The sequence below is a fragment of the Balaenoptera acutorostrata genome, chromosome 19, assembly GCF_949987535.1.
Source record: "Balaenoptera acutorostrata chromosome 19, mBalAcu1.1, whole genome shotgun sequence".
NCBI classification, from domain to species: Eukaryota; Metazoa; Chordata; class Mammalia; order Artiodactyla; family Balaenopteridae; genus Balaenoptera; species Balaenoptera acutorostrata.
Window position 1 is genome coordinate 54,677,661 of NC_080082.1, and position 273,561 is coordinate 54,951,221.

Genomic DNA, 273,561 nt, shown 5'->3' on the forward strand with positions numbered 1-273,561 from the left:
AGCCTGTGCTCGAGAGCCCACAAGCCACAACTACTGAGCATGCGTGCCACAACTACTGAAGCCCACAGCCTAGAGCCCATGCTCCGCAACAAGAGAAGCCACCGCAATGAGAAGCCCACGCACCGCAAGGAAGAGTAGCCCCGGCTCGCCGCAACTAGAGCAAGCCCGCACAGCAACAAGACCCAAAGCAGCCAAAAGATAAATTTAATTAATTAATTAATTAATTGTTGTTTTAAAAAAAGAGTAGCCCCCCACTCGCCGCAACTAGAGAAAGCCTGCGCACAGCAATGCAGACCCAATGCAGTCCAAAAATAAATAAATAAATAAAATATTGTGCAATAGTAAAAGATTTGTTAAAGGTACAGAGCAAAACAATATGTATAGTATAAGCTCATTTTTTTTTAAAGTAAACTATTATGTTTACCTACAAAAAGATATGGAGAACAAACTATTATGTATAAAATAAATAAGTTTTATTTTAATTTTTCCACTAGATGAGTCTTACTTTTAACATTTTAAAAGCTCTCATAAAAATTAAATTTAAAAAATGCATTAACGGGCTTCCCTGGTGGCGCAGTGGTTGAGAATCTGCCTGCTAATGCAGGGGACACGGGTTCGAGCCCTGGTCTGGGAAGATCCCACATGCCACGGAGCAGCTGGGCCCGTGAGCCACAACTACTGAGCCTGCGCGTCTGGAGCCTGTGCCCCGCAACGGGAGGGGCCGCGATAGTGAAAGGCCCGCGCACCGCGATGAAGAGCGGTCCCCGCACCGCGATGAAGAGTGGCCCCCACTTGCCGCAACTAGAGAAAGCCCTCGCACGAACCGAAGACCCAGCACAGCCAAAAATAAATAAATAAATAAAAATAAAAGTAGCTATAAAATTTTTTTAAAAAATGCATTAACAGTAGTCTCCCCCTTTTGTTTTCAACCTAGGACACTAAAGACACCACAAGAAGCCAACCAAGTCCTCCAGAGCCTGCCAGCAATTTCTCAGCTGGCAAGCTTTGCTCTGCCCTTACAGGAGCTATGAGAGCCCACCCTCCCGATGAAACATTCTCAGTCAACAAGGCAGTGAGCGCACCTTAAGCTGCTCTTCTCCCACCTCAAGCTCCCTATCCCTGTCTCTACTCCCTAAACCATTCTAGTGTTCTCAAAAAAAAGCATTATCACCAAAATTACTGCTCCCTCTAATGCCTTCTCCTGACGGTCTTTTCCTGCGCCCTCTACCTACCTAGGCTTAAGCTTACTTACCTGAAAGAAACCAGGAAATCCAGGTTTCCTAGCTGGCACCACCTGACCTTAAATACAACCAGGCAAGTAGCAAACATAAGTCAATTAATATACTTAAATCTAATAGAGCAAAATCATTTTGTTTCAAAGGGGTCCGGAAATTCACCTTCAATCCAGTCGACCCATTTTACCCTGTAAATTCTAAACTTAATCCAGATTCTACACACACCTCTCCCCAACACCACCCTCAATCTTTCTCCACTGCCCAACCTGTTATTCCTTTACTCATTCAACAAACCCTTCTGAGCTAAGAGCTAGGTGGGGCAAAGAAAGGAGTTAAAGCAATGAATCAGACATTGTCTTAGTAAAGATAATATAGATTAAAAAAAAACCTTACACAATTTCCTAGCAGGTAAAATGCTTCCAGTATTTATGATTATCATCATCATCATCATTATCACCATCATCATCATCATCATCATCATCAATGGTCATCTGACTCCGTAACTTTCCAATCTACTACAGAATACATATATGCAGAAGCAGAGATGAAAGCTAGAGACATGGTGTGGTCCTGAAAAGGGCTTCAAGTGAAAAAATGAGAGGGTGTCTTTTTTTTTAACATAGGAGTAAAATGATCAGAAGGATAATATAAGGAAATAAAATGGCAACCATTTGAAAGAATGAATAAAGAGGAAAACATTAAAACAGTGTAGATCCTGGGAATTCCCCGGCGGTCCAGTAGTTAGGACTCAGCACTCTCACTGCTGTGGCCCTGGATTCAATCCCTGGTTGGGGAACTAAGATCCCGCAAACCGCAGCAGCCAAAAAAAAAAAAAAAAAATGTGTAGATCCTGCCTCCCCCTCTGACCACTTCCTCAAACATCAGAAGGGGAGAAAAGAAAAGAAACACCAAGCCAGAATCTGGCTTCTGTCATCCAGGTTGAACAGAGGACTAAGTTGGGATGCTGGCCTTATGAGGAGCAGCATTTTAACTGAGTGGTGAGTTGGGCGGGGTCCTATTTATGACACAACAGGGCAAGCCCCTCCCCTCTGATAGGAGAGTGTGCTGGGCACACAGCCTCCTCCTGTTCCCAATCCTCCTCTGAAAGCAGGAGGAACAGAGCACATCACTTGGCACAGGAGTAGGGGGCCACTTGCCAACTGCCTTAAAAAAGGAAGAGCAGGGATGCCAGGATGAAGGAGTGGAACCCAAAGGGAGGAGCCATCATGGGCAATCAGTGAGGGATCTGTGACAAAGGAGGCCTGTGGGGGCCGAGAAGGATGAAGCCTGGGAGATCAACATCTCCCTTCAGGGAAATAACAACAATGGAGCCAGGTTCTAAGTTAGTTTCTAGGCCTGACTGGGAACCTGAGCCACACCAGACACCCATCTCCCAGTCAGAGTCTGGGCCAGAAAAGACACCCACAGCTCAGCCAGCATCTAAGGCTCAGCAGGGACCCGATACCCAACAGAAGCACGCTGCACAGCAAAGACCCCTTGCCCAACATGAAGCTGAATCCCAGCAGGAACCTCGAGCACAGCAAAAATCTGCTTTGCAGCAGGAATTTCTTGCCCCACAGGAGCCTGCACCACAGCAGTCACCTCCCATCCAAAGGGTGCCCTTCAGGAAACAGGAAGCTGCCTCACAGCACAGACCTGGGCCGGGAGAAGATTCTAGAACTCAACAGGAACCGGAATTGAGAGAGGGAGCTGGAGCCCAGGTAGGACCTGGACCCCAAAATGGACCACCTGCCCAGACGGAACTGATGTCCCAAGAGAGAAGGCGACAGTCAGACCCTACAGCCCAGCACGCAGCTCCAGCCCAGGGAGCCAAATCCCAAGAGGGATCTTTGGCTGAGTGGCAATTTCTGTCAAAACCAAACGAACCATCCATACAGCAACTGGCCTCAGAACATAAGACATTTCTTGAATGGGTCGCAGATTCAGGCCCAGAATCAGATTTGGGGTTCATATTAGAGACCAATTTGCCAGCCAAGAGGGGTGGAACAGTGGCCCAGGGAATGAAGCTGGTCTCCAAGGGGAAACCTGGTTATGAAGTGATGTCAGGATTTGGTGGGACGTCATTACCCAGTAAGAAAACCAGCAGCCAGAACCCCAGACACTACCGGAACCCAGGTAAGTTGAGCTTGGAGGAAGGGGGCCTCCCAGGGATGGTTATTCATTTGGTCAGGAAGAACTTAGACCTGCCAGAATGTCAGGTGAGCTCAGGTGACCCCGCAACAGTCCCGGCAGACACAGATCAACAGCCCCATTTGACGGAGGAGGAAGCTGAGCCCTAGAGAAGAGAGGGATCCTGCAGGAGGCTGGGCAGTTAGGGGCCAAGCCAGGATCCCCAGCTAGCCTCTGACTCCTTCCCCTGCTCCAGGCTGCCTCCCCGCGGGGATCTGGGGGAAATCAAACAGAAACTAAAAAAGGCCCTGGGCGAGGGCCCTGTACTCATCCCTTGGGCCCCCAACTCCGAGCACCGCTCTGGGGCGGGCACCAAGTGGGCCACCGCGGCACCCTGCTGAACGTGGACCCTTACCCTCGGCGAGTGTCCACGCAGGCCAGGCCGAAAACCGGGCAGGAGCGACCCTTGAGCTCTCTGGGTTGTCCAGTGGGCAGGAAGACACTCGTCCCCAGGGAGTCCCAGGCCCGCCAGGCCCATGGCCTCGTGGGTTGTGATCTCAGGAAGGGGGCGCCTGGGAGAGGCGCTGGGGCTCCGTCCAAGTCCCAGGCAAGGTCGGCGCTGACGGGAGGGAGAGCTGGGGGAGCGGTGTGGGCGGGTCGTGGGCACAAGGCTCCGCTGGCGGCAGCATCCCCGCCCCTCCTCCGAAGCCGGCCATGGTGCCCCCGGGGAGCAGGCTCGGGCCCTGAGCTCCTTCTCTGCGCTCAGAAGCCCTGCCCTGCACAAGGGGGGCCCGCAAGTTCTCTCCGGGGAACGTGGGGAGACTCGGTGAAACAGCCAGAGGGGGGGAAACAAGGCGGCCCCAATCCGGAAGCTGAGGGCGCTGTGAGGACGGTTAGTCCGAAGGCTGGTAATGGGGGTCTCAGCCCAGAGGCCTGTGTCCCCCGGAAGGGCTGGGCCGCCTCTCTCAGGACTGAGGAGAAGAGGGTCATCGGTGTCTCTCAGTGCCACGGCTGCTCGTGTGCTTTGGGAGGGCGGGGAGGAGGGACGGGATGGTGCTTCTGGTGCTAAACAGCGGTTTCCCTGGGCCTCCCGAACCCAGTCTCAAGGTACGCCTTCACCACAGCGCCGCCACAGACAAAGCCGCCTCTCCGGGACCCTCAGAAATACAATTGAGTGTGTGCGCACGCGCGAGCCTCGAGCCTCCTCTGTTTCCCGCCTTTTCCCAGGTTCGCGCAGTTCCCGCGTTCGCCTCTCCTCCCTGCGGGCCAGTGCACGGCTTGGAGCTAGTGCGCAGGCGCCGAGCACCCTACAGCCCCCTCCCTTCCATTCTCGCGGGGAGGGACAGGGCAGAGAGGAGAATCCCAAGAAACGGAGCACTAGGAGAACTAAAAGACAGAGGGCAGGGGGAAAGGCGGGGCTTCCTCCTCCAAAGGCTCCCTGGCAGAGCCACGCCTCCTACACTGCAACCCCGCCTCGGTTTTGAATTGCCCGAGGACCTGGCCCGCTCCCCGCCGCTAGGCGGAGGATAAGTGGCACCCGGCTCACCTCTCGGCGGGCAGACCCGGTGCGTTCTAGACAATCCCTACGTGGGAAGGTGAGTGGGAAGACAAGGATGACAGCCAACACGTGACAACATCGGGGCTTCCTTGCTGGGGTGACCCCCGTGGGACTCACCACTAGTTCTGACCGAATACGCTTTTAGCCGCCTCCAGGGATGCTTTTTTGTTGGTCGCGGGCCCTTTAATGCGTGCGAGGGGGCGGGGCCAGGTTGTAGGCACTAGCGGTGGGGGGCGGGACCCGACTGTGGAGGGCGGCTCTCCTTGCTCAGAGGGCGGGACCCAGAGAGAAGCAAGTCCAAGATTGGGTGGTGTGGGGGCCCGACGGTGGTACGTACGGAGGATTGATCCTCGGGGCGGTGACTGGCGGCTGGAATTGGCCCAGGCGGGTGGAATTGGCCCCGGGGCCCGGACCGCGGAAAATTGATGGAGTTGGCCAGGGAAATGAGGTTCCCGGTAGCCGCTGGGGCTCCGGGCTCGAAGAAGGTTCAAGAGGGGTCCAAAAGTCAAAGGCGCGGGCGGTGGCGAAAAGGCAAAGCCAAAGGTGAGTGGGAGGAGGCCGGAAGGAACCTTAGACATCCTGTGGGAAACTGGGGACTGAATGGACTGACCTCCTGCCACAAGAAGTGGGGGGGCCCGTGGACTGGCTCATTGCTGCCCTGCGGGGCGGGGGTGCGGGGATAATTCACTGTGAGAAGCGGGTGATGTGAGAGGGAAATATCACCTCCAGCATAGAAACTCTCTGACGCCCCAGTACCGTCTTGGGAGTAGAGTCCAGAATGTTAGTGTCCCGAACCAGGGTTCCCGCTCTAGCTCCGTATTCGCTGTGTGACCGTGGCAGCTCTTGCCTTGTGATTTCAACGTGGGAGATGGTTCAAACGCCGATTTTCAGGTCTCTGACACTCTTGAGACGGTAATGGAGAAGAAATTTAGAAGCTGTGGCCCAAAGAGGAAGTTTAGGGGTGAGTCAGGTAGGAGGAAGGGGTGCTCTATAGTGGGGAATGCCTGGAGGAGGGGTGCAGTACAGCTTCAGACTGTCCTGTCCCACCATCCTTCATTCAATCCGATCATCCATTCGTTGTCAGTCCGCCTGCCTCAGCCTGGCTGCCCTAGGACCTAAATTCCTGACTCCTACTCCTAGGACTAAGGGGCCCTGGGTTGGCTTTGGACAGCCTAACCTTCACTTGGGAGAAGGAAGTGCTGTCACCTGGGTTCCCTAGGGGGTCACATTATTTACAGGTCTCAGCGGGCTGGAGAAACACTGACAGACCAACAGAGATGCTCAAGCCTCGGGCAGAGGCACACATGAAGTCCTTGCTGGATTAGGAGTATGTGTCAGTCCAAGTGAGGACCTTTGGGAATTTCCTGAGCAGGAAAGAAACTGACATAGCCCCCGGGCCCAGAGACCCCCAGACTCATCATCCTCCCTGCCATAGACATCATCATTAGCCAAGGATAGAACTGGAGTTGGCTCCAGACACACACAGGAAAGCTCAGACAGGCTCAGAGCTCAGACTCTCTTTATTCTGAGAGCAAGGGTGGAGGTGTTGAAGGGTTGGGAGTGTGTGACCAGATTTAAGTTTTAGAAAAACCTTCTGGCTGCTATGTGGAAAAGACATGGAGGGGGCAAAAACAGAGACACAGAAAGAGTTGTTACAGTCATCTAGAGAAAGGGGCAGTGGAGGTGGGAGAAGGGCCAGGTTCCAGTGCTTTCTAGGGGAGGCAGGGGGAACAGGACTTCATGATGGATTGGATGGGACTGGGAGGTGGCCATGCTGATGCCCTGGGTTCGAACTGGAGCAAATGGGAAGAGATGGGTACCATACACACACACACACACACACACACACACACACACACACACACAAAAGATATACGTCCATACACATACAAACACATGGCCACACAATCTCACAGGCCAAGAGAAATAGAGACACAGAAACCCTCACAGGCTGAGCAACACAGATAGGCCGTGACACATGCATACAAATATGCTTGCAGACATACTGAGCAACGAAAACACACAGACTGAGAAAAAATGTGGACACACTCACCCACAAACACAGGCCGGGACCAATGCTAGGCATGACAGGAACCTACATATGTATGTACCTCCATGTGAACCTCAAAGACATACTCACACCTGCCCACCCAGAAAGCACAGAGCTGAGACATGACAGAAGGAGCAACACGGATACACACAGAAACACAGCAGAGAAGCTGTGCCATCCTTGCTGGCTCGGTGACCCTGTCACCTCTCTGCATCTCAGTTTTCTCATCTGCCAAAACGGGTCATGATGGTTCCTACCTCACGGGTTGTGGAAAGGATGAAACAAGTTACCTGGCCTAAAGCACAGAAAGAGAGCAGTGCCTGGCACACAGCTGTCTTAGAGCAGTGTCTGCTCTTTCGTGCAGACACAGTCAGGGATAGAGCCACGGTCACTGCCCCCTCGCCTGCATCTGCCCCCAGGCCTCTCCCCTTCAGAAGGCCTTGCCCCTCCCAGGCCCCATACCTGGCCCTTCCTCCATCTTCCCCCCACTTACTTCCCTACCACCCTTCTCTCTCCTGCTCAGTCCCCAGGGATCAAAATCCAGGCCGGGTCCAGTTGTCCTGTGACCGTTTGGGGCAAAGGGCTAGTGCCCAGGCTGCAGGACCCTCACCCTTCCCTCTGCCCCAGTCCTCACCCAAGGCCCTGATGGCCTGCCCCTGCCCCAGTGCCCTCTGCCTCAGATTCTTGGCAAGCCTCTGGCAACCTCAGCATCCCACCCTCCCTGCTCCATCCGGCCCAGCCCCCAGGGAGCCGCCTGGAACAGGGCAAAGGGCAGCGCCTGGGATCCAGCCTCTTCCTCACTGCTTTGTGCAGGTTACTTCTTCTGTCCAGGTCTCCTGTGCCCTCATGTTCGATAAGGAGCCCTACCCCAGAGACAGGAAGTAAATGACAGCTGCTTTATAAAATGGGAAACCGCAGCCATGCAATAAATACCACGCTAGCCCTGTGCCGGGCATGAGCAAGGGCTGGGGGTACAGCAGTGAACAAAACAAAGTCTCTGCCCATAGGGAGCCTATAATCTAGTGTCAGACACAGAAAGCAAACAGCACAAGCAGTAAATTGTACAGTATGTTAGATGGAAAAATGACCCGATACACATCTCAGTGAGGCTGAGTGAGAACCACAAAGCAAACCACGAGCAGAAATGCCGCCGTGGGGTCCTGCTTACGAAGATCGTTTCCGGCCCTCAGTGGGCAGGATGGCCAAGCGCAGTTTCCAGATGAGGAGAGCAAGCTCATCTAGGATCACCTGGCCAGTGGCTTAGGCCGGTGTTCGGTTGTCACAGCCACCAAGCTCAGAGCTGCCTCCAGAGGCCTCTGTCTGTCCATCCGTTTGTTTGTCCTGGGGAGGGGTGGGCCTGTCCCAAACTCCCATCCAGTCCCTCCTGCCCCCACTCTGACTCTTCCCTTTCCTTCCTTCTTCAAATATTTGCTGAGCACCTGCTACGTGCTAGACCCCATGATGGACCCTGGGGCCATCCCATGCCCCCATGGGGATGATATCCCAGGCAGAGTGACAGGGGAGGATTCACCTACAGCCAAGCACATGACACTGAGGCCTCTCATTTGCACAGGCCTCTTCCAAGACCCTGTACCTAATATCATACTTGTGGTTTTCTATTCTTTTTCCTAAAGAGCCCCACCTCCACTTGTAAAAGCGTCACAGCTCCATGAAGCCTGGTTCTGCCCCTGGGGGGACACAAACAACAAACATGGAAACAAATAAATGGAAAACTGCAAATATGTAAAATTCTAGGAAGAAGAACAGCTTAAAGATGATGGCAGAAAGCAGTGGTAGGGGGTGCATCTTAGATGGGGAGAAGCAGTTAGGGAACGCCCTCCTGGAGGAGGTGAGAAGCTGAGTCCTGAGGGTGAGAAAGAGCTGGCCAGGCAAGGAGCACGTGGCATAACGAAGGTGAAGAGTGTGTCTGAGCTTCAGTTTCCCATGTGTGAGGTGGGAATGACAGTCACAGCAGGATGGGCTGGAAGGGTAAGTGGCAGGTGCAGGGTGCCCAGGGTGGGAACACCACACGGCAGGACCTGTGGCTTGGGTCCCTAGCTGAGCTTGGCACTGCCCTTAATCGGCTGTTGTCCTCCTGGGAGGGACAGGCAAGGCTGACTGCCCTCTCTCTCCCCACCAGCTGGGGCCAGCTGTGCCACGGCCAGTCTGGGGGCAGGAGCTGCGATCAGTCATGGTGCTTTTGCTCCCTGAATCCACCCTGGGGAGAAGGAGGGCAGCCAGGCTGGGTGAGAGGGCACACTTTGTTCAGGACTAGGGTGAGACTTCTGGGTCTAAGGGAGGAGGGGACAGGGGAACTGCATGCCTCAGTTTCTAACTGTTGAGGGAACTAGGGGTCTGGACTCCTGGGACTGAGGGAGGAGGGCCTTGGTGGCCCAAACTCCAGGGTTCAAAGCCAGAGGAGGAGCCTGGGAGTCGGGCCCCAGGCTCTGTTTACAGCACTGGGCTCTCACTGTCCTTTCTGGGTGGGAGGTGGAGCTGGCGGCCACACCCCGGGCAGGCTGGGCCCCTCCCCGGGATTATCACCCCAGGCTGCAACTGGCACTAGCCACAGTCAGCAGTCCCAGCCCTGGGGCGCTCTGAAGAGGCCTGGGAGGGGTGAGTTCACTACCAGCTGACAGACAGGAGTGGCCGCTGCCAAACCCCAGGGCCTAGAAGGGAAAAGAGACACCTTTTTCTGGGGGATCAGGGGACCCTCGACTTGGGAGTCAGGCAAGGTGCTGGATGGGCTTCAGGAGGGAAGAGTATCTGAAGCAGAGGGCAGCATCCCCGCCAAGGGGCGCAAGAACAGCTTGTCCAGGACCTGGGTGACAGGACAGGGATCCCGAAGGGAAGATTAACCGGGGACCCTGAAGTGTGGGAAGTCAGGCCTAGTCCAGGGCAAGTTTTTGAGGGCCAGAGCTAGAGGCCCAGTCTCCAGAGCCCTGGGACGGAGACCAGCAAAAGTAACGGCTCTGGCCCCAGAGATCTGGGTCTGACTTCTGCTCTGCCGCTTTCAATGCAACTTTCATCTCCTTACTTAACACCTCTGAGCCTCAAGTTTCCTCTCTTGTAAGATGGGAATGCTCCTAATAACAGCTGAAACATGAACCGTGGCAGTCTGGGCCTCAGAGGGTTAGTGAGAACCTAAAGGAGCAAACAGAGAAAGCTCTTAGCACAGAGTCTGATGCAGAGTGAGTTCAAGGTTAATGGCAGGGATGAATGCCATCCTAGGCAGGGAGCAGGGCTGGCCCGTGCAAGCTAAGCCAGGCCTGAAGGCCAGGGACCCAGCTGGGGGAGGAGTGGAACCAAGGTTTGGGGACCCCCAGAGAAGATTGGAGGGGATTCCACAGCCAGACTGGAGGGACCAGGAGGGGGCAGGAGTGACCCCTCAGTTGTACATAAGGCTAGAAATATGAACTCCTGGGTTCAGGAAGAGAATTGGGCTTGGGACCAGGGTCCTGGGACACCACCAGGTGGATGGGAAACGGTGGGTTGAGGGCTTAACTCTCCCAAATATTGCAGAAGGCAAGGGCCTGTGGGTGACCCCTGGGACCTGAGAAGGAGGTAGGATGGGGGCTTGAACTCCTGGTCCTGAGAGAGGGGACCAACGGGGGGTCCAGACTGCTCAGAACCTAGAGGGAGTCCTGGGCCCCGGGAGAGTAAATGGAGACAGATGCCTGAACTTGGGTCTCTAGAAGGGAGAAAGGGTTACATAGACTCCTGGGCTGTAGGACAGATTCTGGAGCTAAGGAATCAATCAGTGTCCCAAATAAGAGAGGACAGGGACTCCTGGGGCCTGAAGAAGAGGGTTCTGGGGCCTGGACTCCTGGGTCTTAGGAAGGTGGGGACTGAGGGATCAAACTTGGCTCTTGAGGAGGGAGAAGGTGGGTACCTGGACTCATGGGTCCCAAGGAAGGAAGGAACTGGAGCCCTAGACTCCATCCTTCGGTCTGAAGGAGGGGCTGTGGTCTGACGTGAGTCTGCGGGAGGAGGGGGTAGAGCCTGGACTCCTGGACGCCAGGGCCCAGCTGATCCAGCCCTGCCTTAATGTGCCTCCCGACCTGCCCGCAGCCTCACGGCTCTCGCACAGCATGGACCTGCGCACAATGACACAGTCGCTGGTGACCCTGGCAGAGGACAACATGGCCTTCTTCTCCAGCCAGGGCCCTGGGGAGACAGCACGGCGGCTGTCAGGCGTCTTTGCAGGTGTTCGGGAACAGGCACTGGGGCTGGAGCCAACCCTGGGCCGCCTGCTGAGCGTGGCACACCTCTTTGACCTGGACGCAGAGACGCCGGCCAACGGGTACCGCAGCCTGGTGCACACAGCCCGCTGCTGCCTGGGGCACCTGCTGCACAAGTCCCGCTACGTGGCCTCTAACCGCCGCAGCATCTTCTTCCGTACCAGCCACAACCTGGCCGAACTCGAGGCCTACCTGGCCGCTCTCACCCAGCTCCGTGCTCTGGCCTACTACGCTCAGCACCTGCTGGCCACCAACCAGCCCGGGAGGCTCTTCTTCGAGGGTGATGAGAGGCTCATTGCCGACTTCCTGCACGAGTACGTCACTCTGCACAAGGGCTGCTTCTACGGCCGCTGCCTGGGCTTCCAGGTGAGTCCCCTGCCCTGCCCCTCCGGGCCCATGGTGAAGGCACACGGTGGGCCCCAACCAGGCCCAGTAGCATAGTAGAGGAACCACAATGGTCTGTGTTACTGGATTCAGCAAACAGCAGATGCAGGAAGGGGAAGCCGTCTGGGGCTCAGACAGCACTGCACGAAGGGTCTCAAACTTGTGGCCCTTTGGCCAAATCTACCGTGGAGGAAGAAATCTTTAACTTGCATGGCTTCTTGCACCAGGATCTCCACTGCTCCCTATCGTCCTACACTCAGGAGATTCATTCACTCTTTTTTTTTTTTTTTAATTTTATGTATTTATTTATGGCTGTGTTGGGTCTTCGCTTCTGTGCGAGGGCTTTCTCTAATTGCGGCAAGCTGGGGCGACTCTTCATCGCGGTGCGCGGGCCTCTCACCATCGCGGCCTCTCTTGCTGCGGAGCACAGGCTCCAGACGCGCAGGCTCAGCAACTGTGGCTCACGGGCCCAGCCGCTCCGCGGCACGTGGGATCTTCTCAGACCAGGGCTCGAACCCATGTCCCCTGCATTGGCAGGCAGATTCTCAGCCACTGCGCCACCAGGGAAGCCCCATTCACTCTTTTATGTGACCTGTCTGGCACCTGAATTCATTGGAGACCCTCTAGGAGAGTAGCCAGTACTGTTCTCAAGGCCAGTTTGTAAGAGCACGTCCCACTTAGTCATCCCCACCGGAGGCCTGGCAGGCAGGGAGGAAAGGTGCCAGCCCCATTTTACAGAGGTTCAAGGGGAGGGGCCCCAAGCTTCTCAACTGGACCCACGTCAGCCTGGGCATATCGACTCACCTAAGGCACAGTAGAATCCAGATGTTCAGGTTTCAGGGAGAGCCAGGGAGCATATCCAAGTTGGTGGCATTGAGGAAGACCTGGTTGTGGCCCCTCTCCTCCCTGAACCGGTGCCCTGACGCCCAGCTGCAGGCCTTCTCCTGTCCTCTGCCCACCCCAAACCACCCTCAGGGAGACACAGCTTATCTCAGAACTGACAGGGAAGCAGCCCTGAAGCCTTTGGACTCACAGGAAGAGTATTTCGGGGACTCAGAATTGGGAAGCACTTGGGGCACCAGGCTCAGAGCCAAGGCCCAACTTGCCCCCATCTGGGGTCAGTGCTGGGTCCACAGTCCCCAGCCACATCTGGGAACCCCAACAGGAGTATATGGAGCTGTGTAACCCTGTACCCCTTCAGACCCTCTCTGGGCCTCCCCCAGCCTCAGTGTAGCTGAGCTTGGCAGTCTCTCAGCCTCTTCCCACCACACCCCACCTTTCTCTGCTTCCATGTGGGGCAACCCGTCCTCACCAATCCAGCCTGGGCTTTCCTGGGAACTTGCCCTCGCCCAAGCTGAATCCACAAATAGTGATCGGCCCAGCTGGGCCAGCCTGCTCCTCCCTGTGTCCCGGCCGTCCCCTCGAGGCTCGGGAGTGAGAATCCAGGGCCACTTGAGCCCGGCTGTGCTCTCTGGCCCACTGGGCCCCTGGCCAGGGGCAGGGCCATGCCTGACAGCTCCTCTCTGAGGGCCCAGCTGTGCCATGTTGCAGGACAGCCTGCCCCTGTAAAATGCCAGCCCCAGGGGGCAGAGGCCCTCTCTGTCTAGGTCTCGTTCAGCCCCTGCTCCAGCCCAGTGCCTAGCACGCAGTAGGACCCAGGCCAGTATTTGCTGAATGAACAGAAGAACCCTGCTGGCCCCTTGCCCAGCCTTCTGTGGCTTTCTTTTTCCTCTGATCTGGTCTCTCTATTGTCTTTTCTTAGCTGCCTGGCTCCTCTCAGATGCTGGGTCTCCCCATCTGACTCTTTCTGCCTCAGGATCTCGGGCCCTGTCTCTGACCTTTCCCATTTCTGTCTCCCTGCTGCCCCTTAACTGGCCCCCACTGCCTGCGTCACCTCATCTCTGTCCTCGCTGAGTTTCAGGGATCCCTGCATCATCCTTCTCCCAGCTCACCACCCTCTATGGCTCCATCCACACCTAGAACAAATCCAAATCCTCAGGCCCCACGTGAGCCGCCTTTGCTTCTCTGATCTCAGCCCCTGCCCCCTCCCCTGGCTCACTCTGCTCCCGCCACACGCATCATCACACCAAACACAGAGCCACCTCAAAACCTTTGCATGTGTCCCGCCCCCTGCAGGGAACAGCCTTCCCTCGCTTCATTCCCATCCCTTCTCAGGTCCCCTCCTGGAGACCCGTATGAGGAGTCAGACCCCTAATCATCAGTCTGGCCCCTCCACCTGCCGTCTTTTCAAACATCGATCGTTACTTCACATTATATGGCGTGCCTTTATTTGAGTATTGTCTGTCTTTTCGACAACATCAGCTCCGTGAAGGCGCCTAGAGCAGTGCCTGGCACGCAGCCAGAGCTCACTAAATATTTGCTGAATGACCACATCTACCCCCCATGTCTCTGCCCCACCCCACTCCTGCCCACCCCTGGTCCCTGACTTGGAGGCGTGTCTCCACAGTTCACGCCCGCCATCCGGCCATTCCTGCAGACCATCTCCATCGGGCTGGTGTCCTTCGGGGAGCACTACAAACGCAACGAGACGGGCCTGAGTGAGTCCCTGCAGGGACCTGCCTGCAGCCTCCCCTCCCCTCCTGTCCCTCCTCCGCACCACTGCCCCAGCGAGGCTGCCAGGGGCTCCCTGACACTCCTCCTGACCCCCAGGTGTGACAGCCAGCTCCCTCTTCACCGGCGGCCGCTTTGCCATCGACCCAGAGCTGCGTGGGGCCGAGTTTGAGCGGATCGTACAGAACCTGGACGTGCACTTCTGGAAAGCCTTCTGGAATATCACAGAGATCCAGGTGCTATCGGTGAGCATGGGGCACGGTGAGGGCCCCAACCTGGTGCATGATGGGGAAACTGAGGCCCAGAGACACATCCCGGGCCTCTGCAGTGTTCCAGGTCCAGGGATAGCACAGGAGGAAAAAGACTGGGGGTCGGGGGGAAGGTGTGAGGGGAACCCCTGCCAGCAGCCCCTCCCAGCGCGCCTTCTCTTCCCTCCCACCAGTCTCTAGCAAACATGGCATCAGCCACTGTGAGGGTAAGCCGCCTGCTCAGCCTGCCACCCACCGCCTTTGAAATGCCGCTGACTGCTGACCCCAAGGTCACGGTCACCATCTCACCCCCACTGGCCCACACAGGCCCCGGGCCCGTCCTCGTCAGGCTCATCTCCTATGACCTGCGTGAAGGACAGGTAGGCTCCCTGCCTCAGCCAGAACAGGTACAGAGCTGAGGAGCACGGGCGCACCTTCCCCAGACGTCCTCCCGCCTCTCACTGCCCACACCTGCCCCGACTCCTGTCCCTGAGCACATACCCTTGGTGGGGTGAGGCCCAGGAAGACCACACCGGCCTGACCCACCTCCTCGTTCCTCACCCCCAGGACAGCGAGGAGCTCAGCAGGCTGGTGAGATCCGAGGGCCCCAGGAGCCTGGAGCTGCGGTCACGGCCCCAGCAGGCACCCCGTTCCAGGTGCCTGGTGGTGCACATCCATGGCGGCGGCTTCGTGGCCCAGACCTCCAAATCCCACGAGCCTTACCTCAAGAGCTGGGCCCAGGAGCTGGGCGCCCCCATCCTCTCCATCGACTACTCCCTGGCCCCCGAGGCCCCCTTCCCCCGGGCGCTGGAGGAGTGCTTCTACGCCTACTGCTGGGCCGTCAAGCACTGTGCCCTCCTCGGTGAGCCTGAGCCCCTCACTGCCACCGGCTCCCCGGCCCCGCCCCGGCCTGCTGCAGGGGGAACGAGCCATTAGTTGCTCAGGCCTCAGTCTTGCACGCCCCGCCTCCCCTTCCATCTCCTGCCACCCGGCCCTCTGCCGCCTGTTCGCCCCGCTTGTCCCCCTGGCCCACTCCTCCAGCTCCGCCGCAGGGCTTCCCACCTTCCATCTCAACCACTTCCTTCTCCTGCCTCCTGCTTCCGCCCACTCTAGTCCCCCACCTCCCCGTGGCCTCCGACCTTTCCTTCCCTCCTCCCGTTTCTCTACCCACTGCTGTCCTGTGCTGGCAGCCACCTGGCCTCGCTCCAGCCCATTCTCCCAGCTCCTCCGACCTCCCACTTCCCACAGCTTGGGAAGCACAGGATGAGGCCGTGCGTCAGGGCACAGGGCCCGTGGCCCTCGCGTGCAGTCAGCCTGAACCCTGGCTTCCATCTGCTGGCCTCGATGCCCCTCCCTCCTGAAATGTGCCCTTGCTCTCCCCTTTCCACCACCCTCCCTCCTTGCTTCTGACCTCCAGCCTCCCAAGCTTCCCAGAGCTTCCTGCTCTCCAGGCCTCTCCGTGTCCCAAGGCTGCCTTATCCTCTGACCACTATCCCCCACGTGGGTCCAAATCCCTGCCTTAGTTTTACCAGTGTCTAAAATTGCAATTGGCTAGACCCTGGGGTTGGGCCCCTGACACCCAACCTCTGAGAGCCCAGTGCTCCTGGCCCAGAGCTCCAGTTCCTCCCTGCCAGGCTTGACCAAGCCCCCCTCCAAACCAGGCTCAACGGGCGAGCGGATATGCCTCGCAGGCGACAGCGCAGGAGGGAATCTCTGCTTCACCGTGTCCCTTCGGGCAGCGGCCTATGGCGTGCGGCTGCCAGATGGCATCATGGCAGCCTACCCGGCCACAATGCTGCAGGCGACCGCCTCTCCTTCCCGCCTTCTGAGCCTCATGGACCCCCTGCTGCCCCTCAGCATACTCTCCAAGTGTGTCAGTGCCTATGCTGGTTAGTCCCACACCCACTCGACTGGGGCCCTGCGGGTGCTTGGATACCTGGGTCCTTTGGGGTCAGAGACTTAGAGCCCTGTCTCGTTGGGTATGAAGGAGAGGGAATCTGAGGCTCCTTGTTCATGCTGAAGCCATCAGATATTCTGGGTCCCTGGGGGCACAGATGCCTGAGGTTCTGGGTGTTGAGACTGGGCCCAGAAAGAGAAGAGACCAACTCAGCCCCCCACGTACACTCCCAGGTGGGGAGACCGAGGACCACTCTGACTCGGGCCAGAAGGCGCTGGGCATGATGGGGCTGGTGCAGCGGGACACAGCCCTGCTCTTCCGAGACCTCCGCCTGGGCGCCTCCTCGTGGCTCAACTCCTTTCTGGAGCTGAGCGGGCATAAGTCCCACCCGAACTCGGTGCCCATAGCAGGTGAGTGACGCCCTTTCCTCACACACCCATCCAGCGTGGCCAGGAGGGACAGCCTGGCACACCAAAAGTCCTGGGGGAGGCAAGAGGCTGTGCCCTGGGCCCTCAGGGAAGCAGAGATCACCTTCCTGGCTCTGCCCCATATCTGTGCCAAGTCCCTACCACAAAGCCTTGATTGTCCACGACAGCCCACATCCTAGAAATTCCAGGACTCTGGTCCCCCGGGTCAACTCAGAATCCCAGGAACTGTAAGATTTAGCTTTCTAAACAGCCTCTCTCAGAAAGGCACCCTGGGGAATGACTCAGAAGGCCTGCCGAGGGTCCTGATTTTCAGTCCCAAGAACCCCACCCAAATCCCTTGGGCCCTCGGTGGAGTCCAACCCTCCTAGATTCTTTCCAGACTTTTAACAGAAGTGCATGGGGATATACCCCCTCCAGGGGCTGGCCCTGGCATGGGGAGATCAGAAGATTGGACAGACCTCAGGAAGGGGAGGAGATTCCCAGCCCTGGGTGGGTAGAAGGACCCTCAGGCAGCCAAAAATCACTTCCATCCAGGGATCCATTTTTTCCCACCATTTCCTAATATTTCAAGGATTTTTTTTTTTTTTTTTTACTTGATTTTATTTATTTATTTATTTATTTTTGGCTGTGTTGGGTCTTCGGTTCGTGCGAGGGCTTTCTCCAGTTGCGGCAAGCGGGGGCCACTCTTCATCGCGGTGCGGGGACCGCTCTTCATCGCGGTGCGCGGGCCTTTCTCTATCGCGGCCCCTCCCGTCGCGGGGCACAGGCTCCAGACGCGCAGGCTCAGCAATTGTGGCTCACGGGCCCAGCTGCTCCGTGGCATGTGGGATCTTCCCAGACCAGGGCTCGAACCCGTGTCCCCTGCATTAGCAGGCAGATTCTCAACCACTGCGCCACCAGGGAAGCCCCTATTTCAAGGATTTTAAAGCACAACCAATTCAAATCACTTTCAATAGTATTTTCTGGGTAATAGAAATTGCATGTTCAAAAGTAGATACATTAAAAAAAAAAAAATACCAGATACAGTTCCCACAGAATTCCCTGGTGGTCCAGTGGTTAGGACTCTGCGCTTTCACAGCCGAGGGCACAGGTTCAATCCCTGGTCGGGGAAGTAGGATCCCGCAAGCCGCGGCCAAAAAAAAAGTAGATACAGTTTCTGTTATTCAGAAAAACATTCCAGTTGAATGTGCTTTATTTTAAATTCAGTTTTTAATATTAGGATATTCCAATGGTTGCAAATAAATATACCCAAAAACAATTAAAAGAGATTTTGAATTTTAGGCACATGGACCATTGGGCATAGGCGGTTTCCTTGTAGGAGAAAGGTGACAAGAGCAAACCCTAGAGGCGCACACGCCAGTCTAGCTCCCTACTGTACCAGGTACTGGCTGGTTGCTGGCTGACGTGGGCAGGTCACAGTATCTGTGAGCCTTGCTTTGCTCCTCTGTGAAATGGGTACAATAAGAATACCTGCCTCATAAAGTTGTTGTAAGGACTGCATACACCTATTTGTGCCAAGCACCCAGCACAATACCTGGCACACAGTAGGTGCTCCTTGAAGATGCTGGTCCCCTGACTGGTGCCCTGTGACTCTAGCCAACAGTTCTGTTCCAGTGACCCTCTGGGGCACAGGGCACCTATGCAGTTATTTTCATATCGTCTTGCGTTTTGCCTTTATGGATTTATAAAGGCAAGTGGAAAAAAAACTGAAAAATGTAAGGTCCTGGCCCTAGTGGTAAGCAGCATGAGTCTGATAAAATCAGTGGAGCTGAGGCCAAGGTGGGTATACCAGGCAGGCCTGAAGCATACCTTTAGCATCATTTGGGCACTTGCTTGTCTGGTCATTCAAAAGGAATGGATGGGGAATTCCCTGGGGATCCAGTGGTTAAGACTCCACGCTCCCAGTGCAGGGGGCACAGGTTTGATCCCTGATCAGGGAACTAAGATCCCGCATGCCGCCCAGCGTGGCCAAAAGAAACGAAACAAAGGGAAGAGATGAAGTGAACATGAAGGAACTTTTGGGAGCATATGTACGTGGCTAAAGATGTGGGATCTCTAGGAACCTGATATGTCCTCAAGATTCTTTTTAGCTCCCTGTGAACAGAGCCTCCTTTCAAGCCGTGTGGGCCTGCTGACTACTCCACTTTGATCCATTCATACCCTCTGTGTCAAGTGACAATAAAAAGTTGACTGGGCCTCGTGCTGGGGCCAGGGAGGCAGCTGGAACTGGGCACCTGGTAATAAAACATAAATATTGATATATTATGACCTCCCAGGGGTAGCACTACCTAATCCCAAATCTTATTATCCCACTGAGTTCTCACCACCTCCTATGAGGTAAGGGCTATTTTTATCCCATTTGTACAGAGAAGGAAACAGGCTCCCAGAAGTAAACAAACACCCCTCTATTAGCACACAGCTCCACCTCCAAGACCTGCGACTCCTTCCACCTCCCCGTTGGAGTTGCAGCCTGGGGCATCCTGGAGTTCCCCGCCCACCCCCAGGGAAGGAGTCTGGGGGAACACTCTAGGCCTCCACAGCCCTAGGGTGCAACTCCTCCACCGGCCACTGCTCTTCCTATGATCTTCCCGGCCAGTCAACCATACACACAGCCAACAGAGCCAGGCTTATCTGTGTCCCTGGCTGGCCCCCTAACCCTGCTCCTCTCGCAGAGCCGATGCGGTGCAGTGTGTCTGAAACAGCACTGGCCCAGCCTGAGGGCCCGCTGGGAACAGACTCCCTCAAAGGCCTGACGCTGCATGACCTGAGCCTAAGGGGCAGCTCTGAGACACCGGACACCCCAGAGCTGTCACTGTCAGCGGAGGCACGTGGCCACTCCACACCCTCAGCCATCAACTTCTTACTTCGGCCTGAGGTTGCATCTGAAGAATCTGAGGCCGGGGCTGAGCTGAGCACGAAGGACAGAGTTCAAGGTGTGTGTGCTGCCTTCCCTGAGGGTTTCCACCCCAGGCGCTCCAGCCACAGTGCCAAACGGATGACCCCCTACTCGTCGCCCATCGTCAAGAATCCCTTCATGTCACCGCTGCTGGCACCTGACAGCATGCTGCAGACCCTGCCACCTGTGCACATCGTGGTGAGTGCCAGACAGGGAAGGTGGAGCTGGCAAGGAGCGAGGAGGGCGGGGCAATGGTGCACCTGGGGAAGGGAGCCCCCAGCGGGGGCAGAGTGGGGGGAATGGAGGAAGCCTGCCTAAGCCTGGCTGAAGAGCAGGGAAGGCCCGGCAACGGGTGGACTAAGGGAGTCTTGTTGAGTACCTGGGGCAGGCGCTGGGCTTGGAGAGTCGGGGAAGGGGAAAAGAGAGGGTGGGTCTCTGGGGGAAGGGAGAAGCTAGGCAGAGGCCAATTAAACTCATTCTCCGACTCTCCGCCCCCCTCCCCATGTCTCCTGCCTCTATCCACCCCCATGGCCACGTATTTCCCCGCATTCATCTACCCTGCCCCTGTGCCCCACCCCCGCCGTCCCGCAGGCGTGCGCGCTGGACCCCATGCTGGACGACTCAGTCATGTTCGCGCGGCGGCTGCGCAGCCTGGGCCAGCCCGTGACGCTGCGCGTGGTGGAGGACCTGCCGCACGGCTTCCTGAGCCTGGCGGCGCTGTGCCATGAGACGCGGCAGGCCACGGCGCTGTGTGTGGAGCACATCCGCCTCGTCCTCAATCCGCCGGGCCCGCCGGTCTGAGCCGTGGGACGGAGCCAGGCCACGCGGGGAGAGGGGGGCTGCGAGGGGCGACACTAAAGGCCTCTTGTACCCATCTGCGCAGGGCTCCGTAGTGAATGCGCCTCGGAAAGGGCGGCGGGGACCCCTGCCCGGCGGGGACCCCTGCCCGCGGCTCCCGGCCCATCCGGAAGGGGGCGGGCTGTGCCTTAAATCGAGGGTGCGGCAAGGGTGGGGGCGGGGCGAGGGCCCCCGAAAGCTAAGACCCTGGCCTGCGGGAGGGGGGCGCCCACAAACCAGTCTCCGAGACAGCTGGACCTGCATTCCACCACTGCCTTCTGCTGCCGCGACCGCCGCAGGGGCGGGGCCTGACCCTACTTTGCAGAAAGGTTTGCTTTGTTTGTATTTTGTAAATAAAAGTATTTAATTAGTTTGCCCTCTCGCAAATAGAGTGGGTGGGGGGTCGCCCACCAGGGGGCAGCATCGGAAACCGAGAAACTTGGCACCGGAGAGCAGAGGCTCAAGGTCTGGATCCTGAGGAAGGAGGGGTCTCCGGGCCTGGATTCTCTAGTGAGGAAGGACAGGACCGCCCCCTACTAACACAGACCCACCTCCCCCTCAGACCTAATTCAGGTACAGTGTCACAGGACTCTGGCTTCTCAGCTACTCCTCTCTACAAACCCAGCCCCAGCATACACCAGGAAAAGAAAACCCGAACTCCGTAGAGAACTGGGGCAAAGCTAACAGGAAACCAGAAACAAACTGGTCACCCAAAATACTGGAACCCAAGCTCTACCCAGCTGTGACAGTCACTCAGTCCCTCACCCTTTGTAGGCCCTAAGTTTGGAGCAGAGATTTCCATCCAGGGCCAGCCTTCAAGAAATTTCTGACCCTGGACTCAGGGAGGGTGTGGGGAGAGACCCAGACACAGGCTGTCACAGTCCCCGCAGGCTCCATCTGTGGTAGTCAGGGAGTCCTTCACAGAGGAGGTGATCCAAGGATGAGCAAAAGTTTGCTAAGAAGAAGAAACACGCAACGTTGTGGGAGCCAACAGGCAGTGGTCAAGGCTTCTGCCTGGCCAGAAGTTCAGGTGCAAAGTGGGGAGTGGTCAGCAGCAGATCGTGAAGGGCCTGGAGTGCAATTTGGACTATAAATGAAGGGCAGTGGGAGCCACAGAAGGGCTTTGAGCAGGGGAGGGACAGGATCAGCTCAGGCACTGAAAGAGCCTAGTGGGAAACTGGGGAACAGACTGAAAAGGGCAAGACTAGAGCCCTGGAAGCAAAAGAGGAGGCTGGGGACAGGGAAGATAAGCCCTGAGCTGGGGCAGAGGCCATGAAGGTAAGGAGTAGAAGTAGGGGCGGAGCAGATCCCAGAGCCATAACTGAGGCTGGATAAATGGGACTTATTGAGGGTGGAGCAGAGGTTACAGGAAGGCAGGGGGATGAAGGGGACACTCAGGTCTGGATGGGGGAGCAGGTGGACAGTGAGACTGTTTACTGGGAGGAGACTCAGGCGTGTGAGAGGTGGGTGAGGTACTGAGGGTTGTTTTGCACACAGATCAAAAGGTCTTCATGAACACAAACAGGCTCAGGGACATAGAGAACAGACTTACGGTTGCCAAGGGGGAAGAGATTGGGGTGGGATGGAGTGGGAGGTTGGGGTTAGCAGATGTAAGCTATTCTATATGGAATGGATAAACAAGGTCCTACTATATAGCACAGAGAACTATATTCAGTATCCTATGATAAACCGTAATGGAAAAGAATACTAAAAAGAACATATATATATATATATATATATATATATATATATACTGAATCACTTTGCTGTACAGCAGAAATTAACACATTGTAAATCAACTATACTTCAATTAAAAGAAAAAGTCTTCATGAGACAATCCAGGGGTACATCAAGGAGGCAGGAGGAGTCAGAAGAGGGAGGTTCCCTCCTCTGAAACCTTTCCTGACCCACTAAACCCAAAAAAGACTCTCTTGGACTCCCCTGCCTCTGCCCACCCCTGCATATCAATATGTGGGTCTGTCCTCCCATCTGACCTGGCCTCCTTGAGGACACAGCCCAGGCCTGATTCATCTTGGTTACCACCATCGCCCAGCACGAGGCTTAGCACATTGGAAGCCTCAGGAAATGTTTAAGTAATGGGTGGCTGAGCGTGTGAATGAGCGGGTGCCAGTGAGTGGCTATATGAGGAAATCAGTGACTGAGGTACTTAATGAGGGCAGGAAGGACTGAACGCATTGGTGAGCAGGATGGCTAGGGGCAGACGAGAATCAAGTTTAGGGTGGGAGGAAGGGAATGGATGGATGAATTTCTTAGATTGTGCACCCAGCTCCCTGCTCCGCCTCAAGCCTCACCAAGGCTCACCGTTTCCCGTCCGAGCTGTGTCCAGAACCCCAATACTGGGTGTGCTGTGAAGGGCTTACCAGGACACTCGCAGAACCTGTCCACTCAAGAGCCGCTCCAGCGTCTAAGAAGCAGACCCCAACACCAACCGGCAAAGGCCCGGCCTCCTGACACCCTGGCAGGACAGGCGGGGGAGACTGGGTCTATCGCTGTCAGAATCGAGCTGTGGGCCCCGCCTACTAGGGAACTCGCCCTGCCCTGAGTGGCCCAGGGTGTTAGGAGGCGGAGTATCTATTGGCTGGAAGATAGTGACTGACGTCGTGGGTAGCTTATCACAGCTCGACTGCCGCGGAGTGCTCGCGTGTCAGACACGCCTCTAGAAAGACAGAAATGGGAGATAGCTGAGGGCGTGGTCGACTGCAGAAGGACCAGGAACGAGGTTTCCGGTTGCACGAAGCTGGACTGTTCGACGGACTGATCCTGTCCTGAGGGAGGATGAGAGTCCGGATTCCTTGGTCCTGAGGGAGGAGGGACTGAGGAGCCTAGACTTCTGAGTCTGATTGAGGAAGAGGCTGAGCGTCCGGATTCCTGGATCTTGAGGGAGGGAGGAGCTGGGAACCTGAAGGGTCACGCTCTAGGGACAGGGATTCCTGGATCCCAAGAGTCACTGGCCTGACCAAGGAAGACAGATTTGGGGTTCGGGGCTTTATGTGGCTCTGTATTGTACTGGAGCCAGGCCTTGTCCCCAGGCCAGAGTTCTGGGTCCTGAGGTGGGGCTTGGAGTAGAGATGAAGAGGAAAAGGCTTAGGGGAAGCTCTGGCCTCGATAATGCCCTTTCCTCATCCCTGAAAGGGAACCCAGGGGCGGGTGCTGTGTGCAAAAGGAACCCAGAGCAGGAGGAGACTTGAGACTCATGTGGAAACAAAGAGAAAAACATACATACCAACTGAGAGATTAAAATACTGAAAACAATAAAAATAATAGGGGCTTCCCCAGTGGCACAGTGGTTAAGAATCCGCCTGCCAATGCAGGGGACATGGGTTCGAGCCCTGGTCTGGGAAGATCCCACATGCCTCGGAGCAACTAAGCCCGTGCGCCACAACTACTGAGCCCGCGTGCCTAGAGCCCGTGCTCTGCAACAAGAGAGGCCATCGCAATGAGAAGCCCGGGCACCGCAACAAAGAATAGCCCCTGCTCACCACAACTAGAGAAAGTCCGCATGCAGCAACGAAGACCCAACGCAGCCAAAAGTAAATAAATAAAATAAATTAATTAAAATATATATATATAAAAAATAATAACACTCACTTGTATGGGGTTTACTGTGGCCCAGGTTCTGTGCTAAGCATTTTACATAATTATCTCATGTCTTCCTCCTAACAGCTCTAAGAGATTGGATTATTATTATTATTAATCCCATTTTACAAGTGAGAAAATTGAGGCCCAGTGAGAGAGAATCAAGATACAGATGTAAAGAGACAGGAGAGACACAACACACAGATGGAGATAAACAGATAAAGACAGACAGGCCCAGAGAGAGAAGAGAAGGTACACAGCAAGAAAAGAAGGACTGAGAGCTGGGACTCCCAGGGGGTGGGGGTGGGGGCTTGAGGTCTGGGACTCCTGGGGCCTGGGGGAGGAAGGACCAGGTATAGGGACTCCCAGGTATGTCCTCCTCGACTGCAAGATACCAGGCTTGTTCAACCCTTCTCACTGTGGGTGCTGGGCCTGACTGAGGTCGAAAATAGTGATTAGGAGGGTACAGGTGGGTCATTATCCTATTAGGAGATGATAAGAAAATGATTCACAGGGGTGCCCCTGGCCTGAGAGGATCCTTTCCCCCATGGCCTATGTTCTTTGATCTGGACAGATCAGCCTCAGGGAGGATCGGAGAGGGGCAGGTCCCTCTCTGTCCCTCCCCATTGCTGCATCCCCATCACTCAGAACTGTCACTGAGGCCCACTGTGGATGCAGGTGGGCCACCCTGGGGCAGCAAAAGCTTTCTTGGTGGGTCTTCATCCCTCTAGGTCTCTCTACCTTGAGCCAATGCCTGCCAGAGGTCCTGGCACATTGCAGGGGCTCAGCAAATGCTTATGGAATGGACGGACGAACATCCACATCTCTCTGTGCGGCTCTTCCTCTGTCCCCATCCGCCATCTCTCTCTGTTTTCCCATCATGTTCTTTCTCATCCTCGCCCAGGCCTGACCTGTCTCCTCCCACCTTCCCTTTCACCCTGGTGTCTCTCCTGAAGCCACTGGGCCCACCATCCCCATTAGGGAGAAACTGTAGCTCATTTTGAAATGAGCTTGTCCTGCGGGGCATGTAAAGGAGTGGCTGAGAGATGAGTTCTCAAGACCCCAAATACAGGCACATCCCTGGCACCTCAGAGTCAGAAGTGTAAGATCACAGCAAACATGTGTCCTCACAACACCCGCTTGGTGTGACCTTGCATTTACACCCACACAAGCAGAGAATCCACACACGGCATGTGCAATTACCTACAAACACACACATAGGCACACCATCGTGGAATCGCTCGCACTGACAACACAAAGAAATATCCCATTCCTCATGCAAAACAGACACCCCAGTTATGCAGTTATATGCCCAGCCATAGACAGGCCATTCGTCTAATCCCTACCAGGTCCATGAGCAAAGACCTGGTTTTATTCACTATTGTATCTCCAGCAACTAGAGCACCGTCGTCATCCCCATAAACACAAAAATGTTTCCCATGGGCCAGGTGCAATTCTTTACATGGATTAACTCGTTTAATCCTCTCAGCAACTCTATTCCCAGCAACCCATCTTGTAGATGGAAAAATTGAGGTCCACAGCAGTTTAGTGGTTTGCCCAGGGTTTCACAGCCATTCAGAGGCCATCAAGATTTGAACTAAGGTTTTCTGGCTCTGGAGTCCAGCATACAAAGCTACCACTCAAAAAATAATTCCTGCCTTAATCTAGTCAGAATTAGGGAACTTTCACAACTGAGACCACACCCAAACACAGATGCACAGTGAGGAGAATCACAGGAGGGCAATACAGACACGCAAATAGAAAAGACCTCCTCACGTGTCACACCCCAGAATGCGGGAACACGCGAAGAGAGACACATCGTGACAAACCCCACACAGATGCACAGCACCCAGAGAAGCACACACCACACAAAAGAGATACAACACACCCAAACCCAGATACGGTGACGCATCCAGAGCTCCGAGTCCCTCCTGTTCGGCTCCCAGCCCCGCTGGGCTGGCCCTGGAGGATGCAGCAGGCTTACAATGGGAAGGGGGCCACCTCACTTGCCTGCTCAGCCAGACCGGTTCCGCCAGTGCCATAGATGGCAACACCCGCCTTGTGAAACCCACGTTGGGCAACTGTACCCCGAACTGGCCTGGACACCTGAATTCTGGGGAGAAAGAGGCCGGGAGCCTGGACTCCTGGGTTCTGAGGGAGTAAGGGCTGGGTACCTCATTCATGGATTCTAGGGGAGGAGAGGAGTGGGAGTGGGACCTGGAGTCTGAGGAGGGATTCCTGGGTTCTGGGAAAAGACCCAGGGACGTGGATTCCCCTCTTTGAAGGTAAGTTTCCAGATTTAGCAAATAAAAATACTGGACACCAAGTTAAACTGGAATTTCAGATAAACAGCAAATACTTTTTAAGTATAAGTATGCTCCATCCAATACTTGGGACATACTTATACTAAAAAAGTATTTGTTGTTTATCTGAAATTCTAATTGAACTGGACATCCTGCATTTTATCTGGCAACCCTATTTGAGGGGGATGCAGGCCAGAAGCCTGGAGACGCTGCCATGCTCACTCCTCAGCCCCCAGCTCTCCTCTTCCTGCCACTGCCCTCCTCCTCACCCCCAAGCAGGCCACCTCACAGCTTTCCCAGTCCTGATTTCCTCACGTACATGAGTTTCTGTATCTATCTAATTGGGGCCCTCAGGCTGTGTCAGAGTTGGGAGAGGAAACTTGAGGACAACTCAGGTTGTCATCTTGGGAGCTCTAGGGTCTGACCCTGAGTCACCTGCAGCCCATGGTCTGGACAGCTGGGGGATGGCGCTCTGTGGCTGCCTCCATAGAGCAAGCCTCAGGATGGGGAGAGATGCTGAGATAGGACGCAGAGACTCCAGGATAAGGACACTGAGACACAGAGCTTGGGAAGAGAGACTCAGAGATGAGGAGACAGAGAACCAGGAGAAATTTGGAAACAGATCTGCAGAGATGAGGAACGAAGGAAAGGAGAGATTCAGAGCCAGAGAGACAAAGATGCGGAGACGGGGGAGGGGGAGGGGTGGGGGACAGGGACCCTAGAACAGAAGGGGGCAGAAGATGTTTCCCAGACATGCAGCCTTCCGGACCAAGTGATGGACACTGACAGACAAGACGCTGAGTGCTGCCCTTACGTCTGGGGACAAGGACAGCAAGCCATCTGGGTGGTGTCAGGAAATCAAGGATCGCGGGGGGAAAGCTGGGATCCCAGACCAGCAGGGTGATCCACCTCATCATCCCATACTCATACCCAGTGTGGTGACAGCACCACCTTCTCTGCAGCCGACACCCCAATTTTCTGGTGCCTCCTACATTTTTGGAATGACACCCATGGTGGGAACCCCACCCAGCTCTAATTCTGCTTCATTCACTGAGTCACCTCCAACCCCGCCAGACCTGTTGAGGGGAGACTTTGGTGACTCAGGCCTCCAGGCCCCCAGCTCTTTCATCTCCCAGGAAGCCAGCAGTCTGGGTATCCCAAGACCCCTACCCCACGCAGGGATGCAGCCTAGCTTAACCCCAAGAGTCTGGACGCCCAGCCCCCTCCTCCCTCAGACCCAGGCGTCCGGGGCCCCAGTCCTCTGCTCTGTTAGGACTGAAGTGTCCTAGACCACATCCACCTCCCTCAGGAACCAGAAGTTTCTCAGTCCCCAGCCTCCTCCCTTCCCAATTTGGAGTTGGGTGAGGTGGGTTTATTTACTTTGGTTCCAGCATGGGTCACCCCCAAAACACACTGCCCCCCATGTGCCCGGTGGCACTGAATGGGGGCACAAAGCCCCTTCTCCCCGGGAAGTCGGGGCCTCACTAAGGATGGTGGGAGGGGGCCCAATGGGAGCCCACTCCGCACTCTCCTGCACCACCGGCCTTTCTCCTCTCCCTGTTTCCCTTCCCTCTAAGCCTTGGTGTGGCCAGTGGCTGGCGCCTCCAGTCACCTGACCCTCCACCTTTCTATCTTTGTGTCTTTTTTCTGAATCTCTTCTCCCCCTTGTTATTTCTCCCCAGATCTTTGTGCCTCTCTGTCTCGGCATCTCTTTCTCTCTCTCTCCATGTCTTCTCATCTTATCTCTCTCCATCTCTCTGAATCTCCTTGTCTCTCTCTCCCCTCTGGGCCTCTCCTTCTGTCTCTGTCTCCCATTCCCTCCCTATCTCTCTTGTCTCTCCCTCTCTTTTGGTGTCTGTACAGCTGTGCCCCTTGCACCTCCCCTCAGCCTTCTCTCTCCATCTCTCGGTCTCTCTGCCCACTTCCCTTTAGACCTCTACTCCCAGCTCCTCATCCTTGGACCCCTTCCCCCACGCGATTTCCTTGGTCCTCTGAGGCCAGGCAGGAGGCAGGAGAGGGGGATGAGGGATGGAGAAGGAGGAAGGGGAAGTCCCAGTGTGGGGAAGAGGGTCAGACAGACCGGCTTGGCTCCCTGGGCATCTCTGTCAGAGCCCCACCCAGGGCCACGTGGCCCGCCCAGATATAAGCAACTCAGTTCCCAGTTGTCACCCACACCTCTGTCTCCATCATCGCCGTAGCAGTCCTGCAGGTAGGAGCATCTGCCCACAGCCTTCTGCACAAAGGTTGGTGCCTCTGCTCTGTTCTCCCCCCACCCAACTCCACTCACATCTCTCTGTCCCCTTACAAGTCTCTGTTTACCTCTCTGGACATCCCTGTCTTTCTCAATACCCGCTGTGAGTTGAAGTTGGAAGTTCTGGGGGCCAGTACCCCCTCTACTAACCCTCTTGGCTGGGCCATCAGATGTGAGGCATTTCTTTTCAGCTCACTGAGCCTCAGTGTGCTGTCTGTGAAATGGGCTTGCAGAAAAAGAGTACTGGGCAGGTGTGAGTGTTACTGGTGGCATCTCTATAGGCACCTACCTCTGATCTCTTTCTCCCCTTGTCTCTGACTCTGCCTGTCTCTGTCTCTTGGTCTTTCTCTCCAGCTCTGCCTCTGGTATGAGGAGGTTTCGCTGGGGTCTGTGGGCAGCTGCACAGAGATGGGCGAGTTTCTCACCCCCAACCCCATACAACCCTATCCCACGTCTCTCCTAGCCGGCAAGCTGATTTGGCCTCTTTCTCCCCAGCATTCTTACCCCTGAGAACCCAGCCCCCAGTGCCCCTGCCCCTTGCCCTGACCTCCCCCAGTATCCAGCATCCCTTGGACAGATTCTGACGCTGTCACCACTGCCACCTCTACTGTCCCCAACGGCCACCTCCTCAGGGCCAGCAAGATGCAAGACAACGTGAAAGGCAAAGGTGGGATTGCTGGATGGAACCACAAACCTTCCAGCCCCCGGAACATGGCCACTTCCTTCCCCTGGGCACCCTGGCTTCGAAGACAGACGGCGCCTACTTGCACCCCAGAAGCCCCGACATGCAGGGACCCAGCTCCCCAGGCCCAGGCGTGGAGGAAGCGGCGGCACTTCTCCGCCCCGCCCACATGTGGCACCAACCTTCCCTAGACTTGCAGGCACCCCGCCCACCCCACCCCCAGCTGAACCAGTTGTGCAGGAGGCACCAACAACAGGGACAGACTGGGGTGTCGATGCCCAGATGTGGCATAGAGAACGGGGGAGGCACAGTGGTGTCCCCTCAGTGGGCGGCCTGGTGGCCTCGCCCGGACTGCATAGGTGCAAGGGCCCAGGAGGTGCTGCGAAGCTGCCCGCTGACCCCCGCCTCCCCCCTCCGCAGCCATGTCCTACCCAGTGACCAGCCAGCCCCAGGGTGCCAGCAGCTGCTACCAGACCCAGCCCTGTGACTGGAACACCACTCTCATGGACTGCTGCAATGACATGCCCATCTGTGAGTGCCCGCCGCTCCCTCCCCAGGCCCGGGGAAAGAGCGGGAGGGGAGCGAAGGTCACCCCCAGCCCCTTCCTCGCCCTACTAACCCCACTCCCCGTTTCCTTCCTTGGGCCCTGAATTCCCAGTCTCTAACCCTCATGCCTTCCTGGGACGCCCGACACTCCTTAGGATCCAGGCCTCACACCTTCCAACTTCCACTGGTGCCCTCAACGTCCCCCTTGCACCCTCACTTGTCTTCCTTGGGGCCCCAACTCCCCCTTCAAACCCTATTTCCCAATCTTGAAACCCCACTCTTCGGACCCCTAATTCCCTCTGGGACCCTCACTTCCACCAACGCTCAGCTGCCTCTGGGCCCCTGAACCGCGCGCCGCGGACCCCGCCTCGCCCCTCCCCGAGGCGGAGCCGGCCGGTGGCACCCTGTGGGCCCCGCCCTTAGAGCCCCGCGTCCCCTCCAGGTCTGTGCGGCACTTTCGTCCCTCTGTGCCTCGCCTGCCGCATCGCCGACGACTTCGGCGAGTGCTGCGGCACTCCCTGCCTGCCCGGAAGCCTGAACTCCCTGCGCACCGGCATGCGCGAGCGCTACCACATCCAGGTGCGCGCCGGCCTCGGGACCCGCAGGAGCCGAGGGCTGGGGACGGGCCTTCTGGGATGCAAGTTAGGGCTGCTAACCTCTTTCTCCCACCCTCCAGGGCTCTATCGGGAAAGACTGGGCGGCCCTCACCTTTTGTTTGCCCTGCGCCCTCTGTCAGATGGCGCGGGAACTGAAGATCCGAGACTAAAGTCGTTCCCCTCACCCTTCTCCTTTTCCACCCGTCACGCCTTCCCTCCTCCGCCTTCTCTTGGGAGGTCCTAACCCTCCGCCCTATCCCGCCACCAGAAATGCACCCACAATAAAAAAAACCTAAAAACCAATTCCGCCTACATCCTTTTTGTCCTAGGGAAGGAATCTGGGTGGAGAAGGAGGTTTGGTGAGGGAGGCGGGGACACAGGGAACGTGCCTAGGTGTGGAAGGAGTTCCAGAGTCGAGTCAGATGCTTGACCCGGATCTGCTGCGTACGACATTGGCAAGTCTCTTCCCTCACTAAGCCAGGGAGTCCTCACTAACAAAGTAAAACCACCAACTCCCTAGCTGCCTACCTGAAGCTCCGCGCAGAGCCTGAAAATAAGCAAAACCAGAAAGGCTGCCTGGGGACTGTTCAGGTAATAACCGTTCAAAGAAAAAATTAGGAGAGTCCCCCTGATCATTCAATACCTATGGACTCTTGGCCTGCACACAACCCTAACAGATGTGGAGGCTCTCTGTCTTCAAAGCACACAACTGTCAGGTTTAAAACTCTCTAGAGCTGAAAGGCAGACTCAAGGATCATACAATTCAATCCACCCCCTTTACTGAAAAGCAACTAGCAGATTAGAAAATGTTTGGGTCTCAAAGTTGGACAGACCTGGGATTCAATCTTGACTCTTACCACTTACCAGCTGTGTTCTCTTAGTAAATTAATAAATCTTTCTGAGTCTGTTTCTCCCTCTGAGGATAATCCCTAATATGTCATATGGCTACTGTGAGAGCAAGAGATGGAACAGATGGAAAGGCCAGAGTCAATTTAACAAACTGTTGTTAATATTATTATATTATGTAATAATTTATAACTATTCTAATATTAATATATTATTTGTATTATTTGCTATTCTTCTGTGTGTATTCAACCATCGAGGGACATTCTTCACTTGGAATGTCTAATAAGCATCTTAAGTTTAACGTGTCTAAGACCTGACCCCTGATTCCCCACCGCCCCCAAGTCTGCTCTTCCCACAGTCTTCCTCATCTCAGGAAATGGCAATCCCCATCTCTTCTGTTGCCCACTTTCTCTCTCACCCAGTGTCCAAACTGTCAACAAATTCTGTTGGTTCTACTTTCAGAACAGATCCAGAATCTCCTCCCTACCCATTCTACTGCGCCTCCTTGTTCCAACCACCCTCCTCTTTGGCCTAAACAAATGCAGTGCCTCCTCACTGGGCTTCCTGCCCTAACTCCACCCTTTTAGTCTCTTCCCCACGGAGAAGCCCTGTGGCCATCTGAAATAGATCACATGCCTCCTGTGCTCAGAACCCTCTGATGGCTCCTCCTGCACGTCGTAAAAGTCTTCGTTGCTGTGTGTGGGCTTTCTCTAGTTGCGGCGAGCGGGGGCTACTCCTCGTTGCGGTGCGCGGGCTTCTCATTGCGGTGGCTTCTCTTGTCGTGGAACACGGGCTCTAGGCGCGCGGGCTTCAGTAGTTGTGGCTCACGGGCTCTAGAGCACAGGCTCAGTAGTTGTGGCGCCCGGGCTTAGTTGCTCCGTGGCATGTGGGATCCTCCCGGACCGGGGCTCGAACCCGTGTCCCCTGCATTGGCAGGTGGGTTCTTAACCACTGCGCCACCAGAGAAGCCCCCATGGAGGAGTCTTGAAGAACCACCTTAACTCTTTTCTGGTTATGCAGGATGACCCCACTGGCCTCAGGACTCCCTGAGGCAGCATGTCCCACTGCTAGTTAGCTCCCCAGTTGGGAAATTCTGCCTTATCCTGAGCAGAAATTGGCCATTTGGAACACCTACTCCTAGTGTCCACTCTGTGCTGAGACAGCTAGGTCAACTTATGCTAAATAAAGCAGTCCTTCCTTGGGAGGTGGAAGAGCCTGGTGGTCAGGAACATGGATGTGAGAGTCAGGTCTGGGTTCAAATGGCAGCTGTCACTCAACAGCTAAATAATGTCTATCAACTTCTGTCTTCTCATCTGCAAGATGGGGATTACATGGTACCTACCTCATAGAGTTGATTGTTGGAAAGATCATGAAAACATCAAGCGAGCCATCTGGCGTTAGTATTGAGTAAAATGTAAGCTCACGGTCACGTCTTGGAGGTTAGGTACGACTATCAGCTCATAAAGGCAAAACGTGTGTGGGCAGAGTAATCCCTGAAAATTCCTTAAATTGCTCATAAAGTCTGAAAATACCATGATATTCACAGGCCACACTGGAGACCCACGGGCCCCCTAAATCCAACACATCGTCATGTCCTTGGCTCAGTATCAGATGAAGCAGCCGGCCTGTACCTAGGGGCTGGGTTGTAAGTACACTGTGGAATGCTCCCAGCAAGACTCCCACACTGAGCGAGGCCCACTGACGGGATGGAGATCTCCCACTCCCACCTTCCCTCACAACAGGCCTCTTGCTTGGCCGGGGGACTGGCGGATAAAGGCTCCCAGGATGCTTTTGGTTTGGGCTGAGAATCTACTTGAATTAGAGAAGAATCACCATGCTAGGGCCTCATCTCAGTCTTTGCGCTGCCTGAATTCTCTTACGTCAGGGGCCAGAACAAAACCCAAACCTGGGACCAAGGCAGTCTGTTTTCCTTCCTGAGACGAGCAGGGGCCTCCTTGTGACAGGGATCTGGGCAAGGGTCAAAGGCCTCACTGCCCTCATGTCCCCTCAGTTCATCCCTCCTGGGGAACAAGAGCTTCTATAGTGGCGCCACCCCCGCCAGGAGAGACAGTGAGGAGCCAGGCTCAGGCCACGTGGCTTGGAGGGGGCACCAAGATAAGGACATTTCTCTGATTTAACCAGCTCTCAGGTGCTGGGTCAGAGAGCCCAGACGGCCCATCTGCTGCATACAGACAGCACTTGGACCCTGGATCTTCCCCACACTATTTGTTGCTTTAATTGCTCCCCCTTTCAGACAGCCTCTGATGGCACACATGGCCTCAGACGGAGAGGAAGACACAGGGCCCAGCTCCCCAGGGTCCAAAACAACAGCTGAGGGATGGAGTCTTGGGAAAGGAGGAGTCCCAAGTTCAAGATGGTTAGGATGGGGTGGGGGGCAGAGGCGGTCCCCAAGGGGCAGAAGGGCTCAGAAGTCTAAGGTGGTGGCTGGGGTGAGGGTAGGCCCTGGGGAAAGGCCAGATGCTGCTTCAAGGCAGCGTTGTCTGGGAAGAGAGCTGTATGTTGAAAACTCTGCCATTTCTATTCCCAACCCTGGTGTCCCCCACCCAACCCTGCCCTTCCTGGGGCGGCATCTCAGGCAGGGGCTTTGTCTCCTTATGCCCCCTCTGAGCACAGTGACCCTGGTCCTGGGATCAGGTAACACCGCCTGAGCCTTGTCCCCCCAGCCTAGTGGTGGCGGCAGCAACATCCTGCTCTGGCTCGCCCCTGGGCTGCCACTGTCCCATCTCTTCTCGGCAGCGTCCCTCACCAGTACGGCCAATCCCCGCACTCAGCTCCCTTTGCTGAAATACTCCGGGTGACTCTGTTTCCCTGGTTGGACCAACCCGAAGAGGTGTCTCTAAAGGGGATCTTAGGTCTAAAGCTGGACTCCTGGTCTCCCCCCACAGCTCCAGTCTGCCCGGTCTTTATAAACCCACCTTCCACCCACAGTCTGGGCCACAAAGTTGGGGTCAGCCTGGATTCCTTCCCTCCCTCACTCCGACGTCCACACCATCGTCACATCCTTCCACCCACAGCCTGCACCTGTTCCCGACTCCTCTTCTCACGGCCGTTTCCCTGATCCGGCCCATCTCTTGTTCCCCTGCTGCCTCTCTCTCACCGTCTCCAGTCCACTCTCCACACAGCTGAGTGACCTCTTAAATACATCGGGTCCTGTCATTCTCCCTCCTAAAACTGTCTGATGGCCACCCAGTGCCCTGAGAATAAAACCCCAAACCCTACGTGTGGCCCACAGGCCCTGGGTGATCCGCCCCCTGCCTGACCCTGACCTCATCTCCTCTTCACACTTGGTCTGGGTCACACTGGCCAGCTTTCCGATCCTTCCAGTAACAGAAGCTGGTTCCCGCCTCAGGGCCTTTGTCCTTGCAGTTCCCTCTGCCTGGATCCCACTTCCCACAGCTCTTCCCACAGCCAGTTTCCTTCTTCAAGTCTAGCTTCGCACAATGACCAACTGACTACCCCGAGGTTCCTCACAGCCACGTCCCGTTGCCACCTCACGGCACTCGTCCCATTCGCAGTGGCCTGGCTCATCTGTGTGTGCGCGCATGCCGACGGTCTCCCTTCACTAGAACCTAAATCCCCCGAGATCAGGGAACCTTGGCTGTCTTGGTCCCCGCTCTGCCCCAGTGCCTTCAACAGTGCCTGGCACATAGTAGGTATTCAATAAATAATTGTTGAATGCAGAACAAAGAATGCCCTGTCTGGGGACCCCACCCCACCCCCCCACACCCCCACCCCCGCCCAGGGGAAGGAAACCAGAGGTCTCTGAGGACACAGTGTCCCAGGTGGAGGGGCCCCAAGTCCAGGGCGGCCCCCTCAGGGGACTCCACTGCTGTGGCTGAGGGTCCCACCACGGGTCAGAGGGACATGCTGGTGAGGTTGTCCTGGCTCAGCAGTCCCTTCCGGCCTGCACCAGCCCCGTGCCCACCGCCCCCAGCACCCCCACTCCCCCCACAGTACTCATGCAGCCTGTGCCGCAGAGTGACAAGGGCTGACCCCAGGCAGGCGCCGTTGGGTGCGTGGGGCCCGCCAGGCAGCTGGAGCAACAGGGTGGCCACGCCGGCCATGCCATCTTCAGTGGGCTCGAGGGTGATAGGCCCGGCTCGCAGGCCGGCAGTGGGGGCAGGGATGGCTGGTGGGCAGCAGCTCCCTCCCACGGGTCCCCAGGGCCCACCGGCCCCCGTCAGCAGCAAGGGTGCCAAGAAGGGCTCAGAGCGGCGGAAGGCGGGTGGTGGGAGCCCGGCCGGCTTCCAGGCGGGGGCCGGGGCAGCAGGGTCGGGCGGGAAGCAGACGGTGACCTTGGCGAAGGGGCGGCTGGCCATCTTGGTCATTTCTTGCAGGTGCCGGCGCTGTTCCTGCCGCTGATCCAGGGCCTGCTTGGCCTTCCAGAGCAGCACGCAGAGTGAGAGGAAGAGGAAGAAGCAGGAGAAGAAGACGGAGAAGAAGACAAACAGGTCGATGTGGGCCTGGTCCTGCCGGAAGAAGAGCAGGCCCTGCGAGTCGGCCGAGCCATTGGCACTGGGTCCACTTGGGTCTCCCACGCCCAGCAGGAGCAGGTAGAAACGGCTGGACTTGAGAGTGTGGTGCTCGTGCGGGTAGGTGATGACCAGCCGGTCCCGCACGCCACGGACCACCAGCACCACGGATGGCTCCGTCACCGTCACGTAGGTGATCAGGCCCCGTGGCCACACCTCCCGCACTCGTGGCTCCGTTGGGGTGGCCGGCCCACCTCCGGCCCCGGGTCCCCCCAGATCCCCAGCCCCCCGGGGCCCACCGTCAGCAGGGGGTGGGGGGGCTGGGGGAGGCGGTGGTGGCTGGATGTGTACGGTGTGGACGCCAGTGTCGGGGGCCACACGGACCACGAAGGTGTCATAGGAGGTGGAGACGTAGAGGTCCACGGCGCCAAAGGTCACGTCCAGCGTCAGGCGGATGTCCACATTGGTGAACTTGGGCTGCACGCCGAAGAGGACCGTGCGGCCGGGGCCCAGAGCGCGGCGCTTTGGCTCGTGGAAGCAGTTGGTCTGGGACGTGGGGTCCAGGCAGTACTCCTGCTCCACGGAGATGAGGCGGTAGCACTGCTGGCCACCCAGCGGGCTCCCGTGGAATGACTCCCGGCACTTGGCACACTGCGGGCAGAGTAGGGAGTGGAAGCGGCCATCAGAGCTGAACTCAGTGTCCGGCCCTCCTCCAAGGAGGACTGATATTTTGTACCTACTGGTAAGTAGCCCGTGCCCTGGGTTTCCACAGTGTCCCAGCAGCTTCCTTGTGATCCCCCTGGATTTCCCTGACACAGTGTGGACACTAACAGCATCCTACACTCCAGCACTGCTGTTCCTGGTGTCACCCCAGTGACCACAGCACCCTAATGGCAAGGCCCCTGGAACTCTGAGGCACAGCAATGAAGAGCTCTGTTGAATCCTGGCTCTACCTCCTCACTAGCTGTGTGGCCTTGGAATAGTGACTTAACCTTGCTGAACTGGAGATTCTTCCTCTGTACACAGATAGTAAACACTATTGAAATCACAGGCCCAGCACAGGTGAGCCAGCCTTGCCTGCTAGCCTTGCTGTTTCTGGACTATATTGGGTAGGTCCTGCCTCAGGGCCTTTGCACTGGTTGAGTCTCTGCGTGGATCGCTCTCCTGCCTGCCCCGCCCCCCACCCCCCATGTTTGAATGTCTTTACTCAAGTGTCATATTCTCACTGAGGCCTTCCTTGGCCACTGTATCTACCATTTCCGCTCCCAACATTTCCCAGCCCTCCTTTCTGCTTAATTTTCCTCCTTACTGCTCATCACTCACACACTGCATGTCTGACATATTCATTTGTTGGTTGCTGGACTCCTCCATGAATTCCCTGAGGACAGAACATTTCGCCTGTTTTGTTCCCTACTGTGTCCCAGTGTCTTGCACAGTGCCTTGCACATATTAGGTGCTCAGTAAACAGGTGTTGAGTGAATGAGTTGGCTGGATAATAGCTATTTTGATTCCTGTAGTCCAGTGGAAACCACTCAATCTCTGGGATTGACCAGGGTCAGTCCAAGCTCCAAACCCAGCCAGCTGTCTGACCTGGGACAAGTCTCTGAGCCTCCTTTTGCTCTTATGCCCACAGCTCACCGAGGCCCTAGCACGGCCTTCATGAGCCTTCCATGTCTGTGCTGTCTCCACTGTATCTATGGCAGGCACTCCTTACATACTAACCACTACTGCTATCATTAGAAGCTAAAGAAACTGCTGTTTCAGAGCTACCAACAGAGCTGCTGGAGGAGGAGGTCTGAATGAAGCTCTGAAGTTGTCTGTTTTGACAAAGACCAATGGGCCTTTTGATTATGCATCAAGCAAGCAAAATTTCTGGGGACTTCCCTGGTGGTCCAGTGGTTAAGACCTCGAGCTCCCAATGCAGGGGGCACGGGTTTGATCCCTGGTTGGGGAACTAAGATCACGCATGCCGCACGGCAAGGCTGAAAAAAAAAAAAAGAAAGAAAGCAAAAATTCTGGTCTTGGATGGAAATGTTAGGGGTCAGTAAGGCTTGTGAAGCTCTGTCGTCATTTTGGGTGTAGTCGCATCTTTGCCAATAGATGGGTAGGGAGACTGAGGCAAGCAAGGGATTCTCTCTTCCTTCTGGAACTAGAGAGAAGGTAGGTGGGTGGGGTGGTAGGAGCTGTATTCCAAGGAAGGAACATGGAATATCCCCTCTGTGGGAGGTAAGCCTGCAACACAGTAACCAACCAGACAGTCAGTACGGGGGCTCCAGGAGCCCCCCAGCTGAAGAAAAGGGATATGGACTCAAGGGGAATTTGCATATGGGTATTAGTAATAATATGAGATCCCCTACTGGCCCCAAGTGATCAGGTGAGGGCCACCACTTGAGCAAAAACTTGCCTGAGAATGAAGCCAACCCAGAGGAAAGCAGAGTCAAGATCCAGGGAAAGAAGGACTCCTGACTGCATTGTGTGAGCACCCAGATCTGGCCATTCCTGAAGTGGACTCCAGACCTCAGTTTTGAGAGCCAACACATTTTCTTTTTTGCTTAAGCCACTATGAGATGAGTTTTCTGGCATCTGCAATCTTTAAGTTGTGACTATCTGTAATGGAGTCCGTCTCCTCACGCCCACCGCCCACAAGAAGCTCATTTCTGGGTTCCCAGCATCACCGCCCGGGTCCTGAAACTGACTAGGGCTTGGGAACAGTCTATCAAGTTGACCTTGATCCCCATGACCACAGATATCGGAACCACGCTGTCAGTCCTGCCCGGGCCAGGCTACCTCATCCCAGCTCTGACCTCCTCTGGGCATGGGGCCCTTGGCCCATAACTTGCTTCTCCAGCCGCACCTGGTACTTGTAGCAGTCTCGGCGGTCATTGGGGGAGCTGCCCTGGCATGTGCCCGTCTCTGTGTTGTTCTGACACGGGCAGCCTGTCCCGTCCTGCTCGTTACATGTGTCTGCATGGCCATTACACTGACATCTGAAGAGAGGGAAGAAGACAGGGGTTATAGAGCTCCCATGACCTACAGGGGCCCAGGCTGGATGCTGCAAACACGAGCTCCAATCCATGAGGCCAGAAGAGGAAACTGAGGCTCACAGAGGTCAAGCCGTTGACCCCAAGGCCACAGTGTTGTTCAGTGGCAGAGTCAGGATTAGAACCCAGGATGGACGGACTCCAGGGCTTACTGACCATTCAGAAGGAAGGGGTGGAATGGGGAGCCTGTCTTGAGGCCTCTCCCTCAGGGCCCTCTCTCTTTGCCCAAGAGTCTCCAATAGGGCTGCTCGGTAGCCTGCGTTTCAGCACTGGCCTGAGGGAGAGGGTCTCCCACCTCAGTCTAGTTCATCGCCCCCAACCCCCGCCTCAGGGGATCTCATCCTTTCCCGACTGAGGGCAGAGGACCGGGGAGAGGAGCCTGGCTCCCAGAGCTATTCCTACTGAGCGGGGCAAGGGTTCCTGGCCCCCCTTCCACTTACTTGGTGCACTTCCCATCGAGGAGGAAGTAGCCATGGAGGCAGCTCTCACATTTGTCCCCATAGCTATTATTCTGGCAGTTCACACACACGGCCTCGTCTTCACTAGGACCCTCTGTCACCCAGTTTTCGATCTGGCCAAGGAAGGACAAGGTGATCACAAAAAGGCATGGACCAGCCCCTCCTCCCTCAGAGCCAGGAGTCCAGACCCCAGCAGCCTCCTCCTCCCTCAGACTAGGAGTCCAAGCCCCTGGCCCCCTCCTCCTTCAGACCCAGGAGTTCAGGACCCCAGCCTCTTTCACCTCATCTGGATCCAGCGAGTACTTCTCCGGCTCCCTCCTGGCCATTTCAAGCTCCTTCCTGGAGACGCAGACCTGGCTGTTGCCCCGACAAAAGGCGTGGCAGGGCCGGCAGGTCCCGCCCCCCACGGCTGAACCCACGAACAGGGGGAGGCACTGCTCACAGTGGCTGCCCTGGAAACCAGGGAGAGGGCGGTCAGAGGGGGTGAAGAGTCACAGCGGGTGTGAGAGTCGGGGAAGGTTCTGAGAGCACCAGGGGAGGGCAGCAACGGCGCAGGCATTTGGCTTGGGCAGTCCCAGCCCAGCTGCCATTTAGCCCTCCGCCTTCACTTGCACACCTCCAGTGATGGGGCTTCACTCCCTTCAGCCCCAAGTGTTGAGCTCAGAAAGCCCTTCCCCACAGGATCCCAGATGCTCCTCCATGTGACCCCCCCCTCCCTGGTCCAGTACTAATTCTGTCCTGCTATCCAGGGCCCTGGATAGCGGCTTCTCTGTTATACAGACCCAGACGGTGTCCCCAGGGTCCTCTCGTACTCCCCTGGGATAGGGCTAGGCCCCCTCCTCCCTGTGCCTAGCTCACTGGGGCTTGGAAGGAGGCTCAAGATGCCTGAGTGTTGGCTGAAGGCACAGAGGCCCGGGGTGAGGGCCTGAGGTCCCGGACGGACACCTTGGTGTGATTGTGGCAGAGCAGGCAGTGGTCGCGGGCCCCCACGCCGGCGCACTCGCTGTGGCGGTTGCAGCGACACTCCGTGGAGCAGTTGTGGCCGACAAAGCCGAAGTGGCAGCGGCAGTGGTCGGGCTCCACACACGAGCCGTTCACGCAGCCCTGGGCGCACACGGGGCGGCACAGCCCCGTCACGCTGCAGGGGTGGGGCAGGAGTCAGCGCAGGGCAGCGGGCCGCTCCCTCCCAAAGGCACACCCAGCCGTCCGCACGGTCCTCACCACGCCTCTGAGGCCACCACCGGCCAGCCCACCCTCTTCACAACTAGTCCACCTCCCGGTCTGCTGCATCACTCCCCTGTCCCGGGTCCAGCCCAGCGCCTCCTCCAGGGGTGACGACCCCCTCCCCAGGGTACCCTGTTAAACTAACTGACCAACCTTGCCCTCCACGACCCAGCCCCCACCCTCACACCCTCCTCCACACCTTGAACTATGTTTTCTTGCATCCCACTTTGATCCATGCCCCGTCCTTTACCGCTCCCCACAGACTCTCCCACCCCATGGTCTGCCTGGCCCCGCTCCCCTCAACCCCACCCAAGCGCCCCCGTCTGGCCTGTAGCCTCACTTGTCCATGGTGTAGCCCGTCTTGCAGCTGCACTCGTAACCGTGGGGCCGGTCATGGCAGTTCTGTGTTTCGTTGCAGTCGTGGTGCCCGTTTGCACACTCGTCCTCAGGGGGGCAGGACAGGAAGGCCCAGGAGGCCCCAGGTCGCCCACATGTCAGCCCTGGCACGAGGATACAGGGCTTCACTGTGGAGGCCTCCGAACCACCCGCCTAGCCACCCGGGCCCCTGCTCCCCCTTCCCCTGAGCGCCACCTGTGAGGGCCCCCAGCGCCCCTCCACGTTCCCTGCACCAAGCCCCACGTCAGAACGCAGACAGGGGCCAGCCCCACTCATCCCATCCGCAAACCCGTCTCACCATCGCGGGGGCCGCTGAGTCCACCCTCCAGGCAGCGGCCGCCCCCATCCTGGCCCCCCCAGGCACACCAGCCGCAGTGGGGCCGCCGCAGGCACAGGGCGCACTGGGTTGCCTGAGCACAGCCCAGGGAGCAGCTCTCGGGTCCTCGGAGCAGCCGCCCGCAGCCTCCAGCCATACATCGCAGGGGCAGGTAGGAGGGGCTCAGACACTACAGGGGAGGGGAAATGGCAGAGAAAGAAGATCAAACAAACACCTCCTGGGTATCTTCCTGGATTGAACCCTCTTCTCAGAGATCTCACCCCTGCTGGCCACAACTGGGTGGACCAAAATGGACATCAGCTGGGGTCATCACATTCTCCCTCCTCGGCATTTGTAACTACAAGTTCAGACCAGAAGTCAGGCTAGGGACATCCTTGAAACTAGATTGTGTAGACTAGGGCTGGCTGGGCCGTTTGGATGAACAAATGACAGCAAATGAAGAGAGCAGAGAGAGGCAAGAAAAGAGCGGAGACAGAAGGAAGCAGAGGTGAGACTCACACACCCCAAAGACAGGCGGACAGGCAGGTTTCCGGGCTCCACCTGCAGCCCCTGGCAGGGCCTGGCTGCACTCTCCACCTGGGTTACAAGAGGCACCACTGTGTCGGTATAATGAGCCCCTTTACCCACCTGGCTTGGGATGCAGCTGTTTCTTACAATCAAAGAAAGGCAATGATCCCAGGTGGAAAAAGAAACAAGCCATCAGGAGCGGGAGTGCCAGCCACAGCCTCTTAGAAAGAACATGGACCCAGCTGCTGGGGCAACAGGATCCTCCCGCCCTGGGCTGGGAAGCTGAGGAGTCCGTGGTCAGGGGCTGCACAGCAGCTCACACACACCATCACTTATCGTGTCCTGGGACCCAGCACGGTGCTCAACGAGGTTCACACTCCTAACTTACCTCAGTGTATGAGGGCATTTTATTTACGGCTTGGGCCTTAAGCAAAGTATAAGAGGAAAGAGATTAGTCTAGACTGGCTGTCTGGAAGCACTTAGGAAGAAACAAAGCTACCATGCAGTCCTGAAATAGAAAACCCCGACAGCTGTGGCCGGAGCTCTGAGTCCCTACGGGTTACGCCGGTGATGAGCCGAGCCTGGCTGAACTGCCAGAGCCAAATTCTCCTCCAGGTTAGGCTTCCAGATCTGAATTTAGTGCACCCCTTGGCAAACAGCGGGGCAATCTGGAAGGGGGCCAAGAGAAGCCCGAGGCTCCAGTCTGCTCAGCACTTTCTGCTGGGACCCACCCCCCCTAGTGGCCAAATGTGATTCTGCCCAATACCATAAACTGCATTTCCTGTGTTCCTGGAAGAGATGCAGGATCCTAGCTCGTCTGCTGACATATGCCCACAGCCTAGCAAAGTGCCCGGCACAAGGAAGGTGCTCAATGAAGAATTTGGGAAAAGGACAAAGGGAAGGAGGGAAGCCGCCAGCCAGCCAGCCAGCCAGCCAGCCAGCCAGCCAGCCAGCCAGCCAGCCAGCCAGCCAGCCAGCCAGCCAGCCAGGCGGGGAAGAGAGCACCTTGTTGTCTGCCCCAGATCCTGAGGCCAAAGGCATTCAGAAGAACAATGCCTGACTTAAAATAAGGCTGCCCTTGAGCCCAATCACAACAGGTCTGGTCTGCGCACCTGTTACGACTGATCTGTGTTCTTAAAACACCTGAGCCAACAGTTTTAACTGATTTTCCCAGAAATCAGAAGATCTGGCAGCAGCCCTCTGACACTCCCATGCAGCATCAGCTCCACGCTCTCCATTCGGCCGCCCCACCACTCCCTCCCGCCTCACACCTCCTGAGCTGCCTGCAGGCTCTCTGGTGTCTGGTCCCAGTCCCTGGGATCCCGATAAAGACAAACAATGGAAATCTCAATAATATTTAGGGAGGACGTGTATCACTGGAAGGACCCCAGGCTTGAGGACGAGAGGCCTCTGCTTGTTAGAGGTGCCACCGCAGGGGACCTCTGCCCTTGCAGCCACCCTGAGAGCCCCACGGGGAGCACCCCCCACTCCCAGCCGCTGCACTGACCCTCTTGGTGTGTCCCAGACAGTGGAGACTGGGAATCCTCCCAGTGGGCCGAACGTGGGGACGTTACTGAGTTTTTACTGAATAGCAGGCCGAGCTCCACGCTCTACATACATTCTCCCATCTAATTTGGATGACCTTCCTATGCGACGGTGTGGTATGATACAAAAATGTATCTGGCCTTTGTCCCCGGTTCCTGGTACTGAGCTACTAAAACACAAAGGGGCTCCTGAGCGGTGGGGATGTCTTTTGCTGTTTCGTAAGGAACCCCTTTTACACCTGAGTTTATGCTAATGGGGTGACTTAGGGGAGTCAGCAGAAAAACCAAGTGATTAGAGCCCCACCCACTCACCAGGGGTCAGGGGAGAGATTGAGCTCTATAAAAACACTTGAACAATGAGATTCAGGGGACTTCCCTGGCGGTCCGGTGGTTAGGACTCTGCTTTCACTGCTGTGGGCTGGGGTTCAATCCCTGGTCGGGGAACTAAGATCCCATAAGCCGCACGGCACGGCCAAAAAAAAAAAAGAACAACAACAACAGTGAGATTCAGAGAGCTTCCAGGCTGATGAATGCATCTTCTGGGAGGGTGGCATGTCCAGAGAAGGCATGGAAACTCGGCATGCCTTGCCCTATTCATCTCTTCTATTTGGCTCTTCCTGAGTTGTATCCTTTATAATAAACCAGTAATAGTAAGTAAATGTTTCTCTGAGTTCTGTGAGCCATTCTAGCAAATTATCAAACCTGCAGAGGGGGTGGTAGGAACCCCCAATTTACAGCCAGTTAGCCTGGATTTGTGACTGGTATCTGAAGTGGGAGCAGTCTTGTGGAACTGAACACTTTAACCTGTGGGATCTGACTCTGATCTCAGGTAGATAGTGTCAGAAATTAACTGAATTGTTGAACACATAGTTGGCGTCCAGAGAACTGGAGAACTGGTTGTTGGTGTTGGAAAACACCCCAGACAGGGTCTGTTGATAGCACTCCTATTTTACCAAAGACTCGTGTTGGCTCTTGGGTTGTGAGCTGGTGAGTAATCACACCTCAGTTGGGTCTTGCACAGTCTTGCACAATAAAGATGAATGAGGAGTAGACAGACTCACAACTCTGGCCCAGTGACACTGTTTCTGGATATGACAGCAGTAGCTGAAGCTTTCTTATCTCCTGCTGGGGTGGGGCTGGGGTTGACTGCCTGTGTCTGCCACTGGGACAGCTAAATCATACCAGGCAGAGGCATCTTTGGTTTTTTTGTTTTGTTTTGTTTTTCGGCCGTGCCGCACAGCTTGTGGGATCTTAGTTCCCCGACCAGGGATTGAACCCGGGTCCTCGGCAGTGTAAGTGCGGAGTCCTAACCACTGGACCACCAGGGAATTCCTCCCAGAGGCATCTCTGGATGGACTTTATGAGACAGCACGCACTGGGCAGCCAAGGGGTGGACTGTACCTCCCCAGACCATGCCCATGTTCAAGAATCATCTCTAGACCACAGCCATGGATGAGGGGTGGGTCTGAATGGCCGTGTCAGAAGCAGTGCTCCTTCCCTTCCCTGGCCACATCTCACTGGACCACAGCTGGACATCTAACTCGTGAGCTGAGCTGAAGTCTTCCCCGAGAATGTGAACTAACAGAAGAACACAGAGATGACTGTGGTCTCTGGAATCAGAAAGTCACATAGAGACTCCCCTGGTGGCACAGTAGTTAAGAATCCGCCTTCCAATGCAGGGGACGCGGGTTCGACCCTTGGTCGGGGAACTAAGATCCCACATGCCGTGGGGCAACTAAGCCTGCGTGCCGCAGTTACTGAGCCCGTGTGCCACAACTACAGAGAAGCCTGCATGCCGCAACAAAGAGCCCGCAGGCCGCAACTAAGACCCAACGCAGCCAAGTAAATAAATAAATAAATAAATATTTTTTTAAAAAAGAAAGTCACGGGCTTCCCTGGTGGCGCAGTGGTTGAGAATCTGCCTGCTAATGCAGGGGACACGGGTTCGAGCCCTGGTCTGGGAAGATCCCACATGCCACGGAGCAGCTGGGCCCGTGAGCCACAATTGCTGAGCCTGCGCGTCTGGAGCCTGTGCCCCGTAACGGGAGGGGCCGCGATAGAGAAAGGCCCGCGCACCGCGATGAAGAGTGGCCCCTGCTCACCGTAACTGGAGAAAGCCCTCGCACAGAAACGAAGACCCAACACAGCCAAAAATAAAAAATATATATAAATAAATAAATTTAAAAAAAAAAAAAAAAAAAAAGAGTCACATAGACTGAGGGTCAAGGTCTGCCACTTGAGGCGGTGTGTGTTGATGATCAAGCCGAGAGAAACCAGAGGATGGAGACGCGCAGAAAACAGCTGAGATCAGAGACCAGGCGGCCCGAGAAGGATGAAGCAACAGTACTTCCTACCTTCAGACAACATCAAATACCCCCGGTTCCTTAGAATAACACCAGCTCGAGTGGGTTTCTGTTTCTTACAACCAAAACTTCTAAAAGTAGAGAGAGAAAGAGATGGAGGAGGAAAGTGGAAAGGTGTGGGAGGGAGAAGGGAGATGGTATTGAGTCATGGGAAGGATGGGGCGAGGAGAGTTTAATTGAGAGTTGGAGAGACACCAGGGCTGAGGAGTCAGGAAGGGGGCGCTGGGACATGACGGGGAGACTCACAAGGCAAGGAGAGGGACTTCCCTGGTGATCCAGTGGTTAAGACTCCACGCTTCCACTGGGGGCGCGGGTTCGATCTCTGGTCAGGGAACTAAGATCCCCCAAGCCGTGAGACGTGGCCAAAAAAAAAACCAACAAGAACAAGGCGAAGAGGGAAGAAAGAGATGTTGGAAGGGGAGAGAGAACAGAAAGTGTGAAGAAAGAGAAAGTGTGATGGTGGGACCAGCCCTAAGGAAATGGAGGCGGACGTAGGACAGCGACAGCAGCGGCGGCGGGGCTGGAGAAAGGTCAGTGCGCAGCAGGGAGGAGGGCCACCGCGCACCCCGCTGGGGGCAGTCAGTACCTGTTGGAGGCTGCTGCTCCAGACACAGTGCTGCCAGCCCCCGTCTGCACCCTTGGAGTCCAGGCAGGAGGTGCAGTTGGGCAGGAGGTGACAGGGCGTGGGGCAGGGCAGCGGGGGCGATGATTCCACCGGCATCGGGGACACGTTCAGCAGAGAGTGGCTGAAGCACGTCCAGTCATAGGTGGGCTGCACCGAGAGGATGCGGCGGGTCTCCCCTGGGGTTGGGGGCACATGGATTAGAAGCAGGTCTGGGCCCCCAGCCCCCTCCCCTCCTCCTCCCTCAAACCAGGCCCCTGAGCCCCCTGCGTCCTTGGAGCAGGAATCCAGGCCCCCAGACTCTCCTCTCGGGGAGCAGGCCTCAGCGCTCACCAGTCCTCTTGAACTGCCGCGTCCACATGCACTTGCCCTCCCTCGTGCACTGCTCGCAGTCGGCCGCCCCACACACGGCCTCCGAGCAGTTCCCAGCCCAGAAGACCTCGCGCTGGTTGATGCGACAGTCATTCTCCGAGGTGCAGGACCCATTGCGCCCGATGCAGGCACCCTCAGGGCAGTTGGTACACCACTTACAGCGGGGGGCAGATGCCTGGCGGGGGGATACGGGCTCAGCGGGGTTGTCAGGGCCCCCAGCATCCCTCCAGCCTCAGCTCTTGCCACCCAATCCCAGCTGAAGAGCTCAGTGGTGTCTGAGCCATGCCCCCTTCCCCACCCCCACCCCCATCATTCACCTCTCCATCTCCAGGCTGCAGGGTCCGGGGATGGCGGGCCAGGCACTCACTGCAGGTCCGCAGACGTCGACATTCCTCGGGGGAGTGGGGCATTGGAGAGCAGGCGGGACCACCACAGCCCAGCCTGGGGGGACATGAGGTCTGGCTCATCACATTCAGCCAGGCCCCGCCCTTCCTCCTCACCCTCGCCTCTTCCTGGTGCCTCGTGGACACCGTCCTACAGGCCCCACATATGCATCCCAAACTGCTCTCAGCACAGGTCTCCCAAAGCTGCTCCTCCCCACCTCACTTGGTGATGGTCCCACGTCCACCTATCACCCAGGCCAGAGACACGGGACGATACCCCATGTCCTCCTGGCCCTCCAGCCATCGAGGCCTCTGCCTCCTGAATTCTTCTCTGACCATCCCCTCCTCCTCCACCCCTGCAGCCCCCCGCCCAGTTCAAGCCTCCCCCTTCCAGGCCTCCACCTGCAGCCTCCCCTCACCACCCCCTCCTTCACAAGCCTGCCCCTGCCCTCTCCTGCTTAAACCTTCTGGGGCTCCCCATCACCCACAGTGGAGGGCCATAATCCCTTACTCAAAATCCTTGAAGGCACACCTGTTTCAGAACTTTCCAGGTTTTAGAAAAGCAGTGGGTGCACCCGCTGTGACATAATACCCCTAGCAGAGTCTGGGGGAGCACCTTAAAAATCACACCCTTTAATATTCTGTAGTAAACATGGTGACACATACAATGGGACAAAACAAAGCCCGTTAGTAGCCTCATACCAGTGCAGGAAAACTGCGCAGTCAAGTTAGTTTGTGCTAAACCTAGGACAGCGCCTTCAGCCTCCTGATGTGTTTGGATTCCCAGACTCCAGACGAGGAGTCTCTGGAGCTGGACGGAGCCCAGTTCAGCCACAGGCACTGGAAGCCCTTTCTGAGCCGACCCACCCACCTTTCCAATCTCGTTCTTCCCCAACTCACGTGGTTTCTAAAATACACCAGATACAGCCCCACCTCTGAACCCTCATGGTCTACAAACTTGACTGGGTCATTTAGGGCCCAGTTCAGGCTCAGCTAACCCCAGCCCACAAACAGGGCTCCCCACTCGGTGAGGTCCCCGAGCCTGCCCCTGCCTGTGATAAGCTGCCCATTTTCCCATGTGAGCTGGTCTCCTAACCAGACCACACCCTGCTGAGGCCTCCCCCACAGGCCTGGCCTGGCACAGAACCCACTTTGGAGGGCACCAGTACCACCCCCCCACCCACGTGCTGTCAGTCTCCATGGTTACCTGTGGGCCTGGTCCCCGGACAGGCAGGCCCCATGGCACCAGGTACAGGCCCCAGACTGGTTACAAGCTTCGGCCGAGGGCAGCAGGTGGCAGGGGTCAGGGGGCAGGGTCAGGGCCAGCAGGCGGCCCAGGGCCACTCCCCCAAAGCCTCCTGAGATATACAGGCGACCCCCCACCGCCGCCACAGCGTGGGCCACAGACTCCTCCATGGGCGGTCCCACAGAGGCTGGGCCTGGGGAGAGACAGAAAGTTCAGAGAGAGAGAGCAGGAGACTCGAGGAAGAGAGTCACACTAAGGTACCAGTCAGACAGGGATGCTGAGAGGAGAGACAGTCTAAGGAGAGCAGAGACAGACAACGGAAGACAGAGAGAAGGTCGATAAGGCCAAATAGGACAAGAGCATCAGACACAGACAGCAAGACAAAAGAGAGGGAGAGAGACACACAAACAGAAAAAAGAAACAGAAAAGAGTGGAATAAGAACAGAGACAAATGTTGTGGAACCCGGGGACTTCCCTGGTGGTCCAGTGGTTAAGACTCCGCGCTTCCACTGCCGGGGACACGGGGTTCCATCCCTGGTCGGGGAACTAAGATCCTACATGCCGCGTGGCACGGCCAAAAAAAAAAATGTTGTGGAACAAGACCAAGGTGGTGGTTGAACCACACTGTGAAGGTACTAAATGTCGCTGAATTGTTCGTTTTACGATGACTAATTTTGTTATGTGAATTTCACCTATTTTTTTTAAATCCTCAAAAAAAAAAAAAAGAGCCACAGAATAGTGGAAAAAATAGATTAAGAGTAAAAGAGAGTAGGAGACAGAGGGTCAGAGAGAGAAACAAAACGCAAAGGAGACAGGCCCAGACACACACACACACACACACACACACACACACACACAGTCACTTACAATGACTGTCAAATGAAATAAAACGGCAAGATACAATCCCTTTCCAGCCTATGAACTGGAAGGAAGCACCCTCACATATGACAGTCGTTGTCTCTAGAGAATGGGATTATGGGGGATTTTTTCCTTCCTACTTTACAGATTACCTACAATGACTATCATTACTTCATAAACAGAATTAAAAATTTTTCTAAGAAAAAAAAAGAAGGAGGGTATCTCCGTGGGTGCTTATATAACGTGGAGAGGACAGGAGCTTCGCTTGTGGGCCTGAAGGGGCCCAAATGACCCCTAATGAGTGAGAGTCGCAGGACAGGGCCAGGGTTCCCCCTGGTCGTCCCGGGGCCTCCCAGGGAGAGTGGCGGACTTACGGATGAGGTCGGGCAGGAGCCAGGTGTTGCAGTTGACCTGGTAGAGCAGAACATCGCTGCTGAACTCGTCAGGGTCCGAGCGCCCCCCGAGGACCACCATGGTGTCCCCTAGCAAGGCTGAGGCGTGGAAAAGTCGGGGGCGGGGCTGATGGGGAGACACATGACAGGACAGGTTGTCAGAGCCCACAGTCGTCCGCTCTTCGTGCTCCCTCTCAGCCCACCTGCCATTCCGAACCTCCCCACGCCCCAGCCCCTTCCAGCCCACCCAATCCTAACCTTCCTCAAATCTCACCTCTTTCCTCCGGGAAGCCTCCCTCATTCCTCAGAGCCGTCTCCACAGCCATCTCCTTTCCCTGAACTCCCAGAACCCCCAAACCCCATGCAGTTCCTCAGGAACCCAGCCTCAGATGCTTGAGCCCCACATTTCTTGTGTGACCACGCCAGCTGGGCCGGGGCGTATCCTGCTGGGGCTCTTACTACCATCTCCCTTGCAGTCCAGCCCCAAGAAGGGCTTGGGAATATGTTTGTGGATGGCAAATGCAATTGTCTCTAATCAGCATACCCGGGGTTTCATGCTCTCCCACACACTGTCTCCTTTGGCCTTGAAGGCAGAAGCACAAGGAGCCTCAAGTGTCCCATTTCACAGCTGGAGAGGCCAGGAAGGGGAGGGACCTGTCACAGCCACGCCCAGAGTGTGGCAGAGCTGGGGCAGAACCCAGGCCTCTGACCTCCTGGTCTAGGATTCTTACCTCCAAGTCACAGAGGGAAGAAGGGGAGACTTGGGGTACTGGAAAGGAGGCAGAGTAGGAATCCAAGGTTGAGCCAGTCCCTGGGGCACTGGGAAAGGGGGGGCCCTCCCTCCTGCCCCCTACACTCATCTGTCTGGACCTTTTTTCCTGACCTTTGCCCCCTGAGAAGGGGCCAGCAGGCTCCAGGTGCGGTCAGGACAGTGCAGGGAGTAGAGCTCAGGGGATGGGGCCGCCAGCTCCACGTGGAAGCGGAAGCCCCCAAACACGTAGAGGGAGTCAGTGGCCTCGTGATACACAGCGGAATGACCATAGAGACCTGGGGGCGGAGGATGAGTGAGCACAGAGGCTGGGGGAAGGGCTGGTGATCAGGAACGCTCCCCATCTTCCTGGGCTCCCCCTCTCATGACCACACCACCACCCTACCAGGCCCTGAGGCCAGAGACCGGGAAGCCTTTCTCAACCCCTCCCTCTCCCTTCGGTTCTAAAGGACAACCATTAAAGAGACTCTGGGAAAGGGAAGAGAGGGAGACAGGGTGACCAGAATGACCTTGCGGACGGTGATCTAAGAATGTAGAAGGAGAGAGAGAGAAAGGAAAATACCTGAGGGGCACTGATCTAGGACCTGGAAGAGGGAAAAAGTGACCCACTGCTACTGGGCAGGAGGTGGGCAGCTTCTCATGAAGTCTGGGAGGGGTATATAGAGAAACTGAACTTCTCAAAAGGCGGTATCCTGAGAATGTGGGTGGGTGATGGGGGTAGACAGGGAGACAACAGGTAGGGGGGGCAGTGACCGCAGACTACAGGAGTGGACAGAGAGGACGGCTGGGAGTCACAAGCGCAGCGCCCCCTCCCCGCCACGCCCCGTCCCCAGGCCCACCTGTGGGAGGTGTCCCGCTCTGGGCTCCGGACACCCAGGTGCCGGTCGCCAGCTGGTACTCAAGCAGCTGCTGGTTGAAGCCATTTTCAGGGGAGTAACCACCCACCAGGAGCAGAGACAGGCCTCGGCGGGCAGTAAGGGTGTGACCGGCAACTGCTGGCAGCTCCACGGTCTGCGGGGCCTCGGGGATGAAGGGTGGAGGTCACGGGGGTGGGGGGGCAGAGGTCAGGGGTCATTTTGTGGGTAGAAGCAAGGCTCAGAGTTCCCCGCACTCCCCTTGAACCACTAAGGAGGTAGTGAGCTGCCTGGGGCTGGTCAGACCCCAGGCCTTCCCGCCAGCCATGGTCCCGGCAGGTGAGCAGCAGACCTCTTGCTGTTTCTGCCTGCTTAGTGTCACTTCTTCAGGTAGGAGTAGCCTGGGGATCCTTTGGGAAGCCCTTGCTCCTCTGCTCTCACTCTGGCTGCATGGGGCTGACTGTACCGGCTCCACAGTGGGCTGTGCCCCAGCCTGGAGACCAGAGCCTCACGTCCCCTTGGCTAGGGACTGACTCAGGAATTAAATGTGACCCAGAGTGACCAATGAAATTCAACGCTGGGACTTGTGCTGGAGCCCCGGGAGGAAGCCTCTTCCTCTGGGGGCAAAGCTGGCAGGAGCTGCTTTGGTCATCTTTGCTAGAGCCTGGTTGTGGGGACTAGGGGAGGGGAGAGATGCTCACCTTCTCCTGCCGCCACTGCAGGGTGGTGAGGTTGAGGACCCAGAAATCCCGGGCGACGCCCCCAGCCGTGAGCCCCCCCAACAGGTACACGGCACCACGGCCAGCAGGCACATAGGCAGCTGCATGGAAGGAGCGGGGTGAGGGGCCTGGGCCCCCATCCTCAGCTCCTGCCAACATCTGTGTCCACCGCCGTTCGCTCACTGAGTACCTGGGGCCAAGATGCAAAAAAGCAGCCTCACTATACAGTCATACCAGCATCCCCTTGGGTGACCCCCCCTACACACTGGCATCCCAGCATCCCCTGGGCTCACCCCCACACTTGGCAGGTATCCCAAAACCCCTAAGGTGACCCTCCTATAACAATCACCTTACCATCCCCTGGGGTAGCACCGCCCAAATAAGTATCCCAGTCCCTGAGATCAGCCTCCTGCGACAAGTGTCCCAGCATCCTTTGGGGTATCCTTCACCTGTAGAGGTTTTTCTGCACCGCCCCCCCCCCGAGGGGACTCTTATGTGAGAGACATCTCAGTGTCCCCTGAGGTAACCTTTTCTCATTCAGGTATCCCGCCTCCCCAGGGCAGTCCTCACCTGTACAGGTTTCCCAGCAGCCCCTGGGGCAGACCCAGGCCCCCAAACATCCACAAGGTGGCCTCAGGTCCCTCCACCATAGTGTGCCCCAGGCGGTGCAGGAAGCGGCTAGCGGTGTCCTGTGGGTGGAGTGCAGATATGAGGGCTCAGGTAAGGTCATTAGAGAGTGTCAGGCTGGGTCTAGGGTCGACGGGGTAGTCTCAGGAGTGGAATGGGGAGACGATCCAGGAGACGGGCTGCACGGCACCTCCCCGGAGACTGGCATCCACAACTCACGGCTGAGAGGCGGCTGTCCATGAGGGTCTCCCAGACCAGCTGCCCACCGTCCAGCTTTGTGGCACAGTCAGGGCCCCCGAAGCCCTCAGCACAGATGCACACGCCCAGGCTCTGGGGACAGCAGAAGGAAGCTGGGGAGGAGCCCTGACTACCCCCACCCGGCTCCCTGTCCCGCCCAGCTTGCCCTCTTTCACCTGTACCTGGTTACAGGTCCCTGCCCCGTTGTGGGCATTACAGTTCTCAGGACACAGAGCCATGCGGCAGTGTGGGCCAGCCCAGCCCTGGGGACATCGGCAGAGTCCAGCATCTGCGGCCCCGTCCTGGGGCACACACTCCTGGGGGACAGGGCAACTCCCGGGGCCCCCTGACCCACAGCGGGCAGAGCCCACAGAGGCATTGAAGCCCCAGGACGAGGAGCCGTTGGCCTCCCAGTGCAGCACCAGCAGCCCTGTTGGAGAGAGTCCAGAGGCTTGTCACAAGGCCTCAGTAAAGTGATATTTAAAAAGAGAGGGGGGGTTGGGGCTTCCCCGGTGGCACAGTGGTTAAGGACCCACCTGCCAATGCAGGGGACACGGGTTCGAGCCCTGGTCCGGGAAGATCCCACATGCCGTGGAGCAAATAAGCCCATGTGCCACAACTACTGAGCCTGTGCTCTAGAGCCACGAGCCACAACTACGGAGCCCGCGTGCCACAACTACTGAAGCCCACGTGCCTAGAGCCCGGGCTCCGCAACAAGAGAAGTCACCGCAATGGCAAGCCCGCGCACCGCAACGAAGAGGAGCCCCCGCTCGCCGCAACTAGGGAAAGCCCGCATGCAGCAACAAAGACCCAACGCAGCCAAAAATAAATAAAAATAAAAATAAATAAATTTATTAAAAAAAAGAGAGAGGGGTGGCCTGCAGGCCCTCTGACCTCATCACCTCCCACTCTCCCGGCCCTCTTCACTCCAGCACCACCGACCTGCTTCCTGTTCTCAGAGCCTGGGCATCTGCTATTCCTCCACCTGAACTAGTTGCCCCTTGCCCACACCGTGAAATCCCCCTTCTGCAAAGACTCCCTCCCCAGCTCCCCAGACAAGCCAGGCTCCCCACTCCTTTCCATTTCCTCCTGTCCCTTACCAAAAGTGTCACTATTCTGACTACAATTTGTTCCCTGGTCTTCGTCACTCCCCACCTTTGCTGTGAGTCCGTGAAGGCAGCGCCTGTGTCCCTTGTTCACTGCTACATGCCCAGAATTTAGCTCAGGCCCAGCTTACTGCAGGTAAACATTTGCTGAGTGAAATGAAATCGAGGGCCCCTCAGCTCTAGTTGCTCACTGTGAAGGGTCTGGGCTTGTGTGCAATCGCCGTCAGGCCAACTACAACTCCGCCCTCTCTCTCACAGCCTTGGAGCCACTCTGACTTACAATATGAAGAGAAGCATTTCCAAACCTAGGCCCTTTAACTGCCATGGGTAACAAATTATTTCTAGTGCATCTCCATCAGCTAAGCACAGCTGAGGTAACGGGGCCTGGTAATTCTTGGTTGTGGGGGCTATAGCCTGTGCACTGCAGGATGCAGAGTAGTATCTCTGGCCTCCACCCACAGGATGCCAGTAGCAGCCCCAATCACGACAATCAGAATGTCTCCAGACATAGCCAAATGACCCAAGGGGCAAAGTCACTCCTGGTTGAGAACCAGCGGGCAGAGGAGATAGATGCTCAGGGACCCTCGCACCAGCTACATTCTGTGTGTCCCAAAAACATGTCCCACGTGGACCTTCTTCCCAGAGACACAACCCAGCCAGTACAATCCTCTCTATTTGCCTCTCAGCTGAAGAAACTGAGACCCAGTGGTGGCAAGGGACAGCCAGCAAGTCAGCTGGCAGAGTCAGGCTGGGTTTTGAGCCCACCTCAGGTAGCAAGGTACAGGGACAAAGGACAGCCCAGGACAGAGGTCCCACTTCCCCCAGTCCCCATACCAGACAGGGCCTGCACAGTGAGGGGCCTGTCCCGCCGCTGGCCGCAGAAGGCAGCAATGAGGCTACGGTCCGACTGGACGACACCAGTGTCCAGGAAGCGTGGGAATCCATCAAAGGCCAGGACATAGCTCAGCTGGAGAGGTGTAGAGTAGGATCAGGGGATGATGAGGATGAGAAAGAGGAATGCTTGGGGTCTGGGAGGAGGTGCAGCTCAAGAAGAGAGGGCAATCTGAGACTGGGGAAAAGGCTGCTTGAACCACCTGGGCAGACTGTCAAACTGTGGCATGGAGGTCACCATTCCCACTCCTGTGTTCATAACAGACATGGTTAATCAATCAGGCACTCCTGCAGGGAGCCTCTTTCTCAATACACAGATCCTGGCAGCCACTACCAATCGATCAGAGTTGGCACACAAGGTACCAATATTTACCATACCTGGACTGGGGAATGGGAAACTGGAGTCCAGGAAACAGGAGGCAATCTGGGAAATGGGAGGGTCTGTGGGCTTAGGAACAAATGGATAGGGGTCTGAGGAATAGAGTTGGGAGTTTGATGGATGAAAAAACAGGGATATGGGGGCCAGGGTCCATCTGAAGATTCAGACTGGGTGGGGGAGACGTGGGCCTGTAATCAGTGCCCTTGGTGCTCACCGTGCAGGGGGTGCTGCTGTCGGGGGAGAAGGTGAGGGTAAGTGGGGGACAGAGGGTCCCAGGGGCACAGGGCTGTAGCACCTCGGTGGCTGAGACAACCCACACACAATAGGACAGGCCTGGCCCAGCTCTCGCTGCCCCACCACCTGGAGGCAGTAGCCCCCCAACCCGGCGTGAGCCCAGTGCCACGGAGGACACGTTGGTGAGGAGGGCACGACCCCCACACTCCCGGAAGCAGGAGCCACCAGCCCTGGGGAGATGGAGGAGAGCCAGCGTCAGACCAGTCCTGCCCTATCCCACCACGTCCCTAACCCCACCCTGCCCCGCCTGGCTGGCCCCTGGCTCACCGGGGGTCCCCATAGTAGCCAGGGGAGCAGAGCTGGCAGTGGGCGCCCTCAGTGTGGTCCTGGCAGAAGCAGAGCCCGCTGAGGTTGTCGCAGTGGCCTCGGCGTGGGTCCCCATGCCCGTTGCACTGGCAGGGCCGGCAGCCTCCTGAGCCTGTGGCGTTACCAAAGCTGCCCGGCCGGCACCGTTCGCAGTGTTCCCCCCAGGTCCAGTCTGTGGAGGCCCCAGCAGCCAGGACGCAGAGTCAGGGAAAGGGTGAGAAGGAGCCCGACCCTCCCCAACCCCACCTGGCTCAAAGGAGGGTAACTGGAACCCCGACTGGGGAGCAACTGCAAATCCCAAGAGGGAGTGCTGAGGCCTGCCAGAGAGGTGGGTGGCACCAAAACCTGTCTGGGGTAAGGAGCAGGCAATGGGACAGAGGGACTCAGAGCTGGGTGAGGGGATGCCGAACCCCACACAGACAAAAGAAAACAGAAGCCCCAAGGAGGCTCCCTTGAGGCCAGTCCCGAGGAGCTCAGGATGAGGGCTGCTCACCCTGGCACTCATCGCAGAAGCCAGGCCCCCGCTTGTGGCAGTGGCTGTGGAAGTTGCAGCCACAGTCCCGGGAACAGCGGGGGGCGGGGGGTCCTGGGGCAGGCGTGGGAGGGGGCAGGTCCGATGTCCAGCCCAGGTCACACACGCAGGTGAAGTCTGGGGGGCCACTGCACACGCCATGGCCACAGTCCTCCAGGCACCTGAGGGGGTGTGGCAGGGGTGGCGGAAGGACTGGGCAGGCCTGGAGCCCCCAAGGCATCCACCCCTCACCCCACTCCACCCCCATTATCTCCATGGCAACACCATCATAAGCTACTGCCTGTTCCACAGATCCTGGACTACATGGGTGGCTGTGTCTCCAAGGCAACCCCATCACATGTAGTAACTCCTGTCTCTATAGTAACCAAATATCACCACTGGTGATCTGTTCCCTGTGAAAACCCCTTTCAACTTGGTCCTCCTCTATCTCTATGGCAACGCTGAAGCCTGTGGCCTGCAGTCCATGGGTGACTTGTCTCCACAGTAACTAGTGTTACGTTGAGGACCCTATCACTCTAATAAGGGCCTGCTCTGCAAGGCAAAAACCCAAGGCTCACTGGGGAGGCAGCCCAGCACCATGATCACTTCCTCCCAACATCTCTGCATGAACCAGCCCTGGGGCGACATCTCCATGGAAACTCATGCCCCACTCACGTGCGGTTGCAGTACGTGATGCCATCACCCTGGTAGCCCCTCTGGCAGTGACACTCATAGCTGAGGGGTGTGTTCAGGCAGGTCGCCCGCAGGTGGCACCGCGCCAGGCCCAAGCGACACTCATCCACGTCTGGACAGCGGGCATATGCCCAGCGGGCAGGGAGGGCCACAGACAGCCCCAGGCCCTCCCCGACCCACAGGGAGCAGTTACCCCCACCCAGAGGCCCGGAGAAGTCCCCCTGGAGGCAACTGGGGAGGGGGGGTAGGTTGAAGAAGGTGGTTCGGTCGGGGCCGGGGTGCGGGGATGATAAAGAAACAAGAGACAGAGACAGCAAAACAGTAACAGGGAGAGGAGAGATCAATCAGAGAGAGAGAAAGAAATATGAATACGGAGAAAGACAGAAAGCGAAATGGAAGAGAGGCAGAGAAAAACCCAGAGAAGCCAGACAAAAAAAGATTTTAAAAGACAGGAGAGAGAGAGGGATACAGTGAAAGGGAGCCAGAAAAGAAACAGAAACAGACAAGAAGAAAGAAAACAGAAGGAAAGATGAGAGAAAACAAGTCACAGAGACGGGGAAAGAGATGGCAGGGAGAAAAGAGAGAGAGAAACAGAGAGAAGGAGGGGGGAGAAAAACAGAGATGATGGTAAGAAAAAGGCAAAGGGGCCGTTAGAATTAGGGTGGGCAGAGAGCCCCCACCCGGCCCCGCCCCCCAGGCCCCTGCCCTGCCTCACCGTCCCAGCGTGGGGTTGTCCTCGTTGCCACACCAGCCACACTCGTGGCTCTGCAGACACTCGTGGCAGGTCAGGAAGCGGTCACAGCTCCGGCACCGCGGCTCTGAGTGCACGCTGCAGGGTGATGGGCGTGGGGCTGTCAGAGCCACCCCGCTGCCCTGGTCCCCGCCCTCCCCTCCTGGAACCCTGCCCCCGCCCTCCCCTCCTGGAACCCTGCCCCCCGGACCGCACCTGTCGTCCCAGCCGCGGCAGCCCCCGTGCGGGTACCGGGCCAGGTAGGCGGCGAACATGAAGCAGGCGTGGGTGGACTGGCACCAGGCGCACTGGCTGGAGTTGGCCAGGCAGTCGTCGCAGGTCAGACGCCTGGCGCGGGGAGCGGCGGCACGGTCACCCCATGGCCTGGCCCCCACACACCCTCACGCACCCCCTCCCTGGGCCCAGCTGCGCTCACTGGCTGCAGAGCGGGGGACACTCTTGCAGGCTCTTCAGGGCACCCCGACCCCGGCCCCGCCGGCTGCACACTGCGTCCCCCTTGCGGCTGGTGCTCTGATGCCACTCGCAGAAGGGGTCCTGGGAGGTCGGAGGAAGAAGAGCCCGGCTTAGCCTTCTCCCTGGGGCTCCCAGTCGCCAGTCTCCCAGCACCAGTTCAACAGGCAGCTGCCTCCCTTGCCTGCCAGGGCCCACAGACCCCTGTTCCAAGCCCAGCTCCTTGCTACAGCCACTGACATCCATGGGTTCTGCCTGACCAGCACCCACTCCCTTTTTGGGCAGTAGCACCACTTTATGTGGTCCAGGTGGGGCTGATTCAATCCCTGGGGTCCAGAGGTGGGCAGGGGGACACTCTCCTTCCTCCCAGCCTCACTGATTGGTCCAGGAGCTAGCACAAGCCCCAACTAGAGCAAATGAAAGGCACTTCTGAGACTTCTGTTGAACTGAGGGGTGAGAGTCAGGTGGGGACAGAAAGGTGCTCTCCTTCCCCTTGGGGCTCCAGTGGCTGGGTGGGGGGATAAAAGTCTGAAGCCCCTGAGGCTCCCTTGCCACTCCCAAGAATGAACCTCCAGGGAAAACGAGAACGTGGAATGGAGGGAGGTGAACAGCTGACTACACGGTTTGAACCTCTGGAGCTAGCAGGCCTAAAGCCCTACTCTTGGACTCTGGTGTCTAAGGGGATAAATGCCCCTCTGGTGCAGAGGTGCTGAGTTGGGTTTTCTGACCCCTGCAACATGCAGAGTCATGACTGCCAGGAGCTGACTCTCCAGCCCCTCTCCGCAGCTCACAAACGACAAGGGCCCCAACTGTCTACCCCACCACCGCCCACAGGGCCCCTCGGCTGCCCATGCCAGCTCTGGGGGGCCCACCCCCTTGCTCAGTCGCCTGCTTTGGCTGACTCCATGCCGAGACCTCCCCACTGTGGCCTGGCGGGCACCTGGGTGCAGGCGTGGCAGTCTCGATGCTCCTCACAGAGTGGGCAGAGGGCAGGCACCAGCACCAGCAGGGACCCGCCGGCCCCGCGGTCCCCGCAGTGGGCCCCGCTCTGGCGTAGGTGGCAGGTCGCGCTGGCCAGGCACCAGCCGCAGCCCTGGTCTGCCAAGCAGCCCAGGCAGGAGGAGTAGGAGGTGCAGGCCGACGAGCGGTAGGGCTCCAGGAAGAAGAAGGAGATCTCCTGGGGGAGGGGGTCATATGAGGGTCAGGGGTCCACGCTCCAAGTCAGGGTTTGGGATAGGGATTAGAGTTTGGAGCTAAAGACTTAAGTGTTTGGAGACAAGGTTGAGAACTCGGGCCTGTAGAAAGTCAGGGTTTAGGACATCAGCAGACAAAAGGGGATCAGGGTTTGAGAAAATCCAGAGATTAGAGGTCAAAGTATGGAGGGCAGAAGTCAGGGTCAGCAAGATCAGGGCAGGAGGAGTCAGAGACGTGGGCAGGGGTCAGAATATGAGATCAGGTCAGACTCTGGGGGTCAGATGTTGGGGTCTTGGGGTGGGGGTTCAAGGTGAGACCCAGAGTTCAAGAGTCAAGGAGTAAGAGGTCAGGGTCAAGGGAGTTAGTTTGTGGCCCAGGGCATCTGAGGCCAGGGGCTGGGGTAGGGTCAGAGGCGGGGACCTGGGTACTCACGCTGCCACCTGGCACGCCAGTCCGGTCCCACAGCAGGGTGAGCTCGCTGTGTCCAGGGCCCGCTGAGCCGTTGAGCTGGCCCCGGATCTCTACCGCGTACTTGTGGCCCCGGCCAGGCAGTGGGAAGAGGCGAGCAGACCCTGGACGCTGCAGGCGCCTCGTCTCCTTCTCCTGCTGAGCCACCCAGCGCCCTACCTCCTCCTGAAATAGGGGTGAGGGGCAGACAGGGGCCTCAGAACTTTCCACCCACACTGACCCCCTGAAACCCCCAAGAGCCCCAAACCCACCTAGCACCCACCCCCTCCTCTTCCCAGGAGGGCCTCAGAGCTTCTTAGACCCCCAAAACCTCCAAGTGCCCCTAAACCTCCCAGCAACCCACCTCCTCCTCAGGGGAGTCTGACTTGGTAACTCAGACCTTCCCCTTTCTTCAAAATCCACCCCCCCAACCCAGTTCTGTTCACAGCTGAAAACCCCAGGGCCCTCCCGCCACTAAGCATAGATCCCATGCCTCTGATTTCTCCCCATTCCTCCTCCCCACCACACATCCAAGCCCCCATATTTACCATAAACAGCCCCCTGCATGTCCCAGGCACCCTCACCATGTTTTCCGTGTCAGGGCCACGGGCCATCCGGGCCAGTACGTGCAGGCGCTGGGCCCGGGCCCACACGGCCACGTCCTCAGCCCCTGGCCCTCCAGGCCCTCCTGGCAGCAGTGGGTGGATGAAGCCACGGTAGACCAAGGACACGTCGGTCTCTGAGCTAGGTGTCAGGGTGATGGTGGTACTGCGGACAATCAAGACCTGTGCCAGCCAAGGAGGGAGGCGTGCATGAGGACCTCTCTGCATCGCCCCACGGTCCTCACACCTCTCCAGCCACATCAGAGCTGAAAAGAAAAGACCGGGCAACCCGATCTCCTTCCCTAGTTTACTAAATGGGAGACTGAGGCCAGAAGCAGGGGGGATAGCTCGCCCACGGTTACTCTGGGAGAAGAGTTGGGACCCCGACTCAAACAGCAGACAACAGGGTCCCAGCCCCTGCTCATCTCCACCTCTCATTAAACTCCAAGACCCCGGACCTTTCAGCATCTTCTTCCTCAACACCCCATCTTTCCACCTAAGCCCTTAAGAGTCCAGATCCCTTAACTAGGGGGTTTGGAGAACTTCCAGGTTAGTAAACACATTCATGTGCCAGGAGGGTGTCACACCCCAACTCCACAGGGACAGAAGCTCAGGCCCCTTCTGGACCTCATCCTATGTATCACGTTCTTTGTTATATAATGAACCAGTATATATGTTTAAAAAAAAAAAAGAGTCCAGATCCAATTCCAACGTTTGAAGCGACGCACATACTACGTGATTTACTGCTAGTATGTGTTCTTGTAATTGTAAAAGAGTGGAACAACCCAAGTGTTCATCATGGGAGACTGTTTAAATAAACTGTAACACTACGGCATCAGAATGTAAATGGAATATTATGAAGCTGTTGAAAAAAAAAAAAAAAAAAGGAGGGTGTTTCCTAAGTTCTGTTAATGGGAAGCTTGCCGGGATACATTAAGAAAAAAAAAGGAGAATGAAAAAACAACAACAACAAAAAAAAGAAAAAAGAAAAAAAAGAAAGTGGTAGTACAGTGTAGATAATGTATTACTTTTGGTGCAAGAAAGAAAAATAATTAAATGTCACATTTACTTGTATTTGAATAGTTGTAAACAGCGGAAGGATATATAAGAAATCCAAATAGATCTTCTGGGGAGAGTTAGGGTGGTCTTGAGTTAGGGGGATGCTGAGGCCAGCTTCCCACACTGAGGGGTGAGGACTGGGGCAGATGGAAGAGACTTTTCACTCAACAACTTTTTACACTGTTGTGGGGTTTTATTGTGTTGTTGTTTTTGTTCTTAACTATCTAGGATTCATTTATTCTATTTTATTTTACTTTTTTTAGCCACACTGTGCACGGCATGTGGGATCTTAGCTCCCCGACCAGGGGTCGAACCCTTGTCCCCTGCACTGGAAGCTCAGAGTCTTAACCACTGGATGCCAGGGAAGTCTCCATTGTTATGGTTTTTGAACCATGTGACTATAATACCTATTTTTTTAATTAATAAGGAACCACTGTGGAAAACACTTTGATGATTCCTCAATAAGTTAAACATAGGATTACCCCAGCAATTCCGCTCATGCTGAAAATAGGTTTTCATTGCAATATTTGCAAATATCAATTCATTATGCTGTACACTTAAAACTAATATAAGGTTGTTTGTCAATTATACCTCAGTTAAAAAAAAAAAAAAAAAGAGGGACTTCCCCGGTGGTCCAGTGGTTAAGAATCCACCTTGCAATGCAGGGGACACCGGTTCAATCCCTGGCATGGGGAACTAAGATCCCACATGCCGCAGGGCAACTAATCCTGTGCGCCACAACTAGAGAGCCCTCATGCCACAACTGTAGAGCCCACGTGCTATGAAGCCTGTACGCCACAACTAGAGAGAAGCCCGCACACTGCAACAAAGAGCCCCAGCACCACTATGAAAGATTCCGCGTGCCACAACTACAACCCGACAGAGCCAATAAATAAATAAATAAATAAATAAAATATTTTTTTAAAAAGGAAAAACTTGCCAACAGGTGTAAACAACCCAAATGCTATCAGCTAATGCATGGACATGGATGGCATGGCCATACAATGGAATGTTATTCAGCCATAAAAAGGAACGAAGTTCTGGGACTTCCCTGGTGGTCCAGTAGCTAAGACTCTTGTGCTCCCAATGGAGGGGGCCTGGGTTCGACTCCTGGTCAGGGAACTAGATCCCACAGGTCGCCACTAAGAGTTTGCGTGCTGCAACTAAAGATCCCTCACGCTGCAACTAAAGATCCCATGTGCCACAACTAAGACCTGACACAGCTAAATCAATACATAAATAAAATAAAAAAAAAAAAAAGAACAAAGTCCTGACACATGCCACAACACGGAGGAGCCTTGAAAACGTTATGCTGAGTGAACGGAGTCACACACAAAAGGCCACGTATTATAAGATTCCATTTATGTGACCTATCCAGAGTTAACAAACCCAGGTACAGAAAAAGAAAAAGGTCAGTGGTTGCCAGGGGCCAAGGGGAGAGGGGAATGGAGAGTGATTACTTAATGGACCTGGGGTTTCCTTTTGGGGTTATAAAAATGTTCTGGGGGAGCACATCCCCAGTGGTCTGGGCAGTAAGACTCCATGGTCCGAGTGCAGGGGGCCCGGGTTCAATCCCTGGTCGGGGAACTAGATCCCGCATGCATGCCGCAACTAAGAGTTCACATCCCGCAACTAAAAACAAAAAAACAAAGAAACAAAAAAACAGGGCTTCCCTGGTGGTGCAGTGGTTAAGAATCCGCCTGCCAATGCAGGGGACACGGGTTCGAGCCCTGGTCCGGGAAGGTCCTACATGCTGCGGAGCAACTAAGCCTGTGCGCCACAACTACTGAGCCTGTGCTCTAGAGCCCACCAGCCGCAACTACTGAGCCCGCGTGCCACAACTACTGAAGCCTGCGCGCCTAGAGCCTGTGCTCCGCAACAACAGAAGCCGCCGCAGTGAGAAGCCCGAGCGCTGCAACAAAGAGTAGCCCCCGCTCGCCGCAACTAGAGAAAGCCCACACGCAGCAACAAAGACCCAACGCAGCCAAAAAAAATTTTTTAAATAAAAATAAAATAAATAAATTTAAAACAAAACAACAAAAAAAAACATGCCTCAACGAAGATCCCGTGGGTTGCAATTAAGACCTGGCGCAGCTTAAGAAAAAAAAAAAATGTTCTGGGGACTTCCCTGGTGGTCCAGTGGTTAGGGCTCCGCGCTTCCACCACAGGGGCGCGGGTTTGAGCCCTGGTTGGGGAACTAGGATCCTGGATGCCGCACGGTGCAGCCAAAAAAAAAAAAATGTTCTTGAACTAGAGAGTGGTGATAGTTGCACAGTATTGTGAAGGTGATAAATGTCACTAATGGTAAGTTTTATGTTATGTGCATTTCACCACAGTTAAAACTTTTCTTAAGTCAATAAGGAAAATCAGACCCTTGCACGTAAAGACTTAAGGGGTAAACGCAAGAGTGATAAAGATCCATTTGAAAAATGAAAACTCTAAGACCAAGCCCTTCAACACTCCACACTGGGCCCCATCCCCTGGCTCCCCACCTTGTCAGGCTGGGAGGCGTTGGGCGGCTGCTGGAAGGTGAGCAGGTGCAGGCCAGGCAGGAAGCTCTGGGTGACACAGGCCTCCAGGGACGTAACGAAGACAGGTACGGGCCCCCACCAGCCCACGGTGCCTGAGATCTGCTCCCCTCGGCAGCGGGCCTGCTCTGTGAGGACAGGAGGGTCGGGAGATGGGGGTTGGTGTGGGGTGCTATGCTGCCCCGCCTCCCACACTGCCACTGGACACTCACCAGGCCGAGGGAGGCAGCTCTCGTTGTGTACGCACCAGCCCAGGGCGCCGGGCCCCCGGGGAGGAGCGGCGGTGCTGCTGAACGCCAGGCAGGCCTGGCAGTCACCCAGGAGGCGGCCCAGGCCCAGGCAGCTGGCAGCCGGACACTGCAGAGAAGGGAAAGACAGGGGTCACTATCCACTGGGGCTTAAGGGACCTGGGAAAAGCTGTGGATTCAGGAGGCTTGGGGCGGAAAGGTCAGGGGATTGGAGAAGGGAATTGAAAGCTGAGTTGGAACGAGAAAGATCAAGAGGACAGGGGTGGGGGATCCAGGGACAGAGACGTAAGTTCAAAAGGATCGGGAAGAGGGTCAAAGGTTCAAGGGTCAGTAGTCAGGAATGCCGATCTTAGGTGTGAAAACGAGTCTCCCATGCGCAGGTCTGGGCAGAAGAAGACACTGCGGACCAGGTCTCCGTGCTAAGGGGCAGAGTACTAGGACAGTCACTCACAGCCCCCGAGGGAGTCCCAGGAGGCGGTGCAGCCTGGCAGGCTCCCTGACACCAACTGCATTCCGGGTCTCGGGAGCAGACGCTGTGGTCCGTGTACATGGAGCAATAGTCCAGGTGGTACTGTAGAGAGATGGGCAGGGAGCAGGGGGCGCCTCAGACCTGGGGCCTGCTCCCACGTCCTCGCTCGCTTTGATGAGCCCAGGGAACCCCAACTGCTCAGAACCTCGAGGACCCCTATCCACTTCTCCCCCAGCCCCAGGGACCACTGCCCCTCTGCCCTCAGCTCCAGGGACCACCCACCATTCCTCCTCCCTTGGACCTGGGGACTGACCTCCCTCCTCTCATGGCCCTAGGGACCTCCTCTCCTTCTCCCAGGGACCCCCCCCAACTTCCTCCCTTAACCATGGGAAACATGCTACCTCCTCCCCAGCCACCCTCTCCCTATCACCCCAGTGCTCACATCTGGAGCAGGCGCCTGGAACACAAAAGGAGGCACCTTGTAGGCCATCAAGTCCCCACGGGGCCGGCCACTGTACCCCCCTGCCACCAACAGGACACTGCCACCAAGCACAGCCGCCACATGTGAGTACCGACCACTGGGAGGTGCTGCTCGGCCTAGGAGAATACAGACCCCCAGAGGACATGTGACCCCCCCCATCCCCCCTTCATGGCTCCCACCTTGAGGACCACCCCTGACTCTCCTGTGCCTCAACCCCACTTGCCCAAGGAAACCCTCCCAGCCTGCCTGGCCCTGCTCTAGTCTTAGTTCTCTCACCTCCTGGAGCTCCCACACTGCTGCCCAAGTCACCTTCCAGACAGACCATGATCTTTGGGGTCAAATCCTGGATCTACCATTTCCTTGGTTTCAAATCATGGATCAACTACTGACGAGCTGTGTGGCCTTGGGCAGGAGACCCGATTTCTCTGAGTCTTGGTCTCCTCCTCCGTGCATGGAACCTTGCCCTGGGGGAGCGGTGGGGCCGGCTGCCTGGCTCTCACCCGTTGTTGTCTGTCTGACAACAGCCTCCCTTCTGGTGACAGCCGCTGACTTTCCTCTGGAAAACCACCCCTCCCACCCACAGTCCACAAGGCTCAAGTCGAGCTGTCCCTGCCTCTAGCAGCAGCCGGGCTTGAGCCCAGGCCTATAAGACAGAGTCAGTGACTAGCTCAGGGAGGGGACCCAATTGCTACAATTCTTGGGAAAAAGGTACTGTCTTCCCTCTGGGCATTTTCAAGGGGTAGGATATAATCCCAGAGCTGCTGGTAACCATCTACAAAAGGCAAACCTGCTACAGACTGAAGGAAATCCAGCTGAGAACTGGGGAGAGAAATGGCTCATGCCATTATGTGAGCACCTGAATCCAGGCCAGCCTGCAGCCAGTTTTCACTCAAGTGAGTCAAGAAATTCTTCTTTTTGCTTAAGCTGGCTGGGTGGGGTTTCTGTCACTTACAACCAAGAGTCCTGACTGACGGGTAAGCGGTCAGTGATTGGTGACTCCCTCACACTCTTACTAACCTGTATGCTCTGTAAGTGTATGGGACTTGGCCCAGAGGATCAAAATCTACAAAGAAGGAAGAGGCCTCCAGAAACCTCACACTCTGGCCTACCCAGTGAAGGGGCCTGAAGGAGGGACAGGAGAAGCACTGGAGCCCTGGATTGGAGGCCTCCAATGCCAGGCTAAGGCTTTATTCCTTTTTTTTTTTTTTACATATTTATTTATTTATTTATTTATTTGGTTGCGCTGGGTCTCAGTTGCAGCAGGCGGGCTCCTTAGCTGCGGCTCGCCAGTTCCTTAGTTGCTGCTTGCTGGCTCCTTAATTGTGGCATGCAAACTCCTAGTTGCAGCATGCACGTGGGATCTGGTTCTCTGACCAGGGATCAAACCCGGGTCCCCAGCATTGGGAGCGTGGAGTCTTAACCACTGCACCACCAGGGAAGTCCCATTCCTGATGGTCAAACAGGATTCCTTGGGGACCCTTCCTCTTGCCCAACCCTTAAATGTTACTGTCCCTTCTTTTATGTTTGTCCTTTGTCCTCACTCTTCTGTTCAGAAGGGTGGGGAGAACAGATGGGCCTCTGGGAAGTCCACAGTCCCCTGAAAGGATATGCCCAGTTTATGCACACAAGTGTCGTTCTGAGGAGAGGGCCTGTGACTTTCTTCCCATTCACAAAGCAGTCTCTGATCTAATGAGCTTGAAAGGCTTCTCCACATCCCCTCCAGGTGAGCCCTCTGGCCTTGCGCTATTAGGACAATGTGTTGAGCCCTTCACTGGACTGTCTTCTTTCTTCACTTCATTTTATTCAATTTATTCTCACAACAGCCCAGTGGTTTAAGTGCTATTACATTTTACAGAGGGGGAATTTGAGGTGCAGAGAGATTAAATGATGGTTTTTGTACAAGAGATTGTTTAGGAATGGCCATCCTGGTTCTGCCACTTGCCCACTGTGTGACCTTGAAGAAGTTGCTTCTTTGTAGGCAGTCCCCTGGGACAGCTGATAACTGGCAAAACCTGGATTGGAACCTAGATCTGATGCTTCTGAAAATGTCTCCCATCTCCATAGCAACAATGCCCTGGTCCTAGCTCTAGTGCAGGTGTGCCTCCTGAGGCCAGCTCCGATAGGATATTGGGCTCACCCCAACAAGGACCGGGGTGGCTCCTGCCCAAAGCCCAGTATCACTGTGGGAGCAAGTGTGACCCTCAGGAGCCCCTCATGGAAAGAGAGGGGCCACTCACCCTCAGGAGTTCCTGGAGGGGCAAGCTCGGCCCCCGACACCCACTGATGGCAGCCAAGGTGGTAGAAGAAGATGCCATCTTCATAGCACTTTTCCTCCTGGTAATGGGTGTGCACGTTGCCCCCTGGGAAAGGAGGAAAGGAGCACAGCTGGCAAGCCTGGGGGAGGTGAGGACACCCCTGCAGGGAGCCTCAGCTCAGCCTTGGGCCCCTGGCAGGCAGGCAGGTAGGTGGGATCGGGGCGCCTCCTCACCATAGACCACCATGTAGTTGCCCAGGACACTGGCTGTGTGAAAGGCCCGCTCCCGTGGGCCCTGAAGCCCATCCCGGCCCTTCAGGGTGGTCCACACGCGCCGATCCACGTGGAAGAGCTCGGTGGAGTTCACCCGCACAGAGAACCTGTAGGGGAGGGGTAGAGGAGGAGCTTGAGGCAGGAAGGGCCTCTCTCCCTCCTCTGGACTCTTAGGAGTTGTGTGATCACCCATAGTTGAGACTGGCTTTACTGGATTTATATCCCCTCAGAACTAGAAGCTCCTCATGGGCAGGACCCAGGTTTGATTGATCTCTGGGTTCCCTGCATAATCTAGCCAGGGCTAGACACCAAGCAGGGGTTGGTTAAATGACTGGATGAGTGGGAGTGCGTGGGGAAGCAAGTGACCAAGAGATTGAATGACAGACTAGAGAATGTGTGAGTCGGGGAGTAAATGAGTGAATAAACAAATGAGTGAATGAATGACAGACGGGGTGACTGAATGACTGCAGGGGTCTATCAGTGCGCAAAGACCGTTAAAGCATAAAGGCCCAGGGTGTCAGGCCAGGCCTGGCCCTGCAAGGCATGGGTTGTGGGGCAGGTCACTCACCGGGCAGTGGAGGGCCGGTGTCCACCGTGAACCAGCAGGGCACGCGACGGGGCATGGAACACCATGGAATGGCCGGTGGCGGCAGGGGGCCGCCCACCTGCCGGAATCACCTGCTCCCAATAGCCCCCACTGGTGCTGTCGAGGCGGAAACGGAAGAGGCCAGAGGAGAAGAGGTCGTGCTGGGTGCGGCCACCAGACACATAGAGCCAGATGCTGTCCACTAGGGCTGCCGCGTGACCTGCCAGGCCTGGCGGCCCTGAGGAACTGGAAGCAGCTGGTGCCAGAAGCTCCCAGCGGCCACCGCCCAGCGGACTAAAGGCCCAAACGTCACTGGTGAGGGAGCCGTCAGCCAACTCACCACCCATCAGCACCAGGGAGCCGGCCCAAGCCACAGCCACGTGGGAGTGACGGGCAGCCTGTGAGGAAGAGACCAGGAGACAGAGATGGAGAGGGAAACAGATGGTGACACAGAGGAAGAGAAAGACAGAGAGAGATGCAGAGACAGGGCAAGATGGAGAGACAGAGATACAGAGATACAGAGAAAGAGAAGGTGAGAGAGGGGCAGAGATAAAGACAGACAGAGACATGCAAAGAGAGAAAAGGAGAGAGACGGACCCAGAAAGACAGACACATGCGAATAAAAAGAGAGGTGTGACAGAGAAACACAATAAGAGAAGGCGGAGTCAGGGAGAAATGACAGAGACCAGTAGAGAGAGTAAGAGGTATAACCCACAGAGGAGACACAGAGACCGAGAGAGAGCAGACGACCAAGAGTCAGAAACAAAAACCGAAAGATGGACCAAGAGAGACAGGAGACACACAGAAAGGTAAGATGCAGAAAGGAAGATAAACGAAGAAGAAAGAAAATCAAAGACACAAAAGCAGAAGCGGGAGGTGCAGGTGGTCATGTATCACGCTGCGGGAGCTGGGGGTGTGCAGGGTGATGGGGTCGCTCTGGGGCACCCTGGCTGGGTCTGACAGAGTGGACAGGCACCTCCAGGCAGGGCAGAGGTGGGGTCCATACCGGGGCAGGACTCAGGTCCCAGCGCTCCCAGGTGTTGGCAGAGAAGTTGTACAGGACGAGGTCACCCAGGGCGCTGTTGAGGTCCTGGCCTGTGGAGAGGTGGACAGTCTCAGGCCCTGGCCACAGGCTGCCAGGCCTCTAGACCCCAGACTCATATCCCATCTGCTCACCTCCGAAAACAGCCAGCAGCCCCGGTGGGGACAGGAAGGCACCAGCCGCCCCGATACGGGCGGAGAAGGCGGGGTCCCCGGCACTCACGTTGTGCCACCAGCCAGCCCCCTGGTTCTCCCATAGGTGCAGGTCACAGGCGCGTCCCAGGAAACCAGGCTCACAGCGGCACGGTCCCAGGGGCTGGGGGAAAGGGGGCACAAAGGCAGGGACAGAGAGAGAGAGAAAGAAACAGACAGGGAGCAGAGAGAGAGCCAGAGTGAGACAGATGGAGCAAAACGGAGAAGGAGAGAGATGAACAGGAAAGGAGAGGATGGAAAAATAAAGATAGAGAGGCAAAGAAAGAGACAGGAAGGAGACAGGCCAACAGACAGGAAGAGATGGACACAGAGACACAATCAGAGGGAGGCAGAGGAGAGGAGAAAAGAAGACAGACCAACAGAAAAAGGGAAAGAACAAAGAAAAAGACCCAGAAAGGAAAATGAGGACAGATAGAAAGACAGGTTGGAGAAAAAAAACTGATGAAGTCAATGTCGGCCTGGGCTGGAAGAGCTCAGATCTGGGGAGGTCAAGGCAGGGAGGGCTCAAGGTGTGATCCAGTCCCGAAGCTGGATATGCATGGCTTAGGCCCAAGGTCAGTGGTCAAAAGTCAGAAGTCATGGCTGGGGGCCCAAGGCCAGACAGAGTGGCTGGGTGGGAGGGTGGAGTCAGGCCTGGCATGAGGAAGGCAGGCAGGTTCACAGGTGAGAAGCGGACTACAGGTGAGGCTGGGAGTGAGCTCAGGCAGAGGAGGGGCCCCCAGGGAAGGTGGAGTGGAAGTGGAGTAACGGGTGGGGGGAGTGGGATCTGGAAGGAGAGGGAGGAGAACGTAGGAGGGAGCAGGGCCCCTGGCGGGGTCAGCGTCATGGGAGAGGATGGGACGGCAGGGGTTGTTTCAGGCAGGGGCAGAGTCAGGTCTAGGACACAGGAGCGGGAGCTGTGATCACAGGGCAGGGCCCCAGGGGGACACAGCTGGGGGCAGGCTCACCGAGGCGCAGGTGCCATGGCTGCCACAGTAGGCTGGGCACTCCTGCAGGCCGCAGTCAGCGCCCCCCCAGCCCGGCTCACAGACACACACCCCCGGGGGCTGGCACTGCCCATGGCTGTAGCAGCCCCCCGGGCACAGGGAGAAGCGGAACGAGGCGTTGAAGCCCAGCAGGTTGTAGTTGGCATCGCTGAAGAGGTGCAGCAGCATCTGCAGGCACAAGGTGGGTAGGGCTCTGGGGCTGGACTGGGAGGGGGTCCACTCCTGCCCCCACCCCACCCTGGGGTCCCCATCTCCTTTCTTTGTCTCGCTCCACCTTCCTTTGTCCCTGTATCCTTCTGACTGATGTCAAGCCCCCCGCCTTTCGCTTCCCTCTGTGTATCCACCCGCCTGCCCTGCGTACTCCACTCGGATCCTCCAGCCACAGCCCCACAGCCTGGCCCCACCAACCTTGCCTGAGGAAGCCTCAATGGGCGGAGGCCGGGTGCTCCCACTCAGACTGGCAAGCAGGGGCCCGCGGGGGGAGTCACCATCATACACGAACAGGTAGTCATACGTGCATTCTGTGTCCAGGAAAAGGAAGTCCAGCAGGATCCGGTACTGGGAGCTCGGGGCTGAGCAGTGAGAACAGGTGGGCCAGGCTCAGATGTGGACCCTCTCCCCATGCCTCCATGCAGCGCCCCCACAAACACCGAGCCCTGCTCCTCATAACGCTGGGATGGGGGCCCAAAGATGAGTCAGACCTGGGCCTTGCCTTCAAGGGGCTCCCAGGCTCACAGCCCAGGGAGGTCAGAGCTGCGACAGCAAGAGGGACAGAAGCTCAAAGAAGAAATTACAGTATCATCCCTGGAAAGGACCCCTGAGATCAGGCTGAACACCGCCTCCTATTCAGATGCGGATACTGAAGTGCAGAGAGAGGAACCCCATCCCAGTGGTCACACAGAACTTCCCATTTATGCTTGAGCCTCAGATATGCCCAAGCCTGAGGGTCAGTCCAGGCGTGAGCAGAGAGGCAATACTCCCAGCTGGAAAAGGGCCTCTGTGAGGGTCCTCTGTTCCGGGCTCAACAGAGCTCTCAGGGAAGAGGTCCCTTGCTTCCCCCTGGCCAAAGACTGAAGCTTGGAGCACCACAGCTCCCCTCTGTCCCCACCCAGGGTCTCTTCTCTCTGTTTATTGTATTGAATAGTAGCTACGGGCACAGACTCTGGAGCCAGACTGCCTGGGCTCCAATCTTGGCTCTGCCACTTACTAGCCACTAGCTGTGTGACCTTGGGCAAGTCAGCTAACCTCTCTGGATCTGTTTCTTCATCCGTAAAACGGGGATATAATCACTCTGGTCGATTCAAACTTCTTGGCCACTAATCCCATCAAGAGATGATGGCTGACTCCCGGCCCCTTGTATCTGGGAAGAGCCTCAGAGACTAGCTTGGCCAATACAAACCAGAAGAAGTGATGCTCTGGGACTTCCAAGGCTAGATCAGAGGAAGCCTGCAATTTTTACCTGGGCCTCGTAGAATACTCCTTCGCAGAACCCAGCTGTCATGCTATGAAAAGCCAAAGTCACGTGGAGGGGCCGTGTGCAGGCGTCCCAGCTGTCATCCCCAGCTGAGCTTCCAGCTGACAGCCGGCACCAACTGCCAGCCCTGTGAGGGAACCTTCTTGGAAGCCCGGCCCAGGTGAGCGTTCAGATGACTGCAGTCCCCGCTGGTCTCACTGCGACCACATGGGAGGCCAGAACGGATAATGCACCTAAAGCGCTTATGATACGGCCTAGCACTTCAGAATGCTACTACTCCTAGCACTGTCGCGCTTCTTGCTCTCTGCCAGGTCCTGGTTGCAGAAGGTTCTCTCAGCCCACATCTCCCACTAGGGGCTCAGGGAAGGCTTGTGGGCTGAGGAGACTAGGAGACCTGGGTTCCAGCTCTGCTCCTGACCCTAGGCCAGCCCCTTTACCCATGCTCCTCAGTACACCCATCTGCAGACTGGAGATGCTCGTCCACTATTCACGAGCTGTGTGATCTTGGGCCAGTTCCATGGGCTCTCTGGGCCTCAGTTTCCTTGATGTAAAATGGGGATAATTCTCCTCAGCCACCAAGGCTGGTATGAAGATCCTAGATGGTGACTCTAACATGCCAGCCCAGGCCTTGTCCTCCCTCACCAGGACCAGTGATCCAGCCTCCTTCCTGGCCTCCTGGCCTGCGCTGACATGGGTCCCTGAGAGATCTCCCCAGCTCGACATCTGGCCCTTACCCTCCCCCGCTCAAAAGCCCTCCATGGCTCCCCACCATCTCCAGGAGAAAGTCCAGCTCCCTAACCTGGTGTTTGGAGTCTCAACTTGTCTCACATCACCCCACGGCTTATAGCTCTATCAGGAGCTGGGCCTGTGCAGAAGTTCTTCTCTCTGTCTAGAGCACATTCTCCCTTCCTGCCAGCAAACTTCCCCACCTTCTCCAAGAAGCCTTCCCTGATGCCCCCTGGCTGGGTTAGGTGCCCCTCTAGGTTCTCATTTTCCAATACAACCTTCATTCCTCTGGGCCAGGACCATCTGTGTCCAGGTGTGTCTCTCCTGCAGCCTAGGAGGCCCACAGGACAGGGCCTGGGCCTACTTATCTTGGGGATCCCTCCCCGACATTGCCCAGAACAGGGCCTGGTGTTGAAAAAGGGCTCTGGATACTGGATGAAGGAAGGAAGAGATGCACAAGACAGAATACTGAAGTTGGCAGCTCTCCCTCAGGCTCTGGCCAGAGCCCCCAAGAACATCACACATAGACCCCGAGCTGTGGTCTGGAGAATGCAGAACAATTCAGTCAGGCCAGGCAGCCAGACCTCCCAGAATCTTACCAGCCGCAACCAAACTATAAAGCTCTGTTTCTAGAATCACAACAAGCACATCTTTGCCAAGTGCCCATCAGGGGCCGGCTTACCATCTGCCTTCCCCAAGTTCCACCTTAAGTTCAAGTCCTTCTGTTTTCTGCCCAACATAGGCCTAACCCCCAGACCATCCTGGACAGAGATCTGACACTAAATGCCCCTGCTTTTCAAAGGCATATGCCTCTTATTCACGAGGATGTTATGAGGACTGGCCACAATGAAGTGTGAACACGGTACAAAAGTAAGTGGGTCAGCTGCTTATTTTTTAATAGATGGGGGAGCATGTTGGTTCTTAGAGGTGACGGACATTGGGAAGGATGGGAGCTCAAGGGGGGTCCAGAAGTCTCCTGGACTCCTTCTTACCCCAACATCCAGCCAATCGGTCCCCCAAGTCTCACTGGTGAAACTTCACAAATCTCTCAGTGTTCTCCGTGCCTCTCCACCCCCTTAGTTCCTGCCCCAGTTCAGAACTCATCCTCTCCCACAAGACGAGCACACCAAGTTTCCAGTCCACCCCCGACCCAGCCTGAGAGCCATGCCCCACTCCTGCTCAAAATCCCCCTTTGGCTCCCCATCAATCCCAAGAGAAAAGTCAAGCTGCTCAGCATGACATTCAAGGCCCCTCTTCCCCTCCTTCTGGTGCCCTCCGCTCCTCCCAGCCAACAGTTTAGCCAGACCAGACAAGCCTAGACATGGCTCCTGAGACCCACCAGGCCCTCTTTTGTCTTCCTAGAGGCTGTTCCCTTTTCTCACCCGGTAAACTCCTTTGTATGTTTCAGAACCCTGCTCTGGTGGCTCCTCCTCTGTGACCCCCAGCAGAGTCTTCTCACTCCCCTAGGCCCGTCTACCCAACCCTGCACCTCCTTCGGTCTCAGCCCTGAGCACACCGGGGGCTAAATGTCTGTGTCCATCCCCAACCAGGCTGGAGCTCTTCAAAGCCGGAGAATGATTTATACCCCTAACACATACACACACTTCCCATTCTCTTCTCATCCCCTATACAGGAATGGCCCCCAAGCTGGGGACAACACACTTCTCCCCAAAAAACATGCTTCATCCATACCCCACACAACAGCCATAGAGATCTTCTAAAACGTAAATTAAATCATGTCTTTCCCCTGCTCAAAACCTTCCATAGATGCCCAGTGTCCCCAGACAAAGACCAAGCTCCAAAGGCTGCAAAAGGAGGCCCTGCACGATCCAGACCCTGTCACACCTCTGGCCTTTGCCCAGGACCTCCTCTGGGGGACTCCCACCTCTCCCTGGAGGCCAGCTCCTCATCCACTGCCAAGGGAGCCTTCCTGGACCTCTCCAGCCACTGTCTTGGATTTCTCTTCCACCTCCCTACTGCCCTCAGGACACAGCTCAAAAATCACAACGTCCTACACCGCCTGCTTCCTCCCAACCCTCCAACCTCTGGCTCATTGTTTGTCTTCTTGGATTCTGTGTCCCAGCACACAGATTTCTAGTTCCTCAAAAGCATCATATCCTCCTGTTTCCAGGCCTTTGCACAGGCTATTCTTCTTACCTGGAATGCCCTTTTGCTCTCTCCTGCACATGCCTCTAGTCTCAGGTATAGCCCAGGCTAAGTCAGATGTCATCTCTGGGATTCCCACTCCCTGGGGGTGGGTTTGTTTCCCCCACTAGACTGGGAGCCCAGGAGGGTAGAGATGGCGCCTTTGCACAGGCTGTTCCCGCTTCCTGGAATGACTTTCTCCTCCTCCTGGCTAATTCCTATTGGTTCTTCAGATCTCAGCTCAGACATCTCCTCCAGGAAGCCTTCTCTGCTCTCTCCCACCCAACAGGTCAGGCACCTCCTCTGGGCTCCCCAGGCCCGTGGGGTTCCTCCATCACAGCCCCTACCACTCTGGACTGGACTGTCTGTTAACATGTTTGCCTCCCCCACTGGATTCCAAGCCCCAAGTCATCGGGGATTGCTGGGGCTGTGGAGGTCTCTGCTATGTCCCAGAGGCAAAGACAATGTCTGGCACATGAATGACTGAAAGAAATGCTTTTATTGAAGTAATTTTAAAAGAACAACACTAATAATCCTAAGACCATTTACTGGGCATTTATTATGTGCCAGGCACAGTAAATACCTGTTCTCATTTAAGTCCAACAGCCCTATGAGGGGAATACTATTACTATCCACACTTGCAGGAAGGGAAAGCTGAACCTCAAAGGAAGGAAGCCACCTGCCCAAATTCACAAAGCTGGTAATAAGTGGAACCCAAATTTGAAGCCAGGTGGTTGGGCTCAGAGCCTGAGTTTCTAACAGTTACTCAGAATACCCCTCACTGATGCTTCTGGCTTGTAATTGTCCGTCTGGGTCTGGGTGCAACTCCCCCATCAGACTTCAAGGCCTTCCAAGGCAAGGCCTAGGCTGGCTGCATTTTAGAGCAAAGGGCCTGCACCAGAACCGGTTCTGGGAACATGGTGAGTGGATGCAAGATTGCACAAATGGATGAATTAGCACACCAGCCAGTGTGTGACCCACACGGCCCCACTCACCCTCGATGAGCCACTCGCAATTGCCATTGACGCTGTAGTTGCCCGCACCATCTGTCACGAAGCCTGGCGCCTCCCGCAGCACTTGCCGCTGTCCCTTGCAGTCCCCTGCCCGGGCCCCAGGGGACAGTGGCCCCAGCACGGCCAAAGATAGAGCCAGCGCCGCAGCCAGAGCCCGGCCCAGGGCCATCGCTGTCTCCAGCACTGACCCTTACAGAGGGACGGGTCCTAAAGACCCGGAGAAGCCCCTCCACCCGGTTTGAAGACCTGCAAATGCGACCTCTATAGATGGGACATGGCCTTGTAGACCAGGGAGGTCCAGGAGTCGCTGTCCCCGCGAAGGAAACCTCCGCTGTTGATGGGCTCTGGAAACCGAGGGGTGGGCCCTATAGACCCACGGAAAACCCCGTAAATGGGGTCGTTACGTACGGGGCAGACCCCTAGGGGCCATGGGAGTCCCTTATAGACATGGGCCCCCATACGCTGGCTGACCTCATAAACGGGCCGCTGCAGGCCGAAATGGACCTTATAGACCACTGGGTCCCCAGTGGGCGAAGGGCTCTACAGCTCGGCGGGGGCCTACATAGAGTGCGGGCCGGGCCTGGCCCGGATGGTCCTCCGGGAGAGACCCCCCTCCAGCCAGGGGCGGGGCGCGAGCGGGTGCCCAGGGCAGAGTCAGTCTTCAGGGGCTCAGGCCTGGACACCACAGACGAACTCCCTTGCTCACCCACCCGCGCCTCCCTTCCGAGCCGGATGAGCCAGATCAGAAAGATGAAGGGACGCTCGGGCCAGAGCGGCCCCGGGAAGACCCGCTTGGAGGGAGAGAGGGCGGGGGCCGAGTGGCCGCGATGGGAGGGAGGCCGGAGAGGAGGCGAGAGTCGCGGAGACGCAGGTCAGAGCGGCCCTGGGAGGACTGCGGAGCACCCAATCCCACCCCTCCACAAAGGGAGACTTCCGGAAACTTCCCCGCCCATTTGTCCCTAAACGCATGCGCAGCAGTGACCTCCTTGGCTGGCGAAGTGAGAATCACACATGCGCAGTGCTAAAATCGTAACCCGAACTCCCGGCACAGGTGGCTGAGCGAAGCGTCGGCCACTGGAGGGCGCGTCTGCCTCTAACTGGGGAAGAGAAGGTAAAAATAAAGAAGCCGTACAATAAGAGCACTCTGCTAGATGATGATTCATATTTTCAGGGCTCCCAGATTCTGGGTCAACAAAAGGTCAGGTTATGCAGGCCCCTCCCAAGATACCATTTCACAGTTGGGCGCACTGAGGTCCCGAGCCTGGAACGGTTCTTGCTCAGCCCCGTCTCTGAGAACTGTCAAGATGTAAAAGAGCCCATCTTAAACATAAAAACTCAACGAATCCTCTTTATTTTGGCAAGAAGGGGAAAAAAGTCTTTCTGCCAAGGACCTGAGGGAGGGCCTCCGGGATGGAGATAGGGTGGACAGAGTACGGGTCCTAGGTCACAGAGATCCCAAGGGAAGGTATGAGTCGAGACTAGCTTCACAACATCCGTCCCGGGAGCAGTGGCTCGGGGTCGCGGAGTCCTGGAGAGTCACAGGCAGGGTCCCGGCGATCGTCACTGGTGTTCCGGGGTCCGGCGGGGTCAGAGGTCTCGGAGAGGGCCAGGGGGCCGGAGGTCACGGAACAGCGGGAGCCCAGAATCCGGTGCCGCTCGGGGCAGGGGCTGAGGGAGGGGACGGGGAGAGCGGCTCCCGCGGGACCGTTTGGCACAAGAGTCGGGGGAAGGGGCGGGAGCGGGACACTACGCACCCCTACCTGGGCGCGCGGGGTGGGGAGGTTTGGGAAGGCCGGGGTTGGCAGAGCCCTGGGGCCGGGATAGAGCGGGAATCCGGAGCCCGGCCGGAGTCCGGCCGGGGCCCGGCGCGCGGCCCATGGGGCAGGGGCGGGCAGGGGTGCTCAGACCGGGGGTGCGGTTCCCCCGGCCGTGTGCATGCTGAAGTATTCGGTGAAGCCGGTGTGCGGCGCCGCTGTCTGGGGCACGAGCGGCTGGTAGGGCGGCGTCGGGCCATCCCAGCTCGGGTCGGCCGCCTTGGGGAACCGAGAGGAAGGGGACGGGGAGGCCGCGCCCGGCTCGGCCATGGTCACCACGCGGCCCCTCGGGGCCACCGCCGCCGCCACCGCTGTCTCCTCCACCTGCTTCCCGGCCTGGGAGGGGGGTCAGGGTCAGAGGCCGTCCAGGACCCACGGGGGGCAGATGCGGCCCCGAAGGCCCGTCCCTCTTCCCCCGATGATCCCCCCTCCCGAGGTGTGGGCGCAGGTGTCAGTCAGGGGAGCCTGGACAGTGGGGCCAGGTACTCAAGGGGCGGCGTCGGGGTGCGCCGGGCGAACTCCGGCGGCGGCCGGGGAGGTGGGGGAGAACCGCGGAAGGCCGGCGGCGGCGGCGGCGGGGGCACCGCGCGGGGTGTCTGAGGGGGCGTACGCAACAGCGCCAGGACCCAGTCCGGCAAGGTGGGCGCGGGCGCCGGGGGACGGTCGCGGCGCGGCGTTGGGGCGCTGGGGGTGCGAAAGGCAGGGGGTGGGCTCAGACGCCTGGACGTGGAGGGCGGTGGAGGGGCCGGGAGCGGGGTCAAGTACTCCAGGGGCGGCGCCAGCAGCTCCTCCGGCGCCGGGGCCGCGGGGCTTACGCAGGAGGTGGGCGGGGGGATGGAGAAGAGCTCCGTGAAGTTGGGCACCGAGTCGCTGATGAACGTCACGTTCCCGTAGACGTGTTGCGGGAAGGCCTTGTCTGCGGATTGGCTTCCTCCGGGGCCTGGGGCTCCGGCCGAGGCGATCTGCGATGTGCGCACGTGGTACGGGAAGTTCTTGTTGGCCGCCGAAGGGCGTGTCATGATCTGGGGCGAAGGGCAGGCGCAGGTTGGAGAAGGACTGTCCAGGCCTCAGGCTGCCTCCATAAACATGAGGCCCTGCGGATTCCCCTTCACTTGACATCCCCCGCTTCCCTGAAACCCTTCAACTGGATTAGGCGCCTCCCCTGAGCTCTCGCAGTGCCCTGGCCTCTAACCTTTCCCGTCCATCACAACTCTTACTACTCTGCCGATGCTTCCTCCATCAGAGCCCTGATCAGCCAGTTATCACTGAATGGTTAAGCTTCAGCGTCCTACTCTGTCTAGTATGATAGCTACTAGCTATATGTGGCTATTTAAATTTAAATTAATCAAAATTAAACTAAAACTTTCATTTCTCAGTCACACTAGCCACATTTAAGTGCTCAATAGCCACATGTGGTTAGTAGCTATTGTATGGGACAGCACAGATTGTAGAATATTTTCATAAACACAGAAAGTTCAATTGGACAGCAACTGACAGACTCTAGAATGTTAGCTCCATGAGGGCAGGTACTTGACTGTTCTCTTCCCTGCTGAATCCCCAATACCTTTAGAACAGTGCCTGACACATACAAGCTCTCAATAAACATTGGTTGAATGCAGAGATGTCTCCTGAATTAGCTGGCAGGCCATGAGGGCAGGGACCGGGTGTGACCCTAGCACTGCAACACGGGAGCCCAGCACAGTCCCTCTAAGGTAGTTGCTGAATAAGTGAACAAGGAGCTGAAACCGAAGAACAGTAGAGTGCCAGAGGTGGAGCTGTGCTGAGCTAACATGAGCATTTTTAGGAAGGAAACTGGTTGAAGGTGAGGTATAACAGAAAGGGCACCCCACCTCCCGGCCCCACAGCTCACTGAGTGTGGGATCTGGGGCACATTGATTAAACTCCCAGAGCCTCACTGCAGAAAAGGGGTTACAGTGCCTACTTGGAAAGATGAAGAGAAGGTGGAAATGAAAACCACTGGTGCAGAGCCTGGCACGTGGTGGGTTCTCAGCATTTCTCCTCTCTCTGTCCCTTTGTGACTTCCTGGAACAGAGCCTCAAGAGGGACTGTCCCGGGAAAGTGAGTCTGTACCTAAGGTTCTAGGGTAGAACATGTGGGACCTGGCCCCCTCCCTCAGTGGCTCAGTATATTCCCTGCAAAGAATACATGGTGGACCCCTTGAGTCAGGAGCCGGGGTCTTCAGCAATGCCTATTTCCCTGTGTGATTCCTTCTTATGCCAGATCTTGTGGTCTGCTGGAGAAGGATTGGGTTCAAAGTCCCCCTGCCCCCTGCCACCAAAGGCCATGGAGCCTGGCAGGTCACCTCCCTTCTCTGGGCTTTAGCTTCCCCTCTCTGTATAGTGGGTTCAGTGATGGTTATCCATCCTGTCTGGGGTTGCTCTGCCAATTAAACAAGAGGACGAAATAAATGCACGTGAGTGTTCCCAGCATGAAACAGAGGCTGGTTCGAGACAGGTGTCCGTTGAATGGTGGATGGATGGATGGATGGATGGATGGATGGATAGAAGAACTGTCAGCCAGAAGGCCAGATAGGATGTAAACCAAGGCAAAGAAGAGGTTTGGTGCTTGAACCCTCTGCTGCCATTCAGATTTAGGCCCCCTGAAGCCCCAGCCTGACCCACCCCAGTTGCTTCTTCCTGTGATAGAGCAACAGAGATGGAAGAGTGTGGGGCAGAGGGGGGAGGAGAGACCAAGGGGCTTAGGGAAGGCAGTGGGGATACAGAAGGGAAGAGTGAGAGTCTAGGGACACAGGGTCAGGATGGAAATGGGGAGGGGGGCAAAGAAAGAGGGTGGGGTTGGGGGAAGAGGCCAGGGCACAAAAGTGGGAGAGAGGAATAGAAGAGGATGGACTCTGGGGGATACAGTGGAATAGCCTGCCAGAACCCAGCAGGCTCTCAGTAAGTGTCTATTGAATGCCTAAAGGGATGAAGTGAAGGAAATGGATCAAGAGCTCAGAACAGAAGGTTCAGGCAGCTCAGGCGTGGAGAGCCTCATGTATCCTCCACCCACTGGTTTCCCATCCCCAACTGGATGCCCAGCCTCACCAGGAACACGCCGTGGGCATACAAATGGATCCCCAGCTGGATGCCATTGACAATCTTCTCCCGGGCCCACTTGGGGATCCCAAAGTTGGCGATCAGGGCCATGACCGGAACTGCAAAGAACCTGAAGGGGAGGTATTGGGTCTGTAGAGACACTGTCCCTGCCTTCCACCCCACCCCATGGCCCCAAATACCCTGCTATGCACACACATAGGTCCCAAGTGGGTCCCAAACTGGAGGGAAGCCAGTGTGACCTTCAAAAGCCAGAGGTTAAAAGGAGACAGGAATCCCACTGGCATGGGAAATTTGGGGGGGGGGGGTCAAGGAGTAGGTTGAATTTAACTCAGTTCTATCCCACCCCAATCCTGGCACCTGATAGGAAATCAATAGATGTTTGATGAATGAATTAACATGTGATAAAAACAATTAAGGACTTACTGCATGCCAAACCTGTTTCTAAGCATTTCACATATATACGGTCATCTAACTCTCACAGTGACTCTATGAGGCAGGTACAACTTCCATCCCCATTAAACAGGTGAGGAAACCGAGGCAGAGAGAATTTAATTGACTTGTATAAGGTCACACAGTTTACAAGCTTTAGAACTGGGTCTAAACCCAGGCAATCTGGCTTAGAATCCATCTACTTTACTGCTGTGTTATGTTGAATAAAAAATATCACAACTAGCTTTTATTGGACATTTACTATGTGCCAGACTCGAAGCCCTCATCTGTTGCCCTATGCATGCTCAAGATAACCCTTTGCAGGAGATACCCCTGACAGCCTTTCTTTATGGGTAAGTAACCTGAGGCACTCTTTTTTTCACTTAGGGAAAGTAATTCTTTCCAGGTTACAAAGTGAGTAAGTGGCAGACTCTGGTGACAGCTGCCTAACTTGAAAGCCCATCTGCCTCCAAGAGGAGGGTTTGAGTTGGGAACAGCCATTTCTGAGAAGCCGGGGAAGGCAGGGACAGGTTGGGGGCCCAGCACGTCTCACCAGAGGGTGTAGGCAGCAAAGAAGGGCACATAAAAGGGCTGCTTCTCTGGGAAGTGGCGCAAGGAGATGAGCACGGCATAGCAGAACCACACGTAAGCTGCCACCTGTAGCCCGATGAGCCCGTAGCCCGCTGGCGACTCATACGTGTACAGTACCTGGCCCGGGTCAAAGAACTGGACCCAAGGGAGAAGGCTGGTCATAGCCCTGGCCTCCAGCCCTCCACACAGGGACCCCAGATCCCACCCTCAGGTACCCAGGGGGCAGAGGTACTTGGTCAGGACAGAAGCAGCAGGAGAATGAGAGATAGAGATGAAAGCATATAGAAGTAGACAGAGAGGGCGAAAAGATGGAGAATATATCTGCTACCATGGGCCCAACACTGGGGGCTAAACAGCACCATGTGTAAGCTTTTCCATTGGCATCAACTTGATGAAGTAGGTCTTATTTTCACCCCACTTCACAGAAGGGGAAACTGAGGCTAAGCAGGAAGACTTTTGGCCAAAGTCAAGGTGATATAAAGCCTTAGAGAAGTCCCCTGGGGTAGGTAAGATCCTCCTAATTTTACAGAAGAGGAAACAGGCCCAGAGAGGGGGGCCATCAGCCAAGGTTAGCCAGCTGGGAAGTGGGAGAACCAGAGCGGAATCCAGGTCTGTGTGACTCCTGAACTTAATCACGACACTGAGCATTAAATGTGACAGACAGTGAGAGACAGAGGGAGGAGGAAGAGAGCTACTCAGAGATGGTAAAGAGGGGAGGAATGCACTTAGACAGATGGGAAGGCGGAAAACCACAGAGTGGGAGAGAGGGAGCCAGGAAGAGCGCGATGTGGGGAAGGGCTAGCAGACAGGTGGAAGAGGCCACCAAAAGCTTTGAAGGGCGAGGAGGACAGGGCAGAGCCTGAGCAGTGGCAGGCAGGACTCACCTCGGCCTCATAGATGAGCAGCACCACGTGGGTGAGGGTGTACAGGGTCATGTAGACAGACAGCTTCACCGAGCCCGAGTGGCTGATGCGGCCCCTGGCGGCATGCCGTGAGGGGGGACAGCAGGCGTGGGGGCCGTCAAGAGAGGAGGGCGCAGCCACCCCCCCAGCCCAATCTCTGCCCTGCTCCCTAGCCCAGCCACCACCCCCCACAGTGGTCCCTCCCGCCCCAGCCCGGGCACCGTGTCACCGTGAATCCCTTCCCCAGAAGGATGAGCATCAGCAGGAAGATGAGGAAGCTGGAGGAGAAGAGCAGCTTGGCTGGTAGGAGGGAGGAGAGGGCAGCTCAGACACAGGCTCAAATTGGAGAGGAGCCCCAGCACCCTCCCGGACCCACTTCATTCTCACCCAAGATCTTCAGACTCTCATTGCCAATGCCATCAGTGGCATATTGGCCCCAGTAGATGCAGAAGAACAGGAGGCTCAGGACTGAGGGGAGGATGGGCAGAGAGAGGAAAGGACAGAAAGCAGCTTTAGGGCATCACTGTTCCCTAACACTATGATCCAGATGACCAAAACCCTTTCTTCAGCCCCGTCAGGATTCTAGACCCTTTATTCCCACTGACCTAGGAAACTCTGGAGTCCAGGCCCCAGACCCCTCCTCCCTCTGACCCAGGAGTTCAGGCCCCCAGCCCCTCCTCTCCCAGGACCCAGGAGTCCAGGCCCCCAGCCCCTCCTTGCTTAGGCCCAGGTACATGAGCCCTAAGGCCCTCCTCTCACAGAACTCAAAAGTTGGAATACTCTACACCTCACCCTCCACTCCTGCTGCAGCCATGAACATTTTATAAGTCGTGTGGAGCAACTGGCGACCCTTCAGCAAATCTGGAAGGAGGGTGGGGAAGGCTGTACACAGACAGGAGGGGAGAGCAGCTCATCTCCTCCAACCTTGTTTCCCCTCTCCCATCTCTCCCCCCCACACCCCATGTGCTGGACTCACATCCAAAGTAACAGGAGAGGAAGAAGATGAGGATGAAGACGAGAAGAAAAGTCACATCCGTCTCCAGGATCCCTGCCAATTTGGTGGAAGGAGGAAACCGTGCAGTCAGGATGGGTGTCCCTCAACAGGCTCCCGGCTCCAGGCTCCCACAAAAGATCTGGGGTCCCCGTATGCTCACCAAACTCATCAGCAGAGAAATGCCGTGTCCAGAAGGACTTGCCATTGGTGAGGACCATCTCATACTCCAGCTGCAGCCCATCTCCCTGTGGGGAGTGTGGAGGCCTAAGGGGGGCCCTGGGCAGGGAGGGGGTCGGCAGGAAGGCAAGGAGGAGAAGGCAGGCCCCGGTGGCCGGCCCAGCCCCTTACCCCACACTTGCTGAGTGCAATGTACCACCACCTTTCACGCACTGAGCGGAAGCTGCGGCCGCTAGAGCAGCTCAGGTAGCGCATTCCCTCCTCTGACACCACCTGGGGAGGAGCAAGAAGGCTGAAGCCTGCCTGTGCCTCCCCCTGGCCCTTGACCTCCAGCACCTGCCCATTCCCCGCAAGCTGGGCCCATACCTGACAGCCTGACCAGGCATACTGGGTGGTGAGGTTGATGACCTGGTTGTTCTCTGGCCTGATCACCGACTCCTTGGCCAGGCAGTCCTAGGGGAGGCAGGGCCATGGTCACTCCTTGGCTAGCCTCAACCTTATCGCCCCTCCCCTACACCCTCCTCACAGACTTCACCTTGTCCCCTGTCTTGTACACGGCTGGCCACTGGGATGGGTCGTCGAAGTAGAGGAGGATGTTCTGACAGCACTTGGCCTGCAGACCCAAAGATTTGGGGGGTTGGGGGAGCATAGGGAGCTGGGGTAACCCTTGCCTTGGGAAGCCAAGGGAGCATCCAGCCTTAGCATGGTGAGTGCTTGGGGAAGGCTCACCTCAGGGTATCGGAAACGGAAGTCCAGTCGGCCGTAATCCGAGAGGAAGCAAAATCTCGTCAGGAACACCCAGTCCTGGAAAAGGGGCCCACTCAGACCCTCTTCTGAGTCCCTTGAGAACTCTCCTCGACTCCACAGACAACCCCCCAACTTTTCTTCCCTACCCTGGAATACCTGCTTTCCCAAGAAGCGTAAGGGGACCAAGTCACCTCCAAAATTCTTCTGCGATCCTTTCACCTTGGTTCCAGGATTCCTCCTTCAAATGCCCCCCCGCCCCAAGTTTCTTCCCCTCCTTTCAAACACTTCTCCCATTTGCCAGGCGCCTGAGAAAGACCCTGGAGGGCCAGATCCCCATCCTGGACACCTTTTATCAGGGATACCATCCCACCGGCTTTGCCCTAATTATCCACACATGCCCTCACGGTGGTCCCAGAGACCATTAGGTGCTTGGGAGTATTCCAAACGGCCCTCTCCTGGTCCTGAACAGGAGTGTGAACTCAGGCTCAATGCGCAGTGAAAAGTGCTGTCCCTTCAGCACCACCTCGGCGTCCCCCACCCCCACCCCAAACTCCGACTCTCCCAACCCGGTCCCCCTCCTCGCCCAACTCTGACCTCAATGTCCCTCCTACAATCCCCGAGTCTCCTCTCGACCCAATGGCCCCCCTCAGCCTCAACCCAGACCCAGTCCCGCACTGTGCCTGCCCACCCCCCACCCCAGCCCCCGCGCAGCACTCAGGGACCGCCCGGGGGAGGCGGCAGGGGGCGGGGCGGCACCTGCCCACTCCCCTCCCTCTCGTCCCTCGAGGGCCTGGCGGGTGGCAGGGGAGGGCCCGGCGCGCTCACCTCCTTGGAACTGAGGTTGCCCCTCACATACTTGGCGCGGGCGCGGGGGGGCAGTGGCAGCAGCAGGAGTAGCAGCGGCGGCAGCAGCAGGCGGCGCAGAGCGGGCGCGCGCGGGGGCTCCATTCCACCCGCTCCGGCCCCAGCTCGGGCTCCGCTCCGGCTCCCACTCCGGCCCGGCGACGGCGGCGAGAGCGCGCGGGCCGGCTGGCGCGCGCCCCCGATTAAAGGGGCCGCCGGGCGCCGCGTTCCCTGCCCCCTCCTCCACAGGATGACCCGGCCTGGACCCTTCCCAATCCCCGTGGGAGGGGACGCCCCTTTCCCATCCTCTCCACGCCTCCGCAGCCTCAGTCCTCCCCTCTGGGAACCTCCTTGGTACCTCCAGCTCCCTGTGTCCTAAAGTGAACTCACATTCCCCCAAGCCGAGTATCCTCCTCCAGATTGCCATCTCAGGATGGCCCACAACCCCCAGGCCCCAGCTCTGTCCTGACCTCCCCCCAGTTTAGTCCCCAAACTGCTCTTTGACTGCCCATCCCCGCCCCCATAACAGCCATCACCAGCTGTGAACACCACAAATCCTATGCACTCTGTGAAGTTCCTACAGAGACACAGAGGCACAGAGTAGGCAAACCACTTGTTCTGGGTCACACAGCTCCGAGGTGGCAGAGAGCCCTCAGCCACAACCACTACACCCTGCTGCCTGACCCTGCCCTGTCACTGCTTACCAGGGTCTGAAACCAGCTGCTGTGAGGCAGAAGAGGTGGTATTGTGAGAAACCCACAAGCAGACTCTGAAATCAATTGCTTGGGCTCAGATCCCAGCATTGCCACTTCCTTCCCATAAAACCTCAGCCAAGTCACAGCTGTGTGACCTCCCAGTCCAGTATCCTACACCCTGGTACTTACTTTATGGTTTCCCTGTGGGCAATGGGGAGCCCTGGAAAAGCTTTACAGAGTACAGTCCAAGCCCCTCAGCTTCATTTTCCTGATCAGATTCCAACACATTTCCAGCTTCATCCCTCCCCCTCCACTGCAGAAAATCTGCTGCTCCTCAAAATATCATTTTAAAAAACTTTCTAAGTCAGGAGGCCAAGCAGGAAACGTAAGTGTGTGAAATGCTTTCAAAGGAGAGTGTGGACCCCACAAAAAAGGAGCCTCTGCTACTTGGCTTCAGCCAGTTGTTGACAGGAGGGATAGTAGGTCTGCTGCCAGGTTTCTTTCCTCCCTCCCTCCCTTCCCTCCCCTCCCTTCCCTCCCCTCCCTCCCCTCCCTCCCTCCTTCCTTCCTTCTCTCCTTCTTTTCTTTCTTTCTCTTTTCTTTCTTCTTTTTTTCTTTTGAGAGAGAAGCCAGAATTTCTTTTTTTTCCAAATCAAGCACACTGGTTTGTAACAGTAGATAACTGATTCTAAAATGTTAAATATACTGTAGCCCAAAGAAAAAAGTCTATCGCCATATCCAGGCTTCATGTGCCATTCCTGCCCGGATCCTGCACACACACTGTTCCTGTGCCCACCAGACCAGAAGCCTCTCACAGGCAGAACCCAGACGTGACTCACTCTAGATCCCAGCATGGCCTAGGGATATAGGCTGAATGAAAATGGTCCCACATCCCCTATTTGCCCTCCTCCAGGCCTTACACATGCTGTTCCACAGAAGAGCATTTCTAGTTGCCTGAAATATTATTTTTCTACTCTACTAGCAAGTTTCTACCAAACTTAAAAAATACAAGGGTCTTATGTCAACTCCCTCATCAGCAGGGCAGAGTCATGACTCCCTCCTTGGACTCTCTCAGCCCCTGCACCTCTCTGTCCCAGATGCAACCACTAGGGCTGAAACTGTCTGTGTTCACCACTGTACTGGGAGTTCCCTGGGGACACAGCCTCAGTCTCACTCACTCTGGAGCCCCAGCATTATCAGAGCTCAGAGTCGAGCACATAGTTGCAGTGGGTGGATGTGTTAGACTGACTGAAGGCCCCTGGGCCCTAGGAAGGCGACAAGTGACAGTACCTTCCCCTCCACCCTGGACCCAGAACTCAGAGCTAGGAAAAGCTGCTCTCCTGGGCCAGCCACTCACTAAAAACCAAGAGGATCATGAGGAAGGTACTTTATTGAAGTGATCAGAGTATGGGATTCCTTCCCCCAACCCAGCCTCAGCCTGCTCAGTACAGTCTCATGGGTGGAAAGCACCAGGCCTCTGGGCTGCTCTGGGCCACCACCCAGGAGAGGCTGGGCAGTGGGGCAGGGGGGCTGGGGCTCCAATCCAGGGCAGAGGTTCGGGACAACAAGGGTGATGGTGGCTGAGGCAGGGGTTGTGGTGGGCCAATCCCCCAGGGCCGGGGAGGGGGAGGTGTGTCTACCAGCCAGATGCTTTTCAGCAGATCAAAGGCTGTTGGGGGGCCGCAGGCCGCCCCAGATGGCGAAGGCAACGGGGACAATGGGGGTGGCCAGGGACCTTTAGGTGGTGCCAGGTTCACCCGGTACACAGTAGAAGTGCTGGCGGTGTGAGACATGGCGAAGGTGAGCTCCTTTGTCCCCTCTCGCCTCCTCTGCCTCCCCTCCCCTGGGGCCTCCTCAGGGTTGTTGATCCAGGAGGGTGTCATCCTTTGTCTCTCAGAGCCCCTAGGCTTGGTCCCTGGCACAGAGGAAAGAAGCATGGGGCACAGCTGAGCTAGAGCAGACAAAAGAAAAGGAAGCTCAGGGGGCAGGAGGTGAGCTCACCTGGCAAGTGTGGCTGGCAGCCCCGGAGCACCAGAGTAAGGTCAGGCACACAGCCATGGCAGGCCTGTAAGGTGCCCACGATGGCATCCCTGGCCTCTTGTACTAGGTTCCTCCTGGGGAAGGCCTGTGGCAGAATCAGCTGGCATTGCAGCTCCCCCAGCAGCTGCCCCAAGCCAGGGAGCTGGGGGGGACTAGGTGGGCCTGGGCCCGAGGCTCCAGGCACCTGGTTTTCCTTGCCCCTTGACGGTGGGGCTGGTTCTTGGGCCCTGCCTGGGCTTGGGGAGGACTTGGTGGGGAGTGCAGGGGTGCCTGACTCCAGGGACCCACTGCTAAGCAGCCGTGCCACGTCCAGAGATTTCACCTCGTGGTTGAAGAGACCCCGGTGCTCCCGGCTCAGGCGCCCCTGGGTTATGACCACGAGCTTGGGGGCAGTAGGCGCCACAGAATTCCGGAGGACCACATGTGGATCCCGACTGGCCACGGGAGGATCCTGATGGGCCAATGGCCGGCGACTGCCCGCCAGGGCCTCGTTAAGCTCCCGCCTGGTCTTCCGACGGCGGACACGACCAGGTTTCTCAGGCCGCTGGAAAGGCTTGGGGGCTGGCCCCCTGGGGTCCATGGTGCCCTGGAAGATAAAGACAGGGTGGTCATCAGCATGCAGAAAAGTCAAAGACCTAGAAGTGAGTAGTGAGAAGAGATGGTTTGGGATGAGCTGGGAGTACTATTTAGAGACACAAGATGGACAAAGGGATTGGTAGAGAGCAACTGGAAAAGGCTTGGTCAGGGTAAGGTCAGAAAAAAAGGCAGGGTCATAGGAGTAGGATGAGGTCAAGGAAGTCATGCTGAATGGGAAGATTTATCAGGGGATAGAGAAAGGGTTAGAGAGAACAGGGATATGAAGAAATAGCTAAAAAATGGGGGATGGGAAAGGGATCATTATATTGGAGGGATCTGGTGAACCAGAAAGGGACTTTGGAGAGAGGAGAAATCCAGGGGTAGAGGAGGTACTGGAGATTGCAGAAAGTGGAGAGAGATGGTAGAGAGAAAAAGGCAGGAAAGAGAATGGAAGTTGGAGAAACAGAGAATAACTCGGGAGGACAAAAAGGGCAACAGAGGAGCTATCAGGGACTGGGGCCTGGTCATGGAAGGGGGTAGGAAACAAGGCTGCGTGAGGCAGATGAGGTAGGGAAGGGGGTACAGTTGGTGGGGGCGGGGCAGGGCAGGGAAAGGGCACCTCACCTTCTCCTGACCCCAACGAACCCCCCCCCTCCCCGCCCACTCCACGTGGCTGTGTGGTACAATGGCTTCTTTTCCGCGGTGACCCTAGCTCCGGAAGCACCTGATGCTCTTCCGGGCCTCACACAGGGCCTCGTGCAAGCACGCATGCGCGTGCCCCTCCCACGCCCTTTGGCTCCCCACCCCCACGCCAAGAGGCACAGGCCCAGGGCACGTGCCAGCTGCCCTGAGTGCAGGTTATAGCCCCGCCCCTCCTGACCTCACATTCAGAAACCTCTTTCATTAGTCCTTAGGCACCTCCTATCCACCAATTGGCTGTGAGGTCAACTAGGCCCGCCCCCTCCCTCAATGCTGATTGGTTTAGACATCTACCGCGGACTTTCTCTCTGGAGCGCGGAGATGTAGGCGAAGCCAAGGGGGGAGAAGGGCTATCGTAGCCTCTACACACAGCCAGTCTCCAAGCAGTCACAGGCTTTATCCCTAGAGAGTCAGTATAGTGTCGTCATTTAGAGCTAGGCTCCAGAGCTACACTACCTAGGTTCAAATGCCCAGGCACATTTGAGCTCTGTGACCTCGGAAAAGCATGTAACTGCTCAGAGCTTCAGTTTCCTAATCTGTAAAATGGAGTTGGTATCTTCTCCTTCTTATAACTGCTGTAAGTATGAAATGAGCCAACATACAATTTGAAAACAGCGCTTGGTGAATGGATGCTTGTAAATTTTGTTTCTCACTACACTTGTCCCCTCAGACTTTTTTTTTTTTTTTTTTGGCCGCATGGCTTGAGGGATCTCAGTTTCCTGACCAGGGATTGGACCCTGGCCACAGCAGTGAAAGCCCGGAATCCTAACCACTAGGCCACCAGTGAGCTCCCCCCTCAGAGTTTCAAATCAAGCTATGCCAGGGTATTCCCCATACCCTAATAAGCTATATTCTATATTACCTGGTAATATTGCTTGCCCAACCTTCACTATCTTTCAAAGCCTAACTCCTTAGATACTACTCCTTCTAGGAAATCCCTCACCCTGAGTCCTTCTCTTTCTCTTCCCACAGAGGTCCTCTGTGCATTCCTTAATCACAACCTTGATCCCTCCCTCAGCTTTGTGTCTGGATCTGCCTCCCCCAACACGCTGGGACAAGGCCAGGATCTGACCCATTCCTTTAATACTCATTCAGCAAGTACTTGTGAACAGCCATAGATAGTACTTGGTATTAATACTGGGAGTCAGGCCCTGTTCCAGGCAAGTGGATTGAGGCAAAACACAAACACAATAAATAAGATTCATCTCTATATCTCAGTATCAACCTACCTAGAAGGAATGAATAGATAGGAAGATCCCATCTGGGAGTGGAGCTACAGGAATATGACCAGGACTTTGAGGGTGGTGTGGGACCCCCACCTGGTCCCCCAGAACAGGGAGATCTGGGAAGACTTGAGGTCTGAGATTAATTTGGGGCAGGAGGTGGGGGGCAGCGACCTTAGATGGCCTTGGCTGTGGATGTAAGTTTTGGAGCTCAGACACACCCAGCTGAAATTGTTGGTCAGCCATAGGTTTAGGGAGGGGAGCAGAGGCCACAGATCTGTAAGACGAGCTGCGCGGGAGGGGCTCCAGGCTGGACTTGGGCCTTGCAGCATCTCTAATTTCCTTTATCTTTCTGCGTCTTCTACTACCCTCTTTGCAGGGTAATGTCTGTAATGCAAAGACATATAGTTTAGAAATTATGCCACAAAAACTGGCATAATTTGAGCAGGGGAGGCCCATGAGCAGATAGGCTCACTAAAGTCCTGGCACTGCCTTAGCGTGAGTGTCTCCTTACAGCTGAGCCTCTAATTTTCACATTTCCATCCTCCTTTTCTCTCCCCCACGTCAGAAGAAAATGGGAGCGTCCCTTCCTTGCCAGGTGCATTTGAGCCACCCCCTCAAGGATCCAGCATGAACTCGTCCACTCACTCCCCTACCACCACGTGAATGAGACACACAGACACAGACACACACCCCCACACACAGTAGGTGGTTCCTTCCCCACATTTCTCGCCCTACAGCAAATGGTTTCTTCCCCCGAGGAAGGGCGCTAGATTTTCCCCACTCTGCTTTCACGGTAGGGTGGTTTCTCTCTCCTCCCCTCCACGGGTGCTGGATGGTCTCGCCTCCCCCCACGCCCCGTGCCGCCGCCGCTGCCGGAGAGTGAGCGGCCCGGGCAGGAAGCGCCGGACGAGCCCACTGCGCGGCCGCCGTGGGGGAAGCAATTCCTCTAAGTGAAGGTTTCCGCCCCGGAGAGGAGGTGGCGCCCGGGATCGGCCGCGCCCTCCGCTGGAGTGCGGGCTTCGGGACAGTCCATTGTTGCCTGAGGGGTAGGGGTGGGCGTGGCGGCGCCGCCTCCTCCGGGAACACTCCCCGGCTGACCGCGCTCGCTCATCCTGCTGGAGACGCGGCGCCAAGATGAGTGGAGAAGAGAACCCAGCCAGCAAGCCCACGCCGGTGCAGGACGTGCAGGGCGACGGGTGCTGGATGTCCCTGGTGAGCGACCCGGCCCGCGATACTTTGGAGTCCGGGGCTGGGGGCTGGGGACTGGGGGCTGGGGGCGGGGGAGGGGGGAAGGCTCTGAGAGAGTAGCTGGTTTGCGCCGCTCTCATTACGAGATTGGGAAACTGAGGGCAGTTGGCGTGGTGCCGCCTAAGGAAGCGGGGCGGGGCGGGCCCAGCAGCGCGCGTGCCATTGACTCCCCCTTTACGTCCCCAAAGCACCATCGGTTCGTAGCCGACAGCAAAGATAAAGAACCCGAAGTCGTCTTCATCGGGGACTCCTTAGTCCAGCTAATGCACCAGTGCGAGGTGAGGCCCGTCCCTCTCCTCCTGCCCCACCCCCGCCTGTGCCCTCACTGACAGACCTGGACCAGAGCCCAGGCCAGGCGGTGTATGGGGTACCCGAAATAGCCTCAGGTAGCGCCGGGCACCCAGAATCTCAGTATAATGTGCCACATTCTACTGAGAAGGAAGTGTGTGTCCTGGCTTTGTCATACTGGGTTTGTGTATAGTGAGACTTAAAATGAGGCTTCGTGCAAGATTGCCTAGGATGAGGCTCTTTGTTTGCTTAAACTAGTGCCCAGCCCTAATGGATTTCCACAAAGCTATAGTTATTTCCACAAAGTGAAGGTCAACGGTAATAGGTCTCTACTAAGGGGGCTCAATTATATCTTTCCATTAAGCGATGTTAAACCGTGGCTTTCCTCAAAGTGAGGTTCAACTGGAATGCTGTTGGTTCGATGCCTGGCTCAAGTAGAATGGGTTTCCTTGAAGGGAGTCCTGCTTCCATGGGGTTTTGTGAAAGTGAGACTATAATGGGTTTGCATAAAATGAGGTTTGACCATATTGGGGTTTGCTCAAGGTGAGATTTAACCAGACTGCTTCCGTAAAGCAAGGCTCTTCCATGATGACATTTGGTTAACCTTTGGATAGGGAGCGGTGGTCCATGCTGACAGTGCCCCTGTGCCCACACCACTTCTTGCCCACAGATCTGGCGAGAGCTCTTTTCCCCTCTTCATGCACTTAACTTTGGCATTGGCGGTGACAACACGCAGCACGTGCTGTGGCGTCTGGAGAACGGGGAGCTGGAACACATCCGGCCCAAGGTGAGCAGGGCTTGGGTGGGCAGCTCGAGCACCCTTAGCCTGCCCCCTCACCACTGCTTCATGCCTCTCTTTCCACAGATTGTGGTGGTCTGGGTGGGTACCAATAACCACGGGCACACCGCAGAGCAGGTGGCTGGAGGCATCAAGGCCATCGTGCAACTGGTGAACCAGCGGCAGCCCCAGGCCCGGGTCGTGGTGCTGGTGAGAGAGTGGGAGGATGGGAAAGGAAGAACGGCAGTGTTCTGGGACCCCTGGGCAGCTTAGCACAGAGCAGTGGTTGAAGGCAAAATCTCATGTTGAAGCTTGCTACACCCATCAGAGGGGCTGTGGTTAAGGACATGTTCAGGGACCAATTAGCCCCTTTTGCCCAAAGGACTGCTAGAGATTCCTGGGGTGTTGAGAAATTCAAGACACTTAAAGAACCAAAAGTTGTCAGGCATTCCCAGGGTTAATCTTGCTTCCATCACTTCCAGAAGGTCTCACTTCTACAATAAGGTCTCAGACCATCATCTTCCCATCCCTAGTGTATTCTGCAGCTGGGGACTTACTGGTGGGGGGTGGAGGACAGTTTGGCACAGGGAACAGGATACCCAGAGGCTGGTAGGATGCCTCCTCACAACTTTTCTTGCCTTCCTCAGGGCCTGCTTCCTCGGGGCCAGCACCCCAACCCACTTCGCGAGAAAAACCGACAGGTGAATGAGCTGGTACGGGCAGCACTGGCTGGCCACCCACGGGCGCACTTCCTGGACGCAGACCCTGGCTTTGTGCACTCAGATGGTACCATAAGCCACCATGACATGTATGATTACCTGCATCTCAGCCGGCTGGGGTACACACCTGTTTGCCGGACCCTGCACTCCCTGCTTCTGCGTCTGCTGGCCCAAGACCAGGGACAGGGTGGTGCTCCCCCGCCAGAACCCACACCCTAAGCATCTGCCTTCCTGCAACATTAAATTTTCATTCTTCAGTCTCCCATTCTCTGCTTTATGGCCAAGCCCTTCTGGGTACCTGAATCTCAACTCCAATGTCTGTGACCCTGCAGCTCTGCCCAAGGCAGGCCGCACCAATCCATCAAGATACTCTGGCTCTTGTAGAGTCAGGCAGATTTCTGTCATCACAGTGGTGCTCCAGGCAGGCATGACCAATCAGTAAGACACGAAGTGAAACTGGTTTGCTAACATGACCCTATAGGATTATGGTCAAGCAAGAATTCTGGGTGACCCAACAGTCAAAGCCCACCCAAAGCTGCCCTCCAATCTGCACATACTCTTCCCCCTGACTGGAACTTCTGGTGCTCTGGTCCTAGCTTAAGTGTGACTTCCTGTGGAAGCTTCCTGACCTTCCCACCCCTAGCAGTCATCCCTCCACACAGCATATGGGTATTTTTCTCTCCAGAGAAGCACTGTCCACAGGCTGTGACAGAAGCGTAAACCAGGAGAGGTTCCTTCTGGCCTGGCTGCAGTGCTGGCTCAGGCCACACAAGGGCAGCAGGGCTCACTGGAGACAGCATGGTACTCTGGGCTGACTGGCCTCCCCACCCAGTGCCACCCCTGGCTCAGACCTCTCTCGTTCAACTGGAACGTCAGAGGTGAACTGCCCTTCTTGCAGTACCACATCACAGGCCTCCCCTAACTCGTGCGTGTTGGACGGGTGAACAGGCATCTTGACTCTGCCCACCACGTCCCCCTGATGTAGGGAAGGGACGGTCCTGGAATCGCACCCCCCACCTCACGGTGGTTAGGGGGAGAAGTCCAGCTCCACGGCCAGCTGGGGGTCGGACTGGTACAACCAACATCCCTTCTCCCTTCCGAGCAGGCAGCCACACAGGTGTGTTAAACAGCTTTAATCTCGGTCATTGCGGCTTCTCAGCACAGTAAGAAATATTGCACATGATCAACATGTTTTGTTCTGGGGATGGGGACAGGGTCGGGGAATCACCTTCTTAGAAAGTACAACCCAAGCTGGGAGGGCAGAGGGGGTGGGGAGAGAACCCTCCCCGTGCCTGTGGCAAAGTGCAGGAGCCCCCACCCCCAAACTAACCTGAGTCCAGCCCCTCTGGGGAAAAAAGGGGTACATGAACTCCCCCTACTCCACAGGTGCCTCCCTGTGGCCCGAGGCCCACACTACCCTCCAGCTTGCAGCCCTCACACGAGCCATTTTGCATAAAGTACAAGTGAAAAGGTCTGAAGGTAACACACTCCAGGTTATGTACAGGGGCTCGGCGGAGGGAGACTGTGCCCCCTGCTTCCCCTCAGCTGCCCCCCATCACAGGGAGGGAGCTGTGGGGGGAGGGGGATAGACAAGAGGAGCAGGCCTCATTCCGTCCCAAACTGGAAAGGACGCAATGGCTTCGCTGGGGAGGAGGTAACCATCCTGCCCCCCCATTCCTGCCACCTACATACTGTCCGTGTCCTGAGGGGAGTACTGTGGGTCTGGGGTCTTCTCAGGAGCCCCTCACCTGCCTGTGGCAGCTGTGGAGGGACCAGAGGGGGGTGGTGAGGGTTGGGGGGGCCCCTCCCAGCCAGGCTGTCCGGGCCCCGGCTCTGGGGGCGGAGGCAATGGCGGGGCAGCCGGGGCCGTGCCAGAGTCCGAGCCAGGTGAGGTGGGGTCAGGGCCCCCAGCAGGGCTGGGAGTGGGGACAGGGGCAGCAGCAGTGACAGTGGGGGGCGGTCCTGGGAGGGGGGCCTCGGCTCCCGGGGGCTGCTCCGTGGGAGTGGCCGCCTGCATGATCTTCTGGCGCACCTCACGGATCTTCAGCTGCAGACAGACCTTAGAGGGGAAGATGTCTGCGTAGCGGGCCTGGAAGGCTGCCGTGGCCTGGGCTGTGGACAGAAGGGTGGTGGGGAGGGCAGGCTGAGATGAGTGGGCAGGCCCCCTCCAAGTGCCCCCCAAGACTCCGACACCTGCTCACCTGACGGGAAGAAGCCATGGTCCTGGAAGAGCTGCATGACGAGGGCCCGGCGCTGGTCCAGGGTGCGCCGCAGCGACGAGTATGGCACCTTCTCGTATTCCAGCTCCCCGAGCACATCCTCCGCTTCTGTACCTGGGAGCAGCGCAGGGAGCACAGTCGAGCCTCCGCAGCAGCCTGGCCCTCCACCACTGTCCGGGGGGCCGCTCCGCCCTCACTGAATTCTATTTCACAGCGGGGTTTAGAGACGGAACCCACCCAAGGTCACGTACCAACTTAGGGGCCTGTTGAATATCAGAACCCACCCTTGACCTGCTGTCCCTCCTCTCAGCAACACCCACCCCACCTCTCCCATCTTTAACCCCGTTCCTGAGACCCCCCACCCCTCTTGGAGGCCCAAGGACCCCCATAGCTCTGCCTGCCACCACACCGGCACCTGTACGGTCAAAAGTGAAGATGTCCCCCTCGCACTTGGCACTCTTGGGGGTGTTGGGCTCCGAGCTGCAACTGGAGCGTCTCCTCATCTTACGCTTGGGCGAGGTGGGGTCCTCGGGGGCTGAGTCCAGGTCTGGTCAAACGGAAGCAGGCTCAGTGGAGATGGCCCCCGGTCTGTCCCCCACCTACCCTGGGTGCTTTGCGCTCGCCTACCAGTGGAGTTCTTCCTCTTCTTGCGGTAGGAGCCCAGGATGGCCCGGGGTGAGGTGGCCAGAGACTGCAGGGTGGGCGAGGGCAAGACCTCCTCAGGCCGAAACTCGGGCAGCTCAGCAAAGCGCTCTTCGAAGTCCACCTCCGACAGGACCCTGCTGGAGAGCGGGCAGGGTCACCTCCTCTGCCCCAGCCTGCAGCTGCCCCCTCTGCCACCAACCCACACACTCCAAGTCCCCCAGCCCATGCTCACTTGTCCACAGAGTCAAAGGTCTTCTTCAGGGGCGGGGGCCGCACCTTGACCTTCTTGCCAGCACTAGCCGCCTCCTTGCGCTCGGGGGTGTCCCCAGCTGCCCTCCCACTGCTGCCCTCACTGCTGCTGCCGCTGCTACCAGGGGCTGGGGCTGGAGCCGGGGCCGGGCTGGGAGGGGTGGGAGGCTCCCCTCGGCTCTCCAGGCCCAGCCCGGGGACACGCCAGTCTGAAGATGAGCTGGGGAATTTGCTGGCCTGGGGTGAGGATGGCAGGGAGATGGAGGACACTGGGTTCAGACTCACCTGGGCAAGACCCAGAAACACAAAAGATGAACGCTGACGGCCAAGACACAGAGCCATGGGGAAGACCCAGTCATGCAGACAGACAGGCAGGAGGACAGAGAAGGACCCGCAAGGGCACGGTTCAGACAGAGACGGAAGAGGGGTGGAACAGAAGGGCAGGCAGGGGACTGAGGGGCCGAGCCCAGCAGCAGGGAACCCCCAGGCCTGCTGGGCACTCACCATGGTCTCAGGGCCCTTGGCACTGGTCCGCTCCTCAGCAGGTGGGGGCGGCGGGGGACTGCTCCGGGCCGGGGGAGCCCAGGTCTCTGGGGGCAGTGGAGGGGCTGGTGTTGTTGGCCGTCCCTCAAGCTCTGACTCGGATGCAGGGGGCTCACGAGCTGGGCCAGGTTCCAACGGCTGCCGGGGCGCAGGGCCTGGCCGCCCAGGGGCACCTGCCTCAAAGGAGCCCACGGGAATGCTGGCGATGGCCGCCTTCACTTTCTGGGGGGCCTTGGGGGTGGGCCGCTGGGCCTTGGGGGCCACTAAACTGTAGGTCATGGAGCCTGCTGGTAAAGAGAGTATTCGCTGAGCCAGGCCTGACTGGAGCCCATCCCCTGGGTCTCCCCACTCACCCCACCCTCGGTTGGCCCGACACCCACCTGTGGCACTAGGGAAAGGGCTGGTAGGGGCCGGGGTGGCAGTGGCGGGGGCCGGTGGGCCCTTGGGCAGGATGGTGGCAGCAGGTGGGGTGGTGTTGGTGGCCACGGTGTAGACCAGGCCGGGGGGGGCCTGGGATGGCTGGGCCAGGGGTGCTGAGGAGGTGGGTACGGGGCTGCCAGGGTAAAACGCTGTGATGACGGGACCACTGGGGGCTGCGCAGGTGGGAGGCAGCTGGGGGCTGGGCACGGGTGACACGCCCACCTGGCCAGGAGCCAGCAATGGGGCTTGGCCTGCAGAGAGAGAGACAGAGGAGAGGCAGGGGGCCGAGTTAGGGCCGGAGCTGCCTCAGCCCCACCCTTGGTCCCCAGCTGCCTGCCAGGCCACCCCTCACCTGAAAGCAGGGGCTGCACGAAGGCGGGGCCGCTGGGCCCCAGCGAGGTGAAGCCTAGGGCTACTGAGCTCGTGGGTCCGTACGAGGTGACTGTTCCAGCCTGACTGGACGCAGGACTGGTGCCCAGGGGCAGCGCATGCCCGCCTGCTGACTGCACGTAGGTGATTCTGCCGCAGGGAGAGGAAAGAGGAAGGTGTAGGTGAGCTGGCCCCACCTAACCCCTTCCCTGCACTCATCTCCAGATGAGGGCTCAACTGCCATTACCTGGTGGAGGAGGGCAGCAGAACCTTCTGAGGCTGAGAGGCGGGTCCTGGGAGCGTGGCCGGGCTGAGGGGCGGCACCAGGCCGCTGGGTGTGCTCACAGGCACTGGAGTCAGCTGGATGATCTGTGGGCAAGGACACCACAGGCTGAGGTGAGCTGGGGACCCAGAATGGGGTAGGGGAGGACCAAGACCTCGGAGGCTGGACCTCAGCAGAGACACAGGACAGAGAAATCGGGATGGGGACGGGAAGGGAGAAACAAAGGCAAAGAAGACAGCGAGAGATAGGAAACACAGAGAAGGGACAAGGTACAAACACGGAGAGCAGAATCAAGATAGCGAACAGATGTCGAGCAAGACAGGGGCCAAGAGACAAAAAGGGAGAAAAGGAAAAGACTGAACGAAAGGCAAACACAGAAACCGTGGGACACAGAGGCTAACACCCAGGAAGAGAAGAATAAGAAACAGGCGGGGCCACCACCGAGGTGCCCTTACCTTGCTGGGTGGCTGAGCACCGTTCTGCACAGGTACTGAGAAGGGTGGGCTCACCAGGGGCAGCGGCTGGCCGGCCCCTCCTCCCCGCACTGACATGCTAGGGGTGGCCAAGGGCACTAGTACCTTCCCAGGTAGCAGCTGGGCTGAGCCACCCGGGGGTGGGGCCTGCACAGGAGAAACTGACTGGGCTGCAAGTGGAGAGACAAGGGAGCAGGTGGTTACAAACGAGTTGAATAAGCCTGTGGTCCCTCTCCGTGTGCTGCGCAGCCCAGGCCTCACCTTTGGGGGGCGGGGCGGAGGGTACGGACTGCAGGATGGGGATGCCAGGAGTGGGTGCGGTGGCAGCCAGGACTTTGCCGTTGGTGGAGGTGCCCGGCGGGAGGGTGAAACGGATGCTGGTGGTGGGTGCAGGGCCGCTGGGAGCCGCTGCCTTGGTCCCAGGGGCTGGTGCTGGGGCAGGCGCCACTTGAAGTTGCTGGGGCAGCGTGGGCAGAATGTACTGCACCTGGGTGATTCCCCCAGCCTTGCCCAGGGGACCTGGCTGCAGGATGCCCAGGGGCATTGGCCCATTGGGCCCACTCCCAGCACCTGCTCCTGAGCCCGCAGCCGTCCCGCTGCCAGGGCCCCCCTGGGCAATGAACTGGACAGCGGGGGGCGCTGGGGCCCCATAGCCCGGGGCGCCCACCAGCAGGTTGGTGACAGTGGCAGGCGCCTTCCCCACAGTGCCCAGTAGGGGTCCAGCCACCAGATGTGGGGCTGTTGAGGTGGCTGCTCCCGACTTCTTGTCCGAATACACTAAGCTGACGCCCAGTGGGGAGCCCCCAGGTGCCCGGGACCCAGCGACTGTCTCAGTCCTGGCACCGGCCGTGTCATTTGGAGACGCTTCTGCCCGGCCAGAAGTGGGGAAAGGCTTAGAGGCGATGGGCACAGGAGTGCTGCTGACAGGCCGCACCACATTGGTGACCATGGTGGCGGCCGGGCGGGACAGGGGGGCTGCTGGGGCCCCATAGGCCAGCGATGGGGCTGGGGCCGAGGGCATGCGAGCTCCACTGCCCTCCCGTTCCTCCTTGTTTGAGGGCAGGACCAGTGTCTGCAGAACACTTCCTCCCCCGCTGGGAGGTGCCGCAATGACTGAGGGGCCTGGTGGCTCCAGGCCCCCCACGCTTTCAGGTCTCTTGCGCCGGAAGGTGGCAGGATCCGTGGGGAGAAACCGGGTGGCCTTAGGTGTTGCTGGGCCCCCAGTTCCAGGGGGTGGGGGCCGTAGGGGACCTGTTGTGCTGCCCTGACCTGACTCCTGGGCCTTGAAGGTCCCTGAGCCCAGCGGGAAGGAGGTGGCTGCTGAGGCTGAGGAGGAGGCAGGCGAGGATGAGGAGGATGGGGTGGGCCCGTAGCCTTTGCCGAAGCCTGCAGGTGGATCTGGGGGCCCTGGGGGCTCAGGGTCCAGCGATGGACGGCAGTGAGTAAAGGAGGAACGGATCACAGGCGAGAACACCTTCCGACCAAAGCCCTGAGTGGCAGGAGAAGGGAGACACGAGCATGTCAGGGGAGCCTGGATACCCACACCCTGCCCATCCCGCCCATCCCAACCTCCCCGTCCCGCCTGGCAACCAGGCCAGCCGAAGGCCTCCACGCATCCAGACTGAGACCCAGTTCCCCATGGAGCAAGTAGCTCACCTTCTCTGCGCCTTAATCTCCCCCTCTGTCAAGGTACAGAGAAGTAACATTCCCCCCTGTTCCCAGCATGCATGAGACCAGACAGCAGCAAGTCCCAAGCCCTCACCTTGCTGCCCTCTGGGTCCTCCCCAGAGCTGTCTCCGCTCTCGCTGTCGGTCACCCGCTCCTTGCACTTGAGGTCAATGTCAGTGGTGCTGAAGCCATCGTCAGCTGAGAGAGCAGAGGGAACAGGGCTGGTAAAGGGCTGGATGCAGGGCTGCCAGGAGGGACAGTGTGGAGCCTGGCTCTGGCCTCGGCTCTGCCCCGAGTTAGCAGTTAAGTGCTGTCCAGGAATGCTGTTCCTCACCAGGAACAAGTGTTGTTCCAAGTGTTGTCCAAGAATGCTCTGCCCACCTGCCCACCAGCAGACCCTAAGAGCACACTGGTAATAGCATCTAATACTGTGTCCATTGGCCTGGCCATGCCCGTGTCCTCCCGGCTTCCTGTCAGGCTTGGGGCTTCTTGAGGGTAGGGCTGGGCTTACTCAGTAGGGCCTGAACTGAACATGCCTGCAATCACAAATGAACGTGGAAGGGAAGAAAAAGAAGGGGCCTAAGGGCCTGGACCAAATCTTCACCCACCCTCCAAACCTTAGCCAGCTGCTCCCTGGACAGGATTCTGGGCCCTGCAACTGCTTACCAATGACATCATCATCCCCTTCCTCCTCACAGATGACCATGCGTTCCTCGTCACTGGTCATGTCCTCACTGGCTGCGCGCTGGGAACGGGAGGCCCGGGTGGGCAGCAGTGGGGGCCGCCCACTGGCTGCCAGAGTGCCTCCCTCACCGGGGGCCGCAAAGGGGCCTGGAGCCCCATATTGGGTGGAAGGCTTTGGGCCAGAGTAGGATGCAGGGCCAGACACCATCTGCAGGGGAAGTGCAGGGAGAGTTCAGCCAGTGCTGTCACCGTGGGCAGCCCTCCCCGCACATCGCCCCTACCCCCATGGCCTGCACTCCAGACCTGAGTCAGTTCCTGTAGTGCCTGGCTGTCTACTTCCCCACCATCCAGGCTGTGGACCCCGCTGTGGGAGAAGGCTCGGGGCCGGGCTGAGGCAGGTCCGCCGACTGCGTGCAGACGTTCTGCCCCACAGGAGCTGCTCCCCGGAGCCTTGGTGTCCGAGCTCAAGAGCGTCTGGGCTGTGACGGACAGGAGCTCCGAGGACACTGTAGGGTGGAAAGAAAAAAGTGTCGCAGTCAGGAAGCCTCCTCCCAGTACCCAGGCTGGCCAAGCCATCCACAGATATTTCTAGATACCAGGCAGAAGCAGGTTGGACTTCCTGGGCCACCTGGCAGAAAAGAGATACCACCTACCAGGCCAGCATTTCCCCTGGTTCCTGCCCTCTTGGGCTGCGAGGAGCAAGCCCACTGCTCCCTGGGAGGCAGCCTTTCTGAGAGCATGAAAGCCTGGAGACAGGTACGTGTGGCGTTGCCTAGCTAATAACCACTGGACTGTCTGAGCCTCTACTCCCTCATCTCGGAGAAAAAGGAACGTCTCCTCCCTCACAGAGTCGTGGGCCCAAACCCACAGGATCACTCCAGAGAAGCGCCTCAGAATGGTGCCGGGCACACTAAACACCCTCAGTCAGTAGAAGCAGCCAACGAGGGGCTTCCAACTGTGGTCTTGAGAGCCAGATGAGCTGGGGTTTAAATTCAAGCTTTGCTACTTACTAGTTTTTTAGTGACTTCAAGCAAGTGCTTTTGTCTCTCTAAGCCGTTTCTTCATCTGGAAAATTAGGTATGCTTTTGAATACTAGAGATTATGCCCTTCTTGATGCCTGTCACATAGTAAATGCTCAGCAAACGGCACTTCACAGTAAGATTTCTGTTCAGAAATCTGATCTATTTGGATCTCCCCGACCCCTTCACAAGAGATAAATACCAGTTCCTTTGTGAATAAGGGTCCTCAGATAAAAGAGATAAAGCTGAGAGGAGCTTCTGGGGAAGGGGGTGAGCAAGCAAAGGGGAGGTCGGTGTCAGGGCAGAAAAGCCAAAGGGCTCACTAACCTCCAGGGGCAGCGGCGGTGCCTGTCTCCGACATGCTCCGCTCCCTTGGCTCCTTGTGCCCTCCTGCCAGCCCCAGGCTTGTAGGCTTGGCCTCTGAGCTGGACTTCTTCCGGTCCTTGTTGCACCACTTCCAGTCTGGGTGGGCCTTAAAGTGGGCCTCTTTCACCTGGCAGGAGAGGGCAGGGAGACCCTTCACTCATCCACCCTGCCAGAGGAAGCGGAGGAGCCAAAAGGAGGCGGAGTTACCTGGAAGGCCAGGTCGTGGTACTTCTGCTTCTCCTTGGGCCCCAGAGCGTACCACCACTCGCCCAGGATCTTACTGACGGTCCGGTTGTCCTGGTTGGGGTGACGCTGGTGGACCAGGGCCCGGTGCCGCTTGCTGAAGATCATGAAGGCATTCATGGGCCGCCGGATATGGTCCTTCTCCCTCTGCAGCAGACACAGGCCCGAGCAGGAAGGTTAGGACTGGGGAGACGGGCTTGGGCGGCCACAGGGTGAGCTGGGGACAGGTGGAGATGAGGCACCTTGTTGGGGCTGCGTCCATCCTTCTCTGAAGATGAGTCTCGTTCCTTGGGCAGGGCGCTGAGAGACTGCGTCCGGCGTTTCCCAGGCGGCAGAGGCAACTGGATCTCAGGAGACATGATGGAGAGGAAGCTGTGGCGGGAGCGGCAGGGCAGTGAGAGCCACGTCTCTGGCCACTCCACCCTCCTCCCCAGTCCCAAGCCTCAGGGCACTCACGCATCATCGTGGTCACTCTCTGTCTCACTGTCCAGCCGGGGCTCTCCTGGAGGACCAGGGGCCTCCTCCTCCGTGGTGGGAAGGGTGCCCTTTCCAGGTTCCACCACCCCCAAAGTGTGGGGGGGTCCGGGCCCTGGGCTCTCAGGGCATGTAGCTCCAGGGGGCCGCCCGGGGTCAGCATTCCCCGTCCCGCCTGGTGGCTGCTCGTGAGCAACAGCCGCCGACTCAGCAGGTTCTGGGGACAGAGCGGCAGGCAGATCAGAGAGCTCCTGGGCCCTCTCGACCCCATCCCCATGCCTTCCCACAGCCTCCCAACCCTCACCTTTGCTCTGGTTGGAGGCCACTAGGTGGCTAGCAGGTTGCTGGGCCTCACTTGGCTGCACGGAGGGGTCAGGCTGGCTGGGGGCCAGGAAGGGGACTAAGGAATGCCAGGGGAACACGGCCACAGAGCGAGGTTCCACGTTCGTCCACACTGTGGGAAGGACTCAGCTGAGCTGTGCGGCAGGAGAGCTTGGCCTTGACCCCCAACTCAAACTCTTCTCCACCCTGGACAAGGTGGCTCCACCCCTTCTTTACACCCCCTTCCTCAATCCCAGAGCCCCCTGGGCTCGTGCATGCGACATCACTCAGGAAAAACTCCTCCCTGAAAGATTTCTAGATTTTTAAGAAAGAAAACAGAAGCAGGGAAACGGTCCTCACACCCCACTCCCTCCCCCACCTCCACCCCCACCTCCACCTCCACCAGCCTTGCCACCAGGGACCAGGCCAGAGAAACGACTGGCTCCTGTCGCCAACCAGGCCATGTTCGCTTGCCAACTCACTCTCTCAAGGCCCCTAGACCTTAGCAAGGCTGCAGACCCTCCCTCAGTCAATTCCTATCACCGTCTTGCCGTCTGACACAGCCCCCCACCTTGGCCTCATACTCCCTTTTTCCCTTCCTGAGGCAGATGGCCCAGTCTCCCCACCCTCCCCTCTCCTCCCCACCTTCCCCTCCCCTCCCCACTACTCACAGGACATGGGGTCTCAGGCCTTTCTCCTTGCCTCCCTCCCCCCTACCACAGACCCCAGGGAGCCAGACCTGCCTTTCCCAGGCTGGGCACAGGTGGCTCCAGCATCTCCTTCCTCCTCAAAGAGAATCTACTGCCCATGAAGAGACCTCCCAGCCTCCCTCACTCTATACCCCTGAGCTTATCTCTAGTGTAGTGTCCAGCCCCCGTACCCCAAAAGATGGGAGGGTGTGGTAAACTCTTCAGACAAAAAGGCACAGACAATGGGACAGACGAGAGAATTATTACAAGACTCTGCCCAGGCAAGGCAAAGGGGCCAGGTGTTTCCTTAAGGCTACGCACAGGAAGGTACTTCCCTCACCACGGCGCTGCTCCTAGAGGTCCAACCTTCTGCTCCAGGAGCTGGGTGGTAAGGGAGCCAGCCCACCCCTTACGGCTGAGTCCCACCCCTGGCTGGACTCCTGGGGCTGGCCCAGGCTGGGAGTGGGCTTCCTACTCACTGCCAGCTCCCTGGGGGAAGTGGAAGCAGCAGAGGAGGCCCCTGCTAGGGGAAGACCAAGAAGAGAAGAGGGAAACGCCCTAGCCCTGGTCCCCATCATTCCAGGCTCCCCCTGATCTAGATCAATCTGACCTAGGCTGATCCCCGCCCCCCCGCCAATGCCTTCAGAAGGCTGGCCTAGGGGAGCCCCTATGTGAGGCACTGACCTCAAGACCTGATTCTGTGAGGTGCTGACAAAACAAAAAAGTAGACATCAAGGCAACAGGAGACGAACAAAGAAGCCCACACTACAAAAGGACTCAAAACACTGTGAAGATTCCATCCACTAGCACGGGGGCACTGGAGCCCCAAAAGCCTGCTGGGCCCTCCAAACCCATGACGGCCTTCAGAGACCTGGACCTGTCCCTCTCTTCACAAGGATCTTTCCCATCAGGCCCCCTCATCTTCTGCTGGGTGGGAAAGAAAGGGCCCAGTATACAATGGGAGAACAGTCCTTTGGTCCTGTCTCTCCTGAACTCCTCCCTAGTGCACTACCCTCCAGGTTCCTGGGTCTCTTCCTCTCTCTGAAAAGCAAACCACCAACACCTCACTCTGTTCTGAGCAAACAGTGCCTCACTCCCTTCCCAAGACCTGTCCTTAGCCCCACTACTCAATCACAGCCCCTAGTCCCTTCTCCGTCTATTCCACACCTGGCACCAGCAGGTCTCACGCTGCTCCTATTCTAATCCACGCTCCGAAGCCAGGTACTCTGCACCCCTCCTCACCTCCCATGACAACATACCTTTTCCACCCCACACCTAAACACCACAGCTGTCCTCAGCTACTCCCCACTCTGCACTCCCATCCCTCCACTACACTCCCACCTGCCGTCACTAACCACTCAGGCCAGCCGAGCTCTGTAACTTTCCCCTCTACTCTGCCTCCACCGTTCTCTTACTATAACCCCATCACCATTACTCCGCACTCAGCACCCCGACACCTTGACCCCTGGAGTCCCAGGGCCCAGGCGCTACTGACCGAACATGCCGAGGCCACGGGAGGCCGCGCCGGACGCGGGCACCAGGGGCCTGTGGGCTGAGTACATGGTCCGGCACGGGGTGGCCCGGCCGGGGCTCGCGCCTCCTCAGCGGCCGCCGCCGTTCCGCCCGCCGCCGGCTCCTCGGCCGCCACCGCTCGGGCCCGGGGGGAGCTGGAGGCCGTCGCCGCATGCCCCCCCACCGCCCCCCCTCCGGCCGCCCCACGCGGGGGGTCTCAGCCGGGCGCGCCTGCGCACAACGCCGCCTGCCTCCCGCCGCCCGGGGGGCGGGGGGAGGTCAGAGCGCGCCGGCCCCGCCCCGCCCCCCGGCGCGCGCGGGGGCCGTCACGGGGCGCGCGGCACCCAGGCCATCGGCGCCGCCCCCTCCTTCTCCCTCCTCCCGCGCGGAGCCGGGCGGGCGGGCGGGCGGGGCAGGTGGGGCGGGGCGCGGCGCGCGTGCGCGGGGGCGGCCCCTCCCTTCCCCGTTCGCTGGCTCGCTCCCTCCCTCCCTCGCAGCTCTGGCGGGTAACGGCTCTGGCCCCGAGCGCCCCGGTTGCCGGCGCCGCGCCCCGCCTTTCCGGGCCTGGGGCCCGCGGCTCAGCGCCGAGTCGGCCTCCGGCCCCGGGCGGGCAGACGGACGAGCGTGCGTGCGTCCGTGCGCTCCGAGCGAGCCCCGCGCCGAACCGCCGCCGCCTCCCCGCCCCGCCACTACTACGCGCTCCCCTCCCCCCGCCGCACCTCCCCCCGCCCCTTCCCCGCTTCCCCCGCGGCCTTCCGCGCAAGCCCGGCCCACCGCGCGCGAGCCCATTGGCTGCCGCCGCCGCGCGCGGGTCAGGCCCCGCCGCGCCTGCCCCCATTGGCCGCCCCGGGGGAACGTCAGTCATATGCAAATAAGGGCAGGGCGGGGCAGGCTCCGGTTGGACCCAAGCCGGCCCGGGGCGGGACCGTGGGAGGAGGGCGGCAGGGAGGGCGCACTGCAGTAAAGGCACTGAGCCAGGGGGGCGGTTCGGGGCGCCGCGCTGCAGAGGCCCGGGGCTGTGGGTGGTGCTTGTGTGTCCAGTCCGCGCGAGGAACACGCTCACGCGCGGCTCGGCCCACCTCCCTCACGCCCACCTGGGCACGCGCGGCCCCGCAGGGCAGACAAACTGCGTGTAGGATTGGGCGAGCCACCCCTGAGCCCTCACCAACTCTCACAACAGCAGTCACAAACACACACACACACTCCTCATAGACAGACTTTCCTACCACACCCATTATCTCATACACAGTCCAGGGTCACATGTACCCTCGGTCTTACACACGAAGTCACACACCCGGAACACCTCACATAAATGTACTACCTCCCACACTAAACGTCCATCACTCCCCACCCACCATCACACACACTTGTTCTCACCCATCTTCTTCACATCACCCATTTCATACATGCCCCTGTCATATGTGCTTCATCAAAGCATATCCTCATACACATCCACCAGCCCATGTGACTCATACAAACACACAACATATCAAACAGGCAGAATTATCTCATACACCTCATCACAGCCACTGCTTGTCCACAGCACACATCCTACATCCCTCCAACACAACCACACACTCATATGGCCTTACTGGCACCCCCCAACCCCAACACAGGTAACTCTCACAAATGCCATCATACTGACCCCAAACACTATGTAAACTTACCCTGGTGAGCACTAACTACTTCAGTACCCTGGCTCATCAGGTATACAAAGTGCCATGGCCATTCCCATTGATTCAGCTACCCTGCCTGACACTTAGCAGCCACTTGGGACCCTCTACCTCACAGTGGAAGGCAGGGGGCCACCACTCTGGGCTGGGAGCCACCCTTTCCGAAAGACGGCCAAGAGGAAGAAAGGAAACTAACACTGGGGCTGCTACATGCTGGGAGCTTGTATGTATAACCCTGTGCATTGAATCCTCACAGCCACTAGGGAAGTACACTTTATTATGCCTATTGTTCAGATGAGAAAATGAGGCTCAGAGAAATTGAATAAATTGTGCAAGATCATGCAGCCAGGACATAACAGCCCAGCACTCCAACTCAAGTGCTCTTTCCACTACTGAAAATTTCACCTCAGGGTGGACACAGGCAGAGACTCCCAACAGAGGCCTGGGAATATGTTCAGACAATGGTATCGGAGAGACTGGTGAACTATAGAAAGCTCAGAGGGTACACACGGAGACACAGGCAAGGTCTGGGGCCCACCAGGCAGAGAGGCAGAGGCCTTGGATCACCCAAGAAGGGCCCTGAGGCCACATCCAGTAAAGGCAGAGGCGTGGGGTCATACCTGGGCAGGTAAAGATTGCACAGGCTCAGATGCGCCAAGACTGGGCTCCCACACAGGTGGGATCAGTGATGGGCACAGACAAACCCTTTTCCCAGCCTTCTGCAGCTACAGACAGAGATGAAGGCATGGAGAGGGGGCAAAAACCGGGTAACCTGGGCCCAGAGGGAAAGGGGAGGTCTGTAGCCCTCTGACCTCCAGAGACTACAGGGCCAGACACTTGGCTGTGGGCCTGGAGAGACCAACAGAGGGACTATTAGGTGACTGCCCCCTCCTCCCTATGCAGCCCCAGACTCAGACCCTCCATTACCTCACTGCCCCAGGGACTGCAATGTGAAGCAGAAATCAGGGCTGAAATCAATGTGGCCTGCTCTATCTCCCTACCGCTGCCCCCTCCTCTCCCCACCGGTGAGTCACCTACTGGCAAGTTAACCCCTTCCCGACTGCAATGAAGCCCAGGGACTGAGCTCAGAGGAACCCTGCTGCCAGCTCCCCCACTTCTGTTGGGTGAGAAAAAGAGCTAAGCCTGGCACAGTAGGGAAAGAGGGCCCCATACATCTGGGAGGGTTGCACATCTGGTAGAAGACAGTGCCCACATATGAGGGATGGGAAGAGGCCCCTTACAGGGTAGGGTACAGCCAAGTGGGGGCCCAGCCTAGCAGGGAGGGGCCGGAATCCGGGCGGGAAGGGCCCCCCTGCCCTGGGCACTGGGCCAGCCCTATACTTAGCTTCCATTGTTTGGAATGGAGGAACCCTGAGTGGGGGTGATTAGGAGTGGAGAAGAGGGAGCAGGTCCTGTCCCCAGACAGCTCCATCTCTCTAGCCATCCCCAACCCTAACTGGGGCCTCCCTAGTTGGAAAAGTCTGAGGGAGTTCCCCCAAACCAGGGCCCCAGCCCCATCAGAGAGGGGGGTGCATCGCCATCCTTCACTCAAAAGCAGGTACTAGGCAGAACTACGGTGCAACCACCCACTGCAATACCCCATAGCCAACTCCACAAAAGGTTTGGCCCCAAACAGCCCACACAGCCCCACCCCACCCCAGCCTGGGGACAGGGAGCCCAGATGGAGACAGCAAGTGCCACCCAGGGTGGCACAGGCTGAGGCCTGCCCAAAGGCCTGGGGCGCACAGCCAGGGATGCTGACAGGCTGAGGGACAGGCAGACATGCTCTGCACTCACGGGCCCCCGTTTACTGAGCCCGAGAGGCACCGCGCCCTGCCGCCTGCGGCTCCCCACCCTGCTCTCCAGGCCCGGGTCCCCGCCTCGGCTCACCACCCCAGTGTCCCCAGCTCCCCTCACCCGCTCCCCACATACACACCCACCCACCCACCCCGGGCGGCGTCGGAGACGGCCAGGGTTGCCTGGGGAACGAGCCCAGGATTGGACTGGTGCTGCTCGGGAGGGATGGGGGCCTAAAAATAGCGCCGGGGTGAGTCAGTGAGTGGGGCTGGGGTAGGCAGGGGGACCAGAAGGGAAAGAGAGGCAAGCGAGAGGTGCGGGGGAGGCTCCCCAGGGATTGGAAGATGGGCGGGATAGGATGGAGGGCGGGATGTGGATTTGGGGGTAGAAGAGGGGGTTGAGGGGGAGTGTACAGGCGCCGGGGCTGCGAGGGCCGGTCCGCGCGGGCTGAGGGAGGGGCCGCTGCCTGGGCGGAGGAGGGGGCGCCGCCCTGCGTTCTCCTCCCCAGCCCCGAGCTCACGAGATTTTCCACTCGCCGCCTGGCCCCCAGCCAGCCCCCGGCGGGCCCCACAAAGCCGCTTTGTGCTGGGAGGGCGGGCGGGCACCCGGCCGGGCTGACACCCACGCGGGCAGCGGCGGTGCGCGGGTCAGCTGGCACCCGAACTGTCTGCTGCGGGGGGGTGGGGTCCCCCCACCGAGCCCGAGGACGCGGCCACGCAAGGGTTAATGACGCAGGGGCCAGGGTAGCAAGTCTCGGCCAATCGGCGTCGGCGGGCGCGACAGCGGCCAATGGGAAGGCCGGAGGCCCGACGCCCCGGGCCTACCCCCTGGGGCGCGGGAATGGGCGCGGCCCTGACTGGGTGCCCGTCTGGATCCACAAAGCCCCCGATGCACCGTTTCCCGGGCTGCTTCGCAAAAAACAGGCTCAGAAGGGCGTAGGATCTCGCAGTCAGGAGGTGGCACGGTCAAGATTCGAGCCCAGGTCTGCCTGGCTTCACAAATCAGCTTTTCCACCGAAATGGGGAGACGGGGGTTCCCAGTCTCAGGCCCCCAAGCGGAGCGGGAACAGGCAGGGGACGGGGTGCGGGCGGAGGCGGCGGCGCGGCAGGCTAGGGTCCAGCCGCCTGCGGTGCAGCCGCTGCCGCCGGTGGTAATGGGAGCCAGACGCCGTCGTCGCCGCTAATGCGCCTCCCTCTCGGCCACTAATGGAGCCATTAATGCCCGGGCGCCGGGGGCTGCAGGCCACACACACCACCCCACCGCTGCGCATGCGCGCGCCAGCAGCCCCGCCACCCGCCGCCAGCAGGAGGCAGCCTGACCCCTTGCAGTGCCTGGCGCCGGGGGCTCTTCCAAGACTCACTCCTGCTACCTCAAAAAAGCCTCTTCTCTCTCCCGCAAATCATCCTCTTCTTCCCAGTTTAGGTCTCCTTCCTTTCCAGGGATCTTTGACACCCTGATCCAACCCTTTCCCTCTGCTCTAAACCCTTTCTCGGCTCTTCACAGGCTGACATTCAAGCATGGCCTGGCTGGACCTGTCCTCCTTGGCACCCTTCTGCCAAGACTAGGCTCCTGTCAGCTCCAGCCTCAACTGGCCACTCAGAGGTCATGCACTTTCACCCCTCCTGGCCTTTGCTCCTGTGGCTGCCTAAGCCTGGATGGCCCTTCCCTTTCTTTCACTACCCTGAAAACCTCATTCCTGCTTCAGCTCAAATGTCACCTCCAGCGAGAAGCCTACCTGAACCTTCCTCATCGCCTCGCATTAAGCCAGAGTTTTCTCTCTCCTCTGGCCTCCCCAGGCTCTGTATCTCCCTCTGCTCATCCTTGCCAGTGCCTGCATCCACATCTGCCTCCCCCACCCACTTATCCCAGGGCTGCTCAGCCTGGACCTGGTAGAGGGATGAGGAGTGACTTCCAGTGAGAGAGAAGGGGTTCACTGTTTGAGACAAAATTCTGGTGAGCAGAATCTGGATCTGGATATGGGGAGTCAGGACACCCTTGGCTCCTCTTTGGGCCTCATTTTCCCGACACACCCAAGCATAGTTGGTGGATGTTGCCTGGTCTCTGAGGTCCTACTGGTTGGGGTGGACTACACGTGGGACTCAATTACATGGAGCTGGCACCAAAGTGTCTCCTGAAAGGCGATGGGGGTGGTGGTGGTAAGGGTGATCTGGGTCATGCCCTCGAGCAGGTGGGTGGGCACAGGAGCTGCTTTCCTGCTTCTCCCCCACAGCCGGATCTCCTAGCTTGGCCCAAAAAGCCCCCGCCTTCCTGCCTGTCTTGGGAACAGGTGCTTGGGTGTGATGGGTCTGCAGGATGGCTCCCAACACCTCTCAGCAGGTCTCAGGGACATTAGTGGGCATTTAATTTGTCAAGGGACAAGCGGGGGCTCCCAGGCCTAGACATTCTCCCAACACTCCCCATTCTCCCACCTGTTCCCCAAGGAGCAGGAGATCTGGTGCTTAGCAACTACCCACTGACTTAAAGGAACAGAGTACCTGATGTGCACAGTGTGGGTGGGGGCTAGGATGGGGGAAACATGTCTGCCTAAAGAATGGGAGAAGGAGGGCCAGAGGAGAGGCCAAGGCTGGACCAGAGACAGGATTCCAAGATGGGGGAATCAAAACAGAAAGAAGGTGGAATGAAGCCTCAGACCAGAACTGATGTCTAAGGAGGTACAAACCTGGAAAGGCATAGCGAGCCAGACTCAGAGAAAGTCAGACAGAAGTCCAGAGAGAGAGAGACTCCAGAAACAGAGACCTAGACAAGAGACAGACATAGGAACCCGAGAGAGACAGACATACAGTGGCTCAAACAGGCAGATGGGCAGACAGGCCCAGGAGAAGGGGCACTGCCTGTGAATATGGGGAAACCAGGCGGGAGCTGGGAGGCAGGCCATGCCAGAAACAGGGCTGAGACATCTGGCCTCCTGGGTCAGGGCTGCAGGCCCTGGGGCGGCTTCCTCTCCTGGGGAGCAGGCGGGAAGAGTCAGAGGGAGGTGGCAATGGCAGCTGGCTGGCCCGGCCATGCATAGAATGTAGAGAATGCAGGCCCGCCTGCTCCGGCAAGTCCCCCAGCGGAAGCAAATGCCTGGCGGGGGGCAGAAGCAGGCAGGCTGCCCCGGGCCACCCCCTCACACCTGCTGTCCTGACTGAGGGTCAGGCCCTGGCATGGGCGGGCAGAAGGGGCCAGGACTACAGCCTCACTCTTCCACTGGGCACAGTCTGCCCTATCTGGGCCTCAGAGGGAGAAGGCCCCAAGGTGCCTACCTCCCAAGGGTTTAGGGAGGCCTCTGAGAGAAGAACAAAAGGGCCTGCTGGCTGGGAACCTGAGGGCAGCCTGGATACCTCAGCATGGGTGTAGTCAGGGAGGCGCTGCTCAGAACCGCCAGGACAGGCACTGGACAAGTTCTGACGACCAGGTGGCTTCCAGCAAGGGGCCTCCCCTCCCTGAACCTCAGTTCCCCCCCTCCCCCTGACAACAGGGCTGGTAATCCCTGTTTCATAGTATCAGGAGGTTTCGATGAGATGGCCCCACGCTTGAGGCTGGGCACATGGTAAATGCTCGGTAAAGTGGGCTACTATTATTGTTTTCATTATTCTAATTGAGAGTGCTTAAGAGCCTGGGCTCTGGAGCCAGACAGCCTGGATTCACACTCTGGCTCTCCCTCTTCCTAGCTGGGTGACCTTGGGCAAGTCACTTTGCCTCTCGGGCTACAGTTTCCTCCTCTGTCTACTGGAACTAATAATCGTGCTGATCTCCTGGGTTGTTGTGAGGATTCAGTGAGTGAAGGCTCAGTCAGCGCTTACTGAGCAGTGTGCCAAGCACATGCATGCGTGGTACTCAATAAATTATTATTACTGTTACTTCTAGTAGGAAGACTCCTGTGATCTAGAGATCAAGAGACCTGGTTCAAGGCCCAGTCCTGCCCCTCCCTGGCTGGGTGACCTTAATCAGGACTATTTTTCTGTCAGGGCCTCATTTTCCGCATCTGGAAAATGGTGGCAGGAATCCCCCCCCCCCCCGCCGGACCACCCTGGTAGGTCTCAGGTCACCTGCATCGTGCCATCCCTCCCCACACAGCAGCAGTGAGGGTCATGACTGACCGATGCTATGTATGAGGGCAATGTCGGGGGCTGTAGGCACGCGGGGGTGGGGGCTGAGGGGGATGGTAGGAGTCCTTCTGCTTCAGTTTCTTCATCTGCCTAAGGATAGGAATCCCCGCTGTGCCCACTTTGTGGAATTTTGCTCATATCAACTACGATAACAAATGTAAAAAATGTTGGGGGTGGGGCAAAAAACACAGCTCACAACCTCAGTATATGAGCATGAGGAGCAAGCGTAGCCTTTGTGTCCCTCTGCCCGGGTCTGGGCTGGAGCTCAGTGAGGGCAGGGTCTGGGCCCCTTCCTATATTGGTCTTTGCACCAGACCAAGACACAGCGGCTCCTACCCAGATCCACAGCCCAGACTCCTTCCTCCCTGGTCTCCCTGCCTCTGGTCTCAGGGGCTGGAACTCACCCTTCATGGTACAGCCGTGGTTGGGTCGGCTCAAAACCTTGCATGGCTCCCTAGTGCCCTCAGGATAAAGTGCCCAAGTCTTAGAAGGACCCTCTATGACCTGACCCTTGTTGTATTGCTCACCAACACAGCCACACATCCCAACACTCACCCACTCTCTAGAGCCCCTGACTTTGCAGATTCAACTTCCTTCAAATTCTTGCTTTTGCCTCAAGGCCTTTGCACACTCTTCCCTCTGCCTGAAGGTCCTCCTGCCGGCCGTGCCAGGCTCCCTTCTGCACACCCTTCAGGTCTCACTTTAGACTCTGCAGGTCTCACTTTAGACCCTGCAGGTCTCACTGGCCCCTTCTCCAAGAAGTCCTCCCTGACTTCACATGGCCTCCTGGGCTTCCTCCATCCCAGCCCTGACCACTCTGGACAGCTACTATCTGGGGACAGGTCTGTCTGCTCCAGGGACCATGAGCCCTGTGAGGACAGGGCTGTGTCCTTAGCATCAGCCAGCATAGGGCCAGACACAGAGAGGGGGCCTCAGTCAACAGTGAATTCGTAAATAAGAAAAAAATGCTAGGGAAGGGGCTGGTGATGGGTCTGTCACCCTCCATGAAAGTTGCTCTGACAAGGCCCAGGCCAGCTGGCTCTCCAGCACCATCTCAGAAATGCCTCTCCCCCCACTGCTGGCCTTAGCCCTCTAGCCACTCTGGCTGTCCTCAGCTGTGCTCCTTCTGGCCTCGGAGCCTTCCCAACGGCCTCCTAGGAGGTTCTCCTGTCCCACGGTTGCTGGTTCCAACTCATCCTTCAACTCTCGGCTTACACGCCCTTTCCTGAGGGCAGCCAGACTAGGTTCACATCTGGAAGCATGCCCAGCACACGCCCAGCTCCCCGCCATGGCACTGACCACACCTGTGCTATTTCCCAGGTGCAGCGGTGAAGATGAGGGCTCCAGTCCTGGTCCTGCCACTACCTGGCCGAAGGACCTGCTGGAGCCTCAGTCTTCCCATCAGTAACCCAGGCAGGTTGGTCATGAGCCAACCTGCCTGGGTTTGAAGGCTGGCTCTAGGATTTACTAGCCATGTGACCCTGGGCAAGTTACTAACCTGGCCTCAGTTTCCTCTAATTTTTTTTTTTTTTTTGGCCGCACTGCGCGGCTTGTGGGATCTTAGTTCCCCGACCGGGGATCGAACCCGGATCCCTGCAGTGGAAGTACGGAGTCCCAACCACTGGACCACCAGGAAATTCCCAGTTTCCTCTAAATGAGCATAATCATAGCAGAGTTCAGAATGTTGTGAGTGCTACGTTAAGGGGTGGGTGTGAGGATTAGGTGCGATAACCCACTTGCAGTGCTTGTCACGGTGATACCCCTGCCAGTCCTCCAGACGTGCAAGCAGTCATCATGATTATCATCTCTGTTACCCCATCAGCTCTGTGGGGGCCTGGCTTTGAGCCTGCACTCAGGAAAGGTTTGCTGACTGATGGACCCCTTCAGAGTACATTCCCAGCAGGAGGCTTCTGGAAACACTGCACTGAGCCTTCAAAGTCCACGCCTGGGGACTTCCCTGGCGGTCCAGTGGTTAAGAATCCGCGCTTCCACTGCAGAGGACACGGGTTCGATCCCTGGTCGGGGAACTAAGATCCTGCTTGCCGCACAGTGCGGCCGGAAAAAAAAAAACAAACAACTCCACGCCCTTGCCTGACAGGTGAACTCCCACCGGAACATCTGTGCAGAAAGGAGGCCAGCCTCCACTTGAATCCCACCCAAGGTGGGGAGCTCACCTCTCTTGAGAGCCAGTTAGCAAGGGGCCCTGTGCAAAATGAGCCCTCGCCCAGCCCATCCACCCGAACCTCTTACCTGTCCCAGGCCGGCCCATGATGACTTCCTTTTTGGGGGCAGGATGGCTGGTGTAGCTGCTGGGCACCAGGACGGGCAACAGGGCAGCAGGTGAGGGGTGGAAGGCCACCGGCTGGAAGGGCGAGGAAGCCAGGCCAAAGGTGGGCATCGGCTGGGCCACAGCCGTCGGCGCAGCGGGAGGCACAGTGATGGGCACAGGGGCCGGCAGAGGTGGGGGCAGGCCAGGCTTCCCACTGGCCATCCCGGGCGGCACCGGAGTCTCTCGGCAGCCCCGCCCAGGTCCCCCGGCCCGTGCCTCACTGCCAGCGCCCACCTCCCCAGGGAACTTGGAGGGCAGCGGCACGTCGGGGTTGCGGACGATGACAGGTGAGTCCCGCTGCACGGCAGGCACCCTGCGCACGGAAGGCCCAGGATCCGAGGTGAGGCCGGCAGGTGGAGGCAACAGCAGCAACGGCGAGGGCTGGCGGGAGCGGGAGAAGGGCACGGCGGGCGACACGGCACGGAAGCCAGCCGGTGTGGAGGGGGTAGGTGTGTGGGACACCGAATCCACACCAGAGTCTAAGCTGTCGCTCTTGGGGAAGTCTGGGGCGGCTCCTCCGCCTGCTGCACCAGGGGCCCCCAACGCCCCTGGGTGGGGCAGCAGCTCTGTCTTCCGTCGCCCAGGGCTGATGGGCACAGTAAAGGTCAGGTTGGTCTGGAAGGTGGGTAGGATGCCAGAGGAATGGCGCTCTCGGGGGGCAGGCGGGGGTGGGTGAGGGCCCAGGTCTGGTGGCGTCAGCACGCCTGCCTTAGGGGTGCTGGCGCTGAGGTGGCGACTGCGAACAGCAGTGCGTTGGATGACTGGCGAGGCGTTGATGGGGCTGAAGTTGGCAGGGCGGAAGCCGAAGAGTGGTGAGGGTGAGGGTGACGGGGCTGGCGAGAAAGGTGACTGCGTAGAGACGGGGGAGAAGGAGGGTGTGCCCGAGCGAGAGCTGCCCAGTGACACCAGCATCACAGCCGCTTCACATTCATCGAACTCAAAGCGTGACAGGTCCGCGGGGGCCACCAGGCGTGGGCGTGAGTCTCCCCGGGCTGCCACGCTGCTGGCCTCACTGTCCCGAGACGTCTCGTCACCCCAGTCGAACTCGGTGCTGCCCTCACGGGCCGCCACCCCAGCTGGCCGCCCAGCCCCACCTGGGCCACTGTCCGCCAGGCCCTCCATCTCCTTGGTTCGCATGGACAGGTGGCGGGAGCAGTAGCCCCGCCGCTGGGACTCCTTCATGCAGCCATCTCTCGAGCACAGCCGTCGCCACTGCTTGCCGTTGAATTTCTTTCGAATTCCATTGGGTGTGCAGACCACGTCGCCCTTCTTGTATTTCTGCTGGGCTGCTGTCAGTGGCGTGCGGGCCCGGGCAGCCGGTGCAGCCCCCTTCTCCAGGGAGGCCACGCTGCTGCTGCGGCTGCCGCCCTGGCTCCCCTCCTGGCAGGGCGAGGGCTGCTCACCAGGGCGGCCTGGGCCGGCGAAGGCTGGGGACTTGGGTGGCGGTGACAGGAGCTGGGGCGGGGGCAGTGGGAGCAAGGCCGGGGTGCCCAGGGCTGGCGGGTGCTTCTCCTCACCCTCCTCGCAAGCCCCCAGGTGGCCACCAAAGCTGATCTTGGAGACCTCGGCATCCTCGGGCTGCTTGAGGTCCAGGGCAGCAGGGCAAGGGGGAAGGGCGGCCCCCGGCTCGGCCTGCTCCTCCTCAGGACCCGCCGGGGGCTTCCTCGGCAGGGCTTCAGGCTCCCACGGGGGCCGCAGCAGGCGCAGGCTGGAGCGGGCCACCCACACCGCGTCCTCGGGCTCACGCTGCGGCGGCTGCGGCGGGGTGGCCGCCGGGCCCGGCTGGGAGCTGGGGCCAGGGCTGAAGCGGACCTTGTAGGCAGCTGGCTTGGCGGCCACCTCCACCACCACGCCCGCACGGTAGGCAGCCACACCGGGCTCCACACAGGTACAGACCGCTGTGCCCACCACCAGCGCAGCCGGCGGTGGCGTGGCATCCAAAACCACATCCACACCACTGCCAGGTGCCCCCTCGTAGAAAGTCAGGGCCCGGTCCCCAGGGAACTGCACACCCAGGTCCTGGCTTCGGCGCACCTGGCGCACCACAGCCGGCAGGAAGAGACCGTCCCCACGCCGAGCCAGCACCCGCTGGGAGCGCAGCTGCCGCAGGTCATAGCCACCGCTGGCGCTGCCAGGGGGCCAGGGGCCTAAACCACCAGCTTCGGCCGGCTCATCTTCCAGGTCGGCCGAGTGCTCGCTGGCTGTGTCGGTGGAGGAGGAGCGGGCAGAGGTGGGTGGCTGCGGAGGCACCCCCGGGGTGCCCGCCTCCTCGGGGGTCCGTGCCCGCTCTTCAGGGGCACCAGCCGCCCCACTGCTGCCACTGCCAGCCCCATGCTCCTCCACATACTTCTTCTTGGGCGCTCGTGACTTGAACGTGGCCGTCTTTCGGCTGAGTGAGGGCTCCCAGCGGCCTGCCTCGCCCTCCACCTTGGGTTCCTCGGCTGGGCCTGGGGCCGGGTCGTCGGGGTGCAGCTCTGGGGGCAGCCCTTGCGCCCCAGTGCCCTGCTCGGCCTCCTCCTCCTCACCCTCCTCAGCCTCTTCTGGCCCCGGCTGCTGCTGCTGCGCCTCGTCATCTTCCTCCTCTGGCTTGTCACCCTCCCCAGCCCCTCGCCGCCTCAGGGCCTTGGCCCTGGTGGCTGGTGGGGACTTGCCACCGCTGCCAGAACCTGGGAGGCCGGCGCACGCCTTCTTCATTGGTTTCATCTTTCGTCCACCTGCAGGGTGAGAGGACAGACGAGGCTCACTGGGAGCGACTCAGGAACACCTCTACACCCACTGTCCCCCAAGACTTCCTACCTGCTGAGGTCACTGCCCCAACTCCATGGTCCCCAAGGTCTCCTTCCTGGCTGTCTTCAACTCATGTAGGCCCCTGGCCAGCACCCAGACACAGACTGGCACTCATGTCCCCTGAGCTATACACTCTGGTTCCTTGGGGACCCTCACATAATCTGCTTCCTCTGCAGAGGACAGTAGGTGCATGCACACACTCTGACTGCCCCAAGGGGACGTGAGAAGCACTAACGGTTCACGTCTATGGAGCACTCACTTTGAGCCGAGCCCTGGGCTAAACTTGCCTTTATTAACCCATGTCATCCTCACAACAGCCCTAAGAGGCAGATGCTACTATCAGTCCCATTTACACTTGAGGAAACTGGGGCACGGAGAGATCAAGCAACTTGTCCAAATTCATCCAGCTAGGAAATGGCAGAGCTAAGATCTGAACCCAGGCAATCTGGCTCCAGAGTCTGTGCTCCTAACCGTTTCAGCGTGCCGCCTGTCACATGATCCTCGCACTGTCACTGTCCAGAGAGCACACACACTCACACACACACACGCGCACAGGCACACAGTCACAGAAAGGGAGGCGACTGGGCTGTGATGTGAGCCTCTCTCTACCACCCCCCACCCCTGCCCGGGCAGCCTGGCATGGCCAGGCATTGTGGGAAGGAGTGGGCAGCTAAGAGTCCCAAGGGACAGCTGCCCACTCTGCTCTGCACCCCAGGCCTGCCAGGTATAGCCATCTCCCCAGATCCTGGCAGGGAACAGGCAGGGGCACGTCTGGGGCAATAGCTCATACCTAGTGCTACCACAGGGCCGTGCATAAGCACACACGCGCGCGCGCGCGCACACACACACACACACACACGGCACACACACACACGTCATCACACAGTGGGACACAGTGCTACACCGCAGGGTTTCGCTGTCCCACTGGATGGGAGCCTGCCCCTCCCCCCACAGCACCCAGCATGATACCCAAAAGCCCAGCCACCCCCCTTTTGGTCTGCTTGCATCCCCGCCCTGACTGGGCTGGCTCTGACAGGGTGGCTGAGCCGACTGGGCCCCCCTGGCCCCCAAATATGCCCTCGGACTCCAGGTGGGGGTAAGTGGGAGAAGGTCAAAGAAAGCAGGACAAGCCCAGCGGGCCAACCTCACCCACTTCCTGAACAGTCATTACTGCCCGCCCCCTTTCAAGCTGCCCTGAGAAAAGAGAAGGGAAAAAACTTTACTCTGAAGTGACTAAGAGAACCTGAGAGAACAAAAAAGGGGCCTCTGGGAGGGTTGGGGGATCCAGAACCATAAGCCAAACACAATCAGAGGCACCCCGACTTAGTCTTCAGGCTCCCATGGTACCCCTGACCTCATGGGAGAGTGACCTCTCCCACTTGGGGCCTGCTGCTCCTTAGGATCCTGCAGTCCCAGGATGCCCCTTCTCTGAGCCAAACCTGGGGTCCTCATAGGCAGAGGCTGGAGGGCCCGGGGCTTCTCACACTGGGGCAGGCACCCAAGTACCCGGGAGTTGGGCAGCCGCCACCATCTTCTCCCCACTGACCTGCTGGGCCACCATCCTGGGCATACCCCACCCAGGGCCTACAACCACACTGCCTGGCACCCCTGGACCCTGCTGCCTGGCCCAGCCTCTTCACACCAGAAGCCAAGCCTCTTTCTTTCCCCTGGGGCCTACTCTCTTCCTGTCCACACCTCTTTGGATAACTCCCACCCAAGGCCCTGTGGGCCCTCACCTCCCTCAGAACCTGAGCAGTAACTCCTGAAGCCCAGGCTGGCCCAGGCTTTTCAGGGTCTCATGTCCTCTGTTCCCAACAGGCCTCCTGGCACCAGCTTCTCTGCCACTCTCTCTCCCATCCTGTCACCATCTCTATCTCTAGCTCTCTCTTCACAGGCCCTAGGCCCCCTCCTCAGTCACCCCCTCCTTGTCACCCTCATCTATCTCTGTCACCTCCTCCTCCCAGTCACTCTCATGTCAGCCATCTCTGGACCTGTCACCTTCTCTCCCCATCACCTCTCCTTGTCACCCCCTCCAACTCTGTCCCCTCCCTCTCCCTGTCACCCTGATCTAGTCCTGTCACCCCTCCATTCCTGTTACCCATTCTCTGCCCACCACCCCCTCCTTGTCACCCTTTTTCTGTCACTCCTCCTCCCCACCACTTCCTCCACTCTGTCCCCGCTTCCCACCACCCCACTCACCCCTTTTCCCCTGTACCCCCTCCCCGTCCCTGCCACCTGTCCCCTCTCGGCCCCCAGCACCCCAAATCCCCCCTTCCCGTGTCAACCCTGGCCCCGCCCCTCACCTCGGACTCAGCGGGGTTACGGGGCGGGGGGCCGTGGCCCCGGCTCGGTCCGGTCCGGTCCCTCCCCGCCCCCCTCCGGCTCTCCCTCTCGTTTCTCCCTTTTTTTTTACTCCAACACACAAAATGGTGAATGGACCTGCAACAGCTGGAGCAGCCAGCCAATCAGCGGCCACAACCCCGCTGACCGGCGCCGTCCTAGACCAATAGATATTCGGAGCCTCGTCGGCTCCGCCTCTCAACGACGAGCGACGCTTGCCACAACCAATCGCGCCCACCCGGCAGCGCTGGGGGGCGGGGCCAAAGTCCAAGATCGGCCTCCCTCTGGGACCGACACCAACCTGAGCCTACGACCGCCTGATCAGCCTAGGGTCCTGCCCCGCAATAAGTAATGGACACCAGCATTGACCAATCGCAGTCCGCTTTAGTGCAGAATGACGAATACAGTACCCAGTCGTCTTGCACTCTAGGCCGGAACCCAGCCTCTGCGAGGGACAGTAGCCAATGAAATGCAAGAAGGAGGGGCTAAGGGACAGGCTCTCCAATGAGCAAGCTCAGAAGGCGTGACCTCAGCGTTTGTTGACCGGCTAGTCGCAATTCCTGCTGGGAATGGTAGTCTTCTTACGTCTCCGGCCCATAGTCGACAGTACATGGCAGACTACAACTCCCATGTGACAGAGTGCCTGGAGCTCCGAAGAACCCGTGCTAGGAGAAAAAGTCGAAAGGGCAGTTCCTCGTGAGTCTCACTGGGCGCCAGGAGCATCTTAGACCCAGGGCCCCGACTCACCCGGATTCCCGGCTCTGGCGTCGCTGCGGGCTCCTCTCGGTGGTGGCGGTAGCGGCACAAGGGGGAGGTGCGAGGAGCAGCCAACCGCCACCCGCGAGGCCCGCAGCCAATCAGCAGCGGTCGGGGCGGTGCAATGACCTCACCGGGTTCTACTCTCTTACCCCTCCCCCACGTGGTTGTTGCTGCCGGTAGCCGGGAGTAGGGAAGTTGGGGGGGAGGGGAGGAGAATAAGTGATGTCACCTTTCCCCCGCTTGATTGGCTGCCGAGTGGCCGGGACTACAACCAATCAACAGTCTCGGAAAGTCTGGCGCGGCCCCGCGGAAAGCCCTGTTGCCACCGGGAGGGGAGAGAACGAGCACTTGCGGTGTGGCGCGCGCTGCAGAGTAGTCTCCGCGCGTGGCATGGGGCTTGGTGGCCTTGAGGACAGGCCACCTCCTCCAAGACTTTGACATTTAGGGCGGCGCAGTTTTCTGACAGCCCCCCTAGACATGGGGTGGGGGGAGGCACGAGATGGGGAAGTACAGCGCTTCATGGGGCGTCACACTGCATTCCGTGAAGAGCTACGCTTTGTAGGTGTTCACACCTGGCGGGAGCAAGATTTTTTTTTTTTTTTTTAAGGTGGGGTGATCACACTGGTGGTTGGGAGGAGAGGAATATGCCCTGTCAGTAGTAGATTACTCCTGCCCAGATACGGGATTCACACCAGCTGTGAACCTGTTGGCAGTGCATCTGTACTCTGCACATGGCATTTGCCCTGGCTAGCCGGTAATGGGCCGTCGTCTCCTGCTGCGTCTAATGGGTTCGCAGTATCCACAAGGGATTCACACCAGGTGTGAGGAAAATGCCGCCAGCCTATTGCAGGTTCTTAATGCCTGTAACATTCGCACTACCGATGACAGAGTATACTGTGACATGGCCAGTTCACTCTGGGCTAGAGGGAAATATCACTTGTCCAATGGGATTCACTGAGTATGAAGGAGATTCACGTTATCCATGAGATTCACATTATGCACTGTCCACAGAAGGTTTGCCTTGAGGGGGGGGAAATTTCACTGTCTTGTACAAGTTCACACTGGAGAGGAATCTTACACTGTTACTTGTGCTGTTATGTTATGACATACTATCTTATACTGTCATAACTACTATTTTAATATCCTTCTAAAAGAGAGTTTGCACGTCCATGTTGAGTGGGCCCTGAGTTGAGGGAAATTTTACAGGGCTGTTTATACTGTGCCCATTAGGTAAGGGTTGGGTGTGAGCAAAGTTTATGTTTGTCAGAGAGTTCCCACAGCCCACTTAGGTAGACCCTTGGGGAATGGTTCGTGCTGTCCCACAAGGGGTTCACAGCAGCCACAGAAAGTTCCCCACGCGTGGAGATAGTCACTGTCCATGTTAACTCTGTCACAGATATGAAAGAGATTAATTACACCAGCCATGGGGAGCCTCATACTGCGTGAAAGTTCACATTGCCCGTGACAGCTTACATTGTGTTGGTGGGGGGGGGGTGGGGAGGGGAGGATTTCCATTGATTGGGATGGTGTTTCATGTTCCACAGTCAGTTCACATCAGGTGTGAGGGAGAATTAGACTCAATGGGGAGATCTGGACTCTCCATGAAGGAACTCACCCTGCCTAGGAAGCACAGGGGGTAAAAGGGGGTCTCTACTGTCTGTTCAGGATTGTCTCTGGCCGTGGTGTGTTTTTAATGTCCACAGAGGAACCCCCACTGCTTATTCGAGTTACACCATGCATAAAGGAGACCCATCTGTGGGAGTCCACACTGTCCAAGGCCTATTTCACCTGTCCCTGGAAGAATTACATAAAACGTAGTTAACTTACACAGTTCATTGAAATTACACTTTCATGTGGAGCGGGGGTGATGTTGCAGGAAGAAGAATAACACAGGCTTAGCCAGGTTGCTCAGGGTCAAACTGAGCTGGGCTTCTTCCCAGTTGTGTGACCTTGGGCAAATCACTTAATCCCTCTATGCCTCCATTTCTACATCTGTAATGGGATAATTTTTTTTAAAAATCCTATGGCATAGGGTTGTTATGAAGATGTAATGAGTTAAGATGTGCAAAGCAATTAGGTCTGTGTCTCTAGCAGGGTAAATCCTCAAAAATGTTAACTATTGCTGTGATTATTATTATTCAGAAGGAGCTTATCACTACCCGAAGAGTCTATGCTGTCACAACCTTACTGGTAACCTGTCCATAGTTTGTATGTGTTGTAGTCGTGCTGGTGGTGGTGCTTTTTGAAAGGATTCCAGGGTTCAGCATATCTGTGGGGCATTTATCAGTCCATCAGGAGGCATTATGGTCTACTGCTTGATGTCCCAGCTGTAACAGTTTTTGGCTGTGTAGCCTTGGGCCTGTACCCTCTCTCAGTCTCACTCTCCTCATCTGAAAAATGGGGATCATTAGAATATCAATCTCATAAAGTTGAGGTGAGGATGAAATGAGATGCTGAATCTAGGGCCTTGCACATAGTAAGTGCTCAATAAATGGGAGCGGTGATTTTTGTATGCCTTATCCTGCATTGGACTCTGGGAAATCCCTGCCATTCAAGAAGTCACCATTTCTTGGCCTTTATTTGGGGCCTATTGTTGATGATGGGTTACACCACCCTTCAGGGAGTCATACTATCCTAATACGTGTGTGTGTTGAAGGGGAGTTGGGTAACTTTTTATTGGAGAGTGAAGACTTTCCAGGTTGGGGGGATTAGTATAATTGTATGAAAATTACAAAAGCCCAGAGGGTTGTTGTTTTTTTAATGTTAACAGTCTTTCAACTTTAGTGAATTTTTTTATAACCATTATCAGTTAGATTTCACTTCAGACACAAGTAATAGAAATCCAAACAACAGTGGCTTAAATAAAATAGAGATGTATTTTTCTCTTACCTCTGAAGAGATTGAATCACCTTCTGGTCTTTTCAGTCATACTTAAGCTCCTCTGCCTCAGTGGCTGCTGGAGCTCTTGCCATCCGCTCCAAGTTCCAAGCAGGGATATGGGATGTAAGGGTTTGACACTTTGAATCTTTTACCTTTTAGAAGCCTTGTGGAAGCCCCACTCAATCCGTACTTCTTACATCTTATTTGCCAGGTGTGTTATTTGGCCACCTCTATTTGAGCCCAGAGGGTTTAACTGGGACAGGGAGTTTCTTCCTGTCTACGGGAAAGGGCTACATTATCCATGACTTAATAAAACTGACAGTGACATTGGGGCTTATTACACCCATTGGTTGAGTCTACACTATTCACAGAGTGGTCCACCCAGGCAGGTGGCACTGTCCACGCGGGGACACAGTGTCCTGCATGAGGCCATGCTGACTATGGGGCTACATTATTCCCATGAAGGCTCACACTGCTTATTGAGGTAATCCTGTTTATATGCTTATCTACACTATGCATGTGAGGTTTACCCAGTTGTGGGAATTGACCCTACTGCTAGAGGAATTCACACAACGTTAAACAAGTTATGCCGCCTCTGTGGTAGTGCACACTAAGGAGAGGACAAGGGCTTCCCTGGTGGCGCAGTGGTTGAGAATCTGCCTGCCAATGCAGGGGACACGGGTTCGAGCCCTGGTCTGGGAAGATCCCACATGCCGCGGAGCAACTAAGCCCATGCACCACAACTACTGAGCCTGTGCTCTAGAGCCCGTGAGCCACAACTACTGAGCCTGCGAGCCACAACTACTGAAGCCTGCGCGCCTAGAGCTCGTGCTCCGCAACAAGAGAAGCCACTGCAATGAGAAACCCATGCACGGCAACGAAGAGTAGCCCCTGCTCGCCACGACTAGAGAAAGACCGCGTGCAGCAACGAAGACCCAATGCAGCCAAAAATAAAAAAATTTATTTTAAAAAAAGGAGGGGACAAGCCATTTGTATGGGGGGGGGGGTGCACGTTGTTCATTTGTTTTCTCACCATCTAAATGAGGCTCACACTGTTTATGAGGGTTGCACTGCCTATGTGGGGTTTACACCATTTATGTGGGTTGCCCTGTTATATGGGTCCACACGGTTTATGAAGTACTTTTGGATGAGGCTCAGATAATTTATGAGAGCTAGCCTATCTGGACAAGGTTTATGAGGGTCATGCTGCCTATATTGGGGTTCACACTGTTTTTGAGCATTACACTGTCTATTGGGGGTTTACACTGTCCATGTGAGAGTCACACTGTATATGGGGTTCACATCAGTTACGGACACTGTCTGTACAGGATCTGGTTGTGGGGTTATACCAGCTGTATGCAGACTCAGTTCACTTCAGCAAATACATATTACCAGCCTACTCTTATGACAGACCCTGGTCTAGGCACTGGTGATAAAGCAATGAAGAATGTGAAGAATACGGATCAAGTCCCTGTCTTTGTGGAACTGACATTGAGTAGGACAAGTTCACCTTTTATGGAGGTTTCCCTGTTTATGAGATTCACATCGGGATTCATACTCTTTAGGGGGTTGCACTGGCATCGACTGTCCAGGAGAGTTTCTCTGTGTGTATGGAGCTACATGTTATTGGTATTACATTGGGCATAAGGTAGTTCACTGTCCAAAGATGAGCTTATCTGTTCATTATTGATTGCCATGCTCTTGGGGATGCTATAGGCAACAAAACAGACAAAAATCCGTGCCCTCTTAGAGCTGATATTATGGAGGAGGGATTCAAATGACAAGCAAATACATTATGGAAATATATATGTCAAATGATGCTAAGTGCTATGGAGAAAAATAGTGCATAGAAGGGACACAGGTATCTAGGAAGAGGGCTCCAATTTAAAATATAGTGGTCAGGGACTTCCATGGTGGTCCAGTGGTTGAGACTCCACGTTTCCACTGCAGGGGGCAGGGGTCTGATCCCTTGTCAGGGAACTGAGATTCCCACATGCCATGTGGTGTGGCAAAAAAAAAAAAAAAAAAAAAAAAAATATATATATATATATATATATGTATATGTATATATAGTGGTCAGACATAGTCATATTGGGAAAGTGGTTTGTTTATTTTATTTTTTAATTTTTGGCCACACACTGCGTGGCTTGCAGGATCACAGTTCCCCAATGTGCCCTCAGCAATGAAAGCATGGAGTCCTAACCACTGGACCACCAGGGAATTCCTGGGAAGGTGATTTTTAAGTAAAAACCTGGAAGGGATGAGGGACAGAGCTATGTAGACCTCTGGGGGAAAAGTCTTCAAGGCAGATGGAATAGCATGGGCAAAATCACTGAGGGAGGAATATGCCTGGCATATTCAAGAAACAGCAAAGAGGCTGGAGCGTAGTTGGAAAAGAAATGAAGGGGAAAGGTGGGAAGTGAGGTCAGGAAGGAAGGGCCTTGCAGGCAAGGAGCTGTACAAGCAAGGAGTTGGCTTTTACTCCCAGTGAGCAGAGGGGCTATTGGAGGGTTTGGGGCAGCAAAGGGATGTCATGTGGTTGACTAAAACCGTTCTGGCTGCTCATAGAGCACAAACTATAGGGACCAGTGGCAGCAGGGAGACCAGTGAGGAGACCCTAGACCAGGATGGTGGTGGCAGGGGAGGGTGGCTGATTCTGAAACAGCTGAAGGAAGAGCTAGCTGATGGGAGTTCCCTTCAGATTGGATGTAGGATGAGAGAAAGGAATTAAGGATGATTCCAAGGTATTCAGCTTGAGCAACCAGCAAAATGGAGTTGCAGTTTCCTGAGATGGGGAAGACTGGAGGTGGGGGGACAGTTTGGGGGAGCTCCAGAAGACCATTATGACTTGGCAAACTCGAGAAATCCAAATGGAAACACTGATGAGGCAGTTCAACATGTGAGATTGGAGTTCAGGGTAGAGTCCTGAGATGGAGATAGAAATTTGGGTGTAATCAGCATAGAGATGGTATACGAAACCGTGGTCCTGGTGGAGACTGTCAAAGGAATGGGTGTAGATGGAGAAAAGAAGAGGACCTGGGACTGAGCTCTGGGGCCCTTCAGCATTTCAAGTCAGGGAGATGAGGAAGGGTGATACTATAAAGGGGTTACATTTTCTGTTTGGCAATGGTTACACTGTTTAGGTGGCTCTGCTCTCTAAACAGTGTGGGTGGGTCCTACTATTTCTAAGGGAATGACAATAGAGTAGTAGTGGTTCATTATTGCTTATATGGGTAATGGGTGGGTTGCAATTATGATGTTTATCGTCCACACAGTTTCCTTTCTAGGTATGAAGTCTGTGAAGAGTTGTGACTTCTGTGGGGATAGGTTCTGTCCATGCCTTTGCCTGACAACAATAGGATAAATGTTATCTGTGTCAGGACAGTAAACTGGAACAAGAACTACTAGGTCCATGGGAGTCGGGGTGTCCTCACTGTCCAGAGTTGTTTTCTCCATGGAGTGTTACACTATTCATCCCAGGCACATCCTAGGTCTGTGAGAGGCTGTGCTTTTTACCAGCCCCAGGGGCATTTGTGGAGGCTTTCCATAGTGAACTGAGGAAAGGGGGGGTGGTCCTTGCTCATTGGAGTTCACATGGCCTTGGTTGGATGGTATACCTTCAAGGAATGACCAGTGGTGATGGACAGTTTCCATCACAAGCTCACAACATCTAGGTGTTTCACATAGGAATGGTGGGGTTCACCATCCATGGGGGTGGTTTTCAGTGTTCACAAGACAACTGAAGTATCCGAGACAGTCCACACTTCTACGGTGGAGTCACACAGACCCCTGAGGGGTTATAATATCTGTGGACACGCCATTTTCACCAGGCACTCCCATTCTCTGTGGATGGCTGAGAGTCTCCCGTGAGGCATAGCCACCATCTATGATTGTGTTTCACAGAAACTGTGGGATTGAGTTATCCAGCTGGGTCAGGGTAGGATTATGCCATTAACAGGAAATTTCACTGTCAATGCTGTGTGTTTATTGCCAACAGTTGGAGTCTATAGGGTGAGGGGTGCTTACCTCATCCACAGGGTATATCGTTCACTCTGCTAATAATCATTACCAGTATTTATTGCGTACTTACCTCAAATCTCTGATTTCTCACAACAACCTAATCATGTAGGGCCTATTATTATCTCCATTTTACAGATGAGGAAGCTGAGGCTCAAAGAGATAAATTCACTTGCTCTATGTCACGTACAGGAAATGGCAGAGTTTGGGTTGCCACCCCAGTCTCTGTCTTGCTGGTGGGAGTATGGAGGTCACTGAGGCTGTAATAGACCTATTATCTTTTAAACTTTGCATCCTCTTTTTCTGAGGGGGGGGGCAGTAAAAGAGGTAGTAAAATATAGTGGTTAAGGGTGGTGATTTTGAATTGGGTAGGTTGGGTTTGAATCCTGGCTCCAACACTTCCTGAGCCTCATTTTCTTAATCTGTAAATGGGGCTAACAATAGTAATTCCCTTCTTTGGGGTTTTGTGAGGATTGAATGAGAAGATGTCCCGACAATGCTTGGCCCAGTGCCTGGCACATCATGAGCGTTAGCAATTGGGGAGGGAGCTGTTATAATAACAATGATGATGATTATCATGGCTGGACCACACTGCTCCCAGAGGGTTACAATATCCGTGGGGGAGCTGCACTGTCCGTAGGCAAGGTTACATAATTCCCCAGGAGGGTGATGCTTCCCGGGAGGCCTTGGTCTCCCTGAGGAAGAGGCCTGAGACTTCTGAGGCACTGGTGAGGTTCTGCTCTAACGCTGCTAGGAACCCAGCAACAGAGGCTGGGCTTGAAGCCCTAAGCACCCAGAGCCGGACCCTTCAGGCCTTCCCTCTCTGTGGCCTGTTCGTCCGTCTCTCCCTGTCTTCTTGATTTCACTCTCTCTGAGCATCTCCCCCCACCCTCCCCACTTAGTTTCCTTTGGTACCTCAGAGTCTTTTCTGAGACTCTGTTTCCAGGATCAGCCTGTGAATATAGCTTCTATTTGCCCTCGACTGTTGGCCATCTGATCATTGCTGATTTCCTGTTTCCCAAAGCCTCAGGCTCCATCCATTCCTCCCAGCTGCAGAGAACAGACTTAACACTGCCCTATGCGCTGGCCTTCATCCTTAAGCCCTGCCTTCCTCTCTCCTGGCGACCCCCCAGTGCCCCTTTGGGAGCACATTTGTTCCGACTTTGCTCACCCCCTCGCATCCTGACCCCATCCCCGGAACCCCCTGCCCTGGAGGTGGAGGTGGGGGTACCTCCGGCGCCAGCCGTGTCCCCAGGACAGCTGCAGTCTGGGGATGGGGGGGCGGGCTCCCGTGTGCATTCTCTCTGGTCACTTCCTCCCCAGTTGGGACTGGGGCTATCTGGAAGGCCAAGACCCCATCCCTGGAGGAACGGAGGGCACAGCCGCCTCCCTATTTCCGATGCAGGGAAATGCCTCCCACCCATTCCACCCCACCCCTGGACAGCTGCCCCCATTCAGGCTCAGGGTTGTTGGTGGGGGGACATGGTGAGCCCAGCCTGGGAAATGCTGTGGTCTGGATCATCCTCCAAGGTCCTGACCCGGCCCCCCTGCAGAGAAAATTCTGCCTCCTCCCAAAAAGTCCATACTCCTCCTCACAAAAGTTTCTGACACTCATCAGAAGGTACCCCCCAACCCCTCTTACAGGCTTCCAAAGAAAATCTGGACCCCGCAGTGGGCAGGAGAGGAGGAGGGGCGGCAGGTCGCGAGTCCTGAGGACTTAAGTTATCTTCAGACTTGGAGCCTCAGAGAAGGGTCATGACCCCCCAGACCCCATCCCACCCCAACCCCCTCCTTCCCTCCTCCCCCGTCGCGCGGCCCCTTTAAGCCTAGAGCCGGCCGGTCCTCAGTGGCTGCGCGCCGACGAGTGTGTGTGTGTGCGCGCGTGCGTGCGTGTGTGTGTGTGTGTGAGTGCGCGGGGAGGGGGCGGGCGCAGTGTCTCCATGGCGACGCGGCGGTGACGTCGCCGGCCGGGGGGCGTGGGCGTCCCGGCCCCGGAGTGCGATATTAACCCGGGAGGCGGCGGCGGGGAGGGGAGAGGCTCTGAGAGGCGAGGCCGGGTGAATCGGCGAGGGCGGCCCGACGGGCTCGGGACGGGACGGGGCAGCGCGGGCGCCGGGAGCTGCGGCCCGGAGTCGGGGCGCCTCGCCCCGGGCCCCCCAGCATGAAGACCCCGGCGGACACAGGTGGGGGCGGGGGCAGCACGTGTGGGGGAGACTTGTTGCCCCGGGAAACCAGGCGGAGAAACTTTGGGGGGGGCTGAAGGGTTCTGGGGGAGCCCGAGTGATCCCCAGTTCCGGGGGACCCCCAATCACTCCAGACCTGTTGCTTCTTGCGGCGCGAGCGGGGGTGTGCACCGGACCCCCAATTCCTGCCTCTGGGCGCAGTGGTATGGGTGCTGCGAGTCCTGGTTCTCTCCTTGCCTGGACCCCGAAAGCTGGGCTCTCCCTTACTCCCGGGATCACGGGGGTGGCTGGGTTCCTCCCCGCCGCTCTGTCACGTTGCACTCTGGGGGCCGGGACGTGTGCGGGGTGTGTGTGTGCGGGGGGGCTGTCCACAGGGCCCGCTATCCCAGGTTCCGCGCTGCGCGGTCCGGCCCGTGACCTTCACCGCGATGCGTGCCCCGCACCGGCTTAGAGGGGGATACAGGATGGCCTCTAGGAGGAGGGCGTGAGTGGGGAGCCCGGGACTCGGGGACCGGGCTGCACCGCCCCTCCCCCGCCCGTCTCCACCGGCTCCTCGCTCCCCCGCCCGCGCCGAGTCGCAAAGTTCCAAAGCGCAGCCCGAACGTTCGAAAAAGGAACTTTTTGTTTCCGACCTTAGAACGCGCGGCTTTAAGGTCGCTCGGGAGAGACCTGGGAACCCTCCTCCCTTGCCTCCGGGGACCCGGGGTTGGGGAGGGTGGGGAAGGTGGGGGTGGACGCGGAGGCTCCCCCCCCCCCCGCTCCCCTCCCTCATCCAGCTCTTCTCTTTCAACCGGCCGTCTCTTCCCTCCTCCCCCCTCTTCCCCGCCAACTTGCTCCTCCTTAAGGGGCCAAGGTTCCCCTCCCCCGCCCCGGTCGGCGGGCGGGGGGCAGCAGGATTAACCCCCCGCCTCGGACTTTCCCCCTTCCCCTCCCCCGCCGCCCCCGGGCTCTCGCTGGCTGGACTTTGCGCCCGAGCGCGCTGGGGGAGGGGTCCCAGCCGCCCCCTGCCCGTCTACCCCGTCGGAATCCGGCCCGGGGCGGGGACGGGGGAGGGGGAAGGGGGCCGGGCGCCGCTGTTCAAACTTGTTTCCTTCCCCCGGCGGCGGCCGCGGCGAGGGCTCCTGTGTGAGGGTGTGTGCCCCGACCGGCCCACCCACCCCGCCCCCCCGTCGCTCGGCGGGTGGGGGCGGCTCTTAAAGGGCTCCGAGCCGGGCTCCGGCGCCTGGGGATTGGGGCCGAGGAGGGGGCTGGGCGTGGGGCAGGGGTTCGGAGTGCAGTAGGGTCAGTCACGTGCGTCCCACATACTCTCTGGCTCCCAAAGGCTCCAGGGCCGCTGGGCCTTGGGGGCATCAGGAGCCTCCCCTCGCCGGAGGAGGGGGCCGAGGCACCCAGACAACCCCGCCTCGTCTTCCCTCCCTGCTACGGGCCTTCGCCTGGTGGGACCGGCTGGGCCGCTCCCCCAACCCAGTCTTGGGGCCGCGCCGTGTGGGTTCTCTGGCTGGGGGAAGGGGCGGGGGCCTGTACTGGTCTCCCAGTCGGTCCATGGGTCCATCTGCCTCCTGGCTGGCCGCTGCGCGCCCCTCCATCCGATCCTCCATCCCGGCCCCTCTCTCCTCTGCCGCGGCTGTTTCCCACTTCCTGTTTTCTTCCCGGCTCTGGCGCCACCGAAGGCTGCCTGGACTGGGGGAGGTGGCGGGGCCCCCCAGGAGGCCGGCGTGTTCTTCCTCTACCACTACCCCTCCCTTCCGACCCCCAGAGTCCTTTTAAAAAAAGTTTGGGCAGTTTTGTGAATTTGAGGGGCGCCCAATAATTCTGCAAACCCCCCCTCCCAGGTTTCCACAGTCTGTCTGGGAGATTCCCTACCCCGCCTCCGTGGGACCCAGGTGTGCCTTCTGGGACCCCGCCATCCCAGCCCTTCCTGTCTGCTGCCTCTTCTCCACCCTGTCTGGCAATGTCCTCAGCTCTTCTCTCAGTGTCAGCTGCTCTGTCTCTGCCTCGCTGTACCCCCATGCTCCAGAGGTCCTGCACCCCCAAGCTTTCTTGGTGCGGGCCGGGTGGTTCCCTGTTTTAAGCACGTGGACCCATACACAACACACACTCACACATGCTCCCCTTGCCCGTGCCTGGCTCCTGGCTCCAAAGCCTGGGGAACAGAGCCCCATTGAGACACCCTGACGTCACCCCTCATCTTCCTTCTCCCCCCAAAGCTGGGAACAGGCCCTCATGTATGCCATGTCCGATGAGGAAAGCTGGCTTTGGGGTGGGCCTGGGCATAGGGAGGGCCCTTGCCACGAGTGGGAGCCAGGGTTCTGGCCTGGGAGGTGGTTTGTTCAGGGAGGGGGCTTAACTAGGGGGCCTGGGTCAGCCCCCGGAATGCAGCTTGAGGCCTTTCCCGAGCCCCCCACCTCCCTTCCCTTTGTGTTGCATGTAGTCTCTCTCACTCCTTCTCTTCTGCAAAGTTTATTTTTAGCCTCCTGCTCCCCCGCTCCCAGGACTGTCGCTGCACACACGTTGCCTGGTTACCGGGACAAGGAGGCTGGGGCGGGTGGGCTGGGAAGGGTGGCTTTAATTTTGGGGGGAGGGTGGAAATCAGTACACACCCCAGCTCTAGACTGATGTCTCAGGGGCTTAGGCCCCCACCCCGAGTCGGAGAGCCAGATTGGGGTTTAGGTGGGGGGGAGCGCGAAGCTTGGTGCCCTGAAGGGAGACAGGAGTTTGGAGGAGGTTGGAGGGTACATGGAGCGGGCGGACTCTTGGGTTCCCAAGGACCTCTGGGCCCTCAACAAGACCCTGGGACCTGGGTTCTCTGGCAGGGTGAGCGTAAAGGGGTGAACGCCTGGATTCCCAAGAGAGGGATGGGGCTGTGGATGCTGGGGTCCATGGAAGGTGTTGTCAGGGGCTGTCACTTCTGAATGGAGCAGGGGCTGCTGGTACAGTACCCTGGGTCTGTGACCAGCTGGAGGTCATATGGTCATATCCCTGGAGCCCTGAGGGGCTGGTTTGAGGCTGGAATTTCTGAATGAGGCAGGGACCAGGTGGGGAATGCTGGCCATCCCAGTCGCCCCAAGGCCAGGGGTCAGGGAGCTGGGTCCCAGTAGAGGTTAGAGTTGGCTCTGATTTAGAGCGAGTGGCCCCTGTGGGAATAGGAACTGCTGATCCCCTGGGTCCCCATGGGGAAGGATCCCCTGTTGGATTCCAGACTTGGGTGGAGTCTTTGGGGGAGGTTCCATGTTGCCCCAGGCCTGGTTGGTACCTGCTTGAGCTGGGGTATGAGCAGGGCCAGGGGAGGGAGGCTGACCCTTGCAGCCTGATTGGGACTTGGGACCCCGCCCATCCTTAGCTGTCCACCTTGGCCTTCTCCCTCTAGTGGCACCAGGACTTCTGTCTTGCCTCCCCCCTTCTCTTCCTCCCTTTCCCTCCTCCCGCCCCTCCATTACCGGCTGCCTAGCGCTGAATTATTGATGACCCCTGATTACCCGGGGGTTTGGGAAATGACAACAACCGCAGCCCCCCCAACTCTCCCGCCCAGGCTGCCCACCACCTCTAGGGACCAGCCAGCCCACCACCAACCTCTACCCAAGGTTAATGCTGGGGGCGGGTAGGTAGGTGGGCAGGGAAGAAGCTGAGGATGAGAAGGCAGGAGGGGGAGCAGGCTACAGAGAGCGGTGCCTGTTCAGTCTTGAGGCCCTCCAGCCAGGTTGGGTCCGTGCACCCGGGTCTGGGTAGGGCAGTGCAGCACAGAGGGTCCAGGGCTTGATGGGGGGCGGGGGGGGGGCGCTCTCTCAGACAGTCTGGGTTTCACTCTCCAGGGAAGACAGAAGCCTCTGTGTGTGCAAGCGCTGACCTCATCGTCAACCAGCCACCCCACCCCTCCTGGTCCTTTTAAGAAAAAAAAAAAATCCTCCTCTCGGGGCCTAGGGTGGGAGTAAGGGCTCCGGTAGGTCTTGGGAGGGAGACAGTGTACGTTCCTAGGAGGGGAACAGAGAAGGTCGGGGGGGCAGGGGGGGCGGCGTGGTAGTGACTGACCCTGAACGGGAGTGCGGGTGGGCTGGGGGGGCTAGCCCCAACCCGTCTGGCCACGTGTGCCCCTTCCTGCCCCTCCCCCACTGGCAGCCTTGCCCGCCGGCCTGGCTTGGTGCCTGGCCCCCTGGCACTGGCCCCGGGACCCGCCGCCGACGGTTTCCTGTTTCTCCCGGTGTCGCTGGAGCAGGCTCCAGCTTCCCCTCCCCCCAGCTCCTGTCTAGCCCCCCTCACACACAGACAGACACACACTGTCTCCCTCTAACCAGGTCCTGGCTTGGCAGGGGGAGACGGATTTCCCCACGTTAAGGGTGGGGTTAGGGGGTGGACCCTGGGATGGGCCCCAGGGCCCCAGACTTGGCGCCCTGACCCGGGGCCGCACCCCTGCCTCCTGTCCCCAGGGTTTGCCTTCCCGGATTGGGCCTACAAGCCGGAGTCATCCCCCGGCTCGAGGCAGATCCAGCTGTGGCACTTTATCCTGGAGCTGCTGCGGAAGGAGGAGTACCAGGGTGTCATCGCCTGGCAGGGGGACTACGGGGAATTCGTCATCAAGGACCCCGACGAGGTGGCTCGGCTCTGGGGTGTCCGCAAGTGCAAGCCCCAGATGAATTATGACAAGCTGAGCCGGGCCCTGCGGTGAGGAGGGCAGATGCCCCTGGGCAGATATGGACAGCCCCCCACTGGTTGGGAGCCCCTGGCCCATGGGAATAGGCTTTGGGTTTGCCTTCCGGGTCCAAATCGCAGCTGTGTGACCTTGGGCAAGTCCCAGCCCCTCTCTGAGACCATTTGTCACACCGAGGTGTCCTGAAGAGAGAATACAGCCAGGGACGTGGCCTCTAGTCTGGCCCCAGAACTGAGGGGAGAGCTGGTCTCCACCCTCTGGACCTTGATTTCTCTCGGGTGGCCCATGTTTCTCGGTCGCCCTTTGCGAGCAGCTCTCACACGTGTCAAGGTACGGGGTCTGGACTTGGGTCCCGTGTGACTGACCGTCCGATGGTGTTTCTACATCCACAGCTATTATTACAACAAACGTATTCTGCATAAGACTAAGGGGAAACGGTTCACCTACAAGTTCAACTTCAACAAACTGGTGCTGGTTAATTACCCTTTCATCGATGTGGGGTTGGCTGGTGAGTACAAGGGCTGGTAAGCATGGCCTCAGAGGGAGGACAGGGTCTGTCTGAATGTCCAGGCGAGGCTGGGGGCCTTGACATCATGTCTCCCCTCTCCCGCCAGGGGGTGCGGTGCCCCAGAGCGCCCCGCCAGTGCCGACAGGCAGCAGCCACTTCCGCTTCCCTCCCTCGACGCCCTCCGAGGTGCTGTCTCCCACCGAGGACCCCCGCTCACCACCGGCCTGCTCTTCGTCCTCATCCTCCCTCTTCTCGGCTGTGGTGGCCCGACGCCTGGGCCGAGGCTCTGTCAGTGACTGTAGCGATGGCACGTCAGAGCTGGAAGAGCCGCTGGGAGAGGACCCCCGGGCCCGACCGCCTGGCCCCCCGGAGCTGGGTGCCTTCCGCGGGCCCCCGCTGGCCCGCCTGCCCCATGACCCTGGTGTCTTCCGTGTCTACCCCCGGCCCCGGGGTGGCCCTGAGCCCCTCAGCCCTTTCCCTGTGTCGCCTCTAGCCGGGCCTGGCTCCCTGCTGCCCCCTCAGCTCTCACCGGCTCTGCCCATGACACCCACCCACCTGGCCTACACTCCCTCACCCACGCTGAGCCCTATGTACCCCAGTGGTGGCGGGGGCCCCAGCGGCTCGGGGGGAGGCTCCCACTTCTCCTTCAGCCCTGAGGACATGAAACGGTACCTGCAGGCCCACACCCAAAGCGTCTACAACTACCACCTCAGCCCCCGCGCCTTCCTGCACTACCCTGGGCTGGTGGTGCCGCAGCCCCAGCGCGCTGACAAGTGCCCGCTGCCGCCCATGGCACCTGAGACCCCGCCAGTCCCCTCCTCAGCCTCGTCCTCCTCTTCTTCCTCCTCCTCTCCATTCAAGTTTAAGCTCCAGCCGCCCCCACTGGGACGCCGGCAGCGGGCGGCTGGGGAGAAGGCTCTGGCGGGCGCTGACAAGGGCAGTGGCGGTGCCCTCGGTGGCGGTGGCAGCGCAGGCGGGCTGGCCGAGGGGGCCGGGGCGCTGGCCCCCCCCGCCCCCCCACCGCCCCCTCCCCAGATCAAGGTGGAGCCTATCTCGGAAGGCGAGTCAGAGGAGGTGGAGGTGACTGACATCAGCGACGAGGATGAGGAAGACGGGGAAGTGTTCAAGACGCCTCGTGCCCCCCCTGCACCCCCAAAGCCCGACCCCGGCGAGGCACCCGGGGCAGCCCAATGCATGCCCCTCAAGTTGCGCTTTAAACGGCGCTGGAGTGAAGACTGTCGCCTGGAGGGGGGTGGGGGCCCCACTGGGGGCCTCGAGGATGAGGGAGAGGACAAGAAGGTGCGTGGGGAGGGGCCTGGGGAGGCCGGGGGGCCCCTCACCCCAAGGCGGGTGAGTTCTGACCTCCAGCACGCTACCGCCCAGCTCTCTCTGGAGCATCGAGATTCCTGAGGGCTGTGGGCAGGGGACCCCCGTTCCCTCCACCCCCCCCCCCCCGCCTCTTTTGCTGCCTTAACCCCCCCATTCCCTGGAGGTGAGGGCAGCTTTCTCGTCTCTTCCCTGCCTCCTCCCTTTCCCCTCCCCCATGTTTTGTATGAAACTTTTAATTTCTTTTTTTTTTTTTTTAACAGTGAGGGTGGGTGGGTGCCCAGGGCTGGGGGCTGTCCCCTGTCTCTATGGGTTTCTAAGCTCCGGGCAGAGTGGTAGGGGGGAGGGGGGAGTTAAGGGGGCCACCTCCATTCTGGGGAATTTATATTTGAACTGAGGCTCTGGCCTCAAAGCCCAGGAACTTTTTTATTACAATCGCTTAGGAAGTAAAGCCTTGTCTCCCTCCCTGTTCTCTGCCTCCTGTACCTCTCTCCCTTTCCACCCCCGGCCATCCTCAGCCCCGATCCTGCCTTCCCTGCCCCTCCAGGGGCCATGAGTGCCTGGGTTTCTCATACCCCCCCACAGGGTTGCAGCAGAGGAGGGAGGAACGTTTTATGATGAACCTGAACCAAAAATTCTGTTGGGGGGGGGTTGGGGGTGGAGGAGGGTGAGGGGTGCCGCCCATAGGCCACAAATCTCTACAAGTGCCTGCTATCCCTCTCCTACTTCCCACCCCAGCGCCAGTCCAACCCCTTCACCCCCAGCTGCTCCTAGGACTAGCCCGTAGGCAGGCAGGTGGGAAGGGGGTGCCCTGAAACCAAACTGGAAGCCCCCTCTGCCTCCCAGCTGGGGCCCCTGGGCTGGGGGTCTGTGGTCAAGCCTTATTCTGTATTGGGGACGGAGGGTTGGGGGGAGGGAAGTTGGGGGCTGCTGGAGAATGTATTCAAAACAATAAAACTTTGGACCTTTGGATGCAGTGATCTGTCCTGGGTGCTGGGTGCAGCCACTGCAGGGCAACAGCCTTTGCTTGGTTCTTAAGGACAGGGACCTAGACTGGACCCCCAAATGGACCTATGGCAAGAGGGCCTAACCCCATCTGAACGGGGCAAATCCAGGCCTGGGAAATGAACTCCTGACCTTGGGTGGCACTTAACCCCTGGGCCTGATGATGAAGGCCTCAGGCATGCTCTGGCCCTCTGACTGCTCCCCTCTTCCATGGGGGATCTGCTCCTCCTTGGGAGCCCCTTAGGCTCTTCAACACCACGCCATGGCCCTTGCTCTTCTGCCTACAATGTCTTTCCTCTCTGTGAATTCCTAGCCATGCCTCCATGGAGCTCCTTTTGTGCACCTCTGGTGTTCTCCCACACGTCACTCTCCTTAGATGCGCTTATGAGCTAATCTGGGAGTCCTTTGGCAACAGGCTTGCTGGCTGTTGAAATGTAGACCTTGCAAGGTACCTTAGTGATCTTCTCATCAAACCATGGAAACACTCTGCCAGCAAGTTAAGAAGGGACTGGCTTCATCATAGTTGCTATTGATTGACCTACTGTATGCCAGGTACCTAGTTGGGAGGTGCAGCGCTTTATCTCCAACATCCAGCAAGGTAGGGGCAAGCGGCTCACTTAAATCACTTGCCCAAGACCTTAAGCCCAGCTAGAACTTTAAATAAAGTCTGTCTCTGAAGCCCATGTTCTTTCAACAACTGAGTTCTCCTCCTAAAGCCAGGACGTTGGACCTAGACCAGGATCTCAAGATCATAGGATCTGAGAGGTGAGCTCATAAGGCTAGAAGCCCAAGTTGGAGAGCTTGAATCAGAGATGAAAGAATCAGGAGGAGGAATCCAAGCTGGAGGTGCCCTTAGAGACAGTGCAACCCGTTCAGTGCAGGTGAGGTGCTGGAGGCCCAGAGAGGGGAAGGAGTTCCCCAAGGCCACACAGCTGCTAAGAGATAAGAGTGAGAATTGAGGGCTCAGGGCCTGTTGGACTGGCTTCACCGTGAAACCACCCTGTGTAACTCTGAGGGGGAAGGAGCTGGAAACTCCTACCCACTCTCATTTCATCCTCATTTCATGCCAGCCCAGGGTGGGTGGTCCCAAATGATGCCCGCTGGCAGCGAAGAGAGGATCCAGGGCTGGGGTACTGGCAGGAAACTGAGGCTCCCATGGCAGCCTATGGGCAACTGCTCCCTCTCCTGGGTGATGTAAGTCACTCCCTTAGGGTGGGGGCCACTGGGCTATTTCTGGAAGTTGGGATGAGGCCTGTCTCCTGGCAACATAGATGCAGCTGAGTTGGTGGTGGTGGTGGTGTGATGGAGAAAGAGGGCTGTCATCATTGGAGGCAGGAGGGAGGACCCTGACTAGTAGTCTCAGCACCTGATTCTAGCACCTTCAAAGCACCTCTAAACTGGGTCTATCGTGGACTCAAAAGCACTCAACTCCAGAACTGCTCTCCAGGTTATTCCACAGCCCAAGCAGACTTCCTGCCCCAAATTCTGGCTGAGTGGGATGTCACAGGTGGCATCTGGTCTTGAAAATTCCAGAGGCTCCTCTAATCTTTAATGACCCACCTAAATCTATTCACAGTTTCTGCAAGACCATACCCTTGCTCCCTTCCACATCCTCCGGGAACTCTGATAACCAAGTATAAAGCCCTTTATAGAGCTCAAGACACTTCATCAATTAATTCATCCCATGAGAGACCCTCTTCTTACCGATAATCTCCAGTACTCCCACAGTCCCCCAAAGGTCCTTCCTTATGCTTCTCAACCATCCCTCAGAGATCCCCTCAGTCACCAGTAGTTTCTCACAGTTTCCACAGACCTTTTACAGACACCCCAAGTCCTCTCTGACTTCACTGGTCTCCAGGAAGACCAGTTCACCTCTTCAAAGACTCCCCTGAGCACCTCCAGACACCCATAGGCCCCTTATAGCCACTTACAACCCGCTCTAGCACCCCTCAACAAACGTTCTCAGCTCGTACAGACACTCAGGTAAGATTCCCTCAGACTGACACCTTCAGACTCCGACGGACCCCAATCCCCTCTGGCGGTTGCCCACGCGCGGCCCACTGCGCGTGTCCCACGGGTTCTGGCCGTTAAGTAACCGCCGCTATTCCGCCCTGCTCTTCTGCCCTTGCAGATCTTGGTCCAGTTTAGGATTCCCTAGGCTTTGGGGCTTGACTCGGATTTTTGCTTGTGGACTCCGAGCCGCCGCCAGAGGGCAGCAGACACTGTTTGACTGAGAAACTACTACAATTCCCAGAAGCACCCGCTCTGGGCTGTGCGTGATACAGCCTCCTTCATTGAGAAGAGAGCGGAAGTGTGACTGCGCTTTGCCTTCTGGTTAATGCAGTTTGAAAAGGCTTTAGCGCTACCGTCTGTCCTACCCCAGGGGTCTGTGTCCGCTGGGAATTGCGGTCAGTTACAGACCGAGTGGACGAGACTTTCTTCAGGCTTCAGAAAGGACAGGACAATTAGTGTGATCACAGGATCTGATTAAAGTGAAGTCTAGAGACTCCATTTCCCATCATTCCACAAGGCAGGAGGGGCGGAGGGTGATTTCATTCTAGTTCCAAGTACTTCCGGGACACACACACACACACACACACACACACACACACACACACACACACACTCTCTCTCTCTCTCTCTCTCTCTCTCTCTCTCTCTCTCTCTCTCTCTCTCTCTCTCTCCTCTCTCTCTCTCTCTCTCTCTCTCTCTGTCTCTCTCACACACACGAACTCTGTTTCCCAGCGGGCTTTGGGGCTACTGTCCTTCCGGGTATGAATCGATAAGTGGGGCGATATAATGCGTGCACAAAACCCAAGGCTACTCCTAGCAGCCGGCTTCCTTCTTTTGGGCCTTTCAGGATCCTGTGATTTAGGAAGCGTGAGGATGCAAAAAGCTTAATGGGGGTTCAAGAAAAATTCTATTTTCATTTCTTTCAAACTTCGGCTTAGCCTGCTGGTGCAACCTACATTGCTAGAAAAAGCTAGACAGTATCCGAAGACTGTATTGTCCTGATAAACCACCAGAAACTTTGTTTCCTAAATCGTTTGCGGGGAGGGTTTTCCTTCCGGATTTGTGGAAACTTGGAACTTGGAGTGTTTGCACTCATTTTCCAGCAGCCCCTGATAGACTTCGGCTCTTTCTTGGGACCTGGCGGCGGGGGCAGGAGGCGTTGAAACTTTCTTCAGTCTCCCCTAGGCGACTACTGTCTTTCACCTGTCGCTCACGCTCTCCCGAAGGTACCTATTAGACTACACTTCCCGGCAAGCCTCTGCAGTCTCGCCTCACAATGGGTCGGAATCCGGTCTGGACTATTCCCCAGCATGCTTCAGGATCATGGTAGATCCCTCCCCTTCAGTCAGTGGGAAGACTGCCTTGAACTCCATTTCCCAGAAGACACAAGGGCTCGCTGTAGCAACTGCTCTGAAGCCTCGGCGTTGACTACATTTTCCAGTGGGGACTGCGGCCTAGCGAACGAGGGAGGAGGAATGCTATTCCATTTCCTAGCCTATCTCCGGAACTGCAGTATCCACTTGGGGTTTAGGGATCACATGGGACTCCATTTCCCGGCGTGCTTTGGGAGTAGCTGCACACCTGCAATGCGGTGAGGGCGTGGCGATGACTCCATTTCCCGGCTTGCCTCACGGCCCGATTGCGGCGGGTCCGCGGGTTCCGACTCAATTTCCCAGAGTGCACCTGGCGCTGGTCGGCATACAGCCAATATACTAAGTGAGCGACTGGACTCCGTTTCCCGGATTGCATCAGGTCTACACAGCTCATTGATGGAGTACTACATTTCTGAGCCACACCTAGGGACGCGCGGTTGCCGCAATGGAGTGAGTGTGCGACTCTGATCCTACTTCCGAAAGTGCTTCAGGGTCCGCTGTGGGCACAGTCGGCCAACTTATTGCCCAGGACTGTGTTTCCCGAGGTGCAGAGCGACCTATCATCCCCGCGGTCCACTCTGAGGTCTTTGCGGACTCCATTTCCCGGCGTGCCGCGCGGCTCTCTGTGAAGGCCGATAGCGGCGACGGCGGCGCGCAGGGTCGACGGACTGCATCTCCCGGCGTGCCCCGCGGCGGGCGCTGGGCCGGAGCCGGAGCCGGAGCCCGAGCGGCGCGGCCTGGAAGAGGCCGGAGCCCGGGGGAGGCGGCGGCAGCGGCAGCGGCGGGGGCAACCCGGGCAGCCCGAGCCCCGCGACCTGGGCCTGCGCTCGGCGCCATGAGCGGTGGCGCGCCTTCAGGGGGCGGCCCTGGGGGCTCGGGCCGGGCGCGGACCAGCTCATTCGCGGAGCCAGGCGGCGGCGGTGGCGGCGGCGGTGGCGGCCCCGGGGGTTCGGCTTCTGGCCCAGGCGGTAGTGGCGGCGGGAAGACGTCAGTCGGAGCCATGGGCGGGGGCGTGGGGGCCTCGAGCTCCGGGGGTGGCCCCAGCGGCAGCGGCGGAGGAGGCAGCGGCGGCCCCGGCGCGGGCACTAGCTTCCCGCCGCCCGGAGTGAAGCTGGGCCGTGAGTACTACCGTCGCCCGTGGCGGGTGGAGATTGGATTCCTGAAGTCACTTAGACGTCGATCAGGTTTTTCTTTATGCTTAGAGAGGAGCTCGAGGTCACTGTGCCTCCCCAAACTGGGATCTGAGCTCTTCCCCATACCAGAGAAAGGGATTTGGGGGGGTTACCATCACTTGGAGTTTAGAATTAGATTTAGTAATTCTCTAAGAGACAGGGGTCACAGGTTCCTGTTCTTCCAGTACCGAAGTCTTGGGTCCGAGAGCCTTCAAAACAGGGATCCGATGTTGCCATCCATTCGAGAACAGGATCAGGGGTCATTGTCGCTTGCAAATGGGGCTCAAGGGTTATTGTTTCCCAAGAGAACAAGAATAAGATCATCATCATCCAGAAGGAGGGATCAGAATGTGCTTCCCTTCAGAGCATGGGGATTTGGAGTGAATATCACTTAGAAGCAGGGATTTGCGTTTGCTGTGTCCCCAAAGAACAGGGCCAGGGCTTTCCAAACCTGGTACATAGTCACCTTCCGTTTTAAAAGAATAGGCCTACTATCATTACCTGTCTGTAATATGTAGAATTGTGCCCCCAATGGTAGAAATTAATGATTGCTGCTGCTTGAGGATAGATTGGAAGTCAGCATACTTTTCAGACCAAGTCCATAGTCAGTATTATTCAAAAAAGATGGGTCAGTGGGTCTCCTTTCACAGAAATGGAATGAGGGCAGGGGAGGGTCCCAGTTCCACCCCATAGAATAGAGATGTGAAGTTATACCTATTTCATTATTCTGAGGAATGATGTCACTGGCTCTGGAAAAATAGCTATGTAGGATCATCTCCCTCCAAAAGATGGTGTCACTGGCCCCTCAGAATGGATCTGATTCATCATTGATCCCTTTTCTTTGGGGAACCTTTCGTCAGTTACCCAAAGAAGAGGGATCACTATCCCCCAAGAATGCCGCCAAATTTTGTTGCCATTTACAGAATGGAATTGGGAATTATAGCTTTCCTTTAAAGCACTGAGGCTGGGATAGCTCCCTGATGATAGAGATCAGGTTCACCATTCTCACTATTAAGTGCTTGTTCATTAGGGACCAGTTACACACAGGATGGAGTCTGGGGCTCTGGACCTCACAGATGAGGTCAGGCCAGTGCTTTTTTCTAGCCCCAAAGTATTTGGGTAAGAGCTAATTGTCCCCCCAACGTGAGAGTTAGGGCACTAGCACTCATTACTGGAGGAGTCATTCATTTCTGTCACCAGAAACCAGTGGTGAAGTTACCAGTTCCACTTAGGGAGGACTTAAGAGATCACTATACCCTGAGCTGTGAGAAAGGTTAGTGCTTTTCTAAAGTAGAATTACCTCAGAGTTACTGCTCTCAAGCAGAAGAGGTTAGGTCAGGCTTTCCCCAGTGAGGAGGGACCAGAAGGCAGTTAGCTCATTGTGGATGGATTCAACATCTGGCAGTGTTGGTGCCTCCTCAAATCAGGAGGGACCAGTGATTTGCTGCTTACTAGAAGTGGAAATTAGGGGTCACCAACCCTTGAACAGCAAGAGGTTTTATGTGTCAGTATCCTCTCCTATGGGAGGAGTCAGGATTTGGGGTTCCATGAAGGGTAGAGGGGAAAGGGCACTGGGAGGCATCCAGTAGCCACCTTTGAAGATTGGGGAAGGGACAAAGAACCCCCCCAGTGAGCTTCCTGTAGTGACTCCCCTCCCTCTCACAGCCCCAGGATGGGGTGGTGGCCAGAGGGAAAAGGTCAGTAGATCTTGTGTTCCCTTTGCTCCCCAGGTGACAGTGGGAAGGTGACCACAGTGGTAGCCACTCTAGGCCAAGGCCCAGAGCGCTCCCAGGAGGTGGCTTACACAGACATCAAAGTGATTGGCAGTGGCTCATTTGGGGTCGTGTACCAGGCACGGCTGGCAGACACGAGGGAATTGGTGGCCATCAAGAAGGTTCTCCAGGACAAGAGGTTCAAGGTAGCTTGGGGGGAACGGGGACAAGGAGGTTTGACTGCACATGACTGGTGAGAGAACTCCAGCAAGAGTGCTGGGCTTGGGCTTCCACGGGGGATCTGAGCATGGGCCAGAGGAGAAGGGAGCAAGTTGTGTGGAAGATGGGAATGTGGATTCCAGGAGAGTCCAGAGCTGACTTTTATTGGGCTTTTGCTGTAAGTGCTTTATAGGTGAGTTTAACTTGTGGAAAGATTGTCTGAGAGTAGGTACTGTTGTTATTCCCATTCTAAGTAAGCGGAAACTGGAAACTGAGACTCAGATGAGAGAATTGCCCAAGGTCAAGACTAGAATCTGATTCCCAAGCCCTTCACCTTAACCACTAAGTTACACCCCTGCCCAGAGGAGAAAGGAAGCTGGTGGGGCTAATGAGTATATTTGCGAAGGTCAAGCTCTGCCCCAAGGGTTTGACAGGTGCAGGGAGACATCCTGCCTGTGCTGCACATGCCTTGGTTTGGGGCTCTGTCCCGTCTGAGGAAGGGACAGGGTCTGAGACCCTTTCCTCATTCATACAGAGGTGCCCTGTGAGCTAATAGAGGCCCTTTGGATCCTAGGCTACTCTGGATGTAGGAGAACTGAGCCTAGGCTGAAGGGAACCAGGTCAGAGCCTAGGTCCCGGGCAGTGAGGACTCTCAGGGGAGCTCCAGGGTGCTGCTCAGAATTTGATGATAGTTGAGTCCCAGGAGTGAGAGGGATCTGAGGATAGGGAGCTCTGAGGCCCTGAGGGGAACAGAGAATAGAGAAGAATGCTGAGACTGGGTCTCCTGGGAAGAGGTTGAGGCTGGATTCCCCTGGGAAGATGAGGATTGGAAGCCTGGAGTCTGGGACTCTGGAACCAAGCCGGGGTCCAAGGGCTCAGATGCCTCTAGTGAAAGCAGTGGGGAGGAGTGGGGACCAGGGTGAACTGGATGGCCACTTCCTGTCTGTCGTTGCTTGCGCCAGGCAGGGAGGTGGGCCTCATGTGGCCACGTCATCTGAGTTTTCAAGAGAAGCTGGAAAACTTAGATTATATGTGAAGGCATTTGATTTGTAAATCTCAGTAAAAAAAATCAAACATCTTTAAAAAGTAGGCTGCAGAAAGCACATAGAAGTGGTCTGAGTTTAGCCCACAGCTTGTGTGAGAGGGGAGTGGGCTGGGGGTGAGGAATTAGGGGCTGCGCCATGGGGCCTTGGAGCTGGGACACAGGGAGTAGCTGCTTGGCTCTGTTGGCAGGAGTGGGGGAGTAGAGCTGTGGTGAGGGGTGCTAGGGAGGGGAGGCAGGGAGAGCTGGTGGTTTTCTGAGGCTGCCTTCTTTTGACCCCAAGAACCGAGAGCTGCAGATTATGCGTAAGCTGGACCACTGCAATATCGTGAGGCTGAGATACTTTTTCTACTCCAGTGGGGAGAAGGTGAGACCTCAGTGTGTGGAGGAGTCCTCCACTTTGACTCCACCCGTTTGCCTGCCTGCCTTCCTCGTGACTGCTGGTCTCTTCCCCCGTTATTCCTCACAGACCCTCCCTCCCCCCCTTCCTTGCTCTTTTCTCACAATGCCCCACACCTCTCCTTTGCTCTCTGCAGAAAGACGAGCTTTATCTAAATCTGGTGCTGGAATATGTGCCCGAGACGGTGTACCGGGTGGCCCGCCATTTTACCAAGGCCAAGTTGACCATCCCTATCATCTATGTCAAGGTAGGCAGGGAGGCAGGCTGCTGGGGCCCAGGCCCACAAAGCCAGGAGCTCCGGACAGACACTCCTGCCTCTGTGGTTTCCCTCATCTCCAAGTTTCTCATTGGTCTCTGGAGGCCTCACGTTCCCTGCCCTTGTCCCTATACCCCAGAGATGGAGCGTGCCAAAGGCGGGGCAGCCCAACCCAAGGCCTGACTCAATCAGGGAGGCAGGCTGACCAGGCTGGGGAGGCCGCTTGGGTCCATACTGGGAGCCCACCAGTACCGGTTAGTGTTGGTGGAGTTAGCTCAGAATCGAGGTGGGGACCTAGAATGCAGAGGGGAGACGATGAGGTCAGAGTCCTGGCCTTTGGAGCCTTGGCAGAGGGGTGATGGGAAGGAGGCAGGGTTGCGGGAAGGTTAGTGTTCACAGAGCCAAGAACGCATGAGTCTTCATTCATCACCTGTGCAGGCTTATTCCCCAGTGCTTGGTGCTGTGCCCTGTGTGTTACTATCCGTAAGGAGGTGTTTGAACGAGTGGATGAGTGAATGGGCCTAGGGATGCTGTGGAGAACAAGGCTGGAGCAGCCAGCTGCATTGGGAGGCGGAGGCTGGGTGCGAGTTTGTTGGAGGTTGCATGGGGCCCCGTTTTTCCTCCCGCTGGCTTTAAGTACCCCAGGCCTAGGTGAGCCCTGGGGCTCTACCAGTGGTGGGAGCTGTGGGACCTCGCTTCCTGGGAGGCAGTGGTGTGGTTTGTTGAATGTGTCCTGTGGCTGCCTGTGTTCCGGGGCCAGCACTGAGCAGTTCTAGAGGCCCAGTTGATTGAGACCCAGGCCTTGCTCCTGAAGAGCTCTCAGTTTAACAGGGTAGACAGGTGTCATCACAGAGAACTATAAAACTACTAGCAACTGCCATACTGGAAGGAGCACAGGGGATTCTGGAAACAGGAGGTCCTGCCTGCTTTGGGAGTGAGAAGGATCAAGGAAGTCTTTTGGGAGGAGACCAGGCACAGGGCAAGAAAGTGGCATCTCTGGCCGAGGGCACTGGCAACAGAGGAGGAGGGGGCCCAGGAAGCATCCCTGAGCAGATATTATGTGCCAGGCACTGGTCTAGGCCCTGGGGGATGCAGCAGTGATGGAACCGCAAAGATCTCTGCTCTTTCGGCACTTACATCCTAGTCAGTAGGGAAGAGGGTGGCAGGAAAATCCAGCTGGAGAGGGGCTGGCTCGTGGGTGGTTTTGACTGGTGGGCAAAGGAGGCTGAGCCTTTCCTATAGCCAGTGGTTTTGGTGAGGCTCCCCAGCCTGCTTTAAAAGAAGGCCTTCCTGATGTATCTGTCTTATTCATCAGGCTTCTGCTGAAGTGTGTGCTTGAAGCAATGGTTTCCAAAGTATGGACCAGCACCAGCACTAGGGGGCTTGTTGCAAATGCCTCATCCTGAACTACTGAATCAGAAACTCTGAGCGTGGGGCCCAGCAGTCCGCAGTCCCTGTTTTAACAAGGCCGCCAAGTGATTCTGGTGCTCACTAAAGTTCGAGAACCAAGGGGCAGCGAACTGTTTTCAAGTCAGGGAGAGTGGGTGGAAGGGCTCTTCAGGCCAAGATGGTGGAGCAGGGGTGTGCTCTGCGGGGAGAGCTGGGCTGCAGTTCTGCTGTCCCCTGCCTGCCCCAGGTGTACATGTACCAGCTCTTCCGGAGCTTGGCCTACATCCACTCCCAGGGTGTGTGTCACCGCGACATCAAGCCCCAGAACCTGCTGGTGGACCCCGACACTGCTGTCCTCAAGCTCTGCGATTTTGGCAGGTGGGCCTGACCCGGGGTGTGCTGGGTGGCTGAAGGGGCGAGGAGGGATCCCGAGCCTTGGCTTGTGTTGACTCCTGCCTACCCATATCTTCCCACAGTGCAAAGCAGCTGGTCCGAGGAGAGCCCAATGTCTCCTACATCTGTTCTCGCTACTACCGGGCCCCAGAGCTGATCTTCGGAGCCACTGATTACACCTCATCCATCGGTCAGATTTGAGGGAGGGTGGGGGTGGGAATAGCAGTCATGGCAGTTTTTGAGTTCTTCCTGTGTGTCTGCCAGGCTCGGTGATAAAAGCTTAACATCTGTTCTTTTAGCCAGTCCTCAAATTTAGGAAGGTGATGCTGTCATATGTGCATTTTACAGTTGAGCAGTCTGAAGCTTAGCGTGGTGAGGCCACCTGCCCGCAGTCACACTGCTGGGACTGGGCAGGGCTGGGCTTTGAAAGCTGACCTGACTCCAGAGTCCATACCAGCTCTGGAACCTCCCAGTCAGTCCTCTCTTCTCAGGCAGGGGGAGGGGCTGGCGGTGACCTTGGGGGAATCGGGAGGTAAGGCTTTGCCATCATGAGGGTGTGACCTGCTCACAGGGCCTCCATGTCCTTCCCTGTTGCTGGGGATGACAGCGCCAACTTCCAGGCATTAGGAGAGGGTGTGAAAGTGTTTGGAAGAGAACAGTCATCAGCAGTGTGAGGAAACTTCATGGTCCCTAGATGTGAACTTGTGCTGTGGCGGTCAAGGTTCAGACCAGGGAGGGGTGACTACCGGCCTATAGCTATTCCCAAGGGCAGGATAGAGGCCAGAAGTGAGTAAGGCAGCCCACTTAATGCTTTACCTTCCTGAGGCCCAAAGAACACAGGTACCTGTTCTTGGCCTGTTGATCTGTCCTCTGAAGCTAGAGGCAGAGAAAAGGCTTATTGGGGTCACAAAGTGGAGAGAGGCAATGGAAACATCTAGGTTGGAGAGTACAGTGCAGTCAGGTAGACTTGGAGGTTCAGAGTCAGGCTCCTATGTTCCTAAGCTGTGTGTGACCTTGAGCAAGGCACTTCCTCTCTGAGCCGAGAAAATGGGGCTCCCTGGCATCTCTCAGGATGACCATGAGGATAGGAATGTATGCCAGGGGATGGGCATGGTAGTTCTGACCCTGCCCCATTCCTCTTCAGATGTGTGGTCAGCTGGCTGCGTACTGGCCGAGCTCCTCCTGGGCCAGCCCATCTTCCCTGGGGACAGTGGGGTAGACCAGCTGGTGGAGATCATCAAGGTGAGGGCAGGGCCAGGGTGGGCAGGGATTGGGCTAAGCGCTAAGGGCCTTGGCTCAGACCCCTCCCTTTCCCTACAGGTGCTGGGAACACCAACCCGGGAACAGATTCGAGAGATGAACCCCAACTACACGGAGTTCAAGTTCCCCCAGATTAAAGCTCACCCCTGGACAAAGGTGGGGCAGGGCTAGGGGCTCAGGCAGCATGGCTGAGGTCCCCATTGGAGGCCAACCGGTCTGGGGACCTGGCTAGAGTCATGGCTCAGTGGTGGGTCAGTAACTTTCATCACATTTCAAAGTTTATGGAATCTCCCATACTCTAAAAGTTGAGGACCCACAGTAAATGCAAGAGTCCTGTTTTTCTGGTGGGGAAACACGCTCACAGCAGGGCCCATACAGTCATGGGACCTGAGCGGGTTGTTCATCTGATACAAACTGACCTCCCCTCAGAGGCCGGGCCTCAGTTGCCTCATGTGGAAAGTGGGCTTGTGGGAGGTGGGCAGGAGTATACCAGGGCCCAGGGCGTCTCACCCTTGTCACCTCTGCCCCCTCCACCCCCCAAGGTGTTCAAATCCCGAACGCCACCTGAGGCCATCGCGCTCTGCTCTAGCCTGCTGGAGTACACACCGTCCTCGAGGCTCTCCCCGCTGGAAGCCTGTGCCCACAGCTTCTTTGATGAACTGCGATGTCCTGGAACCCAGCTCCCCAACAACCGCCCGCTTCCCCCCCTCTTCAATTTCAGTCCTGGCGGTGAGGGCACAGCCTGGGATCTGGGTTGTTGGAGGGGCAGCCAAAGATTGTGAAGAGCCTGGTGTTGAAGACAGGAGTGGGGAGCTGAGGGTGGGCTGCAAGGCAGTCCTGGGGCTCAGGAAATGCCCCTGATTCCGGGAGACCCAAACCGACTTCATCTGCACTCTGCAATCTCCTGTGTTAGGCTCTTGCCAGTTTTTCATTTAAAGTGTTCAGTGGCTATGTGTGTCCCCAGGCAACTGGCCTTGCCCAGAGCTGGGTCCCTATTTGGTGCCCCTTTCTAACCCCGACTGGGTCTCCAGGTGCCCTGTCCCCTGACTAGGCATGTCCATTCCTGTCTCTAGAACTCACCATCCAACCATCTCTCAACGCCATTCTCATCCCTCCTCACTTGAGGTCCCCGGCGGGCACTGCCTCCCTCACCCCATCCTCACAAGGTAAGTTGGGGGCCATCTTCTGAGCATTAAAGCTGCATTTCTCAGCCCGGGGTGGGGACGGGTCTGTTCTCTGTTCTCACAACCCCTGCGTTTCCTGCAAAATTGTTGACATTCTGACAGAAAGCATATTTTACATGTGAATGGCCACCTTTGTGAGGCATTATTGCCTGTATTTGTGTTTAAATGCAAACTGGAAAACCAAAGACATAAGTTTAGCCTGCACAAACAAACAAAAAGTTAAATTTGTTGCTCACATTAAAAAACTGGGGCCATTTTATGTACAAATCCAGATTTCCTGTTTCTCTTGGGGAAGAAAATAAGACTGGGCAGCAGTCTCTGCTCAGGGCAGTATTACCAGCTGGAGCTGAGTTCCAGCTGCCCCCTGTTCTGTGGGGCCTGGCTTTCTGGTGAGTCACTCAATGACCAACCTGGCCCTTTGGCATTTGAGTTTGCAACCCTAGACCTAAAGTGACAGCTTTCCATTTCTAATGTAGCATCTCACACCAGCTTCCTGCTCTTGGGGGTGGGGGTGGGGGGCTAAAAGGCAAAGGCTAACTGTCTGCTCCTTCCTTCCCCCTCAGCTTTAAGTGAGGCTCAGACCGGCCCGGACTGGCAGTCGACCGATGCCACAGCTCCCCTCACTAACTCTTCCTGAGGGCGCCACCAACTGCCCTTCCATCTGGGAGCCCCTGGTGGGGCTGGGAAGGGGGGCCATAGCCTGTCAAGCTCCTGCCCTGACCGGGCCCCTAGACTAGAGGGCAGAGGTAAATGAGTCCCTATCCCCACCTCCAGTCCCTCCCTCACCAGCCTCACCCCTGTGGTGGGCTTTTTAAGAGGATTTTAACTGGTTGTGGGGAGGGAAGAGAAGGAAGGACCGGGGATTGGGGGGAGGGGGCGGGCGGCATGAGGACCTCCTACCCCCTCAGCTCCCTCCCCTCCCCCCAGGTCTCCACCTCCTCCAACCCCCCTCCCCTCCTGTATCCCTTGTAAATAGAACCAGACCAGCCCTTCTCCTCCTCTTCCCTTCCCTGGCCCCCGGGTGTAAATAGATTGTTATAATTTTTTTCTTAAAGAAAATGTCGATTCGCACCATCCAACCTGGCCCTTTCCCCTCCAACAGCTGTGTCCCCCCCTCCTGTTCTCTGCCCCTAAGGCCTCCTCCCTCCTCTCCCCATCCTGGAGGGCAGGGGCAGTGGGGGAGCTCCTGATGTCTTAGTTTTCACAGTAAGGTTTGCCTGTGTACAGACCTCCGTTCAATAAATTATTGGCATGAAAACCTGCTTGCTGTCTGGACACCTGTTTTCAGAGGTGAGGGAGGTGCCTGGGGGGCTGTCCTGGGACAGGAGTGGGCTGCATCTCAGGCAGGGGAACGGTGGGATGAACCCAGGCTGGCCCTGGCTCAGGCGCTCAAGCTTCCCGTGCTCCAGCCCTCCTCTGCACATGTGATGAGCTAGCTCTGGCTTATCCGCTGCAGCGCAAATCATCTGCTTGCACTGAGGGAGGGAAGCACTGTCATTCCCAGGTGACTGGTGAGAGAACTGGCCATCAGATAGGTCAAGGCCACAGTACAGGTGGCAAAGTCAAGGTTTGAACAGAGGGCTCCCTATCTCATAGCCTGAGCTACCTGCTACTTCAGGGGGACACAGGATGATGGGGGGGGGTCACTCAGGCCAAGACAACCTTGGTATAGACTCTTAGTGGGCATGGATGGGGGCAGAGGAGCTGCCCAAACCCTAGCAGTTCCCCAAGCCTTCATTTCCGCCTTAAACAGGGCCCCACCTGGCCCACCTCTTTAGGGATGCTGGGAAGTGACAACCCTGGGAAGGCTGTCGCAGAGAGTGTGGCTTTTTCCCTTGGTTTGAAAACATGCTGGGGCCAGGTGGTGGGGCCATGGGCAGAGGAAAATGGCATCTCCTCCACATGGTGCCAATGGTAGGCGAGGGCAGGAGGCCCTAGAAGTAAAAGGGAGCCTGGACAGGAGCAACTGACATGTCCTCCGCCGGACTCCATTTGTGAAGAAAAAGGGAGAAGAGTTTTGAACATATCCCAGAGGGTGTTCAGGGACTGTTCCTGTAGCATCTGGGCTCCGCTGTCTGCTTAGGCGAGCCCCAGGGGCATCTGTATACTGCCCAGAGCAATCCCTGGCCCTCCCTGCTCAACACCATCCAGATGTCACCTTGTTTGTAGGATGAACACATAGAGCAAGTGGACTGGGTAAGGGAAGGAGGGCTGGTCTGGACAAGGGGCTAACCTCGGGCTCCTGGGGACCCCTTCCGGCTGCTCACACCCAGTGGGCTATGAGGTCACTGAGGGTGTCCTACACCCTCCTCCCACCCCCATGGCCTCTGCCCAGGTCTGGCCCCATCCTCTACTTCCTGGACCATCTCCAGTTTCCCCTGCCCCACCCTGATGCCCAGGGAGCCCTAACCCCACCTATGACCCTCACCCCATCCCATCCCCCACAGTGCCGCAACTTCTTAGCCTGGCTTTCAAGGCCTTCCCAGGTCTAGGCTTCCCTCCTTCCCTGCCTTGTCGCCCCTCCTCTGCCCAGCCTCCCTCCCAGACAGCTCAGCCGCAGCCATGTCCTGCTGCACCTGTCTGAATACCCTGGTCTGCAGAGGCCTGAGACAAGCCTTCCCAATGGACCTGCCATAAATCATCTACTTTCATTTGGAGAGGGAAGGATTGTCAGCCCAGGTAACCTTTGAAAAGGTTGGGGATTCCTTCCTGTTCCCAAGACTTTTTATCTTTTGAGGCCCCTTAAACTCCAATTGCTCTGTGACAATGGCTCACTTTTCCTCCAGTTACCATGACTCCTCCTCTGAGCCCCCGCCCCTGCAGCTGTTTCAGGTCACAATCAGTCCACAGCTGTATCAGTTACAGATATGGGGTAAAAGGTCTTGGCCAATGCCTCTGCCCAGCTATGAGATCTTGGGCGAGTCCCTGTCCCTGTTTTCTCACTTGGGATAAAACTGAGATCACCTCACAGGCCTGCTGAGATCATTATACGTGTATAGTGCTAACCGCAGTGCCTGCCATGGCCGGGCAGTCAAATGTTTGCTGTTATTGGTCGTCCGTCAATAACTGGACAACCTCCAAGTATACCAAGAACTCACCCTCCTTGCGGTGCTGCCTGCCTGGAATATTTTCTTCGTCTTCCACTAGCAGATTTCTACTTTTTCTTCAAAGATTAACTCCTCTAGGAAGCCTCTGACTCCTGATCTACCATGGAGGTTTGTTCCCTGCTCTGGGATCCTACTGTCCCTGCACATCCCCACTGCAACCCTGAGGGTCCTGGGGCTGATATCCCAGGGCTGGGTCCTGGGGCTGATATCCCAGGGCTGAGCCCTGGGATCCCACCTGGGCAGGGCAGAGGCCTGATTCGTCTCTGGCCCCCAGCACACGGGAGGGAGGCCTTAGGACACTCAGGCTGAATAAATCAACAAGACATTCAGAGAGCAAGGCCATCTGTATTTGTGGGTGTTCCTCCTACCACACTGCGTGGCTCCTGGGGCAGAGCCCATGTCTGACTCATTCCTGGGTTTCCAACATCACCCACCTGCAGCTGAATACCGGGGTACCTATAGATTGCCCTCCACGTTGTCAAAAGTGAGATCAAGGAAGCCCAGAGAAGTCAGGTGCCTTCTTCCACCAGGCAGAGCCAAATCCTGGGAGCCCAGAGTCCAGAGAAGGCTAGGGCCGGGGGGAAAAGCAGAGGACGTGAAGAGGTATGTGACAGGGCCCAGCACAGAGCTGGCACACGGTTGGGGCTCACGAAAGGTTACCTGATGTTGCTGGGCACCAGGGTGATGCAGAGCAAAGAGCCTTGGAGAACCCCGCTTTGCAACGCAGTGGGGTGACCGGGACAGATCATATCGTGCCTCAGAGCTTCAGCGTCCCCTCAGGCAGAGAAAGGTGACGCCTGGTGGGGCCATTCTGAGGAGTCAGTGGGTAAGAGGCCAGGGTGACTGCTGGCACCCGGTGGGCGCCAGAGTGGCTTGCCAGGGCGTGGCCCCCTTTCTCCCCAGAGGTGCCCACACTTGATTCTGCAACCAAACTCTTTTATTGTTGCTCTTCAGCTGTGTCACACAAAGGCCGTGTCCAACTGCAACAGCCCGCTCGCTTCAGTGGCCCCCAGTGCCGCCTGGCACAGCTGCAGCGTGTCCACAAGTGCCAGTGGCTGGGACGTCTCGATGATGGCAATGGTCTCCCCGAGCTCGGTGCACATGATAGTCTGCTGAGGCTCGGGGAGCGGGGGCGGGGCAGGAGGGGGTGATCTGGGAGGCTGCAGTGTCATCGTCCGAGCTTGGGCGTGGACCCGCTGATGCAGTCGCAGGCCCGCCATGGCACGGAACCAGCGGCCGCAGGTCCCGCAGTAGTAGGGGCTCTTGTTGTAGAGACCGGTGATGGGGAGGCGGGGCGCACGGGCAAAGGCGACTGGCCGCAGGTGCAGCCTCCGGTGCTGCTGCAGGTTGGAGCTCTGCGTGAAGCGCTTGCCACAGTCCAGGCACTGGTAGGGACGCACACCCGTGTGGGTCAGCTGGTGGCGGCTGAGGTTGGCCAGAGAAGCAAAAGTCTTGCCACAGGAATGGCACTGGAAGGGCCTCTCGCCCGTGTGCGTCCGCAGATGGTTGCGCACGTGAACCAGCTTCTTGAAGCCCTTGCCACAGACACCGCAGCGGTGTCGCCGCTCAGGGGGCCCGTGGACCGCGCGCCGGTGCCGGGAGAGCCGGGAGGCGGAGGCAAAGGACTTGGAGCACTGCGGGCAGGGCAGCTGGGCGGGTGGGGCAGGGGGCAGCGGCGGGGGCGTGGGCTCGGCAGGAGCCGGGGAGGCGGCCGCCACCGCCGCTGCCGTGGGAGGTGCCCCGCTCTTGCCGGCGTGAGTGCGCCGGTGGTAGAGGAACTTGGTCATGTTGCTGAACGTTTTGCCGCAGCGGCAGCGGTGCAGTGGGTTGGCGGTGTGGGCCCGCCGGTGGGCCACCAACGTGAGCTCTGTGCTGAAGCCACGGCCACAGTCCACGCAGAGGTAGCGGGCTTCGCCACGGTGCAGCCGCAGGTGCTGCTCCAGTGAGGCTGCTTTCTTGAAGACCTTGGAGCAGGTTGTACATTCGTGTGTGCCACCAACATGGGCCCGCCCGTGAGCCAGAAGCCGGTTTGCCGAGCTGAAGCTGCGCTGGCACTGGCTGCAGTGGAAGGGGTGAGCCGCTGACGCTGGGCCACGGGACGCCCGCCGGTGTCGCCGGCGTGCCCCTGCTGAGGTGCAGCGTTGAGGACAATCCCCACAGCCCTGGGCCTGGCCGGCTGTGGACTTGTCAGCTCCCTTAGCATCATCACCAACCTCTGCTGCTGCCTCTTCCTCGTCCTCTGTCTCTTCGTCGTCATCTTCTTCATCCTCACCCTCCTCCTCCTCCTCTAGCCCGTTGCGCTCTTCTTTCTCTAGGGAGTCAAAGTGGGTGCCCTGGTGCTCCAAGAACTCCTCAGGGGTGGTACACAGGGCAGAGCACTCAGGACACTCATAGGGCTCCATCCTGACTTCGGGTGGAGCAGGGGGTGGAGGTGGGGAGGGGAGGGGAGGCAGAGGAGGCGGCACCAGAGGTTTAGCTGCTGCAGCAGCAGAAAGGTGCTGGGCCTTCCGATGAGCCACCCACAGCTCAGGTGAGGGAAACAGCTCCTGGCAGTCTCCACACTGGTACTGGATCTGGCTTGCAGACTCCCGCAGGTGGGCATCCTGGTGCGCCAGGAGCTCGCTGGGGGAGAGGATGAGCTGGCTGCACTCCCCGCACTGGAAAGGCCCATCCTCAGTGCCTGGCACCAGCTCCGGCTCCAGGCCAGTGTCCTGGGTGGTCAGCGCCTCCTCCTCTGTGACAGTGGGCACATGCTGCTCCTGGTGTGAGAGGACTTCTTCCAGTGTGTTGTAGAGGCTGCCACATTCAGAGCACATGAACTGGAAGAAGAGGGATGAGGCAAGGGCCTCCCCAGGTGTCATCTCAGTCACCTCCGTTAACATCTCCATTTTCTCCCCTAACATCGGTGCTGACACTTCCACTGCCCCTGGTGACATCTGTGTTGGCATCTCAGCCACTTCAGCTGCCTCAGCCACCACCTCTGCCATTGTGTGGAAGGCAGTACCTGGAGAAAGAAGGGGGTGCCTAGTGAGACCAGGAACTCAAGGGGAGGGGGGATGTCTCAGGAGTTCCCTTGCCCATCCCATCACTGACCAGCCTCTAACAATCAGCAAGTCTGGATCCAATATTTATATCTCAGTCTTCAGTGAGCCTGTGACCCTGTAGCTGAACTGCACCCCATGGCGGTCAGGTATCTGCAGAAAAGAGACAGCCCTTCTCAGTCTGGCCTCTGATGCTACCCTCCTTACCCAGAGGGCTGGTCACACCCTTTGCAAGAACAGAATGTGTCTTTTGGGGTCTCTTGGCCTTGGCCTGTGCAGTTTCCTCTCTGTGCAGCATCTTTCCTCTATCTACTTACACACAGAGAGATGTAGCAAGGTGTTTAAGAGCATAGGCTCTGGACCAGACTGCCCTTGGCTGGAATCTGAGCTCCACCACTTACTTCATCTCTCAGAGACTGTTTTCTCATTTGTGAAATGGACTAAAAGTAGTACTGACCACAAAGTCCCTGGTACTTTGTAAAGCTTAGATAGAACCATTACTTGTAATTCTCCAGAAATGTTGTTTTTGGACCCTAAGTCTTTGATGCTGCTATTCCTTCTGCCAACAAAGTTCTCTCTTCTTTTCTAGCAAACTCTACATCCACAGGGTGGTGGCCACTCCCTCCTCCTTGGGGTTCTTATGGTATCCTGTGCCACCTCCATCATAGCAAATATCATGAACTTGGGATAGAGTCTGTGCTCCTCACCAGACTGAGCTTGCCGGCAGGGCAGGTCTGATTTATTGCAGGGGCTGCTGTCACCAACAAAGCCACTGACCAAGGACAGGGATTTTAACTTTTGAACTTCCCTCTACGTGCCCCATCTCTCCCTCTACAGGTGTGGGCTCAACCCAACCCAGGCCCCTTCACACAACAGGGGCTCAGAGTCCCTACAGCAAATGACTGCCGCCCATGCAAGCCTAAGCAGTAATTTTCCAAATATAATCCCCACCATCTCCATTTCTTCTTCAACTCATCTGTTAGTGCCAGAGGGCAGGTGGAGTTCACCTTACAGCTCTGCACACAAAAGTGGCTCATGTTAAGCTCCCAGAGGTCTCACCATAATAAGCACTGAGTAGATTTGGTGAACGAATTAAGCTCCCTCCAGGAAGTGTGGCCCCGAGAGTTTAACTGTCCTTGTGCACATTCCACTTTTCCCACCAGACCAGCCCTCCTATTAGACTGTGAATTCCCACAGTAACAAGGCCCAGCACAGGGCTCTGCTATCAGCTGCTTTCCAATAAATGCTCCTTAAGTAAATGATTCACTAAAAGCCCAAGAGCTAAACTTTCCAACTCCCTCACTAATTTTTGAGTTGCCCGGGCCCTGACACACAAAAGCCATTCAATAACGTACCTTCCTGGAAACAGTCAACCAGGGGCCTGACAGTTCAACTTTGCATCGTTTACAGCCCCACTCCCAACAGAGAACTCCCCTCCAGCGAGGCCCAGTAGGCACCCAGTAAATGTCTAGAAAATGGCCCGAAGGACCTGATATTTGGACTTTCCTAGTCTGCATTCCCCATTTCCCAATCCTGGACTGTGAATTATTGGGGGGAAGGATGGGTTTTTTTTATACAGTAGACCAATAAAAGTCTTTCCAAGAAAGAGCCCACCAGGGGCCTGGAAGTTCAACTTTCCTGAGACACATCCCTTTTCTCTGACCAGACTTATCAACTACGCAACCTGAGAGTTCCCTGCAAACGGTGGGGGCCGGGCGAGCTCAATCAAGCGTAGGGTCCTGCACACCTCAGGCGCTCTATCAACGCTCCAGGGCACAGAGGAAGCAGCACTCTCTTTCCACTCCGCGTCGCTCCCGCCCTAGCGCAGGCCCCAAAGCTCCTCGACCCCCGGGGTCCCCCTCGTTCTCCCTCCGCCCTCTCCGTAAGCCCAGCGTTCTCTTCCCCGGCCCGCCCCGCGGCGCCCTCACCCGTCTCTCTTGCCTCCTGCAGCCCCCGCCGCTCTTGACACAGACCCTCTGCTCCAGGCGTGTGGGACCCCTCACTATCCACGCCTCCCATTGGGCGCCGCCCTTACCCGCGGCGACCAATCAGAGCCGAAAGCGGAGGGCACGCTCTCCTGCGCCTGCGTATGGACGCTTAGGCGGGGCTCGGAGAGTTTCTCCACGCACACAACTGCGCCCTGTGGGCGGGGCTCCGGGCTCGGAGAAGCGCCTGCGCAGTTCTCCCGGGCCGCTCCTCCGCCAAGTCTGAAAGTTAAGTGGAGAGAAGTGAACATCACTGGAAAGCGAGGATCATGGAGTGGACTGGGTGGCGGGAGACCTTGACAGAACTGTCATTTCATAGCTAAAGACACAGAGCATCTCTGAGAGCACAGCTTTGGAGTCAAACACACTTGGGGTACTTCCCCTCTCTCGGCCTCACTTTTACTCCTATGTAAAATGGTCTTGAATCACATCCACCTCAAAGGCTGTTGAGGGGATTGGATGAAATCAAACAGGTAAAAGCAGTCAGCACAGGGCCTGATACACCGTGGATGCTCACTTTAACCCATCTAACATGGACATAGATAGTCCTTCCCTGTTTGTAAAATTGCCTTCCCTTCCCTCACCCTCTTTGGTTGATTTAATGATATTCACTTATTGGGCTCCTACTGTGTGTCCGGCCCAGGATTGGGTTTCGATAGGTGACAACTGCCATCAGGGAGAGGGGAAGGGACTCTTCGGAGGTCACTGCCTCAGCCCAAGCAGAGCTAGTGCTGAACCAGTGCCAGGCGGGACCCAGGCCTTCCGCCTCCCAAAGGGTGATAATTCCGGGGGTGGGAACAGGTCCGGGGAGGGGCCTTGTCTCAAGGCACGAGCGGGCCCTGACCTTGAGTCACCTAAGTGGGGGGCAGGGTGGCGGTGCTCAGACATGCAGTCTTGATGCCAAATCTCCTGATAGAGACCTGCTCTTGCCAGAGTGAAACTGGCAGGTGCAGGTTAAAGAAGGGCTATTGGGAGTCCCCGTGACCTTGGAGGGCAGAGATTGGAAGGGGTTATGGGGGGGGGCATTAGAGTTCCTTGAGGGGGGAGTCTGACTGTAATGGGGGAGTCATGATGGACGCCATCAGGAGGTGCACAGTGGAGATGGAGGGACCTATTGTAATCAGGAAGGAGGTATTGATTTCTAAGATGAGGTGAGGGACTCTTGGTCTTGATCGGGGAAGGAACTTATAGATGGGGGATTTTCGTTGGATGAGGAGGGATTTCAGTCGAGATCATGAGATGGCACAGATGGGATGTAGGTCGCCAAAAGAAGTAAGGGGCAGTCTAACAGAGGGGAGTCCAAGTCCGGATCATAAGGGACCTGGGTGCTACTCGGAGCTAGGACGGTCGTGATTGTGGTCCTTTGCCATGGGCAGCTGGGAGCAGTGGTAATGTGGGCGTTTAGGTCGTGATTAGGAGGGGGCTGTAGTCCGTGACATGAGTAGTTTCAACAGGTCGTGAGGGCAACAAAGACCCTGTAGCTTATGTCACCGGCAGAAGCGATCCGGCAAAATGGTACCAGATCCAGCCCAGACGCAGAACCACTCTCGCTCTGCGCAGGCGCAGTACAGGGCGGCCGGACATTACGGTTGGGGGCGGGCCCGGAGGGAGGGGCTTGGAAGCCTCTCTGCGCTTGCGCCTAAGGGGCGTGGCGGTCGCACCTGCGCGAGTTGGGGGAAGGAGGAGGAGCGAGGTGACGCAGGCGTAATAATAGAGAAGGTGCCAGAAAGATCCAAAACAAGTGGCTGCGGCCGTCGCCCAGGAGTCGTGAGGCGCCGGAATTCGGTGAGGATGTGGAGAGGCCTACAAGCTACTGGTGGCGGGTAGACCGGACCACCTGGGTGCTGGGGAGAGGGCGGTACCACCCTTACAGGGCGAGGGGGTCGGATTCGCACAGCGCCACCTGTGTGGAGCAAAGGGCTGCTTTGGTCGGTCCCATTGTAGGGGGCAGAGGGTCACTTTAGGACTGTACCACTTAGGTGGAGCTGTGGGGCTGATCGGACGGTACCTCTGGATGCAGCCAGGGAACATGTCTGGATAGTAGTACCCATAGTCAAAGGGTACTTGGCGGGGTGCCCCGCGTTGGGCCCCCAGGCTTGTTCGGACTGAGTCACTTAGTCGGGTGGGAGGTTTGTTCGGAACATACCACCTGGGGAGGGGCATTCGGGCTGGGCCTGCCCGACTGGTCGGAGGACGAGCGGGGTCTGGCGTCTGGACCTGTTACTAGGGGACCTCGGGCGATACCATTCTCTTGAGGGAGAAGGGGGAGGCTAAAACGGCTGGGGCGTGAGGGTGGCCCTGCCCGGCGGCACGCGGAGGGGGAGACGCACTGGCGGGGGTGAGGTCCGAGTCCCCGCGTCGCTGACCACTGCCCCCTCCCCGCTGTGTGTGTTCTAGGCCCTCGTTCTGAGCTTATTCCGCCCCCCTCCCCCGGGTATGGCGCTGTCCGGGTCGACCCCGGCCCCGAGCTGGGAGGAGGATGAGTGCCTGGACTACTACGGGATGCTGTCGCTTCACCGTATGTTCGAGGTGGTGGGCGGGCAACTGACCGAGTGCGAGTTGGAGCTGCTAGCCTTCCTGCTGGACGAGGTCCCCGGCGCCGCCGGCGGCCTGGCCCGCGCCCGCAGCGGCCTGGAGCTGCTGCTGGAGTTGGAGCGCCGCGGGCAGTGCGACGAGAGCAACCTGCGGCTGCTGGGGCAACTCCTGCGCGTGCTGTCCCGTCACGATTTGCTGCCACACCTGGCGCGCAAGAGGCGCTGGCCAGGTATGGTGGAATGGGAGGGTGACAGACTTCCGGTGGGGAGAGGGCCTTGCTTTCGCTGGGCCTCCACGGTGTCTGATATGGAGAGTGCCATCTCAGTATGTGTCCCATCGCACTCTTTCCTCCTCCCAAGGTATCAGTGAGAAACACAAGAGGGAGGAGGCATGGCATTGGGAGGGGTGAGCTTGTGGAATTTGGCTACATCAATAGTCATGTTTGTGGCGTCTGTTTACAGAGGGCTTATTTCTTGCCAGGCACAGCAGTAAGCCCTTCTTCATATGTACTATCACCCTATATCCTCCCGGTAATCCTAAGAGGAAGTCTTTTCACCGTCCCCACTGTACAGGGAAAGCAGTAGGTTGGAGAAGTTAGGCAGATTGCCCACATATAACAGCTGAATCCTGTGTGCCCGGGGAATAGGGAACAGGAGTTACAGCTTGACGGGACTGACAACGTGTTCCATGAGGAACAAACATTTGGGGGGAGTATCAAGACTCTAAGACAGATGAACGATTTACTTTTTCTAATTCTGTATATGAAGATGATTTTATTTGAATGATTTACTTTTAGATGTAGTTATGGAAGGACTGAAACAGTCATGGAGCAGAGAGAGAAGGTGGGGAGTGGAATGCTTCAGAGTGAAAGGAGGCCGCCTTAAGATTCCATAACCAGTCAAGACCTTTCTGAGAAGGTGGCGTTTGAACTGAGGCTGCACTGCCACTCTGGTGCATAGATCTCAGAGTAGGAAATTCCAGGCAGAGGGAAAGACAAGCTTTTAAGTCCTGAGGTAGGACTGAGTTTGGCATTATCAGAGGCCAGTGTGGCAGGAGCAGAGGTCAAAGTAAGGGCAGAGAGGTAGGTGAGAAGCCATGTCACATAGGAGCTTGCAGATAACACAGCTAGAAAGTGGGAGCTAGGATTTAAGCCTTGCTGGTTTGTCTCCAGAGTTGGTGCCCTTAATCCTTGTAAGGGAAGTGCTCCTATAGGACAGCAGTCCTGAGAAGGTGAAGAGCTCCTTGTGTGCATAGGCTTTGAGCTTTTGAGCCCTTGGCGGGATTACTAGAGGTGCTGTGGCTAGTTTAGGGAGGGGTTTTGTGAGCTTCCCTGCCCAGGGTGAGCCCATGGGATTTGGGTAACCAGGAGAAAGGCATCCCTTGTGCAGAACTGACAGCATTTTTGGAAAAATATGTCTGGAGGTCAGGCTCTGGAAGAGAAGATTTGGGGACCCTGCAGAGGCCTGCTTACTCTTCGGGGCCTCAGGGAGAGCCGGGGGCAGTTGACGGATGGGGGCAGGCAGCATTGCAGGAATCCTGACCATAACTCAGCGTACAGGATAACTGACAATTGGAGCTGCTGTAGACATGGATTGGGTGGCCCCAGAAGGTGATGAGTCTTTTACCCCGGGAGGCACCGAGCAATTATTGGGCTGCAGGTGTTTGAGAGGGAGTGGGTATCTGGGCTCTGAGTTCTGGGGAACTCAGGCACCCTGTGGGGCAGGCTTTCTTCTGGGATGGGGGTAAGGGGGTGGGAATTGGAGGCTGGGCCTGGGAGAAGTCGCGGGCTTTGAATACTTCTTTCCATTCTTCTCTCCCCACAGTGTCTCCAGAACGCTCCAGCTATGGCACGCCCAGCTCTTCTTCAAAGAGGACGGAGGGCGGCTGCCGTCGCAGTCAGCAGTCAAGGAGTTCTTCCAATGCTGAGCAGGGTCAGTGGGAGACAGGTGAGCCCAGCCCTGTGGGCGTGCCAGCAGTCTCTCTCTCTCTTCCTTCTGAACCCTGATGAACCTACCCCATCCTGACCCATCAAGGAAGGAGCCCGTGGGGTGATTCTGTCTCATTTTTGCTTTGTGTGTGTGTGTGTGTGTGTGTGTGTGTGTGTGTGTTGTTGCAAAAGCACGTGTCCAGAAACAACTTATGGAATTGTTTCTTGTGGTTTTATATGTCATTTAAATGGCCCCACATCATGGGTGTCATTCTTCACATGGCTGTCTTTGTTGGACATGTTTCTGAGATTTATTCATGTTAGGTTTCTAACTGGTTTTGTTTAATTGCCATGGCAATTAATTTATCCACTCTCCTCCCCTCCCCCAAGTTTTTAATCATTCAAACGTATTTCAAATATACCGAGAAGTTGAAAGATTAGTACAGTGAATGTGTTTGTATCTTCCACCTAGACTCAGTAATTTTAACATTTTGCCAGTTTTGCTTTATGTGCGTGTATATGTAATTCTGTTTTTTTTTTTTTTTTAAATATTTATTCGTTTGTTTTTGGCTGCGTCGGGTCTTAGTTTCGGCACTTGGGATTTTTCGTTGCAGTGTGCAGGCTTCTCTCTAGCTGTGCCACTTGCGGGCTCAATTGCCCCGTGGCATGTGAGATTTTAGTTCCCCGACCAGGGATCGGACCTGTGTCCCCTGCATTGGAAGGTGGATTCTCAACCACTGGACCACCAGGGAAGTCCCTAATTCTGTTTTTTTTTGTGGAACTCTTTGAAAGTAAATTATAGGCATCAGGACACTTTACCCCTAAATTGGCAGGCATCTCCTGAGAATCAGAAGATTGTCTGATACCACTTCAAGACTACTGTCATACCTAAGAAAGGACGTAAGTACTAATTCTCTGATATCCTAATGGTCCATTTTCAGATCTTCTCAATATTGTCTGCACTTTCAGGACCCACTCACAGTTGTGTTGCTGTACATTCAGTTGTTAGTCTCCTTAATCTCTTACTATGGAACCCCCCCACCCCCACCCCGTACCTTTTTCTTTTTTCCCCCATGACATTGACCAGGCCACTTGTTTTGTACAATGTCCTGATTGTTTCCGGATATGCCTAATAATTTCCTGATGGTATCATTTAACTTATCCATCTGTCCCCTGTAGTTTGGGAATCGGGTTTGGAGAGTTGGTTAGATTCAGGTTACGTGTTTTTGGTTGGAATTCTCCTTGGTTGATGCCGTGGTCTTCACATTAGAGCACATCAGGAGGCCTGGTTTTCCTGTTGTGAGTGAGCAAGTTTGATCACTTGGTTAAGGTGGTGTCTGCTGTATTTATCCTTCGTATAGAGATATTTTTTTCCCCTTGTGGTTAGTAAATAATCTGTGGGATGACACTTTGGCATGTCGTGTTCCCCAACAGCATCCCCAGTGGGTGTAGCAGCCATTGGTGATCTCTGCCTGAACCAGTTATTATATTGGTGTTCATGAAATGGTGTTTTTCTAATTCTTTCCTGTGTCTGTTAGCTGGCATTTTCTCAAGAGGAGTTTTACTTTTCTCTTTCCCTCCATCCCTCCCTCTCTCTTTTTACTTAGTGAGGGGTGTCACCATAGACTCACGTATTCTTATTTGTTTACTGTTATAATCAATTAGTTGTTCTTCCTGATGTTCAGATGGGCTGGGCCCTGTGTCCTTTTGATGTGTCTCTGTCATTCTTTGGGCGCTTCCTGCTTTGTAGGACTGCACAATGGGCTGCAAGATGTCCCGGATTCACTCGCATTTTCCCTTCCCCAGCCCTGGAATCAGCTGTTTCCAGAAGCCTGGTTTCTCTTAGAGGCAGCGGTATTTGGAGACCAAGATCTGGGTGCTGAGTATGCGCATTGTTTTTAGGCGCTTACAGTGAACAGAACTAGAAACTGCTTTTCATAAAAGTTCATATTAGCGTTTTCAATTCAAACATAACATTATAAGGATTTTTTTTTTTGGCTGCGCTGCTTGCGGGGACGTTAGTTCCCTGACCAGGGATTGAACCTGTGCCCTCAGCAGTGAAATTGTGGGGTTGTAACCACTGGACCACCAGGGAATTCCCTACAAGGACTTTTTTTTTTTAATTAATTTATATTTGGCTGCGTTGGGTCTTCGTTGCTGCGTGTGGGCTTTCTCTAGTTGCGGCGAGCGGGGGCTGGTCTTCATTGCGGTACGCGGGCTTCTCATTGTGGTGGCTTCTCTTTGTTGCGGAGCCCGTCTCTAGGGTGCGCGGGCTTCAGTAGTTGCGGCACACGGGCTCAGTAGTCCTACGAGGACTTTTTTGTCTTACACTGAAAATCTTGGTTCTTGGTAACATTAAGACATGGACTTATTTTGCTTTATTTTACAACAGTAAAGAAATAGCTTCAAATTTATAATGTCAGTACCACTGCTGTGTCTACTGAATGAAACATAATATTTTTTTGTGGTTCTAATTGTTTTCAGAGTATATCCTACTGAGAGTTTACAGTCAATGTTCTTGCTAGTTACTTAAGATCCTTCTTTTTCCTGTTGCTTGTTACTGATTTTATATGTAGCTAGATCCATTTGTTTCTGTTTCTGTTTAATTTTATGGTTTGTTTCTTTTGTCTCTTGTTAATTTTTTGAGTATGTTGTAAAACAGTTATATGATTCCAAAGTCAAAACTAAAGTATGTAAAAAAGATGTTCTTAGAAGTATCATTCCCATTGGTGTTTTTCTCTCTCCCAATAGATAATCAATTTTATTCATTTCTGACATAGCCTTACAGTGTTTCATCTTGCAGAAATAGCAAATAATGTATATATTCTTGGTTCCCCTCCTTTTTTATACAAAACATAGCAAACTGTAGATATTTGTTTTTCACTTGCTTTATTTCACTAAGCAATCTATTGTGGAAATTACTCTGTGTACCTTTTGCCAGACATTTACATTGTTTTCAGGTTTATGTGGTTAGGAACTATAAACAAAGCTCCAGCTACTGTTGTCCTGCCTGTTTCCTGGTGTGAGTAGTCAGGGTTTCTCTGGGGTCACACCTGAGAGTGGGACTGCCAGGTGGTGGGGTGTGCTCATTCGTCCTTCTAGATGATGCTAACTTGTACTTATTCGCCATCTTAGGGCCCAGGAAGCAGAGGGGCTCACCCAGGGTCTGACAGCATGGAGTCCAGCCTTGAGCGCTGCCTTGGGCACCCACCTTGGTGCTCCACCCATCATCTGGTCTTCAACCTACACCATCTTTCTCTCCTCAGGTTCTCCCCCAACTAAACGGCAGCGGCGGAGTCGGGGCCGTCCCAGTGGTGGCGCCAGACGGCGGCAGAGAGGGGGTCCAGCCACCCCCCAGCAGCAGCAGGAGCCAGCCGGGCCCACCTCAGAAGGCAAAGTGACCTGTGGTAGGTGTCTGTGCGTGCCTTGGGAGTGCCTGTGCGGTGCCTGTGGCAGCCAGTGGAGCTGAAGGGTGGGAGAAGTGGGCCCTCATCTGGGGTGTGACACCCAGTGGGTGGGCAGCAGCTCCATGCATCTGTACAGCACAGTGGAATCCCTGTCCTTTCTGTTGCCTACTCGCTTGTCTACATCCTGCCCATAGTTGAAGGGTTGTGTTGTGTGCCGCCTCCTCCAGGAAGCCTTTCCTGACAGTCCCCTGCCCTCAATGTCATTTTTTGTTGGAGGAGCCAGGCAGGGGCTGAGCAGCTGGGCCTGGCAGGCCTCAGAGCAGATGGGAGTTAGATTTTATTCTATGAGTCAAGTGCTTTCCAAGGGTTTTTAGCAAGGGAGTGAAGTGATCTGATACCAGTTTTTAAAGGAACTCCGATTTCATCTGGAAAATCAGTTAATAAATGAGTTACAATTTGCAGAGTGCTTAGAACAGGGCTGGACATGTAGCTCATGCTCTGTAGGTGCACATGAAATAAATCCAACAAAGTGGAAGCAGGGAAATGAGTGGAGGGGCTTCACAGTCCAGCAAGGATGAGGCAGAGGTCTGGCCCGGGGTAGTGGCGTTGGAGAGGGTGAGAAGGAGGTGGACTTAAGGAAATAAAGGAACATTTTGGATATAGGGTTGACTGCACCTGCAGACAGGTGGGTTGGGAGGGTTAGGGGACTCTGCTATGCAGACTCATGCAGACCTTGCCCTTGAGAAATTCTCACTGGTCCTGAGGGGAGGACACAGGCACGGGTAGGGCACACGCTCTCTCACACACTCCCGCACGCCCCTCTGGTACCCCCTCCTCTGAGTTGGGCAAGGCTCTGGTCACAGAGGGTATCAGCTGGTGAGTGGCTCAGGCTGGATGGGTGGGGGTGGAATTACAGGAGGGAAGGTTGAGGGGCAGGTGGTGGCAGCTCTGCATCCCCCAGGAGACCTTGGCCTCGGGGCGCTCCCTCCTGCCATCTGCAGAGCCTCCAGCCCCCAGAGCGCATGAGCCTGCCTCTTCCCGGTGCCCATTGTGGCCCCCCGGGCCCTGGTGGTCGTAGCTGCTCCCTAGATGAGGCTGTAGACACCTGTGCTGGCTGCTTTCAGGAGGAACAGGCCAGTGGAGCCAGCCTGAGTCCTCAGACAGCCCGCAGTTGAGGGGGTGGCTGTTTGGTCGTGCCTCTCCCCAGAGTCAGGAGTTAATTACTAGAGCCACCCCCTGGCTGGGTGGCCTAGAGAGTCACTGCCTCCATAGGGAGCAGACCAGGCTGAGGCCGGCAGGGTCTTGCTGCTGGAGGCCTCCGTCTCTTCTCTGAGGGTGGGGAGGTTGTGAACCTGGGTGTGGCGGTCTCTTGCTGTGGGGCATGGCTGTGCAGGTCTGACTGCTGACTCACCAGGCAGGGTGGGGCCGGAGGGAGGCTTTCCCCGGTAGGGCCCTGGTTTTCTGCCCTGAAGATGGCGATGGCCTAGTCCCAGGGGTGGAAGGAGGTCCCTCCAGACCTGAGTGAGGAACGGGTCTGCCATTCTTGCCGCCTCCTCCCCTGTGATAGCTGTGGGGGTCGACCCCCAGGCAGCTGCCTTCCACTGAGGGAGAGAACCAGACTGAACTCCTGAGGCCCCAAGAGTGTGATGCAGGGGCCATGGGGGATCCTGGGCTCAGACACAGGACCTCTGAGTCTGCACACCCCTCTCAGGGCCGTCCACTGCGCTCTGTGCTGAGCGTGCTCCTCACCTCACCTTGAGTTCTCAAGACGGCCCTTGGGGTACGGGTGCCGTCCCCCACCGTGCGGAGTGGCAGGGCTGGGCTGGAGCTCGGGTTTGCTCATCTGGTTGTTCCACGTGTGTTTATAGAGCATTGACTACCTGCTTACATCCAGCAGAAGGGACTGGAGGCCCCTGTCCTCATGGAGCTTGTGTTCTGGTGGGAGGAGAAGGCTAAGGGAAGGAAGAGAAACTTCAGATGTCAGCTGTGAGGAGAAACAAGCAGGGGGAGGGGGTAGAGAATGATGGAAAATGCAGTTCTAGGTGGATTTTCAAGGTAGGGTGGTCTAGGAAGGCCTCTCAGAAGACAGGAAGAGAGGTAGGAGTGTGTGGATGGCTGAGGCAGGGTGTTTCAGATTGAGGGGACAGCAGGAGCAGAGGCCTGTGTGGGGACACGGCAGTGGTGGTGCTGGGATCGAGAGGAAGCTGGCAGGGCTGGAGCAGAGGGAGTGCGGGAGGCTGCCAGGAGGTGAGGGCAGGAGAGGTGACCAGGGGCCCAACCTGCAGAGCCTGGGAGCCACGGGCCAGGCTTTGCGTTTTTTTAAATGATGGAAAGCAGTTGGAGGACTTGAATGACAGGCTGAGCTTTGCGTTTTTTCCATTCAGTGTTTCCTGTGGAGAAGAAATAGAAGCAGACAGATTAGCATAACGAATCCTGGCTCCCCGGCACCCAACCTCAGCAGTTGTCAGGTCGTGGCTGATCTTGTTTCATTAGCCACGTTGTTTTGGAGTCAGTTCCAGGTGTCCTTTTATTTCACTGGTAGATTTTTCACTGTGTATTCCCTGACGGTCCAGTGGTTAGGACTTGGACTTGGCGCTTTCACTGCCGTGGCCCGGGTTCAATTCCTGGTTGGGAAACTAAGATCCTGCAACCTGCGCAGACAAAAAAAAAGGATAAGAATTCTTTAAAAAAAAAAAAATCACACCAAAAAAATAACAATAACTTCTTACTCTCATGTGTCTGCTCAGTGCTTAAATTTCTAATTCTTATAAATATTGGTTCTCTTAAGTCTCTCCTAATTTATAGGATTCCCCCACCACCTCTTATTTCTCCCCCACGACCCTTGCATTGTATTTGTTGAAAGTAGTTGTCCCGTAGTGTTTCCCAAAGACTGGATTTTACAGATTGCATTCTGTGGTAGCATTGACAGAACATGTTCCCCTGTCGTCTGTATTTCCTGAAAATTGGTAGTTGGGCCTGGAGAGGCTTGATCAGATTCTGGTTTGATGGTTTTGTTTTTTTGTTTTCTTATTTTGGCCACGCTGTGCGGCTCGCAGGATCTTAGTTTCCTGACCAGGGATCGAACCCCCGCCCTTGGCAACGAAAGTGCAGCATCCTAACCCCTGGACCGCCAGGAAATGCCCTTCTTTTTTTTTTTTTTGATAATTTTAATTAATTAATTAATTAATTTGGGGGGCTGCATTGGGTCTTCGTTGCTGCGCATGGGCTTCTCATTGCGGTGGCTTCTCTTGTTGCATGGGCTTCAGTAGTTGGGGCATGTGGGCTCAGTAGTTGTGGCTCGAGGGCTCTAGAGCACAGGCTCAATACTTGTGGCGCATGGGCTTAGGTGCTCCGCGGCATGTGGGATCTTCCTGGACCAGGCATTGAACCTGTGTCCGCTGCATTGACAAGCGGATTCTTAACCACTGCGCCACCAGGGAAGCCCCCCTTCTGTTTTTTTTCAAGCTCACCTCCTAGGTGGTATTGTGCTCTTCCTTTAGGAAGCAGGCAGATGCTGCTTGTCTCTTACTGCCCTTGGTGTCAGCAGCTGCTCACTGCCTCCATCCGTGAGTTCAGGAAAGGTTGAAGAACTTTACAGTGACACCGTGACTCTGGCTGTGCCTTGGGGAAAAGACTGGAGCAGGAGAGGAGGCTGGCTTTAGTCCAGAGGAGGTGCTGGTATTGGTGTGGCATTGGAGGGCGGAGTCTGTCCCTTAGAGCTTACTGACTGATTCTCTCTGCTGGGCACAGGTCCTCTGTGTCCCCAGCCTTTCCTATTAGTAACTCCTGGAGGGGAGACCTGAGTGAGAGTCATCCCTGGCCTCCAACCACACCCAGCACAGGGTCTGGCACGGAAGGCTGCTCACCTGCTCACCTGGGCCTGTCCCTCATACCTTTCCTGATCCCCCACTGGAAAGCCCCTCCCATTTCCCTCTGCGGCCCAGTCTGTCCCAGAAGAGAGACTGATGAGGTGTCGGGTAGAGGGACAAGAGAGTGTTGGGGGGCTTCCCTGGTGGCGCAGTGGTTAAGAATCCGCCTGCCAATTCAGGGGACACGGGTTCGAGCCCTGGTCCAGGAAGATTCCACATGCTGTGAGTAACTAAGCCTGGGCACCACAACTACTGAGCCTGTGCTCTGGAGCCCACGAGCCACAACTGCTGAGCCCACGTGCCACAACTACCGAAGCCCGCACGTGCCTAGAGCCCGTGCTCTGCAACAAGAGAAGCCACCGCAGTGAGAAGCCCGCGCACCACAACAAAGAGCAGCCCCCGCCCTCCGCAACTAGAGAAAGCCCGTGCGCAGCAACGAGGACCTAACGCAGCCAAAAATAAATAAATAAATAAATTTATTTAAAAAAAAAAAGGTGTTGGGGCCCACCTGAGTGCAGGAAGCGGGAGCAGCTCTCCTCTCGAGGAAGACGGGGCCCCACCCTCCGCCCTGGGGGCAGGGAGGATCTCCCTACCATTGGAGAGGGACTGTTGACAAATGCTTGGTGTGTTCCTGGCCGGAGGAAACTATTCAGCCACCTTCAGCCTTCCCTGAGTGCTGCCCTGGCTCTTTTTCTGATCGCCCTGCTGCTTCTGCAGAGCAGCTGGAGTTGGCTTGGTATCCTGAGGCCACTTCCTTCCTGCTGCACTCAGAGGAGTGCCAGACACTGGCCTCAGCCCTTTACCTGCATCCAGCCGTGTAATCCTCACAGTGGCCCCATGAGAACAGGTACTGGGGTGAGGTGGTTCTATGGAGGAGGCCACCGAGGTGCAGAGAGGTGTGGTCAGCTCAGGAGGCCCCAGACTCCCCGCCCCAGCCTGCCAGGGCGCGGTCAGCCCCGCGCCTCCAGTTGTCCCCTTGTACCCTTTTCCACCATGCTGGCCCCCAGCCTGTGAACGCCCCAAGTTCATTTTTTGCCTCTGGACTTTCACACACACCCATCTCTTCTGGGAAAATCGCTCTTCTCTTTTCACTGCTTTCCTGTCTCGACTTACTTGTCCTGTGTCACATTTTACTTCCAATGTCATTTCCCGGCGAGGTCCTCTCTGATTGTTTCGATCTAAATCGTTCTCTATAATTTCCTCTCCTGACCCTTGGAATGTGTTTTAATTATGGACTTCTGTGTATGGTTGCATGAGAGGCAGCAAACAGGATAGGGGTAGTTAAAAGAGCTTGGGCTCTGGAGCCAGGCTTCTCGGTTGGAATTCCAGCTCTGCCATTTCCTGCCTGTGTGGCCTTGGGCAGGTGACTCATCCTTTGTGCCTTAGTTTCCTCATCTACAAAAAGGGGACAATAGCACTGCCTCATAAGGTTGTAGGCATGATCAAAAAGGTCAATAGATGTGAAGGTGTATATGATAGATGTGAAATGTGTGAAGGTAGTGCAGTAAGTACTATATACGTGTCACCTACGGTTATTTTGGCGAGGAATAAAGAGAGATTGTGCGTGATGCCCGTGATTCAGGGCCGGGGTGGAGCAGTGGCTCAGATAACGCACGTCTCTCCTTTTCTCCAGTGGGGCTTCCCTGTCCTCCCCTTCTGTGTACTGTCCTCTTGTGTTCCAGACCAGAGGTTGGGCCATGTCTTCAGCTGTATTTGGGAAAATGGAAGTGCTGTGAGGACTCCGGGGTTAAGACAGGGAAAGCACCGGGGTAGGGCCCGGCCTATGCAAAGTGCTCCTCAACTGGGGCTCACATGTCTTCCAGTCCCACTTGTGGCGGGGCGCTCGTGTCTCCCCACTGTCCCTGGCACTTAGTAAATGTCTGTTGAATGGAAGGATGAATGGGACACATGAGGGTCCCCCCTGATCCTGTCCTCCTTCCACCCCCACCACGCCCGGTGGGCTCTGGGTGAATAGACAGTTTCCACCGCAGGTCTAGTAGCAGTCTGTGCTGAGGAGAAAGGCCATCTGGGAGGGGATTCACCTGGGCGGGCCACAGGTCCCGTGAGCCGGGCCTTGGTGGGTGATGGGCATTCTGGGCAGAAGAGGTGGACAGGTCATTTTGTGAGTAAGGCTTGTACTGGGACCACTTCCCTTGTGACTGGAGGGCAGGGTATGGGAGCATGTAGCTGGGATTGAAGAAGGAGGGGAGGGGAGGAGGTTGGCTCAGGGGCCCAGGTGAGAGAGGGCGAGGCCTAGGCAGGGGCTGTGGCGGTAGAGAGGTGAGTGTTGAAATCACAGTTCCTGTTTTGGGGTGCCTTCGGCGTCTAGGCCCTGGGTCAAATGCTTCATGAGTTGCCTAATTTAATCCTCATGACCCCATCGTGCAGCAGGGACCTCTTGTTTGTCTGTTTGTTTTTCAGATGGGGAAACTGAGGCTCAGAGAGGTGAGGTCACATGCCCAAGGCCCCACAGCTAGAGAGTGGCGGAGCCGGGACTCGCCTCAAGGTCTGTCGTTCTCCGCCACCAGGCTCTGTGCCTCTGCCACTGAGCAGCCCCGTGCGGCCTTGGACAGGTGCTGCCCCTCCCAGCCCCCTGCCTCCCGGCTCACGCTCACGGAGGGCACGGCTAGACACTCAGAGGAGCCCAGGGTGGGGGCCCAGAGGTCTTATCTGATCCTTAGGGTGGGGGGAGCCAGGTCTGAGTGTTGTGGGAAGTCCTGGGGGCTAAGGCCAGGTAGGTTTTCCTGGGCCTCAAGCAGAGAGGGTGAGCTTCCCCTCAAGGCAGAAAAAGGAAGCATTTGGGGTTTGGGGTGGGAGGAGGAAGTGGGTGGTGCTGAGAAGTCGCCTGGGGAAGCAGGGACCTGCCTTCTACTTTCTGCTCTGTGGTGACACAGTCTTTGAAAGGTGAAAGGAGTCAGGGGTATGACATTTCCCCTCCCAGAGCGTCAGTTACCTCATCTGTCAAATGGGTTCATTGTGGCCCCTGCCCCACAGGGCTGATCAGGCTGAATCTCCAAGGGCAAAGCGTTTGGCACAGCAGAGCTGCTGGTGGCTGCCATTTTTTAGCACCCATCGGTGGACCATCATCTGAACAGGCTTTCCAGTAGGGATTGTCCCCTGGTTTAGGCAGGAACCTGGGCTCAGAGAGGTGGTGACTTGTCCCAGGTCACATAGCTAGCGCCTGAAGGCTCCTGGATTAGAATCAGCTCCACTGACCTGAAGCTGCTCTTTGGGGCGTGGGAGGGTCAGTGCCCTCTGTCATGCCTTGCTACTCCCTGGCCGTGCGACCTTGGGCAAATCATTTCTCCTTGCTTCCATTTCCTCATCTGTAAGTTGGGGTGACAGTAGGGCCTGCCTCACAGGGTCGTTTGTGAATTAAATGAGTTTGTGTGATTCTACTGTTGTCATTTCCAGCTTATAGCAGATCCTCAGGATAGCCTTTGTTGTGAGTGGAGAGGAAGTTCTGTTAGTAGCCCGATTCACAGGTGGGAATTCAGTAATCCCACAGGGGGGTGATATGCCTGAGGTCACATTTACAGGGATAGCCTTGGAAGTTCCATGTCCTAGCCCCTGCACAGAACTGCCACCACATTTGGGTGGATGTAGGCAGGGTTATAAGTGACAAACACAACTCAGACTGGCTTAAGCAAAAAGGAACTTGATTATAGCTGAAGATCCAGGTGCTCCAGGCACACGTGATGAACCTCAGGAGTCTTTTCCTCTCTATCCTTGCCCTTGTGTAGGTTTCATTCTTTCCCCTCCTGGTGGCAAAACGGCCCCCAGCAGCTATGGGCTTAACAGCCCACCTTCTTGGCAGCCTCTGTGGAAAGAGAGCTGCTGCTTGCAGTAGAGCCAGCCCAGGTCCAGCCTTGAGCCTCCTGGGCCTGGTGCTTGCTTGGTGGTTGGGGGGCTGAGGATATGACTGACCCCACGTGAACCTCCCTGTTCGAGGACGCAAGAGGGGTAAAGCTGCTTACTTAAAAAGCAAGTCCATTCATTCGTGCATTGGTTCTTTCACAAATGTGTATTGAGTACCTACTGTATGTGACGGGGCTACACTAGTGAACAAGACAGACAAAAATCCCTTCCTTCAGGGAGCTCACATTGCGGGGAGACAGGTGATAAGCCTGACGGTAAGGGAGAGCTTAGAGTAGGTTAGAAGGTGATAAGTGCCTTGGGAAGAAATGGAGCAAGGAAAGGGGAGCTGGGAATCCTGGGGCCGGGTGGTGGTGGTAAACAGGGTTGTCGAGGTAGGCTCATTGGGGAGGTGGCCTCTGAGCAAAGGCCTGTAGGAAGTGAGGGAGTAAGTCCTGTGGACGCTGGGGAGAGAACACCCCGGGCTGAAGGAGAGGCAGGGCCGGGCGGAACCTGCCTGCTGGTGGGGGGAGAAGCGAGGAGGTGGTGAGGCTGGAGTGGGACACGTGAGGGGAAGAGCAAGGCCACCAGGTCAGGAGGTAACAGGTCAGAGCACAAGAGAGAAGCCGAGTGAGGGTGTCACCTGTACTTGGGTGTGGTTACCAGAAGGGGGAAGGATGTGGGGCTGGTGCAGTGCAACCCACAGTGAGGGGCAGCAGGAGGAGGCTGGAGGGAGCGAGGGAGGGTGGCGGTCCCCCTCTTCCCCCTGGCCCCCCTGCGCCGTGTGTCGGGTGTCGGCCCCTCCCTGACCAGTCCCTCCTTCTCCGCAGACATCCGGCTCAGGGTGCGAGCAGAGTACTGCGAGCATGGGCCGGCCTTGGAGCAGGGCGTGGCATCCCGGCGGCCCCAGGCCCTGGCACGGCAGCTGGACGTGTTTGGGCAGGCCACGGCGGTGCTGCGCTCACGGGACCTGGGCTCTGTGGTCTGTGACATCAAGTTCTCAGAGCTCTCCTATCTGGACGCCTTCTGGGGTGACTACCTGAGTGGTGCCCTGCTGCAGGCCCTGCGGGGCGTGTTCCTGACTGAGGCTCTGCGTGAAGCCGTGGGCCGGGAGGCTGTCCGCCTGCTGGTCAGTGTGGACGAGGCCGATTACGAGGCTGGCCGGCGCCGCCTGCTTCTGATGGAGGAGGAGGGGGGAAGGCGCTTGCCTGAGGCCTCCTGATCCTGGATCTGGCAGGACTGACCCCACCTCCTAGCCTCTGGGCCACCTTCTCCCCTGGAGGTTGTCGACCATCTCTACTCCTAGAGGACTGTCACTCCACTAGCTCTGAGGACTGTGACAGCCAGGCCCCTTGATAGACCCTCCCACAGGATGTGGGCTTTGAGGCCTAAACCACTTCCAGCTGAGCTTCCTTTCCAACACCCCCCCCGACCCCCCCGCCCATTAGGTGCGTTCCCTTCAGGAGGCCAGGGGCTCAGGCCTGCAGATCCGAAAGGAAGGGAGGCATAGCCACACACCAAAGGCCCCTTTCACATCATATTCCTGACCCTGGGCTGTGTGCATGCACGCACGCTGCCCCCTCTGAAATCTCTCCTGGGCTCCTGCCCTGGCCTGTTCCACTTACTGCTTTGGCCTAAGGGCTTCTCTCTCAGGATCTCTGATTATACCGCCCCTAAACCCTGAGCTTCAGCCACACCAGTGGGCACTGGAGCTGGGGTGCATCTGGGGCCTGCTCACCTTGCCCGCACATCTCTACAGCCAGCCGGGCTCTGCCCAGCTTCCACACACAGACCTGGCTCTCCCCCTTCTGCTCCCTGAAGCTGGACACAGATTTGCACATGGATCTGCACCGAGTGTCACACATGTGTTGCAGCGGCATCAGACCAAGTGTGCTGTTTCCCAGGAGGCCAGGACCAGGAACCAACTTCTTTCTCAGAAAGGGAAGGCAAAGGCTTGGGGCTGATGGGAAAGGCCTTTTACGAGTGACACCAATAAAACTGCCCTGGATAGGGCATAGGTGGGCATCAAGGCTGTACTCTTTCTTTATGGGCTGGAGGAAGGAGCTGATTAGAGCCTGGGCCCTGTACCAATCCCGGAGTTCCTCGCCTGGTGTCTGGCTGGAGGGTGGGCAGGATGCTGGACCATCATGTGCTGGCTGCTGCCATGGGCTTGCCCTCCTTTTGGGTTCAGTTTCCTCATCTGTTGAAGGAGGAAATACTGCCTTGGAGTCATAGACTCTCCCAACCTCATTCACATGTGCTTCACTCCTGTATGTCCTTGGGAGTGCTGGTATTTTTTAACTAGTTCGGTGAGGTGGGCCAGCTGTCTATCTCCAAGGCTGACAGAGCCCAAGGGTTTGGAAACCAAATGGACCAGCAGCCAGTGCTCTCTGCCTAGAAGCCTCTCCAGGTGCTCTTCACCCCTCACAGCTTCTGGACAGTTACTTATCTTAAATCGGGATCTCTGTTGTTTCTCCTCCTGAGGCCAAACGCTACTTCCTGCTGCCCCATGGCTACAGCTGAGGTTGTGGCCTCTTGCTCTTTCCCTATTCCTTGTTTTAAGAGTGTAGGAACTCAAGTTTCTTACACAATACTGGGGGCTTTCCTTCCTGGGCGAGAAGGGGACCTGGGCTGGGAGTTGGGGAGGGGCGGGGCAGGGATTCCCAACTGCTGGCTTTTCTTGGGGGAAAGGATGCAGCTATCCACGCCTGGGAACCTGTCCTGGCCCCCTGACCTGTGTTGATAAACAGGGATACAGTGGCAAGTCTAGGAGTTGAATCCTGTCCAGGAGTCAAGACCTGACCCATCTAGTTGCTGTATGATCCCAGACTGTCTCCATTTACCTTCTCTGTGAGGGAGGTAATGTCTGCTGGGCACCTAGATAAGATCTATTTAATACTTAGCCAGCTGTGTGAAGTAGGGATTTTGGAAGTGACTTGCCTCAGGAGTAGAGAAGCACTGAGGTGGCAAACAGCTCTCCGCTGGTGGATGCCGTCAGGTTGGGAAGGCAGGTGGGGGCTTCCACGTGCTTTCTCCTTCCCTCAACTAGGGGAGTCTCCTTGGCTGGTATGGGACCTAGGCTTGCTTTTCACAACCTGTCAACATCTGGGGCCTTCCTCTACCTGGGGCTTCCCGTGCTTGTGGGGTGGGGGTTGCTGCTTGTCCTCACCTACCCTGAGCTGAACTTCAGCGTCCGCCTCTCCCTCAGGCCCTGGGGCGTCTCCCCACCAACCTCCAGGCTGCGAATGGTGGGCCCAGCCTCTTTAGCGGACAAGATTCAGGCCCTGGCCCTTCCCCCACTTCCACTCCCATCCCCGCTTCAGTTCCTTGCAGAAGCCCCCACCCTCCTGCCTCAGCCCCGCCCCATGCCTTAGGCCCCGCCCACTCCACCCTTTTCAGCCGGGGGTGGGGAGGGGTGGTGTGCCTTTCATGGCAAGTGCATGCCGGAAGTAAGGGAGCCTAACCTTGAGGCCGCGGGAGCCTGCGCGGGCGCAGTGTGTGCCAAGAGCCGGCGGTGGCGGGAACCTCGAGGCAGTGTCTTGCGTTTCCAGAACCTCCCTGAGCGCATGCGCTAGGGAGCTTGCCTGGGCTTGCCAGAGCCCGTGTTGGATGTTTGACAGAGTCCTGAGGAGGCCTATTAAGTGGGTCAGACCCAGGCTAAGAGGACAACCCAGGGAGATCAGAGAGCTTTAGAAGTCGAGAAAGATTCTATGGGGCAGGACATGGACAGGCTGCAGCCAAGGGAAATAGGGGCCTGTGGGAGCTCAGAGGAAGGCGGGCCATGGTTTCACAGAGGAGAGGAGCCTGGAGCTGGCTCTTGAAGGATGAGTAGGAGTTCAGCAGAATGGCAGAGAGGGACCATTCCAGGCAGAGAACATTCCTCGAGGAGGCCTTAGGGAACATTCCTGAATGGGATGTAGAGAGACAGATGGACTGAGTCAAAGGTAAGTGGCAATGCAGAGTCAGCCACGCCCTCTTTCGGTCAGCAGTCATCTCCTACCACACTGCTAGCAGACACACAGGGGCCCTGACGATGACAACGTGAGGTGGTAAGTGAGGCAGGCCCCGTGTGCCTGCACAGCAGCACATGTTCCGAGCGGCCTCCCGGTTGCCCGGCCCTGGGCTGGCTGGCCCCTGCTGGGGATCCTGAGAGGACTCTAGCCTGGGCGCTGGCTCTGGACAGCTCCTGTTCTGGTGGGTGAGCCAGACTGGGACACCGTGGGTCACAACCCAGAGTGGTCAGTGACTGAACAAGCAGCAGAGGCTGGGGGTGCTCAGATGACCCTGGATGGAGGGACCCAGGAAAGCTTCATGGATTGGGAAGCTCCCTGTTCATTTTATTAAAAATTATCATTTTATTAAAAATTATCACCACCACCGCCGCCACCAAGGTACTTTTTTTTTTTTTTTTTTGGCCATGCGGCATGAGGGATCTTAGTTCCCCGACCAGGGATCGAATCTGCGGCCCCTTTAGTGGAAGCGCAGAGTCTTAACCACTGGACCGCCGGGGAAGTCCCGCCAAGATACTTTTGTGAAATATAACAAATATCACAATATAACATATAATTGTGAAATATAACATTCAGAAAAGTGTATAAAACATAAATGTACAGTTAATAAGCTGTTGTAAAACACCCGTGCCTCCCATGATAAGACATACATTAGCAGCACCCCAGAATTTCCCCCACTCCCTTTCTGTCATGTGCGCCCTCCTGATCACAACTCTCCTCTTCCCCTAGCTAGGAACACTATTCTTTCTTTTACAGTAATAATTCCTTGCTTTTCTTTAACTTTCTAGTTTTATGTCACTCAATGAAATAGTTAATTTTATCTCTTTTTGAATTTGATATAAATGGAGTCATACAATATGTTTTCTGTTGTGTCTGGTTTCTTTTGTTCAGCCTTGTGTCTGTGAGATTCTTCCACATTCTGTTTATTTGTAGTTGACTCATTTTTATTGCTGCGTAGTATTCATTGTATGACCATCCCACAGGTAGTTCATGCATTGCACTGTTGATGGACATTGGGTTGTTAGCAGTTTGGAGCTGTACTGTATAATGTTGCTGTGAACATTCTTACGTTTGCGCGTGTGTGTGTGAACAAATGCTTACTTTTTTCTTTTTTTTAATTTATTTTTGGTTGCATTGGGTCTTCGTTGCTGCGTGTGGGCTTTCTCTAGTTGCGGCGAGCGGGGGCTTCTCTTCACTGCGGTGCACGGGCTTCTCACTGCGGTGGCTTCTCTTGTTGCGGAGCACGGGCTCTAGAGCGCAGGCTCAGTAGTTGTGGTGCACGGGCTTAGTTGCTCCGTGGCATGTGGGATCTTCCCGGACCAGGGATCGAACCTGTGTCCCCTGCATTGGCAGGCAGATTCTTGTCCACTGCACCACCAGGGAAGCCCAATGCTTACATTTCTGTTGGGATATACCTGGAAGGAGAATTGGAGAATTTCTGGACATGGGCAAGAGTATGTTCAGGTTTGGTCAATACTGCCTAATTAGTTTCCTATGAGTGCTGTAACAAATTACCACAAACCTAGTGGATTAACACGACATAAATGTATTCTCTCACAGTTCTGGAGGCCAGAAGTCTAAAATTAGTTTCACTGGGCCGAAGTCAAGGTGTTGGCAGGCCCGTACTCCCCTTGGAGGCTCTACGAGAGAATTTGTTCCTTGCCTACTCCGGCTTCTGGTGGCTGCCAGTATTCCTTGGTCTGTGGCTGCATTACTCCAATTTCTGCTTCTGTAGTTACATTGCCTCCTCTCTGTCAGTGTCAAATCTCCCTTTGCCTCCTTATAAGGATACTTGTGATTGCACTTAGGGCTCACTCGAATAATCCAGAATAGTCTCCTCATCTCAAAATCTTTAATCACATCTGCAAAGTTCTTTTTGCCACATAAAATAACATTCACAGATTCCAGACATTAAGCCATGGACTTTTTTTTTTTGGCTGTGCTGCATGGCTTGCGGGATCTTAGTTCCCTGACCAGGGATCGAACCCGTGCCCCTGCAGTGAAAGGGCAAAGTCCTAACCACTGCCAGAGAATTTCCTTGGGGGACGTTTTTCAGCCTACTACACTGACAAACTTCTTTTCTAAATTGTTTATACCGATTTACTGTCCCACCAGCACTGAGTGAGAGTTCTCTTTGCCTCACATCCTTGCCAATACCTGGTATTGTCAGACACTTTTAATTTTGTGGTAGGATATCATTGTGGTTTATCTTTCTTCTCCCTCATGATTAATTTCTGCTCATTCTTGAATGGGGAGTAGGAGATCTTTGGGTGGATAGAATGGGCAAGGGTATTCCAGACAGGTGGAGTACCATGTATGAAAGGTCTCAGGAAACATTTGTTTAAACTGAGTAAGAGGTTGCTTTTTTTTTTTAAAGCATTAAGTTATTAAAAGTAAAGAGTATGCAGAGAGATAAATGGAACAAAGTCAAGGGTAAATAAGATGGTCCAATATGAGGCTCTGGTTGGACAGGGAAGGGAGAGGAGCCAGGAAGGGGTCTGGCCAACTGGCAGAAAACAGAAGGATCAAGGGAGTGGAGCTCTCTCTATGAGTTGATGCTACAGGTGTGATGGCAGCGGAGGCCTGCCAGCCCTGAAAGGTAGGTTCCAGGGTCAGAGCGCAGGATACTGGATTTTGAACATGGAAGACAGTACTGGGTTGTGGTTTAAACCATGGATTTTAAAATTTTTAATTTATTTTTTAAATTGAAGTACAGTTGATTTACAATGTTGTGTTAATTTCTGCTGTACAGCAAAGTGATTCAGTTATACATATATACACATTCTTTTTTATATTCTTTTCCATTATAGTTTATCACAGGATACTGAATACAGTTCCATATTCTATACAGTAGGGCCTTGTTGTTTATCCATTCTATACATAATAATTTGCATCTGCTAACCCAAAACTCCCAATCCTCCCCTCTCCCACCAAGCCCCCCTTGGCAACCACAAGTCTGTTCTCTATGTCTATGAGTCTGTTTCTGTAAAACCAGGGATTTTTAATTTGGGACCCAGAGAGTTCTGTGTTACAATCCTGGCTCTGCCCCTTTACTGAATGTTACCCATGACTTTTCTCCTTCCCTCACCCCCAAATCACTCAACAATCATTTACCAATGTATACTTCTAGCTACTATAGGATGGGTCAGGTCCAATCCCTCTCTTGACATGCTCTGGCTTTGTGGGGGATGCGATCTCTGAGGGCATCTCAAAGGGACGTATGAGGGGCTGTGGGAACTCAGATGAGGCAGACACCAACTCTAATCTGGCTTCACAGAACCCAGACTTCCTTGAGCCTTAGGTCCTCGGGTTCTGTCACCCTCTGTTCCACTTCCTCATTGACATCTGTTGACTCCTTGCTTACTCCCCCTCATTCCTGAAGACTCTAGCACATCCTCACAGACTTCCTCTCCACCCCAGCCCCTGCCGTTCTGCTGGGATACGTAACCTCCGTGTGGTGACCCATCCTTCTAGTTATCTAGCCTCTTGGTCTCTTTCCACCTCATCCTTGGTGACCTTCCTCCCACGCCAGCCATCCACTCCCATGACCACACCTTGGACTTAGTCATGACCCGGAAGGGCAGTGCACATAGTGAACATTTACTGAGCACTTATACCACATGCCAGGCACTGTGCCAAACGGTTTACACGTTTACCCGTCCCAAAAACCTGTAGGGTTGGTATTTTAAAGATGAGGATACACACTCAGGAAGGTGAAGTCACTTCCCTGGGTGGCACATTTAGTAAAGGGGCCGAGCCAAGATTGTAACAGAGCACTCTCTGGGTCCCAAATTAAAAATCCCTGGTTTTAACCACAACCCCGTACTATCTGCCATGTTCAAAATCCAGTATCCTCTGCTCTGATCCCAGCATCTTCCTTCCAGGCCTGGCAGGCCTCCGCTGCCATCACACCTGTAGCATCAACTCATAGAGAGAGCTCCACTTCCTTGACCCCTCTGTTTTCTGCCAGTTGGCCAGACCCCTCCTGGCTCCTCTCCCTTCCCTGCCCAGCCAGAGCCTCACATTGGACCATCTGATCTCTCTGGCTAGCTCTCTAATAGTCAGGGTCCCAGCGGGAAACAGAGGGCACCACAGCTGGCATTTCAAAGATCATTTAATGAAGGGACTTTTTGCAGAGAGTGTGGGTCAGGTTGAGAGAACCAACAAGGGAGGTGAAGGCAGCGGGAAGTTGGGACCACTCTGAGGTCTGCAGGGGTCAGGAGAGGAAATGATATTACTGGAGCCTGGTGAGACCGTGGAACATACCTGAGCAGTGTCAGCGTTGTGGAGGGTGCAGCCACTCTCAGAACTACGGTACTCTGACTTCCCTGGTGGTCCAGTGGTTAAGACTCCGCGCGTCCAATGCAGGGAGCGCAGGTTTTGTCCCTGGTCAGGGAACTTAAGATCCACGTGCCACGTGGCTCCCCCCCCCCCAAAAAAGAAAAGGGACAAAAAACCATGGTAGTGGGAATTCCTTGGTGGTCCAGTGGTTAGGATTCCGTGCTTCCACTGCCAGGGGCCCAGGTTCGATCCCTAGTTGGGGAACTAAGATCCTGCAAGCCACGTGGCATGGCCAAGAAACAAACAAACAAACAAACAAACCACGGTACCGATCCAGAGCTGGGAGTAGGAGATGAAATATCCAGAATGACCCAGTTAGAAGCCAGAGGGCAAGGGAGCCTGGATGATGCTGTTCATACGGGCAGAGAAGGGTGGAGGTGGACCTGGAGGGGCAAATGGAAAATGAGCAGCACGCTCTGGATTCCTGTGCACCCTGGCCTCTGCCTCATCTATCAGCACATCCCTAACCCTGGTTCAGGTGGTTGAGATCGGCTCAGAGAAGAATGGTGGCAAAGTGGTACATATAGGTGCCACTCCGACTTCTTGGTCAACCCCCTCTCTCAGTCACCACGCTCCCATGAACATCCCCCAACCCTACCCTTTCAGTCTCAACAAATAAAACTAAGGCTAATCAGTCATTCATTTCTTTCAGCTTCCTACACACACCTATAGGAATTCACACCCACCTTTACTTCCCTTCTCCACAGTCCAGCCTCTGCACCCATGCATCGCCTATCATTATGACTCCCAGAATATTACTCCATCATTCTTCCCTTCTCTGTTCCTTTCTTTGTTTTTTTTTAATTAATTAATTTTTATTTATTTATTTATTTTTGGCTGTGTTGGGTCTTCGTTTCTGTGCGAGGGTTTTCTCCAGTTGCGGCAAGCGGGGGCCACTCTTCATCGCGGTGCGCGGGCCTCTCACTATCGTGGCCTCTCTTGTTGCGGAGCACAGGCTCCAGACGCGCAAGCTCGGTAGCTGTGGCTCACGGGCCTAGTTGCTCCGCGGCACGTGAGATCTTCCCAGACCAGGGCTCGAACCCGTGTCCCCTGCATTAGCAGGCAGATTCTCAACCACTGCGCCACCAGGGAAGCCCCCCTTCTCTGTTTCAACAGTCCTTCCTTCTCTCTCCTTCTTCTTAGCCTATACATATATGCAAATTTCTACCACTTTAACAACTAACAAGGACTTTGCTGGTGGTCCAGTGGGTAAGGCTCTGGGCTCCCAATACAGGAGCCCTGGGTTCCATCCCTGGTTGGGGAACTAGATCCCACATGCTGCAACTAAAGATCCCGCGTGCTGCAACTAAGACCCGGTGCAGCCTAAATAAAAAAACAAAACCAAAACCAAAAAACTAACAAAAAACCTCCACCTCCCTTTACTCTGCGCTCCCTCTAGCGCCTGTCCTTTGTCTTTCTCCTCATCCCACCCAAAATTCTTGAAAATAAGTATGAGTTAGGGTTCTTCGGCTGCAAGCAACAGAGACTGACTTGCTAGCTTAAGCAAGCAAGGAATTTGTTAGAAGGAAGTAAAGGTGGCACACACAGTGGAAGGAATGACCGAAGAACCCGGCTTCAGAAAAGACTGGAGCCAGGGCAGCGGTGGGAATCGAGAGAGCAGGAAGGAATGGCGGTTTCCTCAGGGCCCTGGCTGCTGCATGAATCAGCTCCAACCAGGTTCTGGCGTCCTGTCACGTAAGCTCACAATTCAAATTCCAGGGAGAGCTTCTGATTGGTGCAGCTTGAGTCATGTGACCTCCCTTTGGCCTGTGGACAGCTGGGCACCCTGGCAGACACAGTCTCATGGAATCGTACGTATCCGGTAGGCCATGGGTGGTTACTCAGAGAAAAATCAGGGAGCTGTCATAGACGGTGGGGAAATGGATGCTGGGCAGGCAGAAACAACAGATGTCCGTGCACGCCTGCTCGTCAGTCAGCCCCAGCCTTCATCTCCCATCTGAGTCCTCAACTCACCGAAACCATTTGCACCGAGCTTGTTAATGACTTTCTCTTGCCACATCCAAGGACGTTTTTCAGTCTTTATCTGCAGTTTTTAACTCCACTGACCAGTGCCTCTCTTGAAAATCTCTCCTCCCTTGGCTTCTGCATAACAAATCAACCCAAGACTTAACACCTTAAAATAACAAACATTTATTATCTCATAGTTTCTGCAGGTCAGAAATCCATGAGCGGCCTAGCTGAGGGGTTGTGGTCTCTTCTGAAGGCTTGGGTTGTGTGTGTGTGATGGATAGCATGACCTAGTTTCCCCCAGTGTGAGTGATCCAGTAGAGGGAGAGAGAGAGAGAGAGAGAGAGGGAGGGAGGGAGGGAGGGAGGGAGGGAGGAAGGAGAGAGACAGGAGAGATGGGGGAAAAGAAAGACATGCACTACACAGGCAAGGAAGCTGTGGTGTTTTTTGTTTTGTTTTGGTTTGGGTTTCTTTGGCTTGCAGGATCTTAGTTCCCCAACCAGGGACTGAACCCTGGGCCCTCGGCAGTGAGAGCATGGAGTCCTAACCACTGGATTGCCAGGGAATTCCCAGTGTGGTCCTTTTTATAACCTAATCTTGGAAGTGACATCCCATTACTTCTGCCATATTCTGTTTATTAGAAGTGAGTCACTAGGTCCAGCCCACATTCATGGGGAAGGGATCACACAAGCACATGAGTATCAGGAGGCAGGGGTCACCGGGGGCCTCTTAGGGGCTGCCTACCTCAGCTTCCATAACATAGCACATTCATGGTTCTCCTTCCTCCCTGACAGCTTCTCTGGTCCTTGTAGGGGCTCCTCTTACTCTACCCTGCCTTTGAAATATGGCTCTTCCCCTGTGCTCCTTCCTTGGCCCATAGCTCTCTCATTCTTCATATTCTTCCTGAGAGATGTCATCCACCCTCATGATCTGAGCTATCACCTGTACGCTGATGATGCCCAAATCTTCAGTGCAGACCTGTCTCCATGATACTGCACGTAAATATGTCCAAATATTGACTGCAGAGCCAATATAATAAACTCTTGGACCCAGGGCACGTCCCATGAGCACCGCAGACATAAGAAGTTCCATAAAGGGACTTCCCTGGTGGAACAGTGGTTAAGAATCCGCCTGCCAAAGCAGGGGACACGGGTTTGAACCCTGGTCTGGAAAGATCCCACATGCCGTGGAGCAACTAAGCCCGCGTGCCACAACTACTGAGCCTGCGCTCTAGAGCCTGTGAGCCACAACTACTGAGCCCGCGTGCCACAACTACTGAAGCCCGCGCACCTAGAGCCCGTGCTCCGCAACGAGAAGCCACTGCAATGAGAAGCCTGCACACCGTAACGAAGAGTAGCCCCCGCTCGCTGCAGCTAGAGAAAGCCCATGTGCAGCAACAAAGACCCAACGCAACCAAAAATAAATAAATAAATACATTTATATTAAAAAGAAAAGTTCCATAAAAACTTCACTGGGGAATTCCCTGGCAGTCCAGTGATTAGGACTCTTCGCTTTCACTGCTGAGGGCCCAGGTTCAGTCCCTGGTTGGGGAGCTAGGATCCCGCAAGCCTCACAGCGCAGCCAAAAACAAACAAACACAACAACAAAAAAAGAACTTCATTGAATAAGTTCTGTGCCACCTCTTATTCTCTCCCAGCTCAGCAAATGGGACCTCCACCTATCCTGGCATCCAGCTGAGGAGCGTGCCCTTGACACCACTCTCTCCCTTACCCTCATATCCAAGTGTAAAGCCTTGCTGACTGGATTTACCTCAAGGTTTTTGCAGCCTGTGCCCTCCTCTGTGTCCCTGATACCAACGTCGTAATACTAGCTTTCAGTACCCCTTGCCTAGGCTATTGCAACAGTTTCCTGATTTTTCTGGCCCCCGCTCAAAAATGCAAAACTGCCCTTGATGAAACTCCCATGGCCTCTGAGATCAAAAGATGCTTAATGACTGGACCCCATCCAGCCTCTCCAGCAGCATCTTTCTCTCACAGCTTGTGCTCTAGCAACGCCCCCCCCCTGCCTGTCTGCACACACCCTGCTCTTCCTCATGTGCCCGTTTTTTTCTGTTCATACTGTCCTCTCTGAGTTTAATGCCCCCTGCAATTTCGAGAGAATGATTTCCCCTTGAAAACTCAAGAGAATTTGAGCTCTTGACAGCAGGAATTATATCCTCTCCTGCTTTGCATCCCTAGCACCTTCCATGGAAGTCACACTTATATAGGTACCTCAGCTTGTGTATGGAATGGGTGAATGTATAAACTGGAGATTGACAGTAGCATAGGGTATGGGAGCTGGTTCTTTTTTTTTTTTTTTTCACTCAGTCAAGTTTATTGAGAATCTACCACGTGCTCAGCACTGTCCTCGGCAGTAACGTGAGAAAAATTACAAAACAAGATACCAAGAAGGGAGAAATACACTTTGCACTCTGTTAATTTGCAATCTTTTCCACGTTGCTTTTCAAAAGTGTTCTTGGGTTGTTCTGGGATATGTGATCTCCCTCCATGTCCCCCTAAGGTTTCCAGCACTGTCAAGTTACGTGCCACTATGGCCATCCCCTAAAGGACAGAGGATGGGACAGGACGAACAGCTTCCTGCTGATGGGGCAGTCCGGGTCCTGCTGATGGGGTCCAGGGCTGGGGTCCCATAGCGGGGTAGATACTTTGAGCGGGAACCCGTCAGCCCCGAGGGCTCAGGGCACTCACAGTGAATCATGAAAAGGCCAGACTTGGGGAAGCCCCAGACAGGGCCCTGGGGCCCTTGCTCACCCCCTCCCCAGAAGACGTGTTTAAAGTGCTAACACTGTAAGAAAACAAGGCATAGCTGTATGCAGGCCTGGACGCACCAGACTTCTCACCTCCCATTCTTCCCCTTTCTTGTGCTAACACCACCAGGGCCCAGGTCAGTGGGGAAGTCTAGTGCCAAGTGAAGAAGTGGAGAAGGTCCAATGTATAACCTATGATGCCCAAGAGGGGGCTGGGGCAGAGAGGTATGCAGCAGAGGGTACTGGTTTGTGCTTGGCCAGCGCTGCTGGGCCAGGGGTGAGTTCCTGTGCAAAGGGCAGGTTGGTTCTCTGCAGCTAGCAGGGTCCTAAATTTTCCCTGAGGGAACAAAGCTGCATAGCTGGGAAGGAGATCCAGGACGTGCAGGGCCCTCCCAACCAGGCATGCCCCATGCCTGCTGTACACGGTGCTGAGGAGCACCGGCGTGGGGCACAGAGCTGCCCCAAGCCGACAGGGCCACGCCACGCTTAGATGCTGGATGACCTCCAGGCACACCTGGACAGAGAGCCCCATCCGCCTGGGCACAGGCAATCACGCAGGCCCTCAACCAGAGTTGGAACAAGGGCTTAGGTCCAGCTGGCAGCCTTGCCGAGGATACCAGTGACCCAGAGGACAAGCAAAAGTGGCAGTGGCATGGCCTCTTCCCGTTGGCAATGTGGCCAGGCAGAGGATGCCTTGGAGGAGGACCAGGAGGGTGCCCAGGGGCCAAGAAGGCACCCTCTGTCTTAGCCTCAGCTCAGAGCCAGATCTCATCACTGCTCACACTGGACACCTGATAAATGCACCAGGCCCAGACACACACACACACACACACACACACACACACACACACACACGCATAAATACTCGGGTACACGTGCCCCTCCCCCAAAGGGACCGTCCTTCTCCTGACCCTGGCTCTCTCCCTCACCCATCTACGCCCCTTCTCCCCTCCTCTGGATTTGGGCCGAAGAGGAGGGGATCCGGGAGGCGGGGGTCACGAAGCATGCCCGCCCCTGCCTCTGGGAGCTGGTTCTTGAAGTCTAATAAGTTAGCCAGGGGGAGAAGAGTGGGAAGGACATTCTAGTTATAGGGAACTGCATGTACCAAGGCCAGGAGGTAGGAGGAGGCATTCAAGGAAGTAGTGGTGGTCCAGTGTGGTCGGAGGATAGGATGCATGGTGGGCAGGGACTGGAGGGGGAGGGGAGCCAGATATTGCAAAGGGCCTGAAAAGCTGGCTAAAGGGTTTGGCTTTTGTCCTGTTGGCAACAGGGAGCCCTGAGAGAGTTTGAAGCAGGGAGTGACTTCATCAGAGGCATGTTGTGGAACGATCACCCCAGTGGCCAGAATGGAAACTGGGAGGCCAGGTAGGAAGCAGGTGCATCGGGCCAAGCAGGAAGTGTGGAGGCATGAACCAGGACACTGGGGGCAGGGAAGAGAAGAGGAGATGAATTTGAGAAATATTAGGTTGAATTCTTTGAAACTGCTCTTTTGTAAAAAAAAAAGCTGATTGACGATTGGTAATTTTCATACGGTTCATCTTTTTTAAAAAAAAATTTTATTGTTTTTTTCAGTTGGTTTCTACATTTTATTTATTTTTAAATTTTTATTTTATATTGGAGTATAGTTGATTAACAATGTTGTGTTAGTTTCAGGTGTACAGCACAGTGATTCAGCTATACATATACATGTATCTGTTCTTTTTCAAATTCTTTTCCCATTCAGGTTATTACAGAATACTGAGCAGAGTTCCCCGTGCTATACAGTAGGTCCTTGTTGGTTATCTATTTTAAACATAGCAGTGTGTACATGTCAGTCTCAAACTCCCAATCTATCCCTCCCCACCGTTTCATCTTAATATTAAGGAGGTAAATGAACTGAATTGGATTTCAAGCCCGATTTGGATATGAATGTGAGGAAGAGGCTGTCAGGCTGGGGGCCATTTTTCTTGACTTGATTGCCAGATTGGATGGAGGTGCTACTATGGGGGGAGGGACCTCAAGTGTGTGTGTGTTTTGGGGGGGCATGATGGGGAAGAGGCATTTCAGGTTAGACTTCTTGATTCTGAGGTGCCTTTGGGACCTCCAGGAGGTGGCTGGATATGTGGTCTGAAGCTTAGGAGAGAGGGATAAGCTGGAGACAAATTTGGGGTTACCAGCAGAGAGAAGACAGTTTGGGGTAGGGATGATTCACTCTGGGAGAGCAGCCGAGACAGCAGGAGAACCAAAGGAGTGAACTTTCTTAGATGTAAAGAGGATTTTTAAAAGATGGTTGTGACCGTGTGCTGCAGAGAAGGCAAGTCCCATAGGACTGAAAAGCGCCTTTTGGATTTAGCAAGGAGGAGGCCATCTGTGAGGGGGAACATTGATGGGAGTGGCCCGGACTGGGCTCTGGTGGGGCAGAGACTAGGCCCTGGCCTTGACACTGTCCCTTCATCCTCAGTAATGCATGGCTCCAGCCACCAGGGGGCAGTGGCCACATGGAATCCAGGCCGGAGGGATCCACGGGGGCCAGCAAGCTTGCAGATAGATGTGGGCTGTGGGCAGGGACTGGGGGGACGGGGGCATGGCCCACTTCAGAGGCTGTTGCCTGGTGGGGAGGGATGTTCCCACGTGAAGGGAGCAGGGAAGAAGTCCCGGAAGGACAAGGGAAGGAACCCCTATCTGTGGGGCAGCCGAGGGCAGATTAGCAATTCCCAGTCCTGTCTTGCTTGCAGTTTCCCTCTTTTGGGCCTTTGGGGGTGCAGGTGGGGTTTATTCAACCCAGTACTCCCAATGGTCATGAGGTTTGTATTTTGGACCTTGATTTTCTCTACTCTCATTACTTGATAGCCCTACTTTGCATTCTGTGTTTGAGGCATACTGAACTTTTTTCAGTCCTCACCTGCTACCATGTGAAAGTCCTTCTTCCATGGAAACGCCTTACCCCCACCCCCATCCTTAAGGTCTTATCTCAGGCATCACCTCCTCCTGGAAGCCCTCCCTCACTGCCCCCTCCACCTCCTCTTGGTTCCTACAGAGCACAGTTTTCCCTATCTTGAGCCTTAACAACAGTTAACTGTTGTTAAAGTTAAACTTAACAGTTTTCCCTATCTTGAGCCTTCTGGCGCATAATTTTTTGTTTATTTATGTATTTTTGGTCAGCTTTATTGCAGTATAATTTAAATACAATCATTCACCACCTGTAAGTGTACAGTATGATGGTTCTTCACACACACAGGGTCATGTAACTACCACCACAGTCATGATGCAAAACATTTCCGTTACCCCCCAAAGTTCCCTCCTGTCCCTTTTCTACAGTCCCTCCTCCCAATCCCAGCTCCTTTCCACCACTGAGCTACTTTTCTGTCACTAGAGTTTCGCTCTGTCTAGAATTTCGTGTAAATGGAATCCTACCGTATGTAGTCTCCTGTGACAAGCCTTGTTCACTTTGCTTTTCGGGTTCATCTGCGTTGCTGAGTGTATCAGTAACTGCATATTTATTGTCTTTTTCCACCCCACAACAGGGTCTCTGTGAGGGTCACCTTTGTGTTTTCAGCTCATAGCACGGTCCTAGCACATACTAGCACTCATTGAATGTTTCTTAAATGGGACTGAATCATATGCTCTGGGAGAGACAACCTAGAAGAGCTTCTTGATCCTTGGAAGTGCATAACGCTAGGCCCATCTGCAAGATGCCCAGTGGCCTTCACGTCACCCTCCAGCCGCTCCTCCATTTGCCCTGGCTATTTCTAGCCAGCAGGCTCTCACGCCTCTGCTCCTTTCTAAGCTTCTTCCCTCTACCTGGTCCTTGGTTCTCCACTCCTGCCTGCCCTTCTGGCCTTTGGAAACCTCTGTACCATGGAGCCCTCACCTCCTTGAGTCTGCCAGCTCCTCCTCCCACTGCCTCCTGGACCCTCCCCCTGCAGCTGCCTCCACGCCTCGGGCTGGCTCTGGGTACCATTCTCTGTGCCCCAGGAGCCCTTCTCTCTGAGCTCCTTTTGGGATGCTGGAGGCAGCTCTCTGCCCCATCCCGAGATGCTGAGTTACGATTTCTCTTCCCTCCTCTCTTCTGCTTCCTGCCATCCCCCTTCATGCCCCACTCAAACACCTTCCCATGGGAGGACCTTGGGGGAATCTCTGAATTTTGTACTGGCCAGAAAAACCTCTATCTCTCTGATTTCTTTCCCTCTCCTCCTTCCCTCCATCTCTCATCTCGTTTCTCCTCTCCCCAGTCTGGGTCCCTCTTCTTGACACCCTTAGCCCACTCTCTTCTCGCTGGTCTCCTGTCCGCCCCACTTACCTCCTTTCTCCTCCAGTCTCCCCTCCATTCTCTCCATCCATTTACCTGCTGTCCCTGTGCTCCCCCCTTTCTCATCCACTGTCTCCCATCTGCCTCTGTCCCCACGGCCTCCTTCCTTCCTTCCCGAGGTCCCATTCCACTTCTACTTCTCTTTTTCCCCCCCTTCTTCTTGTACCACTTCTCTCCTCCTTCTCCCAGTTTCCTTCCTCCACCCCATGTGCCTCCATTTCCCATATCTTACCCCCTTTACCCTCAGGGGTGTAAGGGAGACCCAAGACTTGGAAGCCAGACACAAAGATACACACACACACACACACACACGTGGCCACAGATGCGTGAACAGACACGTTGCATTAGCGAGCATGTGCCTCTATCCAGAGGTGCGTTCAGATATGCAGACACAATTATAAGTATCCATAGCTTACAACATATTGCATTTATAACACCAGGTACCGTTATTTTTACACAAATTTCTGAAATGTGAATGGGCCGAACGAGGAAGGATGAGAGCTAAGCACACAAGTTCACTCACAGGGGAAGAGTTGCGTGCATGCATATCTGTACCCAGACACGGCCCTCACTCAGACCCCCCCCCAACACTCTTCAGAGGAATCCACACTTCTGGAATCAGGGCTCTTTCAGAAGCAGGGAGAGCACGCACATATTCCCAGCGTTGTGTGCCGTGTCCCCCATACATCTTCGAACGTGCCTGGTGGTTGCCTCAACCCTCCCAGGGTTATGACTCAGGGCTGGGTGGAGCCCTCGAGAGCATTTAGGACAACCTGCACCCAGGGCTGTCCTCCCGCATCTGCTTCTGGTACATACGTACGTGAGGAATGTCAGCTTCTGACATTGATATGGATATTCTGGATAATTAGGGGATACCTATCCTACATGGGCCACTCAACATCCTGTCTAGTGAGCATCTGAAATGGACTTCGCATGTAGCAAATCAATGTTTTTGGATCCTTAACACTGGTACTCGTGTCCTTAGTGCATATTCATCATACACATAATTATCGCATACTTGGTCATTCTTAGAAGGGATGAGCCCTCACCACATGCCGTCCTTTTAGGTGCTGGGGGGCGAGGCAGAGCACAGCCCATCCTTGTCCTTGGCCCCAGCCCTGGCCTGGAACCTCCCTTCTGGCAGTCATCCTCTGTCTGTTGTGCACACACACACCGGGGTCTGTTGGGTACGTTCATTGCAGGGTCCGTGTTCCCTCTTGCTCTTTCTAGAGTGGGCCATTCCTGAGTTGTCATTACACACACACCTTTTTTTGGGTTTCCTTCTTCCTAGCGGGACCCATGTGCCTTTGTCTGCAAACGGAGTGGGAGTTTCTTATAGTAACTTGTGTTATACTCACGTTGTGGGTCTCCAGAACCTGCTCGTGGGCCTCTCTCACGGTGACACTAGGGAGGCCCATTAGGTCATGCGCCTGCGTTTTGGGCACAGGCCATACAGTACTCCCTGCGTTCATTTGCGCTGTGCATACACAGTGTGGATTCTGGCAAGCTGCTTGGTATGTGGTTCCTACGTCCATGCCCTCCCTGTAGGTCCTGGGTGCCTAGTCTGTGTGCAGGTGGGGCAGGCATTTCCTGTATTTATTTGTGTCCTGCACAGTCAGTGTGGGTGGGGCCTGAGGGCCTGAGGGCCTGCGTTGTGCAGGATGCATTAAGTGGTTCCATGTCTCTTATGCGCGGGCTGCGAAAGTCCCTGTACCTACTTTGTATGCACGCGGGGTGAGTATTTCTTGCATTTGTTTGTTTTGTGCACACAGTGTGGGTCCCAAGAGGCTGCTGCGCACACGGGGTAGTAAGTACTTCCGTGTCTGTTAAGCACGCTGCACGGGCCCGTGTACTTACTTTGTACGCCCGCGGGGTAGGTGTTTCCTGTATTTATTTCTGTTACGCACTTGCATTGTAGGTCCCGGGAGCCCTCTCGGTACACGTGGGCAGTTGGCGATTCTCATGTTTCTCTCACGCACCCAACGCGACGATCCTGTGTGCCCATTCAGTCGGCACGGGGCAGCCGGATGACGGGTAACAAAGCGACAGGCTGTTGCCGAGCCCAGACCGCGCGGCGCGCCCGCGCCCTCCTCCCCCAAACCCCTTCCCGGTCTGGGTACCACTCGCAGCCCCATCCTCCTCCCCGCACCGCAGCGCCCCCGCCGGCCGGGGCTGGCGGCCATGTGTCCTCCTCAGACTCGGAGCGGACTTTGCCCGGGGCCCAGGGTCCCTTCCCCTTCAGCCTCCCTTTCCTTCCTCTCCCTCCCTAGCCTTACTGTGTCGGGCACAGGGGAGGTGTTCAGTGACCGTGTCCTGCCCTCCTTGCCTCCCTCCCCTCCCTGCTATTTTTGTCTCCCCCAACCTGCTCTCCTGTTCTCTCCCCCTCCGCTCCCCTAGACCTCCTTGTCCCTCTCCTGGTCTCTGCTCTCACCCCAGCCTGCACCTTTCTGCTTTCCCTAGGCTCTGCCTCTTTGTCCCCCACCCTACCACACACACCTTTTCCAGTCTCATTCTGTATTTCGGACTCTCCATTTATCTCTTGGTGTCTCCGTCTTGTACCTCCCTATGGATTTCTGTCCACCAGGGCACCTCTTCCAGTGTCTGTCTGTCTCCATCGACCATATCTCTCTCTGTCTCTTTAGATGTCTCCTCTGTCTCTTGCAGTCTCTGTCCAGGTCTCTGTATCTCTGTGTTTCTCTGCGTCATCACTTTGCCTCTGTAAATCTCTGTCTTTGCTTTCTGTCTCTCACTGTCTGTATTTCTTCTTGTCTCTTTTTCCATCTTGGCCTCTGTGTCTCTCTTTGCACATTTCTTTCTCTCTGTCTCTTAGGTTCCCTCTCAGAATCCCTATGTTTCTCTATGTTTCTGTCTACATCTCACTAGTCATCTATCTCCTTGTCTGCCTCTGCCCCTCTCTCTCTGTGCCTCTTTCTCTTACTCTGTCTCAGTCTCTGTATCTTTTGGTCTCTGTCAGTGTCTTTTCTGGCTTTGCCTCTCTCTGGCTCTTTCTTCATATCTCTCTGACTCTGCATGTCTCTCTTATCTCTGTGTCTATCTCTCTGTGCCTGTCTCTGTCTCTGTGTCTTCCTATCTCTCTATCTCTCCAGCTCTGTCTTGCCTCTTCCTCCCTCTTTCTCTGAGTGTGGCTCTTTCTCCTATCTCTGATTCTTGCATGTCTCTCTCTCTTATCTGTGTCTCTGTCTCTGTCTCTCTCTATGACTGTTCACATCTGCTGTCTGTCTGCTTCTTTGTGGCTGTTTTTCTGACTCTTCATCTCTCTCTCTGCATGGATCTCTTCTCCTTATCTCTTTGTCTCTGAGTGTCTCTGGTTCTAAGTGCCTCTCTTTGCTTTCATGTCCCCATCTGCTCTCCCCACCTCTCTCCTCACCACCCGCCCATGCCTATGTCTACATGTTTCTGTGTGTCTCTGGCATCTCTCTGCCTCTGTTAGTCTCTCCCTGCCTCCGTATCCCCTGTACTCCCAGCCTCTCCCCTCTCCCTTTCCTTCCTGTATTCTGTGTCTCTGGTGTCTCTTTGAGTCTCTGGGTCTTAGGACATCTCCCTGCCTTTGAGTCCCCCTCTGTTCCCCACCCCTCTCGCTCTGTCTCTGTGTTTATATGTTTCTGTGTGTCTCTGTGTCTCTCTGACTCTATGTCTCTGTCTCTGGGCATCTCTTTGTCTCTATGAGTCTTTCCCTGCCTCTGAGTCCTCTGTGCTCCCTGCCTATTCCCTCTCCCTTTTTCCCCTTGTCTCTGTCTCTGGATGTCTCTGTGTCTCTGGGTGTTTCTGTGAGTCTTCAGGCCTCAGGGCACCTCCCTGCTTTTGAGGCCCCCCTCTGCTCCCTGCCCCTCCCTTTCCCCTCTGTCTCTTTCTGTATGTCTCTGTGTATCTCTGTGTGTCTCTGTAGGTCTCTGTGCTTTTCCTTGTCTCTGTGTCCCCCTTTATTCCCTACCCCTCTCCCCTCTCTCTGTTACTGCATCTCTATCTGTTTCAGCCTATCTCTGCGTGTCTCTGCGTGTCTCTGTCTCTGTGAATCTCTGTGTCTCTGTGAGTCTGGGGCCTCTCCCTGCCTCCGTGTCCCCTGCGCTCCCCGCCCTCTCCCTCTCCCTCTCTCCCCCCTCGCTCTCTCGCTCGCGCTCTCTCTCTGAGCATCCTTGGGCCCGGGGTTGCCATGGGGACAAGGTGGGAGCCGGGGATGGCGCGCGCCTGGGCTCGCGCCGGCAGCTCAGGCGAGGAGCAGCGGCCAGAGCAGCGCCAGCAGCAAGCAGCGAGCGGGCGCGGGAGCGGGAGCGGGAGCGGGGGTAGCGTTGGCGGCGGCGGCTCCTCCTCGGCCATCCCCTCGGAGCCGTGCAGCTGACGCGCATGGCGAAGACAGCGGCGCCTACCGATGGGAGCAGCGGTAAGGCAAGGCGGCGCGGCGCAGCCGGGCGGGCGGGCGGGCGGCGGGCAGCCTCCTCCTCTCCCCAGCTCGCCTGCGCGCCGCCCGCCCGCCCTCCCTTCCTCCCTCTCCCCTCGCAGCCCCTGCCTGCCCGCCCGCGCCGCGCTCGCCCTTCCATTTAAAAATCTTTAAAACTTTGCATATTAATATCTGCGCTTTGCATAATCTGACCCGCGCTTTATTGATTGCAAGAAGCTTAATGCAGCCGGCTCGGCCTATTGCAGAGAGCTCTCCGGGCGGGAGCCGGGCGGGCGCCGCTCGCTCCGCACCGCGCTCGGGCTGCCCGCCGCCGCTGCGGCCCCGGCCCTCTCGCCTCCCTCCCGGCGCCCGGCGTCGGGGCTTTGCCCCCTGGCTGGGTATTTTTATTATTTGGGGGCGAGGTGTGTGTGTGGGGTCGGCTTACTGTTGGTGGCAGCGAGGGAACCAAAGGAGAGATGTGCGTGGTTGGGGGGGGAGGGATGGGAAGAAATGGGGACGCAGAGGAGGTGAAGAGGGAGAGAAAAAGGGGAGAAGGGGCAAGAAGGAAGGGGAACGGAGAGGCGTGGAGGAGGAGGCAGTAGAGAGAGGAGAGAGCAGTCGACTGGGGATGGAGCTGAAAGGACGGAGGAGCAGAGCGGAGACAGAGAAGAGAAAGGAGGGAGGCCCAGGAGCACAGACTAGAGAAAGAGCGGCCGGCCGGGAGCTGGCGGAGGAGACGGGCGGTGGGCGCTTTCATCGCTGCCGCCCCCAGGCCAAAAAAATAAAGAAAAAGAGGAAAAAAATAACACCAATAAAAAGACGAAAATAAACCACATCGCGGCTGGGGCCATCATATACAAAAAGGAGCGAGAGGAGAGACAAGGTGGCACCTGCGCCCGATTGGCTTCGTTCGGCGCTTTGGAGAGGTTCCCCGGGCTGGGCGGGATCCCCATTTTGGACCCTGCATTTGGGGAACGGGCGACTGTGGAGAAAATGAGGCGAGAGGGGGTCAGGGCTGGTGGCGGTGCCGCCGTTTTTTTTTTTTTTTCCTCCCTTTCCTGGGGGTGTGGGGGCCGGTGTAGTGTGATGATGGTGAGGATATTGGTTGGTGATGCTGTCTGAAGCTCGGAAGCAAGCAGGGTGCATGGGGGGGAGAGGTAAGAGGGCACGGGGAACGAGAAAGGGCTGGGGGTGGGAATGAGGGGCAAGAGAAAGAAGCGGGGTGCCTCGGACTGCCAGAAGGGTGGAAGCCGGGATCGGGGCTCGAAGAGGCCTCGGCATCTCTGGCGGGAGAGGTGGGCAGCGGAGCTCCAGGGGCTCCGGAGTGATGTTGGGGAGCCAGGGTGCGCCCCTCAGTTCTCTGGGCAAAGTCTGTAACTTGGGGAACCCCCTCGGCCGCCTCCTCCTGCCTCTTTCCTCCCTTCTCTTTTCTTCCTCTCATGTCCTACCTCGGGCTCCTTTTTCTCCATCTCCTTTGCTGGTGTCTCTTTCTCCCTGTTTTCCAGTTTCTCTGTCTCTTCCTCCTCTCCACAAAAACTACCCCCCACCCCCTCAGGTTTTCTTTTTTTGCCATCTTCCTTTTCTCCACCCTCCCTTTCTTTTTCTCTCTTTTCCCCCTTCCCCCTGTCTCCCTCCCTGCCACTCATTTTCCCTGTCGCCCCGTCCTTTCTACCCCCTCCCTCAGTTTCATTTATTCATCACTTTTGTAGCATTCGGCTTGAACAGCGTGCCAGGGAGAGGGGCTCTGTGCAAAGACAGGACTCCCCCAAGTTCCCACCAGAGTCTAAGCCTTATTCCGCAGACCCATGTATTTCTACCCTCTTTTATCCCTGCTGGGGGCTTGGGTCTGCCCCGGGTGGGGGGGCTCTAGCGCCATCCCCCTATTTCCTCTGGCCTCCTGGAGAAGTCCTGCTGGATGCTCACTGGGGCCATGGCAGGGGGAGGGGAAGCCTTTAAGTGAGGGCTCATGGTTCTGGACTCAGCCCCGCTGAGAGAGAAGGGTGTGGACGGAGAAGAAAATGACACGGATGGCTAGTGGGAAGTGAAAAGGGGAGGCAGTTTGTGCGGGGGTCCATCTGAGAGGGTCCTCAGAGCTTTTGCGCCCCAGGTAAGAGATCCAAAGAGAAAGCCTCTGGCCTGCTGACCACTCCCCGCTCTTTCCCTCCATCCTGAGGCCTGCAGAGTTAGGGAGCTGGTCCTGGATTTAGGGAAAGGCCCAATGAGACGCTTAACTCAGTAGCTTTTAGCCTCTTACCATCCTGCCAGGCAAATTTGCCCCCTCCCCCAGGGCAGGAAGGGAGAGTGTGGTGTCAGTGCGCAGTGAGGGGCTGGAGTGTACAGTCAGACCATGGTGGCCATGTGCATGTGTACACGGCCTACGGGCATTGAGAGAGGCGTGCAGGACGGACTGACTGTGTGCAGGGCTTGGGAGCCTTGGCAGAGTGAAGAGCCAAAGGTGTAGAATCATGACATGTGTGTCCAGCGGGGGGAGACCGGGTACTGGGGGTTCCCATTGTGGGTGATGCGTGTGCAGGAGGGAGTTGGCGCGAGTATTTATCCTGGAAGGTCCTTCCCTTGTCTCGATGTCCATGGAGCCCTCGCCGCGTGTGCACTCGGGAGGCACTCTGGCTCTGTGCGTGGCGGCCATTGGCGCGTGTGCAGATCTGTGTGCCAAGTCTGGCATCGGCGGTGGGTGCGTCAGTCTGTACGTGTAGCGTGGTTGGCCTACAGGCTCTGCGTGCAAGTACTAGGTCTGACTGTGGTGTGTGCCCCAAGAGTACACATGGAATAAAGTCACCTGTGTGAAAGTGTAATACCGTTTTGACATAGAGCTATTATTACTGTTGTTGTTGTTGTTATTCTTGTTAGGTGTCTCTAGGTCTCTGTGTGTCCTGGGTCAGAAGGAGGGTGGGTTTGTGAAGTAGGGTACCAGTTTAGTGATGAGAAATGTGCATAGAGGTCGTGGGCGTAGGGGTGGGCTTGACAGCATGCTTGCACAGCAACCTTGAAGCTGGGTTCAAGAAAGCAAAACAAGAAAAGATCCCGCCTCCCCGAAGTCTGCCAGCCCACAGAAACCTTCCCTGGCTCTTCTGTAGTAACAAAGCGTCCCGTGGCAGGGGGTGGCAGGCGGGCCAGGAGGGAATCGCATCAAGGCCACCGGCAGCATCTCCAGTTGCTGGTAATGGGATTCCGCATCTACTTCCTGATTTCTGGATAAGGCTGGACAGAGGCCCATCCACGTCCATTGGAAAGGTCCAGATCCCCATTTCCCTTAGGCTGCTGGCCAACCCTCCGGCCGGTTGCAATGCCATCCTTGGGGACCTTGGTTGCCCTCACTTCCCTCTGTCAGTCTTTGCAGGGAAAATGGAGGGTGTCTGTTTCACGGACCGTGGTATGGAAAGAACTCAGCCACAGTGTGTGTGTTTGTGTGTGTGTGTGCGCCCACACCCATGCTGTGTGTGTGTGATGGAGGTTAGCCCATACATCCTAAACAGCATGCTAGCCAGATTTTTTTCCAGCAGACCCATCAGTGGTCACCCCAGGCCCCCTGCATTCTGGTTCATACACATTCGCTCCTTGCATGCAGGGGCCATAGGCCAGAAGCCTTTCCCCCACCGATGTGACAGCCAAGCTAGGGGCCTCAACCTCAGCACCCCCCTGGGTAGAGCTTGTCAGAGCTCTGGTGCATATTCGTAGTGTGTTCGGGCATGACCCTGGATCGGGGGACAGATGGCTATGCCAGTGGGTACTTGGACTTAGACGGGGGCAAGGAAGCAATTTCCCTGTCTGGCATGTGCTGGTTAATTTCCAGTATTTTTTTCAGGATTGAAATGGTTGAGAAACCCTTGGGGAATTGTTGGAGGAGAGAGTGGACGTGGGGGTCTCCTCAGACTGGGGTCTGTTCTTTCTTCTAAATATATATCACTCATTGTTTTTCCCTTGGGCCTAACAACTCCTAATCTAATAATAATAATAATAATAACGATGACGACGCCCCTTACCACCGCCTACCTCTTACGGCAGCACTGATGGTGCCCCTTTCACAGGTGAGGGCTTGATTCTCTCAGCCTATGAGCACCCAAGCGGTGCTAGGACTGAGGTCTTGGACTCCTGGTATCAAGCCTGGCCTGTCTTTGGAGGCCTGCCCCTCTCCTCTTATCTGTCCCAGCACCATTTCCTTTCCCTGGCTCGGCGCCTTCCCCCACTTCCTCCCCGCCCCCTGAGACGTCCATCCACAGGCCCTCTCCCAGGACCTGTCAGGTGGATGGATGCCTTACGTGGCTCAGCAAGGGCTTTGAGGACCTGGGTTTCGTTTTGTATCTTGCAGGGAAAGCCAGCAAAGGAGTGAGGTTGAGCGCCCACTCTGCGGGTGACAGTTTGGGGCTGGCCCTCTTCAATGACAGGGTTACCAATGAGCTTATGTCCCCCCCCGGCCCCCCCCCCCGCCCCTGCTGGTGGGCCCCGTGCTGCACAGCCACCTTCCCAGATGCAGGTGGTGGCCTTGGGAGGCAGGTGCCCCTTCCCTCACTCATCCACAGCCCCACCTTCTTTAGATCCTCGGGGCAGGCAGCTTTCCCAGCTCTGACACACTCGGAAGGAGGCTGGAGGGGGTGACCCCACCTCCTAGGTCCCCGAATTCAATAGGTATTTACTGAGTGGTGTGAGTCACCCAGCTAATGAAGTACAGTTAGTTCCCTGAGGTAGTCAGGCCATGGCAGCATGATCGCTCCTTACCTGAAAACGATTGTTAGGGACCAACCACGGGCTCTGAAGTGGACCCAGCCTTAGACAAGATTCTGGGTGCCTGGAGCACCAAGGGAGCTTCTGGGTCATCAGGAACCCGGAGGAGGGAGGTGTGTGTTTGAACAGGGAAGTGGGTCTTTGAGGATGCGCAGGCACTGAGGAAGGGGGCACGGGGGGAGGGCGGAAAGATGACCGAGGGAGGCGGGGAGCAGGGAGGAAGCGGCCCAGGTTGGGGGCACGGCCCTAAGAGCTGAGGTTGGCACGGTGTCGCAGGGCCTATCTCTGGAGGTTCTGAGAAGTTTGGACTTGATCGATCGCTCTGGCCCTGGGGAGCTATCACGTGTGTGATCTTGAGCGCACGTGTGCATCTTACGGCAGTGTGCCTTGGACAACACGGACTAGAGTGTGAGCGTGAGTGAGCGCCTGTGCACACACACACACAGCCCTTCACCCCGGCGTCCATTCGGACGCGCTCTCCTTCAGAGAAACTGGCAAGGGCGTACTTTAGCCGTCATCCCCAAGACCCTATACCGTTCAGGGCTGTGGCCCGCACACGTGAGTGTAAGAGCAGGCTGGGGACCCTCCCCCACCGGGGTGCGGACTCATGTGGCATTCACAGACTTAATCCCCCGCAGTGAGGCCGGGGAGGCAGCATCTGTCACTTTCACAAACACAGGCAGCAGACTCTGGGGGAGACACACTCCGCTTGCTCACAACCGCTTGCAAAGCAGAAGCCTGTACCGCGCTGATCCCCATGCCCGAGACAGAAACAGTCCCTCACAGCCCCTGCACCAAGGCCAGACCCGTACACCCAGTCACTCCCTGCATTCCAGCACGCACACATGTGCACATGCACGCACACACGTGTGAAGCACGCCCCTGACATCCTAACTCCCCATATGCACAACCACACGCTCAGATACTCCTTGACTTTAAGCACAGCTGCTGGTATCCTAAGCCCTATTCACACACACACAGACACACTCACGCACGCACATGCACACACTCCTTTTGACTTAAAGCACAGCTGTAGCCACCCCACCAGCCATACACACATGCCTACAAGAGGACTCGCACACACACACACACACACACACACACACACACACACACTCAAACACACAGCCTCGAGATCCACCAGAACCACCGTGGGCAGCGGTCATTGAAGAATGACCGCCTGAGCGGTGTGCCGAGGGGAGGGGGTCGCCCTGAGGCCTGGGCTGAGGGTCACACGACAGGGGACCTCAGAATCCCTTGGGGAAGGGGTCAGGCAGACCCTGAAAGGGCTCCGTTGGTCTGGACGGTTCTGCCAGGTAAGGGAGACTCAACAAACACAGGCCAGAGGCGGGAGCCGACTAATGGCCGAGGCCGCTGATGGCCGAGATGGCCGGTCAGCGAGGAGGGAGGCTCGACAATTGATGTGACTCGGGGCTGGACAAATGATGGTGCGTTTGGCTGGAGCCGGCTGGGGGGCCACAGACCAGAGACCGGGTGGCCCTTCTCGCCTCAGTGGGGAGAGGGCCAGAGCCGGCTGTGTTGCGACAGGGTGGGTTTCCCAGCCTGGTCCTGCCGGCATCCTGCCTGGTGTGCGTGTCTTGGGGTCTTTGTATGGGTGAGTGTGCACGTGTGTGTATGTGCGTGTGCATACATCAGCGTGCACCTGCCTCCGTAGAACTTTGTGTCCTGGGCACTCTTGTGGTGCATCTGTGTGCATCTTCATATGTGCATTTGTGTGTGTGTGTGTGTACATACCCACCCACAAAGTGCTCAGGGACCCTTCTTGATGCACCTCATGTACCTTTGTGCTCATACGTGCATGTGTGTATTGAGTGTACAAGGACCTTTCTTTTCACGAGATGCCGTGCACTCTTGTGTGCTTGTATTTTTTCAGTGTTGGGTGAAGGTTGGGGCGAGGGAGAAGGGATGGCCTGGACTCCAGCTGTCCATGCACCTGGTGGCCCACAAGGCCGCCTTTGTGCATCCGTCAGAGCCTCTGTCTGGGCATCAGCGGGTGTGGGCTTGTGTGCTTGCTGGCTCCAGAGTCTGAATATCTGTGTGTCCACACAGCATCTCCCTCTGAGCATAGCTGTGGGTGGGGTGGGCCAGACCAGATGAGGGGGACATCTCCCTGAATCTATGCATCGTCCCTCTGGAGGGGGTCACACAACCCAGGCTGGGCCTGGCGGGGACCCAGCAACACCGCACAGTACAGACCACCCCTCCTCCTCCTTCTCCCCGCGTGACCTTTGAGCACAGCAGCCCCAAATACATATTTATCAGAGGGGCTGTGGGGACCAGCCCCTCCCCACCACTCCCCTCAGGGCCCAGCCTGCCTGGCTGCGGAGAAATTAACCTTGTGACACAGGAGCTCGCTGACACCCTGGCCCCCTCCCCATCCACGCGGCACATATGAGCATGGGTGGGTGTGCGTGAGAGAGAGGCAGAGAAGAGGTACACATCCAAGCTGGAAAGGGGAAGAGGGACACACAGGTGTACCCATGTCTGTGTCATTCTTGACACACACACATACACACACACAGAGACACACGCACACACACCCTCCAAACTACAAAGTATAGTCAGAGACTTTGAAATTTTGAAATAGATATACATGCAGACACATGCAGTGGTTCTAAAATAGACACACACACACACACATTCTCAAATACATGACAGATCTGTGCACCTGTGGGTCCTGAGACTCAGGTACCCGTACCCTTGGTCAGAGATTCTCTTTAGAAAGCACGTAGATATAAAAGCCTACAAATCCACACAGATGCTTCTGCACACGTCTCCAGAGATGTTGAAATGGACATACCAGATATAAAAACAAGGATAAGCACGCACTCACACACAGGTATGAAAGCCCAGACATCCATGCATGCTCGTAGGTACGGAGACATCACACGGCAAGACAAACACTAAAACCCCAGGGTGCTTCTCACGTGGAGAGTCTTTTCAGCAGGAAAGGTACAAACACAGATACTAAATATGGCGGCATCTCAGCCCACATGCCCATGGGTGCACACAGGCCACGTTCAGAGGTCCCACAGGGAAGCCACTCACAGTGACCTGAAGGGACGTGTTCTGAGTTACAGCACCCAGACATCCCCCACTTTAGACTTGTTCCCTTAGAGCAAAATGAAAATGGGTAGATGCTCAGTTCTAAAAACGTTCACAGAATGAATTCATTCATCACACATTCACGGAATGAATTCATTCATCACACAGGAACTGGGCCCTACGTGAGCCAGGCCCTATCTTAGAAGCTGGGAAACAGTGATTCACAAGACAGACCTGGGCCTTGCTCTCCAAGAGCTTGGAGCCAACAGGATGGGTACTGATTGGACCTCAGTGTGTAGTTAGTTATGAACGGTGATAACATCTGGGAAGGAAAGGAACAACGGGACGGGGGAAGGGATCGTGGGAGAACTTGGTTGAGATGGGTGGGTCAGGTGTAACACCTCTGTGGACGTGACATTTAAGCTGAGCGTTAGACACAACATACTGATTCTAAATGTGCACACACATCCCTCCCAAAACTTACTGAGGCCGCACAGGCATAAATAATGCAGGACACAGATGCCCCCACCCCGAGTCCTCTGTACCTCAGTGACCCTTTAGAAAACTCCTCTGGTGGAAAATGGGGTCCCCCTGGCTGGGGTCCAGATGTCTGGGCTCTGACAGAGGTGCACAGAGTGTGCCAGGGCTGTGCTGCCTGGGAGGGTCCAGGGGGCTTCACTGAGGAGGTGACATGGAGAATTGTGGGCAGGGTCCAGAGGAAAAGGGGAGGCAGAGGGCTGTCCAAATAGAGGCACTCCCGGGAATTCCCTGGCGGTCCAGTGGTTAGGACATCGCAATTCCACTGCAGGGGTTGTGGGTTCGATCCCTGGTCGGGAACTACGATCCCGCAAGCCTCGCCGTGCAGCCAAAAATAAAAACTAATAAAAAATAAAGAAATAGAGGCGCTCCCGGTGCACAGGCACGGAGGTGTGAGCAAACGTGCACATCACTGGACTTGCAGGTGTGTTCGGGTAGGGGCGAGAAATGAAGCTTGACATCACTGGGAAGGGCTGTGAGGCTCGGATTTATCTCAGGTGCACCGCGTAGACAGAAGGGTTTTGAGGAGGGGCTTGACAGGATGTGAGCCACGTACGAAGTCAGGGATCTCAGAGTCTGGTGAGGAGGAGGGACGGGAGGAGGACAGGGAGACCCCCAGAGGGAGGGGTCCTGCCCATCCACTCTGGGAACCCTGGACAAGGCCTGGCCAGGGCAGTGCCACAGCTGCCTTCCCCCTGCTCCAGCCCCTTCTCTCTGCCGCTGGGCAGAGTTGAACAAGCTACAACTTGCTCCCACAGGGAGACTTGCTGGGAGGTGGAGGTCAAGGGTGACAGTCCTTTTTAGTGACCATTGACACTCCGCTGTTTTGTGAGGCCTCCTGTGGCCAGGCCTTAGCGGGGTGCCAAGGTGTACGGATGAGCCAGTCCCTTCCCTGCCCCAGAGGAGTCCCCAGGATGGGAGGGTCGACCCTGAAGGAGCCTTGTCTGGGACTCCAAGGGTTTATTGAAGACATCTGGAGCTTGTTCTTAGAGAATGAATGGGTCAGAAGGCCCCACGTGGTATATGGGGAAGCAGTGAGGATGGAGCTTGGTTTTTGAAGGTGAGACCAACTTTCATCTGCCATATTGAGACCCCCAACACACTTAGAACATCTTCTTTAGCCTGGAAGCCCTGCATGAACTGGTACCCGCTTGCCTGTTCAACTTGCACACCTTTCCTCCTGCCTCCAGAAGCTCAGGCCACTCTGGCCTTCTTGCTCTTCTTCACACACATCAACCTTGTTCCTGCTTCAGGGCCTTTGCACCTGCTGTTCCTTTTGCCAGGAAAGCTCTTACCCCCAACACTACTCAAAGCCCACCTTCCCCCACAGGCCTTTCCTGACCTCTCAGTCTAAAGTAACATCATCTTGTAACCTACCCCTTCACCTGCTTTATTTTCCTTCTTAGCTCTGAGGTGTATATTCTTATCTATTGTATCTCCTCCTCCACTAGAAAGTCAGCACCGTGAGGGCAGGGACTTTGTCTTGTTCACGGCTGTATCCCCACTGCCTAGAACGATGCTCAGCACACAGTAGGTGCACAGTGGATGTTTGTCAGATGAACAGGAGCTGGGTCCCTTGTCATCCAAGCTGCCCAGTATAATAGTAGAGCTGGACGTCGGCGGTGCTGAACAGGAGTGGAGGGAGCTCACCTTCTGGGGGAGAAGGGGGCCTGCACCTACTAGTGTGGTAAGGGCATCAGCAAGTCAGGCCACCTCCTGCCTGAGGAAGGAAGCCAGCTGGCTGAAGCAGCCAGACTCTACACCCATCATCCTGGGCCTGTACACTCCACTCCATCTTCCTGACAATGCTCCCCGCACCCCAGCCAACGCATCCTTGTCCCTCCCCATCATCACGTCTGCTTACCCCCCAACTGTTGCCCTTCCCCCACTCCCTGACCCTGACAACCCACCCCATGACAGGAGAAGGCAGACCGCAGACTGTAGGGTCGCACACACCCTGCTTTGAGTCCCAGCCACGGCTGTGGGCAAATCACATCTCTCCTTTTAAACCTCAATTTTTCTCGTCGGCAAAATAAGGTTTTTGTAGGGATCAAGAGCGATCTGGTGTGTGATGATGATGCTAATAATAGCTGCTATTTATCGAGGACCTGCCAGGTGTTAGGCATTGTGCTAGGCGCTTTGAACTTTTTTTTTTTTTCATTAAAAAAAAAAAAAAAAAAAAACAGAGGAAAAAAAAAAAAAATCGAGCACGGCATGTCCCCAGAGTGTCAGGCCTGGTGTGCGGGGCTGTGAATCACAAAGGTGAACACAGCCCGTCTGCACAGACCTTACTATTCCTACGTGTGCTCGCACACCCACCTGAAGTACCATACCAGGCAGGCGGTGGGGGCTCGCGCTCCTGCTTGGCCCCTTTCAGCAGAAGCCTCAAAGGGTGGTTTGGAGGCCACTGAGGCAAGCAACTCTCACAGATGAGAGAGCAGCCCAGCCATCCCCAATTCCTCTTTACTAACTCAGCGGGAACTCCCATTGTTCATATGTGGATTGCAGGGCTTGACACAGGGTCTGACCTAGAATTGGCCTCAGGAAGTGCTTATTGGATGAATGAATGGATGAATGAATGAACAAGTGAACAAAGGAACATATAAATATATATTTTTGGCTGTGCCACGCGGCATGTGGGATCTTTAGTTTCCTGACCAGGGATGGAACCTGTGTCCCCTGCAGTGGAAGCTCGGAGTCTTAACCGCTGGGCCGCCAGGGAAGTCCCTAAAGGAACATATTGAACCAGGTGTCTTCATTGCATTTGTTCACCCCAAGACAGAGCACCAGGACACGCCTCCCTCCTGCCCCCCGCACTGCATTCCCTTCTGCGCCCTGCACATCCTACTCACATACATCATTTGTGGGCTGATAATCCTAATATCATTTCCACCACTCACTTGCCCCTTTCTGTGTCAGTCCCTCTCCTAAGTTGGTTGTAAGCATGGTCTTGTTGACTTCTCACACCACCACTGTGAGGCAGGTGTTATCCCCGTTTTATGTTTGAGCAAACTGAGGCTCAGAGAGATGAAGTGACTTGCCCAGGGTCACACAGCTTTTTGACCACCATGCTCTTCGGCTCCGTAGAATCGCACGCCCTCTCACTAGTCCTCTGGCCCGCGTGCACACTTGATCTTGCAGGTTTTTCTCCTCTCGGCAGTGGGATGGCACAACCCAGGAGCCGGCTTTGGTCCCAGCTCTGTTACAACCAGCTGTGTGATGCTGGGAAAATCCTTTCCTTCCCTCTGGGCCTCGGCTTCCCCTCCAGCTGTCCCTCCTGCCCATAAGCCCTCAGCCAGTTTCCTGAAGCGGGGACAGGGCACAGAATTCAGCTCGGTCCTACCCTGTCCTTTCTAATAGAGGAGAAGCCAGAGGAGCTTCTCCACTCAGCAGATTTCAGATTCATTCACATTCTTGGGGGCTCTGGGCTCGGCTGGGCTTGGACTCAGGGGGAACATAAGACAAGCCTGTCCGGCAAAGGGAAAGGGGTCGGAGAAACACCGCTCATCGTGTGTCTGCCGAGCGCCTCGCCACAGTCCTGCTGATGCAGGACTCATTAGCCCCACCTTTTGCAATTACAAACAGGTGTCAACTCATGTGACACACGTTCATTGTAGGAAAAGTAGAAAATGCAGATATGCAAAGGGATATAAAATCTCACCATGATCATCTAGTTAAATGAAAAACAAAATTAACTTCTTGATGCCTATCTTTCTAGATAGCTTTTCCTCCAATGGGAGTATGCCTACGAGTTTACCCAAAGAATGTATTAAAAGTTAGATGCCTGGGACCAAACTCTGAATTCTGACTTCTGGGACTTCCCTGGCGGTCCAGTGGTTAGAACTCTGCTTTCACTGCTGGGGCCCAGGGATTGGGCACGGGTTCAATCCCTGGTCGGGGAACTAAGATCTCCCAAGCTGCGTGGTGCAGCCAAAAAAAAAAATTAAAAAATAAAAAAGAATTCTGATTTCTGCTCTAAACCTTTTTCTTTAGGAAAATAAAAAAAAGTGTGTGTGTATGTGCGCGCGTTTCATAAAAATGGAACCATAAACTACGTACCAGTTTATAACCTGCCTTTTCTTCCTTCCTAACAATGGATTAGGAATGTCGCTTCCTTGTCAATGAATTTATTTCAAGCACATTTTCTGCAACTCCGCAGCCCTCCATTATGTGGCTGCCGCACCATCATGAGTTGTACCAGTCCCCAGTCACAGGACAGCTAGGTTGTTTCCTGGCATTTCCTATTGCAATTATCCCCAGTTTACAGAAAAGGACATTGAGGCACAGAGAAGTCCCTCATATGTGTGAGAAGCTAAGGCACGATCCAAGGGGACCTGGGAATGGCTTGGGTGCTGGGGACGGTTCCCAGCCTCACTCAGGGTGGGGCTGAGGGGCCCTGACCAGAGGGAGAGGCTTGAGTAGAAGCCACATGCAGAAGACACATGACCGTGGGGCTTCCCTGGTGGTCCAGTCTCAATGCAGGGGACGCGGGTTCGATCCCTGGTCAGGGAACTAAGATCCCACATGCTGTGCGCACGGCCAAAAAAAAAAAAAAGAAGAAGAAGAAGACACATGACCTATCAGAGGGGAGATGGGTGGGGGCACTTGAGGAGGAAACCGCCCACCCTCTCCCAGGCCCCCAGACCCAGGCACACTGTGGGCCTGAGCACTGCCCATCGGGCTGCCCCCAGCCCTCTCGCTGCCGTCCTTCCTGAGCCCTCGCCGCCTGCTCCATCTTTGCCAGCTTATCAATAGGTTAAGTGGTCAGGTCAGCGATATTGACCATTTGATTAGGACCTTGTCAGATCAATCCCTGGCTCATCTCACGGACCTCCTCCCCTGCCCGCACACGCGCCCTGCCTCCGCGCCAGGGAGCAGGCGGCTGGGGAAGCCTCCACCCTCCCCACGCAGCACCCCAGAGCCCTTCGGGGCGCTTCGGAGCCCTCCGGCAAGTTCAGAGAAGGTGAGAGCCAGCCTCGGCCTCACCATCTCCCGTCCTCGTCCTGCCAGGTCAGGAGCTTCGAGGGCTGTCTCCAGTTTTGCTCCGCCCCTTGCTTGCCCCACCCCTGCCTCAGGGGCCTCTGTGGGCCCCTCCTGGACCTCTGCCTAGGCGCTGGGTTCCTGCACCCCCTCCTTGCATCCACTCTCTTGCTTGCAGTCATTAGATCTTGTTTGCTCTGTGTCCTGTTCCCCTCAGAGTCCGGTCAGACTGAGCTGCCCCCTCTTGGCTGTGTGACCTTGGGCAAGTGACTTCACCTCTCTGAGCCTCCATTTCCTCATCTGTATCGTGAGAATGATACTCACCAAAGGGTTGTGAGGATTCTTCAAGATCACACCCGCAGAGCAACGAACCACACCTGGCACGCAGCTAGCACCCAGGAAACCCCGGCTGCTCTCACTACGGGCTACTCTGCTGAATTTAGCTGAGCTGATGTGTTTGTGGGAGACGGTTGCTCTGTCCGTCTGCTCCTCAGTGAAAGTGTATGTGGGCAGTGTGTGTGGGGGGCCGATGGGCACCGTCATCCTCAGGCCTGTCCCAAGCTCCAGCTCAGGGCCATACCCTGTACTGGGTGGTGTAGGGACCCCCAGTGGAGCCAGACTCCAGCCTACCCTCCAGAAGCAGTTCTAGTGGCTTCAAGGGGAGCTGAGGGGCCAGGACCTTCTCTCCTTCCCCAGGAAACATTGGAATCTTCCCCTCCTCTGTGGCGCGGCTGCGAGGACCAGAGACTCCGGAGTCAGAGAAGTCAGGGTTCCGGTCCTGCTTCCCGTGCCAGGTCACCATGGGCCACCTGCTTTTTCCCTCTGTTCCCCAGAGTTCCCATCTGTGAAATGGGGAGAAGGCACCTTCTAAGTAGCTCCCATTCCCATCTTCCAGTCTCAAGGTCCTGATGGGAATACGGCTCCCAGCTCCCACAGGGCTTGCCTCTCCCGTGGGGAGATGTTAGCTACTTGGGAGAGGGATTTGTCAGGGGAATATGGGGGTTCGGAGACCTGGGAGATGGCACGAGGAGGAGAATTGGAGGCAGACGGGCCAGGGGTGGTCCTGCCTGTGGGCATCGCAGATGAGGGTGGCAGAGGGCAGAGGGCAGAGACCAGGGCAGGAGGGGGGGCGCCGCCTCCAGGGAGGACCCCAGCCTGAAGGCACTGCCTGACTCCGGGCCCCTAAGAGGCCTGGGGATTCCCCTGCCCGCCCCGCCATCACTTACACCAATATTGACGGTTAATGCCGTGTCGCCACCGTGTTCAACACTCAGCGCGGCTAATTGTTTTGACTGGGAATCGGCAAGGCGATTAAACGCCATCGATTTTGCCCTGCGTGCTGCATCGATTTTTAAATTTCCTATTGATCCCAGCCCTAAATCTCCTTAACCAAGACCTCACCGTGGAGATGACAGCCGCTGATTAGCTCCGAGGGCGGGGGTGCGGGTGGTGGGCAGCCTTTGAGTGGGGAAGAAACCCCAGCTCCTCCCTCCCCACAGGGACCAGGGGTCCGGGTCCCCTTGACCCCTGAAGATGGAGGCCCAGGTAGAGAGAGGGAGAGGGGGGAGGGGGGAGGAGTTGGGCGGACCCCCTGTTACTTTTACACCCCTTCTTTACTTTCCCATTTGGGCTTCTCTCTGGTCTCTCTTCTTGGGCTCCCTCCATTCCTCCTCTGTCTGTCTGTGTCTCCCCATCTCTCTTCTCTTTCCTTTCTTCCTATCTATCTATCTATCTATCTATTTATCTATCTATCTATCATCACTCTCCCCACTGTCTCAGTTCATCTTCTTCTCTTTCTCTTTTCTCCTCCTGAACTCCAGTCCCGCCTCCACCAATTCCTTGTGTCCTTGGCTGGTCCTGGGCCTCAGTTTCCCCATCTGTGCCAGCAGATTTGCCGTGAGATAGAAAAGTAGCCTGCCAAACGTTAAGGTCCATGGCCATCCTGCGCATCTCCCTGAGGTCTCCCCTCTGGAGAGTGCACCCACAGGGACACACAGATGTCAGGCAGGTGTGAGCTTCCTGGCTGTGTGACCCCACCCACAGGGCTCTCCCTCTCTGAGCCACTGCTTCTGACGTTGCCCACCGCCCACTCATCAGGACCCGCCTGGTGGGAAGGTCTCCTTGAAACCCTGTCTCCTCTGGGAAGTCTCTCCCTATCCTCCAGTCCCTACTCCTTCTCTGAATGCCCACAACAAGGGTGGTCTTTGTGTGGGTTCAAGCAGCTTTTCCAAGAAGACCACGTTCCCAGAAGGCAGGAAACAGGGTTTCAGTAGGAGGCACGCAGGCCTGAGCTTTCTAACCAGCTCCACCCCTCACCGAGCTGTACAGGATTCTGGGGAAGTCAGTCTCCTCATAGCCTCGCCTGCTGCAGCTGTAAAGTGGGGATGACACCAGCCGTCACTCTGCCTTCCTGCAGGGCTGCAGAGAGGCTCAGCAAACACTCTTTGGAGAGGGTCTCCCCATTTCCTGTAGACCTCTCTGTCCTCCCCATCTTCTACATAGCATGCAGTGGGACCTTTGTGAAGACAAACTGCATCATCTCCCTCCCCGCCAGCTGCTTGGACCAGGCCCTGCTGGGTGCAGCCCCTGCCATCTCTGCAGCCTCATCTTTCCCACGTCTCTCGCTGAGCCCTGCGTGACCAAAGGCCTGACATTCTCTTTCCTCCCACGCGGCCCCTCCACCTGACTAAAGTGGATTCGTCCGCCAGGCTTGGCTCAGGAGTTGCATCCTCCCTGGGTCTTCCCTGACCTCCCCTGGGATTCCCACTGCATCCTCTGCTTACCCCAGTGTGTGGGCATCAGTTCTTTATTTAGTCTCCCCAGCTTGCCTTCGAGCTCCCGGTAGACAGGGCAGAGACCTTGTCTAATCCATCTCCATACCTCCCACACTTGGTCCGGAGACCAGCTCAGATGAGCCTCAGTATTTGCTGATTAACCAAATGAATAAATGAGTGAACAAATATACCAGTTAGAAACATCATCGTGACTTTTATGTTCATCTCCCCACAGCACACAGGCACCTAATAATGAATAACCCTTTCACATTTCTTTCTCATTTGACCCTCCCTGCAGTCCTTTGAGATACATAGTTTGTCAGTTAATTAATCCCTCCATCCATCCATCCATTCACTCAATCATCCATCATGTACTTAACGAGCATCCCACGTTTGCCAGGCCCTCTGTCAAAGGCTAAAGGTGTAAGACACAGTCCCTGCCCTTTAAGGAGCTTCCAGTCTGCTGGGAAAAACAGATGTTCAACAAGAGAAGGCATCAGTTATCCCCATTCATAAGATGGGGACAACTGAGGCTTAGAGCCCAGAAATGGAGGTAACCAGTGGCTGTCAGGACCTGAGTTTCCATTCACCAACTTGTGGATCCTGATGGTGTGACAGGATCAGGGTTCCTTGGCCCCAGGAGGGCCTCATTCTGCCCGAGGTGGAGACGTTTCACGATTTCCCCAGGATGCTCACTCCCTTCTCCTCTCTCTCCAGGTTCTCTACTGGACCGGGTTGGTGGCTTGAATGTATTAGCTTCGCTGCTTCTGCCCAAGAGGTAAGGGCCACGGTCCCAGAGCTTTGCTTATTGCTGTGCTCCGTCTCCTGTCTCCTCTCGGAAGCCCCTGCTTTCCCATCCTCATCCCCAGCCCCACCCCGGGGATGCTGCCCTTGCCCGTTCTGCCTCTGTCCTCTGCGAGGTTACTCTGACTGATCTGTGTTTTCATCCTCTGTGTGTCCTGCGGCTTTCTGGCCAAACCCGTGGTTCTGGACGTTGGTGACCGTGGGGCTTTCTGCCAATGAGTGGTAGGTAGGCTCAGTAGGAGAGAGATGGGGGTAACTTGGTGGCTCAGATCACAGCTTGGGGTCAGGCCCTCCCGCGTCAGAATCTCTTTTCTGTCCCTTCCTAACTGCGAGTGACTTGGGACGGTCAGAGCCTCCATTTCCTCGTCTATAAAAGGGCATAATAACAGAACCCACTTTACTCGCTGTCCTGAGGATGGAAGCCTAGTGAGGCTCTTCAGGTTCCAGCTCGGGAGCCAGACAGCCCCAGCTCTGCCCGCTGCCAGCTGTGAGATCCTCAGTTTCCCCATCTGTCAAAGGAGGGTAATAACAGCACCCCTGCACACACACACACACACACACACACACACACACACACACACACACAGGATGTGAGGATGAAAGAAGTTACTCCATGAAAGCATGTAGCCTCAGGAATCAGGAGCCTGAAATGCAGCTGGAAGCTGCCCTGAACAAGTGAGGATTTGTGAGGCCCCTCCTTGGAGCCCGCTGAGACTCCCAGACAGAAGCAGGAGTCCTCTAGCCGCTCAGCTCTGCAGGAAGCAGAGGCCCTGGGCATCTGCTCTGGGGTTTGCTCCACTCAGCTTGGTGAGGCCCTGGCTGTGAGCATCTGGGGAGGGTTACGGACAGGGCCTCTGGGGTGGGACCCTGCCTCGTGCTGCCCCAACCAGAACAGTTTAACCCACAGGCCTCAGGACCCCAGGGAGGCCTCTGCGTGCCCTCATAGCCTCGTTGCTCTGGGGGTGGGGGGGGGTCGCAGCCTTACTTTAAGAAGCAGATGAAAGCTGTAGCCTAGGGTTTGCGATCGGGTGTGGTAGGGACCGTGGTGGACTGAAAAATGCATTGGCAGGGCTGGGGGAGCTGCTCTTCAGCTCCACTGACCGTCCCCAAGCAGAGACGTACCTGCCACTTGCCAGATTTTCCGATTTTTCAAGAGAAGCCAGAAGTCCAGACTTTCATGTGAAATCGCTCCATTTTTCAATATTGGCAACTAACCCCAAATTTCAAAAATCCCCTTGTGGTCCAAACCACATGTTTCAGGCAAACTTTGGCCCATGGATTTCCAGTTTTACAATATTTAGTGTAGACTTTCTCCCAAGAAAACGCATCCCTATGTCTACCCAATTGTGCTCCAACCTCAGGATGTTCACAGACCACCCCCCACCCCCGAAGCTCATCCATGGGCCCTATTCTAGCCGGTAAGGAACGTAGGAGTCTGAACTACACGATGTGTGCTTTCTCCAGGGAACCAGAAGTGTAGCTTTCCCAGGAACCATCATGTCCGCCGATGCTCTTGACGTTGAAAAGAAGGTCAAGGAGCTTCCAGGCTGCAGAATTCATTTGGGGGCTAGAGGCTGGCCTTTGAGAAATGCCTGAAAGTTGGGCTAAAGTAACAGAGGTGTTTAAAAAGAATTGTGTCAGAGTTGATGGAGGTTGCAGTCAGGGCTGTGATTTTAGTTCTTTGTGTTCAGATAGATGTTTGTTAAGTATCCAAGGTTTCACGGACATAACGCACGACAGATTGGGTAACACGTGCCAGAGAGCTGTTATATCCTAATAAGGAAACTGATGTTTATTAGGGGCCTCCTCTATGCCAGGGCCTGTTCTGGGCACTCCCTCCCACCCTGTGAAGTAGCTGTGAGTCGCTGTTGCAAGAGAAGGAAACTGAGCCACAGAGAAGGAAGGCGCAGCTGGCCTAAGGTTACCTAAGGTTACCATGGTAAACTTAATGATAGAGTCAGAATTTGGACTCAGGTCTGTCTGAACTTCAAGCTCTCATTCTTCCATTTCACCAAAATCCACTCCAGGTTTGGAATCTCCTCCGTGTGGCCAATCTTTGTGCTTTGGGAATGATTTTGATTTGTGGGCTGGGGTGGAGAAGGGAACACCTGAAGTCTTATTTGGAGCCAACTCTGATAAATTTAGCAGTGCTAATATTAATCACGGATCATACTGGGGCTACTTGTTGGTGTTTTGATAGAAACTAGAGACAATTATACAATAGAGATGTTTTGTTGATGGAGTCCGTAAACTAAACTGGCCTTGAAAGCTGTTGCCAAAACATCTGAGTGGTTCCAGGAAAAGTTCAGCCTCCCAGGAACACGTGTTTGAAGGGAGTCATGCCCTTTTAGGTATTTAATTTTGTTGCAAAACAATTACAACGAACATTGCCCCCACCCCCCATTGTCTTTGCTTTATACCCATACTTGGAAGGTGAGCGGTTCCCCAAACATGTCCAGAGGCCTCCTCAATGCCCTGGAGGGAGCTGGAGCGTGGAGCCCAGGGTGAGCGAGACCCCCTCCAGCCCTGGAGGTGCTGGTCTGCCTCTGGTGCCCACGCAGCTCCCCCTCCTTCACTCCCTCTGGCCCTTCCTCTGGCTTTCTTCCCACCCCTGCCAGGGCCTTCTCTCCACTCTTGGTTGGGCTCACCCTTCCACCTCTCTCAGATCTCCATCTAGGGCTCCCCGACCACCCCCCTGGCCTGGACTGGCCCCCCTACCCTGTTCTTCCCTCTCGCCCATTGTCACGGTATCTGATCGTATATTCTCCGGGTAGTGTTTCCCTGCCCTAAGCTTCATGGCTGAGGCAGGGAGAGACGTCTCTATTTGTCCAACACATCAACACCCAGTCCCTGGCACAGTGTAAATGCTCAATTAAGTATTTGTTGAATGGGGACTCCCCTGGCGGTCCAGTGGTTAGGACTCCGAGCTTCCACTGCAGGGGTCACGGGTTCGATCCCAGTTGGGGAGCTAAGATCCCGCATGCCACATGGCATGGCCAAAAAAAAAAAAAAAAAGTATTTGTTGAATAAATAAATAAGTGAACACATAGGCACATAAACCCACATCTATCCATTTATTCCTTCAGCCACCGTTTCCTGGGGGTTCTTTTGTGCCGAGCCTTGTGCCGCTAGATCCCAAGAGAAGGATGTAATTCACCTGCCTGGGGGGCCTCAGGGAGTCTTTGGGAGGAGGAGTGGGACGGCATCTCCTGAGGGTTAGGAGAAGCCAAGGAGGAAGTTATGGCTCGGGTTGGGGGGGGTCAGTCCTGGGGGCCATGGATGCTGGCCTGGTCTGAGTCCCCATGGCTATCTGAGGCAGGAGCAGGGCTGTGTCCCCCCCTTGTCTCCCTCCCTTCTGTCCTTTCACCCTTCCACAAAAAGACACAGTGGCCTTCGGTGTGGACCAGGCCCTGGGGTCCCAGAGGTGACTCCGGCACGAGTGCCGGGGCCTGCCTAGAGTGCCCGCACGCCCCGAGGGGGCCTGGAATACCTCGGAAGCAGGAGCTTAGTGGTGGGTGAGACCCAGCTTCCATTGCCGGGTCTGGTGAGGTGACTTGTACAGCACCCAGGACTGTATAAGGAAGAAGACGTTGAGCTGCAAGGTGGGCACGTCCTCTCTGGAGGGTGCAGGTGTGGCCCTGGGATGCCCCGGGAAGTGCAGGCCTGCGTGGCAGCGCAGGTGTTCTGCAGACAAGAACCAAGAAGCCAGTAGGTCCCTCTAGGGTCCTGGGATTTGCTCTGATCCCCCAGGCCCATTTAGCCACCTCTCTGTTGTGCCCGGGGTGAGGGCTTTGGCTCCAGCAATAGGGTGTGTGCTGTTACAGATGTGGCCTTGGGGTGGGGGGCAGGCTGGAGCTTCGGTGCGGCGCGGCTCCTTGGATGCTGCTTCTGGGCAGGCCCCAGGGGTTGGTCCACGGGCCACGGCTGGGTGAGGCTGAGGGCCGGGCTGTGCTGCTGTAGCAGGTTGGCCGGGCCGCAGGCAGGCGGTGGCGCTCCTCGCTGGGTGTGGAGTTGGGATGGGAGGGGCTGTTTGTCGTCTGTGGGGTGCGGGGAAGCCACTAGAGATCCCTTTGGTTGCCTTTGCTGTCCCTGGGTGGGTGGAGACAGCTGCCACCCACCCAGGACTGGGAGTGGCTGTCAGCCACGGGGTGGGGCGTCACAGATGCGGAGGGGGTGAAAGTGGCTGGCATCTCTTACACCTTCTGGGACCGATGAGTCCCTGGCATCACAGACAGTCCTAGAGCAAACGAAGGCCGAGTCCCGGCAAGCATGCAGCCCCAGGGGGCTGAGGGCAGGCACTTGACCCTGATTCCACACAGAGGGCACTGGTGAGGGCTTGGTGGCAGCGGACAGGTCACAGAGTCTGACCCTAGATATTCAGCAGTGAGCGCCCGACCCCCACCCCTGGCATTGTCCAGCTCACGTTGCCCGCCGGTCTCTGCAGGTCTCTGGTTTCCCTCTTCTCCTCTTTCTCGCCCTGGGGCTCCACCTCCATCGCCCTCTTCTTTTTTCCTTGTCTTGGTCTTCATCCATGTCTGGCCTCTTCCTCCCACCCTGATTGCCTCCTTTTCCTCTGAGCCTGGATCTGTTTGCAGTCTTGCGTGCAGGGTGTATATGGGTCCACGTCTAGCTTTCTGTCTCCAGAGAGAGCCATGGGGAGATGTGGACCTGCCGCGGGTGGGGAGAGGGGGCGAGGAAGAGAGAAGGAAAAAAGGCACTTGAAGGAAAAGCAAGAAAGGAGGTGCCCCACCCCCCAACTCCAGGACAGCTTCTGAGGCCCCTGCACGGCCATCGGCCCTCCTCCTTTTGGGACGCGAGGGGACAGGAGGGCCAGAGGGGTCATCTGAGAAAGGGAGGGGGCGTCCAGGAATACGCCAGAGAGGAGTAGAGTGGGAGAGAGAGACTCGGGGAGACCCAGAGTGCATCCCACGACATCGAAATGCCTGGAGGGAAGGAGCAAGGGAGACAGCAAAAAAGTCAGCCGGGAAGCAGAGTCAGAGACAGAAAGAAAGCAGAGAGCGTGTGAGTGTGAGAGCGTGAGGGCCAGTGTACTGCTGAGGCCACCAGGCTTGGGGGGGTGGGGCAATAAGAAAGATGGGGCTGAGGGCAGCCGGGGAAGGTGTGCAAGGCTGTGGGCCAGGAGGGACTCGCTCCATGCCTGCTCTCTGGGGGCCCCACCCCCCGACCAGCCTGCCGTGCCTGGCAGAGTGTAAGGAACGGCCGAGGCCCTTGGTGTGTGTGTCCCTGCGTGTGGCGGGGGGGAGACGGTGACAGGGAGTGGGCAGGAGGGATGTACTGGTCCCGCCCGCCCTTGCGATCCTGAGCCCACTCTGCTCTGTCCCCTCCTGCGCAGTTCCATCCCTGGGTGTTCGGTTCTGTTTTGCTCTGGCTCACGGGAGCCCAGAGGGCCGTGGGGAGCGCTTGGGCACCCCTGACTTCTGGCCTGGGGGAGGGGGGAAGCCGTGTGTGTGTGCGTGTGCATGTGCGTGTGTGTGTGTGTGTGTGTGTGTGAGAGAGAGAGAGAGAGAGAGAGAGAGAGCGCTCGAGGTCACTCTGGACTTGGTCTCCCTTCAGCCCCGCTCCAGCTTTGCTGTCTGTCTCTCCTGCATTATGAACTTCCCTCCACCTCTAGCTGCCCGTCTCTCTGGGCCCCTCTCACCAGCTGTCTCTCACTTTCTCTGTCTCCTCTGCCTGTCCCTCTCTGTCTTTTATCTCTCTGTCTCTCAACCTCATCTCGTTCTCTCACTGTCTTTCTGTTCCTCTGTGTATCGCTCCCATTCTCTCTCTCTCTCTCTCTCCCCCCCCCCTCTGTTTTCTAGCTCTCCCTGTCTCTGGCCCCGTCCTCTCTTTATCTGCACCTCTTCTCTGTGCAGCTCCAGCCCTGGGTTTTCGGTTCTGCTGCGTTCTGGTGCTCTCTGTTTCTCTCTCTCCGGTCTCTGTTTCTGTGTGTCTCTCCATCGGGTCCTCCCGTTTGCCCTTCCTCTGCTCTTTTTCTCTGCCTTTGCCTCCTGTGTCTGTGTCTATGTCTCTTCTGGTCTCTTTCATCTTCTGTCTCTCCCTGTCTGTTCTCTCACACTCTCTGTGTGTCTCTCTTGTCCCTTGTCTCTGCGGGTCTCTGGCTGTCCATCCCTGCCTGTGTGTGTGTGTGTGTCTCTCGCTCCCCCCTCCCTTCCCCCCCTTTTTTTTTTCTGTTTCTAACACCCACACTCACATCCTACCTCAGGAGTAATTGCTTTTGTCTGGGTTGGACTGGACTTGTGGTGGGGGGAGGGTGGGGGGAGCCGGTGGTGCTGGGGGGGTTGGGAGGGACGGAGGTCGCTTGGTGGAGTTGAGGTGGCCTCCTCCAGAGCAGGGGGTGCTGAGGAGCAGAGGTCCGGCCGCCCAAGGTGGTTGGGGAACGGGGCCCTGGGCCCAGCCTGGCAGGGGTCTGGGGCCTCTGGCCGGGAAGGAAGGAAGGCAGACAGGCCCTCACGTTCGGATTTGGAGACGATGTAGTGACAAACGGGCTAGCCAGCATCGCAGTGGCAGTCTCGGCCTTGAACCCTCCCCCATTCAGATACACTCCCAAACCCCGAAACACCATCATATGCACCAAGTCACCATGACACACACGGGGACACAGCCAGAGCCTCCAACCCACTCATGGAAACACACTCGGGCATCGGCACACAGGGACGCCTGAAGTCACACGGATGCGTGGAGCGCACACGGGATCACTGACACTCTCGAAAAGAAAGAGCCTCCAATACACCAGAGACAAACACACCTACAGCCACCCACCGACACAGGCACAGCATCCATACACATGGACACATGGGGACTTGTGTCATGGTTCCCAGACACTCACAGAACCATCCATGCTCAGTACACGTGGATGGGGGCTCGCGCACACACACAACAGATTTCCTGGAACACAGGAACACGCAGCCGCCACACTGCCTGGGCACTGGGGGTCACTGAGATGCCCCCGGGGACACACCCACACCTCCTCGAGGGACAGGCAGATCCGCATACACACATTTAGACATTTGGGGACACCCAGCTACAGGAGACACTCATGGAAGGACACACGCACACAGAGCCCCCGAGTCCCCTGGGACACACCCACAGACTCCTGGTCACACAGAGGTGACTCAGTAGCTGAGACACTCGGGGACATACAGTCCCGGAGTCCCACGCAGAGCTGAAGGACTCAAAGACATGGCCACCCAGGCACACCGGGGACACACACACACCCTACACATATGGCAACTCAGACACCACAGCCCTCCCCTGGAATCTCCTGTCCGATGCCTCACAAGCCCTCCCCGCCCCCCCCCCCCACACACAGTGCAGTCCAGGCCCTGGGGCGAGGCCAACGTGGAGCTGCCCACAGAGACCGAAGGAGGGGGAAGCCAGGACTCTGTGGGTGGGCAACAGGCTGCCTGGGGGCTGCCCCACTCTTCTTGGCATCCACTCACCCAAGCTTAATCCAGCACCCCCCAGGCCTTCCCCCGCCCCCATGGGCTCAGGACAATGTCTCCCCAGCCCCCAGGTACCCCCTGCCCACCTCCCAGAGGTCCATCCCTCTCATACCTTCAAAAGGCCCCATCTCCCTGAGCTGCTTCCAACTGAGGGGATGCCTGCTTCCTCACAGGGCGTCTGTCCCTCAGTTTCTCCCAGCCCTTTTACCTGCCAGCGTGACCCCGGTCCCCATCTGCTTCCCTCCCCACTCTCATACTCACCCCCTCTCCTGGCTGTTCAACCTCTCAGCCTCCCTAAGCTCTCCTGCTGTAGGGGGGTGGTGCTGGGGGGCCCTGGCCCCTCAGAGGCGTGGGTAAGGGGTACACGGGGGTGGGGGGGTGGGGCCTGGGTGCGGCTCCGGGAAAGGGAAGCAAGGCAAGCGGGGGAGAGAGAGAGAGAGACAGAGGCAGGCAGGCAGCCAGCCGGCTTTATATCCCTGCCGTATTGATCTACCATGTCACAGACCCGGTCGATAGCCAGCCCAGAAAGAGAGGGGGAGAAGGGAGGGGAGGTTTGGGGGAGGGCAGTGGGACCCCCTATAGTCCTTGGCCCATCTGGGGCCCCCTTGGCAGACTACGGGGGCCTGTTCCAGCCGGCCCCCCCCCCCAGAAGAGGCCCGTTGTATCCTCCTACTCTTCCTCTTGGCTGTGGCCCTCTCCCTGAGAGCCACCTTGGCAGAAGAATTTAAGTACAGAAGATGTGCACGTTTCTTTCTCTCTCTAGAGGCTCTTCATCTCTCCCGTGGGCACGGGGAGTGGGGGGGCTCCCAGCTGTTCACTGCCTCAGCTCCCCTTGGCCCTCAGTCGGGCTGGGCAGGTGGGAGGCCCAGAGGCGGTGTCCGGTTAGGTCAAGGACGGACGGGAGTGCACATCTCCCTTCTTTGCTGTGTGACCTTGGGCAAGCCAGAGAACCTCTCTGAACGCCCTCTTCCAAAGCCATCGCTAGCGCTGGAGGGCTTTGTCCACTTTGGGTTTTTCTGCCCTTTTTGACTTGACGTTCCACCTCGAAACTGCACCAGGCCAGTGCTAGAGACAGACCACATTTAGAATTTCTTTCTCCTGATCCGCCCACCCCAGCGGCCTGAGAAAGGAGAAGGCAGCCTCTTCCTCTCCTCAGCCTCCTCTGCCCTCTCTGAAGAACATTCTACCGCCTGCCTACCCCCCACCCCACCCCCGCCATCTAGGGCTCCCCTGACTGGGCAGGAAGGGAGGGGTGTCTCCCTAGGCAGGAAGGGGAGACGAAGGCGAGGCTCCGGGACAGTGCTGAGAACCCTGGGGCTGGGCCTCCATCCTGGATCCAGCCCTGCCTCTGTCTCCTCTCTGGGCCTCAGTTTCCCCCCACCCCCAAGCTCCAACCCTCCCCAAGCTCCGAGGTTCCGTATGGCTCTGGGATCCACGGGGATTGGTACGGAGGGGAGGCAGGGCCATCCGGAGGGTGAGACCAAGGCCAGAGGGGTGTCTGCTGCCCCTCCCTCGGCCAGGACTGCCTGGGTCCCAGGTGCGTACCCCCCCCCCCAGCATCCAACTCCCCAGGGCTCGGGCTCTTTGTCTGTCCAGATCCTCCTCCCCTCCCAGCCCAGCCTCCGAGAGAGGTTGAGGAATCACCTTAGCCTTGACCCGAGGGGGAGGGCAGAGGAGGGGCAGGCAGGCCCCAGCCCCGCCTCCTGCCCACGGCCAGCCCCACAACCTCTTTCCTCCCTGCTTCCCCCAGTACCAGGCCGCCCCCCACCCCTCAGTGTCAGGCCGCTGCTCCCTTTGTTAGGAAGGGGGAGGGGAAAGAGCTGAGCTGAGGGGACGTGGCCTGACCCTCGACCTCTCCCCTTCCCTCCTCCCATCTAGGTCCCCAGGGGCTCAGAGCCCCCTTGATGGACAGTTCTGACCATCAGCCAAATGGCTCTGGGAGTGCGCGGGGGGCCAGGTAGGGGGGAGGGGAGGAAGGCCTAGCCAGGGCCCTGAGCCCACCAGAGGGGGGTGTCATTTCATGGGTGGGCGAAGGCCCTTAGGATGAGGGGCAGGGGAAGATAGGCACCCATATCTTGGGGGGAGCCTGATTGGACGGGGGCGGGGGGGCGGATGTGGAAGCAAAGTGGGGCTCAGCCCGGAGCCAGCAGCTCTGGACGCCCTATGGGTAGGGGCCCGGCCTTGGCAGAGGCCTCCACCCTACCCACACCCGGCCTGCGGCGTTGGGAGTGCAGGGAGTTTTTTAAAAAATTAAAAGAAAAAAAAAAAAAAAAAACAGGAGCAGGAGAAGCTGGGGGAAAAATATATATAAGAAAAAATATAATAAGAACTAAGCGGTGGCTGCAGGAGAGAGAAAGGGCAGGAGGCAAGGAGGGGGGCGCAGGGGGGAGGGCGGCTCGGGCCCTGGTCGCTGCAGAGGCCCGGCCGCCGGCCTCTGCGCTGAGCCCTCCGCGTCCCCCCTGCCGGCCCCCTCCAGCCCCGATCGATCCAGTTTCTTGGCAATAAAGCATTTTTATTGTCAGCTGCCCTGAATGCCAAATGTGAGCCTGGTCCTGCTCCCCCCCTCAACCCGCATCTTCACCACCCCTCCCCCAGCCCTCCTCCACCCCCTCTCCTGCCGGCCCCCCCCACCACAGAATCAGCATCGTCCATCACCACGACCCCCTCCTCTTCCTCCTGGCCCACGTCAGCCGCAGTCCTGTACATCCTCGATAATCCACCAAGCCCCCTCCCTAGCTAGGCCGCTGGGCACCCTTCCCTAACCCCAAACCCGCAGGGGAGCAGAGAGGTGGTCTCTGGATGAGTGGTCTGGGGGGCGCAGGGATGGACAGGAGGGCAGGCAGGGAGAGGACGGCCACAGGTTGAGGGAGGCGTGGGCAGAAGTCAGGGGGGCAGAAGGCAGCGGGCGAGAACAGGTGGGGGAGGCCCCGGGGCGCCCCGTCGTGGTCCTCCAGGGTCTGCCCCACCCCTTGCACAGGGAACTTGGGCCCCTGCCTCGGTGAGGCAGCTGGGGGCCGGGGAAAGAGATAGGCTGGGGCTGGACACCCCTCCCAAATACCCGCCTCAGCCCCTTCAGGTCTGGGGACCTCGCCACACACCCCGCAGGAGTGCGGGTGTGAGGGCCAGATGAGAGGGTGTCGGGGAAGCAATTTACAGAAGGTCCTGGCGGCCCCACCCCGCCTGCCCTTCCTCCTCCCACTTTCTGTTCTCTCTTTTTCTCTTTGTCTCTCTTTCCACTTTACCCGGCTCTGTTTCTCTTTCTTTGCATCTTTCTGTCTCTGTCTCTCCCTGTGTGACTCTCCTGTATTGCTGCCTCTCCCTCCAGGGATTTAAGCATCTCCACATCCGTCTCTGTTCTACCTGCACAGTCCTGGTCATTCCTCCCCTGCACCCCTCTTTCTCTGCTCGGCTGCATGCTTTTCCCTCGAACTTTCTTGTCCTGACTGTTCCCCCACGTGCCCCTCTCATTTCAGTCTCTCTTGGGTTACCTCCCCTCCCACAGCTGGGGAAATAAACAGAGGCCCAGGTCCTGGGAGAGGCAGCAGAAGACACAGAAAACAGAGCTCAGCGACTCTTCTCTCTTCCTCTTGGGGGCGCCAGTGTCAGGAGGAGCGCGGCCGGGTCTACACCTGCAGAGATGCAGCTGGAGAACTGGGGCTGGGTCCTGTCTGTCTGCCGCAGACTTGCTGTGTGGCTCTGCTCCAGTCACGTGCCTGCTCTGAACCTCGGTTTGCCCCTGAAAAGTGCGCTGCTCAGAGGGCATTTTTGGCCCCTCCTGTGGAAAACCTGTGCCTTGAAGGCCCAGAGTTCTCTGGGGAGGGAGTGGGAGACAGGATCCTTCCGCCGGGGAGCGTGGTCACCCCTCCACCCGGGTGCCCCTACGAAGGCATCTCAAGGCTGCAAGCCCGCCCTCTCCCCCTTCTCCTGGCGGCTGGGGAAGGTGAAGCTGGAGAGAGCCTAGGATGCCAAGCTTTTCCCTCTCTGGGTAGGGGAGTGGCCCCACCAGCGTGGTGCTTTAGGGAGCAGTGCAGGGCATGGACTCAAGACCCCAGGGCCACCTCCACTGTCAGCTCTGGAAGGCAGGGGCTGCTTCACTTGTCCCCAACTCAGTGTCTGCCACATGGATGGGGTTCAGGAGATACGTGTGGAACCAGTGAAGAAGTGAGGAAGGACCTGGGCAATATACAGGCTGGAGAGGAGACAGAGAGAGAGAGAGAGAGAGAGGGAGGGAGAAGGCCGGGAGATGGGGCAGAGCTGGGGATAGGGATGCAGAGATGGGGCAGAGCGGGCAGCGGGGGAAAGGGCAGAGGGATTCAGACACCGGTGGGTTGAATCCATGGGAAGTTGGGGGACACTGCGGAGGAGGAGGATTCTGAGATGACCCCAGGTCTCCTTGCCAAGCCGCCACCCTTCACCGAGGACTCAGTGACCCACCCGTCAACGAATCCCTGCATTCGTGCTGCACCCGCATCCCCCCACCCCTCGGGCCTCGCAGCGACCCCTTTGCCAAGGGGGGTAAAGAGCTCGGTCTTGGATCCCTCTGGCACATAGGAAGAGGCAGTTTGGTTTAAAAGGTGATGTATGTACACATGTACCTACTCACATGTCACGTGCTTGCTTACACCTAAAACAGTTCTCACTTTTCACCTTTATGAATTATTTGGTATTATCTTCAGATTATAATTTTCCGACTAACAGAAGAGAGAAGGGTCCCTGTGGGCTGTGTAGGGAAGGCCGGGCCCCACTGAGCTGGAGCCGGCCTCGGCCCTGGGATGGAGACGAGGTTAGCAGGTGACTGAGGTGTAAGGGATTCCGACCAAGGCCTAGGAAACCTGGAAGGAAGTAAGGGGTCTGGTAGAGTCGAGAGGGGAAGGAGATCAGGAGACCCCTCCACAGCTTCCCTCTCCCCTCCTCAACAGCCAGGCGCAGACTTGGGAGTCCCTTTCTGTCTGGTTCCAGATGCCCCTCCTTTGAGAGGTCCTTTCTGATGACTCTCTCTCCATCGGCTTCTCATCTTCTCCCTGATCTGCCCCAAACCTTTGCTCATGCTGTTCCCTCACATGGAAGATTAACAAGGTAACAGCTGCTCATGGACCGCTCACTGCATGCTAAGCACTCGACCTTTGGGCTCTTGCCAAATCCCCTGGCCACCCTAGGTGGTAGGCATGATCATTATTCCCATTTTGCAGATGGGGACACTGAGGCTCGGGGAAGGGGAGTGGCTCACCCAAGATCACCAGCCAGTGACTGGCAGAGCCAGGACTGCCATTCAGGCCCTCTTCATTGGTCCAACCCACAAATATTTGTCAAGAACCCACTGAGAGAACTTCCCTGGTGGTCCAGTGGTTAGGACTCCGCGCTTCCACTACGGGGGCACGGGTTCGATCCCTAGTTGGGGAACTAAGATCCCGCATGCCACTCGGCATGAAAAAAAAAAAAAAAACCACTGCAAGGGGTCAAGTTTTGTTGGAGGCGCATGGGAAACGTGACTGCCTCGCTGTGAGGGGTTCAAATCCCAGCTCTGCCACGGACTTGCTGTGACACTGTGGGAAGGTGGTTTCTCCTCTCTGAACTTTGATTTCCTCCTCTGGGTCAGTGCCACCATCTCATAGGAGACAGTGAACAAGGAGATGTAAAATGTCTGGCAGATAAAGTTACTTGACAAATGGCCATGCCCTCCTCTCTTGTTCTTCTCTGATTCTGGCCCATCCTCGAGGTTCCAGCTCTTGCGAGCTTTTATATTTGAAGAGCATTTTCCCCAAAGCACCGTCAATATTCATCGTCTCTTGGGATCCTCACCGCTACCTGTAAGGAAGGCATTATTATCTTTTTTTTCTTTAATATTTATTTATTTACTTATTTGGTTGCACTGGGTGTTAGTTGCAGCAGGCGGGCTCCTTAGTTGTGGCACATGGGCTCCTTAGTTGTGGCATGCGAACTCTTAGTTGCAGCATGCATGTGGGATCTAGGTCCCTGACCAGGGATCAAACCCAGGCCCCCTGCACTGGGAGCACAGAGTCTTATCTACTGCGCCACCAGGGAAGTCCTGAGGCATTATTATCTTGATTTGACAGAAATGGAAACTGAGGCTCAGAAGACTCAAGTCCTCTGCCTCGGGTCCTTGTCCCCATCCATTTGTCTGAGCACTTGCTGTGTGCTGGGCCCTGTACTGGGCACTGCAGATAAAGAAGTGAACAAAACTGGCACAGCTGATGTCCACGGAGCCGACAAGCTAAGAGGGGATGCAGATCTTTAAGTGTAAATATCGATTAAATGCAAAATCAGAAATTGCGATCAAGTCCCCTAAAGGAGAGACAAGAATAGGGAGCCAACACAGAGAGGGAAAGACATTTAAGCTGAGCCTCGAAAGATGAGTAGGATTTAACCAGGCAGGGAGCATTCGAGGCAGAGGGACCGGCACATGCAAAGGGCCTGGGGTAGGAAAGAACTTGGAGGTGGCGAGGCTTAGAGCAGGGTAGGTGAAGGGGAGAGTGGTGGGGGGAAGAGAGGAGAGCTGTCAGCAGAGGCCAGATCACACAGGACTCTGTAGGCTGGATTAAGGGGTTTGTTTTTGTTTTTTGTTTTTTTGGCCACCGCGTGGCTTGCGGGATCCTAGTTCCTTGACCAGGGATTGAACCCGAGCCCTCGGCAGTGAAAGTGTGGAGTCCTAACCACTGGACCGCCAGGGAGTTCCCGGACTAAGGGGTTTGGGTTTTATTCCCCAAAGCAGGGAGGCCCCTGAAAAGTCTGAAGCAAGGGAGCGACACAGCCTGATTAAGTTTCAGAAAGACCCTCTCTGGGTGTGGGGAGCAGACGAGGCTATCAGGGTCAGGCGTGGAAGCACAGAGACCTGCAGGGAGAAGGCCGCTGATGTCCCTGGGGCCAGAGATGGTGGTGGCCTGGGGAGTGGAGGAATCGGGGAGAACCTTTGGAATTGTGCCGATATCAAGGCTCAGAGAAGTGGGGTTGCCAATCCAAGGTCACGCAGCTGGTCAGGCAGAGCGAGGGTCTGACCCTGCACACACCTGGGATTTCCCCTCACCGGACAGGTGCTGCTTTGCCTCTGGGGAAATCTCTGGGAGGCAGAGCCCTGGGTTCTATCTATTTGGTGTTCTCCACACAAACCTCAAAATGCCTGGTGCTTTTGGCGCTGAGGAGAAGTCCATTGTCAGAAAGAGGTCATGCGTGAAGGTAAGGGAGAGGCCTTTCCTGGAGAAGCTCCACGAAGGAGGTAAGCAGGGAGTGAGCGGGTCTGAAGGTATGTGAGCTTGGAGAAGGGACCAGGGCCCCGGGGAACACCGTTCAGTGTGCAGCCCAGACTTGCTGTGACTCAAGGTGGGCCAGCAATGTGAAAGCTTTCAGGGAACGGCTCATATTGGCAGGAGGCCATCATGGATCAGGGATGGGAGGCACGTGAATGCCTCAGGCGGCAAGCCCAGGTCCAAGTCCAGTGTTTCCTGCTGAGCCAAAGGGAAGAGGCCCACAGGGGTCTGGGGTTGAAGTGGAGTCCACTTGCCTGGATGCTAATCCTGGTTCCGTCTGTGGGGTCCCAGGCAAATGATTCAACCTTGCAGAGCATCAGTTCTTTCATCTGTAAAATGGGCATGGTGACAATCGTTCTCTTGTCGAGTGTGGAGGACATTCAGTGAAAAGATGCATGCAAAATGTTTCTAACCGTAGTTCAGGGTTTCTCCTTTAACTGTCTAAAGCAGAACTCTAGATTCCCTGTTCCTGAGCTCTTCCAGGAGCTTGTCGCCATCTCAGTAAATGGTTATCACACCAAAAACCTACCCTTCTCCCAAGAGCCCTCACTTTCTTTCAAGTGTCCAGAGCTCAGAGTTTGCTTCCATGATGGCAGGGACTATGTCTCATATGGTCTGAGTCAACCTGATTCCGTCAAGTTAAACTCCTCTGAATAAATGTTTGTGGAACAGGGCCCTTTGCGGATGTTGCCCAGAGACCGCACAATTCCGGAAGAGGCACAGAGAGGTTGAGTGGCTTGCTTGAAGTCACATAGCAAGGACTCAGCAGGCTCCACAGAGGCTGAGAGAGGCCAGGCCAATTCTCATTTGTGAGCCCAGTATGCTAAGAATGAAAGAAGGCTAAAATGGAGTTACAGGCTGTGCTCTAAGCAACGACGACAACAAAATGCCACATTGACTGATATTTACAAGGTCATTGCAGGATTTATTAAAACAAAATTCATAGCGTCCTACAGGTGATATGGTCTGGCAGTGGCACCCAACTGTAAAATCAAAAATGCACATCTCATTTAATGAGGCCCTTCACGAATATAATACCTGGGCCACATGACACCCCTGCCACCACCACCCCCCCATGCCTCACTGAGCCCTGCGGCTGGGACCTAACCACCTGTTATGTGACTTCAAAGTTGACACCTTTTCCATCATCCTCAGTTGCTTTTGCAGAGAGGCAGGCGGCCCAGGACCGCTCGAATTTTCGAGGGGATGCATATGATCGGTGTAACACAGGCAGTGTGCCTGGTGGTAAGGAGAGCTGGGCTCTGGAATCGGCCTGCTGGCTCTGACCCACCTCAGGGCACTCCTCTGAAAAGCGGGGGGATAATAACAGCACCTGCTTAATTGGATCGTTGGGAAGATGCCAAGACATGATGCACGGAACACATGGCTACACAGAGCAGGTGCCTGCTAGCTGCTCTGATAACTTACGATAATCGTGGGACCATCAAGGAGCCGGGGAGCGGGGGAGGAGGAGTGCATAGAGGTTTGAGAATCCTCAAGGGCGTGGCCAAGGCTGATTTGCCTGGTGTCCCCATGTCTTGGCACAGGGTCTGTCACAGCGGGCCATCTGTGCAGGTGTAGGATCGAATCGTCTTGAAGAGGCTTTGGCCAGGCTGAGCAGGGGGTGGGAGCACCGGGGAGGACAGGGGAGCTTAGCGGAGGGCCTGGCCTTTGATTTCTTCTCCCCCTGCTTGTGAGGCCAGGCGGGCGCTCCCGTGATCTTCCTTTTGCATGGTGCCCCCTAACTTCTCCTTCAGCAAACGGATCCTCCTAGGTGTCGGGTACGGGGGACACAGCGGTGCACACGTCAGACACGAATCAGTGTGACTACTGTCACAGCTCTAATCTGAGTGTCGAGTGGTGGCTTCACATGAACACATTATTAAAAATAAATAAAATAAATAAGCCAATAAATAATGGAAGAGGGCTCTGCCCAGGCCAGTGATGGGAGTATGCCGGGAACCAGGGATTATGATGAATGCAATTTTGTGCACCTGCGGCCCTTTTAAAAAGGAGGATAAAACCGAACAGGACAGACATGCTCCCTGTCCTGCCAGCATGAACATTCCAGTGGGGGAAGACGGATGATAAACAAGCACATTAACACATGGAAACGCGAATGTTAGTGACGAGTGCTGGAAGAAACTTGTACCTGGTAAAGGATGAAGAGTGATGGGGAGGGGAAACGCTATGTGAGGTGGGATGATCACAAAAGACTCCTGTGTGGAGAGGACGTGTCAGTGGGCTCCTGGAATAAGTGCGGGCACGCACCACGGGCATAGCCGGGGAAAGGTGGCACCAGGCCAGCGGGGAGAGCAAGAGCGAAGGTCCTGAGTCACATCAGAGCTTGGGCTTGGGCTGCACGAGCAGAAAGCCAGCCTGGAGGAAGCGAGGGGGTGGTGACGAGTGTTGGGAGGTGACATATTAGAGGCGGGCAGTGGCCGATTAGGATAAGGCGTCTTGAAGCTGTCTTTTTTAAAAAATATTTATTTATTATTTATTTATTTATTTTTGGCTGTGTTGGGTCTTCGTTGCTGCGCGTGGGCTTTCTCTAGTTGCGGCGAGCGGGGGCTACTCTTCGTCGCGGTGCGCGGGCTTCTCATTGCGGTGGCTTCTCTTGTTGCAGAGCACGGGCTCTAGGCACACGGGCTTCAGTAGTTGTGGCACGTGGGCTCAGTAGTTGTGGTTCACGGGCTCAGTAGTTATGGCGCACGGGCTTCGTTGCTCCGCGGCATTTGAAGCTGTCCTATTTGGCTGGTCTCCCTGAGGCTTCCCAGGCTTTGGCCGTTAGTACCCTGGACAGCGGCCTCGGCCCCTCAGAGCTCTTGCAACCGGGGAGCACCCTACCGAACAAGGCCTTTTCCTAACATCGGCTTCTGGGCGTGAATTGGGGGTGGGGAGCAGATGATACTGCAACACGTGCGAATTGGCCTCTGCCTGCAGGAAGCACAGTTGTAAAGGAAAGAGTCATAAATGTACATTTTAATCAGTCTTTATCAAGTGAACATCTGTGCGATCACAACCTACGTCTGTATAAAGAAGGCAGCCAGAGCCCAGGAACTCCCCAACCCCTGTGACCCTTTTCAAACCTGCCCCATCCCTCCCTCCCTGCTGGAGGTAACCTCTGTCCTCGCTTTGGGGGATAGTCATTCCTTTTCTTTGCAGTTAGCTACCTGTAACTCACTTAATATATTCTAATTTTAATTAAAAACTGAATACAGGGAACTTCCCTGGTGGCGCAGTGGTGAAGAATCCGCCTGCCAATGCAGGGGACATGGGTTCGATCCCTGGTCCGGGAAGATCCCACATGACGCGGAGCAACTAAGCCCGTGCATCACAACTACTGAGCCTGTGTTCTAGAGCCTGCCAGCCACAACTACTGAAGCTCACGCGCTCTAGGGCCTGCGTGCTGCAACTACTGAAGCCTGCGTGCCTAGAGCCCATGCTCCGTGACAAGAGAAGCCACCGCAATGAGAAGCCCGCGCACTGCAACGAAGGGTAGCCCCCGCTGTCCGCAACTAGAGAAAGCCTGTGTGCAGCAACGAAGACCCAATGCAGACAAAACAAACAAACAAACAAACAAAACTGAATACAATCTCATTCTGAAAACCAAAAGCATAACAGAAAATGTTAAAATCCCATTGGAGTCCCTTCTGCTTTCCCAGTCCTGGTCCCCTCACCAAAGGTAGCTGTCATTAATTAGTTACCCTCTGGACCTTTTCCTCTGCATTTGTCAATACCTGCCCACCCATAGAAAATACATAGTGGTTTTGGTATGTGTTTTACATAAATGATATTAAGTTGTATAAGTCATTCTACAACTTGCCTTTTCATTCAGCAGTGTCTCGGAGAACTTTCCATGTCCTTTATCCATAGATCAGTTCCATTATCTTTCATGATCACATCCTATTCCTGAGTATGACTATGCTGCAATTTATTTAGCCACTGTCCTATTGGTGGCATCTGATTTTCTCTACCTCAAACCTTGATGTAATAAACACTTTGTGAACTTCTTGAACTCCTTGTGCATGGTGGTCAGTACTATATTTAAGATTAATGACAGTAAGGTCCTACAGTATAGCACAGGGAACTATTTTTTTAAAAAGATTAATGAAGTTCCTATCAGCCCATGTTACTGCCCCCATTTCACAGATGAGGAGCATGAGGCTCAGAGAGGTGAAGTCACTTGCCTAGGGTCACACAGCAAGTGAATGGAGGAACCAGTTTCCAAACTCTCAGATGTTTGACTCCCAGATCAGTGCTTATATACACCTATACAGATATCGCTGTCTGCGGGGCAGATGTCCTCATTCAACTGGGCCTATATGCAGACCAGTGCTGGCCTCCACTCCACAAAAATGAATCAAACACCACCTTGCCCTCCAGCCCTGCCCTGTGGGGGCAGCCTCACTGGGAAGGAATTTCAATGCAGTATGATTAGTGCTAAGCCCAGAATGCTGCCTGAGCTGTGGGAAGACTGAGGCCATGACTGTTAATTGGGCCTCCGGTGGAGCCAGAAAAGGCTTCCAGAGAGGGGAGATTTGAGCAGAGGCAGTAGCGGTGAGTACAGTAGAGGTGGCAAACACAGGAAGCATGGAGGATGGGCACGTAGGGGGACCCAAGTTGTTGAACAGAGGAAGAAGGTGAGCTCTGGGGGCAATATGCCTGTGGAGGTCGGCAGAGGCCCACATCCACTTGAGCTTGGAAAGCCAGCCTTGGATTTCATTCTGTGGGCTCTGGGAGCCTGGAAGGATCTATTCATTCAACAAATAGGATTTGGAAATTCCCTGGCTGTCCAGTGGTTAGGGCTTTGCGCTTCCACTGCAGGGGGCCTGGGTTCAATCCCTGGTGGGGGAACTGAGATCCTGCACGCTGCACAGCCAAAAATAAATAAATAAATACAAATGTTTAAAAAACCACACAAATAGGATTCAAGCACCTAGTCTGTGCCAGGCGTTATTTCAGAAGGGAATGCCACAGGAAACAAGACAAAAAAGGACTGCTTTCAGAGGGCTTACAGTTCAGAGGGGGAGACAGACAGTAAAGCAAGTCGACGGTAGCTGAGTTCCAGAGAGAGCTACGAAGAAAGTAAAACCGGCTGTTGGCGTGGAGAGTGGCTAAGGGAGGGCCTCTCAGAGGACGCAGCCTTTGAACTAAGTCCTGAAGGATCAGAGGAAAGGGACGAGATAGGGAACAGTGTTCTAGGGGAGGAGTCAGCAAGGTCAAGGGCCCCAAGATGGGGACAGACTTGGCCTTCTCCAGTGTGGCTGGCGCATTGTGCTCTCGTAGGGAGAGGTGACGTCCTGCAGGGGCCTGGAGGCCATGGTGAGGGGGCTGGGCTTTCCTGGAGGCTGCAGGGAAGTTACTGGAGGGCTTCTGGACCACGGTGAGGGCTCTTGAATTTCAGCCTTTGGACAGCTCCTTGCGCTGGGAGGACAGAAGTGGCCGTGAGCCTGCAGAGGCGGTGCTGGGCGAGTGGGAGATCTGGGCTGGAGTCTGGGGGTGGGTGGCGGCTCGTGCGCTGAGGGTCAGAGCCTCATCGGGGAAGGCCCAGGGCCAGCCACCTTCTTCTTTGGCTTCTTCGGATGCCCTGGCGGGCTTGTGGTGATGAGGCCGAGGACCCTGTTCTCCGACAACCTGCAGTCTGAGACGCGTACAAGCCAAGGTGAGGCGCAGCAAGCCCAGCACGGCAGGTTAGGCACAGGCTTTGGGGTCAGAGAGACTCTGGGTCTGCCCCAGTGTAGCTGTGTGGCCGTGGCCTTTAGTGGATCCAGCAGTCCATCTTGTGTTCTTGTTTCTTTCAAGCCCCAGAATGTTAGCGCTGGAAGAAGTCTTTGAGCGCTCCTCCAAGTCCACCTCCCACTTTTAGATACGGAAGCTGAGGCCCAGACAGTGCAGAGGGCTGGCCCTAGGTCACCAAATGGCCAGTTTCAGTGTGGGGACCTGGTTGGTCTTCTTTTACCTTCTTTGAGCCGTACCGTGATGATTTCTTCTTGCTTGAGGTGAATTCCTGGGATTTCTGGTGGGTCTGGGAAACTGGTGGTGGGCAGGAGATGCATGAGGAGTGTTTCTGTCAATGTCAGTTTATTCAGATCTGCTGGCTTCCTGGTCCACAGACCTTGCTGATCTTCCCCCCCCGGCACTGACCTAAGTATCTTCCTTTACTCTGCTCCCGTTCCTGCTGTCCGACAGTGGTGGCCCGAGCGCCCACCAAACCACCCCGCTCAGCTGCCCACTTGCAGATTCACTAAAGTTCTCTAGACTCTCACCTGAATTTGTACTCTCATCTGCATCCTCATGGCCCCATTCTCTCTTGTTTTCTGGACCACTGTCCCAGCCTCCCCTCTGGTTATCCTGCCTCCAGCTTCTTCCCACCGGCCTGGTCTCACACCAGTCCCCGGTGGATCTCCCTTACACAGACTTTTTCTGCTCAGAATCCTTCCCCCTACAACATCAAATCCAGCCTCAAGTCGCATGTATAGCACCCTGCCTGGATCTTTCTCATCCAAGCTCGAGCCCTCCCAATCTTTCTATGGCAGGAAGGGCCCTTCTGTGTCTTGGGCTTCACCCTTGACCAGCGTTTTTCGGATGTTTACTGAGCCAGTGATGGAACCTTAGAAAACTTTCATCAACTCCAGTCTTCCCCTTGGACCATGAGCTCCTTGAGGGCAGGTGTGTGTCAGATCCAGCTCACCTCTAGGTCCTCAGCCCCCAGCCCACGGCTTGGCAATAAGGGACACGTAGGAAATGTTTGAATTGAAAGAAATAGGGAAGGGTTGGCCCACCTTCAGCCAGGAACTGATGGATCGGGGGTCCAACACATGGCTGAATACCAAGAACAGGCTCTGAGGGCTGTGGGAGTTGGGCTGTGGGCTGCGAGGAGATCCCGGTGTTCCCGGGCGAGCAGGGAGTGGCTGCCGGCTGTCCACTGGAGGATGCGGAGCGTTCAAAGCTCTAAGGAGACCCGTGGCAGAGTGCAGAAAGAGCAAGCTGTGGGGAGGACAGGGCGGGGTTTGAATCCTGACTGCACCACTCAGGTGGGGCAAGTGACTTCACCTCTTTGAGCTCTAATTTGTCCGTAGAAGGGGAATAATAACAGACCGTACTTCCTCAGATTGTCGTGAGGATTAGATATAACGTATTGGCCCAACTAGCACAGACTAGATAGCGACGCTGCTGCTTTTGATGATGATGGTGACGATGGAGAAGAAGAAACATTTTAAGTCCCTGGATGCTGGGTGCTCCTAAGCAGAACATGGGGTGGTTATAGCTTGGTCTTGACTTAGGGCCACTGGAGAAGCAGTTCCGAGGGCAGGGCTGAGGACGAAGCAGGGGTGTAAACAGGAAATGAAGGCTCGAGCCCAGAAGTCAGGAAGAGGTAGACAAGCAGTGCCAGGGCAGGCCAGGCTGGGTTTGATTCCATAGTATCGGAGGCCTGTTGGAGGATTGCATGGCCCTGCTGTAGGACCAACCGGATATATTTTCGTCTGTGTGTCTGTCTGCCACCCCTCATCCTGCTTTCCTATGTGTTTGGGTCCCTAAGCCAGCTTTCCCAGACCCCCCTGCTCCCCAGAGGCTGCCCTCGCCTGAGCTCTGCTGAAGGCCGAATGCTGAGATGCAAAGGGAGGTTGATGTCCATGAATTTTAGGCTCAAGTTCATCTTCTGGCCCAGTTGTCGACTCACAGGCAACCCAGTCTCCTTACCTCCTGCCAAGCTGGGGGTCTGAGGGGCCTGTCTGAGCTCCCACATGCTACAGCCCTACGGATGAGGCAGCATTTTGGGGAAACACTGCTCGTGTCCCCACGCAGAGTGGGGATGCAGCCCGGGGCTGAGTGGAGAGGTCGCCAGACACCGCCGGATGCAGAAAGAGGCTGGGGAACCAAGCCACAGAGAGGGTCCCCAGGGGCGGCCGAGAGGAAGAGGCCATGGCTGGGGGCCCTGAGGGGTGAAGAATCCCACTCTGCTGTCCCCGGTGGGCTGGCTGCTTCCCCCCCCCACAACTCCCCGCCGGGCCCCCAGGGGACCTCGCTCTAATAATGTATTTGATCGACTCGCTGGCTGCGTACAAGCGATTATTGTCTTGTCGGGAGTCAAACGTATCGATCCGGTGAGAAATATGAGCGGAGCAATGGGGCCCGTGTGTCAGTTACCAGCCCCGCTGGCCCTGGGGAGCCCCCTACGTCTCCTTTAATTACCGCTCAGCCCTGAGCCCAGCCTGGCCTCCCCTGTGCCGCCTCCCTCCCAGGCTCTCTGCACCCCCAGTGGCCCCCGCTGCTCCCCAGCTCCCAGGCCCCACCTGCCTTGCTCAGCATGGCCTGAGGCTTCTTCTCCAGGTGAGAGGCCGCCATCTCTCCTGCCCAGGCCTCCCCATTCCTGGCTGCCAGGCCCTACCCACCCAGTGTGCTCCAAACTCTGCCCCTCTGTCCTCTCTTGGGCAGGTGGAAGTCTCAGGCCCATTCTTCTTCAAGATGCCCTGACTCCAGCTCAGGGACTCAGTTCTGGTCTGCCAGAGGCGATAATAGTGGAGCCAGCCTGGGAGGCAAGAGGGGTGGGGTGATTTCACCCCACGGGGAAGCGTGTAAGGCTTTCGCCAGCTCTGCCACTCAGCTGCAGACCTGGGAGGACAGCACCGGAAATGGGTGGTGCTTCTCTCCCTGCTTTGGGTTTTGTCCCAAAGCTCGCTCCTGACATGGATGATGTTGGCTATGTCTAGGGTGGAGCATGGGGGTGTTTTGGTGGGGTTTTGCTCCCCGTGATAATGTCCTTATTACCCTCATTTCCAAGTCCCCCAAAACATAAATCCTAAATCAAATGCAACTTCAAGACAAGGCCCCAGTACCACTACCACCAGACTGCTTCCAAGGAGACCCTCCTGTATAAAAACCGTGCATCTGAGAGAGAGCGAGAGAGTGGGAAAGAGGTGGACCAGGAGGCAGGAGGTCTGAGTTGGAGCCCAGCTGATGCTGTATGGCCTGGATCTCCTCAGTGAAATGGCCTTTACAATATGGAATCTTGTGGAGTGTAGCTAGAGGGGGAACTGCCCCCTCTGTGTGCAGATGTGAGGACCGCGGTCATTCCCGTGGAGTGGGTCTGCCTGCCTGGGCGTGTCTGGGTGCACAGGGCCCGGGTACAGGCAGAAAGGCACTCACGAAGGTCTGCCTGTGTGTTATATCGTGCGTGAGTGTGCGTGGGTGTGAATGTGGGCACACATGGCCAGGAGGTATGCCTGGGTACACTTGGGCAGATGTGTCCTTGTGCTCGTGTGTCCGCGTGACGGAGCACAGGAGGGGGATCTGTACACGGGAGTGTTGGTAAGGAGCCTTGGTGTCAGGGCCTGTGCGCAGAGGAGTGTTCCCGTGTGTCTGGATGTGCACACGTGTGTGTCAAGTGCTGGGGTCCATGTGTAGAAATACTTGAGCGTGTGTATGAGAGTCCAGGCGTCCGTGTGCGCGCGCGTGGTTTGGGGGTCCCTCAGCGTGGGGCGCAGCGAGTCCTGCAGGGCCCGCAGCGGGCAGGTGGGTTGTTTGGAGGCTCCAGGCGGCCCTGCAGCCTCGGACCGGGCGCGGGGAGGAGGAAGAGGGCAGCGGGCTCGGCCGCGCCTTTGTCTGCGCCGCCGTGTGCCGGGAGTCCGGCGCCTTTGTGTGACCCTCGCAGGTGTGCGCGCGGGGGCGGGGAAGGGGACTGGGAGAGGCGGGAGGGGCTCCCTCCTCCGCAGCCGGCCCCGCCCTCTGGCCCATTGGCTGGGCGCTGCCGCCCTCTGGCGGGCGCGGAGGGAACAGCTGGTCCGGGAGCGCCGCCGCGCGAAGCGCCAGCCAGCAGCCCCGGGACCGCGTATTTCCCTCCGCCCCAGCCACCTACGGCGCCCGCATTTCTCCCCTGGCAAACCTCTTGCTGCTCCAGGGCAAGGCCCGGACCTGCCGCCGGTCCTACCACTGTCCACGGGTACCGATTCTCCCAGTGGTGGCCCCGGACGTCTCACCTGCGGGCAGATGCACGGCTGGGTTCCCGACTCCCCACAGCCTGCGGAAACCAATCGCGAACACCTCCTGCTGCCCTGCTTCTTGGTTCAGCGTTTCTTGGCTCTGGGCCCTTGGGGAGGCCACCTCACTTCTCTGGTCCTCAGTCTTTTTGTCTGTAAAATGGGGCAAAGAGTGAGCGCCTCCAGAGATGATGTCTGTTAAATGCGAGGTGCAGGGGGCCTAGCATTGGGAAAGCCCCCCTCCCCCCACCCAAAACTCCTAGCCAGTGTTTTAGTGATGTTGTTATGGATCCACCTTCTCTCCCAGACCCACATGCCCTGTTCCAGATGTGTTGGCAAGGTGGAGGCGGCACAAGGGCTAGGGGCATCTTCTGGGGGCACAGCTGTAGGAGTCAGCTCTTCCAGCCTGCTTGCACTCTACGCCACTACCCGCACTTCCCCAACACACACACATGATTTGGGGTCCGCTGCCTGCTGGGGTGGGCCTTCGGACATGGGTATTTTCCCTTCCGAAGGGGGCGGGCCCTGTGGTTTCCTCCCTGGGTGACTTCCGGCGGAGAGGGCTTGGCCCCCAGAGAGGGCGGGGAGATGACACAGTCGTCCCCCCAGCCCTGCGGGGCAGGCAGCATGGTTCACTCCAGCATGGGGGCTCCAGGTAAGGGGCCCGAGCACACTGGCAGCACCGTGGGGCTCGTCCTGCCGGCTGGTTGCCGGCCCGCCCTGACCTTCCTCTTCAGCTGGCTCCTTTGCCCTTTGACTCTGTACCGCAGCAGCTGCCCCCTCTTCCCATCCTGGGTTCCCACCTCCAGCTCCTCTTTCTCCTCCCCTTTCACATCAGCACGGGGTGGGGGGGGGCGCCGGGGGGCTTCCGACCTCCTCTCCCCTTCTCTGCTGCCCTGTTCTGAGGGGTCTGGGGGAGGGGGATGGAGCCAGGTGTTGGTAGCAAGCTCCTACACAGAGGGCCGGTGGGTGGGCGACATGAGTGATCCTGGGGAGGGGACTGCACAGGGGCTGGAAGGCTGAGTTGCTGGACCTTTGAGTGTGTGCGTCTGTGTCTGTGCGTGTGCGCGGTAGTTCCGAGTCTTCTGTGTGCGACTGTCAGGTGTCCGGTGTGTGAGGGGCTCTTGTGCGTGACATTGTGTGGGTAGCCTTGGCAATGCTCTCTTGGTTCACTTCCTCACTTCGTTCGCCTGAGATGTCCCCTCCTCGGGGTGGCCTTCCCTGCCTGCCCCATCTAAACTGGCAACCAATCCCGCCATTCTGAGTCCCTTCGCCCTGCTTTATCTTTTCTTCATGACACTTATCACTGCCTGAAAATTTATTACATGTTTGTGTGCTCATGAACTGCCTCATCCACCAAATGTCAGTCGACTGCGTGAACATCATGCGCCAAGCACCGTACAAAGCGATTTGTATTTGTTGGCTCATTTGACATAATGTGTCCATCTCTGTGTAATGATAGTTATCTCTCCGCAGTGCTGATGGGAGAGTTAAGTGAGGTAATATGGTAAATGCTTAACACGGGGCCTGGAACTCGGCAAGCGTCCATACTTCAAGGTTGTTTTGTTTGCGGCCCTCTAGGTCTGACTATGGGGTTGTGTGGGAATGTGTCCCATTTGTAGGTGTCTGCGGGGATGATTGGTTTGGTGCGTGTCCGTGTGCATCCGCGTATGCGGACATCCCTGTGATCTGTCATCGACATGTATTTATTGAGCAGTTCTGTGCTGGATGTTGGAAATAGAGCTGAAAAAGGCAGCTTCAGGTGTGTCTTCCTGGAGTCCCCAGTCCAGGGAGGGAGACAGACCTGTCACCAGACAGGGAAGGAGGCACAGGCTGAGGGGTCACGGCTGGGACAGGGGAGGCACAGGAGACTGGGGGAGCCCAGGAGACTTGCCCAGTTCAGCTGATGGGGTGTCAGGGAGGGCTTCCTGGAAGAGGGCATTTCTGGTCTGAGATGTGAAGGATGAGTGGGTATGAGTAAGGCAAGGGAGGCAAGGAGGGGGGTGAGATGGAAGGAAGGCCACTTGCCAGATGCTGTGTGATTATTTACTGAGGTGACCATGTACGCAGCTGTGGATGTGTGTGTGTGTGTGTGTGTGTGTGTGTGTGTGCGTGTGCATGTACAGTGTAGACACAGGGACCCAGGGCATCTGTACACGCGTGCTGTCTCTTCCCTGTCTGGGGTTGATTGGGGGCTTTGTACGTGTTGGGCGCTGGGTTAAACCCTTTACTTGGGATTTCTCACAGAATTGCCCTGCCTGTGAGGCCTGCCCTGGGCTCCCTGGCGTGGATATGAATTAATACATGTGTGACCTTGGGCAGATCACTGCTTGGTCTTGGGCTCTACATCTGTGACCTGAGTTCAGGGGTCCACCTTGGCCATCTCCCAGGAGGAGGTGACTCTGGGAGTGTGAGTACATGCATGTCTGTGTGTGTGTCTATCTGAGTTACCTGTGTGTGTGTGTGTGTGTGTGTGTATGCACATCTCTATCTGTCTCTATGTCTGAGTGACTGTGTGTGTGTGAGTGTGTGTGTGCATGTGCATACACATCTGTGTCTGTCTGTATGTCTGAGTGACTCTGGGTGTGTGTGTGTGTGAGTGTGCGTGTACATCTTGTGTGTGTCTATCTGAGTGACCTGGGTGTCTGTGTGTGTATGCACATCTGTGTCTATCTGTGTGTCTGTGAGTGACTCTGGGGCGTGAGTGTGTACGTGTCTGGGGGTGACTCGGTGTGTGAGTGTGTGTAAGCGCAGGTGTGCCCACACACGTCTGGGTGTGTGTTTTGCATCTCTGCCTGTGTCATTGTGTCTGGGCTTGTGTCTTCATCTGCAAACACTCCTGTCTGGGATCTGTGCACACCTGTCCCTGTGTGCGTTTGAGTGGTCTCCATCCGTGTCCGGGGCCCTGCCTGCCTGTGCCTGCAGTGTCTGTGGCAGCTTTTGTCAGCGCAGCTGTAGGGCCACCTCTCTTGTTGTGTCTGCTGCCTGTATCTCCATCCGTCCCTCCTGACACTCAGAAGTGTTCAATCCCTGGAGGCCGCCCAGGGACAGCTGCGGGGTATGGGGGTGTGAAATGCGACTCCTGGGGAGGCTGGGCTGGGCCAGTGGGCGAGCAGAGGTTCCCGGCAGGGCAGACCCTGCCCACAGGGGCTCCCAGGCCACAGCCTTGATTGAAGCAGGCTTTGTAGACAGGGGACCCAGGGGACAGGCCAAGCGGGGCCAGGAGGGGTGAGGGGCAGCCCTTGGGCCCTCTATATTTAGCCCCATTTTCGGTAAGTGCTAACGAGAAGCTGGCCCAAGTCTGCTAAAACCGGCTGGGGGAAATGCAGAGGAGAAGTGAAAGTCCGGGGAGGGAGGGGCGAGGAAGGGCGGAGGGGACCCAGTGTCCCAGGCCTGGGGCAGTCGGGCAAGTGAGTGTGAGCCCAGGGGCGTGGCCGCCCCTGGTGGGTCTGATCCAAGGATGGTGGGGTTTGAGGGGCCCGGTCGGGCTCTGCATTGCTTTTGCCTGCCTGTTCCTCTAAAAAGTGGCACGCTGCCTGCGATGGGAGAAGGGAGGGGTGACCCTAAGCAACCAACCAAACTTTCCTTGCGAATGAACTGAACGACGCTTTGAGGGGGGCCTTCTGAAGGCGCCAGGGGGGCTGGAGCAAATTAGCATCACCTGGAGGTGGGCTTAAAATTTCTGATGCCTAGGTCTCTGTCCCAGTGAAATCAGAGTGTCAGGGGAGGGATTAGGCATCAGTATATCTCTAGAGTCAAAAGAGAGAGAGAGATTGAGAGAGAGAGAGAGAACCCTGCCAGGGCCAAGGCTGAGACAGCCTCCAGGATGATCAGCCTCCGCGGGCCCCTTGCCAGGCTCGCCATGCCCTCGAGAGTCCCCATTAACACATCACTTAGCTGTGTGTCGTGGTGGAAATGGAGTTCCCTATTCATTGCTGGTGGGGATGATTTGATGAGACCCTTTTCTTGGGTTGGGCTCTGATGGAGGAGAAGGAGAGGGCAGCAAAAGAGGCCTGGGCGAAGGACAGCTCTGGCCACTTTGCCGTTGGCCCAGCTGAGCGCTGAAGGGGTGCACGGGCTGTGTGGGAGCTGGGGGTAGTGGGGGGCGGGATTAGTGAGAATAAGGGAAATAGAGTGGTGGAAATTTCCCCTCAACACTTTTTCCTCTGCAGCCAGTATCCCTGCAGAGGGGATGTTACCTTAAATGTTTAGGTTGGAGCTGCCTGGGGACCGGGGCTGAGGGTCAAAGTGTCAGGTGACAGCAGGGAGAGGAGACTCTTTCATGCTCTCGTTCATTCCAAAGACACAGTCCCAGACTGTGCAGCCTGGGCCCTAAGGAGCCCACAGTCTGGGGCAGGGGTCACTCTCCAGGCTGTCAGTGTGTGTTAGGGGACAGGGGGAGCCCAGATGAGAGAGGCACTGACCGCCTGGGCAGTCAGGGAGGACCTCACAGAGGAGGTGACGTGGAGCTGGCGCCTTAAAGAGGCGCAGGAGTTTGCTAGTCGAGAAGGAGAGGGTCGCCCCAGGTGGGAGAAGAGCAGAGGCGAAGGAAGGCCTGGAGGAGGGAGAGCAGGGCCACCCTTGTTCATTCAACCCACACCTCCCATTGGGGACCCCAGATGAGTCAGAGCTGCCCTTGAGGGGTTCCTAGCCTGAAGGAGGAGACATTCTGGGGCCCAGATGGCTACAGCCTTTAGGACAGTGACAGGGGCGATGGAGCCAGGGTGGAGGGAACAGGGGAGAGACCCTCTGCCTGAAGTCATCGGGGGTGGTGACTTCATGGAGGACAGAGCCTGTGCTGGGTCCTGAAGGATGAGTAGGAGATCGCCAGGCAGATAGAGTGGGGAACAGCGTTCCAGGCAGAGGGACCAGCCCATGCCAAGGCCTCCGGAAACATTTGTTAAATGGCAGACAGACAGCAGGACAGAGGCAGGAACAAGAAAGAGACAGAGAGAGCTGCAGGGAAGGACGGACGCTCAGCAAACATAACTTGTTCTTCTGAGCTGGGTAATGCTGGGGACCGAGCAATGAGTCAGACCAGGCCTGCCCGCTAGTCTAGTGGGAAAGGACTGGGACACAGGGGACCACAGCCCTGCGGGCTCGGGGCTAGGATGGCGAGAAGGCACGACCAAGGGAGGCTGCATTAGTTTGCTAGGGCTGCCATAACAAAGTACCCCAGACTGGATGGCTTAAACAACAGAAATTTATTTTCTCAAAATTCTGGAAGCTAGAAGTCCAAGGTCAAGGTGTCAGCAGGGTTGGTTTCTTCTGAGGCCTCTCTCCTTGGCTTGAGATGGCCGTCTGCTCCCTGTGTCTTCACATGGTCTTCCCTCTGGGCATGTCTCTGTCTCAATCTCCTCTTCTTATAAGGACCCCAGTCATATTGGATCAGAGCCCACCCTAAGGGCCCTAAGGGTCTCATTTTAACTTCATTACCTCTTTAAAGATCCTATCTCCAAAGACAGTCACATTCTGAGGTACTGGGGGTTAAGACTTCAACATAGGAATGTTGGGGGACACAGCTCAGCACATGAGAGGCCGAGAATGAGCATGGACTCTCTGGGGTGGAGGTGAGGTCAGAGGCCACCCTGGTCTGTGAGCAGGAGGGGCGTTCGCTAGCTAGGTGGGGAGTAAAGAACCTGAAGGTCTGGACTCCCCGTCAAGCAGAGGGAGATACCTGGCGTAGCTGAAGAGAAAGTTGCATAAGTGGCAAGAGATGGGCAGCAGCGGGTGACAAGGGTCACACCCTAAAGGCCAGGATGAGGAGCCTGGGCTTTTCTTAGGAGACGGGGAGCCATGGAAGGGTTCAGGGCCAGGCGAGGAGCTCCCGTGGCAATGTGGACACTGGCTGGAGGGAGGGGCCGGGGAGAGGGCTGGGGCACGGCTTTCAGGGATGCTGGGAGGGGTGGGATTTAGGGCCACGTTAGGATTTGTGGTTGCCTGGAGCAGGGCCAAGGTCTGGGAGATTTAGAGCCAGGATCAGGCAGGACTCCCGCGTCTGATGCACCAGAGTCGGGGGGGGGGCTCATCCCCTGGCTCCGTTTGTGACCTCCTGTGTCTCTCAGCATCCTTAACCACTTGCTGCCCCCTTCCCAGTGCCCAGAAACAGGGCCTGAGCTCCTGTAGCATCTGGGCACCTGCACCCTAACACTCATAAGCTTATGCCTTAATAGGACTATATGCTGGCTTATTATTTTTATTGTTATTAGCTTAAAATTTTATTTATTTATTTGGTTGTGCCGGGTCTTAGTTGAGGCTGGCCGGCTCCTTAGTTGCAGCACGTGGGTTCCTTTAGTTGCAGCTCAAGGGCTCCTTAGTTGTGGCTCGCGGGCTCCTTAGTTGCGGTTCGCAGGCTCCTTAGTTGCGGCATGCGTGTGGGATCTAGTACCCTGGCAGGGATCGAACCCGGGCCCCCTGCATTGGGAACATGGAGTCTTAACCACTGCGCCACCAGGGAAGTCCCAACTCAAAATTTTTTTCTTTTTTTGTGAAAACATACCATACATAAAGTGCTCAAATTTTAAGCGTACAGCTTGATGAATTTTTACATATGTGTAGACCCACGTAACCACCAAACAGAACATTTCCAACCCCTTGCAGGCTTCCTCACACCCTCTCCCGGTTAGCACCCCCCAAAAGGTGCCCACTAATTGGACCTTAATCATCTGATGTCATCCTGCCTGTTTCTGAGTTTCACATAATTGGAGTCCTCCTGTCTGTCCACTTTTGTGTCTCACGTCTTTACCCCGGCATCATGTTTGCGATATTCAGCGTGTGTGATGCAGGAGTTGGTTCTTTTCCCCGGCTGTGGAGTATTTCATTTTATGGATGTACCATTGTTGTTGACCCATTCCCGTTAATGGGCCCTGGAGCTATTTCCAGTGGCGGGGAGTGGTTATGAAAGCGCCGCTGGGAACACGCGTGCCGGGGGTGGTGATGGTGGGCAGGACGCTCCTTTCTCTTGGATGGACGCCCGGGAGTGGATGTGCTGGGCCACAGGGAAGGGGCACGGCTCGGCTTTCCTGAATTGTGCTTGTATTGATTTACACCCCCACCAGCAGTATGTGACCTGGCTTTTTAATCAGGAATTTTAAATCCGAGTGGCGTGCCGTGTCGAGTAATTGCAAAATTTCTGGACTTTTTTTTTTTTTTTCAGTTGGTGACGCTGTCCCAGCTCTCTCTCTAGCTGGCCTTCTTTAAATATCTTGGATGCAGAGCACACTAGAGTTGGATAGCTCCTTTGATAGGGTGGGGTCTTGGTGGGGATTTGGAGTGAGCTGTAGGGGAGACTTTAGGGTCAGAGTCAGGGTCAGGAGTAAGGTCTGAGGCCGAGTTGGGAGTCGAGGTCAGGTGAAGGACTTGGGCCGTCTGGACAGGAGTTGGGAATCAGGGTGGGCAAAGGGGATTCAGAATGGGTCGGGCAGAAACCCAGATTTGTGCGGGGGTCTAGGACCAGGAAGGGCTGGGTTCAAGTCGGAGTCAGGGTGAGCTTGGGTTGGGATGACGGTGGTGAAAGTCACGACGGGCCCATCAGAGACCGTAGAGATACTGATCGGAAGTGGGAGCCCTGGAGTCATGAAGATCCAGGTCCGATCAGGGTGCCTCTGCTGCCTCACTGTGTTCTTGGGGAGGTGCCATCCCCCCTGGAGCCTCAGTTTCCTCCTCTGTAAAATGGGGGTAATATTAGCACCAACTGCCGGCGTGAGCTCTGAATCATACTTGGCGCTGTGCTTGGCCCTGGTAACACTCACCTTCCCGTGACCAGCATCAGAGAGCTGTGAGGACGGGGGTTTGTCTCCATTGCTTTGTGTCCCCTGCTCGCCACTCCCCTCGGCCACCTCCTTTCATTTCCTCGGTCCTGCGGAACTACAGGGTGGGATCGCGTCTGTAGGGGCAGGGACTGTAGGTTGGATTGGGGTGTGCAGCTGCAAATCAAGGCTGAAGTCCCAGGTAAGGTCTAAGATTAGGTTTGAGGACAAGGTCGGGGCAGAAGCGGATGGGGTCGGGGTCACAGAGATCAGAGCGGGGCCATCTGTGTGCTGAGTCCCTGAAAGGGAGGCCGGTGGGAGTGGGGTACGGACAGGAAAGTGGTGGGCCGGGGAGGGGGCCGGAGGGCGGCTGAATCACCGCCGGTAGATCTGACGACTCGTTCCTTTGGGGATGCTGCAGTCCCCTCACACCTCCCAGGCCCTACTCAGAGTGGAAAACATGCCTCACCGAAACCTGGTGAGGCAGGACGGGCGCCGGGGCGGCAGGCTGAGAGGAAGCCTAAGGCTGACTCGCTGCTCTGGAGCAGTCTCCCCCTGGGCGGCCAGAGCCTTGTCAGGACCCATGGCCAACCTCGACCCTCCCACCCTGCCCCAGGGTCTCACGGGGGGTCGGGGGCTGACCCTCCCTGTGCCACCTCTTGGAGGGGTGAAGGGGATCCCCAGGGCCCGAAGGCCCCTCTCCTGTCCTGCCGGAGGAGAGCAGAGGCTCAGAGCAGAGGGCATGTCTCCCGGAAAGAGACACTTGCAAGGCGGCAGGGGTGTGGGAGTATTTGGGGAGAGGCTGGGGTGGTGCCGGAGGAGGGGCCCCAGAACTCTTCAGGCTTCTGCACCCTCACCCCACTTGCATCCCTCCTCTGTCCCCAGAAATAAGAATGTCTAAGCCCCTGGAGGCCGAGAAGCAAGGTCTGGACTCCCCATCAGAGCACACAGGTGAGTGGGGAAGGGAGCAGGGAGGGCAGAGGTCACCACGGGCGGAGGGCAGGTGCGCGGGGGGAGTTTTGGGGGTGGCTCGTGACAACTCACCCTGCCCCTCTCCTTGCAGACACGGAAAGAAATGGACCAGACACTAACCATCAGGTCAGGAGGGAGTGGATGAGCAGGAGGGTTGGGGAGGGGGAGGGGGAGAAGGGAGCAGAGGGGAGCTGTTTGGGGGAGGGGCAGGGTGTCAGAAGCTGCTTCATCTCACTGTTCCCATCTCCCACCCCAACTCGCTCTTCGCAGAACCCCCAGAATAAGACCTCCCCGTTCCCTGTGTCCCCGACTGGCCCCAGCACCAAGGTAAGCACCTGTCAGGGCAGCCAGGGCAGGAAGACAGGTGTCCTGCGATGGGCCGGGTTTGGCATTTGGGAGAGGGCCCAGGGCCTGGTACCTCGGTGACGGGACTCCTCCCGCCGCCCCTTCTCACCCTCGGGCTCCCGCCCCAGGCCTGTGACTCACCAGGGCTCCTTCCCCTTCCCTGGGGGAGTGGGGGTGGCCAGGGAAATCCCCCCCAGAGCCCCAGGGCGATGAACAACAGGAAGCTGAGGGCCCCGCCCCCATCCCAACGTCCCTGACTGAACAGGGGCCGGCCCCGCCCCCCCATCCCCCCAAGCGCACACTCAGGGGCCAGCGGGAGGACTGGGGAGCGGGGAGGGGAGGGCAGGCCCAGTGAGGATGCTGGAGGAGAGGACGGTGGGGAGGCCGGAAGTGACCACGTAGAGCAAATGCCAGATCCAGATGGGGCCCTGCTCCTGGGCACTGCTGGGCTTCCTGGGGTGTCTGGGGCCCAGGTCTCCACCCTCCAGTGTGGCGGGGGCAGCCGGCAGGTCCAGAGGCCCGAAGATGGCACAGAGGGCAGGGACAGAGGAGGAGGCACAGGCAGGACTCCTGACCCTGACCAAAGGCGGCAGAAGGATGGGGCGTGGGCACCAGGAACTGCTTTGTGACCATGGGAGAATCACTCCCCCACTCTGGCCTTTCGGTTTCCTCTTCTCTAACATGGGAAATGGGGGTGGGTGGTGGAGAGGGGGATCTCTGAGGTCCCTTCCATGGCTGGTGTGCCTTGATCTGCTTGGTGGGCAGGTGTCTTGTTCTGAGGGCGCTGGATGGGACCCAGGGAGAAGGGCTCGGACTCTGACCGTCTTCCCTCTGATCTCAGGCTGGGCTCTGGCCATAGCCCTGGGAGCCGAGAGCGTCCGTCACCCCCACCCCCAGCACCAGCCCTCCCTCAGCTGAATCTCTGCAGCCTCTCCTTGCTCCGCGGCAGCCCTGCTTCTCCCCTAGGAGACTAGTGGGGCCCAAGGAAGAAAGGGTTCTCTCTCCCCTTCCCCAGCCTGGGCCTGCTTCCCGGGGAAAGCCTGAGGCAGAGAGCGCAGCAGCGGCCTCTGGCTCTGGGTCTCCATCCACACCTGGGTTCCGCTCCTGGCCTTTGCTGCCCCACCTCACTGCATCTCTTCTGTGTCAGTCTTTCCCTAACTGCAGTGATTCATGTGCTTCCATCATGATTTCAGACAAATGCACACACCACCGTGTTCAATTATTTACATCACAATTTTGTTGAATTGGCTCAATTAAAAAAAAAAACATTTTATTATGGAAAGTGTGAAGCAGATACAAAAGTAGAAGGAAGACCATAGCGAAAACAAACCTCCAGGTACCTGTCAATCGGCCTCAACAATTATCAACTCATGAGCTGTCTTGCTTTTTCAACAGCTGAAATAAAACGTTTTTTTAAATGGAAATTTCATGAATGGAAAACTAGAATCACTTGCCATGGAAATAAATACAATGATTATTAAAATGTACCCAGAGACTCTTGCCTACTGTCGGATATAAGCCTGAGACTGGTTCTCTGTTTGTTAAAAGGGGCGATTAGCCAGGGTTGGAAGGTGTTAGAGACGTCCTAGCACCTACTGGAGACTTAAAAGAGAGAGAAGGAAAGAGCCCCGAGAGGGATAGTGTTCTCACCATGGCACACAGTGTTGGTTTTTTTAAAACTTTTAATTAAAATATGACACACACTTAGATCCTCAGTGTACAGCTCTGTGGATTTTCACCAACTGGCCACCTGTGTCACCAGCACCAGATCAAGAAACAGAACACGACCAGACTTCCAGAAGGCCCTTCATTTCCCCTCCAGGACAGCCACTGCCCTGACTTCTAGTATTTACTGTTGTTTCACGCTGCATCCCTATACCCCTTAGACTTTCTGACACTTGTATCCTGTCCCTTGGGGCATGCCACTCACCCTCTGTTATTTGGCCCTTTCCCAGGCCTCTGTCTGTGTGTCTGTCTCAGTCTGTATTGCAAATGCCATGCTCGCTCCTGCCAAGTCACTGTGTTGCCTTGCACAAGATGCTTTCCCTCTCTGGATCTCCTTTTGCAAAACACTGTTGGGACACTGGGCTGAAGGATGATCCCTAATGTCCCCTCTGGGCCTGAGGGGGGGCGACTCATCAAGCCACACCTCCCACCCCATGTGTCTTTCACCAGCAGACCTCTCAGGCAAGGCCACCATTGTCTGGTATTTTCAGGTAGGAGAGGGAGAAGGCTGGGACCCCTCTAAGCTGGTCTGTCCTACGTGGTGGATGCGAGATGCATGTTTATCCTCCACAGAGAGAGGAGGAGGGGCTCAGCGGACTCTGGGGTGGAAGCTGAGAGCTGGCAGCACCTGGGCCACATGTGGCCTGCAGACATCCTTTGCTGGTCCTGCAGCATTTTTGCTTTGGTTTTTTGCCGGCAGAAGCAGGGTGGGGCTGGGCAGGCCTCCCCCTTCCGGCAGGCGGGCATGCTCTTTTCAGCCCACTCCGTCCACACTTGCCCAAAGCACCCATTTGTGCTGTCTGCCTGCTTCCTTAGGCTTTGAATTCATGACCCATATTCTAAGGCGGTGATTTTTATTTCATACCCTAATCCTCTTTCATCCAATAAAGTCTTACTCCACTGGACAGATAAGAGGTGCACCTCTGGCTGAAGCAGATGAGGGGTGTGGCACACAGGACCCCCTTCTTTGATGTCCCAGGGCCCCCACTGGCATCCTTTCCCATTTTAAAGATGGGGAACTGACCCCCAGGAGGGTAAAAGCGCTCTCCAAAGGTGACCCTCTCCTGTCGGGAGTTCGGGTGCAGAGGGTGTGTTAGCCTTTTCTGACTAGTGCGGAAACTGAGGCCAGAAAGGTGGCCGGAGGTCCCCGCGGGCCTGGCCTCCGCACCCCAGTCTTCTCCCTTGGCGGCGCGGGGCTGCCGTTGCCACACACGTGCCCTCTCTTTGGTTCACAGGTGGGCATTCTCTCTGGCCTCCACTTAACATTCTGGGGTCCCGGACCCTGCCTCTCTCCCCCCCAGATCAAGGCTGAAGACCCCAGCAGTGACTCAGCCCCAGCGGCACCCCTGCCCCCCCAGCCGGCTCAGCCGCATCTGCCCCAGGCCCAACTCATGTTGACGGGCAGCCAGCTAGCCGGGGTAAGTACTTGGGGTGCACGGGGGCAGGGACAGGCCAGCCCCCTCCCGTCTGTTACAGGACTGGTGGCCTGGGGTGTCCCGCCCGGGCCACGGCCGCGGCCACTCTCTCAACGCCTGCCTCTTGCCCTCCTCTGTCCTCCTGGAAGACCCGCCCCCTAACCCGCTTGGCTCAGGCGCTAACCCCTGTCTGCTTTCTCTGCTCCCCCCATGCCCCTCCTCCGGCCCCCGCTGCCCCCGCCCGGCCCACAGCTCACGGCGCTGATGCCAGCTCAGCAGCAGCTCCTCCTGCAGCAAGCGCAGGCCCAGCTCCTGGCCGCCGCGGCCGCCGCTGCCTCCTCTTCCTCCTCCTCCTCCTCCTCCTCGACCTCGCAGCCCCCAGCCTCCTCCGGGGGAGGCGACCTGCCGCCACCACAGCCTGCCAGCCAGCCCCCCGGGACCCCACAGCTCACCCTGTCCCAACCCATCCAGCTCACAGCACAGGTAAGGGCAGCCCCGGGGAGCACACGCCCTCCAGCGGAGGCCCCGAGGAAGCCGAGGCGGTGCAGGGGGCTGGCTGGTCCACGCGGACTGTTCTGACCACCAGCGCTGGGCCAGGCAGCCCCCGGCAACCCCAGGAAGCCTCGGGAGATGCTGCCACTCATCTCTCAGAGGGGTAAAGCGAGACTCAGAGGGAGGACACCCTCCACACGAGGGGCGTGCCCGACTCTCTGCTTTCTGTGCATCTTGCTGAGGGTTCACAGTCACCTGGGAGGCTGACACGTTATCCTCAGTTTACGGCAGAGGAAACCAGGGGTCACCTCCATGCACAGCACCTGTGTGGATACAAAAGAAAGGCTGAGAATCAGAATCGGTGCCCCACATCGAGCGCCCTGGCTCATCCAGTGAGACGCTCTTTCAGAAAGGGGCCTGTGGTCTGTGAGTTAGGAAACTCTGCATTCTCTCTCCCCATTCTGGAGACTTCTGGTCTACGTGGAATCATGCATGAGTGGCTGTATTAGCTTCCAGGGCTGCCATAACAAAGTATCACAAACTGGGTGGCTTAAAACGACAGAAATGTATCATCTCAGACCAGAAGTCCAAAATCAAGGTGTCAGCAGAGCTGGGGTGTCTCTTGAGGCTCTAGGGGAGAATCCCTCTTTGCCTCTTCTCGCTTCTGGTGGTGCAGGAAATCGTTGGCTTTCTCGTAGATGGATGACTCCAGTCTCTGCCTCTGTCGTCATGTGGCCATCTTTTCTCTGAGTGTGTCTGTCTCTGTGTCCAAATTTCCCCTTCTTATAAGGACACCAGTCATTGGATTAGGGTCCACCCTAATGACCTCCTTTTAACTTGATTACATCTGCAAAGACCTCGTTTCCAAACAAGGTCATATTTATAGGTACCAGGGGTTAGAACTCCTACCGTTTCTTTTTTCTTTTTTTAATGGCCGCACCACGCGGCATGTGGGATCTTAGCTCCCCAACAAGGGATCGAACCCGTGCCCCCTGCAGTGGAAGCATGGAGTCTTAGCCACTGGACCACCAGGGAAGTCCCCTACCATATCTTTTTAGGGGACACAATTCAACCATGATATTGGCCAACAGACTTCCCATAAGGATGGTTGGCGGGAGCAGAGTAGAAGCTGGGCAGGCCTCCTCTTCCGACAGGCTGCTCTTTCCAGCCCACCCCTTCCTTCCACCCCTGCCCATGTCACCCATTTGTGCTGTTAACCTGGTTGCCATAGAGCGTTTGAGTCTGTGGCCCATGTTCCAGGGCAGTGAAGGGCCTGGGGAGTCCTACAGCGAGGGATTGGCCTACGCTGTCTACACCAGGGAGCTGTCCAGCACCCGCGAGGCTGTCCCCTTGACAGAAGTCGGCCTTTGGTGGGCCCGTTCCACTGCTGACCAGCACTCCCATTTGGGGCTGTCCTTAACACTGAGTGCGTCTCTGTCTCCTTAGAGCTTCCTGCCGCTGGGCCTGGCTCTGCAGAAACGCAGAGCAAGCTGGCCTCGCTGCTTTGTAGCGACTCTTCCAAACAGATCCTCCCAATGCCTGGCTCGCCACCGTTGCCATAGGTAGTCTGTCGGGTGCTGCCTTTGTACCAGGCACTATGCTAACGTGACCTCCTTGAATCCACAAATCCTCATCCTGGCCAAGGCGCTGGTGGGGGGGAGGGGCAGGGGTGCCGGGGAGGCAAAGTGACTTGCCTGCCCCAGGTCACACCGTGAGTTCAAGTGGCAGAGCCAGCCTGGAAGCCAGGGCTCTAACCACGTGATCTGGGGCTGCTGCCTCTAACTGGCACCCCTCCCACCCCGGCCACCAGAGACCCCAGCAGCCGGTGATCTGTTTGCCTCGTGGCACACACGGCTCTTCGCTGAGCAAGGTCGAGGCTCAGGGCTCCTCCAGTCTTGGTGTTCCTGCTCCTGTTCTCCTTTCTACCTGGAAGTCAGCCCCCTCCCTTTACCCGGGGAGCTCCTCTCCATCCTTTAAGCCCCAGCTTGGGAGCCTGCACCTCCAGGAAGTCTTCCATGACTTCCCTCCCTCCAGCTGGTTTGATTTCCTGCCTCCTGCCTCCTCTGGGGGCCCCCAGCCCATTGCCTCTCCTTCTGCCACAGCCCTGATCACCCAGGGCTGTGTCCACATACGCCCTCGGAAATGTCTGTTGAAGGAGCACAGGCTGCAGGGAGGGAGGAGGGACGGGGCAGCCTAGCGCAGACCCAGCCAGGCCCTCAGCCCCTGTGAGCGGCGGGCACTCCTTCTGTTCATCCCCCCCCCCCAGAACCACCTCTTCCGGACTCCTCACGGACACCAGCAGCCGCAGGCCGACCCTCTGCCACCTGTAACCTACCCAGGCCCTGATTCTCAAGGTCCCCTCGAATCCCTCCCGCCCAGCCCTTTCCTCTCGCTCCTCCTGCCCCAGCTTCCCTCAGCTCTGATCTCCATCTGTGTCCTGCAAGTGCAAAGCTGGGCTGAAGTTGTCTTCTGGGAGTTCTGTCACCCTGTGACCTCACTTCCCCAGCAGACCAACGTTTATCCCGTACAGCCCATGAGCCGGTCACCATACTGCGCCCAGGCCGTGGTGGGGACCACCGTCCTTCTGCCCTCGCTGCCCACTGCGGCCACAGCCGGCCTTGGCCCTGGGCTTGACCCGCTCTCCAGCCTGTGTCGTCTGCCTGCCCGTGCAACTGCCTGTGCCTGCTCAGCTCTGTCCTGCCCTCGTTCCGCAGACACTTCCCGCCTCCTGGGTCAGGCCCTGGTGGGAAGCAGGCATGACTCAGACCCAGCCTTGTCCCCAGAGGGGCTCCCTGTCTTGTAGGGAAACAGACACACCAATGAGCCACTAAGAAATGCTTTACTTGAAAAATAATAAGAAAGTCAAAAAGCATCGATAACCCTATCACTTTAAAATTATATAAAGTACGAAGGGAAAGTCCCCCTTCTGTGCCTCTAATGCCAACTTCCAAAGGAATGTCGGTCAGTTTGGCAGGAACCTTCCCTGCATTTCCCTAGCCTGTACAGAAGGGACAGTTATAATACAATTTTACCACTGACTTTTTAAATTTTTTTGGCTGCGCCCCTCAGCTTGTGGGATCTTAGTTCCCTGACCAGGGATTGAACCTGGGCCCTCGGCAGTGAAAGCACAGAGTCCTAACCACTGGACCGCCAGGGAATTCCCTATAATACAGGTTTACAATTTGTGTGTCCAGCACTCAACTCAGCATGATGCCTTCTACCGAGGGGGCCACACAGACGTTTACTGAATCAATGAGGGATGTTTTGCTGCAGCTTTTCAATCAAGGGTAGGGAAGACATCTCTCCAGGGGAGTAATTCAGAATGCCTGGGGTAGGGTAGGCATTGACTGAAAATTTACGTTAACTGTTAAAACATCATTTTGTATTTGGAGAGTGGCAGCAGTGGGGGCGGGGAGGAACATCCCTATTTTCGTAATATGACCATGGCAAATAAAGCTTGAGAAGATCTTTCAGGGCGGTAGGACCTAGTGAAGAAGGGTTTCCCAGAGAAACCTGCTGGATGTGGTGGGGATGTGGGAAAATAAAGGGGGCTGTGTCTGAGGGAGTCAGGGAAGGCTTCCTGGAGGAGGTGGTATCTGAACCGAGGGGGGAACAAGTAGGAGTCTACCAGGTGGATGAGCTGGGGAAAGGGTTCCAGGCGTGGGACTGGTAAAGGCAAAGTGAGAGAGCAGGGCAGGCTTGGGGAGGTGAGGGGTGGGAGGCAGCAAAGGATGAGCCAGGAGTGGGTGTCAGTGGGGCCACAGCCACACTCTAGGCAGCTGAAGAGGAAAAGGGACTGTTTGGCTCAGATCACAGAAAAGGCCCAGCCTGGAACATCAGGCCTGGCCCCAGGGATCTGTCTCCCTTTTCATTATGGGTCGGGCATAATGGGTACCAGCACTTCAAGACTTGCAGCCACCCCGCCCAGAGAGATAAAACACACCCAGTGGCCAGGTTTGAGTCGTTGCCCCCAACTCCCGGGAAGGTGGGGTCAGCCCCACCTGGACTGCGTGACCTGAGAGTGGAGGAAAGCAGGTCCCCAAGAGGAGGAGATGGGTCCTGCTGCTGGAGAAGGGGTGGGGGATGCCAGGTCAGCTCAGCCACCCACCTGGCACCACAGGCCCCAGAGTCCAGGAGCTGGGCCGGTCCAGAGGCATGCCAGTCACTCCAGGACTCCTGGGTTGGGATCTGCTGTTGCTTGTCTGTCCTGGAATTTTAGCATGAAGTAGCATGGAATGTAATGTGCAATTGGCAGGTAGGTGTTTTTTTCTCCCTGTTGAATGGTTCTCTGCTCCACGGTGTTCTGCCCCAGTCGCCAGGACCTCGTGGGCTCCATGTGGCAGGGCCAACCTCTGGGGGACGGGGGGACGTAGCAGATCCGACGCTAGAGACAGGCTACCTGTGTCCACCCCCCACCTCCAACCTTTAGAGCTTCCCCTAGTGGAGGGACTGGAATAATCATAGTCGTTTATTCATTCAACTAATACTTATCGAGCACCTTGTGTATGCCAGGTGCTCATTCATGGCCCTGAGGGGACAGCTGTGAACAAGGCAGAGGTGGCTGCCCTTGAGGACATTATGTTCTAGTGGCGAGACAGTAAACAAGTAAACATATCAGCAAAACAAGACGGTTTTTGCATAAGTGTAATGAAAAAAATGACACAGGGCGCTGTCCGAGGCGGAGGAAGCCACTTTTTTTTTTTTTTTTCTTGCCGTGCTGCATGGCGGCGTGCAGGATAGGGGATGGAACCTGTGCCCCCTGCAGTGGAAGCGCAGTGTCTTAACCACTGGACCGCCAGGGAAGTCCCAAGGGAGGAAGCCACTTTTAATGGGGTGGTCAGGAGAAGTTTCACTGAGAAGGTGGCCTTTGAGAACCGAGACCTGAATGAGTCAGGCATGAAGAAGGCAGTGGGAGAGATTAGGAAAGGGCAACAGCAAGTGCAAAGGTCCTGAGGTGGAAACCAGCTTGACTTGTTCAGGGTACAGGGGAAAGTGAAATGGCTGGAACAGAGTGAGCGGGAGACAGATCACTGGTGAGGTGGGGAGGCAGGCAGGACTGACTTTTGCAGGGCCTTGTAGGCAAGATCAAGGAGTTTGGAATGTGTGCTGGGTATGATGGGAGGTTGTTGGGGGTTCTAAGCTGGCGAGGGTCCCAACTGACCCTTTACAAAGCTCCCTCCAGCTGCTGTGGGGAGAATGGACTAGGAGTAAGGAGTGGGAAGTCCTTGCAGGCATCGAGGGTGGGGGGGCGTGGCGATGAGGGTGAAGGTGGGGTCCGGGATGCTATTTTGTGTGGATCCGATAGGTCAAGGGTGACTCCTGGGATTTTGGCTTCAGAGATTGGTGGTGGTGAGGTGGTTTCCTGAGCTGGGGAAGGCAGGGGAGGAACAGGGTGTTTTGGAGGGTGGGGCTGGGGAACCAGGAGTTTCACTTTGGACGTTGGTAGTGTTCAAAGAATCTATTAATCACCCAAGTGGGAGACATCAAATAGGCAGATGGATATTTGGGGCTGAAGCTCAGTGGAGGGTCTGGGCGTGAGCTGGAAGTTGTAAGTTTTCAGGAAGAGGAAGGACTGGTGGGGCTCCTGCCCTCGAGAGCTCGCGGGGTGACATGAGGCGGCTGATGTGAGGGTGCAGTGCTAGCAAATGCTGGTGTTGGAGGAGTAGGTTGTGATTTCCAAAATGCTTTGAGAATAATAATATTACTCAGGCCTCAAAACAACCCAGTGAAGAGTTAGACAGTATTACTCCCATTTTATAGATGACAAAACTGAGCCCTGAGAGAAATGACTCAGTTAAAAAGGACTGCCATTTACGGAGGACCACTTCAGTGAAACAGGGATCAGACTAAACGTTCTACACCTGTTGTCTCATTTAATTCTTTAACAGCTCCATGAGGTAAGAATTATTGAGGTGTCACCTGAGGAAATTGAGGCTTAAAGAGGGTAAGGAACTGCCCATGGTCTCACGGTGTGTAAGGGACAGAGTAAGGTGTCTGGCCATCTCCAGAGCCCAGGTCGTTCCAGGACACCGTGCATTGTCACCCTGTACAGTAAGGCCCAGAGAGACAGCTGGCTTCCTCCAAGTCACACAGCAAGAAGCAGGCACGGGAGTTCCCTGGCAGTCCGGTGGTTAAGACTACGCACTTTCACTGCCAAGGGCCTGGGTTCAATCCCTGGTCGGGGAACTAAGATCCCCAAAGATCCCACAAAACAAAAACAAACAAACAAAAAAGAAAAAAAAAAAAAGCAGGCACGATGGCCAAGACTCGAACCCTCACGGTTCTCAGCTGGAAGGGATCCTTGCGCCCCGAGGTGACCTTCCCACCCAGTGTGGGAACTCCCTCTGCACCATTCTGAGGGTGCAGTTTCACCCAGATGGCCCCCAGGATGGTGCTCACTGCCTCCCTAGGCGGCCCCTTCCACAATCGATTGCAAGTAACTTACATGGTCCCCAGACCCCATCCCTCCCCCACTCTGGACTTCACTCTAGGCTGTCCACGTCTTCGCAGCACGCAGTGTCCAGAACTGGTCATAATTTGCCGTTATCGGGGACGGCAAGTGAGTGTCGATGTGCGTGTCGACACCGTCCCCGCTGGGGCTGCGGGATGTAGCGTGTGAGGCCAGTCACGGGGGAGAGGGGAGTCGGCCCTGCGCGCTGGAGTGAGGCAGCGCACCTGCGCGGCTCTGGGGCCCGGCGGCCTCTAGTTCCTGCTCAAGGCTGCCTCCTCCCCACCAGGTGGAACCAAGTTCACCCATATGAACCCATATGTGTCATATGAACCGTGTGTCTCAGTCTTTCTGCCCCCAGTCTGTGGCCAAGATCCCACCTGTGGCAAAGCACAGCCAGTCTGCCCCCAAACACCACCAGTCCTAAGGGTTACCTTATTCAGTCACTGAAAATTCATGAATTGCCCGTTCCATGCCTGCACTGGGGCAGGGGAGTGAAGAGAATACAGCGATGAGCAAGAATTTGTCTCCCCCCTTCTCGGTTTTAATGGGCTGTGCTAGTTCTCTGTGCTGGTTTTTCGCACGGGTTAGGGACAGAGCAGATGATCCGCTACGGGGGGCCCTGCGGAGCGCTGGCATCCCTCCGCCTACTCTAATTTCTCCACCCTCTGTCTCTGTCCTAACACGCCCCCAAGTGGTTTCAGCTGGCGTGCCGATTCAGATGGCTCTAGGTTATGGAGAAATGGCGCCTTCTACTGGCTAACCCCAGTCTTTTTTTTTTTTTTTTTTTTGGCTGCGTTGGGTCTTCGTTGCTGCGCGCGGGCTTTCTCTAGTTGTGGCGAGAGGGGACTACTCTTTGTTGCGGTGCGCGGGCTTCTCATTGCGGTGGCTTCTTTTGTTGCGGAGCTCGGGCTCTAGGCACACGGGCTTCAGTAGTTGCGGCGTGCGGGCTCAGTAGTTCTGACTCATGGGCTTAGTTGTTCCGTGGCATGTGGGATCTTCCCCGACCAGGGTTCGAACCCGTTCTCCTTCATTGGCAGGTGGAGTCTTATCCACTGCGCCACCAGGGAATTCCCTAACCCCAGTCTTGAGGCAGCTCACTGTTCACCCAGAATCTTCTCTCTTTCTCCCCTTCTTGAATTCCTTTGGTCAACCAGCGTTTGGGGACCATCCACCACACCCAGGCACCTTTCTGCATGAGGGTTACAGTGAGGAATAAGGCAAACAAATCTGTGCCCTCGTGGAGCTGGCACCAACCCCTTTTGAGGAGACAGACAGGAAGCTGATATTGCTATGAGGGAAGGAAAAGAGTAAAATGTAAGAGAGTGAAGAGGGGAAAAAAATCTCCGTGTCAGAGCAGGTGGCCAGAGGAAGCCTCTCTGAGGAAGGGGCATTTGATAAAGGCTTAAATGATGAGGAGGGGCCAGTCCTGTGCAGATCAAGAAGTGGGGGGGGGAATAGCACGTGCAAAGGCCCTGAGGTGGGGATTTCTGGGTTCAGTGGCAGGAGGGAGACCAGTGTGGCTGGATGAGTTAGGGAGTGAGAGAGTCGTGGGAGGTGAGGAAGGCCAGGTCATGCAGGGCCATGGCAAGCAGCTGGATGTACAATCGATATTACAAATTTGATGAAAAGGGACTTCCCTGGTGGTCCAGTGGTTAGGACTCCACGCTTTCACTGCTAGGGCCCAGGTTCAATCCCTGGTCGGGGAACTGAGATCCTGCCAGCCACCTCACAGCCAGAAAAAGAAGAAGAAGACAAAATTATAAAAACAAGATTAGGTATGGGGGTCTTGGAAGGGTCCACCGTAAATGGCAGGCCTTGAAGCCCAGGCTTCCCTCACTGCCCAGGGTCAATCCAAGTGCGGAAGAGAAATAGCCAGGCAGGCCTTATTGGGTGGGTGGGGAGGGTCTCAAAAGGGAAGGCAGACTGGACGCAGTTTCAAAGGATATAGCGTAGGATGTCAAACTCCTTAAACTGTATTCTTAGATGATTAGCAGCTAGAGTGAGAAAGCTGAGAGGTCAGGGAGCATCTGGGGACTCTGTCCACTTTCTAAAGCACACGGAGAAAGCAGAGGCCTTTGCAGGTAGACAGGGAACAGCCTAGAACTCTAGCAAGACGAGTGGTTGGAAAAGCAGGGATGCTGGCCTAAGTGACTGCTCAACTGGGCGAGTGGGGGTGGGACACCTGGGTATTTATTCATTTATTTGGACAAGGTAAATGTTCAAAATTCAAGAGGTACAGAAGGGTTTATAGTGTTGCCAGTTTCTGGTATCGTTTTTTAAGTATAATCTATGCATACCCAAGCAGGTACCAGGGTAGAATTTTTTTTTTTTTTAACGCAAACAGTAGCACATCATACCCACTGTTTTGCCTCTTGAGCTTTCCATTCAACAGGACATCTTGAAGATTGTTCCATATCAGGACAAAGAGTGTCCTCGATCTTTTTGATGAACGCATAATATTCTGTCATAAAGATCTACCTTAATTCATTCACCCATCCCCTGCTGCTACACACTCAGCTTGTTTCCACTCTTTTGCTAAAACACTGCTTGCTACAGGGAGTATCCTTCTAGAGAGGTCATTCTGCACAAGTGCAAGTATATCCCTAAGATAAATTCCTAGAAGTGGAGTGGCTGAGTCAAAGGATATGTGTGCTGGTAATTTTGATAGACGTTGCCGGATTACCCTCTCGCCAGCGATGTGCAAGAATTTTTGTTTCCCCTCACGCCCCAACATAGTGTGTCATGCACTGTCATTAGGTAAAAATAGTATCTCAGTGCAGCTGTAGTGCATCTGTCTCCAAATTTCCCCGTATTATATGGACACTAGTCGTATTGGATTAGGTCCCACCCTAATGTCCTCATTTTAACGTGATCATCTGCAAAGACCCTATCTCCAAATGATGTCACACTCTGGGGTTCTAGGGGGTGGTTATGATTCCAACATATCTTTTTTTTTTGGTGGTGGGTGGGGCGGAACACAATTCAACTCATAAGAGTGCCAGAGAGTTTTCCAAAGTCTCTGTACCAATTTAATCAGCCGCTAGGGGCTGGAGTATTTTAAAGCTAATCCCAGACATGATGTAATTTGCCTTGGGAGGGTTTTAAAAGGAAGGAAGACTTGGTCTGATTTACATTTTTAAATGATTCTATTTGTTCTGTGGGAATATAGGACAAGGCAAATATTTCATCAAGAAAGAAAAGGTAAATAAAGAGCGAGCCCTCCTGTGATGACCCGTGTAGGATGCTCCGGCCTCCTGGATGCCCTTAGCTCAGGGCTGCGCCCAGTGACCCATGCTCCATCCCTCTACGCCTTATGCCAGCCTGCCCTGTGGCGCACCCCCCGGGGCTCAGGCGATGCAGAGGGAAGAGCCGGGCCAGGACTCAGGCTGTCGTTCTGTCCACCCCCCTCCCTGCCAGGACATCCAGCAGCTCCTCCAGCTTCAGCAGCTGGTGCTCGTGCCGGGTCACCACCTCCAGCCACCTGCTCAGTTCCTGCTGCCGCAGGCCCAGCAGAGTCAGCCAGGTAAGGCCCTCACCCCGGATGGCCTCCCCAGCGCCTCCACAGAACTCTCTCTGCCCCCCTCACCCCGTGCGATCCCTCTTGTCCCCCCAGGCCTGCTACCGACGCCAAATCTATTCCAGCTACCTCAGCAAACCCAGGGAGCTCTTCTGACCTCCCAGCCCCGGGCGGGGCTGCCCACACAGGTGAGTGGTCCACTGAATGCGTCAGGTTGTGGCCAAATGGCATGGAGTGGTGGTGAGTGAGGGTCTCCTCTCCATTTGCCCCCCCACACAGCCACAGGGGCCAAGATAGGAGTCAGGAGCCCTGGGGCCCAGCGCTGCTCTGCTACTAATTTGCTGTGGGACCCCAGGCAAGCCACTTTCCCTGTCTGAGTCAGCTTCCTCCTCCACAGAATGAGGGGAGTCAGCCAGACCAGTGGCTCTTCACCCTTGCAGGCACATGGACTCCTTTGAGAATCTGATGGATTATTTGAATCCGACCCCCACTGCCCCAAAATGCACGTGTGCACAAACACAAAATTTCAGGGGCTTCACAGGCCTTTAGGGCATGAATGCCTCAGATCTCTTCCAGCACTCCAAATGGGGGGCGTTCCCTGAGGGTCTGTTGGGTACTAGTTCGTGTCCCCTTCCCAGTCCAGAGACTGCAAACAAGGGCCCACACTCATTTAAAAATTGAGTTAGTTGTCAACAAAATTCCTGGAAAACACCAGATTCCCAGCTTCTTTTGACAAACCATAAGCTCTGGGAAGGCTGGATCTGCGTACACACGGCATGAGCTCAGGCCCCCTCCTGGAAGACGAGAGTTCTTCAGTCTGCCTTGGTGTCCTCCTTCCTGGTCCCCATGGCCTTTCTTCAAGTTTGCTGCCTGGGTTCTAAACTTTTTTTTTCTTTTTTCCTGGCTGTGCCTTGGGGCTTGAGGGATCTTAGTTCCCCAACCAGGGATCAAACTCACGCCCCCTGCAGTAGAAGTGTGGCGTCCTAACCCCGGACCACCAGGGAATTCCCGCTGGGCCCTAAACTTTAATAATAATTTTTCATGATTATGGATTTTAAAGTTCCCTCCTATCTATTTTTTAAAACAGCCCTTTTAAAAAATATATGAACTGCTTCAAAAAAACCCAAAAAGTTAATTAATTAATTAATTAATTAATTAATTTTTGGCTGCATTGGGTCTTCACTGCTGTGCGCAAGGCTACTCTGAGTTGCGGTGCGCGGGCTTCTCATTGTGGTGGCTTCTCTTGTTGCAGAGCACGGGCTCTAGGCACGCGGGCTTCAGTAGTTGTGGCACGCGGGCTCAGTAGTTGTGGCTCGTGGGCTCTAGAGCGCAGGCTCAGTAGTTGTGACTCATGGGCTTAGTTGCTCCACAGCATGTGGGATCTTCTTGGACCAGGGCTCGAACCTGTGTCCCCTGCATTGGCAGGCGGATTCTTAACCACTGCGCCACCAGGGAAGTCCGCAAAACCTGTCTTGGCCTGATGCGAGGCAGTGTGTGACTTTTCTTTATCCCTCTTGTGTGGTACTTGTGCTTTGCTGACAGCTGTTGATATGTCCGAATATGGGGTGATGCCTTGACCCTAATGGTGGAGGTTCACATTATCTATGATATGTGCCCCATGTAGGCTTTCTAAAATCTGAAAAAATTCTGAATTCCAAAACACATCTGGTCCCAGGGTTTTGGATAACGGATCAAGGACTTGTGCGTCCAACATCCCTGTACCCACCACCTACTTAGATGTTTTATTTTTAGGGAAATGAAGCATTCCAGAGAGAACTGTTGCTTCCTTATAAATTCCCCCAGTCACCCTCCTTGTCTATTTTTAAAAATACTTTTACTTTATTTGCAGCCTACTCACTTTTAACCCGATTCTCCCAACAACCCCATGGGGTAGGTAGAGTAGCCATGATTGTTCCCATTCTGCAGAGGGGGAAACTGAGGCCCAGGGAGATTAAGAAACTTGCCTGAGTTACCCAGCAATTTGGTAGCAGAGCTGATCCTTGATTCCCTGCCTGAGAGGAGGCTAAAACCACCAACCCCTCCCCCAGCTTCAGGGAAAGAGCCTTTGGTGAAAGGAGATGGCTGCTCCTTATGAAATCTGCAGACTGGGAGGAACGTGCAGAGAGTTTCAGGCAGTGGGAGGGCCCTTGTGGGGCAGCAGAGTGTCACCTTGATTGGCAATGAGTGTGGAGGGGCCACCTGGGGGTGGGTGGAGGGGAGTCTGCAGGAAGAGGCTGGACGGCAGGGAGGGAGGGAGAGGGGACTGCGCAGCCGATGCTGAGCCCCGTCCTGGTCCTCGGTCCTGCATCCCACCCACCTGCCCACCCCACCAGGCCGTGACCCGCTCCACGCTGCCCGACCCGCACCTCTCGCACCCGCAGCCCCCCAAATGCTTGGAGCCACCATCCCATCCCGAGGAGCCCAGTGACCTGGAGGAGCTGGAGCAGTTCGCTCGCACCTTCAAGCAACGCCGCATCAAGCTGGGCTTCACGCAGGTCTGGGGCCACTCGGCAGGACAGGCGGTGGGCGTGGGGTGACAGGGCGGTGTGACCAGCTGGTGGCCGGGGTGTTGGGCCCTAGTCATCTAGTGGGCGGAGTAGAGGGCGTAGCCATATGGTAGGCGGGGTGAGGGGCGTGACCGGCTGGTGGGCAGGGGGAGGGAGCGTAGCTGCCTAGTGGGCGGGGTGAAGGGGGAGCATAGTCACCTGGTGGGCGGGGTGGGGGTGTGGCCAGATGGTGGGCGGGGCTGAGCCCTTTGCCCGGCTCTGAACGCAGCCCCATCCCCGCCCCACTGGCCCAGGGTGACGTGGGTCTGGCCATGGGCAAGCTCTACGGCAACGACTTCAGCCAGACGACCATCTCCCGCTTCGAGGCCCTCAACCTGAGCTTCAAGAACATGTGCAAACTCAAGCCTCTCCTGGAGAAGTGGCTCAACGACGCAGGTGGGACTTGGGCTGGGGGCTCCCGGGCGGGCTGCGGGCGGCGGGCCGGGGGAAGCGCCCTCTCATGACCCCGTCTCCTCCCGGACACAGAGACTATGTCTGTGGACTCAAGCCTGCCCAGTCCCAACCAGCTGAGCAGTCCCAGCCTGGGTTTCGACGGGCTCCCCGGCCGGAGACGCAAGAAGAGGACCAGCATCGAGACAAACGTCCGCTTCGCCTTAGAGAAGAGTTTTCTAGCGGTGAGGCCCCACCCTCCCGGGCGGCCCTGACGGCTGGCGGGAGGATGGGCCCTGGGCTAACGAGCCCTCTGCCCGCAGAACCAGAAGCCTACCTCAGAGGAGATCCTGCTGATCGCAGAGCAGCTGCACATGGAGAAGGAAGTGATCCGCGTCTGGTTCTGCAACCGGCGCCAGAAGGAAAAACGCATCAACCCCTGCAGCGCGGCCCCCATGCTGCCCAGCCCGGGCAAGCCAGCCAGCTACAGCCCCCATCTGGTACCAAGAGCCCCTCGAGGGGTGGGGCCACAAAGCTCTGGCACACCCTCACCCCCTGGCAGGCACCGCGTGTGAAGCACAACCTACCCGGTTGGCCACAGTTCCTAGAACCGAGGCAGGGAGAGTCACCCTTGGGAACAGGCTGTCACAGGGGTGGGGCACAGTCACACAGAGAAACACCGTTTCCAGGGAACTGTGGTCTTACGTGGGGGATACAAGCACGCACCGACACACACTGACGTAGCCAAACACAGAGTTATCACAGGATGTAGCCACACGGGGATGGATACTAGGTAAAGGATGCAGGCATCCCCCCTCACACAGGTTCACAACTACACAGACGCTGGCAGGGACGTCATTATACCCCTGGGTGTGCACTCAGGTCCACAGCCTGCTCGACATCAGACACACTGGGACATCCCTTTATTCCATCTAGTGTGAAAAGGGTTGTGACACTACAGAGAGGAGCAAGGGGCCCAGAGGAGCCCCCCTCCCCAATGATGTAAAGGAAGGAGGGATCATCTGAGCTGAGTCATAAGGACAAGAGAGAGTTAGTCAGCCTCGTGAAGGACAGGCAAAGGGATCTATGTGCATGAAGCCTAGAAGCCAGAGTGCTGAGCCCAATTTGAGGAACTCCAGTGCGATTTAGTGTGATTGGAGCTGGAATGCTTATTTATGAATGAGTGTGGGGGTAGGGTGGGGGATGGGCAGGGGCCAGACACCAAGTCAAATGCTGAAGGAGCTTGAACTTGAACCATAGGCAGTGAGGCGCTAAGGATGAGTTTTGAGCCCGGGAGGGACTGGGTCACGTTTAGAGGGAGGCTTCTGGGGTTGATGGAGGATGAGACTGGAGGCAGGGAGGCTAAGAAGGAGGCTGGTGGATGGTCCCAGGAAATCAAGCAGTACAACATCTCAACACTGTGATGCAGAGACACGCCTTATCCTCATAACCCACCCTACCCCCTAGCCTCACAAGCACGTGTGCTTGCGCGCTCTCACATATACACACACACATACTTCAGACCTGCAACTGGACGGTGTCAGAGGAGAGGCAGGGAATGACTGCCTCCTGTCTGTGCCCGAGGATCACCTAGGGTAAATGTGACGAAAGCTGATGGAAAGCGCTTGGCATGATACAAACATAGCCTTGCAGCCAGAGCCCCCTTTCTCCGTCTTGGAGGCAGAGGTGCGGGGGTTGTAACCACGGGGAGCACCATGGGAGCTGCTGGAAGACAGTGGCCTAACCATGCCTTCTTTCCTCTCTCCCCAGGTCACGCCCCAAGGGGGCGCCGGGACCCTGCCGTTGTCCCAAGCTTCCAGCAGTCTGAGCACAACAGGTCAGAGAGGGCAGAGGATGGCGAGGGGGTACTGGGAGAACACAGTGCAGGCCCGAACCCGAGGTTCTCAAGCGGTTCAGGGCATCCCTAGGCCTCAAGGCTGAGCCTGGAGGTCAGGGGGCGGGGCAGGGAAGGGGAGAAGCCAGCCTCACCCCTTCCCTGCCAGAGCAGCTCAGGCTTCATCTGCTCCATGATTTCATGTGAGAAAAGCATGGGGTTGATAAAGGTGATGTACTTGGGTTCTCTTTCTGGCATTTATAACTGTGTGAACTCCAGAGTGACCTTACTTCTCTGAGCCTCGGTTATAAAATTATTGTGAATGTAACATACATACAGAAGCTATATCCATGAATATATACACAGAAGAGTGTGTATGTGTGTGTGTGTGTGTGTGTACACACACACACACACTCACACACACTTTTGTACCCAAAGCCCTCCTTTGCCCCTTCCTGGGGTAGGGCATGTATAACACCATATGTAAGAATAATATAAAAACAAATGCCATATTTCCCCTCCCCAGGTTAAGAAGTAGTAAGTGGAAGTTTATAAAGTAGTAAGGGTGTGCCTGGCACTGGCCTAAACTCTTTATAAAGAATATTGACCCATTTAATCTTCACACCCATTTTATAAGATAGGTTCTATTATCTTCCCCATTTTCCTGATGAGGGAACTGAAGGCCAGAGGGATGAAGGTTCTCACCTGAAGGCACAGCTGGGACGTCACAGAGCCGGGAATGGCTGTCCTGGGTGTCTGGTCTCAGGCTGGGCTCAGGGCCCTCTCAGCCTCAGGGTGCACAGCCGCACGCCCGTGCCTGGCCTCTAGAGGGAGCCATAGGGCTCTGGCTTCTGGGAACCCTTGGTTCTTTGTACAGAGGGGCCCAGAGGTGAGATTCAGGGCTGGATAAGCAGGGTGTGAGCACGCTCCTGGCATAGGGCACAGGCTCGGTGGGTGGCAGCTGCTCTTACTGCGATTACCGTCACCGTGGCAGAGGCACAGAGAAATGGCTGTGGGAAGAAAGGGCAGGAGGCCTAAGTGTGTTCCGGCTGAGGAGATGCTGCGGGACGGGGCAGGGAAGACGAGCAGGAGTCGACCTCAGTGGAGGACGAGTGGAAGCTGAAGTGTCCCTCTCTCTGTCTCTCTCTGGCAGTTACTACCTTATCCTCAGCTGTGGGGACCCTCCACCCCAGCCGGACAGCTGGAGGGGGTGGGGTCGGGGTCGGGGCCGCGCCCCCCCTCAATTCCATCCCCTCTGTCACTCCCCCACCCCCGGCCACCACCAACAGCACAAATCCCAGCCCTCAAGGCAGCCACTCGGCTATCGGCTTGTCGGGCCTGAACCCCAGCACGGGGTAAGTGGGCAGCCGCAGGTAGGAGGCTGTGGGGAGAAGCAGGGTTGCTGCTGCTTCCAGGGTGGGGAGCTGCGCCCCCAGTTCTGTGGGAGGGTCTCTGCCCCCGCTAATGCCTCTGCTTTGCCTCTTGCAGAAGCACAATGGTGGGGTTGAGCTCCGGGCTGAGTCCAGCCCTCATGAGCAACAACCCTTTGGCCACTATCCAAGGTGCGTGCTGCCGCATGTCACTCCCATCGCCACCAGCCCTGTCCCCCAGGGCCTCGAGCCCCCATCCCATTTCTGCTCCAGCCATGCCATCCTGCCCCTGCTCACTGCATCGCTCGCCTCTTCATACCCATCTCACCTTTGGGGAAGGTGTGAGGGGTGCTGATGGGGGTCCGTGGGTCAGACGGGAAGACAGGGGGCACTGCGGGTGGGACGCTGGAAGGCACCCCCAGCCCAGCCTCTCTCTCTCCCCGCCAGCCCTGGCCTCTGGTGGAACCCTGCCCCTTACCAGCCTTGACAGCAGCGGGAACCTGGTGCTGGGGGCGGCTGGCGCGGCCCCAGGGAGTCCGGGCCTGGTGACCTCGTCACTCTTCTTGAACCACGCCGGGCTGCCCCTGCTCAGCGCCCCGCCTGGTGTGGGCCTGGTCTCGGCAGCCGCTGCGGCCGTGGCGGCCTCCATCTCCAGCAAGTCTCCTGGCCTCTCCTCGTCCTCGTCCTCGTCCTCCTCCTCCTCCTCCACTTGCAGTGAGGCGGCAGCACAGACCCCTGGAGGCCCAGGGGGGCCCGAGGTAGGGTCCAAGCCTGAGTGAGGGCCCGCCACGCCTCCCCTCCTCCTCCTCTGACCCCCGCCTCCGTCCCCCACCTGGGAAGAGGGCGCGGAGGCCATTGGTGGGGATGCAGAGGGTCCTCGGAGCAGGAGTGACAAGGGAGGAAAGACCAAAAAACAAAAAACAAAAAAAAACCAACCAAAAAAGAAAGAAAGAAAGAAAAGAAATCAACCAACAAAAAAAAGAAAACCAAAAATAATCACAAAGAAACCAGCTGCCCCAAAGGAACAAGAGGTGAAAAACAAACAAACATTAAAAAAAAAAAAAGAAAACCAAAAACAAACAAAAAATCCCTCACCAAACCGAACAAACCAAAAACCAGTCTCGAGCCAGACCTCAGTGTGCTCACTCTCACTGCTACGACACCAAATAAGAGCCCCAGCCAGGGGCGGAGAAGCCTCGGCAGGGCGGACACGCGGGCCCCTGGCTGCGGGGCGAAGCCTCCCGCTGCGTGCGGCGCGGGCAGAGAAGGAACAAGAGAATGTGCCAGCCTCCCAGCCCCAGCCCTCAGTCCTGGGCCAGCCAAGACAGGGAGGGCACAGCCTGGGGCTGATGGGGTGGGCTCAGAACCACCCGCCGAATATTCTTTTCCAGAAGGTGAAAGAGAAAGGGCCTGAACAACTTTACACCAAATATTCAGTAGCTTCATCCAAAGGATGTACAGAATTTTTAGCGTTGTGCTCAACAGAATGTGTCCCTGTCATGTGTCCCCCCCCCCTCCCCTGGCCCCCAGCTCTCCCTGCCCGGGCAGGGGGGTCTTGCTTTAACCTCCTTCCCCAGCCAGGGGAGAGTTCAGGGGAAGACCTGGGATGACTTTTCACCCCTTGTACCTCCCCCTTTTTCCCTTTGAAGGGTGGGCTAGGTCGTTTTGCCAAGTTCTAGCTCTCACATGTCCCCCCTCAACCCTGTCACCCTCCTCTGCTCTGGAATCTCCCCCCATCCCTAGTCCGAGGGAAGGTGGAAGCTTCAGGCAAGAGAGGATGAGGTGAGGGCATTCAAGTTGTCTTTTTTTTCCATCCTCGTCTGTCAGTTTCCCTGAAAAAAAAAAAAAATTCATATTCCAGTGCCTATCCGTGGGATCCTTCACGTTCTTTGACATTGACCAGAAACCAAAAAGATAACTCACCTCGCCCTTCCCACCCTGTGCCCCTCCGATACTGGCAGATGCCTCTTCGTCTCCCCTCACACACATGCACACACGCACGCACCCCAGTGGTGGGGTTCCTCGAGATGGCGTCCCCATCAGGGTCCGTGTGGCGGGGACAGTGCCATGACCTGTGGTCCCCATCCGAGAGGGCGCTGTGTTGGCCACCACTCCCACGAGACCTCCCTCAAGTCTTGGCTGGACCCTGTGTTTGCCCAGCCCTGGACACATCTCGACGGACAGAGGAGAGACGCTGCTGGGAGCCACGTTGCCCTCCTGCTGTTGTGGAGGCCAACAAAGTTTTGAACCAAAAAAACAAAAACAAAAAACCAAACAAACAATAAATTAAAACTAGAAAAAAAAAAGAATTTATAGATATATATATATTTAAGGGAAAGAAGACGAGGACTCTTCAAAGGCTACGAAGGAGCCGCGAGGTGGAGCCAAGCCCCTGCACCAGTGGTCCAGGCCCTTGGTCCCCGAGGCGGATGGAAGGACGGATGCTTCTTTCTCTTCACAAATACCTCATGGACGTCGTCTTCGGGAAAGCCGGACGGGGGCGGCTGGGGCAGGGCCTGTCCCTCAGCCAGGGCGGATGGAAGCGGGTGGGCAGGGCTGAGAGAGGGTGTCAGGGACAGGGGTGAAGAGCCCCGAGCTCCCCGCCCCCCCCAATCAACTGAAAAAGCTTTAAAAAAAAAAAACAAAACAGGAAACAAGGAATAAGAAAGCAAAAAAGAATGGACGAAGGAAAACTAACAAACTTTCGGGTGGTTTGATTCCTCCTTTGAGTTCTTCTTCTGTTCTCTGCAGTCTGTCCTCTCCCCTCTGTCTCCTCCTTTCTCTTGGTCTGTCTCTCCCTCTTCCTTCCCTCCGCTCTCGCCTCTCTTAATCTCCTTCTTTCTGTGTCTCTCCTCAAACCAAAGTGTTGCTGTGAAGGACGCGAGCCATTGAAATCAGAGTGGCCCCCGCCCCTCGCCGGGCAGGAGCAGAGGGAGGGGAGAGCCCCGGGAGACGGGCAGTGCCGCTGGACACTTCCGAGGAGAGGCAGACAGAGCCTCGGACACCACCCCGGGCCCCGAGGCCTCAGCGTTCTCTCTCTTTCTTGTCTCCCTTCTCCCACTCGGGAAATGAAACTGTTGGGCTGGGACATGGAGGCAGCAGAGGCTCAGCTGTTTCAGGGGTCTCGGGGTGCCTTGTCTGGGCAGTGGTGGGGTGGTTGCCCCTCCCACCCTGGCACCGACGGGGCGTGGCCTGCCGTCGACCCATCCTCGCCAGAATGTAAGCATCTCCGCTGAACCGACTCCCTGCCCTCACCCTACCTCTGAGTTTGTCCATTTTTATTTCCTGAAGAGAAGGGACTGGCTAGAGGGCCTGGGCCCCAGCCCAAGGGTGGAGAGGGGGCCAAGGGCTCCTGAACAGATAGGAAGGACATTTGAGCAGAGCCAAGGAAAGGAATTACAACCAAAAACCCCTCCGAGAAGACAGGCAGCATGGAAGGCATGGTGGAGATGACTCAAACAAAAACTATGATTCTAGACCAAAAAAAAGGAAAAAAGAAAAAAAAAAAAAAAAAAAGAAAGAAAAAAAGAAAAAAAAAAGAAAGAAAAAAAGAAAAAAAAAAAGAAAAAAGGAAAACAAAAAAAAAAAAGGAAAGAAAATCCAGGACTCACCACCACCCACTTCATCCTGCTTCCTCCCCAGCAAGTCCTGCCACCTGGGACCTTCCTCCACCCCAGTGTGGGAGGAGCGGGGCAGAGAGGAGAGGAGGAAGCAGGGGGCAGGGATGGGGCTGATGCCCTGACATTGGTGGAGGGACCCCTGTGCAGCCGGGGTGGTGGGGACCCTCCCCGTCCAACCCCCATAACTGGGAAAAGAAAAACAAGAAAAAAAGAAAATTCCTGGGAGGGGGAAAAATAACCAAATCCCAAGCTTTAACTACAGCTGTGAAACCAAATATTGGGAAGGGGGTGGGAGGGAGGGAGGGGCAAGTGTGCCCCAGGTCTCCCCCCTGGGCCCCCCTCCCCCGAGGACTCGAGATAAGGCACCAAATACCTCATAGAACTTTAATGTTAAAAAATGGAAACCAAATATCGTTGGCTGGGGGCCAGCCAGGGCAAGGGGCTGGGGGGCTGAGGGAGCCAGCGTTGGGAAGGTGATGGGGGAATTCATGCCCCCCAACCCCCTCTGCCCCTTTCACTCCAGTCCCCCACCCCGTCTCGACTCCGGGAAACAAAACTATCTCATCGTTTTTATTTTGTGGTCTGTACAGAGCCTGTGTCCGTGTGTCTGTGTGCGAGCGAGAGAGTTGGGGGGCTGGGGAACTTTATGTGGGGTTGGGGAAGGAGATCCCAGGCTGGGTTCTGGGTTAGGTGAGATGTCTGAGGTGGGGGGCCAGGGGCCTGGGCTAGAAAGGATGATGAATGGGTTGGAGAAAGTGGGAGCCCTCTGAATTTCTCCTCCCCAACCCTGGCCTCCTACTGGAGGGAGGGACAGAGACTGGGTCTACCTAATGGTGGGCCTTTTAATTGTGCCAAAAAAAAAAAAAATGCCAGTAACTAAAACACCTCTCTCTGTTCTCTTCTGGGAGGGTGGGGGTGGAAGTGGGAGGGAGGGCTGGGGGAGGGTAAGTGGGGGTCAGTGGAGATGAGGAACCCAAGCCTCTGTATGGATTGGGGCTAAGATCAGAAGGGGTGAGGCTGTGCGTTTCCCGCACATCTCCTCCCTGGGGAAGGCCAAGAGAGGGTCTCCAAGCCCTGCACCCTGGGAAGATGGGGTAAGGGACTAGCCACGTAGTGGGGGACCTCTTGAACTGGCTAGATTTTCCCCCCCTACCCAAATCCCAGGGTGCCTCTCTCTCCCTTTAGCCCAGGGTAGGGGGAACTGAGTGAGAGAGAGAGTGAGACAGACTGAGCAAGATTGAGACACGCGGGCCCCCACTGGCCTCTGAGTGGGAAAGGCAAGTGCGAGAGATAAAGGCCTCCAAGAGAAAAAAGAAACAAACCAAAGATTTAACCATTAAAAAAAAAAAAAATCCACAGACAACTCCGCTACCTTTTTATACGTTGGAAAAAAAAGTGAAAAAAATTAAAAAATAAAAATTAAAAAAAATACACAAAAACTCCAAGCCGTAGTTCCTTTGTGCGGTTTGAACTTTGACCTCAGCAGTCTCCAAAGCAAGATGACGATGAGAAAGGTGAACAAAAAAAAGAAAAAATAATGTATATTTTTAAGTATTTGTCCTTGAGATGTTAACTCCTTGTTAAACAAACACAAAAAGGAGAGAAAAATCCAGAGAGAATTGTTGCTGGGACGGAGACAACTATTTACTATGTCTGTGACCCCTCCCCTCTGCCTCACCCTCCTCTCCTCTTCCCTTTCCTCTATCCCTGCTGCCCCTCCCCCAGCCTGTCCCCCAAGCCCAGGGGCTCAGTATTTATTTATTTATATAATTGCAGGGTGACTGCGGTCCTCTCTCGACAACTTGTAGAGAGATCCTTTGAATCATGGTAGGGTGGGGAAGGGGCAAGGAGTCTTTGGGGAAAAGCAGGGGCCTGATCTTTGGTCAGTTCCTCTCTGCTAGCTCCTTTCTGGCTTCTTATCCCACTGCTGCCACCATCTCCTCCCAAATCCAAGGGTGCACTAGGGCAAGGTGACCATCCCACCTTGTAAAGATCCGATTGGCTTGGCCCTTTCTGGGGTGGGTGTCTCTCACCTACTCATTTGAAAGACCAGGTTGGAATGGGGATGGGAAGAGGTGGCAAATAGTGAGCAAGGGAGACCAAGAAGTGGCATCTGGAAATTGAGTAGGCCCTGGAGGAGACCTGCCTCTCCTCCATTCTCAACAAGTTAGCCCCCCTTTCAGTTCTGTTTGACCCCTGTGTTGGTAGCCCCTCCCTTCCCATCCTGTACCCCCTCCCTGTCTCTTCTCGTGGTAGCGGGTTAGCGTTTCAGTGTTCTTAACTCCAATCTGCTTGTTCATTGTACAATGTGCTTCTTTTAAGGCCCCATTTTTGTAACTTGAGTGTGTCATTCATCTGAACAACATCAAAAAATAAAAAATTAAAAACTGTACAGAGAGAAATGCAGCCTCTTCTCCCTTGGTCTCCTCTCTGTCTTGGGAAAGGTGGCGGGAAAATCAGGGTATGGGGTGGGTGTGTGTGTGCTGTGGAAGGGAGGGCTTTACTTCTGTTCAGGGAATGTTCAGAAGTAAGGCCTGAGCAATTTTTTTTTCACCAATTAAAAAAACAAGCCTTGGGGCTTCCCTGGTGGTGCAGTGGTTAAGAATCCGCCTGCCAATGCAGGGGACACGGGTTCGAGCCCTGGTCTGGGAAGATCCCACATGCCGCGGAGCAACTAAGCCCGTGCGGCACAACTACTGAGCCTCCGCTCTAGAGCCCGTGAGCCACAACTACTGAGCCTGTGCTCTAGAGCCTGTGCTCTGCAACAAGAGAAGCCACCACAATGAGAAGCCCACGCACCACAACAAAGAGTAGCCCCTGCTCTCCGCAACTAGAGAAAGCCTGCACACAGCAACGAAGACCCAATGCAGCCAAAAAAAAAAAAAAAAGAAAAAAGAAAAAAGAAAAAAACAAGCCTTGGAACTTAGAATGAATTCAAATTCCTGAATTTAAATCTCAGTTCTGCCATTTTATAGATATGTGACCTTCAATATGTGAGCTTGTGTCCACATCTGTAACACAGAGACAATATGTAGCCTGTGGGGTTGTAAGAATTAAATGAGATGACGTAGGTGCTTAGGACAGATCTCCAGCACGCTGACTTCAATAAATGAGAACTATGAGAAAGGCAGGAAACGAGTGAGTAGCTCCCTACTTCCATCCACAGAGGACTAACAAGACCCTTTAAAAACAGAGTTGACTTTGAAGTCGTCTGGTGGTACAAGATACACACCTGACTTCTTTTTCAGAACGACATTAGGTCTCTCATTCACTCAAATTTTTGTGCTCATCTTGACTAAGTCATTTGGCAGGAACAACCGTTTCACAAGCCAAACCACGGGCTGATCCCCAGGACCCCACTGCTGAAAATCTGAAATGGTGTCAG

The 273,561-nt window shown here is 56.3% G+C and overlaps 12 protein-coding genes, 1 long non-coding RNA gene and 1 other non-coding gene across 47 annotated transcripts; 7 read left to right on the forward strand and 7 right to left on the reverse strand.

The window, feature by feature from the left end:
* Positions 1 to 2,500: 2,500 nt before the first annotated feature.
* Positions 2,501 to 20,846, forward strand: LIPE (lipase E, hormone sensitive type). Of its 4 annotated transcripts, none has more exons than XM_028163078.2 (10): positions 2,501 to 3,371; positions 11,045 to 11,580; positions 14,066 to 14,156; positions 14,269 to 14,414; positions 14,612 to 14,797; positions 14,985 to 15,279; positions 16,079 to 16,306; positions 16,548 to 16,724; positions 19,415 to 19,836; positions 20,230 to 20,846. In XM_028163078.2, exons 1-10 carry the CDS (start codon positions 2,516 to 2,518, stop codon positions 20,437 to 20,439), a joined length of 3,147 nt encoding a protein of 1,048 aa, XP_028018879.2. In that variant the 5' UTR covers positions 2,501 to 2,515; the 3' UTR covers positions 20,440 to 20,846. The 4 variants fall into 4 exon arrangements, with proteins under 4 accessions (XP_028018879.2, XP_057390944.1, XP_057390942.1 ...); XM_057534961.1 differs by lacking the exon at positions 2,501 to 3,371 and adding an exon at positions 4,834 to 4,960; XM_057534959.1 differs by lacking the exon at positions 2,501 to 3,371 and adding an exon at positions 5,220 to 5,466.
* On the reverse strand, positions 17,126 to 22,993 carry LOC130705784 (uncharacterized). The gene is made up of 3 exons (XR_009006180.1): positions 22,857 to 22,993; positions 17,760 to 18,976; positions 17,126 to 17,650 (listed from the first exon to the last, which is right to left on the reverse strand). It is a non-coding gene; the product is annotated as an uncharacterized LOC130705784 (long non-coding RNA).
* A 6,278-nt stretch (positions 22,994 to 29,271) lies between these two features.
* On the forward strand, positions 29,272 to 30,720 carry CNFN (cornifelin). The gene is made up of 4 exons (XM_007168029.1): positions 29,272 to 29,293; positions 29,729 to 29,839; positions 30,297 to 30,433; positions 30,531 to 30,720. The coding sequence occupies exons 2-4, from the start codon at positions 29,731 to 29,733 to the stop codon at positions 30,618 to 30,620; spliced, it is 336 nt and encodes a 111-aa protein (XP_007168091.1). The 5' UTR covers positions 29,272 to 29,293; positions 29,729 to 29,730; the 3' UTR covers positions 30,621 to 30,720.
* Positions 30,721 to 35,052: 4,332 nt separating this feature from the next.
* Positions 35,053 to 76,768, reverse strand: MEGF8 (multiple EGF like domains 8). Of its 3 annotated transcripts, none has more exons than XM_057534202.1 (41): positions 75,841 to 76,768; positions 70,909 to 71,072; positions 70,462 to 70,668; positions 69,437 to 69,617; positions 69,267 to 69,355; positions 68,243 to 68,658; positions 67,636 to 67,781; positions 67,385 to 67,507; positions 65,109 to 65,263; positions 64,649 to 64,768; positions 64,162 to 64,306; positions 63,914 to 64,077; positions 60,345 to 60,545; positions 59,746 to 59,946; positions 59,060 to 59,296; positions 58,085 to 58,203; positions 57,865 to 57,996; positions 57,634 to 57,747; positions 56,901 to 57,149; positions 56,208 to 56,407; positions 55,676 to 55,886; positions 55,329 to 55,578; positions 54,679 to 54,811; positions 52,921 to 53,168; positions 52,721 to 52,831; positions 52,445 to 52,563; positions 51,857 to 52,064; positions 51,141 to 51,312; positions 50,416 to 50,579; positions 49,515 to 49,659; positions 48,244 to 48,475; positions 46,971 to 47,094; positions 46,615 to 46,828; positions 46,246 to 46,460; positions 41,207 to 41,414; positions 40,853 to 41,012; positions 40,234 to 40,426; positions 39,570 to 39,740; positions 39,271 to 39,401; positions 38,644 to 38,776; positions 35,053 to 36,440 (listed from the first exon to the last, which is right to left on the reverse strand). In XM_057534202.1, the coding sequence occupies exons 1-41, from the start codon at positions 76,025 to 76,027 to the stop codon at positions 35,172 to 35,174; spliced, it is 8,361 nt and encodes a 2,786-aa protein (XP_057390185.1). In that variant the 5' UTR covers positions 76,028 to 76,768; the 3' UTR covers positions 35,053 to 35,171. The 3 variants fall into 3 exon arrangements, with proteins under 3 accessions (XP_057390185.1, XP_057390184.1, XP_057390186.1); XM_057534201.1 differs by having other exon boundaries at positions 51,141 to 51,321; XM_057534203.1 differs by lacking the exons at positions 65,109 to 65,263; positions 69,267 to 69,355; positions 69,437 to 69,617; ... (1 more) ...; positions 70,909 to 71,072; positions 75,841 to 76,768 and having other exon boundaries at positions 51,141 to 51,321; positions 68,243 to 68,381.
* Positions 44,552 to 44,624, reverse strand: TRNAV-UAC (transfer RNA valine (anticodon UAC)). The gene has a single exon. It is a non-coding gene; the product is annotated as a tRNA-Val (tRNA).
* Positions 76,769 to 77,193: 425 nt separating the features above from the next.
* On the reverse strand, positions 77,194 to 85,597 carry TMEM145 (transmembrane protein 145). Of its 6 annotated transcripts, none has more exons than XM_007168346.2 (15): positions 85,415 to 85,597; positions 84,572 to 84,646; positions 84,378 to 84,455; positions 84,209 to 84,295; positions 84,014 to 84,115; positions 83,826 to 83,910; positions 83,648 to 83,719; positions 83,464 to 83,532; positions 83,059 to 83,139; positions 82,893 to 82,971; positions 82,654 to 82,747; positions 81,732 to 81,904; positions 80,738 to 80,858; positions 78,488 to 78,694; positions 77,194 to 77,526 (listed from the first exon to the last, which is right to left on the reverse strand). In XM_007168346.2, the coding sequence occupies exons 1-15, from the start codon at positions 85,535 to 85,537 to the stop codon at positions 77,446 to 77,448; spliced, it is 1,527 nt and encodes a 508-aa protein (XP_007168408.2). In that variant the 5' UTR covers positions 85,538 to 85,597; the 3' UTR covers positions 77,194 to 77,445. The 6 variants fall into 6 exon arrangements, with proteins under 6 accessions (XP_007168408.2, XP_057389436.1, XP_057389434.1 ...); XM_057533453.1 differs by having other exon boundaries at positions 83,464 to 83,553; XM_057533452.1 differs by lacking the exon at positions 77,194 to 77,526 and adding an exon at positions 77,640 to 78,008.
* A 1,957-nt stretch (positions 85,598 to 87,554) lies between these two features.
* On the reverse strand, positions 87,555 to 91,554 carry PRR19 (proline rich 19). 3 transcript variants are annotated; one of them, XM_057534408.1, is made up of 4 exons: positions 91,450 to 91,554; positions 90,887 to 91,052; positions 88,129 to 88,753; positions 87,555 to 88,042 (listed from the first exon to the last, which is right to left on the reverse strand). In XM_057534408.1, exons 2-4 carry the CDS (start codon positions 90,995 to 90,997, stop codon positions 87,570 to 87,572), a joined length of 1,209 nt encoding a protein of 402 aa, XP_057390391.1. In that variant the 5' UTR covers positions 90,998 to 91,052; positions 91,450 to 91,554; the 3' UTR covers positions 87,555 to 87,569. The 3 variants fall into 3 exon arrangements, with proteins under 3 accessions (XP_057390391.1, XP_057390392.1, XP_007168093.2); XM_057534409.1 differs by lacking the exon at positions 90,887 to 91,052 and having other exon boundaries at positions 91,359 to 91,503; XM_007168031.2 differs by lacking the exon at positions 91,450 to 91,554 and having other exon boundaries at positions 90,840 to 90,943.
* PAFAH1B3 (platelet activating factor acetylhydrolase 1b catalytic subunit 3) lies at positions 91,410 to 93,961 on the forward strand. The gene is made up of 5 exons (XM_007168032.3): positions 91,410 to 91,880; positions 92,105 to 92,194; positions 92,875 to 92,991; positions 93,070 to 93,192; positions 93,630 to 93,961. The coding sequence occupies exons 1-5, from the start codon at positions 91,803 to 91,805 to the stop codon at positions 93,918 to 93,920; spliced, it is 699 nt and encodes a 232-aa protein (XP_007168094.2). The 5' UTR covers positions 91,410 to 91,802; the 3' UTR covers positions 93,921 to 93,961.
* An 858-nt stretch (positions 93,962 to 94,819) lies between these two features.
* On the reverse strand, positions 94,820 to 121,758 carry CIC (capicua transcriptional repressor). Of its 11 annotated transcripts, none has more exons than XM_057534184.1 (22): positions 121,664 to 121,758; positions 121,327 to 121,581; positions 115,711 to 118,503; positions 103,661 to 103,810; positions 103,339 to 103,573; positions 103,125 to 103,254; positions 102,847 to 103,029; positions 102,601 to 102,766; positions 101,558 to 101,760; positions 101,237 to 101,462; positions 100,665 to 100,768; positions 99,164 to 100,391; positions 98,885 to 99,072; positions 98,394 to 98,515; positions 98,130 to 98,296; positions 97,738 to 98,028; positions 97,319 to 97,644; positions 96,798 to 97,099; positions 96,548 to 96,702; positions 96,336 to 96,467; positions 95,903 to 96,034; positions 94,820 to 95,813 (listed from the first exon to the last, which is right to left on the reverse strand). In XM_057534184.1, the coding sequence occupies exons 3-22, from the start codon at positions 118,490 to 118,492 to the stop codon at positions 95,446 to 95,448; spliced, it is 7,590 nt and encodes a 2,529-aa protein (XP_057390167.1). In that variant the 5' UTR covers positions 118,493 to 118,503; positions 121,327 to 121,581; positions 121,664 to 121,758; the 3' UTR covers positions 94,820 to 95,445. The 11 variants fall into 11 exon arrangements, with proteins under 11 accessions (XP_057390167.1, XP_057390166.1, XP_057390169.1 ...); XM_057534183.1 differs by having other exon boundaries at positions 121,218 to 121,581; XM_057534186.1 differs by lacking the exon at positions 121,327 to 121,581 and having other exon boundaries at positions 121,664 to 121,755.
* Positions 121,759 to 130,586: 8,828 nt separating this feature from the next.
* Positions 130,587 to 138,199, forward strand: ERF (ETS2 repressor factor). 2 transcript variants are annotated; one of them, XM_057534949.1, is made up of 4 exons: positions 130,587 to 130,755; positions 135,177 to 135,411; positions 135,790 to 135,905; positions 136,012 to 138,198. In XM_057534949.1, the coding sequence occupies exons 1-4, from the start codon at positions 130,734 to 130,736 to the stop codon at positions 137,313 to 137,315; spliced, it is 1,677 nt and encodes a 558-aa protein (XP_057390932.1). In that variant the 5' UTR covers positions 130,587 to 130,733; the 3' UTR covers positions 137,316 to 138,198. The 2 variants fall into 2 exon arrangements, with proteins under 2 accessions (XP_057390932.1, XP_057390933.1); XM_057534950.1 differs by lacking the exon at positions 130,587 to 130,755 and adding an exon at positions 133,355 to 134,692 and having other exon boundaries at positions 136,012 to 138,199.
* A 3,709-nt stretch (positions 138,200 to 141,908) lies between these two features.
* GSK3A (glycogen synthase kinase 3 alpha) lies at positions 141,909 to 151,911 on the forward strand. The gene is made up of 11 exons (XM_057534384.1): positions 141,909 to 142,740; positions 144,525 to 144,712; positions 146,051 to 146,134; positions 146,304 to 146,414; positions 148,060 to 148,190; positions 148,289 to 148,395; positions 149,350 to 149,447; positions 149,526 to 149,621; positions 150,008 to 150,194; positions 150,539 to 150,631; positions 151,213 to 151,911. Exons 1-11 carry the CDS (start codon positions 142,458 to 142,460, stop codon positions 151,284 to 151,286), a joined length of 1,452 nt encoding a protein of 483 aa, XP_057390367.1. The 5' UTR covers positions 141,909 to 142,457; the 3' UTR covers positions 151,287 to 151,911.
* A 2,170-nt stretch (positions 151,912 to 154,081) lies between these two features.
* ZNF526 (zinc finger protein 526) lies at positions 154,082 to 158,808 on the reverse strand. Of its 4 annotated transcripts, none has more exons than XM_057534381.1 (3): positions 158,726 to 158,808; positions 156,850 to 156,950; positions 154,082 to 156,760 (listed from the first exon to the last, which is right to left on the reverse strand). In XM_057534381.1, the coding sequence occupies exon 3, from the start codon at positions 156,741 to 156,743 to the stop codon at positions 154,716 to 154,718; it is 2,028 nt and encodes a 675-aa protein (XP_057390364.1). In that variant the 5' UTR covers positions 156,744 to 156,760; positions 156,850 to 156,950; positions 158,726 to 158,808; the 3' UTR covers positions 154,082 to 154,715. The 4 variants fall into 4 exon arrangements, with proteins under 4 accessions (XP_057390364.1, XP_057390365.1, XP_057390363.1 ...); XM_057534382.1 differs by having other exon boundaries at positions 158,771 to 158,787; XM_057534380.1 differs by lacking the exon at positions 156,850 to 156,950 and having other exon boundaries at positions 158,726 to 158,804.
* A 1,630-nt stretch (positions 158,809 to 160,438) lies between these two features.
* Positions 160,439 to 193,913, forward strand: DEDD2 (death effector domain containing 2). 2 transcript variants are annotated; one of them, XM_057534435.1, is made up of 6 exons: positions 160,439 to 160,567; positions 161,180 to 161,546; positions 163,141 to 163,263; positions 166,511 to 166,651; positions 184,446 to 184,537; positions 193,668 to 193,913. In XM_057534435.1, the coding sequence occupies exons 2-6, from the start codon at positions 161,219 to 161,221 to the stop codon at positions 193,785 to 193,787; spliced, it is 804 nt and encodes a 267-aa protein (XP_057390418.1). In that variant the 5' UTR covers positions 160,439 to 160,567; positions 161,180 to 161,218; the 3' UTR covers positions 193,788 to 193,913. The 2 variants fall into 2 exon arrangements, with proteins under 2 accessions (XP_057390418.1, XP_007168099.1); XM_007168037.2 differs by lacking the exons at positions 184,446 to 184,537; positions 193,668 to 193,913 and adding an exon at positions 175,206 to 176,400.
* A 2,149-nt stretch (positions 193,914 to 196,062) lies between these two features.
* On the forward strand, positions 196,063 to 270,020 carry POU2F2 (POU class 2 homeobox 2). Of its 7 annotated transcripts, XM_007168038.2 has the most exons (17): positions 196,063 to 196,148; positions 212,960 to 213,020; positions 246,385 to 246,450; positions 246,563 to 246,597; positions 246,742 to 246,798; positions 249,843 to 249,959; positions 250,209 to 250,439; positions 260,317 to 260,422; positions 260,513 to 260,604; positions 262,750 to 262,911; positions 263,217 to 263,358; positions 263,449 to 263,597; positions 263,676 to 263,852; positions 265,123 to 265,189; positions 266,340 to 266,541; positions 266,675 to 266,748; positions 267,004 to 270,020. In XM_007168038.2, the coding sequence occupies exons 3-17, from the start codon at positions 246,393 to 246,395 to the stop codon at positions 267,333 to 267,335; spliced, it is 2,001 nt and encodes a 666-aa protein (XP_007168100.2). In that variant the 5' UTR covers positions 196,063 to 196,148; positions 212,960 to 213,020; positions 246,385 to 246,392; the 3' UTR covers positions 267,336 to 270,020. The 7 variants fall into 7 exon arrangements, with proteins under 7 accessions (XP_007168100.2, XP_028018874.2, XP_007168101.2 ...); XM_028163073.2 differs by lacking the exons at positions 196,063 to 196,148; positions 212,960 to 213,020 and adding an exon at positions 238,362 to 238,406; XM_007168039.2 differs by lacking the exons at positions 196,063 to 196,148; positions 212,960 to 213,020; positions 250,209 to 250,439 and adding an exon at positions 238,362 to 238,406 and having other exon boundaries at positions 262,798 to 262,911.
* The last annotated feature ends 3,541 nt before the right edge of the window (positions 270,021 to 273,561 follow it).

Coding starts and splice junctions, on each gene's coding strand:
- LIPE (XM_028163078.2), top strand. CDS start 2,516: ATGAAGCCTGGGAGATCAACATCTCCCTTCAGGGAAATAACAACAATG. Junction 14,157..14,268: donor ACGCAACGAGACGGGCCTGA/GTGAGTCCCTGC, acceptor CCTGACCCCCAG/GTGTGACAGCCAGCTCCCTC. Junction 16,307..16,547: donor GTGTGTCAGTGCCTATGCTG/GTTAGTCCCACA, acceptor GTACACTCCCAG/GTGGGGAGACCGAGGACCAC.
- CNFN (XM_007168029.1), top strand. CDS start 29,731: ATGTCCTACCCAGTGACCAGCCAGCCCCAGGGTGCCAGCAGCTGCTAC. Junction 29,840..30,296: donor CTGCAATGACATGCCCATCT/GTGAGTGCCCGC, acceptor CGTCCCCTCCAG/GTCTGTGCGGCACTTTCGTC. Junction 30,434..30,530: donor GCGAGCGCTACCACATCCAG/GTGCGCGCCGGC, acceptor CCCACCCTCCAG/GGCTCTATCGGGAAAGACTG.
- MEGF8 (XM_057534201.1), bottom strand. CDS start 76,027: ATGGCCCTGGGCCGGGCTCTGGCTGCGGCGCTGGCTCTATCTTTGGCC. Junction 55,579..55,675: donor GGCTACTATGGGGACCCCCG/GTGAGCCAGGGG, acceptor CCATCTCCCCAG/GGCTGGTGGCTCCTGCTTCC. Junction 48,476..49,514: donor GCTCCTGCCCGACCTCATCC/GTAAGTCCGCCA, acceptor GTCTCTCCCCAG/GCCCAGCCTCTGTGGGACCG.
- TMEM145 (XM_057533450.1), bottom strand. CDS start 85,537: ATGGAGCCCCCGCGCGCGCCCGCTCTGCGCCGCCTGCTGCTGCCGCCG. Junction 84,116..84,208: donor ATGCCTGGTCAGGCTGTCAG/GTATGGGCCCAG, acceptor GCTCCTCCCCAG/GTGGTGTCAGAGGAGGGAAT. Junction 82,748..82,892: donor AAGGGATTCACGGTGACACG/GTGCCCGGGCTG, acceptor GCATGCCGCCAG/GGGCCGCATCAGCCACTCGG.
- PRR19 (XM_057534408.1), bottom strand. CDS start 90,997: ATGCTGCAAGGCCCAAGTCCAGCCTGGAGCCCCTCCCGCGCAGCTCGT. Junction 88,754..90,886: donor TGACCAACAATTTCAGCTGG/GTGTGTCTGAGC, acceptor TTTATCTTCCAG/GGCACCATGGACCCCAGGGG. Junction 88,043..88,128: donor CTGCCAGCCACACTTGCCAG/GTGAGCTCACCT, acceptor CCTCTGTGCCAG/GGACCAAGCCTAGGGGCTCT.
- PAFAH1B3 (XM_007168032.3), top strand. CDS start 91,803: ATGAGTGGAGAAGAGAACCCAGCCAGCAAGCCCACGCCGGTGCAGGAC. Junction 92,992..93,069: donor TGGAACACATCCGGCCCAAG/GTGAGCAGGGCT, acceptor CTCTTTCCACAG/ATTGTGGTGGTCTGGGTGGG. Junction 93,193..93,629: donor AGGCCCGGGTCGTGGTGCTG/GTGAGAGAGTGG, acceptor TGCCTTCCTCAG/GGCCTGCTTCCTCGGGGCCA.
- CIC (XM_057534184.1), bottom strand. CDS start 118,492: ATGAAACCAATGAAGAAGGCGTGCGCCGGCCTCCCAGGTTCTGGCAGC. Junction 99,073..99,163: donor CTCCGCCCCGCCCCCCAAAG/GTGAGGCCTGGG, acceptor CTCCACTTGCAG/CCCAGTCAGTTTCTCCTGTG. Junction 98,029..98,129: donor CGTGCAGCCCCTGCTTTCAG/GTGAGGGGTGGC, acceptor CTCTCTCTGCAG/GCCAAGCCCCATTGCTGGCT.
- ERF (XM_057534949.1), top strand. CDS start 130,734: ATGAAGACCCCGGCGGACACAG. Junction 130,756..135,176: donor GAAGACCCCGGCGGACACAG/GTGGGGGCGGGG, acceptor TCCTGTCCCCAG/GGTTTGCCTTCCCGGATTGG. Junction 135,412..135,789: donor AAGCTGAGCCGGGCCCTGCG/GTGAGGAGGGCA, acceptor CTACATCCACAG/CTATTATTACAACAAACGTA.
- GSK3A (XM_057534384.1), top strand. CDS start 142,458: ATGAGCGGTGGCGCGCCTTCAGGGGGCGGCCCTGGGGGCTCGGGCCGG. Junction 148,191..148,288: donor AAGCTCTGCGATTTTGGCAG/GTGGGCCTGACC, acceptor ATCTTCCCACAG/TGCAAAGCAGCTGGTCCGAG. Junction 150,195..150,538: donor CTTCAATTTCAGTCCTGGCG/GTGAGGGCACAG, acceptor TCCTGTCTCTAG/AACTCACCATCCAACCATCT.
- ZNF526 (XM_057534381.1), bottom strand. CDS start 156,743: ATGGCAGAGGTGGTGGCTGAGGCAGCTGAAGTGGCTGAGATGCCAACA.
- DEDD2 (XM_007168037.2), top strand. CDS start 161,219: ATGGCGCTGTCCGGGTCGACCCCGGCCCCGAGCTGGGAGGAGGATGAG. Junction 163,264..166,510: donor GCAGGGTCAGTGGGAGACAG/GTGAGCCCAGCC, acceptor TTCTCTCCTCAG/GTTCTCCCCCAACTAAACGG. Junction 166,652..175,205: donor AGAAGGCAAAGTGACCTGTG/GTAGGTGTCTGT, acceptor CCTTCTCCGCAG/ACATCCGGCTCAGGGTGCGA.
- POU2F2 (XM_028163073.2), top strand. CDS start 238,379: ATGGTTCACTCCAGCATGGGGGCTCCAG. Junction 246,598..246,741: donor GACCAGACACTAACCATCAG/GTCAGGAGGGAG, acceptor CGCTCTTCGCAG/AACCCCCAGAATAAGACCTC. Junction 262,912..263,216: donor TCAAGCTGGGCTTCACGCAG/GTCTGGGGCCAC, acceptor CCACTGGCCCAG/GGTGACGTGGGTCTGGCCAT.